This window comes from Triticum aestivum, chromosome 4A, assembly GCF_018294505.1.
Source record: "Triticum aestivum cultivar Chinese Spring chromosome 4A, IWGSC CS RefSeq v2.1, whole genome shotgun sequence".
NCBI lineage: Eukaryota > Viridiplantae > Streptophyta > Magnoliopsida > Poales > Poaceae > Triticum > Triticum aestivum.
The window spans coordinates 79,124,932-79,413,289 of record NC_057803.1 but is presented as its reverse complement, the minus strand read 5'-3'; positions in this window follow the sequence as shown (position 1 = coordinate 79,413,289).

Genomic DNA, 288,358 nt, shown 5'->3' with positions numbered 1-288,358 from the left:
CGTGTGGCACCGGCGACCCCATCATCTGCGTCGCCGGCTCCCTGAACTTCCCGGGGTCGTCTCCTTGGGCGGCTGGCATTGGGAGGCTGCGGAAGAGGAAGAGGGCGGGTGGCAAGGCCGTCAAGTCGGAGTACGTGGGCACCAATGCCTTCCACGCATGCTGACGTCCTGCCGCCTCGTCTTTGAGCTCTGCTTCCGGCGCCGCCATCACCATCCATCCTTCGGACGACCACCGAGATGTTCTCTTGGTGTCTTCTGCCTCCCATAGCTTGCCTAGGCGCCCCTTTTGCCCTTTTCGCCTCCTTGACCTGCCTCCTGAGGAGAGGGACAAGAAAGGGATTACGGGCATCTTACCTCTTTTTAGTTTGTAAGCCTTCGGGCCTTAGCTGAATTTAAAACTTGTAATCCCATCATTCATGTTTTTCATTCCCTATGGACTGTACCTGAGTGGAATGTTTTTAATGAAAAAGGGATGCTTCCCGGGTCATTTGTATGTGGGTAGAACCCATGACAAGGAGTAAATCCTTAATATCTTTAAGATAAACATTTCCTTGCCCGGCAACAGGCCTTGCCGTCTCCCCACTTCGCTCGACCTTTCTCACACCTTTGGCGAAGGCAGGGATGAGGTGGGTTCAGGCTCCTTGTTTCATCCTCTCCCTGCCACGACTACGACCAAACCTGGCCCCAGGAACGAGCCCTAGGGCCTAGAGTTAGGGGAGCATGGTAGTTTTTAGGAAAAAACGAGGTTTCACATACCTCAGTCCATAAGGGAATGCATGATAAGGGATGAAGAACTTATCTCAAGCTGTAGCCCTCGGCAACTCTGGTTTGCCATGGGTGAATCTTTGCTCTTGCAGCCCCCGGAAATACTAGCTTGCCGGGGTCTAGATGCTGGTCTGTCACTCTTCTCTTTTTCGTCCTCAAGTGATCCGGCATGGATACCTGTGAGTCCTGCGAACCAAAGAAGACAAGAGAACGGCAAAGAGATGCACACTCGACCTCTATGCTAGAGGTTAGTCGCCTCTAAGCACTATCAACCCTAACCAAGTATGAGACTGGACCTAGCATGCATGCTATAACTTAGGGCGCCAGCGCTTCATTTATTTATGCTCAGGGTCTGCGCCTGGCATTGTACAAAAGGTGGCTTTCCGGGGGGCTCGGCAAGCTGCGCCTCACGAGTAAAACTTGCGAAGATGCTCAATGTGCCAGGAGTTACTCACCGGAACGGAATCTTCGGTCTCCAGGCGGGCTGCGCCGGTCCTGGTGACTCGTATTACCCGATAAGGGCTGTCCTACTTTGTCGTCAACTTGTTGGAATTCTTGGCCGATTGAACGCGCCGAAGGACAAGCTCGCCTTCCTCAAGGCTTCGGGCATGAACCTTGCGGCTATGGTAGCGGCGCAAGGCCTGCTAGTAGCATGCTGCTTTCACAGCCACCCGAAGACGATCTTCCTCAAGGAGCATTGCGTCATCTTGCCGCAGTTGCTCTTGCTCAAGCTCATCATAAGCGAGCACTCGAGGTGACCCATATATGAGTTTAGTGGGGAGAACTGCTTCTGCCCCATATATCAGGGCAAAAGGTGTCTGGCTAGTGGCTCGATTTGGCGTCGTCCTGATCGACCAAAGAACCATCGGCAACTCATCAATCCAGCGCCTTCCACTCTTGTGCAGCCAGTCAAAGGTCTTGGTCGTTAAGCCTCGTAGTACTTCAGCGTTTGCCCTCTCAGCTTGACCATTGCTTCGTGGGTGAGCAACGGAAGCGAAACAGACTTTGCTACCGAGGTCTTGGATATATTGCATGAAGGTGCGGCTTGTGAACTGTGTGCCGTTGTCGGTGATGACCCTGTTGGGTACACCAAAACGGCACACTAGTCCTTTTAAGAACTTGACGGCTGACTGAGCTGTGACCTTCCTCACTGCCTCCACCTCTGGCCACTTTGTGAACTTGTCGATTGCAACGTACAAGTACTCAAAGCCCCCGACAGCGCGGGGGAAAGGGCCCAGTATATCGAGCCCCCAGACCGAGAAGGGCCAGGAGATAGGAATGGTTTGACGGGCTTTAGCTGGCTGATGAAGCTTCTTTGAATGGAACTGACACGCTTCACACCTGGTGACTAGTGTCGTCGAATCCTGGAGGGCGGTGGGCCAGAAGAAGCCTTGTCGAAATGCCTTGCCGGCAAGGGCCCTTGACCCGATGTGGGATCCACATACGCCTCCGTGTATCTCTGCCTATAGCTCCAGTCCTTCCTCCCGAGGGATACACTTCAATTTCACACCGTTCGGCCTCTTTCTGTACAAGACGTCATAGACGAACTGATACATGGTAGAGCGACGGGCTACTTTTTCCGCTTCTTCCTGCTCTTCAGAAAGTTCCCCTGTTTGGAGGAATCGGACGGTATGTTGTGCCCATGCTGGAGCCTGAGGCTCGACGGCGAGGACTAAAGGCATTTCCTCCGCTATATGGGCGGTTGTCTCGACGGCAAGAGCTTGACGCTCCGCCGGAGCTAGCCGTCCTATGGCAGGCTCAGTGTCCCCGGCAACATCCTTGCCGGCGGTTCCGGGGAGCTCGGCGGGAAAGTACTTGCCGGGTCCTGATTTCCTTCTCTTGTTCTGCTCTGTTGATGGATCAATGGATGGCTGAGTTAGCTGGAGCACAAAGGTACCTGGTTCCACAGGTAGCTTGAGGGCAGCGCGTTTTGACAGGTAATCGGCGATATCGTTCTCCGCTCGGGGAACGTATTCAGCCTGTATACCGTCGAAACGCTCTTCCAGCTTTCTCACTTCATCGACGTAGGCCTTCATCAACGGGTTCTCGTAGTCCTTGTTGACTTGCTTGACGACGAGCGGCGAGTCGCCCCTGACGATGAGCTTCTTGATTCCGAGGTCTGCCGCGATCCTAAGACCGGCAAGCAGCCCTTTGTACTCTGTCGTATTGTTTGTTGACACCTCCCTGGGGAAGTGCATCTGGATCATGTACTTGAGGTGCTCTCCGGTGGGCGTGACAAGCAGTACGCCGGCGCCGGCGCCGTGTAAGGAGAAAGCTCCATCAAAGTACATGATCCAACTGCAACTTGCCTCCTTGCCGGGGAGAGCAGTCTCTTGGGCTTCTTCGTCAGGCGTTGCGGTCCACTATGCAATGAACTCCCCCAGGACTCGGCTCTGAAATGCCGAAGTACTTTCAAATTTGAGGCCAAAGCTGGACAGCTCCAGTGCCCATTCCACAATTCTTCCCGTTGCATCTGGATTGTGCAATATCCGTTGCAGAGGGAGACGAGTGACGACAGTGATCTCGTGTGCCTGGAAGTAGTGATGCAGCTTCGTCGAGGCCATTAGAAGGCCGAAGAGCAGTTTCTGCACATGCCGGAGTACCTTGATCTAGCTCCCTGCAGGAGGGAACTAACAAAGTAGACCGGGTGCTGCATCATTTTCTTCTTCGGCAGCACTTCAATTGGCTGTGTTGTCTCTGCATTGGTGGTGTCGGGCTCTGTCGCTGCCATTACCTCGTCGTCAACCTCTCTCTACGCCACTAGTGCGGCGTTGACCACCTGGTTCCTTGCCACCAGGTATAGTAGCAATGGCTCCTGTGTTCTAGGCGCAACTAGTGTTGGCGCGGAGGAGAGGTACTTCTTCAAATCTTGCAATGCTGCTTCGGCTTCTGGCGTCCACTCCATCGGGCCCGCCTTTTTCAGGATCTTGAAAAAGGGAAGGGCTTGCTCGGCAGACTTGGAAATGAATCTGCCAATGGCGGCGACGCAACCAGCAAGCCGACGCACATCCTTGATTCGCTTGGGTGCTTCAATCTACTCTATAGCTTTGATCTTTTCTGGATTGGCCTCTATCCCATGTTGTGATACAAAGAACCCGAGAAGCTTGCCGGACGGGACGCCAAAGACGCACTTCTCAGGGTTCAGCTTAAGATTGATCTTGTGCAGGTTTCCAAATGTTTCTTGCAAATCCGGTATGAGGGTTGCCCTGTCCTTGGTTTTGACCACTATGTCATCCATATAAGCTTCCATATTTCTATGGAGCTGGGGTTCAAAACCAATCTGGACCGCCCTTGCAAACATCGAACCAACACTCTTCAGCCCGAAAGGCATCCGCATGAAACAATACATACCACATGGGGTGATGAATGTTGTTTTCTCTTCGTCTTCTCTTGTCATGAAGATCTGGTGGTAGCTGGAGTAGGCATCGAGGAATGACAACAGATCACACCCAACTGTGGAGTCAACAATCTAGTCGATGCGCGGCAACGGGAAGGGGTCCTTAGGACAAGCCTTATTGATATTTGTGTAATGAATACACAGCCTCCACTTCCCATTAGCCTTGCGCACTACGACCGGATTGGCCAACCACGTTGGATGGAGCACTCCTCTTACCAAACCCGCTGCTTCCAGTTTCCGGATCTCCTCTGGGATGAACTCTTGTCGTTCCAAAGCTTGCTTTCTGACCTTCTGCTTGACGGGCCGCGCATGAGGACAGACAGCAAGGTGGTGCTCAATCACCTTCCTGGGAACGTCGGGGATGTCGGAAGCTTGCCATGCAAACACATCGACATTTGCCCACAGGAAGGTGACGAGCGCGTCTTCCTATTTGTCGTCGAGGGTGGAGCTTATTGTGAAAGCCCCTCCCATGCCGTCCTCATTGACAGAAACGTTCTTGGTTCCCGGCGGTATGGCCCTGGGCTTCTTGTTTCCGTCGGTGGAGCTCTCTGGCACGTCCTCGACGGGAGCGCTACACTCCGAAGAGGTGCGCTTGCCGGAGTGGGTGTCCGAGGTCTCACCGGTCTTCTTCTTCTTCCCTCCCGGGGTCCCAGCGGCAGGAGCAAGTGCCCTAGTGGCGGCAGCTGCTGCAACTGCTTGCTGGTATAATTGGTCAGCACAAATCAGCGCATCTTTCTTATCGGTGGGATGGTGATGATCATCACAGGTCCTGGCATCTTCAGGGTGTTGTAGGCGTAGTGTGACGCCCCCATGAACTTGGCCAGTACTGGGCGGCCAAGGATCCCGTTGTAGGGCAAGGGGATCTTGGCAACATCAAACACGACCCTCTCCGTCCTGTAGTTCAGATTGCTTCCAAAAGTCACGGGCAGCATGACCTTTCCCTTAGGTTGGTTTCTTCCCAGGTTGACCCCCTAAAACATGCCCGTCTCTTCGAGGTCTCCATCAGGAATCTGCAGTTTCTCAACCACGGCAGGAGAGATCAAGTTCAGACCAGCCCCGCCATCGACTAGCATCTTTGTCACCTTGACGTTGTGTATTGTTGGTGAAACCAACAATGGCAAGAACCCGACCGCAATAGTGTGATCAGGGTGATCCTCAGTGTCAAAAATGATAGGTGTGCTGGACCACTTCAGCGGCCTTTGGGCATCAAACGACGGCTCTACCGCTGTAATCTCTCGTGCCCACTGTTTGAGCTGGCGATGAAAAGTATGCAGCGAGGCGCCGCTGTCGATGCACATTGCCTCTGTAGCTTTATGAAACTCTTGGTCGCCGTATTCGTCGTCCTCTTCGTGATCGTCGTCTTCTGGCTTTTTGTCACGGCCCCGAGCGGGCCTCTCCTGTTGTTTATCCTTGCCGCGACGGCCCGCCTGGCCGTCAAGCTTCTTGTCGGACCCCTCAGCACCGTCTTGGCCCTTCTCCTTGTCCCGCCTCTCGTATTCAGCCCTCTGCTTATCATCGAGGAGCTCAACCAGTTGGCAGTCTTGGAGAGCATGGCCTTTGGTGCGATGGATCTTGCAGTATCGCTTGTCGGAGTTTCCTGGCTTCTCGGAAACCGCCAAGGCCCGGCAGGCGACACATCCGGCAATTTCCTTGCCGGGGTCATCTGCCTTGGTTTTCTTGGTGGAGCTGGCGTCACCAGATCCCTCGACAGCAAGCACGGCTTTACCCTTGCGCTTCCTGTTGCGGGGCCGGCCCTTCTTCGCCGGGGCGGCAGTATATTCATCCAAGGAGTCGGTTTCCATGCCGGCGTCTTCACCGGGGTACTTCCTTCCCTCTTCAGCCCGGGCACATCTGTCAGCAAGAACATAGAGTTCTGCTACATCTTTCACCTTGTTCATTGCCAGCTCTTCGCGCATCTTGCGGTTACGCACGTTCTGATGGAAAGCGCTGATGATGGCGGCAGGGTGAACATCAGGGATATTGTATTGTATCCGGCTGAACCTCTGTGTATACTTGTGGAGACTCTCGCCTCCCTTCTGGGGAATGACGTTCAGGTCGCTTGCTTGGCCATGGGCATGGTGGCCTCCGGTAAAGGCGCCCACAAACTCGTGGCACAAATCCGACCAGGAGGAAATAGAGTCTACCGGCAAGTGCATCAACCATGACATGGCATTGGGTTTAAGAGCCAACGGAAAGTAATTCGCAAGCACCTTATCGTCGCGGGCTCCGGCAGCTTGCATCGCAATGGTGTAGATGCTGAGGAACTCGGACGGGTGGGTCTTGCCGCTGTACTTTTCGCCCACGTCAGGTTTGAAGGTGCGGTGAGTGGGCCACTAGAACCGCCGCAGCTCACGGGTAAAAGCCGGACAACCTACCTCGTAAGGTAGGCCTCCAGGGCTCTCCGGTGCCAGGTGGTTCATAGCAGGCCCTGCTCGCCTGTCTGACTGGTGGCGCGCTCCGCGCCGGCGCTTGATAGTGGTTCGAGCGTCTTCATGTTCTCGTTCCCGAAGGACTTGGCGTTGGTCACAGTGGGTCCATGGGTCGGACGATGCTATGGAGATTTCGTCGCCCGTAACGTCGTGACGGGCTGGCATCCGTGGTTCAACCGGCGGCGTCATCTCACCGGAGTTCAACCGGCGGCGACCACAGAACACGGCGGGGCGTGCCAGATTTGTGCTAGAGGCATCGGGTTAGCGCGCTGAGGGCACCAGGGCATAGCCCTTGCTCGCCTGCATCAAGAGGAGGCGGAGTTGGGCGCGGGGCTCGCCGAAATCAATGCCAGTGACGAGGTTTGCGGCGGCCGTGGTTTGGTCAAGCTCGGAATCAGCGTTGTAGTGCACGGTGGGTCGAGCGGTGGGGTGCTTCGTGCTCATGCAGACATGCTGAGCACGGTGACGCTCTCAGGCTCGAGCTGCAGTGGCTGCAACAACGACGGCGACATGGCCGGCGGCAGGGGAAGCTCGGCCACGGCGGTTACGGATGCTGGAGGTCGCAAACGACAAAGATAACGAGGGGGAAAAGACGGTGATCTCACAACGGTCACGTAGACAAGCTCAGAGGGCTCGGGGACGCTCTGGACGAGGCGAATCGACGGAATCGATCTCCGGGCACCGGAGGTGAAGAGGACGATGCTCCGGTCGACTGGGGCCTCTTCTGGTTGCGTGCGTCAGGTGTGTTGCTCCACGGGGTTGTGGTGGAGCTCGGGGACGCGGAGAGGGAGCGAGGGAGTGGCTGCGGCCATGGTGGAGCTCATCGGTGGCGGCGGCGCGGTTCGGTGAGGTGGGGAACAGCGAGGGGAAGAGAACCAGAGGAGGGGAGAGAGAGCAGCGAGGTGTGGAGAGAGAGGAGAGGATCGAGGGGGCCGCGGGTATCTCCGTGGAGTGGTTAGGGGGCCGGAGAGGCTGCCACCGCGAAGCAGGAGGTGGAGGCCTCCGCGTGCGCGCATGCGACTTCGACTCTGCCTACTGGCAAAGGTTGAAGACAGCACCGGCTGGGCTGACTGGGCCGGTTGTCTACTGGGCTGCCAGGTAAAACCCTCTCTCTCTGCTTTCTGTTTTGTTACTGTTTTCTATTTATGCAAATGGGTTTTAATTTGGTTTTTGAACCAAACTAATTTTTCCGCTTCTGATAATTTTTGCAGGGACTAAATGGATTATTCCAAATCCCCTCAACAATTATCAGAATTATTGGGCATATAGTTAATATATCACAAATATAAGTCCAATGCAAAGAATTATTGGATTAACTCAAATGCCCCAAACAAATATTTCTGAGACTCCAAAAATATTGGTTTGAGTTTTATTTCTTGCTAACATTTTTATAGTTTAACAGGAACATTTTCTTGGGTTCGTTTGAAGCAATTTTTAAGGTTGACCATTTTTAGAAATGATCTATGATGCTTGAGAATTCCCTCAATTCAATTTCACTAGAAATTTAGACAAGATGCATGGATGCCACTCACTGATGCAACTAATTATAAAGGAGAATTCTAGGGCTGTGACACACGCATATAATGCGGATGTGCTCGCGAAAAATGTGTGTTCACACTTGACCCAACGTCTTGGTCCTATTAAGGTGGTGATAGCGTAGCGAACGAGGCAACCGGACTGTAATGCTTTAACACTTTCACTTAGCCATAGGAGTTTGACAGTGGGGCTACTAGATAGCCCCTGGTGGCTCCGCACTCTCCCGATCGCGGGGTGCGTACATGCCTGGCCGGAAAACGGCCCTTCGTTATGGTGGAGGAATTCTAACATTCCGAGAGGTCATCGAGTAGTTGACCAGTCTCACGCTATATCATGACAGTCAGTTTTCGGCTTTCTCTACTGAGGTGCTCGTCCGGATGAACCAAGGCACAATCGCAGTAGTTCTCCTGGTGCTACCTTAGCCGATAAAGCGGAACGTAAGGCACCAAAACACTGGAGCCGGGCAAACCCAACATTTGACCAAAGACAATGATTCAGAGCTGATGCATATAAGGCCAAACTCGCGACGCCGAACACTCCCTAAGGTATTCGGTGGTATAAACCTGGCCTAAATAGTGCCCTTTGTAAGAAGCCCCTTGTGTCCAGGTATGTGCATTATTCTGACGTGGCCACATGCCAAGACGTCAGCATCCTTCTCAACTGTGCTGAGAATTTGGTGGATGTGTATCAACAAGAGATAGTAAAAATGGTTTACACAGGGTCCTAATCTAAAAAGAATCCTTGGATCGGGTCCCTGCTGCACGTCTGCGCCTGTGTCTCCGTTGTGCCATATCCTGAATGGGTGTAGCACGATGATCATCTATAAAAGAGAGGAACTTAGGTGAAAAAGTTGTCATGCAAAAGGATAGTTTTTAAAGAAACCATGTATAATTCAAGATGAGTAAAAGTTGCCACTTGTCTATACGCGTTGAGCCCCTTGTATTTGTAATAGGGGTGCGACCATTGATCCGGTATGAATTACATATAGCTGCGCCGGACTCGTCTAACCGTGTCTGAGGTCTTGATGACCTGATAAATGCTTTAGTTGGTCAGGCCGTTTTTAGTGTGCGGCTGCCAAGGCAGCCGCACTCTCTTCGACGCGCAAAGATCGCTTAATACTTCTGTTCACTGTAATGATGCCACGTGGGCTGGGCATCTTGAGTGTGAGGGAAGCGTAGTGCGGTATTGCATTAAAGCGAATGAATGCTTCGCGTCCGAGTAGTGCTTGATAGCCACTTTGGAACAGAGCTATGTGGATGGGTAAATGTTCGCTATGGAAGTTATCGGGGAAGCCGAATATAACCTTTAGTAGCAGGGAGCCCGTGCAATGAGCCCCTGGGCCTGGCGTTACTCCTTTAAAGGTAGTATTGCTTTTGCAAATTTTTGTTGGGTCTATCCCCATTTCGCGGATTGTATCCTGGTATATCAGGTTTAGACTGCTGCCACCGTCCATCAGGACTCGTGTGAAGTGGTATCCGTCAATTATTGGGTCTAATACCAGGGCAGCCCATCCTACATGCCGGATACTTGCTGAGTAATCATGATGGTCGAAAGTGATCGGTTGAGACGACCAGTGGCAGGACTCTACGGTGATAGGCCCTTGGGCATATTTTTCTGGAAGTGCCGTTTTGTTTCTTCCCTTGATCACGTGTAACACATTTACTGTTTTGACTTCTGGTGGAAATTTCTTTTGTTCCCCACTGTCTTGCTTGAGAGGCTCATCCTCATCTTCGCTTGGTGTATCCTCCCCCTTGTGTACGGCATTGAGCTTGCCGGACTGCTTGAAGACCCAACATTCTCTGTGGGTATGATTAGCGGGTTTACCAGGGGTGCTATGGATCTGACATATTTGGTCCAGAATTTTGTTTAGGCTGGACAGTTCGTCTCTGGCGCCTTTAGAGGGCGGCTTTTGCTGACCTCGCCAAGAGCTTTTGAATCCGGCGTTTACTGTCGCGCTCTTCGTGGTGTCTTCTTTATTCCGGCGTTTGTTATTGCTGTTGTGCCGTGATTTCTCGTTTCCATCTCTAACTTCAGATGTATAGGGGTCGCTGGTGCTGCATCTGGCTAGCCAGCTGTCCTCACCCGCGTAAAAACGGGTCATGAGGCTTGTTAATGCTGCCATTGTTCTTGGCTTTTCTTGGCCGAGGTGTCTGGCAAGCCATTCATCACGGACGCTATGCTGCAAAGCTGCCAAGGCTTCGGCGTCCGCACAGTCGACAATTTGGTTCTTTTTAGTAAGAAACCTATTCCAAAGTTTTCGGGCTGACTCTTCGAGCTGTTGAGTTATATGACTCAAATCGTCCGTGTTCGGAGGTCGGACATAAGTCCCTTGAAAATTTGCCCGAAAAGCGTCTTCAAGCTCTAACCAGCTTCCAATGGAGTTTTCAGGGAGGCTTTTAAGCTAGTGACGAGCTGGCCCTTTGAGCTTGAGGGGTAAGTACTTGATGGCATGGAGATCATCTCCTCGAGCCATATGGATATGGAGGATATAGTCCTCAATCCAGACCCCAGGGTCTGTTGTTCTGTCGTATGCCTCTATGTTTATGGGTTTGAATCCCTCTGGAAATTCATGGTCCAGCACCTCGTCGGTGAAACATAGAGGGTGTGTGGCACCCCTGTATCTGGGTGTACCGCGTTGTTCGGATGTTTGTTGTGTTACATCGTATGCTGGGGCGCGCTTGCGTGGTCCATAGATGGATCTAGTTGCGCCGTCCTTTTGGTGCGAGCCCTCGCGTGGATCGCGTATTTGCTTGTGGGTGGCGTTGTTTGCCACTCTATGTTGGCCGTGAGGTCGTCTATCCGGCCAGGTGGCCGTTTTTATTTTTGGTTGTGGGGGGTCTGAGGCCTCCTCATCGAATTCAGGTAGCAACTTCTGCTTTGGGTAGCTCTTGGTGGGGCGATTGCCGCCATACTTCGCTATTGTGTTGAGTACTTTGCTCCATCTGATTTGGAGTGTGTCATGCGCAGCCTTGAGCCTTTGCTTCTGCTTTTTCAGACTCCTCGCGGTGGCAACAAGCCTTTGACGGGCATTCTGCTGCTCCGGGTGCCTGTCCGGCGTTATGTCGTCCGGACTATTATCTTTGATAGAATTGGTTTGTTCGGTTTGATTCTCAGTATTGCTGTGGTCCGGCAGTGTTTCGCCCTGCTCCAATGCTGGGTCTGTATGATCGTAATTTCTGCCGAGGCGGGGTTTGGGGCGGCGCTTGCGCCGCCGCTTTGACTGCTTCTCGAGGGAACAAGCCTTCGGTGCGTCCTTCCGTTCCTCGTTTTCGTCTCCTTTTGGTGTGTCCACCATGTATATGTCATATGATGAGGTGGTCATCCAGCGCTCTGTGGGCGGTGGTTCCCCTTCGCCTCCCGCATCATCGTCCATACCGTTGATGTCTTCGGAGTCGAAGTCGAGCATATCGGTTGAGTCGTCGACAGTGGCTATTAAGTGGGTGGTGGGTGGGCGTCGAATTTCTTCATCGTCCGCATCCCAATCCTGTTGGCCATAATCCGGCCAGGGCTCTCTTAACAAAAAGAGAGACCTTAGTGAATTCAAAATGTCGCCGGAGGGCGAGTGCTGAACGATATCCACGGCAGTGAATTCCATGGTCGGCGCCCAATCGGATTCGATTGGCAGGGGCGCGGATGGTTCGGAGTCCGGAAAAGAGTCCGGCATCTTGGAGTCACGGGCTGCCCAGAGGGTTAGGCTGGTGTTCGGCTCAATCGCCATTGAGACAGCAGCCCCTGAGGTGGTGTCTAACCACCCGTCCTCGACTGGCGCAGTTGGCTCCGAGCTAAGGGTCGGAGCTGATGCGGGCGCAGCCTCTGGGGTACTGTTCGGCGGCAGATCTAGGTCATACCCATCGCGACAGTGCGGCATGCCCGGCTATGGCTCGAATCCGTCGAAGATCAAGTCTCCGCGGATGTCAGCCGTGTAGTTCGAACTTCCAAATCTGACCTGATGGCCAGGGGCGTAGCTTTCAATCTGCTCCAGATGGCCAAGCGAATTAGCCCGTAGTGCAAAGCTACCGAATACAAAGATCTGTCCGGGGAGAAAAGTCTCACCCTGGACCGCATCGCTATCAATGATAGTAGGAGCCATCAAGACTAAAGGCGACGACACAGAGCAACTCTCAATGAAAGCACCAATGTCGGTGTCAAAACCGGCGGATCTCAGGTAGGGGGTCCCGAACTGTGCGTCTAGGCCGGATGGTAACAGGAGGCAGGGGACATGATGTTTTACCCAGGTTCGGGCCCTCTTGATGGAGGTAAAACCCTACGTCCTGCTTGATTAATATCGATGATATGGGTAGTACAAGAGTAGATTTACAACGAGATCAGAGAGGCTAAACCCTAGAAACTAGCCTATAGTATGATTGTATGTTGTGATTGTTGTCCTACGGACTAAAACCCTACGGTTTATATAGACACCGGAGAGGGTTAGGGTTGCACAAGGTCGGTTAGAAAGGAGGAGATATCCATATCCGTATTGCCTAGCTTGCCTTCCACGCCAAGTAGAGTCCCACCCGGACACGAGACGAAGTCTTCAATCTTGTATCTTCATAGTCTAACAGTCCGGCCAATGGAGATAGTCCGGCTGTCCGGAGACCCCCTAATCCAGGACTCCTCAGAGGGTTCGACCATGGAGGGCCTCTACAGCAAGCTCTTGCTGCCCTACCAATGATGTGTGAGTAGTTTACCACAGACCTACAGGTCCATAGCTAGTAGCCAGATGGCTTCTTCTCTCTCCTTGATCTTCAATAAAATGTTCTCGTCGATGTTCTTGGAGATCTATTCGATGCAATCTTCTTTTGTGGTGTGTTTGTTGAGATTCGATGAATTGTGAGTTTATGATCAGATTATCTATGAATATTATTTGAGTCTTCTCTAAACTCTTTTATGCATTATTAAGATAGATTTGTATTTGTCTCTGTTCTATGGCTTTGGTTTGGCTAACTAGATTGATTTTTCTTGAAATGGGAGAGGTGCTTTGTGATGGGTTCAATCTTGTGGTGTCCTCACCTAGTGATAGAAGGGGTAGCGAGGCACGTATTTGTATTGTTACCATTAAGGATAAAAAGATGTTTTTTGACCATATTGATTGGATCTATCCCTCTACATCATGTCATCTTGCATAAGGTGTTATTCCATTCTTGTTAACATAATACACTAGATGCATGTTGGATAGAGGTCGATGTGTGGAGTAATAGTAGTAGATGAAGAATCGTTTTGGTCTACTTGTCATAGACTTGATGCCTATATTCATGATCATTGGCTTAGATATCATCATGATTATTCGCTTTTCTATCAATTGCTCAACAATAATTAGTTCACCCACGGTATGCTTTCTTTCAAGAGAGAAGCCTCTAGTGAAAACTATGGTCCTAGGGTCTACTTTTACCATATTATTTTCACATCTATAAAACCAAAAACCCAAAAATACCTTGCTGCAATTTATTTATATTTACTTTATTTTGCACTTTTATTTATCTTTTATACCTATCACTATCAGATCTCAACCTTGCAAGTAACCATGAAGGGATTGACAACCCCTTTATCGCGTTGGGTGCAAGTATTTGTTAGTTTGTGCAGGTGCTATCATTGGAGACTTGTGTGTTCCTCCTACTGGATTGATACCTTGGTTCTTAACTGAGGGAAACACTTATATCTACTTTGTTACATCACCCTTTCCTCTTCAAGAGAAAAACCGACACAAGCTCAAGAAGTAGCAGGAAGAATTTCTGGCACCGTTGCCGGGAAGGTTCTACATCAAGCCTACCAAGTACCTATTATAAACTCTCGTCTCTTGCATTAATATTATTTGCCGTTTGCCTCTCGTTTTTCTCTCCCCACTTCTAAATTTTTTTTAGAAAAACACAAAAATATTTGCCTTTTTATTCTCCTTTTTCATTCGTCTTTTTTCATTCATCTTTTTGTTTGCTTCTTGTTTGCTTGTGTGATGGATTGCTTGCTTTGCCATCATGTCTGAATCTGAGAAGCTTGCTAACCAAAATATTAGTGAAAATGGGGAAAAACTTGAATCTTGTGCTCTAAATCATGACCCCCTTGATGTTGAAACTCTTAGACCTATTAAGACAAAGATCTATCATGTGGGTGATGGGAACATTATTCGGAAGAATATTACTCAAGAATTCTTTGATTGCACGGGAGTTATGCCTTTAGAAATGGGATCTATCCTTTATAATACAAGTTGCTATGTGGATTCTATTTCCATGCTTGTGGTTAAATTAGAAAGCGAGATTTTACATACTCATCCGTCTTTAAAAAGATGTTTTACGAACTTTCCAACATACATGATACTGAAGCCAAGAAAATTGCTACTATCACCCTTATGCATGAGTTCGATTACGTAATTTGGGAAGCTAGAGAAATCTTGTCCTATCTTTACCTAATATTAAAAGACAAAAGCTTTCATGGTTCTCTATACGTCAATCCTTTTTATCTGTTGATTTTATTTTAATTATAAATATCGATGGCTGAGATTCCAAAGTATTTAACCTGTTAGGGACACGATGATGGACCAGTCCATACTTCCACCCTACACTAGCACACACGTCACGCACGTCCTCCTGCTATTGGCCAGTTGACTCCAACACAAACTCCACGTCCAAAATACTCGGCGCTCGGCTCAAAAAACAAAAATCATCCCTAATGAGTCCGGAAGCACCACAAACCCCATCCGATTCTGATGAAAACGCAATCCCTCAGCTATAAACTTAGCACCACGAACACCATGACCTCGACGGGTTCTGAACGTCATAGCATCCCGTACATTCGCTAGTGGATACAGGGGTTTCTTGTGGATTTAGCTGAACCGGATTCGCCTGCGGAGGAGTTAGGATTGACCTACATGCCCACCTAGTGCCATTGTCCAGCACGAGCAGGCTAGTTCCCAGCACGCGAGCATGCTTGGCGGCAAGCTTGCCACGCTAGACTGCCAACGGATGCCTTGGCTGTGCACGAAGGAGATGGGACCACTGCAAAAAAAATACACTTCCATGATGATACGTATTTGTCACCGTAGGTCATGTTTTCTGTCATGCATGTACATCCATGACAAATTTATGACAGAATCAAGATAGTCATACCTGTGCTGTCATAGAAGTGTTCGATGACATTACCAAAATTATCATCACGGAAGTGTCCACTTCCATGATGATAGATAGCGCGTCATAAAAGTGCTTTCGTCAAGGGTGACCGAGATGTGGCATCCACCATAATGGAACGCCTTTAAGCTATCGGGTCCGGTTTTGGATCCGATAACCCGTTAAAAGCCCCGACCAATGGGGATTTTCCATGTGTAAAATCATCATTGGCTGGAGGAAACACGTGTCGGCTCACCGTTGGGACAGATGTCATCCACTCATTGGACCCAAAGCGCCTATGATACGTCGACACGTGGCATAGCCCAGCAGAGGCCCATTCCTGTGAAACGGCTGGCCCGTTTGACTTGGTCAAAAGGTGGCGGGCCGGCCCATGGCAAGCCTATTAACGGCTTGTTAGCATATAGCCCATTTACAACCCACTAACCTAGGGCCCGTTTACGGCATGTCCGAATTAGGCCCAGTAGCTTCATATGGGCCGTCCAATATAATTTTGGCCTGTTTTAACTTCCGGCCCATGTATGGCCCATGAAGTCTTTGGGCCCATACAAGGCCCTTAGTAACCCTCGACCCGTTAACGGCCCGTGGTAAAACTGGCCCGTAATGAATGTTGTATCACTTTATACCCATTAATGGCCCATTATTCCGTTGGGCCGTTTCCAGCCCATGTTATCTTTTGGCATTCTCAGGGCCCATTTATTCTTGGGCTCATTTCCAGCATTCGTTTACTTTCGGCCAGTTACTGTCATTTTCTGCTTGTGGGCCAAATACAGCCCATGGTTACAGTCGGGCTGTTTGTGGCACATTAATACGTTGTGCCGTTTTCATAGCTTCATCAAATACGGCCTATTAATGATGACCCGTTATGGTCGTCCCATGAACGGACGATTTCAACTGTAGCCCATTTACGGCCATAATGTTGTCTGTTACTGGCCCATGTTTGGCCAACTGATCATATGACCCGTAATAGGCCCAATGATCATACGGCCCGTAGAAGGCCCATTGTGTCTACGCCCCGTAGAAGGCCCATTGTTTCTACGGCCCTTAGAAGGCCCATTGTTTCTACAGCCCATAGGAGGCCCATGTTATCTATAGTGAATATGTAGCCCATTGTTAATGTGGCCTAGTTTGAAAAAATAGGCTATTACGGCCACTAGCAAACTGTGGAAAAAGAACTGCACCAACTACAAGAAAACAAATAAACAAGACAACGGAAATAAATAAGCAAGCAACTTATGCTAGGCTATCATGGCTATTACACATATTACATCCACTGGGCATCAAAGTTTGCCACAAGTGCAAATATAGGGAACAAAGCAGCATATAAATGCTGCAGCAAAACAAGCCCAGAACTAAAACCACATCAGAAGAGCTCAAGAAACAATATCCTGGGTACCCATAATGCTGGCAAGATGCTTAGCAAGCTTATTAACTTTCTCTTGTTTGGCGCTTAAATCCTCCAACACTTGTTGTTGCACCATAAAGTATGCATCTGAATTCTGCAGGGACTTCCTCAGTCATTCGGCTTCCTGTCACATAACATCTTATCGATGTCTTTCAACTTGAAGTTGAGACTCAAGAAGCCAAACTAATTCAGGCAGCAAGTTCAAAGAGCTGGTGCTAGCAGTAGTAGCCAGTAACTCAAACACTACATCAAGACAGGACTTTGGGGTTGTCTCAGTGTCTTCAATATAGTTTTTATCAGCTTTCTTGGAGAACAACAGGGATGTCTCACTATCTTGAACCTGATCTGCATTACATCCTTCACCATTGCGTACCGGGGTACTCTTCTCCAATATTTTATCCGCGTTCTAAAGGAGAAACAAACAAACACATCATAGGTTGACAATGTAGTATATGAAACTCATTTGGTAAACCAGTTCAGTAGTAAGGTGGACAGGATAACAGCATGAAACAAACATATATCTATGTAGTATGGTCATTGTATGGTCTATATCATTCTAGTTTATGTTCCCAAATCAAGATAGATACAGTTCGAATCATATCTATTTGGGGTAGCAATGCCGAAAACCCATCTTGTGAAATGGTGCTCCCACCGACCCACCCACCCACCGGTGACTCTCCCCGGTAATCTCCTCGTTTTCCTCCAGTAACATCTGGATCTCTTCCGTGCTTTGGATTTGGATTTCTCTCCTCTCTCTTGGGATCCCATCTTCTATGGGTTCTGATGGTGGTGCAACTCTGGATCTGGATTTTTCTCGTGGTGTGGCTTTTGCCGATGAGGTTTTTAGATCTTCTGGTCTTTTGATCCATCCTTTGGAGGGATCTTGTCCTTTTGTCTTGGTGGTCTCTTTTAGTCGGCATGATTTCCGGCTTGATGAAGATTCTATGGCTGCGGCACCGAGGCAACTCTAGGGGGTTCAGCAATTGATCTCATGGTGACATATATCAAGGATAAGGTCTTCTCGTTTGTGGTGTCATGCAAGGAGATTGGTTTTCATATTGTTGATTCACGCTCTTACGCTTGTCCTCGGTTCAAATGTTATTTTCATCTCTGGGGCAATGGTGGGCCGAATTGGTGGCGTGAGTTTTTAATCTGGAAAAAGGAGTGTGATGCAAAGTGGATCCTTGTTAGTCCTTCTAAGCGGCGTGCTACTCTTGGTATGTTGGCTATGCATAAACCTCCTGTCAAGTCTGCGATCGGATCTGCTAATCCTACTCGTAAAAGGCTTTCCTTCGCCGCGTTTCAGAACTATGATGTGTGCAAGGGTTATTGTTATCCGGCTACTCAAAATTGTCTTGAGTTAGCTTCTTTGTCTGGTTATGATCTTCCCCCCAAGGAACATGTTGTCATTCACCCCCCGCCGCCGGTGGAGCTTCAGTGGACGGTTGCCTCGCCGTCGATCACCTTTGGCATGGTCGTTCCTATTCGATCGTTTTCCACGGAACCCCTAGCAACATCTCCCGTGCGTTCTTCGGGCGGGTTTGCTAATGATTCAAATGCCGCCATGTTGGGCTCCTCTGCCATGTTGGGCCCTTCGGACTCGGTTGTTACTGGTCCTTCGCCCACCTGTCTCCCCAGGCCAAGTTTTTCTCCGTCAAGTGGCAGCCCAATTTCTATGGAGCCCAGTTCTCGTCTTGCCCTTTCTCCAGTTGGGCCTGCTAGCCCCACAATGATGGTGATTCCCTCCATGCAAGAGGCTCAGGATGCTTTCGATACCATGGTCAATGACATGGTGGACCAAGTGCTTACGTGTTCTCGTTGCTCCTTGGGGGGCCACCTGTCTGTCAGCTGTCCCTCCACCGTTGGATGTTTGGCCTGTGAGGATCCTGCTCATTCAAGGAAGGACTGTGAGTATATTGCGATAGAAAAAGGTTTATGTTGGAAACAGAAGCGTCCCGCTATCTCGGATAGGCCGGTCTCTCCTTCCTGCGTCGGGAAGCACACGCTGCCGCCACCTCTGCAGGCCTGCCCTATCACATCACCATTAACCAGCCCGCCGTCTTGCGCTCCGCACACCCCAACTAGTTCGCCTCCTCCGACGCCCCCGCATCCTTCCTCGCCACTGCCCATGGCTAACTTCGCCCTGGATCCGCAGCGTTATGTGCCGGTGGGCCATCACATCATTGACGGAGGTGTTCATCGGCTTCCTCGTACTTCCGTCTCGCCACCATCGCCCATTGTTCGTTCACATGAGAGCTTCATGATCGCTGAGGTTATGTCGGCCCCACCTTTGCCTCAGATGGGTCAGGTACGTGAGCAGGTGGTTGAGCTTATCAACCACATGGGTTTTCATGTCCGTTCTGCTCAACCATGGATTTCTGGTGTGGGTCTGTTTGAGGTCAGAGATGCTGGTGAGCGTTTTGCTTTGATTCAACTACCTCCTCAAGATCTTGGTCAGGATAGATTTGTTCGCTTTATGAAGCATGACCATGGTGAGGGTTTTCATGGGGTTCAAGGTTTCCGTGAAGGTTGTTTGATGTTCTTAGGTGTCCCCCTGGACCTGCGTAATACTGATAATCTACGGGCTGCTATTAATACTTTTGGAAAATTCCACCATTGGATTAGTGATGATCCGTATCTTGTCAGATCTATTGTGTTTGCCTCCTTCCCTGAGGATATCCTGGTTCCTAGGGACGTGGTGTTCTCTGATTATGCTGACTGGGGTGGTGCTAAAGTTTCTTGGACAGCATCGTGTCATATTCTAGGAGCCAATTTTGCAGAGCAAATGCCGCAAGATGAAGATCCCATGCCCATTGACGGCAATCCTCACCCCATGCCTGGCAACTTAATCCATGAAGATAATCTGTTTGCTCTTCCGCCATATCCTGCTCTTGGGTGGAACGACGTGCCGCCTCCTCCGCCTCCCATGGATGACAATCAGGGTGGTGGCTGGGGTTGGCAGGCCAATGAGCTGGGTGCCCAGGATGATCCAGTGCAAGTTGAGGTCGTTCCTGATCAGGAGTCTATGGTCATTAACCAGCAGGATTTCTCGGGCTCTGTTAACCAGTCGGCCAGTCAAGTTCAGGTTGATCCTCATCCTCCAGCTGTGGTTGTTGAGGCAAATCAGTTGCCTCCTATTGATATTGGAAATGTTGTTCTGGATGCTCAGCTTGATGTTGCACTAGTGGTGCCAGGTTTCGTTGACGGTGATCTTCAGATTGGTATTCAGCCTGCTATGGAAGTGGAAGAAAATGTCCTTCAGCTTGATGTACAACCTGTGGATCCAGATGCATTGGCTATAGTGCCGTACCAGCCACCTATGTTGCCGCAGCGAGATCTTGTTGTTGGACGAGTACATGTAGTTTATGGCCCAACTCTGCCACCTGAGATGGCCTGGAGATGTACTTTTGATACTCTTTTGGGATGCTGCTCTACTCTTCAGGTCCCAAAGCCGGTTTTTTAGTATTCGTTTGGGCCGCTGGTCCTTTCCAACAGATCGTGGTCTCTGGCTTTTGAGCAGGTCAACTGGGTTTCTGATATTATTGCTGATGATTCGGCCAGCATGGTTGCTCCTTTGTCTGCTTCCCCACCCCCAGGGGACTTGGTCATGCACTGTTCCCTGACAGCCAGCTGGAGTTGGCGCACGACCCAGGCCTGCAGTTTGCTTCTGCCTCTGATCAGCAGTTCTCCTTTTCTGCTCCCTCTCCGAAGAAGAAGAAGGCCTCCAAGCGTGATCGTCCTCCAGTTGTGGATTCTGAGCTGCGCCGCTGCGCCCGTAGCTCTGCAAAAAGGGATGGTTTCAAGCTAGCGCTTGAAGTCTTGCCAATGTCTGAACCTAAGAAGAAGAAGCCCCGTTCCAAGCCTCTGACGGATGATGATCCTGCCCGTCATGCGCCCTCGATGCCACCGCCAACACCGCTTCGCCATATTCAGCAAATTGGAGCGAACCTGGGTATCTCTGCTGAAAAGCTCACTGTGGATGCGCTTATGGCGGATCCTTCTTTTGCTAATGACAAATCCTCCCATGTTTAGTTCGGGCTATGCAACCTGGGTGTGGTCGACCCATAACCTGACTAGTTATCGTAGGTTTTATCTAAATACTTTGTCTCTGGGATTTGTGTGCATTCACTGTTCTTGCGAACTTCTTTTGTTCAGCTTTGCTACATGTCTGAACTGCTCTATGTGCTGCCTACTATGTGGGCATGCTGTTAAACCTGTAAACGCTATGTTCCATGGATATTTCGTCTACTAGAAGTTGGCGTGTTATTTGTTGGAATGTTCGGGGCCTAAATTCTGATGACCGTCAACATGCTGTTCGTAACAAAGTGAGTGAAAGTCAGGCTTCTGTTATCTGTCTCCAGGAAACGAAAATGGAGTGTATTGACTCTAGAACTGTCAGAAAATTTTGCCCTCGTTGTTTTGATTCGTTTGCTTATACTCCTTCTGTTGGGGTTTCGGGTGGCATTGTTGTGTTGTGGAACTCCTCTGTCCTTACAGGGAGATTAATTGAGGTCAAGCAGTTTAGCGTTGTTGTGCAATTTACTTCCAAACATAACAATGAGCAATGGACACTGGTTAATGTTTATGGGCCGTGTCGTGGCCAGGATAGGGATGATTTTGTGGACTGGCTCTATAACCTTTCCATCCCTGACTCTGAAAATTGGCTTGTTTTGGGAGATTTTAATTTTATTCGATCAACTGAGAACAGAAATCTTCCTGGTGGGGATGCTAATGATATCTTCATTTTTAATGAGATTATTGGGCACCTTGGCTTCCTTGAGTTACCTATTAAGGGGAGATCTTTCACCTGGTCAAATATGCAGGATAATCCTCTTCTCGAGCAGCTTGACTGGTTTTTCACTTCCTCAAACTGGATCACTTGCTACCCCTCCACCCAGGTGTTGCCCCTTGCTAGGACTGCTTCGGATCATGTGCCTTGTGTGGTGGCCATTAACACTTCTATCCCTAAGTGTAATATTTTTCGTTTTGAAAATTACTGGGTGGAGCTGCAGGGTTTTATGGACTATGTGTCTGCTTCATGGTCTTCAGTTTCCAGCAAAACCAACATCTCGGCTAAGATTGCTGACAAATTTAAATCCTTGAGGAGGGATCTTAAGAGTTCGCACATGAACGTCTCAAAAATGAAATTATTAATTGCTAAATGTAACAGGGTGGTTCTCATTTTGGATTGCTTGGAGGAGTTGAGGCCGCTTTATAGGCATGAGTTTAACTTTCGTAATCTGGTTAAGCTGCATTTGGAGCATCTTCTGCACCTTCAGTTTCTGTATTGGAAGAAGAGGTGCACTATAAGATCTATTAAAGTGGGTAAGGAGAACACTAAGTTCTTTCATGCTATGGCTTCTAAAAGATATAGGCATAACTCCATTGCTTCTCTGCGGTTGGATGATGGTACAATTGTTTCTGATCATGAGCAAATGGCTGCTACTCTCTGGCAAAATTTCAAAAACAGGATGGGCATTAGTCATGGTATTGAAATGTCTTTTGATCTTACCTTAATCCTACACAGAGTGGAGGGCCTTGATCCCCTCACTAAGATGTTCCCCAAGGAGGAGATGGAAAATACTATTAAGAGCATGCCCATTGATAAGTCTCCTAGGCCAGATGGCTTTAATGGACTCTTTTTTAAAAAGTGTTGGCCCATAATCAGTAAGGATTTCTATGAGTTGGCTTCTGCTTTTCATGAGGGGTCTGTTAATCTGGAGAACATCAACTATTCTTATATCACCCTAGTACCTAAGAAGAGATCTCCTGAATCTGTCAATGATTTTAGGCCTATCTCTCTTACTGGTATGGGGGTTAAATTTCTCTCAAAGATGGCTGCTATCAGGCTGCAGTTGGATATCATAAGATGTTTGCGTAGAAATCAATATGGTTTTATCAAATCCAGAACCATTCAGGACTGTGTTGCTTGGACCTTGGAGTATCTGCACCAATGCCATCAGTCAAAGAGGCCTATTGTCATTCTCAAGCTGGATTTTGAGAAAGCTTTTGATTCTATTGAACATGAGGCCATTTTCCAAATTTTGAGGCACAAGGGTTTTAATGCAAAGTGGATTTCCTAGGTTAAGCAGTTCTTGGCTTCTGGAACCTCTTCTGTATTGATTAATGGAGTACCTGGGAAACAATTTTCTTGCAAAAAGGGGGTTAGGCAGGGTGACCCTCTTTCACCTCTTTTGTTTGCCATTGCTGCCGATCTGTTGCAATCAGTTGTCAATGATATGCATCATAAAGTCTTTTACAGCTTCCTATTCCCTGCCATGATAAGGATTACCCAATTATCTAGTATGCGGATGACACCCTCATTATTATGCCTGCTGAGGAATCTCAATTGCTTTCCTTGAAGAAAATGTTGCTCCTATTCTCAAAGTCCACTGGATTGCATGTTAACTATCATAATTCATCTATACTTCCTATTAATGTGGATCCAATGGAGATTTCTAGACTTGCTGCAGTTTTTGGTTGTGTGGTTGGCACTCTCCCTTTTACTTATCTTGGGCTTCCTGTGGGAATTACCAAACCCAAAATCTTGGACTTAATGCCTCTGGTTGATAATATGGAGAGGAAGCTTTCTGTTAGCTCTTCTTTCCTTGCTCATGGAGGAAGACTGCAGTACCTGATCTCTGCCCTCTCTTCTATACCAATATTTTTTCCTATGTAGCCTGGACTTGCCTCCTGGTATTTTAAAGCAGCTGGAGAGAATTCAGAGGCAGTGTCTTTGGAGAAAGTATGGGCACAATTTTGGTCAGTCACTGGCCGCTTGGGGTTTAGTTTCTAGACCAAAGAACAAAGGTGGCTTGGGTATTTTGAATCTGAAGCTGCAGAATGAGGCTCTACTTCTTAAACATGCTAGCAAATTCTACAATAAAGTTGATTTGCCCTGGGTTCAACTCATCTGGAATACTTACTACCATGGCAGGGTTCCTCATGCTACCATCATTTGTGGCTCCTTCTAGTGGAGAGATATATGCAAGTTAATGGATAAGTTCAGGATGGTCAGCGCAGTGCATGTTAATAGGGGTGACACCGTATTGTTCTGGTCTGATTCTTGGCCCTTGGGGGACACTAGTATCCCTCTTGAGCAATGATTTTCCAGGCTTTTTTCGTTTGCCATTGATCCCCTTATCTCTGCTGCTGAGGTTTTTGAATCGACTGAGCTCACTTCCTTATTTCATTTACCCCTCTCTGAGACAGCTTTTGGAGAGCTGCAGTCTTTGCAAAACCTGCTTATGCTTTCAACCCATAACCCTCAGCTCAATGATATGTGGGTATGGAAAGAGGATGAAAAGGGATATTCTGCCAAGAAATACTACTCCTTCTTGCATAAGCACATTATATCCAACCCAATTCTGTCCTGGGTTTGGGCTAGCTGCTGCACTATGAGAATCAAGTTCTTTGCCTGGATGTTGATTATGGATCGGTTGAACACTCAGGATATGCTGGAGAGAAGGCACTGGAATGTGTCTGACTCAAACCTCTGTGTACTATGCCCCACACACACCAAGGAGGATAGAGATCACCTATTCTTTCAATGTAACTTCAGTTGTAGGGTCTGGAATTATCTTCAAATCAACTGGATGGCTGGAGATGATATGATTGCCATTGCTTATCATGCTAGAAGGGATTTTGCCAAGACCTTCTTCTCTGAAGTGGTTTTCCTGGCATGCTGGAACATCCGGAATGTTAGGAATGATAGGGTTTTCAGGAATATTAGACCCTCTTTTCGGAGATGGAGATCTTCTTTTAGTTTAGACATTTCTCTCTTGGTTCATAGGATTAAGCCTCGGTTTAAAGAGGATCTGCTTAGATGGATTTCCTTTTTGCCACCTTGAGGTTAGATTGTTTTTTTCCTCTTTTTTCTTTTTTGGGTCTATTGGACCTTGTAAGTTGTGTACATATGTAACCTTTTTCTGGGAGGAATAAAATTGCTGTGGGGTCCATACCCTACAGTTTCACGTCAAAAAAAACATATCTATTTAAGATAAAGCAGCATAGACAGAATATAAATGTGGGAAACTACACAACAATAACAACACTTGTAATGTGCATGGCATGAGAACATAACTGTTTATTTAATTGAAACTGAAATCAACATAGAGCAAGTTACAATAGCAAACATGTTAAAGAAACAAGTTTAAACGCACCTGTTGCGCCATTGGAGTTTCAATTGCATCCTTCAAATTGAAATTAGTTGGTATGAGTAAATACAGTGATGCAAGAGCAAAGTAGTATGAACCATAGCTATGGAACCTGACCTCAGAACAATTCTTCTTCTGCTTTAAGCATTGACTTAGGGTTCAGAGTGGTGGTCCTCGTGCTTTGGGCACTGTAGTTGCCTTACTAACTGCTCATGTTTGGGTGCTCTGTGGTGGAGACGGTGCTGTGTCAACGGGAACTGGGTTACTATCTGCTCGGGTTGGGTTAGAAGGGGTGTAGCTAGTTCTTTGTCCAACTGGGTATGGGTACAATTTGCGTGAGTCTGGGTTATGTGTGGTGGGGCTAGTTCTTGGGCAAGTACAACCATGGTTCTATCTCGATCAACAGGTAGCACGATCTTTTCTAAAGATCATGTTTTTACTCCCACATATACTGCCATCACCCCCTCCAATTGAAATGGCTGATAAACAAGAAAAGTAATTGAATGTACAAACATTGTAAGATAGACAGGTGCAATGGATAGTAGGGAAGAAAACAGGGCATGAAATAATTCACATTTATGTTGTCTAACCAAACAGAATAGCAGGACATAATTTCAAATATATGATGGCCAATTAAACAGGATAGCATGACACAATTTCGCATGTATGATGGCTAACTAAACATGATAGAATGACATACTTCAAAATATGATGACTACGTAAATAGGATGACATGATATAACTATATGATGTGTCTATTAAAGTGGTTGGCATGCCATAAATCACAAATATGCCGTCGATGGAAACATGATGGCATGATATAATTCACGGATAGAATGACATAATTCAAAATATGATGACTATGTGAACAGGATGAGATGATATAACTATATTATGTCTTTAGAAAATGGGTTGGCATTCCATAATTCAGATACATGATGTCTATGTAAACATCATGGCATGATATAAATCAAATATATGATTTATATACTAAGGAAGTGAGTAGAGGGCAATCACATATATGATGTGTCAACTAAGGAGATGCCATTCAATATCGTGTGTATGATGTAAAAACTAAGCATTGCAATACAACATATGCATGATATGAGTAATATAACCCTGCCAAGTTTGAGAATACACCTCAGGGGAATAATAGGAACGGGTCATCTGCCTCTGAATCCTCCTCTAAAGAGCTATCTGTAACCAGGAACATATCTGCTTCACCAGGTAGCATTGTCTGCTCTGAAGACCTTGTTTTCACTCTAGATTTCTCCCTCACCATTTCAAATGGCTGATGCATAGGAAGAGCAGTTGAATATACAAACATTATCGACAAAAGCAATGATAAATACAAAAAAGGATGACATGATATAATTCACATATATGATGCTTGGCTAAATAGCATGGCATTGCATAATTCGCATATAATGCCTTGCAAAAAGATAGCATTGCATAATTCACATATATAATGTCTTGCAAAAAAGATGGCATTGCATAATTCAAATATATGGTAATTAGACACTAAACAGGTGGCATTCACAGAAATCATGTCTAAACTAAGCAAATTACATAGCAATGCAAGATACCATACACACGATATGAGCAACATAACCCTGCCAAGTTAGAGCATGCACCTCGGGGGGGGGGGGACAGGACTGGTCATCTATCTCTGAATCCTCCTCTGGGGAGCTATCTGAACCAGCAAGACATGCGCTTCGTCAGATAGCATTGTCTGCTATGAAGACCTTGTTTCCACTCCAGATTTTTCCATGACCGTGTCGAATGGTTGATGCACAGGAAGAGTAATTGAATGTACTAAAATTGTTGACAAATTTAACACGTAATAAAAAATGATGTCATGATATAATTCATATATAAGATGACTGGATAACCAGTGTGGCATTGCAAAATTCACATATATGATGCCTGGCTAAACAAGATGGCATTGCATGATTCACATATACGATAAAGAAACTAAATAGATGGCATTGACACAAAGCATGTCTAAACTAAGCAGATGACATCTTTGATGTATACAGTAAGGAATGCAAGGCACCATATGCATGATATTACCAACCTCAGCATGCCAAGTTAGATCAAAGACCTCATGGGGTAAATAGGAGTGGTCTTCTGCTTCTGAATCCCTTTCAGAACAGTTATCTTCCTCTTGGTGGAGGGGGCTGCCTTTGCGCCCACCATGGAGCGACATCTGCATGAAATTTTATTGCCCCACAAAGCTCGTCTCGTTTGCTCTACATATCCAGTTCCATCGTGTACAATAACTGACATGCATAGGAATAAAACATAGTGAGATTATGTAAGGAGTGCATGCACAAATCCAGAGTGAAGGTAGAAAACTGTGGATAGACCCAAAACCAATGATAGCAGGCAGATAATAGCTTTAGTTAAAAAATACAGATAATGGCCCCTTTAATGTTTGTTTGCACCCAACATGAAACTCACAGTAGACACCCGAGATTAACCAGATAGTAGACAGATAGTAGTGATTGCTGCCCCAATATGTACCCCACAACCATTCACTACAAGAAATATGTCAACTTGTGACCACCACTATTGGTCATTGAATGGTCACAAATTTCCATTTGTGACCTTTTTGTGACCAAAAACATAAGGTCAAAAGCTGGCCATCATAAACTGACTATAGTGACCTTTCTTCTGGAATGGTCGAAGACGTTTACGACCAAAATATGCCTACTGTTCTGTTTTGGTCACTAGCAGCCTCCCCAGGCCACGTAGGCATCAAGTGTGGCAAGCTGATGTGGCACAAGATTCAGCCCGATCCATTTCGGTGCTTTAGACGGGCCGAGCCCATTAATTCAGCCTTTTTAATATTTTTTCCTATCAATTTTTCTTTGATTTCATGGGCCTAGCCCAACATTATAGCCTTTTTATTTTCTGGGCCATGGCCTTTTTGGCTCAACAATTCCAGATTTTTTTATAATTACATTTTTCTTTTCTTGTTTTAAGATGGGTCAATTGAGATGGGTCCCAATTGTAAGTTCTGGTAATTGGTCCCAGTTGTCAGGTTCTAGTAAGTGGGTCCCAATTGTCAAGGTCATATTCTTCAGATTTCAATTTCATAGTAAACAATAGCCAGTATTTAAATTGGCACACACAAAAAAATACAAGTAGTACTTAAAATAACAGCAGCCAAAATCGGTATGGAGCTGCTACTCTAGAAATAACACATAATACATCTTCAATCACTATTTTACAAGCTCTATCTATAACAACAACAGAATCAGTATGGAGCTCTATGTGTAACAGATACAGAATTTACAAGCTCTATGTGTCTTCAATCTTCTTCAACATGGAGCTCCTTCGGCACAAACTGGGCACCTGCAACATCACAGGAAGGCAATTTTAGTGCTCCATCAAAGAACCAAGTAAATTGCCCTCAATCATACAAAGTAATACTGTTGAAGAATAGGTTCAAATGAGAAGGCAGCATGAAACTAGTGATACAACATGCAGAAACACTACAATGTAATACTGTTGTAAGTTCATATCAGCACAAAATTAGCACTATTATATAGAGCAAATTATATGCCCCCTTTTAATAAAACTGTAGTGTATGCTAGTGACAAAACAAGGGATAGGACTAATATGATGTGCCAGATTGCCAGCAACAGTGCATGCATCTTCATATTTCAAAACGACCAATAGACTAGTTAGCTGGCAAAATACTAAAGAAGGCATAGACAGAAACGAAGGTAACAAGCATCACATCAAAAAATAGTAAGCACTGAACCTACATCATATCTACAGTAACATCACCAATCAGGTTGCATGTGTATGCAAGAAATCAAGAATCGAAAGGACTTCAACTTGTTTCAAATATCTTGCCTCTATTGCTCCCAGTTAGGTAAAGAAATGGTCAAGCAGTGAGCGCTTCGCCTCATGGACTTAGCAGTGCACAATAGATTACGTGATGGAGCTTAAATAGAATTCATGGAAAAGAACAATAAAGAGCTATACAGTTAAGTAAGAATCCTTGGCTATACAAATAAATGGAGAGAACAATAAAGAGCTATATAGTCTAGAATTTCGGTTGAGAAACAGTAACTTGATGTAAAGTCGCTGGAAAACAGAAAACACCTAACAAGCTTGTGAAGCTTACCATGATTTCAAAAGCAGGGGTTATCTAATCTTTAATACCATCCTCCCAAAATTTGGCTAGATGATTCTGCAACTGTAGTTGTACCCAGCTGCTCAAAATATAAACATATAGATGAGTGCTTCTCACATGTCACCAGAGGTAAATAGCAATACACATAAATGAATGAACAGGGGCATATTCTACAGCAAGATGAACCAACAGAGATATATCTTGTAGCCTACAACAATCAAGTTAGAAATCGCATCCATTTTGTAATTAAACAACACCTAAATATATACATGCACTACTTTAGGAAATTTATGACTAGGAGATGTATTAATAGAAGATTACGAACTAATGTACTTGTGCTTGATCTAGTTGAATAAATGCAGATTAAGTTCTTGGTACAGCCAGCTCCAACTTATGCTACTAGCTATTGACAGAAAAACACACAGAGAGAGAAGGGGGGAGATCCAGCGACAATATGACTACAGCAGGCGACCCCGAGGGAAGATCAGTCACTCGACGCGGCATCAGCTTCAGGCACCTTCTTCTTGAAGATTTCTTCTTTGCCCCTGAAGAAGCATCCGCCAGCAGGCTTAGCGTGCCTACAATCTGCATCATCATGCATGCACAAGTGTGTTAGTTTCAACATAGTAGACTAGATTTATAAGGAAGAAAGGAACACTCCATCCATCCATCTGATGCAAATATTTGCACTAAAACTATGATGAACCTGCACCCAGAATTATATCTCTAGGAGAGAGGGCCCCGCTTGTACAACAACAATACCAACTAACAAGAGCTAATTAATAATCCTACTATATACTAGCATAAAAACCGAACAAGTACTTCCACTTCAATCAAGTGTGGACAAGTAACTGTTTAAGCAGGGACAGTTTCACATCCCAATATTGATGTTGCTAAGAAGCCAAATATATAAATACGGAGCTGAAAGTGGTAACATGTACATATACCTTCAGTACAACCTCCTCAAAGCACTACTCCACATTCACATTGGTCTTCATGATGCATTCCAGATAGACATAAAGTCAATGCCTTCCTTCTTGATGACCACCCCCTCGCTCTCCTGCCAAACCCAACATCTAAATTCAGCTCTTAAACACAAACATGAATAAATCGACACGAGAAACCTACTATGCAACATGCCTCAACACAATACAAACAATAAAGTAGTACTTGTGTCAAGCCGGTCTACTTAATCATGTATAACTGAAAACACAAGCATGTAAGCTGATGTGTAGTTCACATATACTAGGAAATTATATATGTACACTTGTTCAGTGCATATATATGTACTGTAAGGCTTCCCTGAAGTGACATTAATGAGGACCAAACATATACAGGCCCTTGGAAATAGAAGTTACATTTAGTTCACCATTGCATTAAAACCTACATGCTGTAGTGAAAAATAACAAGAAAAGGTTTTCTAGTTATTAACAGGGCAAAAACTGATAAGTAGCACAGTTTTCAATTTTAAGAAGCATAAATGCAAGCCAGTCCTAGATACTGTTCTTGGATGTTATCAGGACTCAAGCTGTAGAGTAAAAAAAATGCAAAGGCAGATTAACAAACGCTTGCATTTGTATTATCTTAGGTCAATCACAGATTTTCGGATGGAAAGAGCGTGTTGCTTGCCTTCTTGCGCACGAGGGTGGTGCAGACATTCTCAACCTCCTGGAGCGCCCGGTGCATCGACAGGCCGACATCCTGCAGCAGAACCAGCCCCTCGTACATGGCAATCGGCGAATCAAAGCTGTCAGCGTAACATAAGTTATTAGGCTCCAATACACAGGCTCACAATTTGACATTCACACCACATCACTACGGATCTATCAGTTTAGCAATTGACATTTTTTCGAACAAGGATAAAATAACCCCTTTACTTTACTTGGAACTGAAAACTATGACACGAGCAGGAGTAGTCCCACTAACATCACTCTGCATATAGTACGGTAATTATAACACCAATTCTCATGCAAGTCAAGAACCGGGCTACTTCATATATCTCACGAATAGAGAACTATGACATGGGCAATAGTAGTACCACTCACGCCACTACTGTATATTACCACCAACTTTCATGTCCGTGCAAGAATAGTTAACATCCAGTCACTAACTACCGAAACCAGTGCGTCTGAACCTGAAGGAGTGCATGAGAATTGGGTCAAGTTGGAGCGTGATAGAGTTGTACTCGTCTTGGAGCGTGATTGACCCGCTTCCAGTGCGTCTGAACAAGACTAGAGAAGTATATACCTCTCAGCTCACGTCTAAACGAGACTAGAGAAGTATGAAAGGGCACATTCTATAATAAGTTGATAACAGTCACAGCAGCATCAGGAAATTTTTCAGCGAGAACAGTATGAAAGGGCACATTCTATTCGAACCAAGACGAGCGAGAACAACGAGGACGATCTTTGCACCGCAAATCGAATACAGCAGGACAGCGTGAACAATCGAGTCAGATCTTGTAGCGGGACCAGAGCAGTGAGCAGAAGTAGCAGGGCTGGGAGGACGCATACCAGCCATGGAGGCGCTTGTGGAGGTTGATGGTGTACTCCCTCGTGACAACCTCCTCCTTCCTCGGTGCTCCGCCCTTCTTCTCCTGGAGACGGGAACGGCCTCTCTGTCTTGCCCCCCGTGGTGGCGGTGGCGGCCGCAGACGCATGGTGGTGGTGGATGAGATAGAGGAGACCGAGGACGTGTCGTCGCCGTCCTCCGGCGGGACAGGGAGGCAAAGGCGCTCGGGAATGGAGCTGGTCGTGAGGAGGAGATCGAGGCTTGGGACTCCGGGAGCTGGACGCGGGCGCGTGCGGCTGAAGAAGAAGGGAGGGGTTGGATCGGAGGGCGCCACCGCGGATCGGGATCTGGATGTAGGATGGAGAGCTGGAGGTTGGGATCTGGATTGGGTGCGAGAGAGAGTGAAACAGCCGGTGTGGAAGGACGGTGGGAGACGATGGGAGAGCGATGCGGTGGGAGCCGCCATCTTCAATCTGGATCGAGGAGAGGAAGAGAGAGAGGTTGCTGTGGCGGTGGCGGATCTGGCCGTGGACTGGCCTCGTCGGCTCGATCTAGTGCCATGGGAGAGAGGGAGAGGTGCGGTACAGAGTGCTGGCCGGGGAAGGATCGACGGCGGTGGGGGTGAGAGGAGGACGGCAGTATTCCCGCTTGAGGTGGCGGCGGCAAGGGAGGAATGCAGCGCTAGGGTTCGCGCGAGAGAGAGGAGGTCACGAGGGGTGGGGTTGGGTGGGGTTCGAGAGAGGGGGGGTTTGCTGCCGTGGGTTGGATGGATGGACGGATGGACGGTCAGATGGATGCCATGTCACCGATCCAAGCCACAAGTAATTCCACCTATCATAATTAAGTTTTTGTAGGGTTTTTTTCCTTTTTTTTTGCTTCTAGGGCAAATGTCCAATGTTATGTCAAAATTCATGGCAAAGTTTGTCCAAATGATCTCATATTTTGCATAAGTGTGCATATTGGAATGACAAACAATGTTGCTAAAGGGAATTTTCATTTTCTTTGCACAAAAATTTTATTTTCCATTTTTCGAGTGCCCAAAAAGAGGTTTTTTTGTTAAGGACCTACCATTTATTTGTTGCAAAATTGTACCAAATCAATTTTCTAAAATACTAGGCCATATTTAATGCACAATTGACCAAATGGTTGGTTGTAAAAAGTTTTGATCCACCTCTCGTGAAAAAGACAAATTTCCGCCGATTCAGTAGGAAGCGGGTCAAATTTGAATTGTAGCTGCCTTGTAGTTTGCTCTTTATTTTTTCCAAAAATCATTTCTAGGTACATAAGTATCTATTTAATCAGAGAAACACCAAAAAAATTCCAAGATTCAACCACTAGCTAGGAACGGTCATTCCCGCCGTTTTGACCGCATTTTGAAACGGGCATAAAAAATTCAAAAAAAATTCAAAAAATTGGGAAACCTTCGCATTGTGTCATTATATGTGGCCAAGTTCACACGAAAGATAATAAACTTGTAATACGCCAATTATTTTAAAAAAGTGTTCTCAGAAACGAGCTATCACGCGTAAAGATTCTTGGCTTTCAAGCCAAATGATCAATCTGATGGCCACATTCATGGCATAGTTTGTTCAAATGATCTCATATTGTGCACAAGGGTGCATATTGGAATTCCAAACAATGTTTCCTCAGGAACTTTTTTTTTTCTTTGCACGGAAAATCTATTTTCCATTTTCCGAGTGCCTGAATTGAGTTTTTTTTGCTGAAGGACCTACCATATATTTGTTGCAAAATTGGACCAAATCAGTCTAAAATACCAGGCCATATTTGATTCACAATTAACCAAATGGTTGGTTGTCAAAAGCCTTGATCCACCTCTGGTGAAAAAGACAAATTCCCGCCGATTCAGCAGGAAGCGGGTCAAATTTGAACTGCAGCTGCCTCATAGTTTGCTCTTTATTTTTTCAAAAAATCATTTCTAGATACATAAGTATCTATTTAATCAGAGAAACATCAAAAGTTTTCCAAGATTCAACCACTAGCTAGGAACGGTCAAACCCGCCGTTTTCATCGTATTTCGAAACGGGCATAAAAAATTCAAAAAAAAATCAAAAAATTAGGAAACCTTTGCATTATGTCATTATATGTGACCAAGTTTCCAGGAAAAATAACAAACTTGTAATACGGCAATTATTTTAAAAAAGTGTTCTCAGAAATGAGCTATCATGCGTGAAGATTCATGGCTTTCAAGCCAAATGATCAATCTTATGGCCACATTCATGGCATAGTTTGTTCAAATGATCTAATATTGTGCAAATGGGTCCATCTTGGAATTCCAAACAATGTTGCCTAAGGGATTTTTCATTTTCTTTGCATGGAAAATTCATTTTCCATTTTTTGAATGCTCAAAATTAGTTTTTTTTGTGAAGGAGCTACCATATATTTGTTGCAAAATTGGACCAAATCATTTTTATAAAATATTAGTCCATATTTAATGCATAATTGACAAAATTGTTTGGTGTCAAAAGTTTTGATCCACCACTTGTGAAAAAGACAAATTTCTGCCGATTCAGCAGGAAGTGGGTCAATTTTGAACTGCATCTACCTTATTGTTTGCTCTTTATTTTTTCCAAAAATCATTTCTAGTTAGATAAGTATCTATTTAATCATAAATACATGGTTTGGTTGTGATACGTCGAGGTTTCGATGTGGCCCAGGGCCCCAACTCCAAAGCGCGTAAACTCGCATGCCCGCCGCGTGGTCACCGCATGACCTTGGCATTGACATGCTTTCTGGGAGGTATAGGCATGTCTAGTGGGTTGGGCACCCCCCAGGTAGGTGCTAGGAAGAAAATTACAACAGAAGAATCTCACGAGGGGACTGACCTATGCTCAAAGATGAATTAGCAGCCAAGTGTTTGATTAGCGGTACGGGAAATGCACATGGCCAATGGGCGTGAGTTTTGGCTGAGGATGATCATCTACTAAGGATAATGTCTTCAAAAAAATTTAGCTCAAAAGAAGGATCCTAGGTGGTACTTGCTTTGCAAAGTACTACGCTGGACAAAAATATGAATGTTGAAGCTGGGCTCAAAATAATGAATGGATTGAGCTGAAATTTGGTGGAGGATGGTTATTTGGGCATACGAAAGCATTGTAGAAAATTGATACCATTTGGACATGCCAAAGTAGTACTTCCTTCACAATGCTCTTCTATGGACAGAAACTTGAGAAAACTAGTGAGAGAGATTGGATGAATTAAATGAGCTAAAAATTGGTGTAGGTAAGTTACATAGGTATGGTCATGCACTGGTAAATTTTCAGATCATTTGGGTAATCCTAGCTAGTACTTACTTCACAAAGCTTCTCTCGAGGTAGAAACTTTGGAAATTTCTTGAGAAAGATTTACTAGGAAAATTGATCTGAATATTATCATGTGGCAATGATATGGGTATGGAAGAGTGCCCGAAAAGTTTGAGGGTAATACGAGGGGTCTATATAACACTTGCTTTGCAACGTGCCAATTTGGCCATAACATATAAATTGAACCTGGCTCACATAGATGATTTGACTGAGCTGCAATTTGGAGGAGGGTGATAATTTGGGCATATGAAGGAACTGTATAAATTTCATGTCATTTCGATATATAAAAAGGTACTTCCTTCACAATGCTTCTATGTGGACAAAAACTTTGGAGATTTGCCGAGGAAGATTTGCTAGGCAAATGGAGCTGAATTTTGTCATGCGGTAATGATTTGGATAGGAAAGAGTACCCAACAATTCCGATGGCAATCAAGAATATATAAATAGCAGTTCCTTCATAAAGTGCTGTTGTGAACAGAATAGGAAAATGAATATCGTTGAATTAGTTTTGAACTAGGCAAGGAAGGATTTTTACATATTTGATGAAGATATGACCCAAAGAATTTATGAGATTTTTTTGGGAATTTTGGGAAAGACAGAAATATAGGTTGCTTCACAACCTAGGGCAAAAACTGCCACATGGACATGACACATAGGCAAAACTGATGAGGTGGCGCCTAGTCATAGCAACCCACAACAATTTACAAGGTTATGACCGTCTATATTGGTCATGATCAGCTAGAAATAAGGCAGCAGACCAGTGCTATCTTCTTTATAACCATTTCGTGTAAGGAAATTACGACCTTTCTGACCAAAATGGTCGTTATAGTTTAGGTTTTGGAGCCCCCCGAGCAACTTTTGACCAAATGGTCTGAAATGGTCATAGATCTATGACCAATTCTTCCAGGGTCACTAACAGAAGGTCACAAGTTGACATATTTCTTGTAGTGATTTAAAAACTCAAGTTTCAGCATAAGTTTAGACCTGAGTCAGAGTCTAATAGGTGAACACGACGATAAAGTAGCATGTCATCATATTAAGCGATATATAACGTAAGCAGACACGGAAGAGTGCGACCTCTCTTGCGGACCCCTGTAGTTCTCAAGGTCATCTGCTCAGTTGATGATGGTAATGCAGTTGTCGTGGTTGCCGACGGCGGGGAACAAGATCTGAGGCAGCAAAAGACAGTCTAGAGAGCGGATCCCTGCTGTGGTGAACCCTTCCGTTGTTGGAGCAGCTGAGCTGGGGTGGAACACAGCACTGCAGGAGTAGGACAAACCACACAAGGTTTTCTTTGACACATATCTATAACATATGTAATTGTGTAAGGGCTTGTTTGAATTTGACGATTCTAACAATGCAGGGATAAGAAATAGGCAGGAATAGGATAGGAATGCACGTGCAAAACAGAGAATTTCAAAACACAAGATTTCTGCCAATCTGGGTGTTTGGTTCAGAAGAATTGGAAGATCACAGGATGCAAAGAAGCATGGTGAGATTAAGTCAAACCACAAGAAGTGTACAACCTCTTTGCCGAAGCCATGTTGATCTCAGCGTGATTCGGTTGGCCAGTGAGGATGCTCCGGCTGACTTGGCTGTCGGAGGAGGGGAAGAAGATTTTAGGCGTCTGGAGATAGAGCCCGAGCTATTGCTCCACTATGATGGAGGGTTTCGTCGTTGGAGCAGCTCCGGTGAGTTGTACGACGCCGAGGCTGAAGCAGAACAAGAGAGACAATGTTAACATGAGTGGAATTCTAATAGCATCTCCAATAGATGACGTAAAATACATAACCAAAAACTGCTAGATATATACATCAGCTGCTCATCTCTGAACTGAACTGTCGAAACAGAATTTAACTGTCGAAACTGAACGCACTAGAGGTGAGGCTACAAGTCAGTCGACTGACTTCATCTCTAGTCAGTCGATTTTGCAGCCATTGGATACGAAATCAAGGTCATGCAGTTCATCTTCAACCTCCACCCCCCTAAGCCGCCAGCCACCACTGGCCAAACAGCCGGCCCCCGCCGCCGGCGGCCGGCAGTGCACCGGCCCGGCCGGCCCAAAAATACTCCCCACCGTCGATCCGCCGCTGCCCCGGCCATCCCTCAAGGGCCCCCCGTGCCGAGCTTTTTCTCTGGCGATCCCCACGCCACCGCCCCACCACCGCCAGCGACCCCCACCCCCACTCTGAACCCTAAGATAGATAGTGGGGTACCTCTCCGGCGAGCCCCCCTCCCCGCTGCGGCTGGTTCTTCCTTAACGCCGGCGAGCCCCCCCTGAAAATCTACTGACCCAAAAGTCAATTCAGTCGACTGAAGTGTAGCTAAATCGGAGCAGCATCGCAAGCAAGAGCAAGAGTGAGAGAGCAGCGCGAACAACAACAAGAGCAAGAGCAGACCAGGCAGGAGACCGAGAAGAAGAGCAGAGCAGCAACGCGAGCAAGAGCAAAAGCAACAGCAGCTCCTACTGATGTGGACGTCGCCGCCGAGGGAGCGATGCTGTGGAGGAAGTGGCCAGCGACGCCGCCGTGGATGGAGCCACGCCGTGTCGGCTCGTGACCGAGCACCGACAACACTGTGAGATCGAATCAAGAAGAAAATGCGGTGATTAGTGTACAACCTCTTTGGTAGCACCGATTAGGCCGCAGCTTCATCCGAGGAAACAGTGATGATGATGCTCTTCCCGCGGTGCAGGTGAAGACAGCGGTGTGGGAATGGAGGTGGAGTGAAAGAGGAGGGGAACATCGGGGCAACTCCTTGGAGGTGGAGGACGGGGTGGCTGAACCGGCGGGACGACCAGATCGATGACGTATCCTCATACGGTAAGGTGGATGAGGGACGTCGAGGTGTTGTTGTGGACGATGTCGCCGGGGAAGAGGCTTCAAATGGGTGGCGGACGGAGGAGGGTGTGGGGCTTCACAGGTTTTGTCGGCCTCGGTGTAGGAATGGGTGGGCGGATGGGATTGGAGTGGGGGAACCATGGCTTAGGGACGTGCTTGTCCGAAATGTGGGGTAAGTTATGAAAGTGCCCCCACCGATTTGAGGTTGTTCTTTCGGTTCAGGGGTATCAGAGGCATTTTGCATGTCGGGATTTCATAGGAGGTGGGAGTTTTCGCGCGCGTTGTAATTTTGGAATAGCAAGGCGCGGGTTGAGATGGAGGGAGTTGTCGGAGCACAACGAGAGACAAAGATATATCTTAAATATTTCAGGCTAACAAGGCGCGGGTTGAAATTTCTGGACAAGCCTAACGTGTACTGTACCAAATCAATTCGCACTACAAATGTTATTCAAAACTTTGAATTCATGTTATGTTCAATTAAAATATTTCGTTACGTGTATAATGCATGCAACCTAGTACTCAAATGAACGTTTTAGTGCATTCCAAACGTATGTACTACCGCTTCAATATGAACTAAATTTGAATTCATTTCTCTATTTGAATAAGATCTACAATAATGATTGTTGTGAAGTCAAAGCATTTGAATTCATCAAAGCATTCGTCATTATTGTCAAGTTAAACCATCGTTTGTGTATTATCTTCACATCACACCACATGATTAGTCTTGAGTTACATATGAACTATGTGTACTATATGAACTCGAACTCGATTTTTTGAATCCACTTTATGTTGATTTCAAATCATAGTACATTTCATGCTCTAGCTAGATTTTCACAAACTAAACCATGTCTCATATGTATAATGTGTTTATCACATTATGTATGGTGCCTCACCCCCTACACCTACAAGTATTTAGATGTGAGTTGCAAACACCACACATTACCATAAATTCAAATAAAATGTGAGAATGTTCGATATATAGTATTGTTTAGATTGTTTGATATTTAGTTGTAAGCTGCAAACGCCACACATTATCACAAATTCAAATAAAATGTGAGATTATTCGATGTATAGTATGGTTTAGATTGTACGACATTTAGCTATGTGTTGCAAACGCCATGCATCATCACATTATGGTATAACATGTGCAAAACCACAACACGCGTATCACCGCTATATTCATGCATGCATATGTTTAAAACACTATGATCTCCTATTCAAATATATGAATCCACTTTCATATCAAATTATGATCTTTGTTAGTCTCTTACACCCACACAATCCTCTAACCTTTGTAGTTACCACTAACTTTCTCTCGTGCATGCACACTCCCTCCTCGCCCTCCCCCTCCCTCAGCATTCTATCCATCGCGCATATTCATTTTTTTCTTTAGGTTATTCTCCCATAGTCTCCACAACTCCTTTCGGACACACACCGATCGATAAACCTCTCCAGCGATGTCTGCCTACAACATACACACGCACCTTCAATCTCCTCCTTTGTGTGTCCTTTCCTCGTGTCTCTCATACGGTCCCACACACATGTAAACTCTCGCCCCTCTTTTCATCGATCTCACAACCGCACACTCCTCCCCATATCTAGCTAGTAGCTGGGCATCTCGCACCACCTCCTAGCTCCATTCTCTTCGTCTATCCGTCTCGCCGGGCCTTATTTGCCTCTAACAAATGGAAGTACACTGACCGATCTCCCGCTATACATATAGCTAGCTAGGTACTCATAACTCGTTTTCCCCCAAGCTTAGAACGATCTACCTCATTAGTTATGACTCTCGCTTCCTCTGACAAACAACAATTTATCTACCAATCTAGTTAGGTTTGCTTACCAAACACATGGTTCCCCTTCATCATCCATGGATGTGTCCCGATAGATCTATCATGCACAGGCACACACAGAAACACATCCCCACTCTTATTCATAATATTGTAGTTCCACTCTCAGTTTGTCTAGTAGGCCTCTCCCACCATCTTCGAGAAGCAACTCCATCACCCATCCAGCACTCTACCCCTCTACCTCCCTCTCTCTCCCCTCTCTCTCTCTCTCTGTCCCATCCTATTTCTCGTCCTTTAGTTATTTATGGATGTCGACCGATCTCCCTCAAGACATAGTTGGGTCTCTCCTTCTCAACACATATACGAGTCGCTCTACCTCTATAGTTAGGCATCTGCCTACCCCTCCCCCACCCCCTCCCACACAAACACACACCGATACATAGAGCGCTCTAGTCATGTCTCCCTGCCACACACAAATTTGACCTGTGCCCTCTGACGTTCCGGTAGCTAGGCCAGTCGCTCTATATCTTTGACTTGCACACACACAATTTCGATGGCTCTCTTCATCGATCTCGCACCCACCCACTTGATCCTCTCTTCGACTCTATCAATATGCATTACCCCTCCCTCTCTTATCGTGGATCGCCCGACCCTCTATATATGATATGGATAGGCCTCCATTTCACACACATTGCATGCAAAATTTTGTTTGAGATGTCATCGACACATATTCCCACAAATACATTCACAAAATCAACCTCTGCCGAAAACAAAAAACAGTCACGAATGCACAAGCCATTTGTATAGGTTTGTATCTCTCACACACACCCACGTAGGTGGGGGACGTGCACAAAGAGAAGAGGTGCACGCACGGCGCACGTACTCCCGTCTCTTTCCCAACCACACACGCGCGGGTACACGGTGGAGCTCATTTTATGTATGAAAAGGCAGCCGACGTGGTAATTTGACATGTGTACTGGTTGTCCGCTAGATGGAGGGAGGATCGTCTACGACAGGTGAACAAACAAATTGTGACTTGACGCGTTATGTTGAAAAAGAGGCAAACCATGTCGGGCCTACCTTAGAGGCAAGGCTCTATACACTGGAGTACTTTAGATGTGTCCCGTCAACTGGAGGAACGAGGAGAAGCTTGCTTGTATGCCGTCTCCCCCGCCCACGGGCGCGGTGGCTCGCAGGGGGAGGTGAAGCTTGCTTACTACGCCGTACGTCCGCTCCATCGCCCACGCGCGCGGTGGATCGCAGGTCGAGGAGAAATTTTTACTAGTACTCCCTACGTTTACTCCTCGTCCCTACCATGGTTAGAGAGATTATCATATTGTTGGGAATATATGTCCTTTAGTAGATTTCAATATGAACTACTAGTACATACTCCAAACACTGATGTATATAGACGTATTTTAGAGTGTAGATTCACTCATTTTGCTCCGTATGTAGTCCATATAGAAACAGACGTAACAGTACGCACTCTCACTCGCCCCTCGACCCTCGCCACATGGTGGACGTGCAGCAATTCATTCGGTCTCATATAGCCAGAATGATATATACTACTGTACCATTATTGCTCGACTTCCCGAAGAGGCGAAGACCCAATCGCAAGGTTAATAGTTTGGAGATGCCAAGCGCAAGGTTTATAGGAGAACGAGTAGCAGGTGCCGCGTCATTTATAGATAAAGTTGTAGTGTGTGGTGGGCCATGTAATCCTTGAGCCTGCGTGTTTTCACTGCTCCTGCACCCCTCCACCGTAAGAATGGAGAAAATTGTAATCTAGTAGTACCTCCTTTCGCCAAAAGTGTGGGACATCCAGCAGTCCTACCACCTCAGTAATAATGACCAATGAGCCGTCAAATCACATAGACCCAGCAGTAAGTTGGACGGACGAAGCAACCATCACTCTTGAATCCGCTTCTCCCTTCAACGCAGGCGCCAGTGAGAGGTCGCGTCCGCTCTGCCAGGGCATGAATGCGAGACCGATTCTTTGGAGCAGCGCTGACCGTTTTGGGTAGGAAGTGCACGCGGGCGATGGAGGGGCTTTGGGTGGGCCAGGCCGGTCAGGAGCGGGCATGGCAGATGTTCTCCTATGCCTACCGGATGCCCGGAAATAAGAGGATGCACCGACTCTCGCAGCTAAAGTCGTACACTACACACCATCTCTCTGTAGGAGTAGGTCGATCTGTTGCTCTCTCTAACACACACATGCTGTTAAACACACACAAGCACACGTACACGCACACACAGGTTCATAGAATAGGAAAATCGTGCGAGTGCGAAGCCACAGGAAGTGAGATATAAATGGAGTACGTACAAGAAGAGAAGAGGTGATGAATATTCCATGAAACCTGGATTGAGGAGTAGTACTCCCTCCGTCTAGGTGTTAAGTCATCCTACGAAAATCAGATATTCCCAAAATGTTTAGGCGTCGTCCATTAACTTTGCATCTCAATCCCCTCTTGGTCTCGTTGCTAGCGAGCGTTGTTACTTAGGGAGCGTTTGGATCCTTAGCAAGAACAGCTTATAGCATAGCCGGGCAAGGTTAGGCGTTTGGAACTGTTAAAATATGTTAGCTTTTGTGGGCCAGCTAGCTTGGATCAGCTAGAAAAACCTTGCTAGCTCAGGAGAGCCAGATCGGCTCGCTTCCGACGGCAAACTTCGCGTAGTAGTAACATAGACTAGTAACATATGCATGGAGCGCAACTAGACTACTATGACCAGCCTAAGAAATGTAACCAAATGCTCCTTACTCTGCCTTGTTATCTCCCCCAGAAACCCAATGCATGGAGCGCAACTACACATTGATCAGTCCAGAAATCAAAGTCGGCTTGCATGCGAGTTAATACGTGGCCCCGCATGGTAGCTAAAACAGCATCTCTTAGTTGTTTGGATTAATTGTTGCGTTTAGAGAAAGAAATCAGGGCTTTGATTGGATGAATGACCGGTCAAGTTTCTCCTTCTCCAATCTGCTTGCACCTTGGTCCCGCTGCACCTTCTAACGTAACTTATTACACCTAGACGGAGGGAGTCGTACGAGATACGGTGTCACACTGACTTAGGTCGCATACAAGTGCCCAAAATGGTGTGCATGTTATAATAAGGATTCACTTAAAATAGTATGTGAGCGAATAGAGGGATCAATTGGACAGTGTTCCCGAGCAGTAGAGAGATGTGTGAGGTAAGATACACCGCTGGCGCTTTTAATTTTTCTTATTAATTTGTTTGTTTCGCCCTCTGACTGGTGGGACCCAACGTACTACGTGGAGAGAGGTAAGCTGACTAAGGCTGCATTATTTCTGCACCACTGTGGATAGTCTTACCACCAAAGCCACATGACACGATTATGATTTAAATCCCAATGACTCCCACACAAAAAAACACGGCATGCTTGTCACACCAGTGCAGGAATGTATAAAAGGTTATTTTCCACTCGTTGAACATAATGGGAGGGTTGTGTAGCTGGTTAGCCCGTTTGCTCATCAAACTTAAGGTCTCGGGTTCGATAACTAAACTTGAGCATAATTCGTGCTAGGAGGATTCTTTGACTGGTCAGAATGGATGGATACGGAGCTATACGATCTCATAGTGACCGTATAATCACCTTATCACATATAAGCTGCAACCTAGGCACTTGTTTTCTAGGGTTTGCACTCTTCACACTCTCTCAAGTATATATATACACACTGGAGCATCAGCGCTTGTAGTTGCTCTCTTCACACTCTCTCACCCTCTCCAGATCTAAACAAGACTTTGTTGGCCTCTCTCTCTCTCCCATATTGCTGGTCTGCCAGTAGTTGCTCTCTTCACACTCTCTCACCCTATCTAGATCTAAACAAGAATTCGTTGGCCTCTCCCTCTCCCCTCAGTGTTGGTTAAAGAGCCGGCAGTATCTGTCCTCCGGGAAGGGAAGGAGGCTTAGCGCTGTCGCCGTCGGCGAGGGAGGGAATCCACTACCCGCACAGCTGTTCACTTTCACCCAGCGGCGGCGCGGGAGGGCCTCCGACCCCTTCTTCTTCGCCACCATACATAGTGTGGGTCGAACGGCCTCCGGTCACCCACCGAACCACACACCAAGAACCTTAAGGTATAATTTACTTATTCCACATGCATTGCTCTAGCCGCATGTGGGATTTTTCCGCTTCTACACTTGAATCTAGGTGTTGGATCAAACATGAAAGTAGTGGGGAAAGTGGTATACCATGAATCTAGGACATGGTTTAAAGTGGAAAGGAATGGGGGGAAGTTGTGGGAAAAGTTGTATAGCATGAATCTAGGACATGGTTCAAAAAGGAAAGGGAGGGGGAAAGTAGTGGGGAAAGTTGTATCGCATGAATCTAATACGTTGTTCAAAGAGGACAGGAATGGGGGAAAGTTGTATAGCATAAATCTAGGACGTGGTTCACAGAGGAAAGGAAGTGGGGAAAGTACTAGTACAGACTGGCTATCCAGCACCTATGTTCGTCGAAAAGGGAAAACAATGAAAAATGCAGTACGCACATCTGTAACAAACTGATCTTTTGTTTTGGGGGACAAGGCTGTAGAGTTTGAGCAGGACTAGATTTGATGCGCTCACATAGGGCAAGGTGTCTAAAGATAACAAAACTGGGACCAACACAAATATGCTCCTTGGTTGTTTGTTCTTTGTTGCAACAGACTGTGCATCACCCCAGTACATCGGTAGATGCACATGGTGCTGGTGCGTCCACTGTCCCGTGCAACTCTTTAGATATTGTTAATCTAAGGCCATGTTTGGTTAAAAACTCCCTAGTCCCAACCTGCTTGGTTCCAGGGACTAAACATGGACTAGAGGTTATTAAATGACATTCTAAAAGACCATGTTACCCCTAGTAATGAACTAATACAGACAAGGTGCTATGCATTGCAGGGGCAACTGTTGGAAAAAGTCACAAAAAGACTCTCCCTCGGGGTCTTCTTTCTTTAGGCCCAAATTCCCACTTTTAGTCCCTAAAAGTCCCTCTTGTTTGTTTAGATGGGACTCACACGAAGTTTTTTTAGTCCCTCCACCAAAATGTCCTTGTAAACAAGCACCCTCTAATAATGCCGCTGGAAAAATGATGCAATGCCACAGTTAAAAGAAAATTACATGTTTAATGAATTTTATTGTTAATATAATCTCTCTGTTAATATTAATCAATGCCACCGTTTGAGAAATGCTATTGTCTTGCGTTCTTTCCCATTTAGATACGGAAGATTCTTCTTTTTGTTGGCTTCTGTGTCATCCACCATTATTGACCACTAGTTGTTTCCTTTGCACCTCTGTGTAAACAAGGTTATCTACTTCACCTCATTGCCATTGTGACCTTTTGTTGCACTACACAAAACACTTTTGTTTTAAGAGTGTTTTGTGCAGTTCAACCAAAGTGTCACACCGACAACGTTGCTTGATTGCTTGATCTTAGTGGAACTGCACAAGAGGAGATCTTACTTCCTATCCGTGTTTTCAAATTTGGTTCAAATCTTCTTCTTGTGAGTTGTTTGAATTCCGCGTCATGAGAGGTCAGTACTAGCCTTCTTTCACATGATTCTGCAGTGTGCTTTCATATGTTGTGCTACTTGTACGGTAATGTTGCTTGATTTTAGTGAACTGCACAAATGGAGACAAGACTTCCAATCTGTATGTGCACCGCAATATCCCATTGAGGTAAGATAAGGATATTTCACAATTGTTGGCCTGTATTTTGCCACTTTCATCAGAAAATTAATGTCATTGTTTAGTGCTATACTTATGGAACATAATTGACATGCCAAATATTATATTGAAGGCGAAGCTTGTCTGTTATTGAACCAAGTGATGAAGGGGAAGAACAAGAGGAAGAAAAACAAAAATCAACTCCTGGTGCTGTAATGAAGCACTGGAACTGTGATGACACAAGTAATGATATAGATTTGCATCTTAATTTATTGCTATGGCTAGAACGAGCAATTGTTTTGCCACTGATTTGATGTCACTCTTAATGTAATACGTAATTATCTCTACTTATGCAAACAAGGATCTTCTTTGAAGATACCATAAATTTTAGTGGAACTGCACAAGAAGATGTTGGAAACATTAATCTAATCGAGGAGTATATAGTAAGCATGGCCACCACAGTAGATAGCAACAGATGGTTCCGGAGAAGTGCTTCATCTGTATGCTCTACACAATAAGCCTCCTGACAAAGGTTCGTACTCGCCCACTGATTTCATCCATATGATTGAGCTTTGTCATCTCTATTGGTGTTGTGCTACTGTTTAGATACTGTCATCAAAAAGTGGTATTGCCCTTGATAACTGCTTCATTTGTGTTGTTTTAAATATTTCCTTTCCTTTTTTCGAGAAAACAAGGATGCTAGCATTTAGTTATCGTCTTGTCTTTGCACAACAGGATCATCCTCCTCTGAAGAAGAATATGGAGTACGTGAAGTGACTAGTTCCGATTATACCAGGATGAAGAAGCCCTGTCTATCTTCACATCAGAAGGAGCAGTTGAAGGATGGTTACATTACCCCCCACAAGACCAAAGTAACTTCAGCTCAGAAGGACTGAAAAATCTCCATTTTCTTGATGTGATGCGCGAGTACAATGTTGTTCTAGGATTCTTTCCGATGAGTTCCATTTTTCCTAAAAGTGTGCCCTACATGGACCATGTAGGTGCCTGTTTAAACTGTCAATTCATAGTACAGTTTGCTTTATACTAATCACTTTTTTTGTATTTGTGCAAACAGGGGTGTTCAGCATGATTTCAATGGGAACTACACACAATGTTCATGAATACATCGAATCATTCGTTTCCACCACAAGAAAGGAGGTGCCGATAAGTTCAAGGCGTTGCAACATATAAGGGCGAAATCATACAAGCTACGCGTGAATTTGGATGATTTTGGTGGAACTGCACAAAAAGAACAGCTGGTTTATTTAGCACGAGGTGCCATGTCAATGTCCGAACTAATGGCAAACCATGCGCATTCCACAATCGTAGGCATTTGATATTTTGGAATGGGAAAACCTTGTCAAATTTTGCTCATTGATTTTAGCAAGATGCGTTTGATATTGTCGAATGGGACGCCCTTTGCAGTCACCAGCGTCGATCCATTTTTTCTTTATTCTTTAGTTGTGAAGTAAATATTGGCTCTATCATGTGAACAGCTGAGATGCATAATCATCGATTGTTTTGAATGTTCTCTATGAATTTCCAGGCCTGTGTGTTTGATTGCAATGTATAGGAACGCTAAAAAGCTGCTCAAACTCTTTGTACTCCTTCTGTTCCTTTTTACCTTGCACATTGTGAAAGTGCATACTTTTTTCTATAAGATTGGTCAAAGTAGAGATACTTTGACTGCAGACAAAACTTGTATGCAGACTAGAAAGGACCGGAGGGAGTACATGCGAAACTACTGCAAACAAGGTGATCACCCTGGGAATAATGCTGGTACGTAATGTTTTTGCATGTTCATCCAATGCCAATGATACAAGAATTCAAACTAATCAAAATAGGTTCATTCATACATGGTCGGATTTCTTATAAACATGCCTTTCATTACATTTCATACTTTCTTCGACTAAAAAGGGGTGCGTTGGAGGTATAATTAATTAACCGAAGCTACCCACCTGTGTCCGGCTGAGCCGAACAGAAGCTTCAGTGACATAACTGCAGGTGCAGTTGCGTAACTGACATGTGGCCCAATTGCCTGTTGGGCCCACGTGTCAGTCAGCCAACTTCACCAGCAGTTAAGTAGAAGCAGTGTCCTTCTCCAACATAGCTCTCCGACGCCACGTCGCCGCCAAGAAGCTAACCGACCGTTAGTGGTCAACCCTCCAAGCTTGTCATAGCGATTAGGGCAACTAGGAGCCCAATGATGAGGATCCCCACATGACAAACACCTTTCTTCTTGTCATTCTTCTTCTTGAAGTTCGTGTGTTGCACAACCTTGTTCTTACCATCAAACTTTGCTTTACCATCAAAATTTGCTTTACCATCAAACTTGCCCTTGTTATTGAACTTGTGGGGCTGGAAGTTCTTCTTCTGTACCAGATTGGCACTAGATCCTCCCTCAATTCCTCGAGCATGTGTGTCCTTTGCTCTCGCCTTTTATTCCACATCAAGAGTGCCGATGAGATCCACGAAGGAGGAAGCTTAGTGATGATACCTCCGACAACAAACTTGTCTGGTAGCATACAACTGAAGTGCTCAAGTTCTCTAGCAAATGACTGTATCTCATGAGCTTGCTCAACCACGGAGCGCTCTTCAATCATCCTGTAATCATAGAATTGCTCCATGATGTACAGCTCAATGCCAGCAACCGGAGGGTAGCAGCGGTGACCTTACTTGGACCAGAGCAGCGGCGACCTACCTTGTTCTACTCTTCCTCATTTTCTGTGTGGCGTGGTCTCGTTGGCAGTGGGGCGGGCCTTGGCGGAGCCGACGATGTCCTCTGTCTCGTTGCCGGCGGGCGACGCCTCGGCGGAGCGGGGGAAATCCCCCCTCATTGCCGACAGGGTGGGGCCTCGGCGGAGCCGGCGGTGTCTTCTGCCTCATTGTTGGAGCCGCGGGGCCTCGGAGGAGCAGGGCCTCGTCGACGCCAGCGGAGCGGGGACTCGTCGGTGCCGGCATTGTCCTCTGCCTCATCCTCGGTCTCGGCAAACAGCGCCTTGCCCACTTCATCGCCCTCTTTGTAGGCGGCCGCAGCCTCCGCCAACCGCATGCGGTACCGCCAGCGCTCGAGGCGGCCCTCGCGGGCATAGCGTACGAGTCGAGCAGCGCCTCCTGCTCCGCCCGCTCCGCGGCGATCTTCTCCTCCGCTTGTAGGTGCTCCTAGAGGAGATGGTGGTTGTAGGTGGCGTCGGCATGCACCTCCCAGAACTGCTCCTCACGCTTCTGCCTCACCGTGTCCATATATTGGGCACGGGCCTCACCGATGGTCATGGTGCAATGCACCGGCGAGGATGGCACGGAGGAGGGGGTTGGCGCCGGATCGTCGACTACCATGTTCTCCATTGGGACGTCGTCGTCCTCCGGTTGCCTGCTGGCCAGACAGTCGGCAGCAATGTCTGCCATCTCCTTGTGGTTCGTCGTCCGCTCGTCCCGAAGAGCGTTGGAGCGCGAGGAAGCCATGGTGGGCAGTAGTGGTGTGGACAGGTGAATAGGAACGGATGCGGATTATTGCGGCTATGGCCGGCGCAACAGTTTATATTGCAATGGTTGGCGGCGGAGGGACGGACATGTGGCACCGGAGTAGCCGCCTCGGCAACCGCGTATCATTAATGTGGGCGGCATAAGGACGGACGGTGTTGGCCCAGACAGCGACGCCGAGTACTTTCCGATGACACACGACGAATGATGATGACAGACGAAGCTTGCTGACGAACTCAACGAAGTGCTTTACACCAAGATACACCGTAGTAAGGAACTAGTTGATCGATCCCTTAATCAACTAGCACTCCACGCACGCACACAACGACCAGCCGGCCGGAAGCACACACGAACGTACACGGAGAAACCGGCGTATTGCAACAGGTACGTATCGTACCTGTTGTTCCTTGCTTTATTGATTAACTCTCACGGTTTGGTACAGATTACAAGGGGTATACCTGACTATATATAGCAGCAGGACAGACGTAAACTAACCTATTCCGGTTAGGTATTCTAATCCTAGTCTGCTAGGTGACTGTGCATGGACATGGACACGTGCTGTCGTGTTTAACTCCAGCAATCACCCCCCTAATCACGACGTCATTACGTCACAGCTCTGATGTTGATCCTTCTTCTCATCTTCAAGAACTTTTCTCGATCCAAAGCCTTGGTTAGGATGTCCGCCACCTGATCATCGGTACGATTGTAGTTGACCTCCGTCTTCTCTTCTTCCACACAGTCCTTTATGTAGTAATGCACCGTATCAATGTGATTTCTCCTTTCACGCCGCACTGGATCCTCACGTAGAAAAGTTGTAGACTCACTGTCAACATTGAGCACCACCTGTTCCGGATCTCGTTTCATGAGATCACCATGTAGCCTCCCTAGCCACACACCTTGACACTCTGCTTCAATTAAAGTCAATGTCATCACTTTCTGCTTTCGTGATAGCAAACTTACTATGCTTCCACCAAGAAAATATGCCACGGCCGAAGTACTCTTATGGTCGTCAACAATTCCTTCCTTGTCACTTCCACTGTAGCCAAGTAGTTTCACCATCTCCTTCTTGTTCAGCTCAAGACGAGGTTCCAATGAAGCGACAATGTGATTGCAATCTTTCATGCCACTGCTTTCAAGTACCTTCCTTGCATATGCCTCCTGGAATAGTGTGATCCCCTCTCGCTTTTGATGTTCCTCCATCCCAAGGTAGTAACTCAAAATACCAAGATCATCCATCTTGAAAAGCTCCTTCGTTTGTAGCTTGAATGTTGTAATCACCTCTTCATCTACTCCAGTTATTAGTAGGTCGTCGACATAGATGCTAACTAGTAGACGATCCCTTCCTTCACCTCTGTTGTACATTGCATACTCTAGTGGGGCTTTCTCAAATCCAAGAGAAATCAATGTTCGATCAAGTTTGATGCTCCATGCGTGAAGACCTTGCCGCGGCCCGTACAAGCTTTTGTGTAACTTCAGTACCTTGTTCTCTTCTCCCACTTTGATGAGTCCCAGTGGTTGGGTCACATAAATGTCTCCTTGTAACTCTCCATTCACAAAAGTGGATTTTACATCCATGTGATGTATCTTCCATGATTCCTGAACCGCGAGAGCGATGAGTAATCTCACAAATTCCATCCTTGCAACGGAAATGAACACTTCTTCGAAATCCACACCTTCCTCTTGCATGTACTCTTTGGCCACAAGCCTCGCTTTGTGCTTCACGCACCCTTCGGCGTCATTCTTGATCTTAAACTCCCACTTGAGATCCATGACTTGTTCATTGTTGGGACGATCCACAAGCTCCCATATATTGTTGTCGTGGATCGACCTCAACCCCTCTTCCATAACCTCTCGCCAATACTCCTTCGTATTTGCGCCCTTGAATTCCGCCGGTTCCTCGGCATTTGTTGGACACTGTCGTCCACTCCTTTTCTCCTTTACCGGGTCTATTGTCCGAAGAGACATCTCCGGATGCGGGTGTAACACCGGTCAAGATGCATATGTGTAGGTGATGTTGTCCTCTCCTCCGGTACTGTCAAAGGTGATGCGGGTACCAAAGAAACACCCCCCGCGTAGAAAACTGTTGGTCTATCTCCAAGTGCAGCTCCTATTGCTGCACCTCCAAGTCCACCACGTGTGGCTTCCGTGCTCACAACACAAGCACATGGAGTTGAACCTCCAGCTCCAACGTGAGCTGGGCTGCAACTACCTTCGAGCATCCCTGGGTTGGCTTCAATTGGCCTGCTAGCTCCAACGTGAGCTGGGCTGCTACTGCCTTCGAGCATCCCTAGATTGTCTTCAACTGGCCTGCTGCCAATTCTATTCGGCCGGCCTCCTTCCCAGTTTGGGTTGTGCGCACCTGCGCTACCAGGGGTAATCCTTTCAACTTGGCACACTAGGAGACCGAGCACTCCTATTTCTTGGACGCTTCAAATACTTTCTGACGTGAATGTGATAGCCACAACATCCTCGCCTTGGTAATCTTTGCATGCAGACGAATCCGCGCTAGCATCTGCATACTTTGACTCATGGACTTCAGACGCCACATACGTCATTTTATCTTTGTTAGACAAAGTGTTATCTGTGTCTATAGCATCGACACAAAGACAACCTCTCCATGTCCGAGCACACACGGCCTTTGCTGCTTCTGCTCCATCAAAGATAGCACCTACATCCGTAGCATCCACGTAAGCTTCGGAATATCCTCCTATGTTCGTAACATCGGCACGACTTTCTGAACCATGATCCTGAGAGTGAACTTTTTCTTTACGGAGCGCGACAATTTCTTTAGCCAACGCTTGAAGAACTGGATCCTCCTCGTCCATGAGTTCACACATCAACATCATGTCACTTTGATCTCCTAGCTAGGCCATGAGTGCCTTCTCCTTCGGGGGATTCTTACACACCGACTTGAAGTGTCCGAGAAGATTACAATTGTGGCACCGGATCTTCCTCTTGTCAAACTTTTTCTTCCTTGGCTTCTCGGACTGTTCGTCGATACCCTTTGCGGGACGGTACTTTCTGCCGCTACCGGACGCCTTGTCGAAATTGTTCTCTTTGGAAACCATTGCCTCCCAGTGAGCTCGCGTAAGCATCAGGTACTCATCCTGTTTCGCGTCGCCGTAACTCAACTTCATCCGCTCATCATGGGCCTTGAAGCGACCAACCAGTTCATCCAAAGTGAGAGTCTTGAGGTCAACACATTGCTCGATCGCTGACACAACCGGCATGTAGCGAGGTGGAGCGGCACGTAGGAAATGCCGAACCACGGATATGTCCTCCAACTTCTCTCTGAGACCACGAATCCCATTCCCCATCGAGGCAACCCTCACTACGAAGGTGTCCACCATCTCATCCTCTCCCATCCTCAGATTCTCGTAACTTTTCAGCAAAGTCTGTAGGTTCTCCTCGCGCACATGCGAGTGCCCTAGATGTAATGTATTGAGTGTGTCCCACACCTCCTTCGCTGATTTCTTCGATATTTGATGATGTTACACGTCCACTGGCATCACCGAGCAAATGGTCGTGATAGCCTGGCGATCCTTCCGATACAAGGCACCACCCTTCAAGTACTCGTCACCGCCGGGGTCGACGGCTTCCCATAGCTCATTGGCCTCGAGCGCCCACTCCATCATGGTCGCCCACACCATGAAGTTTCCACGGTCAAATTGTGGATACTCTGATCTCACCAGAGCGGCAATTACTTTAGCCGCATCGGAGTACTCCGCCAGCTACTTGGCCTTCTTGTCGTCTGACATGATCTCCCGTTACTAGAAGATCAACCTTGCTCTGATACCAATTGTTGGCCCAGACGGCGACACCGAGTACTTTCTGACGACACACGACGAACGACAGTGACAGACGAAGCTTGCTGACGAACTCAATGAAGTGCTTTACGTGGAGATACACTATAGTAAGCAACGTAGCAAGCTAGCTCCATGCACCCACACAACAGCCAGCCGGCCGGAAGCACACACGAACGTAAGCGGAGAAACCAGCGTATTGCCACAGGTACGATCATCGTACCTGTTGTTCCTTGCTTTATTGATTAACTCTCATGGTTCGGTACAGATTACAAGGGGTATACCTGACTATATATAGCAGCAGGACAGACGTAAAATAACCTATTCCAGTTAGGTATTCTAATCCTAGTCTGCTAGGTGATTGTAGACGAACATGGACACGTGCTATCGTGATTAACTCCAACAGATGGACAACACTTGTGTCATTTGAAGGCGGAGCAATCGCATGCACCGGGAAGCGGGGCGGGCGGCGCTGACCATTTCGGGCGGAAAGCGCGCATGGGCAAGGCAGGTGGTTTGGGTGGGCCAGGGCAGTCAGACTCATGCTTGGTAGCGGGTCGGTCCAGCAGCCGGACATGCTGGCTCACCAGCTACCTCGCCGAGCTGAGCGACGACAATCAGACGATGGGCGTAGCTTCCGACCAGGAGTCGGCGCCACTGTCCAAGCCGGTTCATCCCGTGTTCACCATAGAGCAGGTGCAACCGCACTTTGACGCCCTAATGTCGGAAGAGCTACCAATGTAGAGGACCTGTGTTGCAACCTCCGTCTCCTCAACGAGCACCGGTGAACAATCGAACGACAGTGCCGTCACGGACATGTGGCCCTATGATCCTGGCTTTCCGTATGAGCAGCGGGCGCTCTATTAGACCATCCATAGGGCCCGCGAGGCCCTCTTCGTCGTCCTTCGAGTTGTTGTGCTCGCTGTGGTGCCGCCGTCTCGCGTTCTCAACATGGTCAATGAACATGAGGATGAGGAGATGACTTTACTTGGAGAGGATGACAGTGGGGACCCACCAGGGCCATAGCCGCACGTACGCAAGTGCCTCCTTATTAGTATATAAAACTATAAAAAAAATTGTTGCCTCCTGGTTTCCTGACATCACGGTCCCACACCATTATCAACCTATGTAGTCAATAGACGAGAGAATTGCTCAAGAAGCGGCCGACAGGTGGGACCAAGTAGCTTGAGCAGTATTTGTATTTTTGAGGTGTGAGCACTGCAGAGTTTTTCTTGAGCGATGTTTAGCCCAGATATTAATTTTTCTCCTTTGAAAAACAACGAAAACATCGCTGTGGCTATTAACTGGGCGGGCTGTGGCCCGTCTAGCCGAGGCCAGATATCCAGCCCATATCTTAATTTTTTTTCAAGATGAAAATGGCTAGCCCAGCTATACTTTTTTAAGGAATACCCAGGCAAGGTCAAGTTGTTATTCTCTGCCCCGCTGGGCTGCAAATCTTTCCTAGGAGGGATGCATTAGGCTTAACAAGAAAATGGGCTTTAGGAAATAATAAATGGGATGTAATTATAAAAACTGGGGAATAACTATAAAAAAGGCCCCAAACACGTAATTACTTTATAAAATATTATTTTTGGATATTGAAAATTTTAATTTCATTAATTGTTGCGAGCGCAATGATTCATTGGATTTTTACGTAATATAAATTTATATTGAAATTGTAATTAATCTAAATAGAAATTTCGGGATAAAAATATTTCGGATCCCATCAAAATTTGGGAAATTTTATTAAATTCTGTTTTGAATGGTTGGTTGAAATGGGATGTACTTTTAGCAAACTGTAAATGGAAGGTAGTAAATTCCATTAGTATTCAGAAATTGGCTGCACTTTCTTACAAATCTCAAATGGGCTATAAGTTCTCTGCCACACACTTGTGGCCTTACTAAGTTGACATGCCCCCTAAAAAAAGAGAGTTGACACGTATGCAAGGCTTTGTCAACTTATAGTAAACACAAGGTTCTAGCAGAAGTGGTCGTTGGATGTCCATCCAACGAACGCCGTGCTTCTTCTTCAATCTCGGATATTCTAGCTTCACCCACCCAAAAAATTATTCCTCCCCCTGACATCTGGGGTGCACCCTTTCGGAAGCTGACCTGTGGGCCTACTAAGTTGACGTGTAACAAGGGCTTTGCCAACTTGGTCAATATAAACGATTCTAGCTGCAGTGACCGTACGATGTCCATCCAACGGTCGTCATGCTTCTTCAACCTCTGGTCTTCTTGCTCTAGCCGCCCAAAGCAGCGCCGGTCGTGCCGCCTGCTCCTGTCTCCCATGGTCGGTTGTGCTGCCGCACAGGCCTCACCGCTCCCTACTACTCACACCGCTGGCTAGGGCATCACTCCAGTCACCCACACCCCTGTTATTCTGTGGCGATGGTTGCCTCACACCACAGCTGAACGAGTGAACACTCGTACTCTTCTCCGCGTGGGTATCCACTGTCCCGTCTTCCCCGGCTCCGCGTCGTCCCCTTCCTAGGCCTCGCCGTCATCCACCGCCCTGGTGCTCTGAGCGCGCATGGTCAAAGTGGTCAAGGAACGACTTCCATCGGAAGAGTACTGTACGTGGAGAGGCTGACAGCTGGGTCCACGGCAGCCGCAAGGAAGTGCCTCCTTATTGCGCGAAAACTAATTATTCCTCCACCTGACAGCAGGGACCCACCGAACGGGCCACCGTATTTGGCGAAAAAAATGTTTCCCCCTGACTGTTGGGACGCACCTGACGGGCCAACGTATTTCGCAAAAAAAACGTTCCCCCCTCTGTCAGCTCGGACCCACCGGAGGTGCCTCCTTATTACGCACAAAAAATGAATACTCCCCATGCTAGTTGGGACCCACCTTGATGTGAGCCTGACTTGTGGGCCTACTAAGTTGACGAGGACGGAGTGCTTTGTCAACTTAGTCAATATGAACGATTCTACCTCCAGTGACCATACGATGTCCATCCAACAGTCGTAGTGCTTCTTCAACCTCTGGTCTTCTTGCTCCAACCGCCCAAAGCAGCGCCGGTCGTGCCGCATGCTCCTGCCTCCCATGGCCGGTTGTGCTGCCGTAGAGGCCTCACCTCCCCCTACTATTCCCACCGCTGACCAGGCCCTGTGGCAACGGCAGCCTCACACCGCAGCCGAACCAGTGAACCCTCATACTCCTCTCCGCGCGGGCTTCCACCCAATGTGTTCCCCGGCTCCGTGTCATCCCCATTCCTAAGCCTCGCCATCGTCTACCACCCTGGTGCTCTCGCGGTGGCATGGTCAACGTGGTTAAGGAACGACTTCCATTGGAAGAGTACTGTACGCGGAGAGGCTGACAGCTAGGTCCACGGCAGCCGCAAGGAAGTGCCTCCTTAGTATGCGGAAATAATTATTCCTCCACCTGACAGCAGTGACCCACCGGACGGGCCACCATATTTGGAGAAAAAACCGTTTCCCCCCTGACTGCTGGGACCCACCGGACGGGCCAACGTATTTCACGAAAAAAACGTTCCCCCCACTGTCAGCTTGGACCCACCGGAGGTGCCTCCTTATTACGCACAAAAAAATGAATACTCCCCCTTCTAGTTGGGACCCACCTTGGTGGGAGGCTGACTTGTAGGCCTACTAAGTTGACGGGGACGGTGTGCTTTGTCAACTTAGTCAATATGAACGATTCAACCTCCAGTGACCGTACAATGTCCATTCAACGACCGTAGTGCTTCTTCAACCTCTGGTCTTCTTGCTCTAGCTGCCCAAAGCAGCGCCGGTCGTGCCGCATGCTCCGGCCTCCCATGACCGGCTGTGCTGCCCTAGAGGCCTCACCGCCCCCTACTATTCCCACTGCCGGCCAGACCCTGCGGCGACAGGAGCCTCACACCACAGCTTCCACTGCCGCATCTTCCCCGGCTCCGCGTCGTCCCTGGCTCCACGTCGTCCCCTTCCTAGGCCTCGTCGTTGTCCACCGCCCTGGTGCTCTCGGCGCAGCGTGGTCAACATGGTCAAGGTACGACTTCCATCGGAAGAATACTGTACGTGGATAGGCTGACAGCTGGGTCCACGGCAGCCGCAAGGAAGTGCCTCCTTATTACTCGGAAAGTAATTATTCCTCCACCTCACAGCAGGGACCCACCGGACGGACCATCGTATTTGGCGAAAAAAATGTTTCCCCCCTGACTGCTGGGATCCATCGGACGGGCCATTGTATTTCACGAAAAAACGTTCCCCCCGCTGTCAGCTCGGACCCACCGGAGGTGCCTCCTTATTACGCACAAAAAATGAATACTCCCCCTAGTAGTTGGGACCCACCTTGGTGGGAGGCTGACTTGTGGGCCTACTAAGTTGACGGGGATGGAGTGCTTTGTCAACTTAGTCAATATGAACGATTTTACCTCCAATGACCGTACAATGTCTATCCAACGACCGTATTGCTTCTTCAACCTCTGGTCTTCTTGCTCCAGCCGCCCAAAGCAGCGCCGGTCATGCCGCATGCTCCTGCCTCCCGTGGCCGGCTGTGCTGCTGCAGAGGCATCACCGCCCCCTACTATTCCCACCGCTGGCCAGGCCCTGCGGCGATGAAAGCCTCACACCGCAGCCGAACCAGTGAACCCTTGTACTTCTCTCCACGCGGGCTTCCACTGTCACATCTTCCCTGGCTCTGCGTCGTCCCCTTCCTAGGCCTCGCCGTCGTCCACCGCCCTGGTGCTCTCGGTGCGGCGTGGTCAACGTGGTCAACCAAGGACTTCCATCGGAAGAGTACTGTATGTGGAGAGGCTGACAGCTGGGTCCATGGCGGCCGCAAGGAAGTGCCTCCTTATTACGTGCAAAATAATTATTCCTCCACCTGACAGCAGGGACCCACTGAATGGCAACTGTATTTGGCGAAAAAACATTTCCCCCTGACTGCTGGGACATATCAGTTACATCTTCACACGCAAGGAAGTGCGTCTGGGCAAAAAAAATGATTCGCCCCCCTGACTGCTGGGACCCACCAGCTACATCTTCGCACGCAAGGAAGTGCCTGACAGTCGATACCAACCTGGTCGAAGCGTATGTAGCATTGTTATTCTGGTACATACTGGTCGATATAGAGGCGTGCACTTGTGCTACTTCTTGAGCACTGCGTTGGTTTTCCCTGAAGAGGAAGGGATGATGTAGCAAAGTAGCATAAGTCTTTCCCTCAGTTTTTGAGAACCAAGGTATCAATCCAGTAGGGGGCTACGCGCAAGTCCCTCGTACTTGCACAAAACAAATAAATCCTCGCAGCCAATGCAAATAGGGGTTGTCAATCCCTATAGGGGCACTTACAAGAGTGAGATCTGATAGGTATGATAAGATAATATTTTTGGTATTTTTATGATAAAGATGCAAAGTAAAATAAAGGCAAAGTAAATAGCAAAGAAAATAACTAAGTAGTAGGAGATTAATATGATGAAGATAGACCCGGGGGCCATAGGTTTCACTAGTGGCTTCTCTCGAGAGCATAAGTATTCTATGGTGGGTGAACAAATTACTGTTGAGCAATCGACAGAATTGAGCATAGTTATGAGAATATCTAGGTATGATCATGTATATACGCATAACGTCCGAGACAAGTAGACCGACTCCTGCCTGCATCTACTACTATTACTCCACTCATCGACCGTTATCCAGCATGGATCTAGAGTATTAAGTTAAAAACAGAGTAACGCCTTAAGCAAGATGACATGATGTAGAGGGATAGACTCATGCAATATGAAGAAAACCCCATCTTGTTATCCTCGATGGCAACAACACAATACGGGCCTTGCTTCCCCTACTGTCACTAGGAAAGGACACCGCAAGATTGAACCCAAAGCTAAGCACTTCTCCCGCTGCAAGAAAGATCGATCTAGTAGGGCAAGCCAAACTGATAATTCGAAGCGACTTGCAAAAATGACCAATCATACATAAAATAATTCAGAGTAGATTCAAATATTATTCATAGATAGACTTGATCATAAACCCACAATTCATCGGTCTCAACAAACACACCGCAAAAAGAAGATTACATCGAATAGTTCTCCAAAAGAGAGGGGGAGAACATTGTATTGAGATCCAAAAAGAGAGAAGAAGCCACCTAGCTAATAATTATGGACCCATAGGTCTGAGGTAAACTACTCACACTTCATCGGAGGGGCTATGGTGTTGATGTAGAAGCCCTCCGTGATCGATGCCCTCTCCGGCGGAGCTCTCGAACAGGCCCCAAGATGGGATCTCGTGGATACAGAAAGTTACGGTGGTGGAATTAGGGTTTTTGCTCTGTATTTGATCGTTTGGGTGTACGTAGGTATATATAGGAGGAAGGAGTACGTCGGTGGAGCAACAGGGGGACCGCGAGGTTGGAGAGCGCGCCTTGGGGGGGGGGGGGGTTGGAGCGCCCCCTACTTCGTGGCCTCCTCTTTTCTTTCTTGATGTAGGGACCAAGTCTCTCGGATCATAATCTTCCTAAAAATCACGTTCCCGAAGGTTTCATTCTGTTTGGACTCCGTTTGATACTCCTTTTCTTCGAAACCCTAAAATAGGCAAAAAAATTAGCAATTCTGGGCTGGGCCTCCGGTTAATAGGTTAGTCCCAAATATAATATATAAGTGGATAATAAAGCCTAATAATGTCCAAAATAGTAGATAATATAGCATGGAGCAATAAAAAATTATAGATACGTTGGACACGTATAAAGCATCCCCAAGCTTAATTCCTGCTAATCCTCGAGTAGGTAAATGATAAAAATAGAATTTTTGATGCGGGGTGCTACTTGGCATAATTTCAATGTAATTCTTCTTAATTGCGGTATGAATATTCAGATCCGAAAGATTCAAGACAAAAGTTTAATATTGACATAATAAATAATAATACTTCAAGCATACTAGCAAAGTAATTATGTCTTCTCAAAATAACATGGCCAAAGAAAGTTATCCCCACAAAATCATATAGTCTGGCTATGCTCCATCTTCACCACACAAAATATTTAAATCATGCACAACCCCGATGACAAGCCAAGCAATTGTTTCATACTTTTGGTGTTCTCTAACTTTTTCAATCTTCATGCAATACATGAGCGTGAGCCATGGACATATCACGATAGGTGGAATAGAATGGTGGTTGTGGAGAAGACAAAAAGGGAGAAGATAGTCTCACATCAACTAGGCGTATCAGCGGGCTATGGAGATGCCCATCAATAGATATCAATGTGAGTGAGTAGGGATTGCGATGCAACGGATGCACTAGAGCTATAAGTATATGAAAGCTCAACAAAAAATAAATGAGTGGGTGTGCATCCAACTAGCTTGCTCACGAAGACCTAGGGAAATTTGAGGAAGCCCATCATTGGAATATACAAGGCAAGTTCTACAATGAAAAATTCCCACTCGTATATGAAAGTAGTAACATATGAGACTCTCTATCATGAAGATCATGGTGCTACTTTGAAGCGCAAGTGTGGTAAAAGGATAGTAACATTGTCCCTTCTCTCTTTTTCTCTCATTTTTTATTTGGGCCTTTTCTATTTTTTTATGGCCTCTTTTCTTTCTCTTTTTTTATTTTGCGTCTGGAGTCTCATCCCGACTTGTGGGGGAATTACAGTCTCCATCATCCTTTCCTCACCGCGACAATGCTCTAATAATGATGATCATCACACTTATATTTTTCTTACAACTCAATAATTACAACTTGATACTTAGAACATGATATGACTCTATATGAATGCCTCCGGCGGTTTACCGGGATATGCAATGATGCATGAGTGACACATATGAAAGAATTATGAATGGTGGCTTTGCCACAAATATGATGTCAACTACATGATCATGCTAAGCAATATGACAATCACTACTAGTAAAAGGGCTATAGATAATATGGACACTAATGGCACCAGACTTGTGGTGCGCCACTACTGTATAGGAGTGGCGCACCATGTGTTGGTGCGCCATTAGTGTATGTCACACTAATGGCGCACCGCATCAATGGTGCGCCACTACTAACATATTTTTTTCCAAAAAAACTAATGGCGCACCCGGTCAGAGTGCGCCATTACTAGTTTTAACTAGTAATGGCGCACCACTCACCCCATGCGCCATTACTGACAATTTTTTTTGAAAACTAGTAATGGCGCACCTTGGTACAGTGCGCCATTACTATTCTTCCCCCCTCTATCCCTTTTCCCCTCGCGACCCCCCGTGCCAGATCCCCCTCCATCTCGACCCCCCTCGCCGCTGACGACCCCCCGCACCCTCCCCCGCTCAACCGTCCCCGATGACCCCCCACACCCTTCCCCGCTCCAACCTAGGTTAGGCTAGGTCGCATCGCGCCCCCAACCCCATTCGCTGCAGCCGCACGGGCAACCCCACCCCACCGACAGCTGCACCTTGTTCCACCGCCGTGACGAGGAAGTCGAAGCCCGGAGGTGGAGACTTCGGCGGGGCTACTCATAGTCCATCGACGGCTGACAACGAACGCCGACGCGACACGACGAGGCCGGCCCACGACCACGACCGGCATCCTCCTCCTTTCTATGGTCTACATCTCCGATGCGATGCCAACCACCGCCTCGTCAATGAATGTAAATGATCCCTCCCTCCCTTCCTCCTCTACTCCTCTCCTCTACATAGTGTAATAATTTTTATCAGTAAAAAAATAATTAAAAAAAGTTACTAATGGCGCACCGGGAGGGGGTGCGCCATTGTTATCAATAAAAAAGTTACTTATGGCGCACCCCGCGGTGGTGCGCCATTCCTATGGATGTACTTATGGCGCAACCCCGGGAGGTGCGCCATTGCTATGCCTTTCCTCCTTGCCTCCAGCCCTTTCCCCCTCGCCCCCAGGCCGATCAAATATCTAGCCCCTCAGCATCCACCACCGCCGCCCTTTCCCCCTCTTCGCCGACGACCCCTTTCCAGCGCGGCCCACCCCCACCTCCAGCGCTCCTCCACCCATCACCACCGCAGCTCTTCCACCCCTCACCACCGCAAGCCGCCGCCACCCCCGAGCATCCACCACCGCCGCCGCTCCCAAGCATCCACCACCACCGCCGCCGCCCCCAACCAACCATCCACCGGCGCCGCCCCCTCCCCCTCCTCCCAACCATCCACCACCCTCCACTGGACCGCAAGCCACTGTCGTCGTCGCCCCGAAGCAACAAAACGAGCGGAGACAAGAAGCTGTCTCAAAGTAAGTTGCTCTCTCTTCATGCAATTATCTTGCTACTATAGCTGCTATCCTACAAATATCTTGGGGTGATGGTTTGGATCAAAACAAAGGTGCTAGCAAAGTTTCAGAATTTTGGGAATTGTAGGAAATGAAGTTTCTTCACAAGACGCAAATGTTGAAAATTCTGGTGATCAGGAGATGTTTGGGAAAAAGGAGTGTAGGTACTGTTCTTGTGTTGGGATAATTTTCTAGATTTTTAGGAGCTAGGGGAAATAGGGTTGTAGTTGTAAACTGAAAATGGATCAGAATGGAAAAGTGGGTGTTTCTTTAAAAAAATTCAAAAGAGTAGGATGGGTCTTTGTTCAAAAATGACTTATAGGAATTATAGGGTCTCCCAAAATTTTTGTGGAAATTTTAAAAAAAATATTTGAATTAGTTTTAGTGCAATAGAGGCAACTCAGAGTTTGAAAATGGCATTAAAGGAATTTGTTTTGGGGGTAAATTCTATTATGAAATAATTCCTATTGTTATTTAAAATATAAATTAAATGATTTAAGAAAACTACCAAAGTCCACAATATTATCTCCAAAATTTTTGAATAGAATGGAAGGAAGAATTTCTGCTAAGTAATTTCAATATATGAAGTTTTAGAATAATATATAGGATTGTTGGTTTTTAACCTTGGTTGCCATTGTTTCTATTTGTAACGGACTGAAGAAGGACTCATGCTGTTTGTGCTATCGGCTACCTAACAATCTCTAAGTGAAAGCAACTAGTTGGAGTAGATTTGTGCACACAATACTCCTTCCAAGACAATTTGCTTCCAAGGAGTAGTTTCAGTTTGCTTGCAAGGAGTAGTTTTAGTAAAGTTTCAACATGGTTTCAGTATAATTTCAGTAGCCGATTTGCTATTCACTTTGTGCTATTAGTTTTGTTCCATCTTTGTGCCCACTTTGAAGAGTATTCGTATATGCTTGGAACTAAACTGAATTATACAATGAACTTCTGCAGGCTGATCTGAGTTCGACCATCCTCTGCAGCCAACTTCTCTTCGGCAAGAGGAAGAAAGGAGAATCGAGGTACGGTTTCACCCCTAGAAGATATATAGTTGTACCCCGAGTGAAGGAAAGGAGTTTGCTGGGTTTTGTCCCCGACCATCATGTCGTGATGATTTTGCAGGTACCCCGAGAGGCCCTTGAGTTTGCCGGAATGTCGATTAACTTCCCTTCCGACAAATTCGGGTACTCCATATGTCCTATTTTTAGCAAAGGTCATGCTGAAATTTTCTGTGAATTTTAGCATGACTTTGCTAAAAATAGGACATATGGGGTACTTGCGACAAATGCATGGGCCGGGGTATCTTAGTACTTAATTAAGTATGATCAACTGCCTCTTGTGTTATGCATATAGAAGTGAGATATCAACTCATAGTTATTACTAATGTCAGTTGCTCATAATCGACAAAACCTAATCTGGTAGGATGACCTACTAAAAAAGCCCATACCACATATTCTATTTGGATGGCACTACTAACCCTTGACCATAAATACTTGAGATTGATGTAGTAGGCTTAAAGAAAGACATGTTTTTACGCCAACTCCACTGGGCCTGGCTGAAAATAGACAAGTGTGCATGACTAACAATATTCTATTGTAAAGCTAAACAGGAAAGAGGAACCACTCATCCTAACCATTTGCTCTCAAAATTACCACTTCACTTCTTACTACTGAAAATCTTAGACCATCTCCATTCACCAATAGCTCAAACCACTTCAAAGGGCGTGTTTTCACCACACTATGGATTATCTTATTGGACCCAACAGAGATGATGTAGTTTTGAATTATGAACGTAGGACATATCATCATCAGACGACGAAAGTCTCCCAGGGGAGTGCAGCTGGTGCCATGACGATCGAGGTCTGTGCGACATGCCTCACCTGGACGATGATTAGCGCTTCAGCATTAAGCTCGAGGAGACCTTCGATGTTGAAACGGTACGCAACGACGACAAGTGTTTTTTCGTAATTAAGCATGACTATAACTATTTCAACGTGCAATTTTCATCTTTTACAATTTGAGTAGTTTACCCATGACATGCAAGGCGGTATGTCTTGGAGAGGATGGGTTATGAAGACCATGAAAGTTCTGAAACAAAGAAAATTTACCTAAGGACTCATCATGATGTGGATTTTGAAGTAAAGTTGTACAATTCTGAGAGCGTAACCCATTTTGGTTGCAAAAAATGGGAAGCACTTTCCAAGATTTATGGTTTTGATGAGGGTATGCTTGTCACCATGGATCTCGGTGATCCTGAAATCAAGCAAGACAATATGGACATTTGGGTCCTTGTTGATACGCCTCCAATTCTACCGCTATGTGAGTTTCTCAAACATAGTTATTAGCTAATTTATATTGTTTATTTTAAAATAGTTGACAGCTTATTTCCATTGAAAGCTTATTTTCATTCTTCAAAGAATGTGTGGGAGATGGTAGACAAAACCCACTAGATCGATGGCTCCGAATTAACTTACAAGGAGAAAAATCATCTGGGTGGATTTTCTACTGACATTGAGAATTACAATATCTACAATCAAACTCCTCAACATTATGGTCAATATGTGCCACTAGTGCACATGTTCAACAATGGTAACTACCATGGAGATACCCTGGTAAGATTTTTTACTATTACGACATCCGTGCATCTTTTGCATACTTCTAAAACAAGTACATCATTGCTAACTATGAAGTTATTACTATGTTCTTCAATAGATAATCCCAGAGAATTGTGTGCCTCATTTGATGTATGAGAAAGGTGGCCTTAATGTTTTGAACATACAGCCAGGTCATCCTACGAATCTCAATTGTCCATACCAGATTTCTAAAAGAAGTGGAGACATGCAAATCAAAGGATGGAAAAATGTATGGACAGTCGTAAGGAGGTTCTTGGAAGCAAAAGAAAGCGAACTGCAAGAAGTGGAGACAGATGATCTCCATTCTCCATAATGGAGAGTCAGGGTCTATATTGTTTTATGCTATTTTACCTTAAATAGGGTATTTAGGTCCTGCCTAATACTGATGATCATGTGCTAAGAACAATTAAGTAGGGTTATTTCGATGACTATCAAGATGATGATCATATGACTTGTTATTAATAATGAGTAGAAGTTGTATGATGATGATTAGTAGGACTTGTTAGGATTATTATTACTTGCGGCAAACTCTCTACTCGCGGTCTCAATACTTGTAATGTTCTATCTTTGTTCGGTCTTTTGAATTCGGAGACTAATATGATGAATTGTATTCGGAGACTAATATTCTATTGTATTCGATGAATCTGCTGTTGCTGTGTGGGGCTGTCTATATTCTGTCCAGTAATATATTTTGTATACTGTGCAAATATCAGAAAAAAATCCCTAATATTCATACTACTAGTGCACCACCAACTAGTGTGCCATTAGTAAGCTAGAGCACACTAGTGGCGCATCATCAACTAGTGCGCCATTAGTAAGCCTTAGCACATGGGTAAATATGGCCCCTGGGAGGCATACTAAAGGCGCACCGTGGGTATACTAATGGCGCACTGCGTGGTGCACCATTAGTATACCAGATACTAATGGTGCACCCGTGGTGCGCCATTAGTATACCAGATACTAATTGCGCACCAGTGGTGCGCCACTAGTAAAAAAATTCTAATGTCATGATGCTAGTGGCGCACCTATGGTGCACCATTAGTAGGCAAAACACGTGCGCCACTAGTAGGCCTTTTCCTAGTAGTAAGTGATGGAGTGTGTCATGAAAAACGGAACGGTGGAAAGTTGCATGGCAATATATCTCGGAATAGTTATGGAAATTCCATAATAGGTAGGTGTGGTGGCTATTTTGAGGAAGGTATATGGTGGGTGTATGATACCGGCGAAAGGTGCGCAATATTAGAGAGGCCAGCAAATGTGGAAGGGTGAGAGTGCGTATAATCCATGGAATTAACATTAATCATAAAGAACTCATATACTTATTGCAAAAATCTACAAATTATCAAATCAAAGTATTACGCGCATGCTCCTAGGGGGATAGATTGGTAGGAAAAGACCATCGCTCATCCCCGACCGCCACTCATAAGGAAGACAATAAAAAAATCATGCTCCGACTTCATCACATAACGGTTTTACATACGTGCATGCTACGGGAATCACAAACTTTAACACAACTATTTCTCAAATTCACAACTACTCAACTAGCACAACTTTGATATCACCATATTCATATCTCAAAACAATTATCAAGCATCAAACTTCTCATAGTATTCAACACACTCATAAGAAAGTTTTATTATTAATCTTGTATACCAAGCATATTAAGACTTTAAGAAAATTACCATTCTATTTAAGACTCTCAAAATAATCTAAGTGACACATGAGAGATCAATAGTTTCTATAAAACAAATCCACCACTGTGCTCTAAAAGATATAAGTGAAGTACTAGAGCAAAACTATATAACTCAAAAGATATAAGCGAAGCACATAGAGCATTCTAACAAATTTCAAATCATGTATGGCTCTCTCAAAAGGTGTTCACAGCAAGTATGATTGTGGTAAACTAACAAATAATGACTCAAATAATACAAGACGCTCCAAGAAAAACACATATCTTGTGGCAAATAAAAATACAGCTCCAAGCAAAGTTACCGATACAAGTAGACGAAAGAGGGGATGCCTTCCGGGGCATCCCCAAGCTTTGGCTTTTAGGTGCCCTAGATTATCTTGGGGGTGCCATGGCCATCCCCAAGATTAGGCTCGTTCCACTCCTTGTTCCATAATCCATCAAATCTTTACCCAAAACTTGAAAATTTAACAACACAAAACTTAAAGTAGAAAATCTCGTGAGCTCCGTTAGCAAAAGAAAATAAAAGACCACTTCAAGGAACTGTAATGAACTGATTCTTTATTTATATTGGTGTTATACCTACTGTATTCCAACTTCTCTATGGTTTATAAACTATTTTACTAGCCATAGATTCATCAAAATAAGCAAACAACACAAGAAAAACAGAATCTGTCATAAACAGAACAGTCTGTAGTAATCTATATCAAGCGCAAGATTTGGGACCCCAAAAATTCTAAAATAAATTTCTGAATCTGAGGAATTTATCTATTAATCATCTGAAAAAAGAATTAACTAAATAGCACTTTCCAAATAAAAATGACAGCAGTTCTCGTGAGCGCTAAAGTTTCTGTTTTTTACAGCAAGTTCAACAAGACTTTCCCCAAGTCTTCCCAACGGTTCTACTTGGCACAAACACTAATTAAACACAAAAAACAAAACAAAAACAGAGGCTAGATAAATTATTTATTACTAAACAGGAGCAAAAAGCAAGGAATAAAAATTAAATTGGGTTGCCTTCCAACAAGCGCTATCATTTAATGCCTCTAGCTAGGCATAACAAGCAAGAATAGATCTAGTATTTCCATATTTGGTAGGCAATCCATAAGTGGCTCTCATAATAGATTCATAAGGTAATTTAATTTTCTTTCTAGGAAAATGTTCCATGCCTTTCCTTAATGGAAATTGGAATCTAATATTTCCTTCCTTCATATCAATAATTGCACCAATCGTTCCAAGGAAAGGTCTACCAAGAATAATAGGACATGAAGGATTGCAATCTATGTCGAGAACAATAAAATCTACGGGGACATAATTCCTATTTGCAACAATAAGAACATCGTTAATTCTTCGCATAGGTTTCTTAATAGTGGAATCCGCAAGGTGCAAGTTTAGAGAGCAATCATCAAAATCACGGAAACCTAACAAATCACACAAAGTCTTTGTAATCGTGGAAACACTAGCACCCAAATCACATAAAGCATAGCATTCATGATCTTTTATTTTAATTTTAATAGTTGCTTCCGACTCATCATAATGTTTTATAGGGATATAAACTTCCAATTCAAGTTTTTCTTCATAAGATCGCATCAAGGCATCGACGATATGTTTAGTAAACGCTTTATTTTGACTATAAGCATGAGAAGAATTTAGAACGGATTGTAACAAGGAAATACAATCAATCAAAGAGCAATTTTCATAGTTAAATTCCTTGAAATCCATAATAGTGGGTTTAGCAACATCTAGGGTTTTAATTTCTTCAATCCCACTTTTATCAAATTTAGCATCAAGATCAACAAATTCCGAATTCTTGGAACGCCTTCTAGGTAAAGTTGGATCATTTTCAGTCCCATCATTATCAAGATTCATATTGCGAAACAAATATTTAATAGGGGACACATCAATAACTTTTAGATCTTCATCTTTATTTTCATAGGAACTAGAAGAACATGCTCTTATAAAGGCATCTTTCTTAGCACGCATCCTAGCGGTTCTTTCTTTGCACTCATCAATGGAAATTATAATGGCTTTGAGAGACTCAATGATATCATGCTTAGGTGGAATAGATCTAAGTTTCAAAGAATCAACATCAAGAGTAATTCTATCAACGTTCCTAGCCAAATCATCAATCTTAAGCATTTTTTCTTCAATCAAAGCATTGAAATTCTTTTGTGAAGTAATAAATTCTTTAATATTAGATTCAAAATCAGAGGGCATCTTATTATAATTTCCATAAGAATTGTTGTAGGAATTACCATAATTATTAGAGGGATTACTAGGATTAAGGCCTAGGATTAAAATTTCCTCTCTACGCGTTGTTACCAAAATTGTTCGTACCAACAAAATTCACATCCATAGATTCATTATCATTCTCAATCAAAGTAGACAAGGGCATATCATTAGGATCAGAAGAAACACTCTTATTAGCAAATAATTTCATAAGTTCATCCATCTTTCCACTCAACACATTAATTTCTTCTATCGCATGCACCTTTTTATTAGTAGATCTTTCAGTATGCCATTGAGAATAATTAACCATAATATTATCTAGGAGTTTAGTAGCTTCTCCTAAAGTGATTTCCATAGAAGTGCCTCCCGCATCCGAATCTAAAAGATTTCTAGAAGAAAAATTTAATCCGGCATAAAAAATTTGTATAACCATCCACAAATTTAGACCATGAGTAGGGCAATTACGTATCATTAGTTTCATTCTCTCCCAATCTTGTGCAATATGTTCATGATCAAGTTGCTTAAAATTCATAATATCGTTTCTGTGAGAGATGATCTTAGCGGGACAAAAATACTTAGAGATAAAAGCATCTTTGCACTTATTCCATGAATCAATACTATTTTTAGGCAAAGACGAAAACCAAGCTTTAGCATGATCTCTAAGCGAAGAAGGAAATAGCTTCAATTTAACAATATCATTATCCACATCTTTCTTCTTTTGCATGTCACACAAATCAACGAAGCTATTTAGATGGGTAGCGGCATCTTCACTAGGAAGGCCGGAAAACGGATCTTTCATGATAGGATTCAGCAAAGCAGTATTAATTTCAAAAGATTCAGCATCGGTAAGAGGAGCAATCGGAGTGCTAATAAAATCATTGTTGTTGGTATTGGTGAAGTCACACAATTTAGTATTATCTTGAGCCATCGTGACAAGCAACAAACTAACACACAAGCAAACAGAAAGCAAGCGGGAAAAAATAGGCAAATAGAGAAACAGAGGCAAATGGGGGAGAGGATAGAGAGAGAGGGCGAATAAAACGGCAAGCGTGAAGTGGGGGAGAGGAAAACGAGAGGCAAATGGCAAATAATGTAATGCGGGAGATAATGGTATGTGATGGCTACTTGGTATGTTGACTTTTGCGTAGACCTCCCTGGCAATGGTGCCAGAAATCCTTCTTGCTACCTCTTGAGCACTGTGTTGGTTTTCCCCGAAGAGGAAGGGATGATGCAGCAAAGTAGCGTAAGTATTTCCCTCAGTTTTTGAGAACCAAGGTATCAATCTAGTAGGGGCCTACGCGCAATTCCCTCGTACTTGCAAAAAAACAAATAAATCCTCGCAACCAATGCAAATAGGGGTTGTCAATCCCTATAGGGGCACTTACGAGAGTGAGATCTGATAGGTATGATAAGATAATATTTTTGGTATTTTTATGATAAAGATGCAAAGTAAAATAAAGGCAAAGTAAATAGCAAAGAAAATAACTAAGAAGTAGGAGATTAATATGATGAAGATAGACCCGGGGGCCATAGGTTTCATTAGTGGCTTCTCTCGAGAGCATAAGTATTCTACGGTGGGTGAACATATTACTATTGAGCAATTGACAGAATTGAGCATAGTTATGAGAATATCTAGGTATGATCATGTATATATGCATCACGTCCGGGACAAGTAGACCGACTCCTGCCTGCATCTACTACTATTACTCCACTCATCGACCGCTATCCAGCATGCATCTAGAGTATTAAGTTAAAACAGAGTAACGCCTTAAGCAAGATGACATGATGTAGAGGGATAGACTCATGCAATATGAAGAAAACCCCATCTTGTTATCCTCGATGGAAACAATACAATACATGCCTTGCTACCCTTATTGTCACCGGGAAAGGACACCGCAAGATTGAACCCAAAGCTAAGCACTTCTCCCATTGCAAGAAAGATCAATCTAGTAGGCCAAACCAAACTGATAATTTGAAGAGACTTGCAAAGATAACCAATCATACATAAAAGAATTCATAGAAGATTCAAATATTATTCATAGATAGACTTGATCATAAACCCACAATTCATCGGTCTCAACAAACACACCGCAAAAAGAAGATTACATCGAATAGTTCTCCACAAGAGAGGGGGAGAACATTGTATTGGGATCCAAAAAGAGAGAAGAAGCCATCAAGCTAATAACTATGGACCCGTAGGTCTGAGGTAAACTACTCACACTTCATCGGAGGGGCTATGGTGTTGATGTAGAAGCCCTCCGTGATCGATGCCCCCTCCGACAGAGCTCCGAAACAGGCCCCGGGAAGGGATCTCGTGGATACAAAAAGTTACGGCGGTGGAATTAGGGTTTTTGCTCCGTATCTGATCGTTTGGGGGTACGTAGGTATATATCGGAGGAAGGAGTACGTCGGTGGAGCAACAGGGGGCCCACGAGGGTGGAGGGCGTGCCTGGGGGGGGGGTCTTGACCTAGGGTCCAAGTCTCCTGGATCATAATCTTCCTAAAAATCACGTTCCCGAAGGTTTCATTCCATTTGGACTCCGTTTGATATTCCTTTTCTTTGAAACCCTAAAATAGGCAAAAAAAGAAATTATGGGCTGGGTCTCCGGTTAATAGGTTAGTCCCAAAAATAATATAAAAGTGGATAATAATGCCCAATAATGTCCAAAACAGTAGATAATATAGCATGGAGCAATCAAAAATTATAGATACGTTGGAGACGTATCAACGTGTCATAGTAGAGGCGCTCACGTAGCATGTACACGTATGTACAGCGGGCGGTGTGCAAGAAAGAAAATACGGCCACGTACGTACATACGGGCAGGGTCTCGAACGCTTACTCGCGCATATGTACGGCCAGGGCTCATGTACATGGCTGGGTCAGAACGGAGAAACTGCGTCGTCGTCGTGTTCATGGGGAGCCAACCGGCTGGGTCAGAATGGAATGCGTCGTCGTGTTCATCAGGAGGGCTTGGCCGGAACAACCGATGGAAACGTGGCCTAGCGTACTGCAGAACGGAGGAAACCGCGTTGTGTTCGACATACCATGTTCGAAACAGGATCCTGTTCATCGGGAGGGGTCTGGCGTACCACAAAAGGGAGGAGACAGACCTCTTACGGTCGAGACGGGGGTCCTGTTGATTGGGAGGGGTGTTGCGTATTGCAAAACGTAGGAAACAAACTTGTGTTGGAGCGCTATGGTCGAAACGGGGGTCCTGTTCATCAGGAGGGGTGTGACGTACTGCAAACGGGACTCCATGGGATACTGTTCATCTCCACCATCGACCCCCTCCAGCCTCCATGGGCTATTGTTCATCCACCGTCGACCTCCTCCAGCCTCCACCTGCGAATTTTCATCCACGGGCTCTTGTTCATCCAGCCTCCACCGCGTGCTACTTCACCGGCTACTGTTCAGTCAGCCCTCTCCTCGGGCTCTTGTTCAACCACCCCTCCACGGGCTACTGTTCATCCATCCCTCCACCGTCTACTGTTCATCCAGCCCTCCACGGGGTGGTCCTGTTCATCCTGCCCTCCACGGGGTCCTATTCATCCAGCCCCAACCGACTCGATCAATCGGGGTCTTGTTCATCCAAAGGCAACACCACGGGGTCCTGTTCATCCACCTCCACCGTCTACTGTTCATCCAGCCCTCCACGGGGTGGTCCTGTTCATCCTGCCCTCCACGGGGTTCTATTCATCCAGCCCCAACCGACTCGATCGATCGGGGTCTTGTTCATCCAAAGGCAACACCACGGGGTCCTGTTCATCCACCTCCATCGGGAACTGTTCATCCAAACCCTCCCAGCAATGCTCACTGTTCATCTAGAGGCAGCATCGATCGGCTTCAGTTAACAGCCATCGATCGATCGCTCGGGTTCAGTAACGCGTAGCCTGCAGTGCAATCGCTCAGGTTCAGTTAGAGTCCAATGCCTCGCACCCACGTGCGTGCGTGTACGAGAGAAACATGCATCGCTCGGCCCCGACCACCCACCGTAACCGGGAACACCCCGATATTTTCCTCGCCCTCGCTTCTACCATGATTTTTCCCGTCATGGACGACCCAAAGAATGTTATGCAGCTGCGTCTCTGGCCCGCCCAGGACGAAAAGCCCATTTTTTGTCATGATTTTTTGTCATAGAAGTAGGACCCCACCACATCTATGATGATACCGGGTTTTGTCACAATTATCGTCATAGAAGTGTCATAAGTATGGCAATTTTTTTTCGTTCAGCCCAAAATGTCATGAATGTGTCTTTTTTTGTAGTGGACCCATGTCCGTGCCCCCGCAGCCACTGGTAGAAAAAGAGGCTTCCGTCCAGCCCCATTAGTCGCGAAACTGTAGGAACCGCGACTAATGAAGTCTTTAGTCGCGGTTCGGCAGACGAACCGCGAGCAAAGGCTTGGGCCAGGGCGCTCGGTGGCTAGCTGGTGCACGTGAGGGGCTTTAGTCGCGGTTAGCCAGGCCAACCGCGACTAAAGGTGCCCAAAGGCCTTTAGTCGCGGTTGGCCTGGCCAACCGCGACTAAAGCTCCTCCCCTATATATACCAGTTCAGCGCACTCACTTAGCCATTTGGTGCCACTTCTCTTCACAAGGGGGTGTAGGTTTGCTTTTGGTTCCTCTTATGCACACAAGGTGTTTGATGAAATGCCCAACAGCGTGAAACAAACATGATATGAAGTGTTGGAGCCACACTTGAGGTTCCTCCTCGATCGCGGTTAGCAACTTGAACCTTTCATGCATGTGTGTCATTGATAAAATATGCATGTGTGTTGTTCATTGTTTAATTTCTATTGTTTATAGCTAGTTACTTTAACAAATGCATGATGGTTAATTATATATTTTATATTATAATAATGCAGATGAATCGGCAATGGATGTACGGTAACCGACTCTCCCGCGAGTTCACTACGGGTTTGAAAGATTTCCTCGTAGTGGCTAATGCGAACAAGCAGAAGGGTTTTGTTATCTGTCCATGTGTTGACTGTAAGAATCAGAAGGGTTACTCTTCCTCAAGAGAAGTTCACCTGCACCTGCTTCGGCACGGTTTCATGCCAAGCTATAATTGTTGGACCAAGCATGGAGAAAGAGGGGTTATAATGGAAGAAGATGAAGAAGGGGATGATTTCATCGATGAAAGCTATCTTGCTCATTTCGGTGATACTTTCATGGAGGATGCTGAAGGTGAAGGGGAAGGTGAAGGGGCAGGTGAAGGGGAAGGTGAAGGGGAAGGTGAAGGTGAAGGTGAAGAAGAGGCACGTGATGAGACCGTTGATGATCTTGGTCGGACCATTGCTGATGCACGGAGACGCTGCGAAACTGAAAAGGAGAGGGAGAATTTGGATCGCATGTTAGAGGATCACAGAAAGTCGTTGTACCCTGGATGCGATGATGGTCTGAAAAAGCTGGGCTGCACACTGGATTTGCTGAAATGGAAGGCACAGGCAGGTGTAGCTGACTCGGCATTTGAAAACTTGCTGAAAATGTTGAAGAATATGTTTCCAAAGAATAACGAGTTGCCCGCCAGTACGTACGAAGCAAAGAAGGTTGTCTGCCCTCTAGGTTTAGAGGTTCTGAAGATACATGCATGCATCAACGACTGCATCCTCTACCGCGGTGAATACGAGAATTTGAATGAATGCCCGGTATGCACTGCATTGCGTTATAAGATCAGAGGCGATGACCCTGGTGACGATGTTGAGGGCGGGAAACCCAGGAAGAGGGTTCCCGCCAAGGTGATGTGGTATGCTCCTATAATACCACGGTTGAAACGTCTGTTCAGGAACAAAGAGCATGCCAAGTTGTTGCGATGGCACAAAGAGGACCGTAAGTCGGACGGGGAGTTGAGACACACCGCAGATGGAACGCAATGGAGAAAGATCGACAGAGAGTTCAAAGATTTTGCAGCTGACGCAAGGAACATAAGATTTGGTCTAAGTACAGATGGCATGAATCCTTTTGGCGAGCAGAGCTCCAGCCATAGCACCTGGCCCGTGACTCTATGCATCTACAACCTTCCTCCTTGGTTGTGCATGAAGCGGAAGTTCATTATGATGCCAGTGCTCATCCAAGGTCCGAAGCAACCCGGCAACGACATCGATGTGTACCTAAGGCCATTAGTTGATGAACTTTTACAGCTGTGGGGCAGACCTGGTGTCCGTGTGTGGGATGAGCACAAAAAAGAGGAATTTAACCTACGAGCGTTGCTTTTCGTAACCATCAACGATTGGCCTGCTCTTAGTAACCTTTCGGGACTGTCAAATAAGGGATACAATGCATGCACGCACTGCTTACATGAGACTGAAAGTGTACATTTGCCAAATTGTAAGAAGAACGTGTACCTTGGGCATCGTCGATTTCTTCCGAAAATTCATCCAGTAAGAAAGAAAGGCAAGCATTACAACGGCAAGGCAGATCACCGGCCGAAGCCTGCGGAACGCACTGGTGCTGAGGTATTTGATATGGTCAAGGATTTGAAAGTCATCTTTGGAAAGGGTCCTGGCGGACAATCAGTTCCGAAGGGAGCTGACGGGCACGCAGCCATGTGGAAGAAGAAATCTATATTCTGGGAGCTAGAATATTGGAAAGTCCTAGAAGTCCGCTCTGCAATCGACGTGATGCACGTTACGAAGAATATTTGCGTGAACCTCCTAAGCTTCTTGGGCGTGTATGGGAAGACAAATGATACAAAGGAAGCACGGCAGGACCAGCAACGTTTGAAAGACCCTGATGACCGGCATCCGGAATGGTTTCAAGGTCGTGCCAGCTACGCTCTGACCAAAGAAGAGAAGGTCATCTTTTTTGAATGCCTGAGCAGTATGAAGGTCCCGTCTGGATTCTCGTCCAATATAAAGGGAATAATAAACATGGCGGAGAAAAAGTTCCAAAACCTGAAGTCTCACGACTGCCACGTGATTATGACGCAATTGCTTCCGATTGCTTTGAGGGGGCTCCTGCCGGAAAATGTTCGAGTAGCCATTGTGAAGCTATGTGCATTCCTCAATGCAATCTCTCAGAAGGTAATCAATCCAGAAGATCTACCACGGTTACAGAACGATGTGATCCAATGTCTTGTCAGTTTCGAGTTGGTGTTCCCGCCATCCTTCTTCAATATTATGACGCACCTCTTGGTTCACCTAGTCGAAGAGATTTTCATTCTCGGTCCTGTATTTCTACACAATATGTTCCCCTTCGAGAGGTTCATGGGAGTATTAAAGAAATATGTTCGTAACCGTGCTAGGCCAGAAGGAAGCATCGCCAAGGGCTATGGAAATGAGGAGGTAATTGAGTTTTGTGTTGACTTTGTTCCTGACCTTAAGCCGATTGGTCTTCCTCGATCGCGGCACGAGGGGAGACTAAGTGGAAAAGGCACGATCGGAAGGAAATCAACGACATGTATGGACGGCCATTCTCTGACTGAAGCACACCACACTGTACTGACCAATTCCAGCTTGGTGGCTCCGTACTTTGAGAAACACAAGAATATTTTACGCTCGGACAACCCGGGGAAGCCTGAATCCTGGATTAGGAAGGCCCACATGGAGACTTTCGGCAGTTGGTTGAGAAAACATTTAATGAATGACAATGATGTTGTAGATCAGCTGTACATGTTGGCCAAGACACCATCTTCGACTATAACGACTTTCCAAGGGTACGAGATAAATGGGAATACATTTTACACGATCGCCCAAGATAAAAAGAGCACCAACCAAAACAGTGGTGTCCGCTTTGATGCAGCAACCGAGAATGGGCAAAAGGTCACATATTATGGTTACATAGAGGAGATATGGGAACTTGACTATGGACCCTCCTTTAAGGTCCCTTTGTTCCGGTGCAAATGGTTCAAGCTAACAGGAGGTGGGGTAAAGGTGGACCAGCAATACGGAATGACAATGGTGGATTTCAACAATCTTGGTTACCTTGACGAACCATTCGTCCTAGCGAAAGATGTCGCTCAGGTTTTCTATGTGAAGGACATGAGTAGCAAACCGAGGAAACGGAAAGATAAGAAAACGATCAGTACATCATGCGATGATCCAAAGCGCCACATTGTTCTTTCAGGGAAAAGAAACATCGTGGGAGTGGAGGACAAGACAGACATGTCAGAAGATTATAATATGTTTGCTGAAATTCCGCCCTTCAAAGTGAACACCGACCCAAGCATTAAGTTAAATGATGAGGATGCTCCATGGATACGGCACAATCGTAAGCAAGCAGGGACACAAGGGAAGAAATGATGTGTAATAATTTATTGTACCAAACTTTGTTGAATGGATCATGTGAATTATATTACCCGTGATGTGTTTGGTGTCCATTTTCGAATGATTCGAGATACCACTGATGATACATGAAATTTGGAGTGATTTAGTCATACTCCTGCCTAGGCGTATAAAATTTTGAATTGAATTAGTTTTATTTTTCTGAATTTTTTGATATATTATTTGTATTTTTAACATTTTGAATTGAATTAGTTTTATTTTTCTTAATTTTTTGATATATTATTTGTATTTTTAGAATTTTGAATTGAATTAGTTTTATTTTTCTGAATTTTTTGATATAATATTTGTGTTTTTAACATATTGAATTGAATTAGTTTTATTTTTCTGAATTTTTTGATATATTATTTGTGTTTTTAACATATTGAATTGAATTAGTTTTTTTTTCTGAATTTTTTGATATATTATTTGTATTTTTAACATTTTGAATTGAATTAGTTTTATTTTTCTTAATTTTTTGATATATTATTTGTATTTTCAGAATTTTGAATTGAATAAGTTTTATTTTTCTGAATTTTTTGATATAATATTTGTGTTTTTAACATATTGAATTGAATTAGTTTTATTTTTCTGAATTTTTCGATATATTATTTGTATTTCTAACATTTTGAAAAAGAAAAGTATTTTAAGAACACCTTTAGTCGCGGTTGGCCTGCCCAACCGCGACTAAAGGTCGTTGCGCGCGGCAACAAAAACCCGCCAAAAAAGCCCTTTAGTCGCGGGTCTCCTCTCCAACCGCGACTAAAGGTTACCCTTTAGTCGCGGGTCGCCTCCCCAACCGCGACTACCGCGACTAAAGGTCGTTGCGCGCGGGAACAAAAACCCGCCAAAAAAGCCCTTTAGTCGCGGGTCTCCTCTCCAACCGCGACTAAAGGTTACCCTTTAGTCGCGGGTCGCCTCCCCAACCGCGACTAAAGGTACCCTTTAGTCGCGGGTCGCCTCCCCCAACCGCGACTAAAGGGGGGGCTATAAATACAAGGACCCGAACCCCTTCCTCGTCTTCTCCGATTCAACACCGCGCCGAAGGTCTGCCGCCCCGTCTCGCCCTCGCCCTCGACGCCGCCCGCCGTCGCCCTCGCCCTCGACGCCGCCCATCGTCGCCCTCGACGCCGCCCGCCGTCGCCCTCGCCCTCGACGCCGCCCGCCGTCGCCCGCCGTATGTTTGCCGCGCGCCGCCTCGCTCGCCCTCGTCGGCCGCGCGCCGCCTCGCTCGCCCTCGTCGCCGCCTCGCTCGCCCTCGTCGGCCGCGCGCCGCCTCGCTCGCCCGCCCTCAACGCCGCCGGCCGGCCTCTCGGTACTGCCGCGCGCGCGCACGGGCCACCGGTCTCAGACAGAGAGCGAGATCGTGGAGAGAGAGAGAGGGGCGCCGCGGGCCACCGGAATTTTTTCTTTTTTTTCTTTTTTTTGTTCTTTTTAATTTTAACTAGTTAATTAGTTTAACAAAAACGGTAAAATAACTTAAAACTTGATAATTAACAAAAAAACCGTAAAATTTGATAATTAACAAAAAAACGTATATAAAACTTGATAATTAACAACAAAAAAGGGGGGGGGCTATAAATACAAGGGCCCGAACCCCTTCTCGCCCGCCGCCCCCTCTCGCCCACGTACGGCGCCCGCCGCCCCTCTCGCCCTCGTACGCCGCCCGCCGGCCTCCCTCGCCCACCGCGCCGCCTCTCGCCCGCCCTCAACGCCGCCGGCCGGCCTCGCTGCCCTCAACGCCGCCGGCCGGCCTCGCCGCCCTCAACGCCGCCCCCCAATCCACCTCGGGCCGGCCTCGCCGCCCTCAACGCTGCTCTACAGAGAGCGATGAGATCGTGGAGAGAGAGAGAGAATTTTTTTTGTTCACTTAATTAATTTGTTTTTACTACATGTTTTCAGGACTGACATAATGGCGGACGATAGAGCTGACCCGATTATGGACAACTATGATCCGGACGGTGAAGCACATATGTTCGGCATCATAAACGGCGATATTCTATATGTGCCGACCGGACAAGAAGAAGATGATATCTCTTCTTATCTGAACCTTGACGGTGAAGATGAAGGGCGCCGTCAGCAAGATGATGCCGAACAAACGTCGATAAACGACGATCTTCAAATGGAAGTAGCAACCACCTCCGGCGCCGAGGTATATATATATACATTGAGCCTCTGGTGATACAAACTAACTGATTTGAATAAATATGTGTGGACTAACGCGCGCGACTCTCTTTCTTATTTTAGCCCTCGGCCGGATCGTCGAAACAATCGAGTACGTCGTCAAAGCGTGGCGCAACCAAGACGATGAAACAAGGAGAAACATGCACCATCGAGGTTGTCGACAGTGCAACCGGCAGGCCGCTGGAGCCCCGCAAGAACGCCACCAAGTTTGTCAACCAATGCGGAGCCATTGTTAGAGACAACGTCTCGATCACCGTCCAGGAGTGGAATAAGCCAAAGAAGGCACGAATTGCTGGTTTCACTTTTGTCGATAAGAGAACAAAAAAAGATTGCTTCAAAAAGCTTATGGAACATTTCGTTCTACCTCCGGAATACAACAAATTCGATGAGGAGGGTAACAAGATTGAGGAAAACAAGGAGAGGAGGAGGCTAGTCAAACAGTTCGCTCTTCATAAGATGGCCGACGCATTCCGGAAATTCAAGCAAAATCTAGCCCATGACTTTGTCAAGCAGAACAAGACTCCGGATTTCAAAGGACAATATGAGAAACTGAAACATGATTGGCCAGAATTTGTGAAGCAAAAGAAATCGGAGCAGTTCATTCAAATATCGAAAAAAATAAGGAAAATGCGGCTAAGAAGGAGTACAATCATATTATGGGGCCAGGAGGGTATCGCCTTTGGGAGCCTAGGTGGGAGAAGATGGAGAACGAGCTGAGGGCGCGAGGAATCCGTCCAGGTACGGAGGGATGGGACCCAAGGGCCAAAAGCTGGTGGTACGGGCATGGGGGAACGCTGAACCCGGAGACAGGGGACTGTGTTTACCGGGGCAAAATAATTAAACCCACCCAAGCCCTTATTGACGCAATGAGGGATGCTCAAGAGGGGAAGATCAAGTTCAACAGAGAGAACGACGCGCTGACAAAAGCCCTCGGGAATCCTGAACACGGAGGACGTGTACGAGGCATGGGGCACATTCCGTGGAAAATAGGGTTCCCCCAGAACGATGACCCGTACGGTTACAGAAGCCGGAAGAGAAAGATGGATCGGGAAGCAGATGTTGTGGCGCGGTTGGCATCGGAAATGGATGTGATGAAGAAAACCGTGAGTGTACTAGTAGCCGAACGAGATGCAGCTCGGGCGCAGCATGAAGATCATCCAGCGGATCTCAGAAGCCAGCAGCGGAGAAGCAGTGTGGCTTCCACGGAGGCCCCACCGGCTGGTGCAGATGCACCGACGATCGAAATTACTGCACCGGAGCCTCTGGTGGTCGAAATTACTGCACCGGAGCCTCTGGTGGTCGAAATTACTGCACCGGAGCCTCCTCGCTACCCCGTGGACGATATAAAGGAGATGAAAGAATGTCATCTGTATTATCCTATCGGGAACATGTCCATGAAGGTAGCCATCGGCAGTGCTTTACCATGTTTACCTGGAGCACTCCACCACAACACCCCCATTCAAGATGGCTATGCTCGTGTCACGGTGGAGGACATAGTCCAAGGGTTTGAGGACCTGGAGATTGACATTGCTACACCTGAAGGGGAGAAAAGACTTGGAGATGTCAAGCGCCATTTCATTCTATGGCAAAAGAAGTTTATCAAGTTTCCAGGCGAGGCGCCAAGGACAACAAGTCCACCCCCCTACGGTGGTGGCGGTTCACCTACACCTCCGTCACGTCAGCCGACGCCCCCCAGTCCACAACGTCCGGCGGGTGATCAGACGCCGCCCCCCAGTCCTCGTCCGGCGGGTGATCAGACGCCGCCCCCCAATCCACCTCCGGCAAAGAAGCAGAAGCAGTCCTGGATTATTAACCCGGACCCTTATGTACCTAAGACCACAAAGGTACCGGAGCCATCATTGAAGCCTCTCCCCACAAGGCCTTGGGAACGTAGTGCCGAGGAAACTGCCGCGGCCGCGGCTGCTGATCATGAGAAATGGAAGGCGGACTGCAAGAAGAAAAGAGAGCCCGAGCCCAAGCCAGTATTTTCTGATGAGCAAAAGAAGTGGGCTAAGTCATTTTTGAGCACACCGTCCCAAGCCGCGAAGAATCTGCCTGACGACTATGCACGTGAACTTCGTAGGCAGGCACTCATGTTGAAGGAGAAGAAAGAGCGGGCGGAGAACCAGGAGAACAAAGCCTTGGAGGAGGCCGAGAAAACGGAATTAGAAAGTAAAAAAAGCGGGAAACGAGTTGCCCAGCTCGGGGAACAAAGTAAACAATCGATTGCCCCGCTTATAGTGAAAGCCGCCGGTCCGGATGACCCCGATATCATAGCAGCTGCGGCAGCACATGGATTGACTGTAACGAGTGCCAGAGAACAAGCGGCCAACTTAGGTATTACTCTTCGTGAACTGTTAGGCCTTGATGAGGCGCCAGTGAAGGAGGTAGTAATTACATATGTGAAGAATGGGCCTCTCGTCGAGCCTGCGCAGGAACAGGATCTACCTCCACAAATGAAAGGTCTGCTGAAATGGTACAAGGGTTACATAAAAAATAAAAACGCCAAAGAATATATTTATGCGGAAGTTAGATATGAGCATCACTTCAAACATTACTATGTACAAATTCATCTGAGTGAATTGTTCCAGCTTTTCAATCTGCGCGAGCTCGACAAATCTATCATCAGTTGCTACGTTCTGTAAGTGATTTATTTCTACCCCATCTCGTTCATATTGCCTGCACTATATATATGTCCTAACTATATTGTTGTGTCCGCTATTATACATGCAGAATGAAGATTAAGGAATGCAGAGTAAGGAACATCCATGATGTTGGGTTCATTGACCCACACATCGTTAATGGATATGTGTTGGAGCATCACCCCGCCGACATGGAGGCAGACCTGTGGCAGTTTCTTACAAAGCAGGAACTCAAAAGTGATATTCTATTTCCTTACCATTTTGGGTGAGTGTTTCTGTCTTGAGCACATTCTCTTTTGTTTACTCCATGCATGGTATGTGGCCGGCTAATCGATGAGTTATGCATGACGTACTGTGCATGTATCGTGTCCGCAGGTTCCACTGGATTCTGCTAGTAATTAAAGTTGACACCTCAGAATGTCTCGTCCACGACTCTCTGAATAAGGATCCAAAGCTTTGGGTCGACATGAGAAGAATGCTGCAGAAGTAATTATTTTCATTCATTTGCGCTCTATATCGATCGGCCTATTTCGTTCATTTCCTAATATCAAGTAACTAATAACTCTCTTGTTCATTTAATTTTCTTTGCCTCGTAGGGTTTGGAGACGGTTCGTAGATACAAAGGTCGGTGAATTCAAAAAAGAGCTAGAATTCAAAAGGGCAAAGGCTAAGAATGGTGAGGATATTCAGCCAGCGGGGACCAATCTATGTGCATACTATGTCTGTGAGATGATCCGGAGATACACCTCTGAGCGGGTTCCGAGTGATACCAATGCTCAGAGGAATAACCTCCGGATGATGCTTAGTCCAGAAGCTCGCTTCCGACCACTTCAAGAGGAACTAGCTGGATGGTTCAGGAGGGAAGTCCTCCATCCTAAAGGAGAACACCATTACGAGGACGTAGAACTTTATATGCATTAAATTATGTATGGAAACTTGTTCAAAATTGTATATGGTCATCCGATGATATTGAATATATATTGTATATTCCTCTTGAATTCTTTTTGGTTTTAATTTCAAATTTGTTTGAAATTGTACATTCATATGCATGTATGTAGTACCGTAGAATATGTGAAACTCCTTCAAAATTAAAATAAAGCACAAAAGAAATAAAACAATACAAATTAAACAGAAAACAGGTTTAGGGGGGGGGGGGGCTAAAACCCTAAACCTGCGGCGGCCTTTAGTCGCGGTTGGCCAGAAGAACCGCGACTAAAGGTCCTCCGCCCCGACGGCCACCTGGCGCCCACGTGGACGGGCCTTTAGTCGCGGTTCTTAAGCAACCGCGACTAAAGGGTGGGGCCTTTAGTCGCGCCCGTTCGGTCGCGGTTGCGCAACCGCGACTAATGGCAGTTGCGAACCGCGACCAAAGGCCCTTTTTCCACCAGTGAGCCTGAATGGAACTTTGCCGAGGCTATGAGCTTCCGACCTGGGCATAGGAGCGTAGGGAAGCACCACCATGTGGATCCTGCATGTCATGTGTCCGCCGAGGCTACGAGCTCCTTAGCCAGGCATAGGCGCATACGACGCCTTCCTGGGCAAGCTCCTCCTGCTTCCGGAGGAGGCGAATGAGCCGACCCTGACCATGAGGCTCGAGTCTCTCCGACAAGAGACGAAATGGTCATCCGCACGGCTCCTTTGGAAGGGCGCGGGATGATGGTCTTTGACTTGCAGCGTCTCGCTGCATGACACACTCCAGCCGACGTCACGGTGTCTCAATGAAGAGACTTACCCCGAAACGGGGCTACAAGTAACTACAAAAACAATGATTCTCAAGGATCAGTCAGGGTTGTAGCTGATAGGTCAGTCGCTTTCACGTATTCTGCTTCCTGCTGGTCGTCCATTCCGTGTCCATGGGAGATATAGCCATGCTCATGTAGCAGTTTGACTTTGGCTTGCATCGCCTATGCGTGATAGTGTTATCATGTCATGCTTCTTCTCGGTGCACCACCTGTGCTGGTGGCCATGATCAAGTCTGAGAAGGCACGCCATTGTCACCTCTTCTCGGTCCTCAGCGGCACCCCCTTTGGCTGCAAAGTCGCTGGGATTTCGCTGCCCTCTTCCTTAATGTCCAAACTCCATATTGGCTAATACTACTAAAGTTCAAATTCACAATGAAAATTTCATTTTTCTGATGTAGCAAATTCATGTATGTATTACTAACTTACAATTGCAGAGCTACCATCCGACAGAATTATGTGGTTCTCTATGGCCTCGACAGTTGGGTCGGAGGAGTCCATGGCATATAGTTACATTTTCTAGCTAGAATATTTCCATCCATTGGTATGGCGGTGTCGAGCATGGGCCGATCCAACGAGACAAGGTCGGGATGATGGCCGGTTTTTGTGTGCTTCTTAATTTACTTGCTCGACTGTCTATTTTTCTAGGAGTATTCATGATGTATGCAACATCTAGATGCATACATGCAACCAATATTGTTCTCCAGATAAAGTTTTGGAATGATAACACTGAGCTACAGCTAAGTAATAATTTCTGTCGGGATACTCAGGTATACTACTCACAGTCGAACACAAAACTACAATTTTTCTTATGTTAATTTTTTTGGCATTGTGCCTTCCTGATGGATAACCTGCTGATGCTGCCTGCTTTGGCCTTTTGGATGCAATGAGTGTGCAATCATGGAGAAGAATTCAGAAGATAGAAATTTATGCATAGTTATTTTTAGCTAACATAGCGGTACTCACTTTATAGTCAGACCTCGCAAGAATTTTTTATTATCCCCTAATCTAATTAGTGTTTCATCCATGTGTAATGGTATGCTAAAATATACTACTAATATGGAGGGAGTCCTTTCTCAAGTCATTTGATCAGGTATAGTACCTTATGGGAGTTATTATTTTATTTCATGATTTTGTTTCTCCCGTACTATTTAAGGTATTTTCTTTTCAGATTTTGTTCTGCTAGCTAATAGTCCTTCGAAGATCTTTGTGTGGATATTTTAGTTGATATGATATATAGATAACTGGATATGATATGTAACATATAGCCGTCTACTTCTTTTCTACGGACTTATGACTATATTGGATACATTAATTCAGATGGTGAGCAAATAATGAACCGTCCTTATGATTTAAAATAACCTAGTAATTTTGTAGCAAAGTGATTCTCCCGTTGCATAGTGATTTTGCAGGTGACATGTAAATTGAGAAGAAGATGGTGATGCTGCATACTACCTCTTAAAATGATATTATCATTGGGTTCATTATTTGTCCCTTTTGTGAATTAGTTTTTGCATGCCACATGTACTACCAATTAAAAGAAATAGATAGTATTGAAAATTATTTTTTGACGTACAGAAAATTATGACATCCTTTAATCAATGGTACTTCTATTGGAAGTTGAAGATGCCAGCTAAGAGGAGCTTAGACCTTTATGGTCATTCCAAAAGTATGGAGGCTACTCGAGAAATTCAATAAGAAAACGACTTTAATGCTCGGGTCTTGGTAGTGGGTTGGATACATGGAAGATAGCAAAAAACAACAATTAGTATATAACGACAAGTAATTATGAGTACGTGTAGGGGAGACCATCATCGGCGAGGAGTAGCGGCGGGAAGGGTGGATCCTGGACAAGATGGACATACTATGGGGATGGGCACGCACTAGGTGTAGATGAGACATCTGGTGCATGCCATCATTGCAAGTCTACTGAATTACAAGTCGGTGTAGAGAGGGGCTTGTGAAAGCGGCCTGCTAGAGTGTGATGACCAGGCTCATCACCTTTATATTGATCACGTTCATTGTGAATAGGTGGATGACATGAGCACCTTCGACAATGGTGGTGAAGAGAGTGGCAATACGAATGAATCACTTGGAACATGCGAGGATTTATTTCCCCCGTTGCATCACACGGGCACACTTGCTAGTTATAATAACAATATTGAGCATCCTTCCGTAGAAGAAATTCTCCATGATAAGTAAACTATACGTGGTTTGGAATCTAAGGATTACCTTTATTTTATTACCAATCTAACAAAAAGAGTCCCTTATCCAGAAGTTATTCAAGCTTTATATTTGGGTGCGTATGATAAACTGGATTGGGTCACTAAAGGAATTGATGAGGGGTTTGACAAAGAGTGGATTGAAGATATGTCTATGGAACCTATTAAAGATGAGATACACGTTTCTTATGAACATATTTTTGGAGATGATCTTGAGTATGAATTAATGAATATCAAAATTACCAATCAAAGTCCTTTGCACCAATTAAGCTCCACCTCTAGGAAGGAAGAACATGAGAAAAGAGATTTATTAAGAAAGATTTTGGAAGATTTTATTAAGAAAGAATTGAATACCAGAGATCTTTGCATTATGCCTAGCTAGGGGCATAAAACAATAGCACATGTTGGTAGGCAACCTAATTTTTATATTTATGTTTTTTGCTTCTGTTTTTCAATAAATACATGATTAAACTTCTGTTATGATTGTTTTTTAGTATTTTAATTAGTTTTCGAGCCAAGTTAGATCTTTGGGATGATTTGGGTGATAGTTGATTTGATTCTCTGAAAAAAACCAGAAATTTAGCGCTTAGTTCTGGAATTTTGTAAATTCACATAAATGTGTTTTTGATCTGAATTTATACACAAGACTGATATAAAAATTGCCTACGTTGTCCTAATTTTTCATAATTTTTGGATTTACAGAAGTTTGGCCAAAGTCCATATTACTATAGACTGTTCTATTCTCTGAAAAAATTATATGCACACGCAATGATCTATCCATAAAGATGCATAGCAACAAGAGGGAGAGTATGTCTACGTACCCTTGTAGACCGAAAGCGAAAGCGTTTGACAACGCGGTTGATGTAGTCGGACTTCTTCTAGTTTCGACCGATCAAGTACCGAACGTACGTAACCTCCGTGTTCTGCACACGTTCATCTCAATGACGTCCCTTGTCTTCTTGACCCAGCAAAATAATGAGGAAATAGATGAGTTCCGTCAGCACGACGGCGTGGTGACGGTGATGGTGTAGTGATTCTCACAGGGCTTTGCCTAAGCACCGCGAAAATATGACCGGGGTGTAAACTGTGGAGGGAGGCGCTCCACACAGTTAACAATTGATGTTGTGTTTTCTAGGAGCCCCCTCCCCAGATATATATAGGTGGGAGGGGGAGGGGAGCAGCCAGGGTGTGCCCCAAGTAGGCCGAATCCTACTTGGGGTCCTCCCTAATTCGGCCTCCCCCTACCATATTTGTTGGAAGGAAAAGAGGAAGAGGGAAGAAGAGAAGGAACGGGGGCCGAACCCCCTCTTCTCCTTCTCCAATTTGGCCTCCTGCCATAAGGGGGGGGCGTCACCCCTTTTGGGCTGGTGTGCTCCCCTCCCGTGGCCCATATGGGCCATATATTTCCCCGGGGGTTCCGGTAACCCCTCCGATACACCTATAAATACCAGATACACTCCGGAAAACTTCTGGTGTCGAAATACTATCGTCCTGTATATCAATATTTACCTCTAGACCATTTCGAGACTCCTTGTCATGTCTGTGATCTCATCCGGGACTCCGAGCAACATTCGGTCAGCAAATCAAATAAGTCATATAATACAATATCGTCATCGAATGTTAAGCGTGCGGACCCTATGGATTCGAGAACTATGTAGACATGATCGAGACACCTCCCCGGTCAATAACCAATAGGGGAACCTAGATGCACATATTGGCTCCTACATATTCTATGAAAATCTTTATGGGTCGAACCGCTATGACAACATACGTTATTCCGTTTGTCTATCGGTGTGTTACTTCCCTAGATTCGATCATTGGTATATTCATACCTAGTTCAATCTTGTTACCGGCAAGTTGCTTTACTAGTTCCGTAATACATCACCTTGTGACCAAATCCTTAGTCGTTTGCTTGCAAGATTATGATGTGTATTACCAAGAGGGACCAGAGATACCTCTCAGATACCTAGAGTGACAAATCCTAATCTCGATCTATGCCAACTCAACAAACACCTTTGGAGAGACCTGTAGAGCATCTTTATAATCACCCAGTTACGTTGTGACGTTTGATAGCACACAAGGCATTCCTCCAGTATCCGGGAGTTGCATGAAGGAATGTGCTAAGCTAACAATAGCAATAAATTGAACGATCATTATGCTAAGCTAACAGATGGGTCTTGTCCATCACATCATTCTCCTAACGATGTGATCCCGTTATCAAATGACAACTCATGTCCATGGTTAGGAAACCTTAACCATGTTTTATCAACGAGGTAGTCAAGTAGAGGCTCACTAGGGACATAGTGTTTGTATATGTATTCACACATGTATTAAGGTTTCCGGTCAATACAATTCTAGCATGAATAATAAACATTTTTCAAGAATAAGGAAATATAAAATAACAAATTTATTATTCCCTCTATGTAGCGACCTGACCTCAGACGGTCAAGTCTCTGTGGTTCAGTGTCATACCTGAATCGGTAATGCTGACACACACAGTATTGCGTAGGATTTATAACAGAGTAGCAATCAGACACTTATGACATCGAATGTCTCAAAAGAGAACTTATTACAATAAATATGGCTTAGCGCCATCTAAATAACATAACAACAGAAGGCTTGGAAGATAAGTGAGTCCATCAACTCCAACGGTATAGCTGAGTGCATGACAAACGACCTACGGCATCTTACTCGTGGTCTGAAAAGACTGCAATATGATACGTTGCAGCCCGAAAATGGGTCAGCACATGGAATATGCTGGCAATATAACACAAGAGAGCAATGAACAGATAAATGCTATCACTAGATGCATATATGGCTGGTGGAGGCTCTATGGTTATATTGTTTTGAGAAAAGCCAATTTTTCCCTACAACAATGGAATATATTTTATTTACTACAAAGTTTGTTGAAAACATTGAGAAGGTTCCTCCAACTCAATCCCAATTAAAGTAATCATTAACCCAACAAATTAATTTTAGAGTGATGAGATCAACTCAATAATTCAAGTACCCGATACTCAAGATGTCCATAACCGGGGACACGGCTAACCATGATTAGTTTATACACTCAGCAGAGGTTTGCGCACTTTTGCCCACAAGACTCGATCTCCTCCGTTGGATTTCTCGCACTACATGGTGTTTGATAAATGGATGACCGAAACACAGTCTTTCAGAAGCATTGACTCTTTACTCTGGGTGGACAATCACACCTACTTTCCCCTACATCTGCTAGCCCACCACTGAAAGAGGTCATGCAACATACTCAACTATGATAGAGCCCATAATAGCTTGTGCCTGCACACAGAAGTTTCTAGCATGAATAATCTTATGATCCCTTTGAGCCTGGGTGGCAGACCGTAGGATGATCACACGGGTACTCCGGGATATCCTAGGACAACACTGGATTCTCCAGGTGCCCACAAGCAATCCACCCAGATGTGTATTCGAGTTGCCACCTTAAGTTGAACCATTAATTAGCAACTCACATCTGTCGTGGATACACTCAAACCCAAACCACGTCTACGAGCATAACATAGCAATATAAGCATAACGTAGAAGTAACTCCCAAGGGTTTGATAATAAAACAGGTAATAGATTCTACCTCATCATCTACTTCCCAGACCCACATGTTAAGAGATCCTACTCATGCAATATGTGAGGGTTGAAATAATGAATAAAAACTGGGTGATAAAGGGGTATGATCAAAGTATTACTTGCCGTCCTGACGATCTGCAAATCCTAAATACTTGTAGTAGCACGCTTCACACTCCGGGTGTTCTATCGCAAACAAACAATAACATACATAAGCAAACAAGCAAAGATGCACGGGGAAAACTCAAATAAGAAGATCTAACCAGAAAGTTCAACTAGAGAACTCCGGTTAGCAAAATGAATCAAATCAAACGGAGCAACGAAACTCAAACTACGAAAGAAACAAGATCCGATTACTAATCTGGACTAAAGTCAAATTTTACAATACCAAAATCTTGTTCAAGTTGGTTAAATGGAAAGAGGGCTCCGAGACAAAGATCTAGGCACGTGTTTCACCTAATTCGGATAAATGAGTGAAAATAATCGTGAAAAAACCCTGGAAAAAAGAAACTGATGAACAGGCTAACGAACGAACGTTCCTTGTCTGTGGCTAATGGTTGAACGACGTTCGTTAAAATGAACGTAAGGACGAACGTCCGAGATTTAACTAAACCGAGAATACTGAAAAAACGATATAGAAAAAAACGAACTAGGGTTCCGAAAAAAAACCGAACCGTATGGTTTTCTAGCGAAAACTGGCGGCGGCGGCTACCTCGACGATGGGCGGCAGGACGGGGCGGCGAGGCGGCGGCGGCTGGCGGCGGGGCGGCGGCTTAGGGCGCGGGGGTGGCTTAGGGTTAGGGTTTCAGCGGGGCGGCGCTCGTGGGCTGAGGCGACGGCCCGGGGCGGCTTTTCAAGGACCTGGCCAGAGGTGTCCGGCTCGGGTACGATCTGTTGTCGGTGTCAAAACCAGCGGATCTCGGGTAGGGGGTCCCGAATTGTGCGTCTAAGGCGGATGGTAACAGCAGGCGGGGGACACGATGTTTACCCAGGTTCGCGCCCTCTCAATGGAGGTAATACCCTACGTCCTGCTTGATTGATCTTGATGATATGAGTATTACAAGAGTTGATCTACCACGAGATCGTAGAGGCTAAACCCTAGATGCTAGCCAATGGTATGAATGTTGTTGTTCTGCAGACTAAACCCTCCGGTTCATATAGACACCGGAGGGGGCTAGGTTTACACAGAGTCGGTTACAAGGGAGGAAATCTAATGTCCGTATTTCCAAGCTTTCCTTCCACGCCAAGGAGCGTCCCATCCGGACACGGGACGGAGTCTTCAATCTTGTATCTTCATGGTCCAACAGTCCGGCCAAAGGATATAGTCCGGCTGTCCGGAGACCCCCTAATCCAGGACTCCCCCAGTAGCCCCTGAACCAGGATTCAATGACGACGAGTCCGGCGCAGATTTGTCTTCGGCATTGCAAGGCGGGTTCTTCCTCCGAATACTCCATAGAAGATTTTGAACACAAGGATAGTGTCCGGCTCTGCAAAACAAGTTCCACATACCACCATAGAGAGAATAATATGTCCACAAATCTAATCTGCTGACACGTTTGACAACATGACATCATGCCATGGCACGGTCATTATTCGAACCATTTTTCTCAACCAGCACTGCACATATCACGAGGCGGTTTTCTTGAAATGTCTTGTCAAAGCAGAGATCGTGTCCCCCTTATTATGAGATTCTCATCAATACGGACGTGGGTGACCCAATCGTGCCCGTTGGTATGACTCCTCGATTTCAGTCAAGTCCCAAACGGCCACGAGGAGGACGCTTGATATTCACCCACTTTATAAAGAGGCCAAGGTCTGTCCTTTTTTCCCTCTCGTACTCAGGCGAATCCTTCCCCCACCTCGAGTTCCAACACCCAAGGCTCAGGTCAGGCGCTTTGGACCTTCAACCATGTCCGGATCCAACCTTCAAGGTCGGTGGATGCCTTTCGCTATCACAGAAGAAGACATCAAGAAGCTGAGAGAGGCCAGGTATTTGACCCTCGAAATCTTGCACAGGCTGCCTGCTCGAGGGCAGGTCATTCCCACTCCCGAACCCAGCGAGTGTGTTGTATTCATCTATCACTTCCTCCGAGGGCTAGGCCTCGCTCTAGATACCTTTGTTAGGGGGCTCATGTTCTATTATGGGCTGGATTTCCATGACCTGGCCTCGGATTCCCTCCTTCACATCTCGTCGTTCATCGTCGTATGTGAGGCCTTTCTCCGCATTACCCCACACTTCGGCCTATGGCTCAAGACTTTCAATGTGAAGCCGAAGATGATCGAGGGGCAACACGCAGAGTGCAGAGGTGCCCTAAAAAGCAAAAATGCTGATGTTCCATGGCCAGAGGGTTCCTTCCCAGAGGTGTCCAGTTTATGGCAATGGGAGTGGTTTTATATCACAGCTCCCCAAAGTGCCAAGTGGGTAGCCACCCCTTCCTTTTGCTCGGGCCCCCACCACAACTTACATCATGGATCAACAAGGGGCTGAACTGGGGGCCATTAAATGATATGCCGATGTTGCAGAGTCGCATCCGAGATCTCCTTGAGAGAGATGTCAGCCTGGTCACGGTAATGCAAGTCATGCTAGTTTGTCGAGTCCCGCCTTGCAAACGTCGACCTCTCCGTATGTGGGAATTAAACCCGGAAGTACCGTGAACTATTCATCACTTCCTCAGCATGACGCTCGAAGAGATGTACGAATTGTTCTTCGGACCACAAATAAAGTGTCCGGACACCACCGAGGATGCGGGTCTGAGTTGTAATCGCCCAGATACCCAAGTAAGTAATTCCATGGCCGAACACACTGTCTTTTTATTTATCATAACATTATTCTGAAAAGTCGCTCCTTGACCAAGATTGGGTAACAAAGGCGAAGATGATCAGGTGTTCGGTCCCCCTTCCCGAAGGCTCAGCAAATCCAGTACTAGCCAGAATGCTCAAGCCCACGCCTTATCAGGCGCCCTCAGGGGAAGATAAAGGGGGGAATAAAGAGGCTGAAAGCAGGCCTCACTCATTATTCATCCAAACCGGGGGAATTAGCGCCTCCACGAAGGAGGATAACCAGGGAGAAGAATCTGAAATTTCCTCTCCCCAGGGAAGGAAGAGGACCACCTCTGAAGACCCAGAAACAAAGGTTTCCAAACGGGGGAAGAAATCTTCGCCAGGGGGTGCTGCCTCGCAGGGTACTCTTGCCGCACAGTGCCCGCAAGGGGATCAGCCCTCGACCGAGCAGTAAGTAAACAAAAAGTACTTAATAGTGAAAATATCCTACCTTACTTGTGAAGACAATAACCGAAGCTTATATCTTGTAGTTCGGATCGTAGCCCTTCTAGACAGAGTTCGTCTTTGGGGGATCTTCTTCCGGAGATGATGGATAGCGAAACACCTCCCCCTGCCACCCCGCCTCATGAGGCGGGTGACCGTGAAGTGCCGTCGCGGATGGTTTCTCTTGATCCACCAAGGCCGGAGGGTAATCCTTCGGCCACACGAAGTCCTCAGTATTTGGCTCCTAAAGAGATCAACAGAAAGAGTTCGGAACCGTCTGGTGTGCGATCGGAGGCATTGAAGGATCTTCTGGAGCAAGTAGCCATCTCAGAAGCGCATCGTATGCTAATGGCTACGGTGATTGAGAGGATTTCATTCGCCGAACGCGGGTTGCATGAAGCTTTTATGTGTCTGCTGAGAGGCTTTGAGGTACGTGAAATAGTGTATGATTTTGACAGTACCGCACACGTTAGGTGTGCCCTATACAGATAGTAGCCCCTGAGACTCTGGTTGCCGTCGAGAACGGCGGCAAACAGAGGATCATAGTCCCAGGTAATAATCAGGCCACCTTCATGTGCAGATGGCTAAAGGTCCGGTGGCTAGTCGGACGGATGAGTTGGCCGAGCTGAAGCGACAATTTGATGCGGTAGATGCGGACATCTTGCGTGTTAACAAGCGGTTCGACAAGGCACGGGGTATGTGATTTCTCCGGTGATCAACACATAGTAAGAGGAGCATGATGCCAGTATCTTAATATGTTGTGACTGCAGATGGAGCTGCCGCCGTGGAGACCCTTCAGGGGGAACTTGCCCGAGCCACGGAACAAGCTAGGAATAGTGATGAGGCCACTCTAAAGGGGTTGAAGAGCTGAGGGTCGAACAGGCTGCGCATTGCCAAAGTAAGGAAAAAATAGCCAAAATGGCCGTTGAGTTGAAAGATGCCGCCGACCGTTACCAGCTTCTTGAAAAAGAAAGCCAGGCGAAGGCGACGGACCTAGAGAAGGCTGTGGTAGCAGTCAAGGAAGCCCGCTCCAAAACCAGAGCGGCAAAGGAGGAACTGCGTCAAGCTGGAGATATCACGGCTGAGAAGCCCTTTTTGTTGCGGACGAAGTTCAGAGATCCGAAGTATGCCCCTCTTGATCAACTATGGAATTCTGCAGACGCATACGTGGATTTGGCGGCAAGTGCTGCTGATGCGGCCGAGTACTTGAAGGATCAAAAAGATCGTGAAGTGGAAAAGCTGTTCTGGTCACAGTTCCATGTTCTAGTGCATCCTCTGCTGTTGAATGAGCGAATGGCCGAATGGGCCGAGCTCCATAGGTTGTCCGGGCTTGCCATGAGGTCTGTTGTGGATCATCTGTGGCCGGAAGGGCCAAGGCCGAATAGTTATTCTCGTTTAGTGCAACAGTTCCTTGGTGTTGTGCCGCACATTGACGCTATGAAGATGTCGGCGTGCATAGAGGGTGCGCGTGTGACACTTGCCCGTGCCAAGACACACTGGGCAGATATGGAGGCCACCGCTATAGCAACCCAGAGTCCGGCCGTAGGCCGAGTATCTGCCGAGCACTACTTTGAAGAAGTCCTTGAAGGCGCTCGTTCAATAGAGGCTCAGTGCTCGAACAATATAATGTTCTAGTGACATCTATTCCCATTGTAAAAACAATGTTTTATTGAATTATGAAGGTTGTGTTTATACTTTTGCCTGAAAGTATTATGATGCATCATGTGCGGTCGTTTATGTATTTTTTATATAATCTGAAAGTTTGCAGTCGCCGGCTTCAGCCCCCACACATATAATGCGGGGGTGTTCACAAAAAATGCGTGTTCACACTTGAACCAACGTCTTGGTCCATTAAGGAGGTGGTAGCGCAGCGAACGAGGCAATCATACTATATTGCTTTAACACTTTCACTTAGCCATAGGAGTTTGACGACGGGACTACTAGATAGCCCCTGGTACCTCCACGCTCGTCCGAATACGGGGCGCGTACGTACATGACCGAGAAACGGCCCTTCGTTAATGCGGAGAAATCCCAAAGATTCCGCTAAGTTATTGAGTGGTTGACCAGTCTCGCGCTTTATCATGACAGTCAGTTTTCGGCTTTCTCTACTGAGGTGCTCATCCGGATGAACCAGGGCACAATCCCAGTAGTTCTCCCGATGCCGCCTTAGCCGATAGAGCGAAACGTAAGGTAGGAAAACACGGGAGCTGGGCAAACCCAACATTTGACCAAAGACATGATTCGGAGTTGATGCATATAAGGCCAAACTCGCGATGCCGAACACTCCCTAAGGTATTCGATCTTTATAACATATGCCGGGCTAAACAATGCCCTTAATAATAAACGCCGAGTGTCCAGGTACGTGCAATATTCTGACATGGCGAAATGCCAATAACGTCAGCATCCTTCTTGGTTGTATCGAGTATCCGGAGGATGTGAACAACAAGAGACAGTAAAAAAGGTTTTTGCAGGGTCTTAATCTAAAAAGAAACCTTTGAGCGGGTCCCTGCTGCACGTCTGCGCCTGTGTCTCCGTTGCGCCGTGTCCTGGATGGGTGCAGCACTGTCATCTGTAAAAGAGAAGGACTTAGGTGAAATTTATCGTGCCAAAAAAATGGTTATTCTCAATAAACCATTAAAATTCAAGATTAGTCAAGTTGATTCGAACAAGCCCTGATTACACGCGGGAAGCTCCTGGCACCGTCTATGAGGGTTTAACCATCAAACCAATCTCAGGTATATCTAGTGATGCACCGGACTCATCTAACCTTGTCCGCGGTCTTGACGACCTATCATTTAATCTGGTTGTTGAGGTCGGCTAGTCCTCGGCTGTTAAAGCCGCCGCACGTTCTTCCGTGCATAGAGAGCGCTCAATATTTCCACCTACTGTGATGGTGTCATGTGGACCAGGCATCTTAAGCTTAACACAAGCGTAATGTGGTACCGCATTAAAACGAGCAAAAGCTGTTCTTCCGGGTAGTGCTTGATAGCTGCTTCGGAATGGAGCAATGTCGAAGTTTCACTTCTCGCTTCGGTAGTTGTCGGATGAACCAAATACGACCTCTAGTATTAGAGAGCCCGTGGAGCGGGCCTCTAGCCTGGTATTACTCCCTTGAAGGTAGTATTACTATGGCTTATTTTTGTCGGGTCTATCCCCATTTTGCGGACTGTGTCCTGATATATGAGATTTAGACCACTGCCGCCGTCCATAAGGACTCGTGTGAGATGGTATCCATTTACTATTGGGTCTAACACCAAGGCAGCCAATCCTTCATGCCGGATGCTTGTCGGTGATCCCTACGATCAAAAGTGATCGGGAAGGCCAACCAGGGGTTGAATTTAGGGGTGACAGGCTATATGGCACGTATGTCTCGGAGTGCGTGTTTGCTTCTCCTCTTTGTCACATGGATCATGTTTACTGTTTTAACCTCTGGTGGGAATTTTTTATGTCCTCCAGTGCTTTGCTGGCAAGGTTCGTCCTCGTCTTCGCTTGGTGTCTCCCTCCCGTTGTGTTCGGTGTTGAGCTTACCGGGCTTCTTAAAGACCCGGCACTTGCTACCTCTTGAGCACTGCGTTGGTTTTTCCCGAAGAGGAAGGGATGATGCAGGAAAGTAGCATAAGTATTTCCCTCAGTTTTTGAGAACCAAGGTATCAATCCAGTACGAGGCTACGTGCGAGTCCCTCGCACCTGCACAAAACAAATAAATCCTCACAACCAACGCGATAAGGGGTTGTCAATCCCTACACAGCCACTTACGAGAGTGAGATTTGATAGATATGATAAGATAATATTTTTGGTATTTTTATGATAAAGATGCAAAGTAAAATAAAAGGCAATGAAAATAACTAAGTATTGGAAGATTAATATTATAAAGATAGACCCGGGGGACATAGGTTTCACTAGTGGCTTCTCTCAAGAGCATAGGTATTCTACGGTGGGTGAACAAATTACTATTGAGCAATTAACAGAATTGAGCATAGTTATGAGAATATCTAGGTATGGTCATGTATATAGGCATCACATCCGAGACAAGTAGACCGACTCCTGCCTGCATTTACTACTATTACTCCACTCATCGACCGCTATCCAGCATGCATCTAGAGTATTAAGTTCATGAAAACAGAGTAATGCCTTAAGCAAGACGACATGACGTAGAGGGATAAACTCATGCAATATGATGAAAACCCCATCTTGTTATCCTCGATGGCAACAATACAATACGTGCCTTGCTGCCCCTACTATCTCTGGGAAAGGACACCGCAAGATTGAACCCAAGGCTATGCACTTCTCCCATTGCAAGGAAGATCAATCTAGTAGGCCAAACCAAACTGATAATTCAAAGAGACTTGCAAAGATAACTGTCGGTGTTAAAACCGGCGTATCTCGGGTAGGGGGTCCCGAACTATGCGTCTAGGCCGGATGGAAACAGGAGGCAGGGGACACAAGGTTTTACCCAGGTTCGGGCCCTCTTGATGGAGGTAAAACCATACGTCCTGCTTGATTAACATTGATGGTATGGGTAGTACAAGAGTAGATCTACCACGAGATCAGAGAGGCTAAACCCTAGAAGCTAGCCTATGGTATGATTGTATGTTATGGTTGTTGTCCTATAGACTAAAACCCTCTAGTTTATATAGACACCGGGAGGGGCTAGGGTTACATAAGGTCTGTTACAAAGGAGGAGATATCCATATCCGTATTGCCTAGCTTGCCTTCCACGCCAAGTTGAGTCCTATCTGAACACGAGACGAAGTCTTCCATCTTGTATCTTCATAGTCTAATAGTCTGGCCGAAGGATATAGTCCTGCTGCCCGGAGACCCCATAATCCAAGACTCCCTCAGTAGCCCCCGAACCAGGCTTCAATGACGATGAGTCCAGCACGCAGTATTGTCTTCGGCATTGCAAGACGGGTTCCTCTCCAAATCCCGTGTACCTGTTGAAATAGTGTCTGGCCTCTTGTGAATGTTGAACTCCTTGGCTTCCATGCCCAATAATGGCCACTTTACACGTGTCGAGCGAATGTGAAGAGCCAGGGTGTTTTTACATTTACCCCCTAGCCGTGCGAATGAGATGCCTATTAAAAAGACGAGGATTCAGATCCAAATCACACCATCCTCCCTTGGCAAGCCTTCATCGGAGCGCATCCGATAGAGATCCATTCCATCATGGCCGGTCGACGCAGCTCCTCCTCTCGCTCCCCTAGCCCCAAGCCTGGAGATTGGGAGAGATGTTCCTTCCGGCACAGCAAATTAGTGATGCTTCAGACCAAGGGATTTCTTCCCCCACTGTACATGGTCCCGATTCGAGCCGGACTCGCCACCTATAATGGCGGAGAGCAAGCGGAGAGCCTTCCCAATCCCTCCAAGGGAGAGCGGGTACGCCTTGTCCCTCATTTAGTAAGAGGGCTCGGATTTCCAATTTATCCGTTTCTTCGGGGGCTCCTGGAGTTCTACGGCCTCCAGTTGCACAACCTTACGCCTGCCTCCATATTGCATATCGCGGGATTTATAGCCATTTGCGAGCTGTTTTTGGGCTGTGAGGCTCATTTCGCGCTATGGAAGAAGTTATTCTGCCTTGTGCCCCGTTCTCAGAAGGGGTCAATATATCAAGTGGACGGAGCCGAAGTGTGGCGTATTGTCGGGACCGGATATCTGTCTGGAACCCCAAAGAAGACGTCCGAAGATTGGCCTTTCGAATGGTTTTATATAGAAGACGTCCCCCTCCCGGATCCTATTCGAATCGGCCTCCCTGAGTTCAACAACGCTCCTTTGAAGAAGCGCCGGAGCTGGTGTCCATGGAGCTCCCTGGAGGAAGATGACAGGGACGTTCTTTACCTGATGAGTCGGATAAATTTGTTAGCTCGATCCGGATTGACCATGATCAAGGTCATGGCCACATGCATTATGCGGGGGGTGCAGCCGCTTCAGTATAGAGGCCACCCTATGTGGGATTTCAACGGGGAGGATGACGCCACCCGCTACGGCCGTAAAGGGCCGGGATCGGTTGCTGATCTAATAAAGATCTTGTCCACTTTGTACAAGGGAGAAGAGGAGGAAGTCCTCCGCGTCAACCCGCAGGGCGGATTTTCTATGTACAATCCTCCGAGCTGGGTAAGCAGAGACTTTTCTCACCCACCCCTTTCATATTCCCATAGTTAAGTATTCAGTCTAGCGATTTCAACGCAGGAGCTGCGCCAGGCTATAAGGGAGATAAACAACCCCCTCCACAACCCGAGGACCCGGAACGGTCCCTTGACCTGGCCTCCCAGGAGGATCCGGACATATCTGTGGAGCTGATAGATGGGGTATTTTACCAATTGAGCAATGACAACGCTTTGGTGGCCATTACGGCCGATTACCCTGGGCTACTTCCAGCCTCACAGGTAACTGAGACCGAAGTCCCAGCACTTTTGAAAAGGGATCCGTCCTTGCGTGTTTTTGATTGCCGTATAACAACCGTGTTTTGCAGAGGAGGTCCTCGAGGTGGAAGGCCGAGCCTGCGGCGACTAGCCAACAAGGGGCCGCGAGGCCAGGCAGGCTGAAAAGACTCGCATTCCGGATTGAGACACCGGCGCAGCGGTATAGTGCACCGTCTTTATTTCAAGACATTATTCTCGAAGGCATATTAACTCCCATGCCTTCTTTTTAGGAAAAAGAGCGCTCGCCGGACTATACCCGGAGAGGCTACTAATCGCGCCTCCACCAGCCAGGCTCCAAGGCCGGATTCGGAGGCGGGAACGAATACAAGGCGTGCGCCGGGCGCTCCTCCGACAGAGGATGCGGATAAACTATCCGCCACCAACTGTGAGGTGGAAAGTTCCATGAACCACAGGCGTCGCCGGACTGTTCTTCGTGACGCTTGTTTCTCCCAAGAGGCATTGGATGCCTTCAACTAGGGAGATGCGTACCTCCGTGCCGCTCAATAAGGTCTAGCCAGAGCCACGGAGCAGTATGTAAAAGACATACGGGTGAGAAAATTTGGTGGTTATATATATCAGTAGCCCCTGAGACTTGAAACAGTTAGAATAACTGATTTAAGGATCATTTGTTATGCAGGTTCTTACAGAAAAGAATACCCAACTGTCCCAGGAGCTAGAAGAGTGCAAAGCCCAACTTCAGGCCACACTGGCCGCAGCAGGGGAGCCCAAAGAGACCCCCTCTGGTAATATATCCTTCGAATGATAAGTATCATATAGAATGCAGCGTATATGTAGATCTGACGGTAAAATTGCAGATGACGCTGGAGTAAATCCGGATAAGAATCAGCTCCTACGCCAGCTGAAGGCCGGTGAGAGCGTGCTTACGAGGGTGAGGCAGGAGAAGAATGATCTCCTAGATGCCAACACCAAGCTGGGCGTGGAACTAAAAGATGTTCGTGCCCAACTGTCGGACTCTGTTAAGGGGAATCGGCGGCTTCGACGCGGCATATTTAGTAAGTGCTTGAACAAACTTTGAAAAAGAGTTCAGCGAGGAAGCTGGCTTACGGAGTTATGTCTGTAGGTATGCTAACAGGTCATCCTGCCGAGGAAATGCCGGTTCTACCGGTGACCTTCTTCCCGAGTTCTCACAGCTGCACGAACGAGTTCGGCAGGTGATGCAAGGCGTCGCCCAGGCCTTGTGGCCATCCATCTCCATGCCTGAAGGCCTTGAAGAGCTTGCAGAGAAGCTGAAGGGAGCGCGGCGGCGCTTCCGATTATGAAAGATATCGGCCTGCCATCAGGGCGCCAGGGAAGCCTGGGCAATGGTGAAGATGCGGTACACGAAGGATGACCCGAACCACATGGCCGAAGTCAGACCTGTGGGGCCCGATGGGAATGAGATCCCTGTGAGCTTAGTGTATGGCCAAGTAGAATTGGCCGCAAAGTATTCCCAATAGGACTGTAGACTAGACAACCTATTGGATGGTATTGAAGAGGAATTCAACTAGTCAAATTGACTATGTAATTTAAAGTGACATGTATAGTGCCTTCTAGCCGGATTGTAGATCGTTTGTCATGGCGTACCTTTTCGCTTCGACCTCAGGACCTGACGGTCCGGAGTGTATCCGAATACCCTCTCGGTTATGTAAGAACCGGGGCATGTGTGGAGACCAGGCATAGGGGTCATTAGTGCTTTAACGGACAAGTGCCCAACTAGTTATGTTATATTACATGGTTAATAAGAAACATCTTCCAGGGAGAATAGTTCCGTATGAATAAGCTTCTATTAAAGAAGCCACCAGGTATAATGAGCACGGATAGCGCGTCAGTTGCGTGCAAACAAGGCACGAATGGGCCTCTAAGGCTGTGAGAGAAAAGAAAAGGAGAAGGAGAAAAATATAAGACAGATAGTGTATAAAAAATGGACAGAGGAAGGAGACGAACACAGAGTCCGGCGTTAGGTGTAGAATCTTCGAAGTCGGGTTGCGTTCCAGGGGTTCGGCTCGAGTCGATTATCCGTTGCATCCCGCAGACGATACGCTCCACCAGTCAGGACTTGGTCAATGATGAAGGGACCTTCCCATTTGGGCTTGAGTTTGTCCTTTTTCTTATCCGACAAGCATAGAACTAACTCGCCAATATTGTCAGTTTTGGCCCGTACTTCTCTGCTTTGGTATCTTCGAGCCTGCTATTGATAGAATGTGGAGTGGGCTTTTGCCACGTCACGCTCCTCCTCCAAGGCGTCCAAACTTTCCTGTCGATCAAGCTCAGCTTCTCTTTCCTCGTACATGCGCACTTGACGCGAGTCATGAATAATGTCGCAGGGCAGGACCGCCTCTGCGCCGTATACCACAAAGAATGGTGTGTATCCGGTAGTGTGATTCGGCGTGGTCCGCAGCCCCTAAAGTACGGAGTCGAGCTCCTCTACCCAATGTGTGTTAGATTCCTTGAGGGACCGCACTAATCTGGGTTTGATGCCTCTCATGATAAGACCATTTGCTCGCTTGACCTGACCGTTAGTTTGTGGGTGATAGACTGAAGGATAATCGAGCTTGATGCCCATGTTTTTGCACCAGAGTTTTACCTTGTCGGCCGTAAAGTTCATGCCGATATCAGTGATGATGCTGTGGGGGACGCCGTAACGGTGTACGACCCTGGATATGAAGTCTATCACTGGTCCGGATTCGGCTGTCTTAACAGGCTTGGCTTCTATCCGCTTCTATCCATTTGGTGAACTTATCCACCATGACCAGTAAGTATTTTTGCTTGTGGGTTCCTCCTTTAAGGGGTCAAACCATGTCAAGCCCCCAGACCACAAAGGGCCAGGTGATGGGGATGGTTTGGAGGGGGGTGGGTGGCATGTGGCTTTGGTTAGCAAAAAGCTGGCAACCAACGCATCGTTGGACTAAGTCCTGAGCGTCTGCCCGGGCCGTCGGCCAATAGAAGCCTGTACGGAAGGCCTTGCTTACAAGGGCCCGGGCTGCCACGTGGTGACCGCCCAGTCCGGCATGAATTTCAGCCAGAAGATTCCGCCCTTCCTCTTCGAAGATGCACCTTTGAAGGATTTCGGTGGTGCTTTTCTTATAAAGCTCTCCCTCATGCACTTTATAGGCTTTAGATCGCTGCACTATGCAGCGTGCCTTGTTTTGGTCAGCGGGAAGTTCCTGCTTAGTTAGGTAGGCTAGGAATGGTTCTGTCCACGGGGCGATGACTGCCATTATTACGTGGGCTGAAGATGTTATTTCTTTGGCAGAGCCTCCAATTATGTCAGAATATTTGGTGTCGGGCAATGCGGTTGGGTCCGGGCTGTTATTTCCGGGTTCCCGTTCCCATACTACGGATGGCTTGAACAACCTCTCCAAGAAGATGTTGGGAGGGACGGCATTGCGTTTTGCGCCGATGCGTGCCAGGACGTCTGCTGCCTAATTGTTTTCCTGGGCTACATGGTGAAATTCGAGCCCCTCGAACCGAGCTGACATTTTTAGGACGTCATTGCGATAAGCTGCCATTTTCGGATCCTTGGCATCAAAGTATCCATTTATTTGGGATATCGCGAGGTTCGAATTCCCGCGCACCTCTAGGCGTTGAATGCCCATGGATACTGCCATCCGGAGACCATGTAGAAGGGCCTCATATTCGGCTGCGTTGTTGGAGTCCGTATACATTATCTGTAGTACATATTGAACTGTATATCCTGTTGGGGACGTCAAAACGACGCCAGCCCCCAGACCAGCCAACATTTTGGAGCCGTCGAAGTGCATGATCCAGTTTGAATATGTGCCGTACTCTTTAGGGAGTTTGGCTTCCGTCCACTCGGTGACGAAGTCGGCCAAAACTTGCGACTTAATAGCTCGCTGTGGCTTGTAAGTTATGTCGAACGGGAGGAGCTCAATGGCCCATTTTGCAATCCGGCCCGTCGCGTCACGGTTGTTTATAATATCGTTAAGTGGTACTTCCGAGGCTACCGTTATCGAACACTCTTGAAGTTAGTGTCGCAGCTTCCAGGATGCCATAAATACTGCGTACGCTATCTTTTGATAATGCGGGTACCGTGACTTGCATGGTGTAAGGACAGTGGACACATAGGAAACCGGTTTTTGAAGGGGGAATTTGTGTCCGTCCGTTTCTCGTTCGCCGACGAGCACTGCGCTTACTACTTGATGAGTTGCCGCAATGTATAATAGCATTGGTTCGCCAATGTTTGGTGCGGCCAGGACTGGGTTTGTTGCCAATATGGCTTTTATTTCGTTGAGTCTGGCCGTGGCGGCATCCGTCCACTTGAAGTGTTCAGTGCGCCGAAGGAGGCGATAAAGGGGTAATGCCTTTTCTCCCAACCGGGAGATAAAGTGGCTTAGAGCCGCCACCCATCCTGTCAATTTTTTTATTTGTTTGAGGTCCTTTGGGATGTCCATTTGTGACAGAGCCCGGATCTTGGCTGGATTTGCTTCAATTCCTCTACCAGATACAATGAAGCCCAAGAGCTTTCCGGCTGGAACGCCGAAAACGCATTTTTCCGGGTTGAGCTTGATGTCGTATGTTCGGAGGTTATCGAATGTGAGCCTCAAGTCGTCTACTAGAGATTCAACATGCTTGGTTTTGACGACCACGTCATCTACGTATGCCTCCACTGTTTTGCCGATCTGGTTTGCCAGACATGTCCGAATCAAGCGCTGATATGTTACGCCGACGTTTTTGAGCCCGAAGGGCATTGTGTTGAAGCAGAATGGGCCATACGGTGTGATGAATGCCGTTGCGGCTTGGTCTGGCTCTGCCATTTTAATTTGATGGTAGCCAGAGTATGCGTCGAGGAATAACAATGAATCGTGTCCTGCGGTAGCATCGATGATTTGATCAATGCGGGGGAGGGGGAAGGGATCCTTTGGGCAGGCCTTGTTAAGGTCCTTAAAATCGACGCACAGGCGCCATGATTTGTCCTTTTTTGGTACCATCACCAGGTTTGCTAGCCAGTCCAGATGTTTTATGTCTCTGATGAATCCGGCCTCCAATAGCTTGGCTAGTTCCTCTCCCATGGCTTATCTCTTAGGTTTGGAGAAACACCGAAGAGCCTGCTTGACTGGCTTGAATCCTTTTAGGATATTTAGGATGTGCTCAGCCAGCCTGCATGGGATTCCTGGCATGTCTGAAGGGTGCCAGGCAAAAATGTCCCAGTTTTCACGTAGGAACTCTCGTAGTTCGGCGTCGACATCAGGGTTTAATTGTGCCCCGATGGAAGCTGTTTCTGTAGGGTCCATTGGATGGACTTGGAATTTGACTATTTCATCCGCCAGTTTAAAGGAGGTGGACTTGGACCTTTTATCGAGTATCACGTCGTCCCTGTTCACCGTGGAGCGCAGCGCAGTCAGTTCCTCGGCCGCTAGGGCTTCGGACAGTGCCTCGAGGGCTAGTGCGGCTGTCTTATTTTCGGCGCGGAGTGCTATGTCCGGATCACTAGCAAGAGTGATGATTCCATTGGGCCCGGGCATTTTGAGCTTCATGTACCCGTAATGGGGTATGGCTTGGAAGATTGTAAACGCCTCCCGCCCTAATAGAGCATGGTATCCGCTGCTGAACGGGGCCATTTGGAATGTAATTTCTTCGAACCTATAATTATCCGGCGTGCCAAATACCACATCTAGTGTGATTTTCCCAGCACAGCGTGCTTCCCGACTGGGGATGATTCCTCTAAAGGTTGTGCTACTTTTCTCAATGCGGCTCCAGTCTATTTCCATCTTTTGAAGAATTTCCTCATATATGAGGTTTAATCCGCTGCCGCCGTCCATGAGTACCTTGGTGAGTCGAAAGCCGTCCACGATTGGATTGAGGACCAGTCGGCTGGTGCTCGGGATGTTCAGAATTTAGGTTCATCACTGCCATTGAAGGTAATAGCCGTGTCACTCCAAGTATTTATTGCTGCTACGTGGCAGATTTCGGCCATGCTGCGGAGTGTTCGCTTGCGTCTATTATTTGATGCGAAGGTCTCAAAGACCGTTAACACCGTATTGTTGTCCATGGGATGGTGCTCAGTGGTATTTGGGAGGAGTAGATCCTCACAACTTTTGGCCACCTGCCGGAGTATCCAACATGCTCTAAGGTTGTGCGTTGGTATTGCATCCACTGTACTATGAATTTTGCAGGGTCCGTTGAGCCATCCCTCCAGTACGGTTCCTTGCCCCATAGAGGGCTTTTGCTTCTTGGTAGTTAACCTGGGTGTATTGTGATAATGCACCCTTTTATTTCAGACTGGGTTTGTGTTCAGGGCCGGATTATCCCAAAAGTTTGTTTCGGTTTTCTAGGCACTTTCCATCGCACAGTACTTTCGTACTATGGACGCCAAGTCAGCGAAGCGTGTTAACTCACGGCGATTTATGGTATTAAGGATTCCCTTGTCCGTGCAATTATTTCGGAAAAATAAGATTACGTCTTCCTCGCGACAGTCCTTAACCTTGTTCATCGCAAGGAGGAATCTGGCCCAGTAGTGATGTACTGTTTCCTGGGGCTCTTGCCTAATTTGGGATAGATCGCTTATGTTTGGGTGGGTGGGCGGAATTGAATCCGAATCCTCAACCAATCTGAGACTCGGGGACCAAGGAGTTTCCGAAGTGGGAAGTTTGGATTCCTGGATGTTTTCCAATAAATCTAGCCCGCTGCCTGACTTTAGGTTCAGGTCTTGAGTCACGTCCTCCCCTCCGCGGGTATCCGGCTTGGAGGGATCAGGAATCCAGACATAGCTAGTCCTTAAGATAGATGAAGGGTTTCCGCATTGTTCCTCCACCACTGCAACGTGATGGGTGACCCGAGGAGAGTTGATCTCTCTCAGATCGGGTTTAGGCCCAATTTGATCGTAGTCTGTAGCGACTCCCAGGGCGGCGATGCGATCCAAGAGCTCGTTTAGAGAAGAGAGCTCCATTGGATATAACTGCTCGGCGAGTTCCGAGTTGACGTGAAGATTGCTTTTGATGACCCGAGAAGTCATCGTCGGTGCAGCGGCCGAACAGGCAGTCATAAGAAAACCACCTAGCCGGAGAGTTTGGCCGACAGCCAAAGCTCCGTTAGCAACAGTGTTGTCTTTAAAGACGGGATGAGGCATCCTTCCTGATGGCGACGACACAACGAAACTCTCAATGAAAGCACCAATGTCGGTGTCAAAACCGGCAGATCTCGGGTAGGGGGTCCCGAACTGTGCGTCTAGGCCGGATGGTAACAGGAGGCAGGGGAAACAAGGTTTTACCCAGGTTCAGGCCCTCTTGATGGAGGTAAAACCCTACGTCCTCCTTGATTTAATATTGATGGTATGGGTAGTACAAGAGTAGATCTACCACGTGATCAGAGAGGCTAAACCCTAGAAGCTAGCCTATGGTATGATTGTATGTTATGGTTGTTGTCCTACGGACTAAAACCCTCCGGTTTATATAGACACCGGGAGGGGCTAGGGTTACACAAGGTCGGTTACAAAGGAGGAGATATCGATATCTGTATTGCCTAGCTTGCCTTCCACGCCAAGTTGAGTCCTGTCCGGACACGAGACGAAGTCTTCCATCTTGTATCTTCATAGTCTACCAGTCCGGACGAAGGATATAGTCCGGCTGTCCGGAGACCCCCTAATCCAGGACTCCCTGAATAATCAATCATACATAAAAGATATCAGAGAAGATGCAAATATTGTTCATAGATATACTTGATCATAAACCCACAATTCATCGGTCTCAACAAACACACCGCAAAAAGAAGATTACATCGAATAGATCTCCAAAAGAGAGGGGGAGAACATTGTATTGAGATCCAAAAAGAGAGAAGAAGCCATCTAGCTAATAACTATGGACCCGAAGGTATGAGGTAAACTACTCACACTTCATCGGAGGGGCTATGGTGATGATGTAGAAGCCCTCCGTGATCGATGCCCCCTCCGGCGGAGCTCCGGAACAGGCCCCAAGATGGGATCTAGTGGATACAAAAAGTTGCGGTGGTGGAATTAGGGTTTTTGCTCCGTATCTGATCATTTGGGGGTACGTAGGTATATGTAGGAGGAAGGAGTACGACGGTGGACCAACAGGGGGCCCACGAGGGTGGAGGGCGCGCCTGGGCGGGTAGGCGCGCCCCCTACCTCGTGGCCTCCTCCTTTGTTTCTTACCGTAGGGTACAAGTCTCTTGGATCATGTTCGGTGAGAAAATCACGTTCCCAAATGTTTCATTCCATTTGGACTCCGTTTGACATTCCTTTTCTTTGAAACCCTAAAATAGGCAAAAAACAACCATTCTGGGCTAGGCCTTCGGTTAGTAGGTTAGTCCCAAAAATAACATAAAAGTGGATAAGAAAGCCCAATAATGTCCAAAATAGTAGATAATATAGCATGGAGCAATCAAAAATTATAGATATGTTGGAGACGTATCAAGCATCCCCAAGCTTAATCATGCACAACCCCGATTACAAGCCAAGCAATTGTTTCATACTTTTGACATTCTCAAACTTTTTCAATCTTCACGCAATACATGAGCGTGAGCCATGGATATAGTACTATAAGTGGAATAGAATGGTGGTTGTGGAGAAGACAAAAAGGGAGAAGATAGTCTCACAACAACTAGGCGCATCAACGGGCTATGGATATGCCCATCAATAGATATCAATGTGAGTGAGTAGGGATTGCCATGCAACGGATGCACTAGAGCTATAAGTAAATGAAAGCTCAACAAAAGAAACTAAGTGGGTGTGCATCCAACTTGCTTGCTCATGAAGACCTAGGGCATTTTGAGGAAGCCCATCATTGGAATATACAAGCCAAGTTCTATAATGAAAAATTCCCACTAGTATATGAAGCACAAGTGTGGTAAAAGGATAGTAACATTGTCCCTTCTCTCTTTTTCTCTCATTTTTTATTTGGGCCTTTTCTCTTTTTATGGCCTCTTTACTTTGTTTCCTTTTTTATTTTTCGTCCGGAGTCTCATCCCGACTTGTGGCGGAATCATAGTCTCCATCATCCTTTCCTCACTGGGACAATGCTCTAATAATGATGATCATCACACTTTTATTTTCTTACAACTCAACAATTACAACTCGATACTTAGAACAAAATATGACTCTGTATGAATGCCTCTGGCAGTGTACCGGGATATAAAATGAATCAAGAGTGACATGTATGAAATAATTATGAATGGTGGCTTCGCCACAAATACAATGTCAACTACATGATCATGCTAAGAAATATGACAATGATGGAGTGTGTCATAATAACCGGAACGGTGGAAAGTTGCATGGCAATATATCTCAGAATGGCTATGGAAATGCCATAATAGGTAGGTATGGTGGCTGTTTTGAGGAAGGTATATGGTGGGTGTATGATACCGGCGAAAGGTGCGCGGTATTAGAGAGGCTAGCAATTGTGGAAGGAAGAAAAGTGTGTATAATCCATGGACTCAACATTAGTCATAAAGAACTCATATACTTATTGCAAAAATCTACAAGTTATCAAAGCAAAGTATTATGCTCATGCTCCTAGGGGGATAGATTAGTAGGAAAAGGCCATCGCTCGTCCCCAACCGCCACTCATAAGGAAGACAATCAAAAAATAAATCATGCTCCAACTTCATCACATAACGGTTCACCATATGTGCATGCTACGGGAATCACAAAACTTAACACAAGTATTTGTCAAATTCACAACTACTCAACTAGCATAAATTTAATTTCACCATCTTCATATCTCAAAACAATTATCAAGCATCAAACTTCTCATAGCATTCAACACACTCATAAGAAAGTTTTTACTAGTCTTGAATTCCAAGCATATTAGGATTATTTAAGCAAATTACCATGCTATTTAAGACTCTCAAAATAATCTAAGTGAAGCATGAGAGATCAATAGTTTCTACAAAACAAATCCACCACCGTGCTCTAAAAGATATAAGTGAAGTACCAGAGCAAAACTATACAACTCAAATGATATAAGTGAAGCATATAGAGTATTCTAACAAATTCCAAATCATGTATGGCTCTCTCAAAAGGTGTGTAAAGCAAGGATGATTGTGGTAAACTAAAAAGAAAAACATATATCATGTGGTGAATAAAAATATAGTTCCAAGTAAAGTTACTGATATAAGTAGACGAAAAGAGAGGATGCCATCCGGGGCATCCCCAAGATTTGGCTTTTAGGTGTCCTTAGATTATCTTGGGGGTGCCATGGGCATACCCAAGCTTAGGCTCTTGCCACTCCTTGTTCCATAATCCATCAAATCTTTACCCAAAACTTGAAAACTTCACAACACAAAACTTAAAGTAGAAAATCTCGTGAGCTCCGTTAGCGAAAGAAAACAAAAGACCACTTCAAGGTACTGTAATGAACTCATTATTTATATATATTGGTGCTAAACCTACTGTATTCCAACTTCTCTATGGTTTATAAACTATTTTACCAGCCATAGATTCATCAAAATAAGCAAACAACACACGAAAAATAGAATATGTCAAAAACAGAACAGTCTGTAGTAATCTGTAGTTAGCGCAAGATCTGGAACCCCAAAAATTCTAAAATAAACTTCTGGACGTGAGGAATTTATCTATTAATTATCTGCAAAAATAATTAACTAAATAGAGCTTTCCAAATAAAAATGGCACCAGTTCTCGTGAGCGCTAAAGTTTCTGATTTTTTACAGCAAGATATCAAGACTTTCCCCAAGTCTTCCCAACGGTTCTACTTGGCACAAACACAAATTAAACCCAAAAAACACAACCAAAACAGAGCATAGGTAAATTATTTATTACTAAACAGGATAAAAAGCAAGTAATACAAATAAAATTGGGTTGCCTCCCAACAAGCGCTATCGTTTAACGCCCCTAGCTAGGCATAAAAAGCAAGGATAGATCTAGGTACTGCCATCTTTGGTAGGCAATTATTCAATGAGGCATCTACCATCCTTAGGAATTTCTTTATTTTTATTGATTATCAAACTTTTAGGCACAAGATCGAAAAATTCATTTGTAACGAATGGCTTTAATGATAGCAAAAAGATTGAGATGAATACTTATGGATTTGAGATCCGCGGTTTCCTTACTAGAAGATTCACCCTTATTTTTAGGAACATACATAAGCTTGGCAATTTTAGTGGGAGGACTTAGAGTATTCTTTACGGAAGAAAAAGCGGTTCTGAAGTAGGTAATAATACCCTCAAGTTTATCGATTCTAGTGGAATCCTGATTTATTTTCTCATTAACCATGGGTTCTTTCTCTTTAATATTTTTCAAAGTGACTCCTACTTTAGATCTATATTGAGAGATTCGGTTGTGAATCTTTTTATCCAAATTTTCATTTAACTCTACGGTAGCAACCTTATTTTCAATAATTTCGAGCCTTTGCATTACATGCTCCAAAGTTAATACAGTTCCATTAACCAAAAGAGGGGGTGAGCCAAACAAATCTATCATAGCATTATAAGAATCAAAAGTATGGCTACCCAAGAAGTTCCCTTGGGTAATAGTATCAAGGACGTATCTATGCCAAGGAGTAGCGCCTACATAAAAACGGAGAAGAAGAACAGAAGTAGATTGCTTTCTGGTAGATCTATTTTGAGCATCGCAAATTCTATACCAAGCGTCTTTTAGATTTTCTCCCTCCCTCTGCTAAAATTCAGAAGTTCATTCTCGGGAGACAACAGAGAGGATAAGGGACTAGCCATAACGACAAGGAAACAGAAAAGAGGCAAACATAAAACGAGAGGGAGGATAGAGAGAGAGGGCGAATAAAACGACAAGGGTGAAGTGGTGGAGAGGAAAACGAGAGGCAAATGGGAAATAATGTAATGCATGAGATAAGGATTGTGATGGGTACTTGTTATATTGACTTTCGCGTAGACTCCCCGGCAACGGCGCCAGAAATCCTTCTTGCTACCTCTTGAGCACTACGTTGGTTTTCCCCGAAGAGGAAGGGATGATGCAGCAAAGTAGCGTAATATTTCCCTTAGTTTTTGATAACCAAGGCACCAATCCAGTAGGAGGCTATGCGTGAGTCCCTCGCACCTGCACAAAACAAATAAATCCTCGCAACCAACGCGATAAGGGATTGTCAATCCCTACATGGCCACTTACGAGAGTGAGATCTGATAGATATGATAAGATAATATTTTTGGTATTTTTATGATAAATATGCAAAGTAAAATAAAAGGCAATGAAAATAACTAAGTATTGCAAGATTAATATGATAAAGATAGACCCAGGGGCCATAGGTTTCACTAGTGGCGTCTCTCAAGAGCATAGGTATTCTACGGTGGGTAAACAAATTACTGTTGAGCAATTGACAGAATTGAGCATAGTTATGAGAATATCTAGGTATGATCATGTATATAGGCATCACGTCCGAGACAAGTAGACCGACTCCGGCCTGCATCTACTACTATTACTCCACTCATCGACCGCTATCCAACATGCATCTAGAGTATTAAGTTCATGAAAACAGAGTAACGCCTTAAGTAAGATGACATGATGTAGAGGGATAAACCCATGCAATATGATGAAAACCCCATCTTGTTAACCTCGATGGCAACAATACAATACATGCCTTGCTGCCCCTACTGTCACCGGGAAAGGACGCCGCAAGATTGAACCCAAAGCTAAGCACTTCTCACATTGCAAGAAAGATCAATCTAGTAGGCCAAACCAAACTGATAATTCAAAGAGACTTGCAAAGATAACCAATCATACATAAAAGAATTCAAAGAAGATTCAAATATTTTTCATAGATAGACTTGATCATAAACCCACAATTTCATCGGTCTCAATAAACACACCGCAAAAAGAAGATTACATCGAATAGATCTCCACAGGAGAGGGGGAGAACATTGTATTGAGATCCAAAAAGAGAGAAGAAGACATCTAGCTAATAACAATGGACCCGAAGGTCTGAGGTAAACTACTCACACTTCATCAGAGGGGCTATGGTGATGATGTAGAAGCCCTCCGTGATCAATGCCCCCTCTGGCAGAGCTCCATAACAGGCCGCAAGATGAGATCTCATGGATACAGAATGTTGCAGCGGTGGAATTAGGGTAATGGCTTCGTATCTGATCGTTTGGGGGTACGTAGGTATATATAGGAGGAAGGAGTACGTCGGTGGAGCAACAGAGGGCCCACGAGGGTGGAGGGCGCGCCTGGGTGGGCGGGTAGGCGCGCCCCCTACCTCGTGACCTCCTCCTTTGTTTCTTGACGTAGGGTCCAAGTCTCCCGGATCATGTTCGGTGAGAAAATCATGTTCCCGAAGGTTTCATTCAATTTGGACATCGTTTGATATTCCTTTTCTTCGAAACCCTAAAATTGGCAAAAAAAAAAAACAGCAATTCTGGGCTGGGCCTTCGGTTAGTACATTAGTCCCAAAAATAATATAAAAGTGGATAACAAAGCCCAATAATGTCCAAAACAGTAGATAATATAGCATGGAGCAATCAAAGATTATAGATACGTTGGAGACGTATCAGCACTCTCTGTGGGTGTGATTTGTAGGCTTATCAGGGGTGCCATGAATCTGACATAGTTTGTCTAGAATCTTGTTTAGGCTGGACGGTCCATCTCTGCTGCCTTTGAAAGGCTTTTTCCGCTGACCTGGTCGAGAGCCCCTAAATCCAGCGTTTACCGCCATATTATCTGGGCTGTCTTCTTTATTTCGACGCTTGCTTTTACTGCGTCATGGTTTTCCATTGCCATCCCTGACTTCGGATGTGCTTGGGTCGCTGGTGCTATTGCGGGCTAATCAGCTATCTTCGCCCGCACAAAAGCGGGTCATGAGGCTTGTCAGGGCTACCATTGTTCTCGGTTTTTCTTGGGCGAGGTGTCTGGCGAGCCATTAGTATCGGACGCTGTGTTTGAAAGTTGCTAAGGCTTCGGCGTCCGGACAATCGACGATTTGGTTCTTCTTACTGAGAAACCTGTTCCAAAGCTTTCGGGTTGACTCTTTGGGTTGTGGGATTATATGACTTAAATCGTCTGCATCTGGAGGTCGGATATAGGTCCTTTGAAAATTAGCCCGAAAAGCATCCTCGAGCTCCTCCCAACTTCCAATTGAGTTTTCGGGGAGGCTTTTCAGCTAGTGCCGAGCTGGTCCTTTAAGCTTGAGGGGCAAGTACTTGATGGCGTGGAGATAGTCTCCGCGAGCCATATGGATATGGAGGATAAAGTCCTCAATCCAGACCCCAGGGTCTGTCATCCCGTCGTACACCTCTATGTTCACTGGTTTGAATCCTTCTGGAAATTTGTGGTCCAGCACCTCATCGGTGAAACATAGGGGTTGTGCGGCACCCCTGTATTTGGATGCATCATGACGTTCAGACGGTTGTAGTATTCGGTTTTGATTTTGTGTCGGAGGGCGCTTCCTAGATCCATAGATGGATCTCGTCATACTGGGTTTTTGGCGCAAGTCCTCACGTAGATCGTGTGTTGACTTATGTGCGGCCTTGTTAGCCGGTCTATCGCGGCCACAAGGTGGTTGATCCAGCCGGTTGGCCAGTTTTTTCCAGCTGTGTGGGCTCTAAGGCCTCATCGTCGAATTCAGGTAATAGCTTGCGCTTTGGATAGCTCTTTGTATGGTAACTTTCACCATACTTTTCTTCGTTGTCGAGCACTTTGTTCCACCTACTGTTGAGCGTATTTTGTGTGGCCTCAAGCCTTTGCTTCTGCTTCTTCAGACTCCTCACTGTGGCAATAATCCTTCTGCGGAGGTTCTCTTGCTCCAAGTTCGTTTCCGGGATGATGTGTGCATCTTCGTCCAGACTATTTGCCTCCCCAGAGGGGGTTTGATGAGGTTTATCCTGGGCGTCGCCGTGTTCGGACATTGGATCCGTACTATGTTCACCGTTTGCAGTTTCTGCCGCTAGGTCAATGCGGTCGTCGTTTCCTCTAGAGTCGACTGGAGTGTTATTTTCTCTCGCGCTGTTATTGATGTTTTTGCCGAGGTGGGATTTTGAGCGGCGCCTACGCCGATGCTTTGATTGCTTCTCGAGGGAGCTATTCTTTGCTGCATCCTACCGTTCTTCGTCATTGTTTTCTTTGGGTGTATCCACCATGTATATGTCATGTGGTGAAGTGGTTGTGCAGCGCCCTATGGGCACTGGTTCCTGTTCCTCTCCTGCATCGTCGTCCATCCGTCAATGTCTTCAGAGTCAAAATCGAGCATGTCGGTTAAATCATCAACAGAGGCTACTAAGTGGGTGGTGGGTGGGGAGCGAATTTCTTCGTCGTCCGCATCCCATTCTAGCCAGACATAGTTCGGCCAAGGTTCTCCTGACAAGGAGAGAGACCTTAAAGAATTTAGCACGTCGCCGAAAGGTGAGTGCTGAAAGATATCCGCGGAGGTGAACTCCATGATCGGTGCCCAATCGTATTCGATATGCACGGACGTAGGCGGCTTGGAGTCCGTGGCCGGAGACGAATCCAGTGGTTCGGCAACACGACTCTCATAAGGGGTGAAGTCAGTATCCGGCTGTATCGCCACTGAGGGTGTGGCCTCCATGGTGGGGTCTATCCACCCGTCCTCGGATGGTGCAATTTTCTTCGGATTGAAGGCCGGAGTGGCTGCAGGTGTGATCTCCCGAACACTGTCCGACGGTAGAGCTAAATCATGCTTGTCGTGATCGCACGACGCACCTGACATGGGCTCAAATCCGTCGAAGATGAAGTCTCCGTGGATGTCGGCAGTGTAGTTTAAGTTTCCGAACCTGACCTGATGGCCAGGGGCGTAGCTCTCGATCTGCTCCAGATGGCTAAGCAAGTTGGCCCGCAGTGCGAAGCCACTGAATACGAAGATCTGTCCGGGGAGGAAAACCTCATCCTGGACCGCATCGTTACCGATGATCGAAGGAGCCATCAAGCCTTATGGTGACGGCACATTGGAACTCTCAATGAAAGCACCAATGTCGGTGTCAAAACCGGCGGATCTCGGGTAGGGGGTCCCGAACTGTGCGTCTAAGGCGGATGGTAACAGGAGGCGGGGGACACGATGTTTACCCAGGTTCGGGCCCTCTCGATGGAGGTAATACCCTACGTCCTGCTTGATTGATCCTGATGATATGACTATTACAAGAGTTGATCTACCACAAGATCATAGACGCTAAACCCTAGAAGCTAGCCTATGGTATGATTGTTGTTGTCCTACGGACTAAACCCTCCGGTTTATATAGACACCGGAGGGGGCTAGGGTTACACAGAGTCGGTTACAAGGGAGGAGATCTAATATCTGTATTGCCAAGCTTGCCTTCCACACCAAGGAGAGTCCCATCCGGACACGGGACGAAGTCTTCAATCTTGTATCTTCATAGTCCAACAGTCCGGCCAAAGGATATAGTCCGGCTGTCCGGAGACCCCCTAATCCAGGACTCCCTCACCCGGTAAGGCGGTAACCTCTTTTTTAAAATAAAAGCTGACGCGGAGAAACAATTAAAAGAAATACTAAATGGACTCCAAAAATACTGAACTAAATTTTCACGGCCCTCTAATATTATTGTGGACAAAGTGAACATTTATTTAGGCCTATAATGCCATTTTGAAAAACGCATATTTTTCCTAATTCAAATAAAATTGCGATAAAATCCAAATAAAAAAATAAAAATAAAATAAAATATTTGATTTTAATATTTTCCCCTAATATTTCATTCATTTTGGAGAAGTCATATTATCTCCTCTCATATATTTTGATATAAAATATTTTCGGGGAAAAATAATTAAAAACAAATTATCACCTTTTCAAAATTTGAGAAAACTCAAACATGAGAAATAACGAAATTCCCAACTCTCTCTGTGGGTCCTTGAGTTGCTTAGAATTTCTAGGATCGCGAATCGAAAATGCAATAGAATATGATATGCATGAATGACCTATGTATAACATTCTAAATTGAAAATTTCGGATGTTACAAACCTACCCCCCCCCCCCTTAAGATGAATCTCGTCCTCGAGATTCGGGTTGGATAGAAAATAGGTGTAGATGGTCTTTGCGTATATCATTCCCTCGTTCCCAGGTGGCTTCATCCTCAGTATGGTGGCTCCACTAAACTTTGCAAAACTTGATAACCTTGTTGCGAATAACTCGATTGGCTAACTCGAGAATCTTAAATGGTTTCTCCTCATAGGTCGGATCACCATCCAACTGAATTGCTTCCATGGGCACCGTATCTCTCAAAGGTATATCGACCATCTCAGCATGGCACTTCTTCAACTGGGAAACGTGAAACACATCATGAACTCCTGACAGTCCTTCGGGTAATTCCAACTTGTAGGCAACCTCTCCCATGCGTTCCAAAACACGGTACAACCCTACAAACCTCGGGGCTAACTTTCCCTTCACTCCAAAACACTTAACTCCTCGCAAGGGTGAAACTCGCAGATATGCTTTGTCTTCGATTTCATAGACTACCACCTTGCGTTTTGAGTCTGCATAACTCTTCTGTCTAGACTGAGTTACCTTCAGTGTATCCCGAATCAGTTTAACCTTCTCTTCGGACTCCTTATCAAATCCGGTCCAAACAACTGACGGTCTCCAACTTCATCCCACATCAACGGTGTCCTGCACCTTCGTCCATACAGGGCTTCGAACGGTGCCATCTTCAAACTGGCCTGGTAGCTATTGTTGTATGAGAACTCCATGTAGGGCAAGTTGTCATCCAAACTACACCCATAGTCTAGTGCACAAGCTCTTAACATGTCCTCCAGGATCTGATTAACTCTCTCAATCTGTCCATCTATCTGCGGGTGGAATGATGTACTAAACTCTAGCCTGGTACCCAAAGTCTGGTGCAGCTGGTGCCAAAACTTTGAAGTAAATTGCGCTCCCCTATCTGATACAATAGTCCTCGGAACTCCATGCAGACATACGATCCTGGTCATATATATCTTGGCCAACTTTGCACTTGTATAGGTGGTCTTCATGGGGATAAAGTGAGTGACTTTGGTCAAATGATCAACTACTACCTAGATAAAATCATATCTCGTTCGGGTCCTGGGTAATCCGGTGATTAAATCCATGCCAAGCTTATCCCACTTCTATTAGGGTATCGGCATAGGCTCCAGTAATCCTGCTGGCTTCTGATGTTCTGCCTTCACTCTCTGACATACATCACATACGGCTACATACTCATCAATATCCTTCTTCATTTCGGTCCACCAGAAACGCTCCTTCAAATCCAAATACATCTTGGTGTTTCCGGGGTGTATCGAGTATGGCGAGTCATGAGCTTCCTGTCATATCAACTTCCTAATCTCTGCATTATTGGGCACCAATATACGGTCCTTAAACCACAAGGTGTCGTGCTCATCCTCACGAAAACCTTTGGCTTTGCCTGCAACCATCTTCTCCTTTATCTCGGCAATTTCTTTGTCATCCTTCTGGGCTTCTCGAATCTTTCCCAGCAATGTCCACTAAACTTCCATGGTTGTAACAAAACCTCTACGAACAATCTCCAAACGAAATTCCCTGAGATCTTCTGCTAACTCCCTTGGCAATACTCCTGCTACTAGGGTATTGGCATAACTCTTCCGGCTCAACGCGTCTGCTACGACATTGGCCTTGCCTAGATGATAGTGCAATTTCATATCATAATCCTTTATAGAGCTCCAACCATTTCCTTTGCCTGAGGTTCAACTCCTTCTATGTGAAAAATGTACTTCAAGCTCTTATGATCCGTGTACACATCACAATGGTTCCCAATAAGAAAATGTCTCCAGGTCTTGGGTGCATGCACTACCGCTGCTAACTCCAAGTTATGTGTGGCATAATTCAACTCATGCGGTCGAAGTTGTCGTGAGGCATACGAAACAACTCTTCCGTCCTGCATAAGTACTCCTCCAAGTCCTAAGCGAGAGGCATCGCAATACACTTGGAAATCCTTGCGTATATCCGACAGAATCAGCACTAGGGTCGTAGTCAAACGTTTCTTCAACTCCTGGAAACTTGTTTCACATTCTTTAGTCCAATGGAACTTGGTGTCCTTCTTTAGCAATGCCGTCATGGGCTTTGAATTCTTTGAAAAATTCTCAATGAATCTCCGATAGTGTCCCGCGAGTCCAAGAAAATTGCGGATCTCTCCATATGAGGTGGGTTCCAAATACTCAGTGACTGATTTAACCTTTGTAGGGTCCACTGCTATACCTTCTCCTGATATAACATGTCCAAGAAATCCAACTTCCTTCAACAAAAACTCACATTTGCTAAACTTGGCATATAACTGATGTTCCCTGAGCTTCTAAAGAACCAAACGCAAATGTTCCTTGTGTTCCTCTTCATCCTTTGAGTATACCAAGATATCATCAATGAATGCCACAACAAACTTATCCAAGAATTCCATGAACACATTATTCATCATACTCATGAAATAGGCAAGGGCATTAGTCAATCTAAATGACATAACCGTGTACTCATATAGCCCATACCTGGTGGTAAAAGCTGTCTTAGGTATATCCTTTTCTCGAATCTTCAGCTGGTGCTATCCTCATCGCAGATCGATCTTCGAAAACACTTTAGCTCCTTGCAGCTGGTCAAACAAATCATTGATCATAGATAGTGGGTACTTGCTCTTGATCGTCACCTCATTCAATGCCCGATAATCAACAACCATTCTCAAAGACGTATCCTTCTTCTCAACCAAAAGCACTTGGGCTCCCCATGGTGATGAACTCCGTCGAATGTAACCTTTCTCCAATAACTCCTTAATCTGCTTCTTAATCTCCTCCAGATCATTTGCGGGCATCCGGTATGGTCTCTTAGATATCGCTCCGGTGCCTGGCAACAACTCTATTAAAAACACAATGTCTCGATCCGGGGGCATGCCTAGTAGTTCCTTTGGAAATACATCTGGATAATCCTTCACTACAGGTACTTCTTCTTGAACAACTCCCATGAGAGAATTTATGTGAGTACTCTTAGGACTATAGCTGGATACATAGTTAATCCTTTTCCCTTCCGGGGTCGTGAGTAAAATAGTCTTGTTGGCGCAATTGATGTTTCCTCCATTCATTGATAGCCAATCCATACCGAGTATCACATCCAAAATTATCAAGTCTGAGGGGAAAACATGCCTACCTATGGTCAATGGCATCTGAAAACATCCCTCACTAGCCATATAATCCGCTCCTAGTGAGCTTACTAACATGGGTGTCCTAAGTACCTTGGTGGGTGAGGGAGTCCTGGATTAGGGGGTCTCCGGACAGCCGGACTATATCCTTTGGCCGGACTGTTGGACTATGAAGATACAAGATTGAAGACTTCGTCCCGTGTCCGGATGGGACTCTACTTGGTGTAGAAGGAAAGCTAGGCAATATGGATATGGATATCTCCTCCTTTGTAACCGTCCTTGTGTAACCCTAGCCTCCTCCGGTGTCTATATAAACCGGAGGTTTTTAGTCCGTAGGACAAGATACAATCATACCATAGGCTAGCTTCTAGGGTTTAGCCTCTCCGATCTTGTGGTAGATCTACTTTTGTAGTACTCATATCATTAAGAACAATCAAGCAGGACGTAGGGTTTTACATCTATCAAGAGGTCCCTAACCTGGGTAAAACATTGTGTCCCCTGCCTCCTGTTACCATCCGCCTTAGACGCACAGTTTGGGACCCCCTACCCGAGATCCGCCGGTTTTGACACAGACATTGGTGCTTTCATTGACAGTTCCACTATGTCTTCATCATAAGGAAGATGGCTCGCCTTGTTGTCAAGGACAACATCACCTCTGGGGAAGCCCTAGCTATAGGCCAAACTCTCCGACTAGGAGGCTTCGTCATGACCGCCCGCTCGGCCGCTGCGCCAACGATGACCTCTCGGGTGATCGAAAATAGCCTCCACATTGGCTCCAAATTCTCCGAGCAGATGGATCCAATGGAGCTCTCCTCTTTGAACGAGCTCTTTGATCGCATTGCTGCTCTGGGAGTCGCTACGGACTATGATCGGATCGGGCTTAAACCCGACCAAAGGGAGATTAACTCTCCGTCGGTCAAACATCAAATAGCGGTGGTGGAGGAGCAATGCGGAGATTCTCCCTCTATCCTGAGGACGAACTATGTCCGGATTCCCGAGCTCTCCGAACAGGATACGCTCTCGCGGGAGGACGCCGCCCTAACCCTGAATCCAGAATCAGGCCACATACCGAACCCGCAGGGCAATATCCCGGAGCCCGAACTTCCAAGATCGGAAACTCCCCTGCACCGGGATCACAGATCGGGTCAAGGTCCGGATTTCAATCCACCCACCCACCCAGATACAAACTATCTTTCCCACATTAGGCAAGCCCCCAAGAGACAGTACATCACTATTGGGCCAGATTCCTCCTTGTAATGAACAAGGTCAAGGACTGTCGCGAGGAAGATGCAATTTCGTTCTTTTGCAACAATTGCACGGACAAGGGAGTCCTCAACGCCATAAGTTGCCGTGACGTAGCACACTTTGCTGATTTGGCGGACATTGTACGGAAATACTGTGCGATGGAAATTGCCTGGAAAACCCAAACGCAATTTTGGGATAATCCGGCTCTGACAAAACCCCTAGTCCGAACTAAAAGGGCGCATTCTTATAAGTCGCCCGACCCAATTACAAAGAAGCAAAAGCCCATTACAGGGCGTGGAACCGTATTGTAGGGATGGATCAACGGGCCCCGCAAAATTCATAGTATAGCGGATACCATATCAACACACAGCCTTAGAGCATGTTGGGTACTCCGGCAGGTTGCCAAAAGAGGTGAGGATCTCGTCACCCAAAATACCTCAGAGCGCCTCCCCACGGATAACAACACAGTACTAACAGTCTTCGAGACCTTTGCCTCAAATAATAGGCGTTAGCGAGCACTCCACAGCCTCACCGAAGTCTGCCACGTGGCAGCAATAAATCCATGGAGCGACAAGGCTATCACCTTCAACGCCAGTGACGAACCTAAATTCCGAACAGCCCAAGCACCAGCCGCTCTGGTCCTCAGTCCAATTGTGGACGGCTTTCGGCTCACTAAGGTGCTCATGGATGACGGCAGCAGATTAAACCTCATCTATGAGGAAACTCTCCAAAAGATGGACATAGACAAAAACCGTATTGAGCAAAGTAGTACGACCTTCCGAGGAATCATTCCTAGTCGGGAGGAACGCTGCGCTAGGAAAATCACACTTGATGTGGTATTCGGCACTCCGGAGAATTACAGGTCCGAAGAAATTACATTCCAAGTGGCCCTGTTCAGTAACGGATACCACGCCCTTTTAGGGCGGGAGGCATTCATGATTTTTCAAGCCATACCCCATTACGGGTACATGAAGCTCAAAATGGCTGAACCCAAGGGAATTATCACTCTAGCTAGTGATCCGGACATAGCACTCTACACCGAGAACAAAACAGCCGCACTAGCCCTCGAGGCATTATCCGAAGCCCTTGTGGCGGAGGAGTTAACCGCGCTGCGCTCCATGGTGGATAGGGATGATGTGATACTAGACAAAACACTACTAGGAAAAACCTTACCAGTAGTGTGGGTTTTGGACTACCAGTAGCATAGGTTCCCACGCTACTGCTATGACGCTACAGCTATTTCTTGTCAGTAGCGTAGGTTCCCACGCTACTGCAATGATGCTACAGCTAAGCATTTTCCTAGTAGTGAAAGATCCAAGTCCACCTCCTTTAAACCAGCGGACGAAATAGTTAAATTCCAAGTCCATCCAACGGACCCTACAAAAACAGCATCCATTGGGGCACAGTTAGACCCTGCTGTAGACGCTGCACTACGGGAGTTTCTGCGCGAGAATTGGGACATATTCGCCCGGCATCCTTCAGACATGCCAGGAATCCCACGCAGATTGGCCGAGCATAGCCTTAATATCCTAAAAGGATTCAAGTCGGTCAAGCAGACTCTTTGGCGTTTCTCTAAACCTAAGCGACAAGCCATGGGAGAGGAGCTGGCCAAGCTACTGGAAGCTGGATTCATTAAGGAAATAAAACATCCGGATTGGCTAGCAAACCTGGTGATGGTACCAAAAAAGGACAAATCCTGGCGCCTATGTGTCGACTTCAAAGACCTTAACAAGGCTTGCCCAAAGGATCCCTTCCCACTCCCTCGCATTGATCAAATCATCGACGCTACCGCAGGACACAAATCACCATGCTTCCTTGACGCATACTCTGGTTACCACCAGATTAAGATGGTGGAGTCTGATCAAGACGCAATAGCATTTATAACACCATATGGCCCCTTCTGCATTTGAGAAGAACCCGCCTTGCAATGCCGAAGACAATACTACGTGCCAGACTTGACGTCATTGAAGCCTGGTTTGGGGGTTACTAAGGGAGTCCTTGATTAGGGGGTCTCCGAACAGCCGGACTATATCCTTTGGCCGGACTGTTGGACTATGAAGATACAAGATTGAAGACTTCGTCCCGTGTCCTGGTGGGACTCTACTTGGCGCGGAAGGCAAGCTAGGCAATACGGCTATGGATATCTCCTCCTTTGTAACCGACCTTGTGTAACCCTAGCCTCCTCCGGTGTCTATATAAACTGGAGGGTTTTAGTCCGTAGGACAACATACAATCATACCATAGGCTAGCTTCTAGGGTTTAACCTCTCCGATCTCGTGGTAGATCTACTCTTGTAATACTCATATGATCAATAACAATCAAGCAGAACGTAGGGTTTTACCACTATCAAGAGGGCCCGAACCTGGGTAAAACATCGTGTCCCCTACCTCCTGTTACCATCCGCCTTAGATGCACTGTTCGGGACCCCCTACCCGATATCCGCCGGTTTTGACACCAACAATGGGCAAATTGTATTTATCCATGAATCCACTTGAAATGTATGAATGAGATGCACCAGTATCAAAAAGAACTATTGCGGTAAATGACTTAACCAAAAACTTACCGATAACTGCATCTGGCTGCTCTTCAACCTCCTCCACGTTCACGTGGTTCACTTGTCCTTTGTTGAATGGGTTGGGCTTCTTCGCAGAGTTTCCGTTTCCATTCCCATTCTTCACTTCAGAACACTCGGTGGCATAGTGTCCAGTCTTCCCGCACTTGGAACAACTAATGTGACTTAGGTCCTTCTTGGCAGGCGTTGCTGGATTAGAGCGGTTCTGATTGCTACCTGCTCCATTCCCATTTCCATTCCTAGGGCCGTTGTGGTTATGCGGAATTCCTGCATTATGGTTATGGCCTCCATGGTTATGGATAAATCCTCCCGAGTTTGGGGTGAGACGGGGTTTCTGCTGAGCTCCTTAGTTGTACTTCCCTTGTCCATACTTCCTCTTGTGGCTCTCAATCTATTGCCGCTTCCCTTCAATCATAAGAGCCTTATCTACTAGCTCTTTATACTTGTTGAATGTTGCCACCATCAACTGCATACTCATCACATCATTCAGCCATTCCATAAACTTCTCATGTTTTGCAGCATCCGTGGCCACATCATCTGGGGCAGTACGATTCCCCTCGCGTAAGTTGTGAAACTCTTGCTTCTTCATACTCATAGCTCCAGTTGAGACAAGGGCTTTGCGGAAAAGCTTGCTAAAACTGCTCCCAAGTGAGATTGGCTATGGGAGAAGTGGCTGTGTAATTCTCCCACCATGTGGCTGTGGGTCCATCCAATTGGTGTGCGGCAAAACGCACCTTCTTAGCATCTGTGCAACCAGCAGTGGTTAACTCCCTCCCAATCCTACGTAGCCAATCATCCAGAACTATGGGCTCGGTGCTACTAGAAAACACTGGCGGCTATTACCTCGGAAAACGGGCTAAGTTGTCAACTAGTGGTGGTGGCGGAGGGTTGTTTTTATTGTTGTTGTTGTTGCCCTGATTCTGAACAAGCAAATGCAATAATGTATTCTGCTGTTGGATCAACTGAGTTAGCTCCGGTGGGAAAGCAAATCTGGGGTCACGTCTCAGAGGCATCTGATGGGTTTAGAGGGGAGAGATTAGAATAGAATGAGGTCTAATGAGAGAGCACTATCCATATGCACATGAGACAAACACAATCATATCATATCACTCAATCAATCAAGCAAGGGCATACAATCGATCTAACTACCGTTACAGTGCTCGGACTATTCTATATACATGGGGGAATACTACTAATCATATGGTGGTCTACTAGAAATTTTGATCGGTGGAAGACTCCATGATATCCGCTCCAGCTTCGTCTTCATAGTCATCATCACTACTATGAGGGTCGGAGTTGGTGTCGTCGATGATGATGTAGTCTTCGGAACGAATCTCCTTCGTTTCATCGTCTTCTCCTCCTAGCGTGGGGTCTCCCATGAAAACTCCTAGCTTCCTAGTCAGATCGTCATTCATCTCCACAAGTATCGTCATTTCCTCCTCATATCCATCACGTGTACACTTAAGCTCCTCTTCTAGCTCTGTGATCCCAGTCATCGCCTTCTTCAAATCTATCATGCTTGCGCACATCTGGTTCTCCTGGCGACGTATGTGATGATTTAACTCCTGGATGAATGCTGCAATGGACCTGTCCTTCCTGGGGCTGATCATCTCCCATTGCTCATCTCGCGCCCACATATCTGGTAGATAGTGTCCTTAAGCACCTTGTGGTAAACTTCGTCGATGCATCCCATGGCGATGTGGGCTGCCATGCTCTTGCCTATATTCCAAGTTGCTGCATCAAGGGAAAACTCTATGGGTTTAGTGACTGGCGTGAATGCCCTTCCTAGAACTTGAACTCAAATCAACCAACGCTCCTCTTATGGTAAGGTGGCGGTGTAGGTCCCGGTGAAGCTTGGTATTCCGACGTTCAGGTACCTAGTGACTTCCTTCAAGTGTCATCCAAACGGGGTGTCTTCATCCGGCTGTGTAAACTTGTTCCTTGAGTCTGCCATCCTAAGAGTAGAAAATGGGGAGGAGTCAGAAATGAGTTGAGAAGAGTGATCTATGGCTCGTCTTAGTGGTCATGTCCTACATTCACCATGTGCTCTGATACCATCTTTTAGCGACCCGACCTCATACGGTCAAGTCTCTGTGCTTGAGTGTCATACCTGGATTGGTAATGCTGAAACACACAGTACTTCGAAGGATTTATAACAGAGTAGCAATCACACACTTATTACATCGAATGTCTCAAAAGAGAACTTATAACAATAAATATTGCTTAAGGCCATCTAAATAAGATAACAACGGAAGGCTTGGAAGATAAGTGAGTCCATCAACTCCAACGACATAGCTGAGTGCATGACAAACTACCTATGGCATCTTACTCGTCGTCTGAAAAGTCTGGAACATGATATGTTGCAGCCTGAAAACTGGTCAACACATGGAATATGCTAGCAATATAACACAAGAGAGCAATGAACAGATAAATGCTATCATTACATGCATATATGGATGGTGGAGGCTCTATTGTTATATTGTTTTATGAAAAGCCATTTTTTTCCTACAACAAAGGAATATATTTTATTTACTACAAATTTTGTTCAAAACATTGAGAAGGTTCCACCATCTCAATCCCAATTAAAGTAATCATTAACCCAACAAATTAATTTTAGAGTGATGAGATCAACTCAATAATTCAAGTACCAGATACTCAAGATGTCCATAACCGGGGACATGGCTAACCATGATTAGTTTATACACTCTGCAGAGGTTTGCGCACTTTTCCCCACAAGACTCGTTCTCCTACGTTGGATTTCTCGCACTGCATGGTGTTTGAGAAACGGATGACCGAGACACAGTCTTTCAGAAGCATTAACTCTTTACTCTGGGTGGACAAGTACACATGCTTTCCCCTACTCGGGGCCCACCACTGAAAGAGGTCATGCAACATAATCAACTATGCTAGATCCCATAATAGCTTGTGTCTGCACACGAAAGTTTCTAGCATGAATAATCTTATGATCCCTTTGAGCCTGGGTGGCGGACCGTAGGATGATCACACGGGTACTCCGGGATATCCTAGGACAACACTGGATTCTCCAGGTGCCCACAAGAAATCCACCCAGATGTGTATTAGAGTTGCCACCTTAAGTTGAACCATTAATTAACAACTCACATCTGTCATGGATACACTCACACCCAAACCATGTCTACCAGCATAGCATAACAATATAAGCATAACGTAGAAGTAACTCCCAAGGGTTTGATAATAAAACAGGTAATAGGATCTACCTCATCATCTACTTCCCAGACCCACATGTTAAGAGATCCTACTCATGCAATGTGTGAGGGTTGAAACTAATTATAAAAACTGGGTGATAAAGGGGTATGATCAAAGTATTACTTGCCTTGCGGACGACATGCAAATCCTAAAGACTCGTAGTAGCACGCTTCACACTCCGTGTGTTCTATCACAAACAAACAATAACATACATAATAATTCAATCCAAAATGCACGGGGAAAACTCAAATAAGAAGATCTAACCAGAAAGTTCAACTGAAGAACTCCGGTTTGCAAAAAGAATCAAATCAAACGGAGCAACAAAACTCAAACTACGAAAGAAACAATATTTGATTACTAATCTGGACTAAAGTCAAATTTTACAGTACCAGAATCTTGTTCAAGTTGGTTAAACTGAAAGAGGGCTTCGAGACGAAGATCGAGGCGCTTGTCTCACCTTATTTGGATAAACGAGCGAAAAGATAAACCAGATCGAAGTTTAGGCCAGAAATCGTGATCGAAAATAATCGCGGAAAAACCCTGGAAAAAAATAAACTAACGAACAGGCTAACGAACGAACGTTCGTTGTCTGTGGCCAACAGATGAATGGCGTTCATTAAAACGAATGTATGGACGAACGTCCGTGATTTAACTAAACCGAGAAAACCGATCTAGAAAAAAAATGAACTAAGGTTTCGAAAAAACCGAACTGTACGGTTTTCTAGCGAAAACCGGTGACGGCGGCTACCTCGACGGCGGGCGGCGGGACGGGGTGGAGTGGCAGTGGCGGTTGGCGGCGGACGACGGCGGCGCGACGCGGCGGGGCGGCGGCTTAGGGTTAGGGTTTCGGCGGGGCGGCGCTGGTGGGCTGAGGCGGCGGCCCGGGGCTACTTATAAAGGCTCCGGCCGGAGGTGTGCTGCTCGGGTACGGCTCGGTCAGGCGGTATCCTTTTTTTAAATAAAACCTAATGTAGAAAAACAATTAAAATAAATACTAAACAGACTCCAAAAATCCTGAAATAAATTTTCGTGGTCCTCTAATATTATTTCAGACAAAGTGAACATTAATTTAGGCCTATAATCCAATTTTTAAAACGCATATTTTTCCTAATTCAAATAAAATTGCGATAAAATCCAAATAAAAAATAAAAAAATAACTTTTTGATTTTAATATTTTTGCCCTAATATTTCATTCATTTTGGATAAGTCATATTATCTCCTCTCATATATTTTGATATAAAATATTTTCGGGGAAAAATAATTAAAAACAAATGATCCTCTTTTCAAAATTTGAGAAAACTCAAACATGATAAATAACGAAATTCCCTACTCTCTCCGTGGGTCCTTGAGTTGCTTATAATTTCTTGGATCACGAAACAAAAATGCAATAGAATATGATATGCATGAATGACCTATGTATAACATTCCAAAATGAAAATTTGGGATGTTACACTCTAGGGCATATTTCCTTCAGTCTCCCACTTGCACTAAAGTATAATCTAGATTACATCATAATGATTCTAAAACACATGGAGTCTTGGTGCTGATCATGTTTTGCTCGTGGATGAGAGTTAGTCAACAAGTGTGTTACATTTAGATCCGTATGTATTTTTCAAATCTCTATGTCTCCCTCCTTGACTTGATCACAGATGGAGTTGAAGTGCCTCTTGATGTGTTTGGTTCTTTTGTGAAATCTGGATTCCTTTGCTAAAGCAATTTCTCTAGTATTGTCACAAAAAAAACTCATTGGACATGTCGTGGTTTTGCCACGGCAGATGTCCTCGCGAAAGGACTTAGTCGTGGAGCCATCGCTACGGGTTAGCTTAAAGGGGTTAAACTGGACAAGGGACACTGGAGTTTTATAGTAGTTCGGCCCCTTCGATGAAGGTAAAAGCCTACGTCAAGTTGTGTTGGTATTGCTAGGGTTTTGATGACCAGGGAGGGAATCCGCTTTGCCTGGCTCTCGAGTTGTTGTGTGTTGTCCCTAAACCGCTGCCGGGTCGTCCCTTTATACACACAGGTTGATGCCCGCCGGTTTACAGAGTCCCGAGGCCGGATCATAAACGTGTCCGGCTCGGTCTCTGTCCTTCCTATCTTACAATGCAAGTTACATGAGAAAGTCAGTTTACATCTACATGCCTTAATCCGCTTTTGGGCCTTGGGACTTCGTAAAGCGCCACCATCCTTACGTCTTCATGGGCTTCTAATCTTCATAGAGTTACCCCTGGCCGGTTTACGTCCAGTAGTAATATCCCCAACATTAGGCCCCATGTTGATTTGAAAACTTGTTCATGTCAATCTTAAATCACTTAGAAAAATTCTTGCCCTAGCACCTTCACATAGATCTTGTAAACCACCGTGATGTCATCCTTCAGATCCGTAGTAAACCGTCATGATGTCACCTATTCGTTGAAGCCGAAGATGCCCTTCATTAATGAGTATCCAACCATCGAGGCGACAACCTTATTAAATATCCATTTTTGAGCTCCTCCATTCTCGCGCCTGTCGTTTATTTGTTCGCCTTATAAATAGGGTTGAGACCCCCCCTTCTCCGTTTCCTCCGCTACCTCTTCATCTCTTCTTCCTCCTCACGATGCCCCTGTGCTCGAACACCGCTGCCGTTGTCAAGCTTCATCTCTGCCTCATCCTTGGCCGCTGTATCAACCTGAACGCTCCAGAGAACCACGGCACACCTCCGCTACCTTAACAGCTTCGGTAAGTTTTCCCCCTTTTCGTCATAGATCCACTTTAGGGTTTTCCTGTTCATCAGAGTTCATCGCAGCTCCGGTGGTGTTCTTCTCTTTTCTACCCAGTAGCATTGTGGGAGTCCTGGATTAGGGGGTCTCTTGACAGCCGGACTATCTCCATTGGCCGGACTATTAGACTATGAAGATACAAGATTGAAGACTTCGTCTCGTGTCCGGATGTGACTCTACTGGGCGTGGAAGGCAAGCTAGGCAATACGTATATGGATATCTCCTCCTTTGTAACCGACCTTGTGTAACCCTAACCCTCTCCATGTCTATAAAAACCGAAGGGTTTCAGTCCGTAGGCCAACAATCACAACATACAATCATACCATAGGCTAGCTTCTAGGGTTTAGCCTCTCTGATCTCGTGGTAGATCTACTCTTGTAACACCCATATCATCAATATCAATCGAGTAGGGCGTAGGGTTTTACTTTCCATCAAGAGGTCCCGAACCTGGGTAAAACTTCGTGTCCCTTGTCTCCTGTTACCATCTGGCCTAGACGCATAGTTTGGGACCCCCTACCCGAGATCCGCCGGTTTTGACACCGAAAAGCATCAAAAACTAGCTAGATCTGCTAGCTCTTCGTGCGACTTAGGTCTTATCTGAACCTGATCATCCCCTCTATATAGAAGAAAACTCATCTGAATCTGATGAACTGATATCTCTAACTTAGTTCTTGAATATATTCTCATTTTCTATCACCCCTTAGATCTAAAATCACCATATAAATCTGTGAAACCTGTTTCCTGCACTTAGGTATTTTTCAGATCTGTACCCTTCACACCAATATAGGCGGTTTAACTTTTTGAAATATGATAATCCGGCAGTACCATTAGTCCCCTTTTTAAACCTCCAATTTATTTATACTCCAGTTTAACCATATGCATATACCTCTGTCTCTGTTCATTCCATATCATTCGTAAATACCCTATCATCGGTTTACCAATTTGCACATACTTGGATTCCTTTTCCTTGTTGTACTTTATGCATCACCATTAATGAATCGTAAACCAGCATTATTTTCTTCCCAGCCTTTCACTTGCAATGGCCAAGCAGTTTTATTCTTCAACTGGGTCCCCTCCCGGGTTACTAAGGAGCAACTCAATGGAATGGTCAAGATTGGCACCTTACCGAAGAAGAATGAGATCCGATGGCGAGTTCCTGGGCCGGAAAATACTCCCACCTCTAAGGAGGGTGAAGTAGTGGTGTTTGTTGATCACATAGGCCGTGGCTTTAAACCGCCCAGATCGAAGTTTTTCCGAGATGTACTTGCTAGCTTTCAGCTCCATCCTCAAGATATTGGACCAAACTCGGTATCCAATGTATGTAACTTTCAAGTTTTGTGTGAAGCATACCTGCAAGAAGAGCCAATTGTTGAGTTGTTCCGAGATTTCTTCCATCTAAACCGTCGCATTGAGTTTGTAGATGGACCCAATACTGAACTTGGTGGCATCTCTATCCAGAAAAGAAAAGGGGTTGAGTTTCCTCATGCCAAGCTGCATACTCACCCTAAAGAGTGGAATCAAAATTGGTTCTACTACAGAGACACCTCTCCGAAAGATGAAAACCCTCTGCCGGGCTACCGCGGTCACCGGCTTGCTAATGCTCATCAACTCCCGAAACGACTAAGTGCCCAGGAACAGGCCTCGTACGCACCTCAACTCGCCAAGCTGAGAGCCTTCTTGGCCAACGGTTTAACAGGCGTGGACTCGTCCATTGCTGGATATCCTGGAGCATTTTGCCGTTAAGTCGCCGCTCCGGTTTAATGTGTGAGTATACTAGTGACGTAGAAGACTCCCAACGCCATATCAACATTCAACTAACAGATGAAGAAGTCACTGAATCTGTTAAGAAAATGTTGAATGAATCAGAAGATGTCTGCAGCAAGACCGGGTTAAGCCCCTTTTATACGTAGAACAAACCGCCCGCTGTAAGTATTGTTTGCGCTTCCGCTTTACACCTGATATTTTTGAACTGTGCAATCTTTGAATTCCCTCTACCCATCTTTAAACAGGGTGATGATCCGTTCTGGAAAAAGAAACCTCAAGAGAAAGCAGCGAAGCCTTCCCGTCCTAAAACAAAAGACGTCAAGAAAACCACCAAGAGGAAGGCACCTGAACCCATCGGTTTCGAGCTTGATGACGACCCGGATGAACCGGACGTAGAGGTAGAACTTGATTCACTAGGTTCACTTTTCATGCATCTCATTGACAATGATATTTATCAGGAGGACGTTGAAGGCAGACAAGCTGACGATGCAGAGGTAATTATCCTTTCCTCCGGCTCAGACTCTCTGCCATCACAAAAAATCCGTCAAGCAGTCTAGAAAGTAAGATTTTCTCATCCTCTTTCTCACTTGGATCCAACATTTATTTTGAAGAAGCAGCAGCATGAGGCTCGCCGCACAACCCGGCACAGCGGCCAAAAGGTCACTCCGACCGTTTTACTAGACACCCCATTCGAAAACGCCGATCTGAGGTCTCACCCACTTCTGACACTTCTTATCCCAAGGCAAGTTATTTCCGACTACCTCTTAATCCATCCGATTCAAATTATCAGGTGACACCTCCTTCATCCTCTGGCGAGTCAACAACAACCCAACTTCCTCCTCTCAAAACTGTTTGATGTTTTGATGTTTCAACAACAACCCAACTTCCTCCTCTCAAATTATCAGGAGGTCGGGTAAGTATTTCAACCCAATCTTTTGATGTTTCACACTTTATATGCTATGCTAACCTTTGCATATTGTTTTGTTTAGCACCAAAGCCAGACCCAGTAAAAAGGCTTGGGTGATTAATCCGCCCGAAGACCATGTGGTTATTGAACCGGAGCAAACTGCAGGACCGGAGGGTCCAAATACTGAGGCCACATTTGATGAACCACCCCCTCAAGATCATAATGCTGATGAACAAGCAGAAGTTGATACTGTTGTGCCAGATGATGAACCGGCGAATCCAATCCGGACTGATGACAGACCTTCTAGTCTAGTGAGAACTACTGACATTCCACCAACTCCAGAAAAGGCTACTGGAAACAAAGAAGATGAGGTTATCATTATCGGTATTGACCACACCTCTCCTGGCCATCCTATTGTATTGGCAAAACATAGTGCCAAAGAAGAACGTGCTGCCATGGAGAAAGCCAAGTGGAGCACCGATTTATCAAGCTATGCCCACTTCAGTGCTCAAGAACACCACTCTGGCTTCCTAAACTGTCTACACTCAAACCGTGATTATGAAGCCGGTTTGGTGAATCTAATGAAGGAGTGCTATGAGGTACTGACATAACTTTTCCTTTCTTAAGTCCAATTGTAAATGCCAACTCTAGTAGCCCCCAAGGGCCGGTTTATGATAGCAATCATAAATTGGGACTTTGTAATATCTCATCCCTTGCATGCTTATCCCCCATTTGTTAGGTGATCATTTGAAATAGACCAGTACTTTATCGTTGTATTCCTGTAATTTTCATCTGTGTAGCCCCCAAGAGCAGGTTTATCTTTCCAAGGTAAACCGGGTCTTGAATCAATGCTTCAACTTTGAATAGATGTACATTAGCCCCCAAGTGTCAAGGATAATGCGTGCATTGTACTTGGGACTTGCAAAAATTCCTGATGATAGAGCCAATAGGCATTAGCCCCCAAGTACAAAGTGCATAACTTGTTATATGCTTGGTACTTCAAATATGCATATCTCATTGATGATTTATCTTTGTCGGTGTCAAAACCGGCGGATCTCGGGTAGGGGGTCCCGAACTGTGCGTCTCAGGCGGATGGTAAACGGAGGTAGGGGACACGATGTTTACCCAGGTTCGGGCCCTCTTGATGGAGGTAATACCCTATGTCTTTCTTGATTATTCTTGATGATGTGAGTGTTACAAAAGTTGATCTACCACGAGATCACAGAGGCTAAACCCTAGAAGCTAGCCTATGGTATGATTGTCTGTTCCTATGGACTAAAACCCTCCAGTTTATACAGACACCGGAGGGGGCTAGGGTTACACAAGGTCGGTTAAAAATGAGGAGATATACATATCCATACTGCCTAGCTTGCCTTCCACGCCAACTAGAGTCCCGTCTGGACACGGGACGAAATCTTCAATCTCGTATCTTCGTAGTCCAATAGTCCGGCCAAAGGACATAGTCCGATTGTCCGGAGACCCCCTAATCCAGGACTCCCTCAATCTTGCCCTTGTAGGCCGAGCTGAGTAAGAAGGACGCTCAAACCACTGACCTTCAGGAGAACATTAAATCTCAGCAAGCAGAGGCTTCTAAGGACAATGAAGAACTGACGAATACCTTAGCAGCCATGGAGAAGCTGAAGGAAACCTTTAATAAAGAGCGTGCAGACTGGGAGATAGAGAAGGCCGGTTTAACAAAGAAAGTCGAAGATGCAGAAGCAGCCCTGATGCCGGTGGTGGAAGAACTGACTGGCTTGAAACGGCAGATTAATGCTATGACCTCTGCTGTATTCTGTGAGTCTTCATATGAAGTTTTTGCAATTCATAATATCTTATTAATAGCCGGTTTACTGATGCTTTACCATGACAGGGACCCGCATCACTCATCTGGGTGCCGATAGGCGGATGAAGCTTAAACCTGCCTATACTTTGATAAAACAGCGGTATTCTGGATCCCAGCGAGCTATTTGCACTGCAGCTTATAACAAACCTCCTCCAACACTGATAAAAGAAACCATCGAAAAGCTGGCCATGCTGCCTGCCCGGTTGGATGAACTGAAGAGATCAGCTGCAAGGTCAGGTGCACTAACCGCGCTAATCTGGGCCAAGGCATGGATTCCAGATCTTGAACCGGCAGATATCAGCAAAGCCTATCCTGGTGTGAAGGAAGACGGTTCAGATTTCAACAATGACGATTTCTGAAGCCTGACGATGCGGCCTATAGCAAGTAAATTGGCGGATGACACAGATCTATCTCATTATCAACCGGTTTACGATGTTGAGGGGAAAAGATAGCCCACGTCGATTCATAATGTAGAAGATCTTGTTCCGCCAATCCGTAAGCACACTTATGCTCCTGACATTGACCCTTACGACCTTATTCATGAAGAATCCATTTTTCAAGCCTTAACTGGAATCGATTGGTCGAATTGATTTCCAGCGACTGGGTAGGGATGAGGAGAATGCGATTGCTCAAGATGACCCTCAATCTTCATGCTGTCCAGATGAGGAATCATAAACCGGAGGCCGGTTTATCAGTTGCAGTTTGCCACTCTTATTAAAACAATTATTCAATCTGGGCTGTTTAAAGCGCCTTGTAATAGGATAGTGTGAACACTTTATCTGTCATGCCATCGAGCATGTTTGTTTTGCTTGATACTGAGAACTTGCCATGCCTTTTGGGATCTATTATATGCATAGTCCATTATGGCTTTTATTTAACTTGTTCCTGCATATAAGAACTTGAAAGTGTCGTAGTGGTTTACCACTTGACGGATCATGATGCCCAAAAAATATATACATAACTTGGATGGATAACCAAGATTGTAATAACCAGATATAAAATAGATGATACCTGTGATATATCTCGTTGGCTGACCAATTGCTGGTATAGTAAGGGTGAAAACACCAATTAGGAGTATTGATGACTCCTTTCCCTCTTGTTGGTTCATATAAAAACCATACTGGGTTATGATAACCACCGGTTTGCCCGTACAATGTTTGTGATCTCTAGTCAAAACCAGACCGGAGCAACTTACTACCGGTTTAAAACTGATCATGTACTGACAACTGAGCATTGAAAGCCACGCCGGGTTGTAATAAACACCGGTTTATCAGAAAATATTCATAAATCTCTTATCAAAAGATTTTAAAACAGCAAAGACAAAAGAAATATGCAAGGCCTTTCATGGACTGCCAAGCCCTAAATCAAGGCTTTTCATGGGCTGCCAGGCCACTGAGTTAAACCATTTTTAAAAGCCATTTAAGATGGACCTCAATCTTTAACCAATCGTCATTTTAACTTTGACAAGTTCAGGGTCTATGAGATTGACTTGTCAAACGTTCGATGGGTCATACCAGGTTTACCTAGACGAAGTGGCTTACTTAAAGAAGGCAGGATAACATGGGGTTTTAGGTGAAGGCAACTAGCTTCCAAGCCTGACTTGATAGCCTATTACAAGGGTGCAAGCTCGTTTTTCTTTGAGAAGCAAGGAGCCCCCAAGTAATATTTGAGCTATGCTCAGTGGTTACCTATGTTTGAGTTGTGCTTTATGCAACAGACTCTCTTTGGTTCCACATAATTTCCTTTTGGCTTTAAGTCTATCAAAAGGTGTAGCTATGGTGTAAATACAACCAAGCCCCCTAGTGATTTCCCTTTTTGGTCTTAAGTCGATCAAGAGGTGTAGCTATGGTTCGAATATGACCAAGCCCCCTAGTGATTTGCTTTATATCTGTGTGGCTTTATAGGCCGGGTTAATAGAACTCTGCTTTGTAAGTAGAAGCCCCCATGGAACCACACATGATGTAAAAAAGAACAGAGACCCCACTTTAGCTGAGGCTCCGTTTTATTATATAATATATGCATTGTTATAAGTATGTACATATGAAAAGCCTATGGCTCAAGTATAGTAAGGCCGAAGGAGAGCTATATTCCATGACCGTTGAGTCTCCTCCTCCGATTTGCGTGAGTCTTTGTGCTCTCGAACATCGATAAGGTAGTATGACCCATTATGCAGGTTTTTGCTGACCACAAAAGGTCCTTCCCAAGGTGGGGATAACATGTGCATATCAGTCTGATCCTGGATGAGCCGGAGCACCAGATCGCCTTCATGAAAATTTCTGGTCTTAACCCGGCGGCTGTGATAATGTCGGAGATCTTGTTGATAAATCGCCGACTGCGCAGCTGTGACATCACGCTCCTCATCTAATAGTTCCAGTAAGTCCTGACGTGCCTTCTCATTTTTAGCTTCAACGTAAGCCGCCACACGGGGTGAGTTATGCTGGACGTCACTAGGGAGAACTGCCTCTACTCCATAAACCATGAAGAAAGGCGTGTAACCTGTAGATCTGTTTGGTGTGGTGTTGATACTCCATAATACGAAAGGTAACTCATCCACCCAACAAACCGGCGCCCGCTTTAAAGGAACCAGAAGCCGGGGTTTAATACCTCTCAAAATTTCTTGATTTGCCCTCTCTGCTTGACCATTAGACTAGGGGTGAGCCACTACTGCTACATCAAGCCGGATGTGCTCACGTTGACAAAATTCCTCCATATCACCTTTGGACAGATTAGTACCATTATCACTTATAATTTTGTGTGGAAAACCAAACCGGAATATCACCTTTTTGATGAATTGAACCATCGTGGCTGCATCGGACTTACTGACTGGCTCTGCCTCTACCCACTTGGTTAACTTGTCAACCGCCACCAACAGGTGGGTCTTTTTGTCCTTGGATCTCTTAAAGGATCCAACCATATCGAGCCCCCAAGTTGCAAACGGCCAAGTGATTGGAATCATTCTCAACTCCTGAGCTGGAACATGAGCGCGGCGTGCAAATTTCTGACAACCATCATACCTTTTTACTAAATCCTCAGCATCAGCATGAGCCGTCAACTAGTAGAATTCGTGACGAAAAGCCTTAGCCACCAAGGATTTTGAACCGGCATGGTGACCACAATATGCTTCGTGGATTTCTCGCAAAATTTGACAACCCTCTTGAGGAGACACACAATGCTGAATTGCTCCTGTGACGCTTTAATGATGTAGCTCCCCATTGATAATGGTCATTGTCGGTGTCAAAACCGGCGGATCTTGGGTAGGGGTTCCCGAACTGTGCGTCTAAGGCGGATGGTAACAGGAGGTAGGGGACACGATGTTTATCCCAGGTTCGGGCCCTCTTGATGGAGGTAAAACCCTACGTCCTGCTTGATTGTTCTTGATAATATGAGTAGTACAAGAGTTGATCTACCACGAGATCGAAGAGGCTAAACCCTAGAAGCTAGCCTATGGTATGATTATTGTTATTGGTCCTACGGACTAAACCCTCCAGTTTATATAGACACCGGAGGGGACTAGGGTTACACAGAGTCGGTTACAAGGAAGGAGATCTAAATATCTGTACTGCCAAGCTTGCCTTCCACGCCAAGGAGAGTCCCATCCAGACACGGGACGAAGTCTTCAATCTTCTATATTCATAGTCCAACAGTCCGGCCAAAGGATATAGTACGGTTGTCCGGATACCCCCTAATCCAGGACTCCCTCAGTAGCCCCCGAAATAGGCTTCAATGACGATGAGTCCAACGCGCAGATTGTCTTCGGCATTGCAAGGCGGGTTCTTCTTCAAACTCTGAGTACCTGCTAAACAGTGTCCGGCTTCTCGTAAATGTTGCGCTTCTTGGCTTCTGTGTCTAATAATGACCACCTTCCACATGTCAAGCGAATGTGAGGAGCCAGGGTGTTTTTACATTTACCACCCCATCTATGTGAATGAACTGTCTATCAAAGAGACGAGGATCCTTAGATCAAAACCACACCATCCTCCCTTAGCGAGCATTCATCGGAGCGCGCCCGAAAATATCCATCCCAACATGGCCGGCCAGCGCAACTCCTCCTCTCGCTCCCGCAGCCCCAAGCCCAGAGATTGGGAGAAGTGTTCCATCCCACACAGCCAATTAGTGAAGCTATAGACCCAGGGATTCCTCCCTCCAGCGTATATGGTCCCGGTTCGAGCCGGGCTCGCCACCTATAATGGCGGGCAGCAAATGGAGAGCTTTCCCAACCCCTCTAAGGGAGAGTGGGTATGCCTTGTCCCTTATCTGTTAAGGGCACTCGGATTTCCAATCCATCCATTTCTTCGAGGGCTCCTGGAGTTCTACGGCCTCCAGTTGTACAACCTCACCCCTGCCTCCATACTGCACATCGTTGGTTACGTAGCCCTTTGCGAGCTATTTCTGGGTTGTGAAGCTCATTTCGTGCTATGGAAGGTGTTTTGCCTTGTGCCCCATACACAGAGGGGATCAATATATCAAGTGAGCGGAGCCGAAGTATGGTGCATCGCCGGGACCGGATACCTATCTGGTACCCCGAAAAAGACGTCCGAGGACTGGCCTTCGGAGTGGTTTTATATGGAGGATGTTCCTCTCCTGGATCCTATCCGGATTGGGCTTCCTAGGTTCAATAACGCCCCTGTGAAGAAACACCTAAGCTGGCGCTCACGGAGCCCACAGGAGGAACATGATAGAGACGTATTTTATCTAATGGGCCGGATAAAGTTGCTAGCCAAATCAGGACTGACCACAACCAAGGTTATGGCAATATGCATTATGCGGGGGGTGCAGCCACTTCAATATCGAGGCCACCCCATGTGGGACTTCAACGGGGAAGCTGAGGCCACTTGCTGCGGGCGCAAGGGACCGAACTCAGTTGCTGCTCTAGCAAAAATTCTATCCGATCTGTATATGGGGGAAGAAGAGGAGTTCCTCCGCATCAATCCACGGGATGGATTCTCCATGAACAACCCTCGAAGCTGGGTGAGCTTCCGCTCTTTTTACTTCCATCCAACCCTTGTTTTCGTGATAAATATTTACCTTGCCGTTCCATTGCAGGAACTGCGTAAGGCGGTAGGGGAGATCAATAACCCACCTCCACAACCGGAGGATCCTGAACGGGTCCTTGACCCGGGCCTCAAAGAGGATCCGGACATATTCGTGGAGCTGATTGATAGGATTTTCTATCAGCTAAGCTGTGATGACGCCATGGTGGCCATTATAGCCGACTACCCTTGGCTACTCCCAGCCTTGCAGGTAAATGAGACCGGAGTCCCAACCTTGGAAAAGGATTTCCTTTTATGCACTTCACCTACCGTATACAAATGATGTTTTATAGGGAAGGCCCTCGGGACGCCATGCCGAGCCCGCGGCGACTCGCCAACAAGGGGTTTCAAAGCCGGAAAGACTAAAAAGGAAGGCGGTCCGGACAGAGACGCCGACGCAGAGGTATGATGCAACACCTCATTCCGTGGTTGTCGTCTTTAAAAACATAATAACATCCGTGTTTCCTAGAAGGAAGAACGCTCGTCGGACAATATCCGGAGAGGTCGCCGATCACACCTCTACCAGTCGGGCTCCGGGGCCGGACACAGAGGCGGAAGCTAACACGAGGCACACGCCAGATGCTCCTTCTACAGAGGATGAATATGAGATATTCGCTACGAATTCCGAAGTGGAGAGCGCCATGAATCACAGGCGTCACCGAGCCGTACTCCGTGATGCTTGTTTCTCCCGAGAGGCGTTTGATGCCTTCAACACAGGAGATGCGTACATCCGTGCTGCTCAAAATGGTCTAGCCAGAGCCATGGACCAGTATGTAAAGGATGTATGGGTAAGAAAATTTTATGAGTATATATATCAGTAGCCCCTGAGACTTGAAACAGTTGGCACAACTAATTTAAGGATCATTTATTGTGCAGGTTCTTACAGAGAAGAATACTCGACTATCACAGCAGCTGGAGGAATGCAAGACCCAACTTCGGGCCACCGTTGCCGCATTGAAGGAACCTGAAAAGTCCCTAGCTGGTAACATTTGTTTCAAAGAATGATAGGTACCATATAGTGTGCAGCATGGCTGCAGATCTAACAATAGATATTGCAGATGACTCCGGAGAGAATTCGGAGGAACAGCATGTCGTACGACAGCTAAAGGCTGGCGAAAGCATGTTGACTAAGGTCAGGCGGGAGAAAAACAATCTCCATGACGCCAATACCAAGCGGAGCGTGGAACTGAAAGATGTTCGAGCCACGCTTGCGGACTCCGAGAAGGAGAATAAGAGGCTTCGACGCGACATTTTCAGTAAGTGCTTGAACGAACCCTTAAAAGGGTGCAGCGGAGAAGCCGACTAACAGAGTTATGTCTGTAGGTATGCTGACAGGTCGTCCCGCGGAGGACATGCCCGGGTCTGCGGGCGATCTTCTACCCGAGCTCTCACAACTGCACGAACAAGTTCGACAGTTGATGCAAGGTATTGCCCAGGCCTTGTGGCCATCCGTCTCCCTGCCAGTAGGCATTGGAAAGCTTGCGGAGAAGCTCAAGGGAGCACAGCGGAGCTTCCGATTATGGAAGATATCGGCCTGCCGTCAAGGTACCAGGGAAGCCTGGGCCATGGTGAAGACGCGGTATACCAAGGCTGACCCAAACCACATGGCCGAGGTCAGACCCGTGGGGCCCGATGCGACAGAGATCCCCGTTAGCTTAGTGTATGGGCAAGTAAAATTAGCCGCAAAGTATTCCCAACATGACTGTAAGCTAGATAGCCTGTTGGATGGTATAGAAGAGGAATTTAGTAAGTCTACATGACTATGTAATTAAAGTGACATGTATAATGCCTTCTAGCCGGATTGTAAATCATTTGTCATGGCGGACCATTTCGCTTCAACCTCAGGACCCAATAGTCCGAAGTGTATCCGAATACCCGCTCAGTTATATAAGAACCGGGGTATGCGTGGAAACCAGGCGTCGGGGTCATTAGTTCTTGAACAGACAAGTACCCAACTAGTGATGTTATATTACATGGGTAGTAAGAAACATCTTCCAGGGAGAATAGTTCCGTTAATGGTTCCTTTCCTTGGGTACGCATGCCCTAAAGTGCATGTCCAGACTGCGAGAGGAGGCACAGGCAAAAACATCTGGGGGCACATATGGAAAATAAATAAAAATCATCTTTTCTTCACCGACCGAATATTCCCTTAAGAACGCTAGCTTTCGGCTTCACCCAGTCTGAGTTACACATCCGGCTGACCTGGCAGTAACAATCGTAGAGGTGCTCCCCATATGCCCTAGCTGAATTAACGGGAACGTAGGGCATAAATACAAGAGCCAGGCAACCCAGCTTGGCCAAAACTTAAGTCATATTGATGGATATAATGGTGAAGAAAAGGCACATGCGGAAGAATAACACATGTGCGGGGCATGAGGCCCAGATAAATAATAAGCTTATGTGTAAGAAGCCCCCGGTATAATGAGCGCGGTTAGCGCGTTAATAGTGTGCAAGCAAGGCACAAGTTGTCCCTTAAAGGCCTTGAGAAAGAATAAAAGAAAGAAAGAGAGAAAAGACATCTAATGTATATGCAAAAAATGGACACAGGAAGGAGCCAAACATAGAGTCCGGCACTAGACGTAGAATCTTCGGAGCCTGGCTGCGTTTCATGGGTCAGGCTCAAGTCGATTATTCGATGCATCCCGCAGACGGTACACTCCACCGGTCAAAACTTGGTCAATAATGAAGGGACCTTCCCATTTGGGCTCGAGCTTGGTCTTTTTCTTCTCTGGCAGGCGTAGAACTAGCTCGCCAACGTTATAAGTTTTGGCCCGTACTTCTCTGCTTTGGTATCTTCAAGCCTGTTGCTGATAGAATGCGGAACAGGCTTTGGCCACGTCGCGCTCCTCCTCCGGGGTGTCCAAACTGTCCTGTCGATCGAGCTCGGCTTCTCTTTCTTCGTACATGCGCACTCGAGGTGAGTCATGAATTATGTCGCAGGGCAGAACCGCCTCTGCGCCGTACACCATAAAGAAGGGTGTGTATCCGGTAGTACGATTCGGCGTGGTCCGCAGCCCCCAGAGTACGGAGTCGAGCTCCTCTACCCAGTGCGTGTTAGACTCCTTTAAGGACCGTCCTAATCTGGGTTTGATGCCGCTCATGATAAGACCATTTTCTCGCTCAACTTGGCCGTTGGTTTGTGGGTGATAGACAGAAGCATAATCGAGCTTGATGCCCATGTTGCTGCACTAGAGTTTTACCTCATCAGCCATGAAGTTCGTGTCGTTGTCAGTGATGATGCTGTGGGGATGCCATAACGGTGTACAACCCCGGATATGAAGTCTATCACCGGTCCGGATTCGGCCATTTTATCAGGTTTGTCTTCTATCCGTTTGGTGAATTTATCCACCATGACCAGTAAGTATTTTTTTGTTATGGGTTCCCCCTTTAAGGGGTCCAACCATGTCAAGCCCTCAGACCGCGAAGGGCTAGGTAATGGGGATTGTTTGGAGGGCGGTGGCTAGCATCTGGCTTTGGTTTGCAAAAAGCTGTCAACTGACGCAGCGTTGAACCAAGTCCTATGCATCTGCCCGGGCCGTCGGCCAATAAAAACATGTACGGAAGGCCTTGCTTACAAGGTCCCGGGCTGCGGCGTGGTGGCCGCCGAGTCCGGCGTGAATTTCTGCCAAAATCTTCTGCCCTTCCTCTTCGGAGATGCACCTTTGAAGGATTCCGGTAGTGCTTTTTTTATATAGCTCTCCCTCATGGCCCCTATGCAGCGTGCCTCATTTTGGTCCTTGGGAAGTTCCTGCCTAGTTAGGTAGGCCAGGAATGGTTCTGTTCACGGGGCGATGATGGCCATTATTACGTGGGCTGAAGGTGTTATTTCGGTGGCAGAGCCTCCGATTATGTTAGAGTGTTTGGTATCGGGCCTTTTGGCCCGGTCCGGACTATTGTTACCGGTGTCCCCTTCCCATACCACGGATGGCTTAAACAACCTCTCCAAACAGATGTTGGGGGGGACCGCATCACGTTTTGTGCCGATGCGGGCGAGGATATCCGCCGCCTAATTGTTTTCCCGAGCCACATGGTGAAATTCCAGCCCCTTGAACCGAGCTGACATCTTTAAGACGGCGTTGCGATAGGCTGCCATTTTCGGATCCTTGGCATTGAAGTCTCCATTTATTTGGGATATTGTGAGGTTCGAATCCTCACGCACCTCTAGGTGTTGAATGCCCATGGAAACTGCCATCCAAAGACCATGTAACAGGGCTTCGTATTCGGTTGCATTGTTGCAGTCTGTATACAGTATCTATAGTACGTATTGAACTGTATCTCCGGTTGGGGATGTCAGGACGACGCCAGCACCCAGACCGGCCAGCATTTTGGAGCCGACGAAGTGCATTATCCAATTGGAGTATGCGCCGTACTCTTTAGGGAGTTCGGCTTCCATCCATTCGGCGACAAAGTCGGCCAATACTTGCGATTTAATGGCTCGCCGGGGTTTGTATGTTATGTCGAATGGGAGGAGCTCAATGGCCCATTTGGCAATCCGGCCCGTGGCGTCGCGGTTGTTTATAATATCATTAAGTGGCACTTCCGAGGCTACTGTAATTGAACACTCTTGAAAGTAGTGTCGCAGCTTCCAGGATGTCATGAAAACCGCATAGGCTATCTTTTGATAATGTGGGTACCGTGATTTGCATGGAGTGAGGACAATGGATACATAATATACCGGCTTTTGAAGCGGGAATTTATGTCCGTCCATTTGTCATTCGACGACGAGCACTGCGCTTACAACCTGATGAGTTGCCGCAATGTACAACAGCATTGGTACACTGATGTTTGGCGCAGCCAGGATTGGGTTGGTTTCCAGTATGGCTTTTATTTCTTCCAATCCGGCTGTGGCAGTGTCCGTCCACTCGAAGTGTTCGGTGCCCGAAGGAGGCGATAAAGGGGTAATGCATTTTCTCCTAAGCGGGAGATAAAGTGGCTTACAGCCACCACACATCCGGTTAATTTCTGGATTTGTTTGAGGTTTGTTGGGAAAGCCAACTATGACAGAGCTCGGATTTTGGCCGGGTTTGCTTCAATTCCTCTAGTGGAGACAATGAAGCCGAGAAGCTTTCCGGCTGGTACATCGAAAATGCATTTGTTTGAGGTTCATTTATGTTTGCGTGCGTGGGTGGATTTGAGTCCGAACCCTTACCCGATCTGAGACCTAGGGGCCGAGCAGTTTCCAATCTTGGAAGTTGAGGTTCTGGGTTGTTGCCCGATAAGTCTGGCCCACCGCCTGACTCTAGGTTCAGGGCTTGGGTGATGTCCTCCCATAAATGGGTATCCGGCTCAGAGAGCCTAGGAATCCGGACATAGTTAGTCCTCAAGATAGACGAAGAATCGCCGCATTGTTCCTCCACCACCGCAAAATGATAGGTGACCAATGGAGAGTTAATCTCCCTTTGATCGGGTTTAAGCCCAATCCGATCATAGCCCGTAGCGACTCCCAAGGCGGCGATGCGATCCAAGAGCTAGTTTAGGGATGAGAGCTCCATTGGATCCATCTGCTCGGAAAAGTCCGAGCCGACGTGGAGGCTGTTTTCGATGACTCGAGAAGTCATCGTCGGTGCAGCAGCCGAACGGGTGGTCATGATGAAACTGTCTAGCCGGAGAGTTTGGCCGACATCCAGGGCTCCCCCGGCGGTAATGTTGTTTTCAACAACGAGACGAGGCATCCTTCCTTACGGCGACGACACAGTGGAACTCTCAATGAAAGCACCAATGTCGGTGTCAAAACAGGCGGATCTCGGGTAGGGGGTCCCGAACTGTGCGTCTAAGGCGGATGGTAACAGGAGGCAGGGGACACGATGTTAACCCAGGTTCGGGCGCTCTTGATGGAGGTAATACCCTACGTTCTTCTTGATTGTTCTTGATAATATGAGTAGTACAAGAGTTGATCTACCACGAGATCAAAGAGGCTAAACCCTAGAAGCTAGCCTATGGTATGATTGTTGTTGTTGGTCCTACGGACTAAACCCTCCAGTTTATGTAGACACCGGAGGGGGATAGGGTTACACAGAGTCGGTTACAAGCAAGGAGATCTACATATCCGTACTGCCAAGCTTGCCTTCCACGCCAAGGAGAGTCCCATCTGGACACGGGACGAAGTCTTCAATCTTGTATCTTCATAGTCCAACAGTCCAGCCAATGGATATAGTACGGCTGTCCGGATACCCCCTAATCCAGGACTCCCTCAGCCATTGACTTGGGTCGTCGAATTATCTGCCGGGCCAAGGTTTCATCATCCGGTAACTCACCCCAGTTCATGTAAGCCAGGTACCGGACTGTCCAGTCCGGTATAACATGTAAAGCCGTCACCAATTGGGCCTCCAGGTCAGGAATAGCCAACTCCTCCTCTGTGGGTATCTTGACTGACGGATTATGAAGTACGTCGAGGAAGACATTATGTGGCACTGGTTTACGCTGAGAGCCTAGACGACTTAAAGCGTCTGCTGCTTCATTCTTTCGCCGGTCTATATGGTCAACTTGATAACCCTTGAAATGACCAACCACTATGTCCACCTCTCATCGATATGCAGCCATGAGTGGATCCTTAGAATCCCAAGGGCCAGATACGTGCTGAGCCACTAGGTCCAGGTCACCAAAGCACAAAACCCGGCTTAAGTTCATCTCCTTAGCCATCCGCGGACCATGGAGTAAGGCCTCATACTCAGCTGCATTGTTAGTGCAAGGGAACATTAAGCGGAGAACATAACAAAACTTGTCACCTCGTGGGGAAGTTAATATGACTCCAGCCCCCCGAGCCGTCCAACTGTCTAGACCCATCAAAGTGAATGGTCCAATACGTGTTATCTGGCTTTTCCTCCGGTTCTTGCAACTCTGTCGAATCATTGATGAAGTCCACGAGTGCTTGGGATTTGATTGTTGTGTGAGGCATATATTTTATCCCGTGAGGTCCAAGCTCAATAGCCAATTTGGCAATCCGGCCAGTTGCTTCTCTGTTTTGAATGATATCTCCCAGAGGGGATGAACTGACCACTGTGATAGGATGACCCTGAAAATAATGCTTGAGCTTTCGGCTTGCCATGAAAACCCCATATACCAGCTTCTGCCAATGCGGATATCTCTGCTTTGACTCGATAAGCACCTCACTGATGTAATAAACCGGCCGTTGAACCGGATACTCCTTTCCAGCCTCCTTGCGTTCCACAACAATAGCCACACTAACAGCCCGGGCATTAGTAGCCACATATAGCAATAAGGGCTCTTTATCGACCGGAGCCGCAAGGACTAGCGGTTCAGCTAACTATCTCTTCAAATCCTCAAACGCTTTATCAGTTGTGTCGCTCCAAACAAAGTCATCCGTTTTCTTTAGCATCTGATATAAAGGGATAGCCTTCTCCCCAAGACGACTGATAAAACGGCTCAAAGCCGCAATCCGGCCTGCTAAACATTGAACGTCATTGATACATGTCGGTTTAGCCAGAGATGTGATAGTTGTGATCTTCTCCGGATTAGCCTCAATGCCCCTGTTGGACACCAGAAAACCCAAAAGCTTGCCTGCCGGAACACCAAAGACACATTTGGCCAGATTAAGCATCATCTTATAAACCCGGAGGTTATCAAAGGTTTCCTTCAAGTCATCTATCAATGTTTCCTCCTTCCTAGATTTCACCACAATGTCATCCACACAAGCATGAACATTGCGCCCAATCTGTTTATGAAGATAATTCTGAACACAATGCTGATAAGTTGCATGTGCACTCTTGAGCCCAAAAGGCATGGATACATAGCAGAAGGCTCCAAAGGGAGTTATGAAGGCTATCTTATCCTGGTCCTTAACTGCCATTTTGATCTGATGATAACCAGAATAAGCATCCAAAAAACACAAACGGTCGCAACTCGCCGTAGCATCAATAATCTGATCAATACGAGGGAGGGCAAAGGGATCAGCTGGACAAGCTTTGTTCAAAACTGTGTAGTCCACACACATACACCAAGTGTCGTTTTTCTTAAGAACCAGCACCGGATTAGCCAACCACTCAGGGTGAAAAACCTCCACGATAAACCCTTCCGCCAAAAGCCGGGCTACCTCCTCACCAATAGCCTTCTGCCTCTCTTCATTGAAGCGGCGGAGAAACTGCCTAACCGGTTTAAACATAGGATCTATATTAAGTGTGTGCTCAGCGAGTTCCCTTGGTACACCTAGCATGTCAGAAGGTTTCCATGCAAAGATGTCCCGGTTCTCACGGATGAACTCGATGAGCGCGCTTTCCTATTTGGGATCCAGGTTAGCGCTGATGTTGAACTGCCTTGTTGAATCGCCAAGAACAAAATCCACCATCTTAGTGTCTGTTGCTGATTTAAATTTCAACGCCAGATCATGCTCTGTAGTTGGTTTTTTCAACGAAGTCATGTCTGCCGGATCAACATTGTCTTTATAAAACTTCAGCTCCTCTGTGGCACAAACCAATTCAGCATAAGTCACATCACCCTCTTCACATTTCAAAGAAATCTTCCTGCTCACATGTACTGTAATGGTCCCCTTATGAACCGACATCTTAAGCTATAGATAAACATAACACGGCCTCGCCATGAACTTGGCATAAGCCAATCGTCCGAACAGGGCATGATACAGACTCTTGATTTTCACCACCTCAAAAGTCAACGTTTCTAACCTTGAATCATTATCATCTCCAAAAGCCACCTCTAGGGCTATCTTGCCCACTGGATAAGCCGATTTACCAGGCACCACACCATGAAAGACGATGTTCAACGGTTTAAGATTCTTATATGTGAAACCCATACGGCGGAAGGTATCATAGTAAAGGATGTTGATACTGCTTCCTCCATCCATAAGCACGTTGGTGAACTTATACCCCCCAACTTGAGGTGCCACCACTAAGGGCAGATGACCCGGATTCTCAACCCGGGGTGGGTGATCCTCTCGACTCCATAAAATTGGATGTTCAGACCAGCGCAAATACTGAGGCACCGCCGATTCAACAGAGTTTACGACCCTTTTGTGAAGCTTATGATCACGCTTACACAAGCTAGTAGTGAAGACATGATACTACCCACTATTCAACGGCTTCAGATTGCTCCGATAACCTGACTGCTGCTGCTACTGATTCCCCTGATGGTTATAACCTCCCTGATTTCCCTGATTACCTTGATTGCCATGTCTGGTCTGATGGCCTTGGAATCCTGAACCGGAGTTGTTACCTCCATAACCTGGCCCATGAAATCCACCTCCTGAACCGCCGGGTGATGACCCATAAGTATAGGGGATCTATCGTAGTCCTTTCGATAAGTAAGAGCGTCGAACCCAACGAGGAGCAGAAGGAAATGATAAGCGGTTTTCAGCAAGGTATTCTCTGCAAGTACTGAAATAAGTGGTAACAGATCGTTTTGTGACAAGATAAATTGTAACGAGCAACAAGTAACTAAAGTAAATAAAGTGCATCAAGGTGGCCCAATCCTTTTTGTAGCAATGGACAAGCCGGAACAAACTCTTATAATAGGAAAAGCACTCCCGAGGACACATGGGAATATCGTCAAGCTAGTTTTCATCACGTTCATATGATTCGCGTTCGATACTTTGACAATTTGATATATGGGTGGACTGGTGCTTGGGTGCTGTTCTTACTTGAAAAAGAATCCCACTTACGATTAACCTCTATTGCAAGCATCCGCAACTACAACAAAAGTATTAAGGTAAACCTAACCATAGCATGAAACATATGGATCCAAATCAGCCCCTTACGAAGCAACGCATAAACTAGGGTTTAAGGTTCTGTCACTCTAGCAACCCATCATCTACTTATTACTTCCCAATGCCTTCCTCTAGGCCCAAATAATGGTGAAGTGTTATGGAGTCGATGTTCACATAACACCACTAGAGGCTAGACAACATACATCTTATCAAAATATCAAGCGAATACCAAATTCACATGACAACTAATAGCAAGACTTCTCCCTTGTCCTCAGGAATAAACGTAATTACTCACAAAGCATATTCATGTTCATAATCAGAGGGGTAATAATATGCATATAGGATCTGAACATATGATCCTCCACCAAGTAAACCAACTAGCATCAACTACAAGGAGTAATCAACACTACTAGCAACCTACTAGCCCCAATCCCGGACTTTGAGACAAGAATTGGATACAAGAGATGAACTAGGGTTTGGAGATGAGATGTTGCTGGTGAAGATGTTGATGGAGATTGCCCTCTCCCGATGAGAGGATCGTTGGTGATGACGATGGTTATGATTTCCCCCTCCCGGAGGGAAGTATCCCCGGCAGAACAACTCTGTCAGAGCTCTAGATTGGTTCCGCCAAGGTTCTGCCTCGTGGCGGCGGAGTCTCGTCCCGAAAAGTTCCTTCTTATTTTTTTCTCATCGAAAGACCTCATATAGGAGAAGATGGACGTCGGAGAACCACCAGGGGGCCCACGAGGTAGGCGGCACGCCCTAGGGGGGGCGCGCCCCCACCCTCGTGAGCAGGGTGTGGGCTCCCTGGCCTTCATCTTTGGCGAGGATTTTTCTTTATTTGTTTTAAGATGTTTCGTGGAGTTTCAGGACTTTTGGAGTTGTGCAGAATAGGTCTCTAATATTTGCTCAGGTAGTTGGACGGTGGTGATGGAAGAACTGGGGAGGCCCTGCTCGCGACGTATAGCACCGGAGCATGATGGCGGCCGAACTAGCCGGAGACGAGGCAAACGGCCTCCCTCCGTCGATTGCTGGCTATGGGAGCACTAGGGAGATGGCCTGAGGTCGCCTGAGGGTCTGGACGAGCTCGGGGGCTCCTTTAATAGGTTGTCGAGGTCGGTTCCCGCGGCTGTGGATAAGAACACCGGCAAACCACTGTTCTATTGCTGGCAGGGTGACGTGGCGGCGACGGGCGCTAGCGGACGGGCTCGTGGATGAGCTCGAGCTTTTCAAGAGGGCAGCTAGGGGGCGGCTGTGGCTTGGGCGGTGCTGCCATGGCAGGGGCGTGTTGCGGACGCTGGCATGCCACCAAGAGGGCTCTGACGGCGGCGCTGTAGGGCGCCAGGGGTGGTTTGGAGGGTTCTGGCGAGCGGACGAGAACGGGGCGCGGCCCTGCGGGCGAGCAAAGGCCAGGGGCAAGACGCGGCAGCTCGGTTGCACGCGTGTGCAAAACGTGCGCTCTGGGCGCACGCACACTACATGCTCGACAGAAAGTCAGGGTGGCCTAGAGAGCTTGGGTGAGGCTGGCAATTAACAGGTCTAGGTTAGAGGTGGCTAGGAGATTAGTGGACATGATGGTTTCTCTAGAGGGGCAAGATCACAGTGCGAACATAAAACTATGCCAAAGTTGTCCATGAACGCTACAAGGTGCTCGACAGAATGCCATGGGCATCTATGCATCTCTTCTGGTGGCCCAAATCTCCAGGTTGGGATCTCTTTATGTGCAAGTGATGATGGCAAGGCTATTTGGGGAAAACCAGAAACTTGTTAGTGCAAGTTTTGCAAATCTTCAGTTCTAGATAGAAAGTGAAGGGCATTATTGCATGGACCAAAAATACTCCAATGGGTCCAAACTCCTGGACTTAAGTGTTTGGTAGGCTGGTCTATAAGCAAGAGAACAATGAAGGGCAATATGGCAATATAAAACATGGTTGCAGTACAAACACCAAACTGGACCAGAATGAAGATGAGGATGATTTGCTCAAATTTTTCAAAGAACACCAATGGGTTTTTGCATAAAGTCGAATTATACACTACTACTAACATCCCCCAATTTTGGTGGAATTTTTAAAGAAATATTTAAAAGGGTTATAGTGCAAATGGACCTCTAAAACTTATGAAAAATCATTTTTTAAAAGAAATAAAGCTCAGGAAAAATAATTGTAGAAGTAATTCCACTGATAAAAAGAAATGGTATTCGGAAGATATACATGTCCAACAATATTTTTCAAAGGTTTCCACCTAGAAGGAAAAAAAACTCAAAAATTTAGAGGGACAGAGTGATCTGAAATTAAAAGATAAAACCAGAAAATAAAAAATTAATTTCCTGGCAAAATTTTAATTACTAAATCAAGGTCAAAATTTTGGGGTGTTACAAATGTGCAAAGACGCCGCGCCTTAGCAATCGCTAAACCAACTTCTTAGGGGTTATTCAGCACGCCGGAGCACGATCAACCTCTGCACGTGGGTCTATTTCCTGCGAGCAAACGAAGAACAAGCAAGAGATTACAATCTTGATATTGCGAATATAAGATGAAAGATATATTGATCAAGATGGGGTTCTGTGACATCTTGGTCTGGTTGTTGAACACAAACTAAGTACGCGAAGTTGCAGCTATGGCAAACTTTTTATTTAACAAAACCCAAAGTATAAACGATGCCCTAAGGGTTGTATATGTGGAGGAAGAGGGGGGAATTTCGTGGCCCTTGGAAGAGGGGTACAAAACAAACCCTAACTCTTGTTTCCATACACAAACGAACTCTAAAAACAGCTTATACTCAAGTATTTCCAAATTACATGATCCTAGCCCAATAATAAGGTGATGCAACACCTATAATAGCCTCTAGACAAAATTTATGAAGTGACATCTTGTATATTTCGTCCAAGGCTTCATGGACTCATTATGGTGGCTTCAAAGTACTGAAATCATCACTTGTAACTCCATTCTCACTACTAGGAAAAGGCATGCTAGTGGCGCACCAGTTTTGCCTACTAATGGCGCACTACTGGTGCGCCACTAGCACCACGCCATTAGAATTAAATACTAATGGCGCACCACTGGTGCGCCATTAGTATCTGCTATACTAATGGCGCTCCACGCAGTGCGCCATTAGAATAGACTACGGTGCGCCATTAGAATGCCTCCCAGGGGGCCATATGTACCCATGTGCTTTGGCATACTAATGGCGCACTAGTGCGTGATGCGCCATTAGTGTCATTTTTACAGTGCACCATTAGTGTCTTGAGTGGTGCGCCACTAGTATGAATATTAGGGATTATTTTTTTCTTTTCTGATATTTTCAAAGGTAACAAAATATATTATTGAACAGAATATAACTAGCACCACACAGCAATAGCAGATTCATCGAATACAATAGAAGATTAGTCTCCGAATACAATTCATCATATTAGTCTCCGAATTCAAAAGACCGAACAAAGATAGAACATTACAAGTCTCGAGACCGCGAGTAGCGAGTTTGTCGGAAGTAATACTAATCCTAACAAGTCCTGCTAATCATTATCATACAACTTCTACTCGTTATTAATAACAAGTCATACGATCATCATCTTGATAGTCATCGAACCAACCCTACTTAATTGTTCTTAGCACATGATCATCAGTATTAGGCAGGACCTAAATACCCTATTTAAGGTAAAATAGCATAAAACAATATAGACCATGACTCTCCATTATGGATAATGGAGATCATCCTATCTCCAATTCTTGCGCTTCGCTTCCTTTTGCTTCCAAGAACCTCCTTATGACTGTCCATACATTTTTTCCATCCTTTGATTTTCATGTCTCCACTTCTTTTAGAAATCTCATATGGATAGTTGAGATTCGTAGGATTACTTGGATGTATGTTCAAAACATTAAGACTACCTTTCTGATACATCAAATGAGGCACACAATTCTCTGGGATTATCTGTTGAAAAACATAGTAATAACTTCATAGTTAGCAATGATGTACTAGTTTTAGAAGTATGTAAAAGATGCACGGATGTCGTAATAGTAAATAATCTTACCAGGGTATCTCCATGCTAGTTACCGTAGTTGAACACATGCACTAATGGCACGTATTGACCATAATGTTGAGAAGTTTGATTGTAGATATTGTAATTCTCAATGTCAGTACAAATTCCTACCAGATGATTTTTCTCCTTGTAAGTTGTTAATTCAGAGCCATCGGTGTAGTGGGTTTTATCTACCATCTTCCGCACGTTCTATGAACAATAAAAATAAGCTGTCAATGGAAATAAGCTGTCAACTATTTTGAAATAAACAATATAAATTAGTTAGTTATTAAATATGTTTGAGAAACTCAGATAGCGGTATAACTGGAGGCGTATCAACAAGGACCCAAATGTCCATATTGTCTTGGTCGATGTCAGGATCACCAAGATCCATGATGAGAAGGATACCCTCATCAAAACCATACATCTTGCAAAATGCTTCCCTATTTTTCCGACCAAAATGGGTTACGCTCCCAGAATTATATAGATTTACTTCAAAATCCACATCGTTATGAGTCCTTAGGTGAATCTTCTTTGTTTCAGAAATTTCATGGTCTTCAAAATCCATCCTCTCCAAGACATAGCGTCTTGCATGGCATGGCATAAGCTATAGTCGAATTGTAAAAGATGAAAATTACACATTGAAATAGTTGAAGTCATGCTTAATTATGAAAATAACACTTGTCGTCGTTGTGTACCATTTCAACTTCGAAGGTCACCTCGAGCTTAATGCTGAAGCGCCGATCATCGTCGAAGTGAAGCATGTCGCACAGACCTCGATCATCGTGGCACCAGCCGCACTCCCCCGGGAGACTTTCGTTGTTCGATGACGACATATACTCTGTTCATAATTCAAAATTACATCATGTCTTGCATTGGGTCCAATAAGATAATCCAAAGTGTGGTGAAAACACGCCCTTCGAACTGGTTTGTGCTATTGGTAAATGGAGATGGTCTAAGATTTTCAGTAGTAAGAAGTGAAGTGGTAATTTTGAGAGCAAATGGTTAGGATGAGTGGTTCCTCTTTCCTGTTTAGCTTTACAATAGAATATTGTTAGTCATGCACACTTGTGCATTTTCACCCAGGCCCAGTGGATTTGGCATAAAAACATTTCTTCCTTTAAGCCTGCTACATCCATCTCAAGTATTTATGGTCAAGGGTTAGCAGGGCCATCCAAATAGAATATGTATAACACAAGAGGCAGTAGATCCTACTTAATTAAGTACTAAGATACCCCTGCCCATGCATTAGTAGCAAGTATCCCATATGTCTGATTTTTAGCAAAGTCATGCTAAAATTCATGGAATATTTCAGCATGACCTTTGCTGAAAATAGGACATATGGAGTACCTGAATTTGCCGGAACAGAAGTTAAACGACATTCCGACAAACTCAAGGGCCTCTCGGGGTACCTGCAAAATCATCACGACACGATGGTCGGAGACAAAACCCAGTAAACTCAAGGGCCTCTACTTTCATATGAATGAAAAGGCCACAGACCATATGGCCGTTTGCTTTCATATGGACAAAAATCAGCTAAACTTATGTTAACTTCCATTCCAGATCTAATAGGTCACCCAACAAAAAATCATCAATAGTTTTAGCTGAAAAAAATCATGGATTGCTGTTAACTGAAAATTAGTGAAAGAAATTGTTGCTGATCATGGATTACTGTTAATTAAAAATAGAGCATCCGGCTTGTCTTATCATGTTCACTAAGTCCACAAAAATGAATAGGTTCAGTAAACTTAAACTCTGAGCAAGTGTATTATTTATTGTAAGATGACTTACACTACTAGAGCAGTTGTACACCACATGCTTAAACTCTGAGCAAGTGTACTATTATGGTCAAAACTGAATGTTGATTGCTTGCATCATCTACTCTGAATGATTTGATAATTAATACCGACGACTTCAGCATCTATAGACTTTGTGTTGTGGCATCAGCTAAAAACCCTATATCTTGTCTCTCTGTTTATTAAAGCTGATGTTTATATGTCAACTTTGACATCTACTTGACTGAATATCAACTTGATAGATCAAAAGCTGATAGAAATTGACAGGTTTTGAGCATCAAGAGATCTGAATGCAGTTAACTTGTTTTGAAAATCATAGAAGGCTAACGTTGACAGATTGTGGCCAGGGCCATACTAGTCTGATTTTACACTAGAGCAAGCTCACTACACTACACTACACTACATTGCACTACACATGCTTAAACTCTGAACATAAACAAACACCAGCAATGCAATATGTAAACAAGCTTTGTTTCTAAGCAACAAGAGTTATCATCAATGCTTTTGAGTTTATTAAGTACCTTTAGTTCTGAGCTTTAAATGTCAAAAGAGCTTCACAGAATCTTGAATCCTCCAAATCACTCTTAACAGTTCTGCATTGCACAAAGGCAGCAATGAGCCAATAATATCAGTAGCAATAATAGGTGCTTACATTCTCAAAGTGAACCTACAGAGTTCTAGTACAATGAGTAAATCCCAATTCTTTTAATAGAAGCACAATTCATATCAGAACAAAAATAACAAAATAATAGATGTGATTTTAATACAAATAACTTTTGGTGATATTGCCAGTCACTTAATTAGTTGGGTAACAACTTCAAAAGAAACTAGTTATTATTATTCCTAGATATGAATGGCAGGCTCGGAGTCGTGGACTTGAACGTGGAAAAGATGGAGTGGAGGTCCTTGACAAGCCAGATCAACCGATACATGGAAGTGACTATGTGTATACAATTCAGGAGTTGAACTATGGCTATCTAGCGGAGTGGAAAGGTGACCTAGTCACCATTATCCAAGAAAATGGCAATTCTGGGTTCATCAGAGTACTTAAGCTTGATCGGTCTAGGATGGTTTGGATGGATTTGGAAGAGATGGAGGATGCTGCCGTGTTTTGGGACAGAAGCAATGCTCTAATTGCGAGGCCAGCTTGTGGAAGAGATTTATGCAACAAGGTGTACTTTCCGAGCTGTACTAAGACTGATGATGGTGGCAAGGCCTACTACTGCTTAAAAGGGCAAGAATACCACCCTTCCTTTTGTGAGAAGGAGCCAACGAATGCCATATGGTTCCAGCCAAACTTTTAGGATTTGCTTTGGTGGCTAGGAGCCTAACAAGGAGTACTTTCAAATTCCTTTTTGCAACCCTAAATAGCCAAGGAACAAGCACAGTACATGACCTAATTAAACATGTTATCTTATTTCCACATGCAGGCTAATCAAGCTCGTTAATAGTTTGTCTTCCCTCGTCTTAGCGAGTGCCTCAAGATCGTTAGTAACTACCACATCGTCCTGTCTTGCTTTTTTGAAAAGGGTCGTCCAGTCTTGCTTTGACCTACCCTGTGATTTACTCGATCGTGCAAATACATACATTTGGGTGTGAGCAAGTACAAGCTCATACGGCCAACTGCTAGCAACAGCTAGGTTGCCAAACGATCGAGGTGGAGGATTTTTGTGTGGTGCTAAAATCATTCAGGGACCAAGCTTGTTGTATCATCTACACCCCGCCAACCCACAAGACAAAGCATCTAAACATCTAGAGTAAATGGATTCTTTTAACCATTCATCATAAAAACATTTAGTGTTGTTCCTTATGCGCGGCGAACAATATGTGTGGTGCTAAAATCATTCATGGGCAGGGAATGGGGAGGAAGGGTGGAGAGGGAGGAAGGAGGAAGCAGGAAGGAGGAGAGGTACCTGGGCGGGCGCGGCCGGTCGGGGTCGGGGTTGGGGTCGGGGTGGGCGGTGGCGGCGTCGAAGGGATGCAGGGATGCCTCAGTTGGTCATGGGGAGGCCGACGGCCGCGGTCATCGTCCTGCACCCCGTGCCCGGGCTGAGGTAGAGGCATTGCAGGGCAGGGGTCGACGCGGGGAGGCTTTCGGCGATGGTGGCGATGTGGGGAGGATGCTGGGATGCCTCAGTTGGTCGTGGGGAGGCTATCGGCAACACGGGGAGCTGCAGTAGTGGGTGCGCGGGGGCGCGGCGGTAGCGGCGCATGTAGGGGGCGCGGGGGCGGCGGGGGCGGCGGCGTCATGGGTCGGGAGTCGGGGCAGAGAATGGGGAGGAAGTGGATCTGGCGAGAGGGAGGGAGGAAGGGGTCGGGAAAGTTAGAGCTAGGGGGAAGATTACTAATGGCGCACCCCCGAGCGGTGCGCAATTAGAATGTTTTTTAGATAACAATGGCGCACTACCCGAGCGGTGCGCCATTAGAATGTTTTTAGATAGCAATGGCGCACTACACGAGCGGTGCGCCATTAGAATGTTTTTTTACATAGCAATTGTGCACCCCCGAGCGGTGCTCCATTAGTATGTTTATTATTATTATTTGTTGCTATTTTTTAATATTTTTTTATAAAAATAGTAACTTTTTTTATACAAACAGTAATAATATTTTTATGAATATGAAAAGATATTATCAAATTTGTTATTTGAAAATATCATCAAGTGTGGGTGCTCGGCAACGGTGGAGCGGGGGAGGGTGCGGGGGGTGCTCGGCGGCGGTGGGTCGTCGACGGCGGTGGAGCTGGGGAGGGTGCGGGGTGTGCTCGGCGGCGGTGGAGCCAAGGTTGCATAGGCCAAATAGCGATTCACGAACGTGCGCGTCCATGATCCCATGGATTGCAACTGGAAGTATCTGCGTCATCCGTCTGCCTGATCTCGGGCGGCAGCTCTTGCGTTATTCGTGCTTGAGAAGCAGCTCTTGAATATGAGGGTCCTGCACCCAGCCTCCATCGTCGTCTGCTCCAGCATCTTCATCTTCATGATCATGCCCTTCGTCTTGATCTTCCTCATCATCATGTCCGGCATCTTCTACATGATGAATGTGTACAACATCACCGTCGTGATCATGTGCTGGAGATTCTTTGTCTTCTCGCCCGCCCTCGCCGCGGTGGTTGTCTTGCTGCCATTCCTCATTTCTTGCCCAGCCCTCATGGACGACTTCATAGTCATCTTCATCACCTTGCCACCGATAGCCATACATGAAACCACGCAAGAGCAGGTGGTCCCGCACCTGCCCGGAATCCGGGTCTGCAAAAAGGCTCTTCAGCTTGCATCTTCGACACGGACATCTTATCTCCGTCTTGTTCTTTTGAAGCATCTGGGCCTTCGCGGAGGTCAAAAACCTATTCACGATGCCTTCGGTCATCGTGCGGACCATGGTCGCCTACGGGGTAGAGCAAAACGATATTTTAGAACTAAGAAAAAAATTTAGCATGACTTTCCCTAAAAATAGGACAAAAAATGCATAGTGCCAAAATTCTCGCCGAAACGCAAATGAATCAACATTCCGGCAAAATATTGGCAACTATCACATTTCAAATACCGGTACTGAAAGTGCGTTATATCGACTAGAGGGGGGTGAATAGGCAATTTTTATGAAAGTCTTCAGAACATAGAAGTTTTGAAGACAAACAATAAAATTAAACCTATTACCATGCAGCGGAAGGTAGACTACACTAGGCAAACCATAGTCAAGTATTCAATGAAGTGAAAGCACAAAGACTAATAGCAGCTAGGTAGTAAGGATCAGGTAGGAAGTTATTGTGAAGCCAAACAGAACACGCAGTCACTTAGTGAAGACAAATGATAGTGCAAACATACAATGACTTCACAATGAGTAACAGTAAGTAAAGTGAAGTGAAGATGAAACCAGTGACTCGTTGAAGACAATGATTTGTTGGACCAGTTCCAGTTGTTGTGACAACTGTACGTCTGGTTGGAGCGGCTAGGTATTTAAACCTTAGGACACACAGTCCCGGACACCCAGTCCTGAACACGCAGCTCAGGACACCCAGTCCTCACCGTATTCTCCTTGAGCTAAGGTCACATAGACCTCGCCCAATCACTCTGGTAAGTCTTCAAGGCAGACTCCCAAACCTTCACAGACTTCGTTCACCGGCAATCCACAATGTCTCTTGGATGCTCAGAACGCGACGCCTAACCGGCTGGAGGATGCACAGTCCTCAAGTGTAATAAGTCTTCAGATCACACAGACAAGAAGACTTAAGTGATGCCCAATTCTCTCTGGCTCTGGTGGTCAGGGCTTTATCCTCGCAAGGAATTCTCTCTCAAAGGCTTCGAGGTGGGTTGCTCTCAAACAACAAAAGCCGTACTATCAATCTAAGCAGCCAACCATTTATGGTTGTAGGGGGTGGGCTATTTATAGCCACTGGGCAACCCGACCTGATTTGTCCGAGTTGACCCTGGATCACTAAGGAACTGACACGTGTTCCAACGGTCAGATTTCAAACTCACACGGCAACTTTACTTGGGCTACAAGCAAAGCTGACTCGTCCGACTCTGGACAAGATTCTCTCTCATAGTCTTCACTCGAAGACATAGGTTTTTGGTTTAGGCATCACTTCAGTCATTCTGACTGGTTCTCTTGGACCCCACTTAACAGTACGGTGGTTCCTATGACTCAACACAAAAAGAAAAAAAAACTACGAAAGATCTAAGTCTTCGAGCTCCATAGGCTTCATATAGTGTCTTCTCTTGTCATAGTCTTCAATGTGAATATCTTCATATACCACCTTTGACTTCAATGTCTTCATACATTTTTAGGGGTCACCTCTGGTAGTAAATCCGAATCAATGAGGGACTTCTACCTGTGTTATCCTGCAATTCTCACAAACACATTAGTCCCTCAACTAGATTTGTTGTCAATACACCAAAACCAACTAGGGGTGGCACTAGATGCACTTACAATCTCCCCCTTTTTGGTGATTGATGACAAACTAGTTGAAGTTTTCAACGGGGAATATAATCTGTGAAATTGTAAAGGATAAGGAATTGTCTTCATAAGTTGCAAGGGCTCCCCCTGAAGATGTGCATATAAGTTAATTTGCTTTTGGAATGCAAATGCACATGGCAGGTTGTACTTGTGGAGATCCACTTCAACTTATGATGACAATCCACTATGCATGTGAAAGTATATGAAGATAATGACATGCATAATGGAAAATGGACGTCTGCAGAATGAGCTAAGTGCGGAATTTATCGTCGCACATGCGGAATTTATCTTCGCAAAACAAGGTGGCAAATAAGTAGCAGACGACCATCTAGTTTAAGTGTTACAACTCATAAGAACCAAATGTAGCAAAAACGAGAGTTGTAAGCACGAAGCAAAATATAAAGCACCCGCCCATATGGAACCGCTTGAAGACTATCAATCTCATATGCTTCTCCCCCTTTTGTCAGTAATGACCAAAAAGGTTTGAAGACATAGAGCCTCTACTCGTTCCCACGAGGAGTAGGTGAAGTAGCAGGGTTGTTGGTGTTGTTTGGCAGTGCAGAAGAGCTTGGAGGTGCTGAAGGAGGTGGCGGTGAAGTAGCATCGTCTTCTTCCTCAATAATTCTGGCAGTCACTGTGGCAGCAGAGGAAGAGAACTCAGAGTCTTCAAGGGATGGAGTTCCTAGCAGCACAGCCCTTCGAGGAGGTGTGGAGTCAAACTTGAATCTCTCAGTGATGCCATCCTCTTGAGGATCAGCTTCAGAACACATCATCGTGAGCCCTTTTCATGTGCGGCTACAGGTTTCATGGGCAATGAAAGCATTCTTGGTGGCAAGATTTCGAGTGCGATTAACATCCACCAAGAGGCTTTTCGTCTGACGCTTCAGCCAGTCATGATGCCTACCTGCTTCTGATGTAGAGCCACAAGAAGCTCTCGGTCATTGAGAACACGAGTGCGCTTCTTGGGTCTTGGAGCAGTGGCACTGTCAGTGGCTTCAGTAGAAGCAAGGTGTGGTGCACGTGTAGTGCCATCCAAAGGATACACCCAAGAAACTGCTTCAACTCCTTCAACGTTCTGAGTGAAACTCCGATGTTCTGCATTCTAAAGACTTAGAGGTTGCTTGGCAGGCTCAGAGTATATGGCTTCAGTAGACATGTCCACGTCAGGCAAGAAGATCCGATGGTTGTGGGTTGAGGGCTGATACGAGATGGGGGAGTGTAGCTTGATCAGCCGCATGACCCAAGGGGCGTAGAACTTCAAACCAAACAGATCAATGCCTGATGCAGCAAGTTGGCGTATGAAGAAGTCATGTGCATTGAAGCATTTTCCATGAAGTATATAGAAGACCAAAGTCTTCATTGCACCCTGAAGCTTGGCATTTGGAGAGTGCCCTTTGATAGGCCAAAGAGTTCGCCTGATGATGTGATAGATGGTTCTTGGCAGATACTCAAGGTCTTCAACGAAGAACTTTGTGGGATAAGCACCATCTTGGGGCAATGGCTTCATCATGCTGAGCATCTGACTCATATCAGGTTCTGGCCGCTGAAAGATGCTCTAAATAGCTTCAGTATGCAGCTGACAGCCTTCCTCGAACAGATCGCCAGGAGTGGGCAAGCCAGTGAGCTCAATGATGTCAAATGCATTGGCTTCATGATGAACGTTGCCAGTCATCCACTCCAGGACCCAAGTCTTCGGATCTCTGCTGTACCCTCTGATGTGAAGTGTGGCATAGAATTGAAGCAGCAGCTCTTCATTTCAATGCTCTTCGTCAGTAACGAACGGCAGCAGTCCAACTTCCTTGAAGCAATCTAAAGCTTCTTCTAGACAGGGAAGACCAGCTATAGCTTCAACGTCAAGGCGCTTGTGTGGGAAGATGCGACCTTGGTTGTACAGAATGCAAGAGTAATAGCTTCGCTGAGGATAGCTCCAGAATAGATCAGATGATATCTTTTCCCTTGAGTAGGGGTTCCTGGAGCTATTGAAGAACGTGTTGTCTGCCCTGAAGCCATTGATGTTGAAGGATCCAGGTGCTGATGCAGGACCTGGATACCTTGGTAGTCTTGGGATTGGCTTCTAGACCTGAGGCCTGTGCTCAACATGATAGTTGAATTGGGGCCGGCAGCAGACTCAGGAACATAAGTGGCGGGATCAGTGGCTTCGCTGTCTTCTGAAGCTTTTGTTGGGGAGGGCTCCACATTAGCTTCATTGGTGGTTGTGGCAGCCTCACGATTTTCATCCTCCACTTGACTAGCTGGAGGGTCGGTCAAAAGCACATTCTCCTGGAGAACTGCTTCTTGGTGGGACAGGGGAGTGGGATCTTGTGGGACTCCTTCTTCTGCGGCTGATGCAGTCGGAATGTCTTCAGCAGAGACTTGAGGCCTAGGACCTTTGCGAAGCCTGCGGAGCACAGACGACGCCTGTGGAGTTGGAGTGGGTTGGGCCTCATAGTCTTCTTCCTCTTGTGGGTGATCTGCCCATGAAGCATCCTGTACAATTGGCATCAGTGGACGACCAATGCTGATGAGTTCACTGTTTTCAAACTAAGGAAGGAATGCACCATCGACTACATTGTCATGATGACCAATGTCTTCAGCAGCGAAGGGATCAGCTGCTGGAATGTCGTCAGCTTCATGAGCCTCTGTGGAAGCAGGCTCATGAATTGTCAGTTGTCGTTCAGCTTCAGGATAGACCATAGAAATGGGTTCAACTATCAAGGGCTCTGTGGAAGCAGCCCGAGCTTTCTTGGTCTTCCTCTTCTTCTTGGAGGGGGCAGTAGGAGAGGCTTCAGAGTGTTTCCTCTTCCTGGCTTCAGCCTCAGCAGTCCTTGTCTTCTTGAGCTCTGAAGCTGTGGACCGGCTTTTTGGCTTCGAGCCAGTCAGTCTAGTTGGGAAGACAATCGGAACTGCTTCTTGCCTTGGTGCATCAGGTTCAGCCGTAGCAGGCTTCTTGTTCTTCTTTGCGGCCATCCTGGGGTCGATGCCAGGACGCCCAAGTGCCTTGCGCTTCTCAGCCTCATTATAGGCTTGCACACATCTGTCAGCCAGAGTCTTCATGCGCTCACGCGAACCCTGAGCTTCTGCATGCTTCTTCACAAAGGCTTCCTTGAGCTCGTGCATCATTGTCTTGAAGTTCTTCACTTCTTGCACGCTGAGCTTGGCCATATGCTTCTTGAACTGAGCCTTTTCATAGTCAATCTTCTGCTTCAGTTCAACAATGCGCTGGGCAATAGCAAGTTCTGAAGCAATGGCGCCTTGGAAGGCGACACTGAGGCCAATGGGTAGCTACAGATCTTCAAAGCTGATGTTTGGCGTGTCAAACCACTCGTCAATGAAGTTGTGGATGATGGTGACATCAAAGAGAGGCAGATCATTGAAGATTTCTGCTTCTTCTTTGCTCTTGATGAGTTGCTCAAGAGCGTCATCTGCAAGATCTTCATCACTTGATAGATCAATGTCGTCGTTGCGCAGAATGGCAGCAGCTGTTAGCTCTTTGCCAGTGTGAGACAGAGGCATTTTGGCCTTCTGGGGCTTGGAGACGCGTGATAAGTCTTCAGACTGCACACTGTCTTCAGGAGGTGCAGTTGCCAGTGGCTTCGCCCTTGAGACTTTTGGTGAAGGGGCAGGTTTTGAAGCTTTAGGCTTCTTCAGCTTCTTTGTCTTTAGAGCTGCAGGAGCTTCTTCTGATTCAGTGTCAGCTGCAGGCTCATTCACTGCACTCCCTTAAACTAAGATGTAGGTGATGAGGCCATCAAGGTTGGCGAAAGGACCAATGACATTGGGTTCAGCATCTCGTGTGCCATCTGCCCTTGGTGCTGAGGGACCAGGGTTGAAGTCTAACCCAAAAGTCTTCTTGTTCTGCTTCGCTGAGTTCTGAGCAAACTGGAAGTTGCGCTTGAACAGATTGTCGTCACGACACCATAGCAGTGACGATGAGTGTGCATCAGCAGGATGTGGTCCATGGACCATGCATGGATAGAATCCTTGAGCAATGGCTTCATCTCTGGACCTGGGTAGAAGATTCTTGAATAGGATGTCTCCCCATGGTCTCTTGATGGCGTTTTTGTCAGCATACTCCTGGGTCACAAATCTGTATTTGAACCATTGTTCTGCCCAATATCTTCGAATCCATTGGATTCGGGTCTTGCGCTGACTGTAATCCTCTTCAGGGTCTGTCTTGTACATTTCTGAGAGTTCATCTGGCAGATCTCTGGAGGTCTCACCACGACGCTTTCTTCCACCCTTCCTTGATGCTTTCTCTGAAGCCATAAACCTTAACCTGAAAGGCTTCAAGACGTTCAAAGGCTTCAAAAGTTTTCGTTTGCTGGACCAACAGGAACTGGCTTCGGGAGAATTTATGTGATGCTGTAAGAATTCTACAAATGAATGCAGACTATGAGAACCGAAGGATTCTCCCATGGACATGTACCTGTGACAGCATTAAGGTGCGAGGGAAGGGGAAGAGGTCATATGCATTCTCAGAAGATTTTGAAGATAAATCAGTTTAGAAGACATTGACCTCATCGTGCGAAGACATTCACTCACAGATAAGAAGTTGGTTCCAGATTTGTACGAATCCACAGATCAGTACAAGTGAGGAATCTAACTACTTTGTGAAGCACAAGTGAATATACTAGGCATGTTATGAGATGCAGTATGAGAGAGATCTAGCTTGTGTGAACAGAAACTGCTTGTGGTAGAAAGTGACAAATTCATAGGATCAATGGTGCTGTAAAAGAGGAAGTTTTATTTACCACACTAAGAACTGCTAGACGGAGTGTAAGATGAGGCCGAGCAGTTCGATCTTCCGTGCCCTAACTTAACGACGCAGGACACCTACGGCGACGGCGGAGAGGACGATGTCCGCGGTCGGCGTGAAGACGGTGTCGAAGAGGTTGCGGCAGTGAAGCGCTTCGTCACCGGCGTCGTCGAGGGCTAGCGGTGGCGCTAGGGTTCGTGCAAGGGTGGAAGAAGAGATAATGACCGCTGTGAGTGTGTATTTATAGGCACAGGGGCGGCACTGTGCTATTACACAGGTGCCCCTGGCGATTCGCATCTGAGGAACACATGGCCACTATGCGGAATTTTGGGGTTTGTTCCACATCCCACGCACGCCTGGATTGTCGGGTGGTCGTTCCTACTTCTCCGGATTTCATGTGGAGGAATGAGCATTGAAAACGGACTTAATGGTTGTCTCTATATCTTCTGCTGACAAGGACGCAGAGAAGACATTCGACAGTTTCAATAGAATGCATATGACTTGGGGAGACAGAGTTTGAGATAGAAAGCATAGAGAGGTTAGGGTCCGATCACATTCACTTAGTTCAAAAGATTCAACACGAAGACATAGCTATAAGTGAATGCTGTAGAGGACAGAACACTAGTATATATATATATATATATATATATATATATATATATATATATATATATATAATCAACATAGTGAAGATAATCATGAATATATGTTGAGATCGAAGCCAAACCAAATGTGAAGACATTGCAAGGTAACGCCATGAGTGAAACACTTCAAAATAGAACGTTTGGTGGTGGCGTTACCCACCGTATAGGAAGTATTAGACCCAGACACGGCACACAATTATCGTGGCGCTCCGAAGTCAAATTCCACTTTAGTGTATTCACACTTAGAATGCATGTCTTCATTGATTGAAGATATACTCTGCTTCGTATGTTGCACATCTAAGTCATCAATATGCATAAGGGTTAGGATGTGTGCCTGATCACGGGACATTTGAGGATTCCAGGATACTTAGCTCACACCGTAACTTGCAAAACCTCTTCTCATCCAAGGGCTTGGTGAAGATATCTGCCAATTGCTCTTCAGTGTTGACGTGTATGATATCAATGTCTTCCTTTACAACATGATCTCTGAGAAAGAGATGACGAATTTCAATGTGCTTTGTCTTCGAGTACTGAACTGGGTTGTTGGCAATCTTGATGGCGCTTTCGTTGTCGCAGTAAAGTGGCACTTGCTTCAGATGAATGCCATAGTCCTTGAGTGTTTTCTTCATCCACAGAAGTTGAGCGCAGCAAGATCCAGCAGCAATGTATTCAGATTCAGCAATGGAGAGAGATACATAGTTCTGCTTCTTTGAAGACCAACATACAAGTGATCGTCCCAGAAAGTGACATGTGCCTGATGTAGACTTGCGATCAACTTTGTCACCAGCATAATCAGCATCCGAGAATCCAACCAGATCAAACTCTGAGCCCTTTGGATACCATAATCCTAGAGTTGGGGTGTGAGCCAAATATCGAAGAATTCGCTTCACAGCTAAGTGATGCGACTCCTTTGGTGCCGCTTGAAATCGAGCACACATGCAAACACTAAGCATAATATCTGGCCTAGATGCACATAGATAAAGTAAAGAACCAATCATGGAGCGGTATACCTTTTGATCGAACTCTTTACCATTGTCGTCAGGACCCAGATGATGTTTGGCTGGCATTGGTGTTGTGAAGCCTTTGTAGTCTTGCATACCGAACTTCTTCAGGCAATCTTTGAGATACTTCTCTTGAGATATGAAGATGCCATTGCGTTGTTGTCGTATTTGAAGAACGAGGAAGAACTTCAGCTCCCCCATCATGGACATCTGATATTGCTCTTGCATCATATATCCAAACTCTTCACTGTACTTCTGATTGGTGCAGCCGAAGATAATGCCATCCACATATATTTGGCACACAAACAGTTCACCATCATATGTCTTCGTGAAAAGAGTGGGATCTAGGGAACCAGGTATGAAGCCTTTGCTCTTCAGGAAGTATTTGAGTGTGTCATACTAGGCCCGAGGGGCTTGTTTGAGGCCATACAGTGCCTTGTTGAGCTTGAATACCATGTCAGGATGTTTTGGATCTTCAAAGCCAGGCAGTTGTGCAACATACACTTCTTCTTCAATCTTGCCATTGAGAAAGGCACTCTTCACATCCATTTGATATAGAAGTATGTTATGATGATTTGCATAGGCCAGCAGTATGCGTATGGCTTCAAGTCTAGCCACAGGAGCAAATGTTTCATCGAAGTCAATGCCTTCCACTTGAGTATATCCTTGAGCAACGAGACGAGCTTTGTTTCTGAAAACTTGACCATGCTCATCTTGCTTGTTGCGGTATATCCATTTGGTGCCTATTATATTGTGCTTCCGTGGATCAGGACACTTAACCAGTTCCCATACATTATTCAGCTCAAACTGTTGAAGCTCTTCTTGCATAGCTTGAATCCATTCAAGTTCCATGAAGGCTTCTTCAACTTTCTTGGGTTCTGCTATTGAGACGAATGCAAAGTGCCCACAGAAATTTGCTAGCTGAGTTGCCCTTGAACGAGTGAGTGGACCAGGTGCATTGATGCTATCAATTATTCTTTCAATTTGCACTTCTTTGGCAACGCGAGGATGTACAGGGCGAAGAGTTTGCTCTTGATGTTCATTGTCGTTGTTGGAAGGAATGTCTTCAGGCTGAGCATTGTCTTCATGTTGATCGGGTGCTGAAATGATAAGTTCTTCTTCTGGATGAGCTTCAGAAGCTATAATTTCTCCAGTTCCCATTAGCTTGATTGATTCACTGGATGGAACTTCATCTAGCACATTTGGCAGCTGCTCTCTTTGTGAACCGTTGGTCTCATCGAACTGCACATCCACTATTTCAACCACTTTGTAATGAAAGAGATTGAAGACTCTGTAGGAGTGTGAATCCTTTCCATATCCAAGCATAAAACCCTCATGTGCTTTTGGTGCAAATTTTGAGGTGTGATGTGTGTCCTTGATCCAGCACCTTGCGCCAAATACTCTAAAGTAACTGACATTTGGCTTCTTGCCAGTAAGGAGCTCATAAGATGTCTTGTTCAGTAACTTGTGAAGATAAACACGATTGATTGTATGGCATGCAGTATCAATGGCTTCGGGCCAGAATTTTCTTGGCGTCTTGTATTCATCTAGCATCGTTCTGGCCATCTCAATTAGTGCTCTGTTCTTGCGTTCGACGACGCCATTCTGCTGTGGCGTGTACGGGGCTGAGAATTCATGTGTGATGCCCAAGGTATCAACATATGTATCAAGGCCAGTGTTCTTGAATTCAGTGCCATTGTCACTTCTGATGTGCTTTATCTTGGCGCCAAAATTGTTCATAGCTCGATTGGCGAAGCGTCTGAAGACATCCCGCACTTCAGTCTTGTAAAGGATTATGTGCACCCAAGTATATCTAGAATAATCATCAACAATAACGAAGCCATAGAGGCAAGCAGTAGTAGTTAGAGTTGAGTAATGAGTGGGACCGAAAAGATCCATGTGAAGCAGTTCGAAGGGTCGAGTAGTGGTCATGATTGTCTTCGAGGGATGTTTGGCCCTCGTCATCTTCCCTGCTTCACAGGCACCGCATAAGTGGTCTTTCTTCAACTTGACGCCCTCGATGCCTATTACATGCTTCTTCTTCGCAAGGGTGTGGATGTTCCTCATGCCAGCATGTCCAAGCCTCCGATGCCAGAGCCAGCATTCTGAAGCCTTTGCTAGAAGACATACTGCAAGCTGTGGCCCTGCTGAGAAATCTACCATGTACAAACATCTTTTCGATACCCTTCAAACACTAGAGACTTGTCAGATTCCATTAGTACAAGGCAACGATATTTTCCAAACATTACGATCATGTTCAAATCGCAAAGCATTGAGACAGACATTAAGTTGAAGCCAAGGGATTCAACAAGCATGACTTTATCCATGTGTTGATCCCTTGAGATTGCAACTCTACCTAGACCCAATACCTTACTTTTACCAGTGTCAGCAAATGTGATGTGGCTCTTGTCGGATGGATGTAAGGTTGAGTCCATAAGAAGACTTCTTTTGCCAGTCATGTGATTTGTACACCCACTATCAATAATCCATTCTGAAGACGCTGGTGTCGTACCCTACAGTGCAGTTAGGGGGATAGGCTTCACCAAGAGCATTGTTAAGCAAAAACATTTAACGAACCAGTGGGTTATGAAAGCTTAGATCCAGGTTAGGACTAATAGGGAGAGTAGCAAGCGATTCAAGTACGAAGTACATAGTAAGACCATTTGGGCATTTGATCTTGTGCCCTACAAGATGTTTAAGGTCCCCAGCAATAGCGTCAGACGATTTTGGTTTTCTGCTGGAGACCTTTCCCTGCAAAAGAGAGTTAAGCTTTCTTAGCCACCCACATCAAGGGCGGCTTAGAAGCAATAAGTCTAAGTGCAGCATCTGAGAATTTTGGCGTTGAAGCCTTAGCAAACAGTCTTGCAGGCGGACAATAGTCCTCATAAGAATAAGAAGAATAGTTCTTAGTCTTATTAACATGGCGGTTTGATGAACCCCTCTCATATTCATATGCCTGAGTATGGTTTTCCTGCAAAACATTTGCGTTAGTGCGACTCAGGTGAGTCCTCTGTCTGTATGAAGCCTTTGGACCGTATGAAGTCTTTGGTCTGAGGTTTGTCTTCTTCACGTGAGGTGTCATGATGACATTCACAGGAAGACTCTCCAGACACCTTTTCGGAACCCAGATCTTCTTCATGGGCGGTCCATTCCTGCAGTTAGTACCAATGTACCTGGCAAATACTTCACCATTCTGATTCTTAAATAGTATATAGTTTGCATCAAAGGATTCATCAATGATAATGGGTTTAGCACAAGTGAAGCCAGATAGATTGGATGGATCTGCTGAAGGTTCCTTTGCAGCAACCCACATGGTTTTGGGGTACTACTCAGGTTTCCAGTAAGAGCCATCTGCATTCATTTTCCTTACGAACCCTACACCCTCTTTCCTAGGGTTTCGGTTCAGAATATTCTTTTTCAGGACATCACATAGCGTCTGATGCCCTTTAAGACTTTTGTACATCCCTGTTTCAAGCAATGTCTTCGACCTAGCATTCTCATCAGCAATAGCGGTGGTATCCTCAGTAGAGGGGTTAGTTACCACATCAACAGTAGAAGATATTGCAACAGCAGTAGCAGTAGAACATTCAGCAACAGAAATAGCATTATCACGCTCAATGCATTTAAGACATGGTGGTTCAAATCCTTCCTGAGCGGGACTGATCTGTTTGGCGCGAAGTGACTCGTTTTCCGTTTGAAGATCTTCATGAACCGCTCTCAATTTCTCAAGATCTTGCTTCCTTTGAAGATAATCATAGGAAAGCTTTTCATGAGTTGTTGAGAGAGTTTCATGACGACTTTCAAGTTCTTGATACTTAACGTGAAGATTTTTTATGTCTTCAATTAAGGATTCAGATCGAGTCATTTCAGCACCTAACAGATCATCGCTTCTGTCTAACAGTTTTTGAATATGTTCCATAGCTTTCTATTGTTCAGTTGCAATTTTAGCAAGTGTTTTGTAGCTAGGTTTTGAACCACAATCAGAGTCATCGTCACTAGATTTTTAATAGTGAGTAGTGCGCGTGTTTACCTTGGCACCGCGTGCCATGAAGCAGTAGGTAGAAGCAGAGTAGTCCTTGTCATTTGCATCGGTGTCGGTGATGAAGTCATTGTCTTCAGTGTTGAAGATGGACTTGGCAATGTATGCTGTAGCCAGACTTGCGACGCCTGAGTCGGATTCCTCCTCAGACTCCACCTCCACCTCCTCAGAAGCAGACTCCTCCTCTGAATCCCTTTCCTTGCCAACAAACGCACGTGCCTTGCCAGATGAGCTCTTCTTGTGTGATGAAGAGTTTGAGGAAGACTTGGAAGAAGACTTTGAGTATTTCTTCTTCTTGTTGTTGTTGTCAGAGTCGTATTCCTTGCTCTTCTTCTTCTTTTTGTTCTCATTGTCCCACTGTGGACACTCAGAGATGAAGTGGCCAAGTTTCTTGCACTTGTGACATGTTTTCTTCTTGTAGTCATGAGCAGGAGCTTCATCATTCCTTGAACTTGATTGGGAAGACTTTCTGAAGCCTTTCTTCTTGGTGAATTTTTGGAACTTCTTGACAAGCATAGCAAGTTCCCTTCTAATGTCTTCAGGATCATCAGAACTGCTGTCAGATTCTTCTTCAGATGAGGAGACAGCTTTTGCCTTCAAGGCACGAGTTCGCCCATAGTTTGGACCATAGATATCTCTTTTCTCCGAAAGCTGAAACTCATGTGTGTTGAGCCTCTCAAGTATGTCAGACGGATCGAGTGTCTTGAAATCAGGATGTTCTTGAATCATCAGGGCCAGGATGTCAAACAAACTATCAAGTGATCTCAGCAGCATCTTGACGACTTCGTGTTTGGTAATCTCAGTGGCGCTGAGGGCTTGAAGCTCATTTGTGATGTCATTGAGTCGGTCAAATGTGTGCTGGACATTCTCATTGTCATTTCGCTTGAAGCGGTTGAAGAGGTTGCGAAGGACACTGATTCTCTGATCTCTCTGGGTTGAGATGCCTTCATTGACCTTGGAGAGCCAGTCCCAAACCAGCTTGGATGTCTTCAAAGCACTCACACGGCCATACTGTCCTTTGGTCAGATGACCACAGATGATATTCTTCGCAGTAGAGTCCAGTTGAACAAATTTCTTGACATCAGCAGTAGTGACACCTTCTCTAGCCTTGGGAACGCCGTTCTCGACGACATACCATAGGTCGACGTCAATGGCTTCAAGATGCATGCGCATCTTATTCTTCCAGTAGGGATATTCAGTTCCATCGAAGACGGGGCACGCAGCGGAGACTTTAATTATCCCTGCAGTCGACATAGCTAAAACTCCAGGTGGTTAAACCAAATCACACAGAACAAGGGAGCACCTTGCTCTGATACCAATTGAAAGTGCATTACATCAACTAGAGGGGGGGGTGAATAGGTGATTTTTATGAAAGTCTTCAGAACATAGAAGTTTTGAAGACAAACGATAAAATTAAACCTATTACCATGCAGCGGAAGGTAGATTACACTAGGCAAACCATAGTCAAGTATTCAATGAAGTGAAAGCACAAAGACTAATAGTAGCTAGGTAGTAAGGATCAGGTAGGAAGTTATTGTGAAGCCAAACAGAACACGCAGTCACTTAGTGAAGACAAATGATAGTGCAAACATACAATGACATCACAATGAGTAACAGTAAGTAAAGTGAAGTGAAGATGAAACCAGTGACTCGTTGAAGACAATAATTTGTTGGACCAGTTCCAGTTGCTGTGACAACTGTATGTCTGGTTGGAGCGGCTAGATATTTAAACCTTAGGACACACAGTCCCGGACACCCAGTCCTTAACACGCAGCTCAGGACACCCAGTCCTCACCATATTCTCCTTGAGCTAAGGTCACATAGACCTCACCCAATCACTCTGGTAAGTCTTCAAGGCAGACTCCCAAACCTTCGCAGACTTCGTTCACCGGCAATCCACAATGTCTCTTGGATGCTCAGAACATGACGCCTAACCGGCTGGAGGATGCACAGTCCTCAAGTGTAATAAGTCTTCAGATCACATAGACAAGAAGACTTAAGTGATGGCCAATTCTCTCTGGCTCTGGTGGTTAGGGCTTTATCCTCGCAAGGAATTCTCTCTCAAAGGCTTCGACGTGGGTTGCTCTCAAACGACAAAAGCCGTACTATCAATTTGAGCAGCCAACCATTTATGGTTGTAGGGGGTGGGCTATTTATAGCCACTTGGCAACCCGACCTGATTTGTCCGAAATGACCCTGGGTCACTAAGGAACTGACACATGTTCCAACGGTCAGATTTCAAACTCACACGGCAACTTTACTTGGGCTACAAGCAAAGCTGACTTGTCCGACTCCGGACAAGATTCGCTCTCATAGTCTTCACTCGAAGACATAGGTTTTTGGTTTAGGCATCACTTCAGTCATTCTGACTAGTTCTCTTGGACCCCACTTAACAGTACGGTGGTTCCTATGACTCAACACAAAAAGAAAAAAAACTACGAAAGATCTAAGTCTTCAAGCTCCATATGCTTCATATAGTGTCTTCTCTTGTCATAGTCTTCAATGTGAATATCCTCATATACCACCTTTGACTTCAATGTCTTCATACATTTTTAGGGGTCATCTCTCGTAGTAAAACCGAATCAATGAGGGACTTCTACCTGTGTTATCCTGCAATTCTCACAAACACATTAGTCCCTCAACTAGGTTTGTCGTCAATACTCCAAAACCAACTAGGGGTGGCACTAGATGCACTTACAGGTACCTGCAAACACAAACATATATGCAATACCACAAACATAAATAGATCTAGCAAGGCCATAAAAAGTGCATGTGCATGTTGTTGGAGCGAGCTAGGGAGAAAAAAGTAGATCTACAACATAAAGATAGATTTCCCATTACTTACCTATCACAAAAAACGTAATTTAACCACTTAATTTTGATGAATCTATGGTGCAAATGAGGTGAGGAGGAGGAGGTGGAGAGAATGAAGTGGGAAAAGTGAGTGTGTAGGTGTGGATGTCCAAAATATCTAGCTGGTCCCAGGTTACTAATGGCGCACCACAGACAAATGCGCCATTAGTAGTTTTGCAAAAAAAGACAAAAATAGTAGTGGTGCACTGTGTAGGAGGTGCGCCATTACTAGTTAAACTAGTAATGGCGCACTACTCCCTGGTGCACTACCGTGGGTCTGGTGCGCCATTAGTGTCTACCACACTAATGGCGCACTGACTCATGGTGCGCCATTACTATATAGTAGTGGTGCACCACATGTCTGGTGCGCCATTAGTGGCCATATCATCTATAGCCCTTTTTCTACTAGTGTCTTGTTCCCATTGCGCATGCCATGATCTCCATGCTTGAACTTGCTCCAAGTTTCATCATTCTTATCCAGGCTATGTGAGGCAGTCCTAGATTAGGGGGGAGTCCCTCAGTAGCCTCTGAACGAGGCTTCAATGATGAGGTGTCCGACGCGCAAACTGGATTCGGCATTTGTCGGATCTCGGGTTCCAGCAAAACCCTTAAGGTTCAAACACTGGGGTGCACACGAAGATCTCCCCCTGCCGATCCACGTCCTAGCTTCTCTAAGATCACAGGGACTAAATCGATGAACTCGCAACACAAAGGACACAAGATTTATAATGGTCCGGGCCACCGTTGTGCTGTAATACCCTACTCCAGTGTGGCGTTGGTGGATTGCCTCTTGGGCTAAGGATGAACAGTACAATGGGAAGAACAACTTCCTAAGGAGAGGTGTTCTTGTGTTTCCTGAACTTGTGGATGAGTTGGATATCTCCGCGACGAGTTCTCGATCCGTCGGATCCCCCTCCTACTATGGTGGATAGTCCTATTTATAGAGGTCCTGGTCCTCTCCCCAAATATTGAGCGGGAAGGGAGCCAACAACGGCCAATTCGAAAGGGGACAACTAGTACAACTTATCCTGACAAAAGTGGTCTTCACTTGCCAAAGGCTCTCGTGGTGACGCCATCTTGGGCTCCACGGTAACCTCCGTCTTGCCGTCCTGCTGATCATGGTCTTGTTGCACTGATATGGAAACCTTTGCTTGACACCTCGGTACTCCGCGCCTGCGCTTGCTTCCTTAGCACCAAAGAGGAAACAAGGACACTGTGCGTGTTAGCGCCTGCCTGGCGCCCGCCTGGCCTTCGTCGTCATGGCTCACGTCATCGGAACCTCGCCAGGTTTGCCTGGCCTTGATCTCTCCGGCCCTCGCGAGCCGGCCTCGTGAGGCCGCTCCTGAGGAGTTCTTGTGTCATCCGCCTCGCGAGGCTTGGCCCCTCATGAGGGTCTTGAGTGCTTGTTGGTGAAGATGGGATGTACGGGCCCGCTCGCAGAGCCACGCCGGGGGCCGCACGCAGGAAAGTCTAGGGACCCCCATTCCCAGAACGCCGACAGTAGCCCCCAGGCCCAAGGCGCGCTCGGGCTTGGCTTCAAGGCGAAGCCAAGGGGAAAAGTGCGGAGCTCCGCGGGCCCCAATAGCCTGGGGCCTTGGTCGACGCGTGGCGGTTGATTGGGCGTGGGCGTCTCCACTTCCCCATGCAGCCTCGACAACTGCCCGACTTGACAAGTCCCTGCGACATGCAAGGAAAAACCATCATTACCTGTGATCGTGGGGGCGCTGGTTGGCCTTCTCCTGCTTGTTGGCCTTCCCATTCCGCTTGCTTCTCCCCCTTTGCTCCATCGCTAGTCGCGACACCAATGGCGCCGTTGAAGAGGTTCTCTGCCGCAGAGAAGGGGAAGGCCCCAAGCGACGACCCGGCTCTCCGGTGCCCAAGCGAGGACGCGGCCGTCCCCGCAAGCACACCACGACAACCGACGTGTCCCCCCGCAAATGCAGGGGTGCCGCTTCGTGTGGCAGGGGTCGCTCTGGTCATGGTTGTCCTGTCGATGAAGGGAGACGCGCCGTGGTTGCGCGGCCTCCCCAGTCGCGCTTCCACTCGGCGGAGGTGCTACCGGAGTTCGTCGTTTGGTCGGAGAGCCCGGCCGACAACTGGGTTCAGCTCCCGCGTTTCTTTGTCGTCGAGCTGCCAGCCTCTGGTCAAGGCGGGTTCTGGCTGCAGGCGGATGACTGCTACAGCAGGGCTTGCTGGGTCGCGGTCGAGGTCTCCGTCGCGGGCAACATAGCCCTGGCCCGTGGCTGGTAGACGTTTGCCCGCGCGCCCGGCCTGGGCAGGCGATGCACCCTCCATTTCAAGTATGACGGCGATGCAACCCTCTATGTGAGGGTGTTTGGGGAAGATGGTCGCCGCGTCGGGTGCTGCCCCGAGGTCAAAGATGACGAGGAGGTGCTCGGCCTTGGCGATGGTCGTGATGATGATGAGGGCGAACCCGCCCTTGGGGCCAACCATGTCTCGTCCAGCTACGGAGGCTCTTCCTTCGGCGACAGCTCCAGCAGCGGCAGTTATGACTAGCCGCCGCGCCCGCTTCGAAGGCGGTAGTGGGTCGTCTCGTCGTCGTGTCTCCGTGAAGCGCGAGGAGGCGTCTGGCTGAGCTCGGGGTGGCGCTAAGAGCCCGCCCTCGAGGATCGCTGTAGGGGCATGCGCCGCTTTTATTTTGTTTTTCCTTTCCTTCCTGCATTAGAAAGAAACCAGAATGGGCCCCGGAGGGGAATGTATCGAACTATGATCTCAATCATTATGTTGTGTTTGTCGTTCATGTGCTGTGTCACAACCTCGTCGTTTTATGTAGGGATAACTTAGCTTGACTTGCTCGGAGTAGCCTCCTCCTCATGAGGGGCTTGCTTCCTGGTGCCTGCCGAGGCCTCCTTGGCCTGGTAGGCGCTTAGTAACTGCAAAAAATTCATTAAGAGGCATGTCGTTCACCCGAGCCTTGGTCACAGGCGCTGCTGGCCTTGACCCAGTGCTTCGCATTGCGGTACCCGTGGGGCATGGATTAACAGAGGTGCACCATCTTGTGGGCTCGAACGAGGGTGCCTCGCAAAAAGAAGACGAAAAGCAGAAAAGGAAAAACACTCACGAGGGCACCCGTCTAGCCCCCTCGCGAGGAACGCGAGAGAGAATACATGCCGACCAAAGAAATGAAGGCAGAAACAGAGGCAGGAAGCAATAGGGCGAGACTAGCAAGAGACACCAGAAAGGACTTCCAATTAAAGAGGGGCGAGCCAACTTCGGAAAGCAAATGAAAAGCCGCGTCCGGCACCTAGTCTAGTCTTCGAAGTCTTCTCACCAGCGTGGAGCTAAGTGCTGCTACTAAGACGTGGGAGGGAGCCCCCGAAGCCCAAGGGCGGCACTCCGGAGACTCCGGGGCATGTACAGCCCCACTCGTTATTACGTGAGAGTGTCACAGGTGGCGATCTTCATAGGCGCTTGGCCTTCTTCACAGGCGGTGGGCCTTTCTTCATAGGCGTTGGGCCTTCCTTCACAGGCGGTGGGCCTTTCTTCACATGCGCTGGGCCTTTCTACAGGGGTAGAACTTCCGGTGGTGCAGAATGTTTTAGGCGTTCTGGATGGGTACCCCGTCATGTGTCTCCAGGCGCGCGGAGCCAGGCCTGGAGACATGGGCAACCTTGAACGGGCCCTCCCACATGGGTGAGAGCTTATGCAACCCTTCCCTGGAGAGCACCTGCCTCAGGATGAGGTTGCCAACCTCGACCGTCTTGGAGTGGACGCTGCGATAGTGGTACCGCCGCAGCGCCTGCTGTTATCTTGCCGCCCGTAGTGCAGCTTCGTGGCGACGTTCCTCCCCTTGCACGAGGTCCATCCCCCACCTAGCATCCTGCTGCGCTTCATCGAACGCCAGGACCCATGTAGAGCGATGTTTGACCTCGTGAGGGAGGACTACATCTGCTCCGTAGACGAGGAAGAACGGGTTCTCTCCCGCCGGCTTTATCGCGGTGGTGCGAATGGAGCACAGCACGGACTGGAGCTCATCGTGCCAGCCCCTCCTACAGGCCTCGAGCTTCTTCTTGAAGGTCCTGGTCTTGAGGCCTCTCAGGACATCCGCGTTGGCGCATTTGGCCTGGCCATTACTCCTAGGGTGCGCTACCGAAGCGTAGCAGATCTGCGTTCCAAGGTTAGCACAATACGTTTTTAAGAGATTACTGGTGAACTGCGAACCATTATCAGTGATGATGCGGTTGGGGACCCCGAAACGGCTCACGAGAGCCTTGATGAACTTGATCGCAGAGCCAGCTGGGATGGTGCGGACAGCTTCCACCTCCGCCCACTTAGTGAACTTGTTGATGGCGATGTAGAGGAATCGATAGCCCCCTGGAGCCTGCGGGAACGGGCCCACAATATCTAGTCCCAAGACCACGAACGACCATGAGAGTGGAATAGTCTGGAGGCCCTGAGCTGGCTGATGGATCTGCTTGGCGTGGAATTGGCAGGCCTCACAGGACTTCACCAACTCAGCTGCATCATTAAGCTCCGTAGGCCAGTAGAATCAGCTGCAGAATGCCTTGCCGACGAGGGTTTTTGACGACGAGTGATGTCCGCAGTCCCCGCCGTGTATGTCGGCTAGCAGCACCTTCCCCTCTTCGCTGGAGATGCAACACAGTGAAACGTCATTCGACCGCTTCCAATATAACTCACCATCCCGGATGCATTATGTTGTGGCTTGCTAGGCCACATGCTCCGCGTCCTCCTCCTTCTCTGGCAGCGTCCCTTGCATCAGGTATTCCTTGAATTCCTTGGTCCAGCATCCCTCCTGGGGCTCGAGCGCCAAGAGTAGGCGCGCTCCCGAGGTCGGGCCATAGGCTGGGGCTCCTATGGAAGGCGGTTGTGGGAGTTCCTCCCGAGGCTGAGCTGTTCTTGAAAGCGGTGGTGTTGCTGATGGCTTGAAGAGCCACTCCTCGAAGACACCAGGCTCTTGAGGCTGCCGCTTGGATGCCCTTCTGGCGATGTCGTCAGCTTCCTTGTTGGTGCCATGTTGCACGTGCTGCAACTCTAGGCCCAGGAATTTCTTCTCCATCTTGCGCACATCCGCGAGGTATGCTTCCATGTGCTCGTCCTTCGGCTCGTATACCTTGTTGGAGAAGTTGATGAGGAGCTACGAGTCGCCCCTAACGGTGAGGTGCTTCACCCCATATCTGTCGCAGCTTTCAGGCTAACTATGAGGCCTTGGTATTCTGCAATGTTGTTGGAGACCTTCTCTCCTTGCTGGAAGCAGAGCTGCACGGCGTAGTATAGCTTGTCCTGAGTGGGCAAGAGCACTGCTCCAGCCCCCGCGCCTTAGCGCGCGAAGGCACCATCGAAATACATGACCCAGCCGTCGGGCACCTCGCTTCCCGGCGAGAGGGACTAGTCCTTGCTTCATGGCAAGAGGGACTTCAACCGCAGGGGCGTCCATCCATTCTACCACAAAATCGGCGAGCACGGCCCCTTTGATGACCCTGGTGGTGCTGATCTCTAGCTGGAATGCCTGCAGCTCGATGTTCCACTCGGTGACCCTCCCGGCGGAATTGGGGCTCCTAAGCACCCTCTCTAGTGGGTAGGACAAGACAACCTTGATGGGATGGCCTTGGTAGTAGTGCCGCAGCTTGCGCGAGGCCACCAGGAGTGCAAGTAGGAACTTCTGAGGCATGGGGTACCGTGCTCTTGCATCCCGCAACACCGTGCTGATGAAGTATACCGGGTGCTCGACGAGGGTTGGCGCACTATTCAGGCTTGCGCCTTCCCGGAGTTGGGGTGCCTCCTAAGGTGGTGGAACCCAACGCTTCATCGCTTGTTGGGGCCTTTGAGGGTTTGGGGGCGTCGTTCTGGTGAGCTTGATCCTCTTCTGTCGCTGCTGCGGCCCTTGTGGCACCCTCCTGGTCTTGCATTGTCCCTGCTGCGGGCGTAGCTAGGCGCGATGTGGCCTTGGCTTCGTGTTCTTCCCAAACCGCCACTAGAGCCGTGCTGGCGGAGTAGGGAGTGGCAGCAAGATAAAGCTCTAGGGGCTTGAGAGGTCGCGGCGGCATCATCACTGGAGGGCTGGTCAGGTACCTCTTGGGGTCTTGAAATGCTTGGTCGGCCTCTGGGGTCCACTCGAAGAAGGGTTGGGCACGCTCTCCCAGCTTGGAAATAAAGTGTCCCAACGCAGTCGCCCGTCCAGCAAGCTTCTGCATTTCCTTGAGGGTTTGCCGTCGACTCACGTCTTCAATGGCCTTGACCTTCTCTGGGTTGGCCTCAATCCCCCTGTGGGACACAAGGAAGCCCAACAGCTTGCCGGAAGGGACGCCAAACACGCACTTCTCCGGGTTGAGCCGCAAGTCCACCTAGCGGAGGCTTTCAATGGTCTCATATCCAGGTCTTGGATCAAGGTCCTCGCCTCCCGAGACTTCACCACGATGTCATCGACGTAGGCTTCTGCATTCCTCCCGAGCTACTGACCCAAGGCGATGTGTATGAGCCGTTGGAAGGTTGTGCCTGCGTTGCGCAGTCCGAAAGGCATGCAAGTGTAGTAGTACACCCCAAACGGGGTCAAGAAGGCTGTCTTCTCCGCATCTTCTACCGCCATCTTGATCTGGTGATATCCTGAGAACGCATCCAGGATGCACATCAAGTCGCACTCGGCAGTGGAGTCGACAATCTGGTCGATGTGTGGAAGCGGGAACGGATCTTGGGGGCAGGCCTTGTTGAGGTTGACGAAGTCGACGCACATCCGCTCCACCCTGCCTTTCTTGGGGACGACGACGGGGTTTGCCAGCCACTCGGGGTACCGAACCTCGCGAATGACACCCACAACCTCCAACTTGCAGGTTTCTTTGACTATGAAAGATTGCTTCTCCGTGGACTGCCGCCTCGTCTTCTGCTTCACGGGGCGTATGTTGGGGCACACCTTCAGCTGGTTCTCTATCACCCCTCTTGGGACCCCCACCAGCTGATCGGGCTCCCAAGCGAACACTTCCTTGTTTGCGCGCAAGAACTTCACCAACGCCTCCTCCTGACCAGGCTCGAGGTTGGAGCCTATGGTAAAGGTTGCCCCTGAGGACCCGTCCTCCTCGACTGGCACTCGCTTGCTTTCTGCCTTATCCTGAGTAACAAATTGCTTCTTCTTGGTTGGTGCGGCTCCCTTGGCCTTGGAGGTATCCGTGTCGACGGGCTCCGCTGTTGCGGCGGCCTTGAGGGCGAGCTTGAGCATCATCAAGGCTTCCTTGGTGTCCCCCTTGATGGTGAGGACACCCTTGCTCCCCAGCATCTTCACGAGGTTGCAAGCCGGATGGGTTGCTGCCATGAACTGGGCCAGAGCTGGGTACCCAAGGATGGCATTGTACGGGAGGCCGATGTGGGTGATGTCGAAGTCGATGAGCTCGGTGTGGTAGTTGTCGCGCGTGCCGAAGGTCACGGGGAGGCGGATCTGTCCTAGGGAGCAAGCAGAGCCCCCACCAACCCCCGAGAAAGGCTTGCTATGGCAGAGCCGCTCGAGCGGTACGTGAAGAAGGCTGAAGGCCTCGACAGAGAGCACGTTGAGGCCGGCGCCACCGTTGACGAGCGTCTTGGTGATGGACACGTGGCAGATGGTGGGCGTGCAAAGCATTGGGAGCGCACCCGAGTCGATGGTGGAGGCGAGATGATCCCCTGAGTCAAAGGTGAGGTCGGCCTCGGGGGCGACCCAGCCCGGCGGATCCCCCGGGCGCTTGGAAGTGGCGCCGATCTGGTGAAAGAACGGCTTGATCTGACGATCTGATGGTGGTGCTTGTGAGCCGCCGAGGAGGGCCGCAACCGCGTGGTGTGACAGGGCCGGCGCAGCTACTCCCAAGATGCCACCATGGATCCGGGGAGATTGAGCAGCTAGGCATGCGGTGCGCCAGTGAGGGCCATGGGAAGCAAGTTGGCCATGACCTTGTCGTCGCCCACGGCCTCAAGGACGACCTCCTCATATGCTAGCAGGAAAGTCGTCGGGTCCGCCGTGCCGTTGTAGCACGGTGACACCTCTGACTTGAAAATGGGTGGCATTGCACCTGCCACAAAGCAGGGGCAGGGGCAAGGGCTCGGAGCCGCCGAGCGCCACTATGGGCACTGGTAGATCCAGCCGGAAAGACGGCGCCAGCCATGGGGAATGGGCGCCAAGATGGTGGAGCGCGAATCGACAAAAGGAAAACTCCGGTGCACCCCTACTTGGCGCACCAAATGTCGGATCTCGGGTTCCGGCAAAACCCTTAAGGTTCGAACACTAGGGTGCACATGAAGATCTCCCCCTACCGATCCACGTCCTAGCTTCGCTAAGATCACACGGACTAACTCGATGAACTCGCAACACAAATGACACAAGATTTATACTGGTTCGGGCCACCGTTGTGGTGTAATACCCTACTCTAGTGTGGTGGTGGTGGATTGCCTCTTGGGCTAAGGATGAACAGTACAATGGGAAGAACAGCCTCCTGAGGAGAGGTGTTCTTATGTTTGGTGAACTTGTGGATGGGTTGGATCTCTCCGCGATGAGTTCTCGATCCGTCGGATCCACCTCCTACTATGGTGGCTAGTCCTATTTATAGAGGCCCTGGTCCTCTCCCCAAATATTGAGCGGGAAGGGAGCCAACAATGGCCAACTCGAAAGGGACAGCTAGTACAACTTATCCTAACAAAAGTGGTCTTCGCCTGCCAAAGGCTCTGGTGGTGACGCCTTCTTGGGCTCCACGGTGACCTCTGTCTTGACGTCCTACTGGTCATGATCATGTTGCACTGATATGGAAACCTTTGCCTGACGCATTGGTACTCCGCGTCTGCGCTTGCTTCCTTAGCACCAAAGAGGAAACAAGGATACTATGCGTGCTGGCGCCCGCCTGGACTTGGTCTTCATGGCTCACGTCATCGGAGCTCGCGAGATTTTCCTGGCCTTGATCTCTCCGCCCCTCGCGAGCCGGCCTGGTGAGGCCGCTACTGTGGAGGTCTTGTGTCGTCTCCCTCGCGAGGCTTGGCCCCTCACGAGGCTCTTGAGTTCTTGTTGGTGAAGATGGGCCATCGGGCCCGCTCGCAGAGCCACGCCATGGGCCGGAGGCAGGAAGGTTGGGGACCCCCGTTTCCAGAACGCGGGTAGCATTGCAAGGCGGGCTCCTTCTGCGAATACTCCAACACATTCTTCGGACGAAAAGAATGTGTCCGGCTCTGCAAAACAAATTCCACACACAACCGCAGAGAGTATAATATATCTTGAGTCCAATCCACTAACAACTATTGGTAATGTGACACCACGTCACCACCCGGTCATTATTTCGAACCATTTTTTGGCCTGCTGCTTCTATACATGGTCTCATTGGCACGTCTTGTCAGAGCAGAGATAGTGTCCCCTTATTGTGGGATTCTCATCAATACAGGCGTGGGTAATCCCACTGCATCGTTCTCACGACCCTTGGGAATAGGTGAGTTTCAAGGTGAGTGGCGAGGCGCTTGATATTCACTGCCTTTATAAGGAGATAAGGATTCCCTTCTTTCACCCATGCCTTCTCCTTCTCTCTGCCCTCCCATTCCCAAGCTCCAGCGCCCGAGTCCTCATCTTTTCCGCCTCAAGGAAGCACTTGGCCATGTCCAGATCTGGAGCGCAAGGCAAATGGATGGCCTCCTCCGTCAAGGAGAAAGCCATCACCAAGCTTCAGGAGGCCGGGTATCTGGCGAAGGAAATCGCCCATCGGCTTCCGGCCAAGGGGCAAATCGTCCCCACCTCGACCCCAATGAGAGGGTGGTGTTTATCCCCCATTTTGTGCGTGGTTTAGGGTTTCCTTTCCACCCTTTCGTTCGCGGACTCATGTTTTATTTTGGGCTAGATTTCCATGATCTAGCTCCAAACTCGTTCCTCAACATCTCGGCATTCATTGTCATGTGTGAGGCTTTCCTCCGCATTCCACCCCACTTCAGACTGTGGCACAAGATCTTCAATGTGAAACCGAAGGTGGTGGATGGACAACACGCGGAGTGCGGAGGCGCCATGGTGAGCAAACTGCCCTATGACACATGGCCCAAGGGTACTTTTGTGGAGACCGTCAAAGAGTGGCAGAAACTATGGTTCTATATCACAGAGCCCCGCGATACCACCTGGGCCACGGCTCCCGAATTGAAGTCTGGAGCTCCAATGCGGCTCACCTCCTGGATAGAGAAGGGTCCGAATTGGTCCTCATTTGATGAGCTGATGGCGCTACAAATGCGCATCCAAAGCATGGTGGACAAAAACATCAAGCTTGTCAACGTCATCCAGGTGATGTTTGTTTGCCGGATCCTTCCATGCCAGAGCCGGACTTGCCCATTGTGGGAATTTGATCTGGAGAAGCACCAGACATCTAGAGAAGCACCAAACATTGGAGGGCAACGAGACACCGCCGGAGACGGACGAGGACCGCGGGCAAGATCTGACCCATCCTGCCAGTGCGGTATGTCTTTCGCGTTCCAAGGTGTATGATCTACTTGCTTATTCAAGAAGATACCTAAAGTCCACTAGTTATTTTTTCAGGTATGGACAGAGAAAGCGGAGCGAATTAAGTGTCCGACTCCGCTGCCCGAGGAACCAGCCATCCCTCTTCTGACGAAGATGCTGGTTTTGGCGCCTTACGAGGCGCTAGAGAAGAAGGCCAAGGGGGGTCGGAGTTGCCTCCGTCGCAAACGAGCTTCGGACAGGACGTCTGAAGACAATGAGATTCCCTCCTCCGCTGCCCAACATGACGATGAGGACAAGGAGGAAAGCAGCTCTCCCCTTAGGGTGGAATGAAGAAGAGGGCGGCCTCCACAAATCTAGAGGCGGAGGCATCCAAGAGGGGGAAGAGCTCCCTCGCGGATAACTCACCATGTGACATCAACAATAGCCCAGTGCCGCGCCGCCGAAACAAGCCCCTGGCCGCATCGTGAGTACTCAAAAGACTCTGACATATTCATATATTTGGCCTCTTAGGTTCGTAGTTTTAACACGTTAAATCATGCCCTTGTAGTCCTGCCCACGACAGTTCCCTGCGATCCTCATCAGGAGGTTCGCTGGATTCAAAGGCGATGGCCAGCGAGTCACCGCCAACCGCTAAATCTCCCACAGCCAAGGGAGACAATGAGGTGTTGTCCCAAAGGACCTTGCCAGGCCAGGGAGAGGTTCAGGAGGCTGTCCGGATGGTGACAGAGGGTGACCCTTCAGCCGCCGGACACCTAGGAGAGAGAACCTCCATGGAGACTGGCGATGGGGGCCGTGTCCAGTTCGGACCCCAGCCGAATACGGTTCTGGAGACATATATGGCTCCAGAATCCGGCAAGCAGCCTCCTTCGAAAGAAGGAGGTGTGCCTATTCCGCCGGTGACCTCTGTCCAGCCAGAGGCACCGGATAATCTGCTGGAAGCGCTGTGAGGTGCTTCCATTGTGGAGGAACACCATACCCTTATGGGTACGGTGGTTGAGAGGGTTCAGTTCGTCAAGAGTGGACTGACCGAAGCATGCACCAGTATGCTGATAGGCTTTGAGGTAAGTGATGCGGAAGAGAAGGTCATAGTATAGAAAGTGTAGCCCCTGAGACACTGTCCGGTGATCGGAAAGAAAGGACGGACAGAGGATCAAGTAATTTTCACAGGAAACTAACTATATGTGTCTTATGGACACAGGCGTCGCTGCTGGCCGCCACCTCTCATGCCACTGAGGTCTCCAAACTAAAGCAGAGTCTGGAGCGGCCGAAGAAGAGCTCGGCCTTGTGAAAAGGCAGCTAGAGGACAAGCAAGGTATGTGGAGACTTGCTGTATATTCGGAAAGAATAAATGATGTATATTGATTGTAGTGCCATGATATTTGTAGGAGCAGCGATTGAGGTTGAAACCGTCAAGAAAGCACTGGCCGAGGACGAGGAGAGGGTGGCGAAGGAACAAGTCGTCCGGAAAAAGCATGAGGCCAGGGTTGGGGAGGTCCAGCAGGAGCTCCAGGATGCTTTGAAGAAATACGAGTCCTTGGAGCGTCAGCAAGCGGACCAAGAGTCCGAACTTGAGAAGGCCCGCCAGAGAGCACAAGAGGCCCGGACTGAAGCCCAAGGCACCCTCCAGGAGATCTATTAGGCCAAAAAGATCATGGCGGGTAAGGCTTTTATTATGCAAAGCAAGTATGTGAAGAATAGGTATCTCTTACTGACCCGGATTTGGAGTTCTCCAGGGGTGTTTGCGGATCTGCCGTGCAGCGTTTCTGACGCTGCTGAATTCTTCCGAGCCAAAGAGGGGAGCTCGATGGAGAAGTTGTTCTGGTCGCAATACCTTGCACCAGAACATTTGGTGCCCTTGAGCGACCAGCTAAAATAGCTGGTCGAACTAGCTAGGGTGGCCAAACTGGCCATGAAGGACTTGATAGTCTAGTTGTGGCCAGTCGAAGCTACACCCAGCAGCTACTTCAGTCTCGTTAAGCGGCTAGTCGACGCCTGCCCTCGGCTTGACGCCTTCAAGCGGTCGGTTTGTATCGATGGTGCGCGGATGGCTTTCGCCCCTGTCAAGATGAAGTGGGCGAAGATGAATGCTGCCACGGTCACGACCGAAGGACCGCCCGTAGGCAGGGAGCAACGCACGCCCGAGCGATATTTGAGCGAAGTCCTTGAGGGATCCCGCATTGTGGTGGAGCAGTGTACGAAGGATGTAATCTTCGAATGAATACAGTTATATTGTCATGTCCTGTATTATAAAAACAAGTTCGGCTATGTAATATAATGTTTGTTTGATATTTTACCTCCTGTGCCGCCGTGTTTATGAAATTTTGAGTGTTTTCCAGTCGTTGGCTTCAGCCCCCACGTAGGTAGTACGAGGGTGTTCGGGATGGAATCTAAACACTCTTGATCCAATTTGTTTGGTCCTTAAAGGAGGTGTTTAGCGCAACAAACCAGGGAATCGGACTATGTGGCTTTATCACCCTCACTTAGCCATAGGAGTTCTACATGAAAATTTAGGCGCAGTCCCTAGTATCCGAACTAGGGTTTTGTAAACACTAGATCCAGCAAACTAACATCACATGGATCACGTTGACGAGCTTGATGTTTTTGTCCACCATGCTTTGGATGCGTGTTTGTAGCGCGATCAGCTCGTCCGACAAGGACCAATTCAAACCCTTCTCTATCCAGGAGGTGAGCCGCATTGGAGCTCCGGACTTGAATTCGGGAGCTGCGGCCCAGGTGGTATCGCGGGGCTCTATGATATAGAACCACAGTTTCTACAACTCATTGATGGTCTCCACAAAAGTACCCTTGGGCCATATGATGTTGGGCAGTTTACTCACCATGGCGCCTCCGCACTCCGCGTGTTGGGCATCCACCATCTTCGGCTTCATATTAAAGATCTTGAGGCACAGTCCAAAGTGGGGTGGAATACGGAGGAAAGCCTCACACACGATAATGAATGCCGAGATGTTGAGGAAAGAGTTTGGAGCTAGATCATGGAAATCTAGCCCGTAATAAAACATGAGTCCACGGACAAAAGGGTGGAGAGGAAACCCTAACCCGCGAACGAAATGGGGGATAAACACCACCCTCTCATTGGGATTTGGGGTGGGAACGATTTGCCCATCGACAAGAAGCCGATGGGAGATTTCCGTCGCCAGATACCCGACCTCCCGAAGTTTGGTGATGTCTTTCTCCTTGATAGAGGAGGCCCTCCATTTGCCTTGCGCTCCAGATCCGGACACGGTCGAGTGCTTCCTTGAGGCGGAAAAGAGGAGGACTTGGGCGTTGGATCTAGAGAATGGGAGGGCAAAGAGAAGGAGAAGGCGTGGGTGAAAGAAGGGAATCCTTATATCCTTATAAAGGCAGTGAATATCAAGGGCCTCCCCACTCGAATGGAAACTCGCATGTTCCCAAGGGCCGTGTGAATGGCGTGGTATGATGAGAATCCCGCTGTCAGATTTCGGGTTCCGGCAGACCCTTGAGGTTCGAACACTGGGGTGCGCGTGGAGATCTCTCCCCTACCGATCTACGTCCGATCCTCTCGTGCGAACTAAGATGAAAATGATGAACAACACAAGAGCGCGAGGTTTATACTGGTTTGGGCCACCGTTGTGGTGTAATACCCTACTCCAGTGTGTGGTGTGGTGGATTGCCTCAGGGGCTGATGATGAATAGTACAAGGGAAGAACAACCTCGCGAGAGGTGTTCTTGAGATGGTGCGATGAACTGCTAGGGTGAGTTCAGTCGCCTCTCTTTCTCTCTGCTAGGGTTCTACCAGATCTCTCTCTCTCCTCTCTCCTCGGTATCCCCCCTTCCTTTGTGGAGGCTAGCTCTATTTATAGAGGCCCTGGGCCTCTCCCCGAATAATTGAGCGGGAAGGGCGCCAACAATTGGCCATTTTGAAGGGGAAAATGTAGTACAAGTTATCCTGACCAAAGGTGGTCTTCGGCTGCCAAAAGCACTGGTGATGATGCCGTCTTGGGCTCCACGGTGACCTCCATCCTGCCGCTCTGCTGGTCTTAGTCTTGTTGCACCGGAATGGCAACCTTTGCTTGATACCTTAGCCTGTGCTTGCCCCCTTTGCACCAAAGGGGAAACAAGGACCTTGTGCAGGCCGGCGCCCGCCTGGCGCCCGCGTGGCCTTCATCGTCATGGCTTGCGTCATGGGATCCTTGCGAGGTACCACTGCCTTGATCTCTCCGCCTCCTCGCGAGCCTGCCTGATGAGGCTGCCTCTCAGGAAGCTTCCTATCGTCCGCCCCGCGAGGCTTGGCCCCTCGCGAGGGTCTTGAGCTTGCGTTGATGAAGATGGGCTGTGCTGGGCCCCCACTTGAGCCACGCCGCAGGCCGCAGGCAGGCAAGTCTAGGGACCCCCATTCCCAGAACGCCGACAGTAGCCCCCGGGCCCAAGGCGCACCCAGGCTTGGCCTGGCAGGGAAACAAAGGGGCAAGCGCGAAGCGAAGCGGGCCCTAACAGCCTGCGCCCTTGGGCACTGCGTGGCGGTTGACTAGACATGGGCGTATGCGCTTCCCACGACGCCTCGGCGACCGCATGACTTGACAAGTCCCTGCATGCAGAGAAAATGGTCATGATTACCTATGATCGTGGTGCCCGGCGGTTGGCCTCCCCCGGCTATAAGTACGGGGCTGGGCGAGCCCCTTCAGTCCATCCCTTCTTGCTGCTCCTCTTCTTCTTCTTGGCTAATCTCAGTCCCCATGGCCCCAAAGAGATTCTCGGCCGTGGAGAAAGGAAAGGCCCCCCGGGCAGGGCCTGACCCACCCCCGACCAAGCGAGGCCAAGGCCGCCCTCGCAAGTACACCACGGTCCCCGTGGTATCCTCCCGCAGTCATGGAGATGGTTCCCTGCGTGGTGGTGAGCGCCCGGTTGCCGACGGCGGGCATGTGGTGGGTGTGCGCCCCCCTAGACCATGCTTCCGCTCTGCGGAGGTGCTGCCGGAGTTCGTCGTGTGGTCGGCGGTCCCATCCAGCACCCGGCTCCAGCTCCCATGTTTCTTCGTAGATGAACTGCCGGCCAGCGCTCGGGGCGGCTTCTGGCTCCAGGCAGACGGCTATTGCAGGAGGGCCTTGACACGCGGCTAGCAAACGTTTGCCTGTGCGCGCGGCCTGGGTCGTTGGTGTACCTTGTACTTCAAGTTCGATGGCGACACCACCCTCTACGTGAGGGTGTTTGGTGAAGATGGTCGACGTGCCGAGTGCTGCCCTGAAGACGACGACCGCGGCCGCCTGCCTAGCCCCGGCACCGACCAGGATGAAGATGGCGACTGGCGTACAGGCGGCGGTGCTCGGGGTTCGCCAAGTTTCGGCGACTCTCCCTCAGGCAGCAGCTCCTCCAGCAGTGGCCGCGACCATACCCCGCGCCGTCGCGCCCGCCTGGGTCAAGGCAGCGGGTCCACCCTGTCAGGACCCCGATTCCAAGTCACATCGATCTAGCCGGTAACACCTCATATCACTTTGTGGCCTCATGCACGGTATTCCCACGGGTGTCGCCTTACCATGGCCCGGGACCGTTTGCGCATTTTGGCTCACGTATATGATAGTGTCGCTAGCATCCATATGACAGAGAACCTGGGCCGACATGACTAGTCGTGAACCCAAAGTGGCACTAACTTACGGGGACAGGCATACATGAATAAACATCGAGCATGTCGGTCAGCAGCGTGCGAATCCGGGCTGTAGCACTAGGCTAACAGGACTCTGGTGAACCGGGCTGTAGCAGGCTAGGCAGGACTCCGAATGTCACCGCATGACATTTCCCCGAAGGGACAGACACATGAACAAAGTGAATCACATGCCGGCCAGTCAAGTGTTCCGGAGCAGTAGTGCTGGGCTAGCAGGACTCCGGTGAACCGGGCTATAGCGGACTACTATGGCTCATGGAAGCACAAGACTACATTACCCCATAAGAGAGGCTACCAAGGATAAACAACTAGGTTGTCGGATCCCACACATACCAAGCATTTCAATCATACACACAATATGCTCAATATGTGCAATACAACATGGCATCACAACAAGACTCTACGACTCAGAGTATTATTCATTAGGCTCCGAGGAGCGAGATATTACAAACATGGGTCTCATGACCCGACATACAGAGCATACAAGCAAGAAGCACATGCGGAAGCTTAACTTGTCTGTGTAGAGACAACTACAAATGAAGAAGGCTCAGAAGCCTCACTATCTACAAGACCCTCCCAAGGGTACAAGATCGTAGCTGAGGTAACAAGCTAAACGTCGAAGTCCACGTGGAACTACTAGCAAGACCAAAGTCTCTCTGCAAAACATAAATTAAGCAAACGTGAGTACAAATGTACCCAGCAAGACTTACATCAGAAGTAACTACATATGCATCGGTATCAACAAAGGGGGTGGTGGAGTTTAACTGCAGCAAGCCAGCTTTGACTCAGTGGCTAACCTGAACTACGACTGCAAGTAACTCTTTTGAGGTGGCGCACATGAGTCCACAAATTCACCATACCAATACACCACTATGGATCCGCTCCCGTCTCCCTGCAAGAACGCCATCCATAGCACTCACGCTTATCGTGCGAGTTTTAGAGTATCCACTTTCACTTGTTTATGAACTATGCAAGGGGTCCAAGTTTCCATATTCGAGGAATCCGGCTATTCGAATAGATAATGATAACCCTGCAGGGGTGTACTTCTTCACACACACTCTCGCCACTTATCGCCCTGTACACGTCATGTACCTCGGCAACCTTCAAGCGCAAGCTGGGCGAGGGAGTCGGCCATGACCTGACTAACCAACAAGTCTCTAGTCCAGGTTTATCGCCTATTTGGGTTCCATTCACAAGGAGATCCGGCCGGGGTGTCGCTCACGGCCCCAAACGATGTGTGCAGGGTTCCCGAGCCCACCATCCGGGTGCCACTTGGTACACCGTGCCACTGTGCCTAGTTTGTCCCAAGCCCACCTGTACCGGGTGCCACTTGGTAGACTACTAACACTACCTACAAACACCAGAAACTAGTTGCAACTCTTGGATAGAGATCGAGTGGATTAATAAGTCGAGAGGGGTCAAGTTACCGGAACCCAATGTGTGGTAGTCACTGTTCATGGATCACAAACACAGAACTCAGTTCCTAAGAACGGCTGCAATGAGACAACCCACCATGTACTCCTACATGGCCTCTCACCGCTACCTTTACCAAATCGTGTTCACACACTTAGCTCTCAATAGTAGGACATGTTCACCACGTTCTAATTCATACCCGATGAATCAAGCATGACAAACAAACATGAATGATTAGGCACACCAGGGCTCAAACAACTCCTACTCATGCTAGTGGGTATCATCTATTTACTGTGGCAATGACAGGTCATGCAGAGGAAAGGGGTTCAACTACCACAGCATGTAACAGTTGAATCGTTGTTGTCCTAATGCTGTAAAAGAGAGCAGGAGCGAGAGAGTGGGATTATATCGGGATGAACAAGGGGGTTTTGCTTGCCTGGCACTTCTGAAGATCATATTGTTCTTCATCGGTGTCATCGAATAATCGTCGGAACATCGTCTATTGAGAGGGGACAGTCACCGGCAATAGAAAAAGAACACAATCAATGCAATGCGACAATATGATGCATGATCATGACATGGCAGTATGATGTGAGTTGAGCTAATGCAACGAGCAACGATTTAAATGAAGTTGGTTTGAACCCAAGGTTCAAATTCAAACTCCATGTAAGACATTTCTAATGCCATTAATTCAAATTGTCTTATATAGCAACTTTAAGTTATTCAAACATGCATGAAATGGTACAGATGGATAGATTAGATTTTTATGATCATTTTTCATATATAATTTATCTTATTTGGAGTTATGGTTTTATTTCTATGATTTTTTTGAAGTTTATACTATTTTCTGAAATTTCCTGAATTATTTTTAAACCAGAAAATTAATAACTGAGTCAGCATGACGTCTGTGTGACGTCATCAAGTCAACAGCATCAGACCAGGTCAAACCTGACGCTGGGGCCCACATGTCAGCCTCTAACTAAACTAACCTAGCTTAGTTAATACTAACCTAACTTAATTAGCTGGATGGGGTCATTAGCACTAACCTAAACAGAGTTAGGCTGGCGTTAAGCCGCCGGCGACGGCCAGAGGCGGCGGAGCGCCGCGGAAACGGTCTATGGTGCCTTGTTTGCAGCGTGGTTGGGCTCGTTCGAGAGCCCAGACCAGCGCGCATCAGTCGGTGGTGCTAGACGGGCCTGGGGTGGCTGGAGGCGTCAGCGAGGATCTCGGTCGCTGCGGCTAGAGCCCGGGTGAGGCGCGAGCGGTAGCTACGGCGTGCGTGCGGGAGAGCTGAAGTGCTGGTGTGTGCGTGCACGATGCGACGAGGGTGATGGACACGCCTGGTGGACCAAATGGTCGCCGGAGGTGCGTCGGCGGTGAGCACAGGCGGTGGCGCGTTCGGGCGCAAGCGACGCGGCGGCTATGGCGAACGGAGGGCGGGAGAAGAGTCAGTTTCTCACGGCGGTTGCAATGGCCGTCGAAGTGGGCTCGGGGGAGGTCGGAGCTGAGCGAGGCGGCGTGGGGGATCCCTGGCGACGGCAGTCGGGGACAGGCTCGGTGAGGCCAGAGGAGCGCGCCCCGCGTCGAGTGGCGGAGCGAGGAGGTCGAGGACGTCGAGGCGGAGCTCATGGACACTTCGTAGGGGCAAGGGAACAGCGGTGGCTACGGAAACGGCGGCAGTGCGCTCATGGCCGGCTCGGTCATGAGGAGGAACGAGAGGGAGAGAGACCCAGAGAAAGAGGGGGGGTCCGTGGCCGTCTCCGTGGAGCTGGGAGAGAGCCTCGGGGGCGTGAGGCAGGCATGGAGGAGGTGGCGGCCTCAGCGCGCGCCGTGCCTGCCTTCGCCTCTGCCTACTGGCAGAGGTTGAAGACGACTGGCACTAGCCAGGTGGGCTAGGCCACTACAGTACCAGGCCAGATGGGCTTTGCTAGGTAGGTTCCTCTCTTTTTATTATTTCTGGTTTTCTATTATTCTGCAACTTTGTGGCTTTATTAAAAATATTAAAACAATCCCAAAATTCATGAAACTGCTCATGACCACTGTTGGGGATATATCCTACAGCAAACACTTCAGTTCATGAATATTTGGGCATTTGAAATATTCTATAGCATTTAAATGCCCAAATGCAAGTATTATATGATTTAATTCAGTGACCCTCTGTTGTCCTAGTAAAATGTGCACCATTTTTGTCAGAGGTTCTGGACCAAGGCAAGGATGATGAACATTTTAGAAGGGCATTTTGGGTTCAGTGAAAATGATTTTATTTGGACCCTAGTTGAATTTCATTTGCTGCTAGGGTTTATCAGCCCCCATTTCAAAGTTTCATTAAAATTTAGACATGATGCATAGAGGCTAACGCAAGACAGGCAAGGCCAAAACTGGGGCTATGACACACCCGCCGCCGCGCCCCGGTGAAGCGTGAGGAGGCGTCCGCCTGACCCCCAGGAGCGGCTCGAGCTTTTGCTGTTGGTTGGTGTTGGACAAGTCATGTCCATTTTGTTTCCTTCCTTTCCTGCGTAAGAAGAAGGTAGTACAAGGCCCCGTGGGGCCGTGTTAGAACTATTGCTGTCAAGTGTCACGCTGCTTTTGCCATCTCTGCACTATGTTTCAGTGTTGCGTGTCCATGTGCAGGAGTCATTTGAGCTTGGTGGAGCCTGACGCGGCACTCGCCTCCGAAGGCTGAGGCCTCGCCGTGCGCTTCATGCCCTGCAGGATTAGTTAGAGGGGTAACCTTTGGTCCCGGCAGTGGGGGCGATCAGCCTAGGTCCTGCGTTTGTGTCGCGATGCCCATGAGGCATGGACTGGGAGGGGTGCTCCCGCAGAGGAATCGGACAGGAAAGCTCCAGACGATCGGGGCAGAAGACGCTCGCGAGGGCGCCCGCGAATATCCCTCACGAGACTTGTGCGAGAGAAAACGAGGCGAGGGAGCAAGAAAGAAAAAGAGTCACAAGCCAGGAATGCCAACAACTCCAATAAGACTTCAAACGGGAATAAACACGCCAATTGCAGAAAACAAATGAAAAAGCCGCGTGTGGCACCTATTCTAGTCTTCGACGTCTTCTCACCAGCGCGGAGCTAAGTGCTACCACTGGGCGTGGCGGGAGCCCCTGAGGCCCAAGGGCGGCACTCCGGATACTCCGGGGCATGTACGGCCCCACTCATTATTACGTGAGAGTGTCACGGGCGGCGAGCTTCACAGGCACCGGGCCTTTTCCAAAATGCAGCTTCACAGGCATTCGCCTTCTTCACAGGCACCGGGCCTTCCAAAACGTAGCTTCACAGGCATTCACCTTCTTCACAGGCACCGGGCCTTTCCTTGGCGCTAGGCCTCGCTCAGGGGTAGAACCTCCGGAGATGTTGAATGTTCCATGCGTTCTGGATGGGTACTCCCTCCGGAGTCTCCAAGCGCGCAGGGGCCAGGCCTGGAAACATGAACAACCTTAAACGGGCCCTCCCACATGGGAGAGAGCTTGTGCAGCCCCTCCCTGGAGAGAACCCGTCTGAGCACGAGACCCCCTACCTCAAGGTTCCTGGGGCGGATGTTGCGGCAGTTGTATCTTCGTAGCGCCTGTTGGTACCTTGCCACTCGCAGTGCGGCTTCCCAACGGCGTTCCTCCCCCAGCACAAGATCTGTCCCCCGCATGGCGTCCTGCTGAGCCTCGTCGAATCCCAGGACACACGCAGAGCGACACCTGACCTCGTGAGGGTGAACAGCCTCTGCCCCATAGAAGAAGAAGAATGGGGTCTCGCCAGTCGGCTTGGTCGCTGTCGTGCGGATTGACCACAGCACGGACTGGAGCTCGTCATACCAGCCCCTGCCACAGGCTTCCAGCTTCTTCTTGAAGGTCCTGGCTTTGAGGCCCCTCAGGACCTCCTTGGCCCGCTCGGCCTGGCCGTTGCTCCGAGGGTGTGCTATCGAAGCGTAGTATATCTGCGTTCCAAGGTTAGCACTGTACGTTTTGAAGAGATTACTGGTGATGATGCGGTTGGGCACCCCGAATCGGCTCACAAGGCCCTTGATGAATTTGACCGCTGAGGCTGCCGGGATTGTGTGGACGGCTTCCACCTCAGCACACTTGTCGAATTTGTCCACGGCGACGTAGAGGTAGCGATAGCCCCCTGGCGCCCGAGGAAACGGGCCCACAATGTCGAGCCCCCAAACTGCAAATTGCCATGAGAGGGGTATAGTCTGTAGACCCCCCGCGGGCTGATGGATCTTCTTAGCGTGAAACTGGCAGGCCTCACAAGCCTTCACAAGGTCAACGGCGTCGTTGAGTGCTGTGGGCCAATAGATTCCACTACGGAACGCCTTGCCGATGAGTGGTGCATGTAGTCTCCGCCGTGTATGTCCGCCAGTAGCTCCTTCCCTTGCTCTGGTGAGATGCAACGTAAGGACACGTCATTCAGTCGCTTCCTGTAGAGCTCCCCATCCCTGAAGCAATAAGCCGTGGCCTACCGCGCCACACGCTCCGCCTCCTCCTCATTCTCCGGCAGAGTCCCTTGCGTTAGGTAGTTCTTGAGGTACGGGATCCAACACCCTTCCTCAGGCTCTAACGCCAGGAGCAGGCGTGCCCCCGAGGCTGGGCCGCAGACCGGGGCTCCTGAGGTAGGCAGCTGGGGGAGCTCCTCCCTTGGTTGTGTCATGCTAGACAGCAACGGAACCATTGAGGGTTTGAAGAGCCACTCCTCAAAGACGCCGGGCTCCTGAGGCAGCCGCCTAGATGCCCTCTTGGCAATGTCGTTAGCCTCCTGATTGGTGCCGCAAGGCACATGCTGCAACTCCAGTCCCCAGAACTGTTTCTCCATCTTGCGGACCTCAGCGAGGTAGGCCTCCATGTGCTCGTCCTTTGGCTCGTATATCTTGTCGGAGAAGTTGACGACGAGTTTTGAATCACCCTTGATGATGAGGCGCTTCACCCCTAAGGTAACTGCAGCCTTCAAGCCTGCTATTAGGCCTGCGTACTCTGCTATGTTGTTGGAGACCTTTTCTCCGTGCTGGAAGCAAAGTTGCACGGCGTAGTAGAGTTTGTCCTGGGTAGGGGATTCGAGCATTGTGCCAGCTCCCGCACCGTGTCAGGAGAACACCCCATCAAAGTATATGACCCAGCCATCCGGTGCTTCACTTCCCGGGGAAAGTGATCGGTCTTCGCCTGCCTTGTGACCCGTCGCTTCTGCCCATTCTGCCACGAAATCTGCTAGCGCGGCTCCCTTGATGACTCTGGTCATACTGAATTCTAGCTGAAATTCCTGTAGCTCGATGTTCCATTCAGCAACCCTTCCAGCTGAGTTGGGGCTCCTGAGTACCCTCTCCAAGGGGTATGCCGAGACGACCTTGATGGGGTGGCCTTGGAAGTAGTGCCGCAGCTTGCGTGAGGCCACCAATAGCGCGAGGAGGAGCTTTTGAGGCATGGGGTACCGCGCCCTCGCGTCCTGTAGCACTGTGCTGATGAAATACACGGGGTGCTCGATGAGGTTGAGGGTGCTGGCACAACTTGCGTCCTCCGGAGGTCGAGGCGTCTCTTGAGACAATGGAGCTCCCAGTGCTTGGTCGCCTGAAGGGGCCTCTCCTACTCCAGGTGCGTTCTCCTGCCGCGGCTATTCCTTTCCGGCTGCGGTTGCGGCCTTCGTGAGGCCCTGTTGGCTCTGTTTCGCTTCAGTTCAGACGGCTGATGCGGCCTTGGCAGAGCGCTCCTCCCTGACCGCTACCAGGGCTGCGCTAGCGGAGTAGGCGGTGGCCGCAAGGTAGAGCACCAGGGGCTCCCGAGGCCGCGGAGCTACCATCACTGGTGGGCTGGTAAGGTACCTCTTGAGGTCCTGGAATGCCTTGTCGGCCTCTTCAGTCCATTCGAAGGGCCCCTTTTTCTTCATCAGCTTGAAGAATGGCAGCGCTCGTTCCCCCAGCTTGGAGATGAAACGCCCCAGCGCAGTTACACGCCCGGTGAGCTTCTGCATTTCTCTGAGGGTCCTTGGTGGTCTCATGTCTTAGACTGCCTTGACCTTCTACGGGTTGGCCTCGATGCCCCTGTGGGATACGAGGAAACCTAGGAGCTTGCCTGAGGGGACTCCAAACACGCACTTCTCCGGGTTGAGCCGTAGGTCCACTTCGTTGAGGCTCGCAAAGGTTTCTTCCAGGTCCTGTATCAGGGTCCTTGCCTCATGAGACTTCACCACAATGTCATCGACATAAGCTTCTGCATTCATCCCGAGCTGCAGGCCTAAGGCGATGTGCATCAGCCGCTGAAAGGTCGCGCCTGCGTTGTGCAACCCAAACGGCATGCACGTATAGCAGTACACTCCACACGGGGTCAGGAAGGCCGTCTTCTCCATGTCGTCTACCGCCATCTTGATCTGGTGATAGCCCGAGAAGGCATCTAGGAAGCACAATAGGTCACACTCTTCGGTGGAGTCGACTATCTGGTCAATGCGGGGGAGAGGAAATGGATCGTGCGGGCAGGCCTTGTTGAGGTTGGTGAAGTTGCCGCACATGCGCTCCTTTCCTCCCTTTTTCGGCACAACGACCGGATTAGCCAGCCAATCAGGGTAGCGGACCTCGCGGATAACTCCTGCCGCCTCTAGCTTCTAGGTCTCTTGAACGATGAAAGCTTGTTTCTCAGTAGACTGCCGCCTTGCCTTCTGCTTCACGGGGCGCACATTGGGGCACACGTTGAGGTGATGCTCAATCACTTCCCTTGGGACCCCTGCTAACTGATCAGGTTCCCACGCAAACACCTTCTTGTTCGCACGCAGGAAACCGATCAGGGATTTCTCTTGCTCGGGCTTGAGGTTGGCCCCTATGGTGAAGGTGGCGCTAGCGGACCCGTCTTCGTCGACTGGTACCTGCATGCTTTCTGCCTTGTCTTGGGTGAACATCTGCTTCTTTTTAGCCGGCGCAGCCCACTTGGGCTCGAGGGCATCGGTGCCAGTGGGCTGCGCCATCGCGGCCGCCCTGAAAACAAGTTGGAGCACCTGCAGCGCATCCCTTGTGTCTCCTGACACGGTGAGGACGCCGCTGCTCCCAGGCATCTTCATGAGGTTGTACGTCGGGTGAGTTGCTGCCATGAACTGAGCCAGGACCGGATAGCGAGGATGGCGTTGTAGGGGACGCCAATGGGGGCGATGTCGAAGTCGATTAGCTCTGTGCGGAAGTTGTCGCAGGTGCCGAAGGTCACTGAGAGGCGGATCTTCCCTAAGGAGGCGGTGGAACCGACTCCGACGCCGAGAAAGGCCTGATGGGTCGGAGCCACTCGAGCGGCACGTGGAGGAGGCTGAAGGCCTCCACCGAGAGAACGTTGAGGCCGGCACCACCGTCGATGAGGGTCCTGGTGACGGCTACTTGGCAGATGGTGGGGGTGCACAGCATCGGGAGCGCGCCGAACCAATGGGGTTGAAGGGGTGGTCCTCCGAGTCGAAGGTTAGATCGGCCTCGGGCGCCACCCAGCCCGGGGGGGCTTCTCGGCGCTTGGAGGCGGTGTTGATCCAGTGGGTGAACGGCTTGACGTAATGGCTCGAGGGTGGAGCCTGGGAGCCACCTAGGAGAGCTGCAACAATGGGCGGCGTTGGTGCGGCGAAACGGGCGAGGAAGAGGTCACGCACCTCCTCCCAGGAGGTGACAGAGGCCATCGGCAGGTGGAGGAGCCACGCATGTGGGGTGCCGGTGAGGGCCATGGGTAACCAGTTGGACATCACCCGATCGTCGCCCCCGTCTCCGAGGACGGCCTCCTCGTACGCCAACAGGAAAATCATCGGGTCCGTCGCGCCATCGTAGCGCGGCGACATCTCGGGCCTGAACTTGCACGGCCACTGCACCTGTCGCAAGGCGGGGGCCAAGGCCCAAAGCCCCCTGGCCCCAGTGTCGGCATCCGTTGCTGGAGCGGGCGGCACGTTGTCCGCCATGAGGGCGGGATGCGATGTCGAGGTAGAGCGGGTCGTCAGGAGGGAGGACTCCGGCGCACCCCTACCTGGCGCGCCAAATGTCGGATTTCGGGTTCCGGCAGACCCTTGAGGTTCGAACACTGGGGTGCGCGCGGAGATCTCTCCCCTACCGATCTATGTCCGATCCTCTCGTGCGAACTAAGATGAAAATGATGAACAACACAAGAGACGCGAGGTTTATAGTGGTTCGGGCCACCGTTGTGGTGTAATACCCTACTCTAGTGTGTGGTGTGGTGGATTACCTCAGGGGCTACTGATGAATATTACAAGGGAAGAACAGCCTCGTGAGAGGTGTTCTTGAGCTGGTGCGATGAACTGCTAGGGTGAGTTCCGTCGCCTCTCTTTCTCTCTGCTAGCGTTCTACTATATCTCTCTCTCCTCTCTCCTCAGAGTCCCCCTTCCTTTGTGGAGGCTAGCTCTATTTATAGAGGCCCTGGTCCTCTCCCCGAATAATTGAGCGGGAAGGGCGCCAACAATTGGCCATTTTGAAGGGGAACATGTAGTACAAGTTATCCTGACCAAGGGTGGTCTTCGGCTGCCAAAAGCACTGGTGATGGCGCCGTCTTGGGCTCCACGGTGACCTCCGTCCTGCCGCTCTGCTAGTCTTGGTCTTGTTGCACCGGAATGGCAACCTTTGCCTGATACCAAAGGGGAAACAAGGACCTTGTGCAGGCCGGCGCCCGCCTGGCCTTGATCGTCATGGCTTGCGTCATGGGATCCTCGCGAGGTACCCCTGCCTTGATCTCTCTACCTCCTCGCGAGCCTGCCTGATGAGGCTGCCTCTGAGGAAGCTTCCTGTTGTCCACCCCGCGAGGCTTGGCCCCTCGCGAGGGTCTTGAGCTTGCGTTGATGAAGATGGGCCGCGCTGGGCCCCCACTTGAGTCACGCCGCAGGCCACAGGCAGGCAAGTCTGGGGAGCCCCGTTCCCAGAACACCGACACCCGCAATAAGGGGACACAATCTCTGATTTGACAAGACGTGCCAATGAGACCGTGTCTCGACGCAGCAGGCCGAAAAATGGTTCGAAATAATGACCGGTTGGTGACGTGGTGTCACATTACCAATAGTTGTCAGCGGATTGGACTCAAGATATATTATACTCTCTGTGGTTGTGTGTGGAATTTGTTTTGCAGAGCTGGTTACGTTCATTGCATCCGAAGACTATGTTGGAGTATTCGGAGAAGGAACCCGCCTTGCAATGCCGAACCTAGTTTTCGCGTCGGACACCTCATCATTGAAGCCTGGTTCAGGGGCTACTGAGGGAGTCCTGGATTAGGGGGTCCTCGGGCTTCCGGACTATGGTACATGGGCCAGACTGATGGGCTATGAAGATACAAGACCGAAGACTCTCACCCGTGTCCAGATGGGACTCTCCTTGGCGTGGAAGGCAAGCTTGGAGTCCTGATATGAAGATACCTTTCTCTATAACCGACTTTGTACAACCCTAGTCCCCCCGGTGTCTATATAAACCGGAGGGCTTTGTCCGTAGGGATAGAGAATCATATCCGTAGTCATACAGGCTAGACTCTTAGGGTTTTAGCCATTACCATCTCGAGGTAGATCAACTCTTGTAATACTCATATTCATCAAGATCAATCAAGAAGGAAGTAGGGTATTACCTCCATAGAGAGGGCCAAAAATTGGGTATACATCGTGTCCCATGTCTCATATTACTATCGACCTTAGACACACAGTTCGAGACCCCCTACCCGAGATCCGCCGATTTTGACACCGACACTAGGCCCTTCATTTCTAAGAAAAACAAATCAATCCAATTTAGGCAGCATCATATTCTCATGAACATTAGAATCTTTACCAAGAAACAAAAGTACCTGGTAATTTAATTGGCGTGCATGAGCTCTAATAATTTGGTCTAGTATGTATAGCAGCAGGGGCTATGGGTGTAACAATGGTATTGATGTCCTCATCATCCTCCCCTTCTTGAAATGAAGTCATCCTCAATGGAATCTCATCTTCCTCACTCAAAATAAGGCTTGAAATCTGCAATGTTAAAAGTGGGACTAACCCCAAAATCTACTGGCACCTCAAGTTTATATGCATTATCATTTATTTTCTCTAAACCTTAAAAGGACCATCAGCACGTGGAATTAGCTTTCATTTGCGCAAATTACGAGATCTATCCTTATGCAAGTGTAACCAAACAAGATCTCCAGGTGCTAATACAACATGTTTTCTACCTTTATCTCCAGAAAGTTTATATTTAGCATTCATACGCTCAATGTTTTCCTTAGTTAACTCATGCACTTTTAAGATCATTTCAGCACATTGTTTAGTATCAAAATTAACCTTCTACGAAGATGGAAGAGGCAACAAATCAATACATGCACGAGGTAGGAAACCATAAACAATTTCAGAAGGGCATATCTTAGTAGTAGAATGCAGCGAACGGTTATAAGAAAATTCAATATGAGGCAAGCATTCTTCCCCATTTTCTTGTTATTCTGCAAAACAGCCCTAAGAATAGTAGACAATGTTCTATTGACTACTTCAGTTTGTCCATCAGTTTGGGGATGACAAGTAGTACTAAAAAGTAGTTTAGTCCCCAACTTAGCCCATAAACATCTCCAAAAGTGGCTAAGAAATTTAGTATCATGATGTGAAACAATAGTATTTGGCATACCATTGATGACCCACAAGTATAGGGGATCTATCATAGTCCTTTCAATAAGTAAGAGTGTTGAACCCAACGAGGAGCAGAAGGAAATGATAAACGGTTTTCAGCAAGGTATTCTCTACATGTACTGAAATAAGTGGTAACAGATAGTTTTGTGATAAGATAATTTGTAACGAGCAACAAGTAACAAAAGTAAATAAAATGCAGCAAGGTGGCCCAATCCTTTTTGTAGCAAAGGACAAGCCTGGACAAACTCTTATATAAGGAAAAGCCTGGACAAGCTAGTTTTGATCACGTTCATATGATTCGCGTTCGGTACTTTGATAATTTGATATGTGGGTGGACCGGTGCTTGGGTGTTGTTCTTATTTGAACAAGCATCCCACTTATGATTAACCTCTATTGCAAGCATCCGCAACTACAACAAAAGTATTAAGGTAAACCTAACCATAGCATGAAACATATGGATCCAAATCAGCCCCTTACGAAGCAACGCATAAACTAGGGTTTAAGCTTCTGTCACTCTAGCAACCCATCATCTACTTATTACTTCGCAATGCCTTCCTCTAGGCCAAAATAATGGTCAAGTGTTATGTAGTCGACGTTCACATAACACCATTAGAGGCTAGACAACATACATCTGATCAAAATATCGAACGAATACCAAATTCAAATGACTACTAATAGCAAGACTTCTCCCTTATCCTCAGGAACAAACGTAACTACTCACAAAGCATAAACGTGTTCATAATTAGAGGGGTATTAATATGCATAATGAAAGTGCGTTATATCGACTAGAGGGGGGGTGAATAGGCGATTTTTATGAAAGTCTTCAAAACGTGGAAGTTTTGAAGACAAACGATAGAAATAAACCTATTACCCTGCAGCGGAAGGTAGACTACACTAGGCAAGACATAGTCAAGTACTCAGTGGAGTGAAAGCACAATGACTAATAGCAGCAATGTAGTAAGGATCAGGTAGTAAGATATTATGAAGCCAAACAGAACACGCAGTCACTCAGTGAAGATAAAAGATAGTGCAATCATACAATGACTTCACAAGGAGTAACAGTACGTAAAGAGAAGGGAAGGATGAAACTAGTGACTCGTTGAAGACAATGATTTGTTGGACCTGTTCCAGTTGCTGCGACAACTGTACGTCTGGTTAGGGTGGCTAGGTATTTAAACCTGAGGACACACAGTCCCGGACACCCAGTCCTGAACACGCAGCTCAGGACACCCAGTCCTCACCGTATTCCCCTTGAGCTAAGGTCACACAGACCTCGCCCAATCACTCTGGTAAGTCTTCAAGGTAGACTCCCAAACCTTCACAGACTTCGTTCACCGGCAATTCATAATGTCGCTTGGGTGCTCAAAACGCGATGCCTAACCGGCTGGAGGATTCACAGTCCTCAAGTGTAATAAGTCTTCAGATCACACAGACAAGAAGACTTAAGTGATGCCTAATTCTCTTTGGCTTTGGGTGGTTAGGGCTTTATCCTCGCAAGGAATTCTCTCTCAAAGGCTTCGAGGTGGGTTGCTCTCAAACGACAAAAGCCATACTCTAACTCTAAGCAGCCAACCATTTAGGGTTGTAGGGGGTGGGCTATTTATAGCCACTAGGCAACCCGACCTGATTTGTCCGAAATGACCCTGGGTCACTAAGGAACTGGCACGTGTTCCAACGGTTAGATTTCAAACTCACACGGCAACTTTACTTGGGCTACAAGCAAAGCTGACTTGTCCGACTCTGGACAAGATTCGCTCTCATAGTCTTCACTCGAAGACATAGGTTTTGGTTAAGCATCACTTCAGTCATTCTGACTGGTTCTCTTGGACCCCACTTAACAGTACGGTGGTTCTTTTGACTCAACAAAGAAGAAAGGGAACTACGAAAGATCTAAGTCTTCGAACTCCATAGGCTTCATGCGATGTCTTCTCTTGTCATAGTCTTCAATGTGAATATCTTCATATACCACCTTTGACATCAGTGTCTTCATACATTTTTAGGGGTCATCTCTGGTAGGAAAACCGAATCAATGAGGGACTTCTACCTGTGTTATCCTGCAATTCTCACAAACACATTAGTCCCTCAACTAGGTTTGTCATCAATACTCCAAAACCAACTAGGGGTGGCACTAGATGCACTTACAATCTCCCCCTTTTTGGTGATTTATGACAAACTAGTTGAAGTTTTCAACAGGGAATATAATATGTGAAATTGTAAAGGATAAGGAATTGTCTTCATAAGTTGCAAGGGCTCCCCCTGAAGATGTGCATATAAGTAATTTGCTTTTGGAATGCAAATGCACATGGCAGGTTGTGCTTGTGGAGATCCTCTTCAACTTATGATGACAATGCACTATGCATGTGAAGGCATGTGAAGATAATGACATGCATAATGGAAAATGGACGTCTGCAAAATGATTTAAGTGCAGAATTTATCTTCGCACATGCGCAATTTATCATCGCATCACAAAATGGCAAATAAGTAGCAGACAACCATCAAGTTTAAATGTTACAACTCAAAGAACCAAATGTATCAAAATGAGAGTTGTAAACACGAAGCAAAATATGAAGCACCCGCCCATATGGACCCGCTTGAAGACTATCAAACTCATATGCTTCTCCCCCTTTTATCAGTAAGGACCAAAATGGTTTGAAGACATAGAGCATATACTCGTTCCCATGAAGAGTAGGTGAAGTAGCAGGGTCATTGGTGGTGTTCGGCGGTGCAGAAGAACTTGGAGCAGTGTCGAAGCATGCTGAAGGAGGTGGTGGTGAAGTAGCATCGTCTTCATCCTCGATCACTCTGGCATTCACAGTTGCAGCAGAGGAAGAGAACTCAGAGTCTTCAAGAGATGGAGTTCGTCGCAGCATTGCCCTTCGAGGGGTGTGGAGTCAAACTTGAAGCGCTCAGAGAAGCCATCCTCTTGAAGATCATCTTCAGAGCACATCAGCATCAGCCCTTTCCATGTGCGTCGAGAGGTTTCATGGGCAACAAAGGTATTCTTGGTGGCAAGATTGCGAATGCGATTAACATCCACCAAGAGGCTTTGCATTTGACGCTTCAGCCAGTCATGATGCCTATCCTGTTTCTGATGAAGAGCCACAAGAAGCTCTCGGTCATTGAGAACACGAGTGCGCTTCTTGGGTCGTGGGGCAGTTGTACTATCAGTGGCTTCAGTGAGAGCAAGATGTGGTGCACGTGTAGTGCCAGCCAAAGGATACACACGAGTGACTGCTTCAACTCCTTCAATGTTCTGAGAAAAACTTTGATGCTCCGCATTCTGAAGACTTAGAGGTTCCTTGGCAGGCTCAGGATAGATGGCTTCAATAGACATATCCACATCAGGCAGAAAAATCCGATGATTGCGAGCAGATGGCTGATATGAGATAGCGAAGTGAAGTTTGATCAGCCGCATTATCCATGGGGTATAGAACTTCAAGCCAAAAAGATCAGAGCCTGATGCAGCAAGTTGGAGAATGAAGAATTCATGTGCATTGAAGCATTTGCCATGAAGAATATAGAAGACCAAAGTCTTCATTGCACCTTCCAGCTTGGCATGTGGAGTGTGTCCTTTGATGGGCCAGAGAGTTCGGCTTATGATGTGATAAATAGTCCTTGGCAGATACTCAAGGTCTTCAACAAAGAACTCTTTGGGATATGCAGCATCTTGGGGTAGTGGCTTCATCATACTGAGCATCTGACTCATGTTAGGTTCAGGCTTCTAAAAGATGTTCTCCACAGGTTCACTGTGAAGTTGACAGCCAGATTCGTAGAGATCGCCGGGAGTGGGTAGACCAGTGAGCTCAATGATGTCAAATGCTTTGGCTTCGTGATGAACGTTTCCTGTCATCCACTCCAGGACCCAAGTCTGCGGATCTCTATTATACCCGCGGATGTGAAATGTGGCATAGAATTGGAGCAGCAACTCTTCATTCCAATGCGCTTGGTCAGTGACGAACGGCAGTAATCCAACCTCTTTGAAGAAATCCAGAGCCTCTTTCAGACAGGGCAGACCAGCTATTGCTTCAATGTCAAGACGCTTGTGTGGGAAGATGCGACCTTGATTGTATAGAATGCAAGAGTAATAGCTTCGTTGCGGATAGCTCCAGAACCGATCAGATGATATTCTTTCCCTTGAGTAGGGGTTCCTGGAGCTATTGAAGAATGTGTTGTCTGCTCTGAAGCCATGGATATTGAAGGATCCAGGTGCTGATGCAGGACCTGGGAACCTGGGCAATCTTGGGATTGGCTTCTGTACCCAAGGCATGTGCTCAACATGATAGTCGAACTGAGGACCAGCAGCAGGCGCAGGAACAGAAGCAGTGGGATCAGTGGTTTCGCTGACTTCTGGTGCTTTGTTGGTGAGGGCTCCACATTAGCTTCAGCCATGACAACGTCAGTGGCTTCATTGGTGTTGGTGGTGGCAGCCTCAAGATTTTCAACCTCCACTTGACGAGCTGGAGGGTCGGTCACAATCACGTTCTCCTCGAGAACCTCTTCTTGGTGGGACAGGGGAGTAGCAGCTTGTGGGACTTCTTCTTCATCAGTTGATGCAGCCGAAATGTCTTCAGCAGCTTCAGCTTCAGACGCAGAGACTGGAGGCCTTGGTCCTTTGTGAAGCCTGCGCAACGCAGGCGACGCCTGTGTAGTTGGAGTTGGCTGGGCCTCAAAGTGTTCTTCCTCTTGTGGGCGATCAGCCCATGAAGCATCATGAGCAATTGGCGTCAGACGACGACCAATCCTGATGAGTTTGTTGTGCGTTAGCACAGGCGATGATACCTGTTGGTGTTCGAGCTGAGGAAGGACTGCATCATCTTCAACATGGTCATGGTGACCAATGTCTTCAGCAGCGATGGGATCAGCTGCTGGAAAGTCTTCAGCTTCATGAGCCTCTGTGAAAGCAGGCTCATGGATTGTCAGTTAGCATTCAGCGTCAGGACGAACCATGGAAATGGGTTCAACAATCAAAGGCTCTGTGGGAGCAGCCCGTTCTTTCTTGGTCTTCCTCTTCTTCTTGGAGGGGGCAGTAGGAGAGGCTTCAGGATGTTTCCTCTTCCTGGCTTCAGCCTCAGCAGTCCTCGTCTTCTTCAGCTCTGAAGCGGTTGATGCGGCTTTTGGCTTCGAGCCAGTCATGCTGGTTGGGAAGACAATGGGATATGCTTCCTGCCTTGGTGCGAGAGGTTCGGCCACAATTGGCTTCTTCTTCTGCTTAGCAGCCATCCTGGGATCAATGCCCGGACGCCCAAGGGCCTTGCGCTTCTCAGCTTCGTTGTAGCCTTGCACACACTTGTCAGTCAGGCTCTTCATGCGCTCCCGAGAACCCTGAGCTTCTGCGCGTTTCTTGAGAAAGGCTTCTTTCAGCTCATGCAGCATAATCTTGAAGTTTTTCACCTCTTGCACCCTGAGCTTGGCCATATGCTTCTTGAACTGAGCCTTTTCATAGTCAATCTTTTTCTTCTGTTCGACGATGCACTGAGCGAGAGCTAGATCTGAAGCAATGGCGCCATGGAAGGCGACACTGAGGCCAATAGGTAGTTGCAGATCTTCGAAGCTGATGTTTGGCATGTCAAACCACTCATCAAGGAAGTTGTGGATGATTGTTACGTCAAAGAGAGGCAGATCATTGAAGATTTCTGCTTCTTCTTTGCTCTTGATGAGTTGCTCAAGAGCGTCATCTGCAAGATCTTCATCACTTGACAGATCAATGGCATCGTTGCGCAGAATGGCAGCAGCTGTTAGCTCTTGGCCAGTGTGTGGCAGAGGCATCCTGACCTTCTGGGGCTTGGAGATGCGTGACAAATCTTCAGACTACACACTGTCTTCAGGAGGTGAAGTTGCCAGTGGCTTTGCCCGTGAGATTTTTGGTGCAGAGGCCGGCTTTGAAGCTTTTGGCTGCTTCAGCTTCTTTGGCTTCGGCACTGCAGGCGCTTCATCTGATTCAGCATCATCTGCAGGCTCATTCACGGTTGTCCCTTGAACCACGATGTGAGTGATGAGACCTTCAAGGTTGTAGAAGGGCCCAAGAAGATTGGGTTCAGCTTCGCGAGTTCCATCGGCACGGGGAGCAGAGGGACCAAGGTTGAAATCTAAACCCAAAGTCTTCTTGTTCTGCTTCGTTGAGTTCTGGGCAAACTGGAAGTTGCGCTTAAACAGATTGTCGGTATGACACCATAGCAGGGACGATGGGTCAGCATCCGCAGGCTGTGGTCCACGGACCATGCAGGGATAGAAGCCTTGTTCAATGGCTTCATCTCTGGTCCTGGGTTGAAGATTTTTGTAGAGGATGTCTCCCCATGGTCGCTTGATGGCATTCTTTTCAGCATATTCCTTGGTCACAAATCTGTACTTGAACCACTGTTCTGCCCAATAGCATCGAATCCATTGGATTTGTGTCTTGCGCTGATTGTAATCCTCTTCAGGATCTGTCTTCTACAGCTCTGAGAGGTCATCGGGCAGATCTCTTGATGTTTCTCCTCGACGCTTTCTGCCACCCTTCCTTGCTGATTTCTCTGAAGCCATGAACTTTAAACTGAAAGGCTTCAATACGTTCAAAGGCTTCAAATGTTTTCGCTTGCTGGACAAACAGGAACTGGCTTCGGGAGAATTTATGTGATGCTGTAAGAATTCTGCAAATGAATACAGACTATGAGAACCAAGGGATTCTCCCACGGACATGTACCTGTGACAGCATTAAGGTGCGAGGGAAGGGGAAGAGGTCATATGCATTCTTAGAAGATTTTGAAGATAAATCAGTTTAGAAGACATTGACCTCATCGTGCGAAGATATTCACTCATAGATAAGGAGTTGGTTCCAGATTTGTACGAATCCACGGATCAGTACAAGTGAGGAATCTAACTACTTTGTGAAGCATAAGTGAATATACTAGGCATGTTATGAGATGCAGTATGAAAGAGATCCAACTTGTGTGAATAGAAACTGCTTGTGGTAGAAAGTGATAAAGCTATAGGATCAAAGGGGCTGTAAAAAGGAAGTTTTATTTACCACAGGAAGAACTGCTAGACGAAGTGCAAGAGGAGGCCGAGCAGTTCGATCGTCCATGCCCTAACTTGGCGACGGAGGACACCTACGGCGACGGCGGAGAAGAATGTCCGCGGTCAGCGTGAAGACAGCGTCGGAGAGGTTGCGGCAGCGAAGCGCTTCGTCGCCAGCGTCGTCGAGGGCTAGCGGTGGCGCTAGGGTTCGTGTGGGAGTGGAAGAAGAGATAATGACTGTTGTGAGGTGTGTATTTATAGGTACAGGGGCGGCACTGCGTTATTACATAGGTGCCCTAGCGATTCACATCTGAGGAACATGTGGCCATCATGCAGCATATCAGGGGTTGTTCCACGTCCCACGCACGCCTGGATTGTCGGGTGGTCGTTCCCACTTCTCCGGGTTTCAGGTGAAGGAATGAGCATTGAAAACGGACTTAATGGTTGTCTCTGTATCTTCTGCTGACAAGGACGCAGAGAAGACATTCGACAGTTTCAATAGAATGCATATGATTTGGAGAGATAGAGTTTGAGATAGAAAGCATAGATAGGTTAGGGTCCGATCACATTCACTTAGTTCAAAAGATTCAACAAGAAGACATGGCTATAAGTGAATGCTGTAGAGGACAGAACACTAGTGTATATATATATATCATCAACATAGTGAAGATAATCATGAAGACATGTTGAAATTGAAGCCAAACCAAATGTGAAGACATAGCAAATGTAACCCCATGAGTGAAACACTTCAAATAGAACATTTGGTGGTGGCATTACCCACCGTATAGGAAGTATTAGACCCAGACACGGCGCACAATTATCGTGGCCCTCTGAAGTCAAATTCCACAATAATGTATTCACACTTAGAATGTATGTCTTCATTGATTGAAGATATACTTTACTTCGTGTGTTGCACATCTAAGTCATCAATATGCATAAGTGTTAGGATGTGTGCCTGATCATAGGACATTTGAGGATTCCAGGATATTTAGCTCACACCGTAACTTGCAAAATCTCTTCTCATCAAAGGGCTTGGTGAAGATATCTGCCAATTGCTCTTCAGTGTTGACATGTATGATATCAATATCTTCCTTCACAACATGATCTTTGAGAAAGTGATGATGAATTTCAATGTGCTTTGTCTTCGAGTGCTGAACTGGGTTGTCGGCAATCTTGATGGCGCTTTCGTTGTCGCAGTAGAGTGGCACTTGCTTCAGATGAATGCCATAGTCCTTGAGTGTTTGCTTCATCCACAGAAGCTGAGCGCAGCAAGATCCAGCAGCAACGTACTCAGATTCAGCAGTGGAGAGAGATACACAGCTCTGCTTCTGTGAAGACCAACATACAAGTGATCGTCCCAGAAAGTGACATGTGCCTGATGTAGATTTGCACTCCACTTTGTCACCAGCATAATCAGCATCCGAGAATCCAACCAGATCAAACACTGAGCCCTTTGGATACCATAATCCTAGAGTTGGGGTGTGAGCCAAATATTGAAGAATTCTCTTCACAGCTAAGTGATGCGACTCCTTTGGTGTCGCTTGAAATCGAGCACACATGCAAACACTAAGCATAATATCTGGCCTAGATGCACATAGATAAAGCAAAGAACCAATCATGGAGCGGTATACCTTTTGGTCGAACTCTTTACCATTGTCGTCAGGACCCAGATGATGCTTGGCTGGCATTGGCGTCGTGAAGCCTTTGCAGTCTTGCATACTGAACTTCTTCAGGCAATCTTTGAGATACTTCTCTTGGGATATGACGATGCCGTTGCGTTGCTGTCATATTTGGAGACCGAGGAAGAACTTCAGCTCTCCCATCATGGACATCTGATATTGCTCTTGCATCATATATCCAAACTCTTCATTGTACTTCTGATTGGTGCAGCCGAAGATAATGTCATCCACATATATTTGGCACACAAACAGTTCACCATCATATGTCTTCGTGAAGAGAGTGGGGTCTAGGGAACTAGGTATGAAGCCTTTGCTCTTCAGGAAGTATTTGAGTGTGTCATACCTGGCCCGAGGGGCTTGTTTGAGGCCATACAGTGCCTTGTTGAGCTTGTATACCATGTCAGGATGTTTTGGATCTTCAAAGCCAGGCGGTTGTGCAACATACACTTCTTCTTCAATCTTGCCATTGAGAAAGGCGCACTTCACATCCATTTGGTATAGAAGTATGTTGTGATGATTTGCATAGGCCAGCAGTATGCGTATGGCTTCAAGTCTAGCCACAGGAGCAAATGTTTCATCGAAGTCAATGCCTTCCACTTGAGTATATCCTTAAGCAATGAGACGAGCTTTGTTTCTGACAACTTGACCATGCTCATCTTGCTTGTTGCGGTATATCCATTTGGTGCCTATTATGTTGTGCTTCCGAGGATCAGGACGCTTAACCAGTTCCCATACATTATTCAGCTCAAACTGTTGAAGCTCTTCTCGCATAGCTTGAATCCATTCAAGTTCCATGAAGGCTTCTTCAACTTTCTTGGGTTCTGTAATTGAGACGAATGCGAAGTGCCCACAGAAATTTGCTAGCTGAGTTGCCCTTGATCGAGTGAGCGAACCGGGTGCATTGATGTTGTCAATTATTCTCTCAATCTGCACTTCATTGGCAACACGAGGATGTACAGGGCAAAGGTTTTGCTCTTGCTAATCATTGTCATTGTTAGTGGGATTGTCTTCAGGCTGAGCATTGTCTTCAGGTTGATCAGGTGCGGAGATGATAAGTTCCTGTTCAGGTTGAGCTTCAGAGGGTATGATTTCTCCGGTTCCCATAAGCTTGATTGTTTCGCTGGATGGAACTTCATCTAGCACATTTGGGAGGTGCTCTCTTTGTGAACCGTTAGTCTCATCAAACCGCACATCCACTGTTTCAACCACTTTATAATGGAAGAGATTGAAGACTCTGTAGGAGTGCGAATCCTTTCCATATCCAAGCATAAAACCCTCATGTGCTTTTGGTGCAAATTTTGAAGTGTGATGTGGATCCTTGATCCAGCACCTGGCGCCAAATACTCTGAAGTAACTGACATTTGGCTTCTTGCTAGTAAGTAGCTCATAAGATGTCTTGTTCAGAAGCTTGTGAAGATAAACACGATTGATTTTATGGCATGCAGTATCAATGGCTTCAGGCCAGAATTTTCTTGGAGTCTTGTATTCACCAAGCATCGTTCGGGCCATCTCAATGAGTGTTCTGTTCTTGCGTTCGACGATGCCATCCTACTGTGGCGTGTATGGGGCTGAGAATTCATGTGTGATGCCCAAGGTATCAAGATAGGTATCAAGGCCGGTGTTCTTGAATTCAGTACCACTGTCGCTTATGATGTGCTTTATCTTGGCGCCATAGTTGTTCATTGCTCGATTGGCGAAGCGTCTGAAGACATCCTGCACTTCAGTCTTGTAGAGGATTATGTGCACCCAAGTATATCTAGAATAATCATCAACAATGACAAATCCATAGAGACAAGCAGTAGTAGTAAGAGTTGAGTAATGAGTGGGACTGAAAAGATCCATGTGGAGCAGTTTGAAGGGTCAAGTGGTTGTCATGATTGTCTTCGAGGGATGTTTGGCCCTCGTCATCTTTCCTGCTTCATAGGCACCGCATAAGTGATCTTTCTTGAACTTGACGCCCTCGATGCCTATGACATGCTTCTTCTTTGCAAGGGTGTGGAGGTTCCTCATGCCAGCATGCCCTAGCCTCCGATGGCAGAGCCAGCATTCTGAAGCTTTTGCTAGAAGACATATGGCAAGCTGTGGTCCTGCCGAGAAATCTACTACGTACAAATCATCTTTCCGATACCCTTCAAACACTAGAGACTTGTCAGATTCCAGTAGTACAAGGCAACGATATTTTCCGAATATTACGATCATGTTCAAATCGCAAAGCATTGAGACAGACATTAAGTTGAAGCCAAGGGATTCAACAAGCATGACTTTATCCATGTGTTGATCCTTTGAGATTGCAACTCTACCTAGACCCAGTACCTTACTTTTACCAGTGTCAGCAAATGTGATGTGACTCTTGTCGGATGGACGTAAGGTTGAGTCCATAAGAAGGCTTCTTTTGCCAATCATGTGATTGGTACACCCACTATCAATAATCCATTCTGAAGACACTGGTGTCGTACCCTACAGTGCAGTTAGAGGGATAGGCTTCACGAAGAGAATTGTGAAGCAAAAACATTTGACGAACCAGTGGGTTATGAAAGCTTAGATCCAGATTAGGACTAATAGGGAGAGTAGCAAGCGATTCAGGAACGAAGTACATAGTAAGACCATTCGGGCATTTGATCTTGCACCCTACAAGATGTTTAAGGTCCCCATCAATAGCATCAGACGATTTTGGTTTTCTGCTGGAGACCTTTCCCTGCAAAAGAGAGTTAAGCTTTCTTAGCCACCCACATCTTCAAGGGTGGCTTAGAAGCAATAAGTCTAAGTGCAGCATCTGAGAACTTTGTCTTTGGAGCCCTAGCAAAAAGTCTTGCAGGCGGACAATAGTACTCATAAGAATAAGCAGAATAGTTCTTGGTCTTATGAACATGGCGGTTTGATGAACCACGCTCATATTCATAGGCCTGAGTATGGTTTCCCTGCAAAACATTTGCATTAGTGCGACTCAGGTGAGTCCTCTGTCTGTATGAAGCCTTTGGACCGTATGAAGCCTGTGGTCTGAGGTTTGTCTTCTTCACGTGTGGTGTCATGATGACATTCACAGGAAGATTCTCCAGACACCTTTTCGGAACCCAAATCTTCTTCATAGGTGGTCTGTTCCTGCAGTTAGTACCAATGTACCTGGCAAACACTTCACCATTCTGATTCTTAAACAGTTTATAGTTTGCATCAAAGGATTCATCAATGACAATGGGGTTTGCACAAGTGAAGCCAGATAGAGTGGATGGATCTGCTGAAGATTCCTTTGCAGCAACCCATGTGGTTTTGGGGTACTGCTCAGGTTTCCAGTAAGAGCCATCAGCATTCATTTTCCTTACGAACCCAACACCCTCTTTCCTCGGGTTTCGGTTCAAGATCTGCTTTTTGAGGACATCACATAGTGTCTGATGCCCTTTTAGACTTTTGTACATCCCTATTTCAAGCAATGTCTTCAACCTAGCATTCTCATCAGCAATAGTAGTGGAATCCTCAGCAGAGGGGTTAGTTCCCACATCAACAGTTGAAGATATTGCAACAGTAGCAGCAGTAGAACATTCAGCAACAGTAGTAGCATTATCACGCTCAATGCATTTAAGACATGGTGGTTCACATCCTTCCTGAGCGGAACTGATCTGTTCGGCGTGAAGTGACTCATTTTCCTTTTGAAGATCTTCATGAGCCGCTCTCAATTTCTCAAGATCTTGATTCCTTTGAAGATAATCATAGGAAAGCTTTTCATGAGTTGTTGAGAGTGTTTCATGACGACTTTCAAGTTCCTCATACTTAACGTGAAGATTTTTTATGTCTTCAATTAAGGACTCAGATCGAGTCATTTCAGCGCCTAACATATCATCGCTTTTGTCTAACAGTTTTTGAATATGTTCCATAGCTTTCTGTTGTTCCGTTGCAATTTTAGCAAGTGTTTTGTAGCTGGGTTTTGAACCACAATCAGAGTCATCTTCACTAGATGTTTGATAGTGAGTAGTGCGTGTGTTTACCTTGGCACCGCGTGCCATGAAGCAGTAGGTAGGAGCGGAGTAGTCCTTGTCATTTGCATCGGTGTCGGTGATGAAGTCATTGTCTTCAGTGTTGAAGATGGACTTGGTAATGTATGCTGTAGCCAGACTTGCAACGCCAGAATCGGACTCTTCCTCAGACTCCACCTCCGCCTCCTCAGAAGCAGACTCCTCCTCTGAATCCATTTCCTTGCCAACAAACGCACGTGCCTTGCCAGATGAGCTCTTCTTGTGTGATGAAGACTTTGAGGAAGACTTGGAAGAACACTTTGAGTATTTCTTCTTCTTCTTATCGTCAGAGTCATTCCTTGCTCTTCTTCTTCTTTTTGTTCTCATTGTCCCACTCTGGACACTCAGAGATGAAGTGGCCAGGATTCTTGCACTTGTGACATGTTTTCTTCTTGTAGTCATGAGCAGAAGCTTCATCATTCCTTGAGCTTGATCGTGAAGACTTTCTGAAACCTTTCTTCTTGGTGAATTTTTGGAACTTCTTCACAAGCATAGCAAGTCCCCTTCCAATGTCTTCAGGATCATCAGAACTGCTGTCAGATTCTTCTTCAGATGAGGAGACAGCTTTTGCCCTCAAGGCACGAGTTCGCCCATAGTTTGGACCGTAGATATCTCTTTTCTCAGAAAGCTGAAACTCATGTGTGTTGATCCTCTCAAGTATGTCAGACGGATGGAATGTCTTGAAATCAGGTCGTTCTTGAATCATCAGGGCTAGGGTGTCAAACGAACTGTCAAGTGATCTCAGCAATGTCTTGACAACTTCTTTCTTGGTGATCTCAATAGCGCCAAGGGATTGAAGCTCATTCGTGATGTCAGTGAGTCGATCAAATGTGAGCTGGACATTCTCATTGTCATTTCTCTTGAAACGGTTGAAGAGGTTGCGAAGGACACTGATTCTCTGATCTCTCTGGGTTGAGACGCCTTCGTTGACTTTGGAGAGCCAGTCCCAGACTAGCTTAGATGTTTCCAAAGCTCTCACGCGGCCATATTGTCCTTTGGTCAGATGACCACAGATGATATTCTTGGCAGTAGAGTACAGTTGAACGAACTTCTTGACATCAGCAGCAGTGACACCTTGTCCAGCCTTGGGAACACCGTTCTTGATGACATACCATAGGTCGATGTCAATGGCTTCAAGATGCATGCGCATCTTATTCTTCCAGTAGGGATATTCAGTTCCATCGAAGACGGGGCATGCAGCGGAGACTTTAATTATCCCTATAGTCGACATAGCTAAAACTCCAGGTGGTTAAACCGAATCACACAGAACAAGGGAGTACCTTGCTCTGATACCAATTGAAAGTGCGTTATATCGACTAGAGGGGGGTGAATAGGCGATTTTTATGAAAGTCTTCAAAACGTGGAAGTTTTGAAGACAAACGATAGAAATAAACCTATTACCCTACAGCGGAAGGTAGACTACACTAGGCAAGCCATAGTCAAGTATTCAATGGAGTGAAAGCACAATGACTAATAGCAGCAATGTAGTAAGGATCAGGTAGGAAGATATTATGAAGCCAAACAGAACACGCAGTCACTCAGTGAAGATAAAAGCTAGTGCAATCATACAATGACTTCACAAGGAGTAACAGTACGTAAAGAGAAGGGAAGGATGAAACCAGTGACTCGTTGAAGACAATGATTTGTTGGACCAGTTCCAGTTGCTGTGACAACTGTACGTCTGGTTAGGGCGGCTAGGTATTTAAACCTGAGGACACACAGTCCCGGAAACCCAGTCCTGAACACGCAGCTCAGGACACCCAGTCCTCACCGTATTCCCCTTGAGCTAAGGTCACACAGACCTCGCCCAATCACTCTGGTAAGTCTTCAAGGTAGACTCCCAAACCTTCACAGACTTCGTTCACTGGCAATCCACAATGTCTCTTGGATGCTCAGAACGCGACGCCTAACCGGCTGGAGGATTCACAGTCCTCAAGTGTAATAAGTCTTTAGATCACACAGACAAGAAGACTTAAGTGATGCCTAATTCTCTTTGGCTTTGGGTGGTTAGGGCTTTATCCTCGCAAGGAATTATCTCTCAAAGGCTTCAAGGTGGGTTGCTCTCAAACGACAAAAGCCGTACTCTAACTCTGAGCAGTCAACCATTTATGGTTGTAGGGGGTGGGCTATTTATAGCCACTAGGCAACCCGACCTGATTTGTCCATAATGACCCTGGGTCACTAAGGAACTGACACCTGTTCCAATGGTCAGATTTCAAACTCACACGGCAACTTTACTTGGGCTACAAGCAAAGCTGATTTGTCCGACTCTGGACAAGATTCGCTCTCATAGTCTTCACTCGAAGACATAGGTTTTGATTAAGCATCACTTCAATCATTCTGACTGGTTCTCTTGGACCTCCCTTAACAGTACGGTGGTTCCTATGACTCAACAAAGAAGAAAAAGAACTACGAAAGATCTAAGTCTTCGAGCTCCATAGGCTTCATGCGATGTCTTCTCTTGTCATAGTCTTCAATGTGAATATCTTCATATACCACCTTTAAAATCAATGTCTTCATACATTTTTAGGGGTCATCTTTGGTAGGAAAACCGAATCAATGAGGGACTTCTACCTGTGTTATCCTGCAATTCTCACAAACACATTAGTCCCTCAACTAGGTTTGTCGTCAATACTCCAAAACCAACTAGGGGTGGCACTAGATGCACTTACACATAAAGGATCTAAACATATGATCTTCCACCAATTAAACGAACTAGCATCAACCAGAAGGAGTAATTAACACTACTAGCAACCTACTAGCACCAATCCCGGTCTTGAAGACGAGAATCGGATACGAGAGATGAACTAGGGTTTTTTGATGAGATGGTGCTGATGAAGATGCTGATGGAGATTGCCCTCTCCTGATGAGAGGAGCGTTGGTGATGACGATGGTGATGATTTCCCCCTCCGGGAGGGAAGTTTCCCCGGCAGAACAGCTCTGCCGGAGTTCTAGATTGGATCCGCCAAGGTTCCGCCTCGTGGCGGCGGAGTTTTGTCCCTAAAGGTTGCTTCTTATTTTTTTCTCGATGAAATACTTCATATAGGAGAAGATGGTCATCGGAGAGCCACCAGGGGGCCCATGAGGCAGGGGGCGCGCCCTAGGGGGGCGCCCCCACCCTCGTGAGAAGGGTGTGGGCTCCCTGGTCTTCATCTTTGGCAAGGATTTTTCATTATTTATTATAAGGTGTTCCGTGGAGTTCCAAAACTTTTGGAGTTGTGCAGAATAGGTCTCTAATATTTGCTCCCTTTCCAGCCCAGAATTCCTGCTGCCGGCATTCTCCCTCATTATGTAAACCTTGTAAAATAAGAGAGAATAGCCATAAGTATTGTGACATAATGTGAAATAACAGCCCATAATGCAATAAATATTGATATAAAAGCATGATGCAAAATGGACATATCAACTCCCCCAAGCTTAGACCTCGCTTGTCCTCAAGCGAAAACCCGAAATCGAAAAATATGTCCACAAGTTTAGAGATCACTAGTAGAAAACGGAGCTTTAAAACCGGTTCGTAAGGGCCTTTAGTGCCGGTTCAAATTCAAACTCCATGTAAGACATTTCTAATGCCATTAATTCAAATTGTCTTATACAGCAACTTTAAGTTTTTCAAACATGCATGAAATGGTACATATGGATAGATTAGATTTTTTGATCATTTTTCATATATAATTTATCTTATCTGGAGTTACGGTTGAATTTCTATGATTTTTTGAAGTTTATATGATTTTCTGAATTTCATGGATTATTTTTAAACCAGAAAATTAATAACTAAGTCAGCATGATGTCTGTGTGATGTCATCAAGTCAACAGCGTCAGACTAGGTCAAACCTGACGCTGGGGCCCACATGTCAGCCTCTAACTAAACTAACCTAGCTTAGTTAATACTAACCTAACTTAATTAGTCGGATGGGGTCATTAGCACTAACCTAAACAGGGTTAGGCTGGCGTTAAGCCGCTGGCGACTGCCAGAGGCGGCAGAGCGCCGCGGAAATGGGCTATGGCGCCTTGTTCGCAGCGTGGTTGGGCTCGTTCGAGAGCCCAGACCAGCGCACATCAGTCAGTGGTGCTAGACGGGCCTGGGGTGGCCGGAGGCGTCAGCGAGCAGCTCGGCCGCGGCAGCCGGAGCCCGGGTGAGGCATGAGCGGTAGCTACGGCGTGCGTGCGGGAGAGTTGAAGTGCTGGTGTGTGCGTGTACGATGCGGCTAGGGCGATGGACACGCCTGGTGGACCAAATGGTCGCCGGAGGCGCGTCAGCAGCGAGCACAGGCGGCGGTGCGTTCGGGCGCAAGCGACGCGGCGGCTACGACATGCGAGAGGCAAAACGGAGGGCGGGAGAAGAGTCAGTTGCTCACGGCGGTTGCTACGGCCGTCGAAGTGGGCACAGGGGAGGTCGGAGCTAAGCGAGGCGGCGTGGGGCATCTCCGGCGACGGCAGTCGGGGACGGGCTCGGTGAGGCCAGAGGAGTGCGCCCGGCGTCGAGTGGCGGAGCGAGGAGGTCGAGGACGTCGAGGCGGAGCTCATGGACACGTCGTAGGGGTGAGGGAACAGCGGTGGCTACGGAAATGGCGGCGGTGCGCTCATGGCCGGCTCGGTCATGAGGAGGAACGAGAGGGAGAGAGACCCAGAGAAAGAGGGGGGGGGTCCGTGGCCGTCTCCGTGGCGCTGGGAGAGAGCCTCGGGGGCGTAAGGCAGGAATGGAGGAGGTGGCGGCCTCAGCGCGCGGCGTGCCTGCCTTCGCCTCTGCCTACTGGCAGAGGTTGAAGACGACTGGCACTAGCCAGGTGGGCTGGGCCGGCTGGAGGAGCTGGGCCACTACAGTACCAGGCCAGGTGGGCTTTGCGAGGTAGGTTCCTCCCTTTTTATTATTTCCGGTTTTCTATTATTCTGCAACTTTATGGCTTTATTAAAAATATTAAAACAATCCCAAAATTCATGAAACTGCTCATGACCACTGTTGGGGATATATCCTACAGCAAACATTTCAGTTCATGAATATTTGGGCATTTGAAATATTCTATAGCATTTAAATGCCCAAATGCAAGTATTATATGATTTAATTCAGTGACCCTCTGTTGTCCTAGTAAAATGTGCACCATTTTTGTCAGAGGTTCTGGACCAAGGCTAAGATGATGAACATTTTAGAAGGGCATTTTGGGCTCAGTGAAAATGATTTTATTTTGACCCTAGTTGAATTTCTTTTGCTGCTAGGGTTTATCAGCCCATTTCAAATTTTCATTAAAATTTATACATGATGCATGGAGGCTAATGCAAGATAGGCAAGGCCAGAACTGGGGCTGTGACACACCCGCCGCCGCGCCCTGGTGAAGCGTGAGGAGGCGTCCGCCTGACCCCCAGGAGCGGCTCGAGCTTTTGCTGTTGGTTGGTGTTGGACAGGTCGTGTCCATTTTGTTTCCTTCATTTCCTGCGTAAGAAGAAGGTGGTACAAGGCCCCGTGGGGCCGTGTTAGAACTATTGCTGTCAAGTGTCGCGCTGCTTTTGCCATCTCTGTGCTATGTTTCAGTCCTGCGTGTCCATGTGCGGGAGTCATTTGAGCTTGGTGGAGCTTGACGCGGCACTTGCCTCCGGAGGCTGAGGCCTCGTCGTGCGCTTCATGCCCTGCAAGGATTACTTAGAGGGGTAACCTTTGGTCCCGGCAGTGGGGGCGATCAGCCTAGGTCCTGCATTTGTGTCACGATGCCCGTGAGGCATGGACTGGGAGGGGTGCTCCCACAGAGGACTCGGACAGGAAAGCTCCAAACGATCGGGGCGGAAGACGCTCGCGAGGGCGCCCGCGAACATCCCTCGTGAGACTTGTGCAAGAGAAAACGAGGCGAGCGAGCGAGAAAGACAAAGAGTCACAAGCCAGGAATGCCAACAACTCCAATAACACTTCAAACGAGAATAAACACGCCAACTGCAGAAAGCAAATGAAAAAGCCGCGTGCGGCACCTATTCTAGTCTTCGACGTCTTCTCACCAGCGCGGAACTAACTGCTGCCACTGGGCATGGGCGGGAGCCCCCGAGGCCCAAGGGCTGCACTCCGGAGACTCCGGGGCATGTACGGCCCCACTCATTATTACGTGAGAGTGTCACGAGCGGCGAGCTTCAGAGGCATTGGCCTTCTTCACAGGCACCGGGCCTTTTCCAAAACGCAGCTTCACAGGCATTCGCCTTCTTCATAGGCACCGGGCCTTTTCCAAAACGCAGCTTCACAGGCATTCGCCTTCTTCATAGGCACCAGGCCTTTCCTTGGTGCTAGGCCTCGCTCAGGGATAGAACCTCCGTAGATGTTGAATGTTCCATGCGTTCTGGATGGGTACTCCCTCCGGATTCTCCAAGCGCGCAGGGGCCAGGCCTGGAAACATGAACAACCTTGAATGGGCCCTCCCACATGGGAGAGAGCTTGTGCAGCCCCTCCCTGGAGAGAACCCGTCTGAGCACGAGATCCCCTACCTCAATGGTCCTGGGGCGGATGTTGCGGCAGTGGTATCGTCGTAGCGCCTGTTGGTACCTTGCCGTTCGCAGTGCGGCTTCCCGACGGCGTTCCTCCCCCAGCGCGAGATCTATCCCCCGCATGGCGTCCTGCTGAGCCTCGTCGAATCCCAGGACCCGCACGGAGCGACACCTGACCTCGTGAGGGTGAACAGCCTCTACCCCATAGAAGAGGAAGAACGGGGTCTCGCCAGTCGGCTTGGTCGCTGTCATGCGGTTTGACCACAACATGGACTGGAGCTTGTCGTACCAGCCCCTGCCACAGGCTTCTAGCTTCTTCTTGAAGGTCCTGGCTTTGAGGCCCCTCAGGACCTCCGCGTTGGCCCGCTCGGCCTGTCCGTTGCTCCGAGGGTGTGCTACTGAAGCATAGCATATCTGCGGTCCAAGGTTAGCACAATACGTTTTGAAGAGATTACTGGTGATGATAAGGTTGGGCACCCCGAATCGGCTCACGAGGCCCTTGATGAATTTGACCGCTGAGCCTGCCAGGATTGTGCGGATGGCTTCCACCTCAGCACACTTGGTGAATTTGTCCACAGTGACGTAGAGGTAGCGATAGCCCCCTGGCGCCCGAGGAAACGGGCCCACAATGTCGAGCCCATAAACTGCGAATTGCCATGAGAGGGGTAAGTCTGTAGACCCCCCGCAGGATGATGGATCTGCTTAGCATGAAACTGGCAGGCCTCGCAAGCCTTCACAAGCTCAACGGCGTCGTTGAGTGCTATGGGCCAATAGAATCCACTAGGGAACGCCTTGCCGACGAGGGTCTGTGACGATGAGTGGTGCTTGTAGTCTCCGCCATGTATGTCCGCCAGTAGCTCCTTCCCTTGTTCTCAGGAGATGCAACATAAGGACACGTCATTCGGTCGCTTCCTGTAGAGCTCCCCATCCCTGAAACAATAAGCCGTGGCCTACCGCGCCACACGCTCCGCCTCCTCCTCATTCTCCGGTGGAGTCCCTTGCGTTAGGTAGTTCTTGAGCTCCAGGATCCAACACCCTTCCTGAGGCTCTAACGCCAGGAGCAGCCGTGCCCCCGAGGCTGGGCCGCAGACCGGGGCTCCTGAGGTAGGCGGCTGGGGGAGCTCCTCCCTTGGTTGTGTCGCGCTAGACAGCGCTGGCACCACCGAGGGTTTGAAGAGCCACTCCTCAAAGATGCTGGGCTCCTGAGGCAGCCGCCTAGATGCCCTCTTAGCAATGTTGTCAGCCTCCTGATTGGTGCCACGAGGCACATGCTGCAACTCCAGTCCCCAGAACTATTTCTCCTTCTTGCGGACCTCAGCGAGGTAGGCCTCCATGTGCTCGTCCTTTGGCGCGTATATCTTGTTGGAGAAGTTGATGAGGAGCTGCGAATCGCCCTTGATGATGAGGCGCTTCATCCCTAAGGTAACTGCGGCCTTCGAGCCTGCTATTAGGCCTTCGTACTCCGCTATGTTGTTGGAGACCTTTTCTCCGTGCTGGAAGCAAAGTTGCACGACATAGTAGAGTTTGTCCTGGGTAGGGGATACGAGCACTGCGCCAGCTCCCGCACCGTGTCGGGAGAACGCCCCATCAAAGTACATGACCCAGCCATCCGGTGCTTCACTTCCCGGGGAAAGTGATCGGTCTTCGCCTGCCTCGAGACCCGGCGCTTCTGCCCATTTTGCCACAAAATCTGCTAGCGCGGCTCCCTTGATGACTCTAGTCGTACTGAATTCTAGCTGAAATGCCTGTAGCTCGATGTTCCATTCAGCAACCCTTCCAGCTGAGTTGGGGCTCCTGAGTACCCTCTCCAAGGGGTATGCCGAGACGACCTTGATGGGGTGGCCTTGGAAGTAGTGCCGCAGCTTGCGTGAGGCCACCAATAGCGCGAGGAGGAGCTTTTGAGGCATGGGGTACCGCGCCCTTGCGTCCCATAGCACTGTGCTGATGAAATACACGGGGTGCTCGATGAGGTTGAGGGTGCTGGCACTACTTGCGTCCTCCGGAGGTCGAGGCGTCTCTTGAGACAATGGAGCTCCCAGTGCTTGGTCGCCTGAAGGGGCCTCTCCTACTCTGGGTGCATTCTCCTGCCGCGTCTATTCCTTTCCGGCTGCGGTTGCGGCCTTCGTGAGGCCCTCTTGGCTCTGTTTTGCTTCAGTTTGGATGGTTGATGCGGCCTTGGCACAGCGCTCCTCCCTAACCACTACCAGGGCTACGCTAGCGGAGTAGGCGGTGGCCGCAAGGTAGAGCACCAGGCGCTCCCGAGGACGCGGAGCTACCATCACTGGTGGGCTGGTAAGGTACCTCTTGAGGTCTTGGAATGCCTTGTCGGCCTCTTCAGTCCATTCGACGGGCCCATTTTTCTTCATCAGCTTGAAGAAGGGCAGCGCTCGTTCCCCCAGCTTGGAGATGAAACGCCCCAGCGCAGTTACACGCCCGGTGAGCTTCTGCATTTCTCTGAGGGTCCTTGGAGGGCTCATGTCTTTGACTGCCTTGACCTTCTCCGGGTTGGCCTCGATGCCCCTGTGGGATACGAGGAAACCCAGGAGCTTGCCCGAGGGGACTCCAAACACGCACTTCTCTGGGTTGAGCCGTAGGTCCACTTCATTGAGGCTCGCGAAGGTTTTTTCCAGGTCCTGTATCAGGGTCCTTGCCTCACGAGACTTCACCACAATGTCATCGACATAAGCTTCTGCATTCCTCCCGAGCTACAGGCCTAAGGCGATGTGCATCAGCCACTGAAAGGTAGCGCCTGCGTTGTGCAACCCAAACGGCATGCACGTATAGCAGTACACTCCACACGAGGTCAGGAAGGCCATCTTCTCCACGTCTTCTACCGCCATCTTGATTTGGTGATAGCCCGAGAAGGCATCTAGGAAGCACAATAGGTCACACTATGCGGTGGAGTCGACTATCTGGTCAATGCGGGGGAGCGGAAATGGATCCTGCGGGCAGGCCTTGTTGAGGTTGGTGAAGTCGCCGCACATGCTCCTTTCCTCCCTTTTTTGGCACAACGACCGGATTAGCCAGCCAATCAGGGTAGTGGACCTCGCGGATAACTCCTGCCGCCTCTAGCTTCTAGGTCTCTTGAACGATGAAAGCTTGTTTCTCAGTAGACTGCCGCCTTGCCTTCTGCTTCACGGGGCGCACATTGGAGCACACGTTGAGGTGATGCTCAATCACTTCCCTTGGGACCCCTGCTAACTGATCAGGGTCCCACGCAAACACCTTCTTGTTTGCACGCAGGAAACCGATCAGGGCTTTCTCTTGCTCGGGCTTGAGGTTGGCCCCTATGGTGAAGGTGGCGCTAGCGGACCCGTCCTCGTCGACTGGTACCTGCTTGGTTTCTGCCTTGTCTTGGGGGAACATCTTCTTCTTTTTAGCCGGCGCAGCCCACTTGGGCTCGAGGGCATCGGTGCCAGCGGGCTGCGCCATCGCGGCCGCCCTGAAAACAAGCTGGAGCACCTACAGCGCATCCCTTGTGTCTCCTGACACGGTGACGACGCCGCTGCTCCCAGGCATCTTCATGAGGTTCTACGCCGGGTGAGTTGCTGCCATGAACTGAGCCAGGACCGGATAGCCGAGGATGGCATTGTAGGGGACGCCGATGGGGGCGATGTCGAAGTCGATTAGCTCTGTGCGAAAGTTGTCACAGGTGTCGAAGGTTACTGGGAGGTGGATCTGCCCCAAGGAGGCGGTGGAACCGACTCCGACGCCCAAGAAAGGCCTGATGGGTCGGAGCCGCTCGAGCGGCACGTGGAGGAGGCTGAAGGCCTCCACCAAGAGAACGTTGAGGCCGGCACCACCGTCGATGAGGGTCCTGGAGACGGCCACTTGGCAGATGGTGGGGGTGCACAGCATTGGGAGCGCGCCGAACCAATGGGGTTGAAGGGGTGGTCCTCCGAGTCGAAGGTTAGATCGGCCTCGGGCGCCACCCAACCCGGGGGGGCTTCTCGGCGCTTGGAGGCGATGCTGATCTAGTGGGTGAATGGCTTGATGTGATGGCTCGAGGGTGGTGCCTGGGAGCCACCTAGGAGAGCTGCGACAACGGGCAGCGCTGGTGCGGCGAAACGGGCGAGGAAGAGGACGCGCACCTTCTCCCAGGAGGTGACAGAGGCCGTCGGCAGGTGGAGGAGCCACGCGTGCGGGATGCCGGTGAGGGCCATGGGTAACCAGTTGGACATCACCCGATCATTGCCCCCGTCTCCGAGGACGGCCTCCTCGTACGCCAGCAGGAAAATCATCGGGTCCGTCGCGCTGTCGTAGCGCGGCGACATCTCGGGCCTGAACTTGCGCGGCCACTGCACCTGTCGCAAGGCGGGGGCCAAGGCCCGAAGCCCCTTGGCCCCAGTGTCGGCATCCGTTGCTGGAGCGAGCGGCGCATTGTCCGCCATGAGGGCGGGATGCGATGTCGAGGGAGAGCAGGTCGTCAGGAGGGAGGACTCTGGTGCACCCCTACCTGGCGCGCCAAATGTCAGATTTCGGGTTCCGCTAGACCCTTGAGGTTCGAACACTGGGGAGCGTGCGGAGATCTCTCCCTACCGATCTACGTCCGATCCTCTCGTGCGAACTAAGATGAAAATGATGAACAACACAAGAGACGCGAGGTTTATACTGGTTCGGGCCACTGTTGTGGTGTAATACCCTACTCTAGTGTGTTGTGTGGTGGATTACCTCAGGGGCTGCTGATGAATATTACAAGGGAAGAACAGCCTCGCGAGAGGTGTTCTTGAGCTGGTGCGATGAACTGCTATGGTGAGTTCCGTCGCCTCTCTTTCTCTCTGCTAGGGTTCTACTATATCTCTCTCTCTCCTCTCTCCTCGGTGTCCCCCTTCCTTTGTGGAGGCTAGCTCTATTTATAGAGGTCCTGGTCCTCTCCCCGAATAATTGAGCGGGAAGGGCGCCAACAATTGGCCATTTTGAAGGGGAACATGTAGTACAAGTTATCCTGACCGAAGGTGGTCTTCGGCTGCCAAAAGCACTGGTGATGACGCCGTCTTGGGCTCCACGGTGACCTCCGTCCTGCCGCTCTGCTGGTCTTGGTCTTGTTGCACCGAAATGGCAACCTTTTCCTGATACCAAAGGGGAAACAAGGACCCTATGCAGGCCGGTGCCCGCCTGGCCTTGATCGTCATGGCTTGCGTCATGGGATCCTCGCGAGGTACCCCTGCCTTGATCTCTCTGCCTCCTCGCGAGCCTGCCTGATGAGGCTGCCTCTGAGGAAGCTTCATGTCGTCCACCCCGCGAGGCTTGGCCCCTCGCGAGGGTCTTGAGCTTGCATTGATGAAGATGGGCTGTGCTGGGCCCCCACTTGAGCCACACTGCATGCCACAGGCAGGCAAGTCTAGGGAGCCCCGTTCCCAGAACACCAACACCCGCAATAAGGGGACACGATCTCTGCTTTGACAAGACATGCCAATGAGACCGTGTCTCGACAGGGCAGGCCGAAAAACGGTTCGAAATAATGACCAGTTGGTGACGTGGTGTCACATTACCAATAGTTGTCAGTGGATTGGACTCGAGATATATTATACTCTCTGCGGTTGTGTGGAATTTGTTTTGCAAAGCCGGACACATTCGTTGCATCCGAAGACTATGTTGGAGTATTCGGAGAAGGAACCCGCCTTGCAATGTCGAACCTAGTTTTCGCGTTGGACACCTCGTCATTGAAGCCTGGTTCAGGGGCTACTGAGGGAGTCCTGGATTAGGGGGTCCTCGGGCGTCCGAACTATGGTACATGGGCCAGACTGATGGGCTATGAAGATACAAGACCGAAGACTCTCGCCCGTGTCCGGATGGGACTCTCCTTGGCGTGGAAGGCAAGCTTGGAGTCCTGATATGAAGACACATTTCTCTGTAACCGACTTTGTACAACCCTAGTCCCCCCGGTGTCTATATAAACCGGAGGGCTTTGTCCGTAGGGACAGAGAATCATATTCATAGTCATACAGGCTAGACTCTTAGGGTTTTAGCCATTAGCATCTCGAGGTAGATCAACTCTTGTAATACTCATATTCATCAAGATCAATCAAGAAGGAAGTAGGGTATTACCTCCATAGAGAGGGCCAGAAATTGGGTATACATCGTGTCCCATGTCGCCTATTACTATGGACCTTAGACACACAGTTCGGGACCCCCTACCCGAGATCCATCGATTTTGACACCGACACTAGGCCCTTCATTTATAAGAAAAACAAATCAATCCAATTTAGGCAGCATCATATTCCCATGAACAATAGAATCTTTACCAAGAAACAAAAGTACCTGGTAATTTAATTGGCGTGCACGAGCTCTAATAATTTGGTCTAGTATGTATAGCAGCAGGGGCTATGGGTGTAACAATGGTATTGATGTCCTCATCATCCTCCACTTCTCGAAATGAAGTCATCCTAGATGGAATCTCATCTTCCTCACTCAAATAAGCCTTGAAATCTGCAATGTTAAAAGTGGGACTAATCCCAAAATCTGCTGGCACCTCAAGTTTATATGCATTATCATTTATTTTCTCTAAACCTTAAAAGGACCATCGGCACGTGGAATTACCTTTGATTTGCGCAAATTACGAGATCTATCCTTATGCAAGTGTAACCAAACAAGATCTCCAGGTGCTAATACAACATGTTTTCTACCTTTATCTCCAGTAAGTTTATATTTAGCATTCATACGCTCAAAGTTTTCCTTATTTAACTCATGCACTTTTAAGATCAATTCAGCACATTGTTTAGTATCAAAATTAACCTTCTACGAAGATGGAAGAGGCAACAAATCAATACATGCATGAGGTAGGAAACCATAAACAATTTCAGAAGGGCATATCTTAGTAGTAGAATGCAGTGAATGGTTATAAGAAAATTCAATATGAGGCAAGCATTCTTCCCCATTTTCTTGTTATTCTGCAAAACAGCCCTAAGAATAGTAGACAATGTTCTATTGACTACTTCATTTTGTCCATCAGTTTGGGGATGACAAGTAGTACTAAAAAGCAGTTTAGTCCCCAACTTAGCCCATAAACATCTCAAAAAGTGGCTAAGAAATTTAGTATCATGATGTGAAACAATAGTATTTGGCATACCATTGATGACCCACAAATATAGGGGATCTATCGTAGTCCTTTCAATAAGTAAGAGTGTCGGACCCAACGAGGAGCAGAAGGAAATGATAAACGGTTTTCAGCAAGGTATTCTCTACATGTACTGAAATAAGTGGTAACAGATAGTTTTGTGATAAGATAATTTGTAACGATCAACAAGTAACAAAAGTAAATAAAGTGCATCAAGGTGGCCCAATACTTTTTGTAGCAAAGGACAAGCCTGGACAAACTCTTATATAAGGAAAAGCCTGGACAAGCTAGTTTTGATCACGTTCATATGATTCGCGTTCGGTACTTTGATAATTTGATATGTGGGTGGACCGGTGCTTGGGTGCTGTTCTTACTTGAACAAGCATCCCACTTATGATTAACCTCTATTGCAAGCATCCGCAACTACAACAAATATATTAAGGTAAACCTAACCATCGCATGAAACATATGGATCCAAATCAGCCCGTTATGAAGCAATGCATAAACTAGGGTTTAAGCTTCTGTCACTCTAGCAACCCATCATCTACTTATTACTTCCCAATGCCTTCCTCTAGGCCCAAATAATGGTGAAGTGTTATGTAGTCGACGTTCACATCTCACCACTAGAGGCTAGACAACATACATCTCATCAAAATATCAAACTAATACCAAATTCACATGACTACTAATAGCAAGACTTCTCCCTTATCCTCAGGAACAAACATAACTACTCACAAAGCATAAACGTGTTCATAATCAGAGGGGTATTAATATGCATAAAGGATCTGAACATATGATCTTCCACCAATTAAACCAACTAGCATCAACTACAAGGAGTAATTAACACTACTAGCAACATACTAGTAATTAACACTACTAGCAACCTACTAGCACCAATCTCAGACTTGAAGATGAGAATCGCATACAAGAGATGAACTAGGTTTTTTGATGAGATGGTGCTGATGAAGATGTTGATGGAGATTGCCCTCTCCCGATGAGAGGAGCGTTGGTGATGATGATGGTGATGATTTCCCCCTCCGGGAGGGAAGTTTCCCCGGCAGAACAGCTCTGCCGGAGTTCTAGATTGGATCCGCCAAGGTTCCGCCTCGTGGCGGCGGAGTTTAGTCCCGAAAGGTTGCTTCTTATTTTTTTCTCGACGAAATACTTCATATAGGAGAAGATGGTCATCGGAGAGCCATCAGGGGGCCCACGAGGCAGGGGGCGTGCCCTAGGGGGGACCATCCTCGTCAGAAGGGTGTGGCCCCCCTGGTCTTCATCTTTGGCAAGCATTTTTCATTATTTATTATAAGGTGTTCTGTGGAGTTCCATAACTTTTGGAGTTGTGCAGAATAGGTCTCTAATATTTTCACCCTTTCCAGCCCAGAATTCCTGCTGCCGGCATTCTCCCTCATTATGTAAACCTTGTAAAATAAGAGAGAATAGCCATAATTATTGTGACATAATGTGAAATAACAGCCCATAATGCAATAAATATTGATATAAAAGCATGATGCAAAATGGACGTATCAACTCCCCCAAGGTTAGACCTCGCTTGTCCTCAAGCGAAAACCCGAAATCGAAAAATATGTCCACATGTTTAGAGATCACTAGTAGAAAATGGAGCTTTAAAACCAGTTCGTAAGGGCCTTTAGTGCCGGTTCCATAACCGGCACTAATTGGTGGGCACTAAAGCCCCCCCCCCCTTTAGTACCGGTTTGCACGAACCGGCGCTAAAGTGCCACCACATGGCGTGAGCTCGCGCCCTGGTATGGGGGACCTTTAGTACCGGTTGGTGTTACCAACCGATAGTAAAGGTTTTTTTTAAAAAAAATTGAAAATTTTGGGAATCTTTTTTTGATTTTTTTTGGATTTTTAATTTTTCTGAATTATTTGGTGATTTAGTCTCTAATCACCTCTCTTAACTGCTCAAGTGTGGATCACTCATTCCAAATCATCTAACTTCCCGACCGGTCACCCATCCCTCTCACTACTCCAGCCCGAGCACGCTTAACTTTTGGGTTCTATTCTCCTTCGTTTCCAAGTCTGCACTTGTTGTTTTCACTGGTAGAAAAACGGCCTGTTGTCCCGGTTCGTAAGGGCCTTTTGTCCCGGTTCTGGAACCGGGACTAAAGGGTTGGTACTAATGCCCTGTCCCTTTAGTCCCGGTTCAATCCTGAACCGGGACAGATGGGCCTCCACGTGGCCTGTGCGCGGAGCCCAGGCAGGAGACCCTTTGGTCCCGGTTGGTGGCACCAATCGGGACCAATAGGCATCCATGCGTTAGCATTTCTATGGCTGGGGTTTTTGTTTTTTTGAAAGGGGGGGGGGTTGGGGGTTAATTTAGGTGTTTCATATATTGTGTTAGCTAGCCATAATTAATAGAGAGAAATGTCCTCTCATATGTCCGTGCTTGGTCAATGCTACGTACTATACATACGTACAGAGAGGACTAGACACGCTAGCTAGCTAGTAAGCAAATGAAGGAAACAAAAGATCGTCATGAACATATATGCATACAGAGAGAAGTGATATTGACCACCTCTCCTTCTCCGAGAGATTGGTCGAACAACAAGTTCTCGTATATCTATCCGACACTACCGGCTACATATATACAATAATTATCTCTTACAAATATAATCATACGGACTCAGGGTCCACATAGTATTCTTCGTCTTCAGGGATCACGTGGTCAAGAAAGAATGCCGCCAATTCCTCTTGAATTGCTCGCATGCGAGCTGGTGCTAGGAGTTCATCCTGCTTCCGAAACATCTAATTTAAAGAAGGGGGTCAATACATATATATATGAATGAATGAAACTCAACACAAATGATGGTAATAAAATAAAATTGTGAATGTTGTTATTTACGTACGTCATATTGTTCGTCAGTGTAGCCCCGCTCACAGGTCGTGTGGCGGATGGATTCGCAAACGTAGTATCCACAGAAATCATTCCCTTGTTCCTGCCACAACCACTTTACAAGAAATACAGGTCAATCAAACTGATAAGCAAGAATGCCAAATGGTATTGATGAAACTAGCGCTTGAATGACTGTAGATGCGCGGAACATGCTACTATAGTACTTACTTTCGAGTGTCTAAATTGCAGCTCCTTCGGCAGTCCCGGAGCTTTTCTGGTGAATTTTCTCCAAACCCTGCCGGACAAAGAAAACAATTACTTGATATGTCAGGAAATGAACAAAGTTGCTGATATGGTGGATAATGATCGATTTAACTTACTTCTCGAGTATTTGAGTCATGTCTGCATAGTCCTGGGGATCTTTTCTTCTTGAGTCTAAGACGGTTACTAGTCCCTGCTCAAGCTTAATATCTAGGAGAATATAGTGGAAACTGCACACGCATGCATAACTCATCAATTACATTACTATAACCTTGACTAATATATAAGGGAAACCGAATACGCACAAGAAAGTAACACTCACTTGAAGTTGTATGGAAAGAGTATTATATCTTTGTTTTCATTTATTACCAACGATCGTAGCAAGTTGGCCTCGGTAGCTGCGGCATGAAATTTAACCTGAGTTGCATCTATGAGATATGTGTTAATGAACCCAATATCACTGACTTGTCTTTTCTTTGATTCGGCGATCTTCAATCTGCATAATATAGTGAGGACGATTATAAATACATGCAATGAAAGAGCTGAGCTATATAGAGAGACTTAATGACAGAAGTAGTACTACTTACAGACAGTAGCAGGCGACCATTGGTTTATCGAGGACCAATTGATTGAAAAACTGATAGAACTTCTCAAATGGAACAGGCAACAGTTCAATTCCAATGAGGTCATGCTCCTTTTTAACTTTCACATACAAAGTACTCCTCCCCCTAGAGTCTCTGCAGATTTTCAAGTACCAATCATGCAATCTTCGCATCCTCGTTGATAGAGATCTTTCATCTTTGACGAGAGGCTTCCCGTACTCATATCTTTGTATCTACACCTCCATGGGTTCATAATGTACATCGTCGGGCAGGTAATCTGCAAGATTGCTATAACCGGGCACCATCCTCGGATCATTAGCGACGTTGTGTCTAGGCACCTTGAGCAGGGGGCACGATTGCTTCGCTTGTTCGCCGAGCTGGGCAATTTGTTTCCTAGCTCGTCATTCTTTCAACCTTTGATCACTGACAGTACTTCCCAACCACTCCGCTTCGGCAAATTCCTTTCCAATAATGCGCTCATAGTTTCCTTTCGGCGGAGACATGGGTGGTTTTGTCAGGGCAGCCAGAGTGCGCTTCGCTTTCACCGGATCTACCTTCTCCTCCGGAAGTGGATGTCTCTTTGCTTTTAACCCTTGAAACCAGTCATCCACTTCAGTTCGTGCGATCTCGGCGTTCTCCTCCGGGGTCCTCTCGTATGGTAACTTCTCTGGAGTCTTCAGAGAAGGACCGAATCTATATGTCCTCTCGCCTCTGGCTGTACTGCTAGACGCCGGCCGAGCAGACGGAGCGGTTGTCTTCTTTACTTGCTTACGAGGCGGAGGATAAGGACTACAACGCGCCGGAGCAGCCGGAGTGGCGGCAGGTCTCTTCCGCCCTTGTTGACGAGGCGGAGAAGGAGGAGGCTGGCTGCTCGGGCGCGTCGGCGCAGGAGGAGAAGGAGGCGGAGTGCCGCCACGCGCTGGAGAAGGAGCCGGTCGAGTGCCCTGATCGTCACTCGCCGGAGGAGGAGGCGGTGGAGGAGGCGGAGTGCCCTGACTCACTGGATGAGGAGGCGGTGGAGGAGGCGGAGTGCCCTGACTTGCCGGAGGAGGAGGAGGAGGCGGAGGCATCCAGTTTGGAAGGTTGATGAGCTCCTTCCGCCATAGGCATGGAGTCTTCAGAGCAGACCCCAGCCTAGTCTCCCCTTCACCGGTAGGGTGGTCAAGTTGGAGGTCCTCAAATCCCTCTATTATTTCATCCACCATCACCCTAGCATATCCTTCTGGGTTCAGTAAGATAAACAGAGCCAACAGCCGCCTTGACCTTCAAATTCATCCATTGCGTCATAAGGTGGCAATTTTGAGACTCCGTGATAGCATCCACGGGATAGCTGGCAGGAGCCGTCAAGGCATGCTCCGGCTGAAGCAGCTCAGTGGAAGCCACGCTGCTTCTCCACTGAGATGGTGGGGTAGCTTCGGGGGAAGCTTCGGCAGTACGTTTGCTGCGATTTGCTTCTCGTTCCTCTATCGATTGTACCCTTGCTTGCAGCGCCTGCATTTGGGTCTGCTGCACTTTTTTCCTCCTCTCATGGGATTTGTAACCGCCTGCGTCCGAAAACCCAACCTTCCACGGAATGGAGCCTGGCGTGCCTCGTGTCCATCCAGGGTGCTCAGGATTCCCGAGGGCCATTGTGAGCTCGTCGTTCTCTCTATCTGGAAAGAACGTCCCTTGCTGCGCTGCTTCGATATACTGCTGAAGCTTCCTGACTGGTATGTCCAGTTGATCGTTCGTCCAAATGCACTTCCCTGTTACAGGGTCCAAGGTTCCGCCAGCCCCGAAGAACCAAGTCCGGCAACGGTCTGGCCAGTTAATTGTCTCTGGTTCGATCCCTTTATCAACCAGATCATTCTCAGTCTTGGCCCACTTAGGCCGGGCTACGAGGTAGCCACCTGACCCCGTGCGATGGTGATGCTTCTTCTTCGCAGCATTTTGCTTGTTTGTCGCCGACATCTTCTTACTCTTTTCCGATGTCTTGTGGGCCACAAATGCGGGCCAGTGATCTCTGATCTTCTCATATCTGCCCTTGAATTCTGGTGTCTCATTATTTTCGACAAACTTATTCAGCTCTTTCTTCCACCTCCTGAATAGTTCTACCATCCTCTTAAGAGCAAAAGACTTGATTAATTGCTCTTTAACTGGCTTCTCTAGATTATCCTCTGGCGGTAGGGTGAAATTTGACTTCAGCTCAGTCCAAAGATCATTTTTCTGCATATCATTGACATAAGACACCTCAGGGTCTTCTGTAGCCGGCTTAAACCATTGCTGGATGCTGATCGGGATCTTGTCCCTAACCAGAACCCCGCACTGAGCAACAAATGCGTTCTTTGTTCGGATGGGCTCAATCGGTTGGCCGTCGGGCACGATTGCTATGATCTCAAACCTTTCATCCGAGCTCAACTTTTTCTTCGGGCCTCGTCTCTTTACCGAAGTTGTGCTCGATCCGGAGGGCTAGAAAAAAGAACAAAGACTTAATTAATATGTGTACATACCAAAACAATGAATGCATCAATTAGCTAGTCAGCACAGGCTTAACTAATATATATACCTGGCCGGACTCGGTTCGGTCACCGGAGCCGTCATCACGGTCTCCTTCTTGCACCGGCATTGGGTCACCGGAGCCGTCCTCATGTTCTTCTTCTTGCACCGGCATTAGGTCACCGTAGCCAGCTTCTTCACCCTCTCCTTCCAGACCATCGTTGTCGTTGAGAAACAACGAGACGGCATCACTTCCTTCTGCGATTATGTCCCTCAACAACACTTCTTTTGCTTCGTCTCGGGCGGTGTCCATAGTTTCTACAAATATTTACAACATGGCAATTATTATTCAAACATGACAGATGGATATATTAGTGGCAAACATAGAACTAGCTACCTAATCATAGTAAGGAATCATATATATTAATTAGTGGCCTCGACACTGCTTCTCTAGGGTTTGGGGTGGCCTCGAGAATGCTTCAAGGAGGGGGTAATATCGACCCCCCCCCCACATGTTGAAGCTATCGGGAGGGGGTATATCGACAACGACGACACTACATCTATGTCCCTCGACGACCCTCGTTCCCGATAAAAAAAAGAGGAAGAAGAAGAAAAAAAAGAGGAGAAGAAAGAATAGAGGAGAACAACTCCTCTATTCTTTCTTCTCCTCTTTTTTTCTTCTTCCTCTTCTTTTTTTATCCTCTTCTTCCTCTCATGTTCGAGAGGATCGCCAAGGGGTCGGGAGGTTGCCTAGTGTCAAAGGATTCAACAAAACCATGTCTTCATCATTAGGCGAAAGTAACAGGTGCATGATGGTACGAAGCTCTCCAAAGTTATTTTGGAATGGAGTCCTAGAAAGGATAATTCTCTTTTTGGTACAAAGTTCAGCAAGAACCTTCCAAATATCATTACTTGGAAGGCCTTTGCTGAAATTCATACAAAAAGGAAAATTATCCTATCCGAGACACCATTCCAAAATAACTTTGGAGGACTTCGTCATGCCCTAGTTAGTTCTGGCTAATGATGAAGCCATGGATTTCTTCAATACTTTCACACTAGGAAACCTCTCTCGACCCCTCGGCGATCCTCGACCCCTCGAACCCTCGACGACCCTAGAACCCTCGACCCCTCGGCAATCCTCTTCTTCCTCTAATGTTCGAGAGGATCGCCGAGGGGTCGGGAGGTTGCCTAGTGTCAAAGGATTCAACAAAATCATGTCTTCATCATTAGGCGAAAGTAACAGGTGCATGATGGTACGAAGATCTCCAAAGTTATTTTGGAACGGAGTCCTAGATAGGATAATTCGCCTTTTGGTACAAAGTTCAGCAAGAACCTTCCAAATATCGTTATTTGGAAGGCCTTTGCTAAAATTCATACAAAAAGGAAAATTATCCTATCCGGGACACCATTCCAAAATAACTTTCGAGGACTTCGTCATGCCCTGATTACTTCCGGCTAATGATGAAGCCATGGATTTCTTCAATACTTTGACACTAGGAAACCTCTCTTGACCCCTCGGCGATCCTCAACCCCTCGAACCCTCGACGACCCTGGAACCCTCGACCCTCGATCCCTCGACCCTATAGAACCCTCGAACCCTCGACCCTGAAACCCTCGACCCTTGACCCCTTAACGACCCTCGACCCTCTAACCTAGTTCCCGACCCTCAACCCCTCGGCGATCCTCGACACCCTCGTTCCCGATAAAAATTAAGAAGAAGAAGAAGAAAAAAAAGAGGAGAAGAAGAAAGGAATAGCTAGAGGAGAAGATCGAAGAAAAAAAGAAGAAAAAAATAGGAGAAGAAGAAAGGAATAGTGGAGAAGAAGAGAAAATAGAATATTCTATTTTCTCTTCCTCTCCACTATTCCTTTCTTCTTCTCCTCTTCTTTTTCTTCTTTTTTCTTCTTCTTATTTATTACTCCTTTTCTTTTCCTCTCCTCTTCTTCTTTCTTTCCTCTTCTTATTTTCTTCTTTCCTATCCTTCTTTTTCTTATAAATTTTAGCATATTCTAAATTTTCTTCTAACTTTCTATATATGAACAAAAAACTTTCTATATATATATGAAAAAATTCTATGAACAAAAAAATTAAACTAACATACACATATACATTATACAAAATTTTCTATGAACATATACATACACATAGCCACATACGGACATACACATATACATTATATATATATATGAACAAAAAAATTAAACTTAAGAAAATGAAGGGCAGGGGCGGCGGCACGGCAGGGCAGGGGCGGCGCGCGGCGGCCGCGCAAGGCAGGGGCGGCGCGCGGCGGCAACGAAGGATAGGGGCGGCGCGCGGCGGGGCGGCGTGCGGCGGTAGAGAAGGGCAGGGGAGGCACGCGGCGGCCGCGCAAGGCAGGGCGGCGCGCGGCGGCAGTGAAGGGCAGGGGCGGCGGCGCGATGGCAGCGCGCGGCGGCGATGGCAGCTAGTACAAGGGGAGGAGCAGGGGAACAGGGCGGCGCTCACCGCGAGGTGGCGTCGGCGACAAGGATGAAGCTAGGCTCGGGGACGGCAGAGGCCCACTCGGGGGCGAGGGCAGGGGCGCGCGGGCTTGGCGACGGCGACGGAGACGCGACGGCGAGGCACGGGCGACGGCAGGGGCGGCGGACGGCGTCGGGGCAGCCTGGCGACGTCGATGAGCTTGGCGTCGTCGGGGCACCTGGCGAGGGAAATGGTGAAAATTTCCTAAGTGTTGCTTATATAGCTAAGGCATTGGTCACGGTTCGTGGCACAAACCGTGACCAATGCCCCCCTTTAGTCCCGGTTGGTGATACCAACCGGGACCAAAGGCCTCTTTTAAGCAGCCCAAAGGGCAGGAAGCGGCGGCCTTTGGTCCCGGTTGGTGGCACCAACCGGGACTAAAGGGGGGCATTGGTCACGGTTGGTGTCACCAACAATGACCAATGCCCCTTTTAGTCCCGGTTGGTGCCACCAACGAGGACCAAAGGCCTTCTGCTGCCCCGCGCCCAAATGTTTAGTCCCACCTCGCTAGTTGAGAGGGAGTCGCACCTGTTTATAAGGTGCGGTGCGCCTTCCCTCTCGAGCTCCTCTCTAAAGCAGGCTTTCGGGCCTAACCGTGCAATGTGTGCCTGTGGGCCTACTGGGCCTCCCGCGGGCCTGAATCCTGGCCCATGGTAGGGTTTCTAGTCGTATTCAGGCCGTGGGTGCCCAGTAGGTGGCACTTTTTTTGTTTTTGTTTCTTTGTTGCTTTATTTATTTTATTTTGTTTCTACTTACAACAAAATACTTATTGTTGCTATTTTTATTTTTTTTCCAGTTTTTTTTGTTTTGTTTTCTGTATTATTTATTTTCTTTTGTTTTTTGCTTTATTTTTCAATTCTTTTTGCTTTTAGGTCAGCAAAATTATAAACTTTCTGTTGCTTTATTTATTTTATTTTGTTTCTACTTACAACAAAATACTTATTGTTGCTATTTTTTCTAGTTTTTTTATTTTGTTTTCTGCATTATTTATTTTCTTTTGTTTTTTGCTTTATCTTTTTATTCTTTTTGCTTTTAGTTTTAGAAAAATTATAAACTTTCTGTTAGCCATTAGTTTTCAAATTTGAAAACACTTTTTTAGTTTTTTTGTTTTGTTTGTTGCTTTATTTATTTTATTTTGTGATTAACTTTACTATAAAAATAGTTTTTTTCCTGTTTTTTTGATTTGTTTTTTGCATTATTTATTTTCTTTTGTTTTTTGCTTTAATTTTTAATTCTGTTTGCTTTTAGGTTAGCAAAATTATAAACTTTCTCTTAGTGCCATTAGTTTTCAAATTTGAATAGTTAAAATTTGAATTCTTTGAAAATTGTTTGAATCACAAGTTTGTGATTAACTTACTAAAAAATGAGAATAGATGCACTTATAGAGAAAATTCAACCTAAATTCCTAGTGAATTTCTATTAATTGCAGAGAAATTCACTATGAATTTAGGTTAAACTTTTCTCTATTAGGGCATCTATTTTCACTTTGAGAGGAGCTCAACAAGGCAGAGAGGGAAGGGCTTATAAACCGTTGTGGGCCCCCTTCGGTTGGCAAGGTGGGACTAAACTCTGCCTGCAACGAGGACCAACCCTTTAGTCCTGGTTGGTGGCACAAACCGGGACTAATGGTCATGGGCCAGGGGCGAGGAGCAAAATTATAAACTTTCTGTTAGTGCCATTAGTTTTAGAAAGTTAAAAGTTGGCATGGGCCAGGGACTAATGGTCATGGTATTACGAGGGCCGAACCATAAGACATGAAAGCATTTCAAGTGAACTCTGAAAAAGTTGAAAGTTGGGATGGTATCATAATTTCACCCACATAGCATGTGCATGTACAAAACGGACAATGGTAGCATGTTCGTGTGTTACAAAGTTGGCATGGTATCATCATAATAGTTGCGGGAGAAAGTCTTCACTTTTTCTTCGCTTGTGTCACTTGCTTATTGCACCGTAACCATGGATAATCTTCATTGTTTATCAGGATGCTTGGGTCAGCCTTGACATTGAAGGGAGGAATTTCATGAAACTTTTCATAATCTTCAGACATGTCTGTCTTGCCGTCCACTCCCAGGATGTCCCTTTTTCCTGAAAGAACTATGTGGCGCTTTGGCTCATCGTATGATGTATTCGCTTCCTTATCTTTTCTTTTTCTCAGTTTGGTAGACATGTCCTTCACATAGATAACCTGTGCCACCTCATTGGCTAGTACGAACGGTTCGTCAGTGTACCCAAGATTTTTCAGATCCACTGTTGTCATTCCGTACTGTGGGTCTACCTGTACCCCGCCGCCTAACAGATTGACCCATTTGCACTTAAACAAAGGGACCTTAAAATCAGGTCCGTAGTCAAGTTCCCATATGTCCACTATGTAACCATAATATGTGTCCTTTCCGCTCTCGGTTGCTGCATCAAAGAGGACACCTCTGTTTTGGTTGGTGCTCTTTTGATCTTGGGCGATCGTGTAAAATGTATTCCCATTTATCTCGTATCCTTTGTAAGTCAATACAGTCAAAGATGGTCCCCTGGACAACAAGTAAAACTCATCACAAACAGTGTTGTCACCTCTGAGACGTGTTTCCAACCAACTGCTGAAAGTCCTGATGTGTTCATATGTAATCCAGTCGTCGCACTGCTCCGGGTGTTTGGGGTCACCAAGGTAGAGTTCTATAGAACTGTGTAGTTTGCTTGAGACCAAGAATATCCGTCCCTACATATAATTGAGTCTCTTCCAAGAGTGCCTTTTCCAGTCAGTCTCCCCTCATACCGCGATTTAGGGAGACCTATCTTCTTAAGGCCAGGAATGAAGTCAACACAAAACTCGATAACATCCTCTGTTTGATGGCCCATGGAGATGCTTCCTTCTGGCCTAGCGCGGTTACGGACATATTTCTTTAGGACTCCCATGAACCTCTCAAAGGGGAACATATTGTGTAGAAATACGGGCCCCAGGATGACAATCTCGTCGACTAGATGAACTAGGACGTGCGTCATGATATTGAAGAAGGATGGTGGGAACACCAGCTCGAAACTGACAAGACATTGTGCCACATCACTCCTTAGCCTTGGTACTATTTATGGATCAATCACCTTCTGAGAGATTGCATTGAGGAATGCACATAGCTTCACAATGGCTAATCGGACGTTTTCTGATAGAAGCCCCCTCAATGCAACCGGAAGCCGTTGCGTCAGATTCAAATGGCAGTCATGAGACTTTAGGTTCTAAAACTTTTTCTCTGGCATATTTATTATTCCCTTTATATTCGACGAGAAGCCAGTTGTGACCTTCATACTGAGCAGGCATTCAAAGAAGATTTCTCTTCTCTCGTAAGAGCGTAGCTGGCAGGACCTTTATACTGCTTCGGAGGCATGCTGTCTTTTTCGTGCAAACGTTGCAGGTCCTCCCGTGCCTCAGGTGTATCTTTTGTCTTCCCATACACGCCCAAGAAGCCTAGCAGGTTCACGCAAAGGTTCTTCGTCACGTGCATCACGTCGATTGAGGAGCGGACCTCTAGGTCTTTCCAGTAGGGTAGGTCCCAAAATATAGATTTCTTCTTCCACATGGGTGCGTGTCCCTCAGCGTCATTTGGAACAGCTAGTCCACCAGGACCCTTTCCAAAGATTACGTAGTGTAAATCATTGACCATAGCAAGCACGTGATCACCGGTGCGCATGGCGGGCTTCTTCCGGTGATCTGCCTCGCCTTTGAAATGCTTGCCTTTCTTTCGACATTGATGGTTGGTCGGAAGAAATCGACGATGGCCCAGGTACACATTCTTCCTGCATTTGTCCAGGTATATACTTTCAGTGTCATCTAAACAGTGCGTGCATGCGTGGTATCCTTTGTTTGTCTGTCCTGAAAGGTTACTGAGAGCGGGCCAATCGTTGATGGTCACGAACAGCAACGCCTTAAGGTTAAATTCCTCCTGTGCTCATCCCACGTACACCGTTTCCATTCCATAGCTGTAAAATTTCTTCAACTAATGGCCTTAGGTACACATCAATTTCGTTGCCGGGTTGCTTAGGGCCTTGGATGAGAACTGGCATCATAATGACCTTCCGCTTCATGCACATCCAAGGAGGAAGGTTATACATACATAGAGTCACGGGCCAGGTGCTGTGATTGCTGCTCTGCTCCCCGAAAGGATTAATGCATCCACGCTTAAAGCAAACCATACATTCCTTGGGTCCTTTGCAAACTCATCCCAGTACTTTCTCTCGATTTTTCTCCACTGCGACCCATCAGCGGGTGCTCTCAACTTCCCATCTTTCTTTCGGTTCTCACTGTGCCATCGCATCAACTTGGCATGCTCTTCGTTTCTGAACAGATGTTTCAACCGTGGTATTATAGGAGCATACCACATCACCTTCGCAGGAACCCTCTTCCTGGGGGGCTCGCCGTCAACATCACCAGGGTCATCTCGTCTGATCTTATACCGCAATGCACCGCATACCGGGCATGCGTTCAGATCCTTGTATGCACCGCGGTAGAGGATGCAGTCATTAGGGCATGCATGTATCTTCTCCACCTCCAATCCTAGAGGGCATACGACCTTCTTTGCTGCGTATGTACTGTCGGGCAATTCGTTATCCTTTGGAAGCTTCTTCTTCAATATTTTCAGTAGCTTCTCAAATCCTTTGTCAGCCACAGCATTCTCTGCCTTCCACTGCAGCAATTCCAGTACGGTACCGAGCTTTGTGTTGCCATCTTCGCAATTGGGGTATAACCCTTTTTTGTGATCCTCTAACATGCGATCGAACTTCAGCTTCTCCTTTTGACTTTTGCATTGCGTCCTTGCATCGACAATGACCCGGCGGAGATCATCATCATCGGGCACATCGTCTGGTTCCTCTTGATCTTCAGCAGCTTCACCCGTTGCAGCATCATTGGGCACATCGTCTGGTTCCTCTTGATCTTCACCAGCTCCCCCCGTTGCAGCATCACCGTATTCAGGGGGCACATAGTTGTCATCGTACTCTTCTTCTTCGCCGTCTTCCATCATAACCCCTATTTCTCCGTGCCTCGTCCAAACATTATAGTGTGGCATGAAACCCTTGTAAAGCAGGTGGGAGTGAAGGATTTTCCGGTTAGAGTAAGACCTCGTATTCCCACATTCAGTGCATGGACAACACATAAAACCATTCTGCTTGTTTGCCTCAGCCGCATCGAGAAACTCATGCACGCCCTTAATGTACTCGCGGGTGTGTCTGTCACCGTACATCCATTGCCGGTTCATCTGCGTGCATTATATATAATTAAGTGTCCAAATTAATAGAAGTTCATCATCACATTAAAACCAAAGTGCATACATAGTTCTCATCTAACAACATATAGCTCTCCAGAGCATCTAATTAATTAAACCATACATTGAAACTATGTAAAACATTTCAATGCGAAAACAAATGCGATCATAATCGCAACCAAGGTAACAATTGATCCAACGGCATAATGATACCAAGCCTCGGTATGAATGGCATATTTTCTAATCTTTCTAATCTTCAAGCGCATTGCATCCATCTTGATCTTGTGATCATCGACGACATCCGCAACATGCAACTCCAATATCATCTTCTCCTCCTCAATTTTTTTTATTTTTTCCTTCAACAAATTGTTTTCTTCTTCAACTAAATTTAACCTCTCGACAATAGGGTCGGTTGGCATTTCCAATTCACATACATCCTACATAAATAAAATCTATGTCACGTTGGTCGGCATAATTTTCATAAACAATAAATGAACCAATAGTTATAAAGATAATATATATACCACATCCGAATCATAGACAGGACGAGGGCCGACGGGGGCGGATACCAAAACCATCGCACTATATAAGATGCAATAATAAAAGTAAGAAAATAATACAAGTATCTATGTAAACATACAAGTAAGAATAGTTTTCCTTTCAGAAAGAAGATAAGAACAAGAGGCTCACCACGGTGGTGCCGGCGATGAGCTCGGCGCGGGTGATCGACGGCGGTGAAGACGGGGACGGGGCGTGACGGACCGCTAAACCTAGACAAATATTATGGAAAATGGAGCTTGGAGGTCGAGCTTGGAGAGGAGAAAGCTTAAGTAGTGTGGCTCGGGCATTCCATCGAACACCTTGTGTGCATAGGAGGTGAGCTAGAGCACCACCAAGCCCTCTCCCCCTCGGCCAGAGAAAAACAGAGCACTGGAGTGCTCTTCTCGCGAGCGAGGGGTATATATAGGCACCTCATTGGTCCCGGTTGGTGACATTAGCCGGGACTAAAGGGGAGCCTTTGGTCCCGGTTCCAGCCACCAACCGGGACCAATGGTGGTGGGCCAGGAGCGCAACCCATTGGTCCCAGTTCATCCCACCAACCAGGACCAAAAGGTCCAGATGAACCGGGACCAATGGCCAACGTGGCCCGGCCGGCCCCCTGGACTGAACCGGGACCAGTGCCCACATTGGTCCCGGTTCTGGACTGAACCGGGACAAATGGGCTGACCCGGCCTGGACCAAAGCCCTGTTTTCTACTAGTGTTTCCTGACAATAGTAAGATGTCAATTCTATTAACCCTCAGGAGTTTAGCTTGAGCATGAAGTCACACATTTCACTGTTTGAGTTTGAAACTATTATTCTAAAAAACAGTAATTATTTAGTAACACTAATATTTTTTGAATAAGTTTGACCATAGTTTGACCACAGTTTGACCATGGTTTGACCAGATTTGACCAAAATTCAAAAAATTGAAATAATTATTTAGTAACACTAATATTCTTGAATAATTATGTAGTAACCTTAATACTTCTTGAATAAGTAGTTTGACCAGATTTAACAATTTTTTAAAAAAAACTTAAATTTGACCATATCTTTTTTTCCTTTCGGAATTTGAGGATTCAAAAAAATTTGAGGATTTTCGTGCTGAATTTTTTGATATATTATACGTTTTTTCGACATCGTATGCAAAAGTTATAGTCGTTTTACATTTTCCCTACACTGACGAGTCTATCCGCCACACAACCTGTGAGCGGGGCTACACTGACGAACAATATGAAGTACATAAATAACAACATTCACAATTTTATTTTATTACCATCATTTGTGTTGAGTTTCATTCATTCATATATATATATATGTATTGACCCCCTTCTTCAAATTAGATGTTTCGGAAGCGGGATGAACTCCTAGCACCAGCTCGCATGCGAGCAATTCAAGAGGAATTGGCGGCATTCTTTCTTGACCACGTGATCGCTGAAGACGGAGAGTACTATGTGGACCATGAGTCCGTATGATTATATTTGTAAGAGATAATTATTGTATATATGTAGCCGGTAGTGTCGGATAGATATACGAGAACTTGTTGTTCGACCAATCTCTCGGAGAAGGAGAGGTGGTCGATATCACTTCTCTCTGTATGCATATATGTTCATGACGATCCTCTGTTTCCTTCGTTTGCTTACTAGCTAGCTAGCGTGTCTAGTCCTCTCTATACGTATGTATAGTACGTAGCATTGACCAAGCACGGACATAAGAGATGACACTTCTCTCTATTAATTATAGCTAGCTAACACAATATATGAAACACCTAAATTAACCCCACAAATCCCCCAAACCCCCCTCTCCCTTTAAAAAAACAAAAACCCCAGCCACAGAAATGCTGACGCGTGGAAGCCTATTGGTCCCGGTTGGTGCCACCAACCGGGACCAAAGGGTCTCCTGCCCGGGCTCCGCGCACAGGCCACGTGGAGGCCCATCTGTCGCGGTTCTGGATTGAACCGGGACTAAAGGGACAGGGCATTAGTACCGAGCCTTTAGTCCCGGTTCAGGAACCGGGACAAAAGGCCCTTACGAACCGGGACAACAGGCCCTTTTTCTACCATTGTTCTAGCGTTTAGCCTCTCTGATCTCATGGTAGATCTACTCTTGTACTACCCATATCATCAATATTAATCAAGCAGGATGTAGGGTTTTACCTCCATCAAGAGGGCCCGAACCTGGGTAAACATTGTGTTCCATGCCTCCTGTTACCATCCTCCTTAGACGCACAGTTAGGGACCCCCTACCCGAGATTCGCCGATTTTGACACCGACATTGGTGCTTTAATTGAGAGTTCCTCTATGTCGTCGCCGTTAGGCTTGATGGCTCCTACTATCATTGATAGCGATGCATTCCAGGGTGAGACTTTTCTCCCCGGACAGATCTTTGTGTTCGGCGGCTTCGCACTGTGGCCAACTCGCTTGGCCATCTGGAGCAGATCGAAAGTTACGCCCCTGGCCAACAGGTCAGGTTTGGAAGCTTAAACTACACGGCCGATATCCCAGGAGACTTGATCTTCGACGGATTCGAGCCTCTTCCTTGTGCGTCACGCGGTCACGATGAGTACGATTTAGCTCTACCATCAGACAGTGTTTAGGAGATCGCACCGGCAGCCACTACGACCCTCAATTCGGAGCCAGTTGCGCCTTCCATGGACGGGTGGATGGACCCCGCCACGGAAGCCTTATCCTTATCGGTGATCGAGCCGGACATTGACCTTATCCTGCACAAGAGCCGTGTTGTCAAACTATCGGATCCTTCTCCGGCCACGGGCTCCGAACCGCCTGCGCCCGTTCCTAGCGAATTCGATTGGCCACCGATCATGGAGTTTACCTCCGCGGATATTTTTCAGCACTCGCCCTTTGGCGACATACTGAACTCATTAAGGTCTCTCTCCTTGTCAGGAGGATCCTGGCCGAACTACGACCGGCTGTCAGGACCCCGATTCCAAGTCACATAGATCTAGCGGGTAACACCTCATATCACATTGCGGCCTCACGCACGGTATCCCCACGGGTGTCGCCTTACCATGGCCCGGGACAGTTTGCGCCTTTTGGCTCACGTATATGATAGTGTCGCTAGCATCCATATGATAGAGAACCCGGGCCGACATGGCTAGTCGTGAACCCAAAGCGGCACAGACCTATGGAGACAGGCATACATGAATCACATCGAGCATGTCGGCCGTCAGCGAGTGAATCCGGGCTGTAGCACTGGGCTAACAGGACTCCGGGGAACCCCGGCTGTAGCAGGCTAGGCAGGACTCTGGAGGTCACCGCGTGACATTTCCCCCAAGGGACAGACATAGGAACGAAGTGAAACACATGCCAGCCAGTCAAGTGTCCTGAGCAGTAGTGCTGGGCTAGCAATACTCCGGTGAACCGGGCTGTATCGGACTACTATGGCTCAAGGAGCACTAGACTACATTTCCCCATAAGAGAGGCTGCCCAGGATAAACAACTAGATTGTCGGATCCCACACATACCAAGCATTTCAATCATACACACAATATGCTCGATATGTGCAAATACAACATGGCATCACAACAAAACTCTACAACTCAAGTACTTTATTTAAAGGCTCCAGAGAGCCATACATAACATGTTCATACAGGTAGGGGTCACATGACCCGACACTCAAGTCATACAAGAATACAAGCACATGCGGAATCAAATAGTCTGAGTACAGACACTAGAAAGCAAGAAGGCTTCTCGAAGCCTGTCTATCTACAAAGGGCCCTCCATGGCCAGGATCACCACCTGGGTGGCAAGTCACTCATCTACGTCGAGATCTACATAAAACCCATCGGAGGGGGCGGTGTTGTCGTCTGAAATCAGTAATTAAGCAAACATGAGTACAGAGGTAGTCAGCAAGTCTTACATCAGAACCTACTATACATGCTCATTCTCAAGAAGGTGGTGGAGTTATTGCAGCAAGCCAGCTTTGACTCTTGGCTAAGCTATCCTATGAGACTCCACTAGTAAAATAGTTTTCGCACATGAGTCCACTACTCACCAACACAATACTCCACCAGGGATCCTCCCTCATCATCCTACAAGAGGGCCATCCTCGTTACTCACACTTATCTTGAGTCTTTTAGTAGTATCCATTAACTTGTCTATGAACTGTATAGGCAACCAAGTAGTCCTTTACCGCGGACGCGGCTATTCGAATAGTTCTATACCCTGCAGGGGTGTACTTCGTCACACATGTTTCCACCACTTAGCGTCTGCAAACGACATGTGCTCAGCAGACTTCAAGCGAAAGCCGACGTGGGTGTAGACCACGACCTGACTAACTGCACAAGTCTATAGTCCAGGTTTATCGCCTATTCAGGTTCCACCCACAAGGAAATCCGGTCGAGGTGTCCTCAATGGCCCCAAACGATGTGTACAGGGCCCCGAGATGCCAAACGGGCGCCCGGCATACCCGACCACAGTGTATATACCGCATCATAGCCCACCCCTAGGGTCAGCGCTACGCACGGCCGCCAACACATAACCTACAAACACCAGAAACTAGTTGCAACTCCTAGACAAAGGGCGAGAGGGGTCAGTAAGTCTAGCGGGGTCATATTTCAGTGCCCAATATGTGGTAGTAGTTGAATCTTAAATCACACATATAGATCTCAGTTCTTATGGACGGCCTCAATGGATCAACCCACCATGTACTCCTACATGGCCTCTCATCGATACCTTTACCAAATCATTTTCAACACATCCCTCACATTACCAACATAATCATTTCACTCTAGCCCATCACCCAGATGAACCAGACCTGACACAACTCTAAGCATAGCAGGCATAGCAACTTAGGAAACACATACATGACTCAAACAACTCCTACACATGCTAGTGGGTTTCATCTAGTTACTGTGGCAATGACAGGTCATGCAGAGGATAAGGGTTCAACTACCGCAGCACACAGCAGTTTAAAACGTTGTTGTCTTAATGCAGTAACTGAGAGCAGAGGCGAGAACATGGGATTGTATCGATATGATCAATGGGGCTGCTTGCCTGATGGAGTGGTAGTAGGGTACTGCCCTTCAGTTGGATACTCGGAGATATCCTCGGAGGCAGAACCTACCACGAAGGACACACAACACATAATCAACACATGACAATATGCAACAATATGATGCATGCTATGACATGGAAAAATGATGTGTCCTGCCTAATGCAATGTGAAACAAGTTGAAATGGGTCCATTTAAATCAAAGATTCAAATGAAGGTTAAAGTTCATATGCATAAAAAGTGTATTAGCTTGTTTCACCTAAAAAGCAAGGGTAAAGTGGTTTGTCATGCATGAAACCATTACAGATGGATAGACTGAATTTTTCTGATCATTTTTCATATATAATTTGTTTGATTTGGAGCTATGGTTGATTCCCTATGAATTTTAGAAGTTTTGGCTATTTTCTGGAATTTCCTATATAAAAATAAATCCAGAAAATGAATAATTGTGTCAGCACTGCGTCACTGTGACGTCAGCGAGTCAAAGGCACCAGGGGCAGTCAAACCTGACTAGTGGGCCCTGTCTGTCAGTGTCTCAGCTAACCAATAGGATTAAGTTAATACTAACTAACTGTTAGTGGGGCCTGGGCCCACTTGTCAGTGATCTAAACTAACTATAATTAGTTAGCACTAATCCTAAACTAATTAATAGGTCGGTCCCACCTATCATAGGCTCAGGGGGGAAGTTAACCTGGGCCCACACGGGTCAAAACGTGGTCAACTTGCTGGCAGCTTGACGCCGGCGATGACAGACGCGGCGGAGGGGCTCGGGTTTTGCCCACAGTCGACCAAATCGTCTGCGGTTTGGTCCTACACGTAGCTGGGAGCAATCTGCGGCGTTTGGTGGTGGAAATGGAGCTCGGGGAGGCCGGGAACGACGCCGGCAACGACCTTGGCGGTTGCCGGAGTTCGGGCGAGGATAAACCCGAAGCTAAAGGGCACGGCGAGGCGCAGGGAGTGGTGTGTTAGGCTCCTGGGAAGGTAGTGAGTGTGGTGACACGCTCGGAATCGAGCTTAAGCTCCTGTGGCCACGGCGGCGACATGGCCAGTGGAGTCGAGCTCTCGGGCTCAATGGAGCCCGCGGTTAGAGGGAGAAAACGGCAAAGGAAAGAGAGGGGAACAGAGAAGGAGCTCACGGGGAGTGTAGCGGTGGCCTCAGCGAGCTCGGGGAGGCATCAGGGGTGGCATATGGTCACTGGCGATCTCGGCGGACAGAGGTGGAAGAAGATGGCGCTAGCGGCGTTGCAGTGCGTCCGAGGCGTCGTGGCTCGCCCGTGAGGAAGAGGAAGACGTCGGTGGTGCTCGGGGACACGTCGAAGAGATGAGAGGGGGTCGATGGCCGCGGTGGACGGTGACGGTGGCGACGAGCTCCTCTCGGGAGGGGATGTGGAAAGAGCCAGAGGGGGGAGAGGGGCACGGGGAGAGTGGGGAAAGTGAGAGGGGGACGAGGGAGAGTGCATGGCACTCGTAGACGGCGTCCTGGGTGTCGGCAGAAGCAGGAGGTGGCCAGCGTGTGGCTGCGGGCACCGGGCACGCACCTCTCGTCCTCCTAGCAAGAGGAGGGGGGTGACTGGTGGTAGCCAGTGGGCTGGGCCGAGCTGGGCCTGGCCAGGGCGATAGGTAAGCTCTAACTCTCTCTCTTTTCTGTTTTGTTCTTTTTCTAATTTTCTATAACTTTAGGGCTTTATTAAAAATACTTAGGCACTTACTAAAATCCTGAAAATAATTGTGGGCTCTGTTGGGATTATTCCTAACAGCCCTCACTTAAATCGAGAATTATTTGGGCATTTAAAATATTTTATAGCATTTAAATGCCCAAATTCAAATACTTATGATTTAATTCAAAGAATCCAGAATGTCCTAGAAACTAGTGCACCATTTTTGCCAGGGGTTTTAGCCTAATCGAGAAATGATGAACATTTTGTGAAGGGCATTTTGGGTTCATTGAAAATAATTTTAGTAAACCCTAGTTGTTTCCAGGGGGTGCTGGGGGTTCTGTCATCCCCATTTCAAGTTTCTGTAAAAGTAGACATGATGCAACACTCTAATGCATGAACCAACTAGGGTGTGACACCGGCAGGATTGGGATGCAGACAACGAAGAAATTTGCGGCCCACCCACCACCCACTTAGTAGCCACTGTCGATGACTTAACCGACATGCTCGACTTCGACTCTGAAGACATCAACGGTAAGGACGACGATGCGGGAGACGAAGAGGAACGACTGCCCACAGGGCACTGGACAGCCACCTCATCATACGATATATACATGGTGGACACACCCAAAGAAAGCAATGGCGACGAGACAGCGGAGGATGACCCCTCCAAGAAGCAACCCAAGCGCCGACGTCAGCAGCGCCGCTCTAAGTCCCGCCAAAGCAAAAGTGGTGATACCGGCACAGGAGATAGTAACACTCCAGATAGTGCTGAAGAGAACAACAATCCCCTCCAGCAAGATTTAGAGCAGGAGGATGGAGGAGCCAGCCCTCCTGAGAGAGCGGCAGACGGAGGGGTGGAGGATGATAATTACATGCCCCCTCCAAAGACGAGGCAAGCCTCGGCGATGAAAAATTCGCCGTGCCAGAGGATCCCGTCGAACAAGAGTGCTTCAAGCGCCGGCTTATGGCCATGGCGCATAGTCTTAAGAAAAAGCAGCATCAACTTCAAGCTGATCAAGACCTGCTAGCTGACAGATGGACTGAAGTCCTCGCGGCCGAGGAATATAAACTCGAGCGCCCCTCCAAGAGTTACCCAAAATGCAGGTTGCTACCCCGACTGGAGGAAGAAGCATATGACGCAGCTGATCGTCCATCTCGTGGCCGCGATAGAGAGGCATTCCAGCCAAAAACTCAGCCCGCACCCCGACATCATTCAAATAAAAAGGCATGGGGAAATACGCCAGACCTGCGAGACGTATTGGAGGACAAAGCAAAGCATGCAAGATCGATCTACGGATCACGAGGGCGCGCCACTATGCGAGATGATAAACGTCACGCCGAATACAGTAAAAGTAAATCCGGCCGGGCCGAACACAGCGGGCAAGACCCATTCGAGCTGCGTCGCGATATAGCCCAATACAGAGGCGCCGCACACCCCCTATGCTTCACAGACGAAGTAATGGATCATCAAATCCCAGAGGGTTTCGAACCTATAAATATTGAATCATACGACGGCACAACAGATCCTGCGTTATGGATCAAGGATTTCCTCCTCCGCATCCACATGGCCCGCGGTGATGACTTACACGCCATCAAATACCTCCCACTAAGGCTCAAAGGACCAGCGCGGCATTGGCTTAACAGCTTGCCAGCAGAGTCCATTAGCTGTTGGGAAGATCTGGAGGCCGCATTCCTCGACAACTTTCAGGGCACTTATGTGCGACCACCAGATGCCGATGACTTGAGCCACATAATTCAGCAGCCAGAAGAATCGGCCAGGCAATTTTGGACTCGGTTCCTAACAAAGAAAAATCAAATCGTCGACTTTCCGGATGCAGAGGCCCTAGCAGCTTTCAAACACAACATCCGCGACGAGTGGCTAGCCCGGCACCTTGTTCAGGAAAAGCCGAAATCTATGGCATCCCTCACGACACTCATGACCCACTTTTGTGCGGGAGAAGACAGCTGGCTGGCTCGCAGTAATAACATGTCAAGGAACCGTGGTACTTCGGACACCAAGGGCGGCAATAGCAGGTCACGTCGCAACAAACATAAGCGCCGCATTAACAGCAACAATACCGAGGACACGGCAGTCAATGCCGGATTCAAAGGCTCTAAACCCGGTCAGCGGAAAAAAACATTTAAAAGAAGAACTCCGGGCCCGTCCAGTTTGGAACGCATACTCGATCGCTCGTGTCAAATACACGGCACCCCCGACAAGCCACCCAACCACACCAAGAGGTATTGTTGGGTATTCAAGCAGGCCGGCAAGTTAATTGCTGAAAACAAAGATAAGGGGCCACATAGCGATGACGAGGAAGAGCCCCGGCAGCCGAACACCGGAGGACAGAAGAGGTTCCCCCCACAAGTGCGGACAGTGAACATGATATACGCAACCCACATCCCCAAGAGGGAGCGGAAGCGTGCGCTCAGGGACGTATATGCGTTGGAGCCAGTCGCCCCAAAGTTCAACCCACTGTCCTCCTATCCGATCACCTTCGATCGCAGGGACCACCCCACTAGTATCCGTCATGGCGGAATCGCCGCACTGGCCCTAGATCCAATCATCAACGGATTTCACATCACTCGAGTCCTTATGGATGGCGGCAGCAGCCTGAACCTGCGTTACCAGGACACAGTGCGCAAAATGGGTATAGACCCCTCAAGGATCAGACCCACAAAAACGACCTTTAAAGGCGTCATTCCATGTGTAGAGGCCCATTGCACAGGCTCAATTACACTAGAAGTGGTCTTCGGATCCCCGGATAACTTTCGAAGCGAAGAATTAATCTTCGATATAGTCCCGTTCCATAGTGGCTATCATGCACTGCTCGGGCGAACCGCATTTGCGAGATTCAATGCGGTACCTCATTATGCATACCTCAAGCTCAAGATGCCAGGACCTCGGGGGGTCATCACAGTTAATGGAAACACAGAGCACTCTATCCGCATGAAGGAGCACACTGCGGATCTCGCAGCAGAAGTGCAAAGCAGTCTCTCAAGGCAATCTCAAGACCCGGACACCATCAAGCGCGCTCGGAGTAATCGGCAACTAGACTGCCTGGCACAATCTGAGCTTGCGTGGCAATGCGGCCCCCACCCAGGCCCAAGCCAAACGGCGAAATTCGTGCCACGCGTACATAATTACGCATTAAAAATACCATGGGCACAGGCGGGGAGGGGGCACGACTATGGCACGCCCCAATACGCAGCTTAAACCACACTAGGGGCTTCCCGCTTTGTTATTTTTCTCTTTCAGGACTTTAATATCTGGAAACCCTGTCCGGCAGCATGATTGCCGAACACATGATGCAGCAACCAAGGAGGCAGAAAGCTACGTCACACCACAGAACTCCCAGGTGGATTACGATAACGATTGAAATATTTGCTTTAATACTATTCCTCAGATTGCCCTTGGAAGGGACATAGTCCTGCTTTTTGCTTATCGCACTATCTGTATCATTCTACTTTAACACTCCTTTTTGAATAAACAATGCATAACATTACGACTATTATTGCATTCTCGTTTTATATATATGTGTTCATTAATGACGCCTTCCAACCGTACACTTTGGTACGGCCAATACACCAGGGGCTTAAGTACCCCAGATTATGGTGTGAGTAGTCCGAACACTTTTACAAGTGGGGCACCCCGAACTTATAGCATTATATGCATCAGCTCCGAATCATGTCTTTGGTCAAATGTTGGGTTTGCCCGGCTCCTATGTTTTGGTACCTTACGTTCCGCTCTATCGGCTAAGGTAGCACTAGGAGAACTACTGCGATTGTGCCCAGGTTCTGCTAGGCTAAGCACCTCAGTAGAGAAAGCTAAAACTGACTGTCAAGATAAGGTGAGAGACTGGTCGCTGTTCGGCGAGGTTCCGAGTCCCTAAAGACTTATGCCGCTTAGAGCGAGGAGCCAGTCCTGTCCGGCTTAAAGGCGTGTATCGCGCACCGAATTCGGCCTTTCGAATACTAGGGGCTTCGCTGAAATTTAAAATTATATAATTCTATGGATAAGTGAGAGTGATAAAGAATTATTAGTCCGGTTGCCTTGTTGGCTGTGCTGAGCACCTCCCTCGAAGGACCCAAAAATGTGAACAAGAGTGCTCAGGCTTATCCCGAACACCCCAGCACTCACGGCATGGGGGCGGAAGCCGAGGACTAGCCATCTCTCAGATTGGATAAACAGCCAAACAGAAGGTAATATTTTAAATTCAAACAAGCGTTGCATAGCGCATATGAAACAAGTTTTCATCATACAGGATCACACGAGCAAGTTTACTCAAATATTACATCCTTTGGACATTCGTCCGCTACAAGACGGGCACCCTTCAGGACACACTCATAATAAATTTCGGGGGTGCGATGCTCCTTGCCCTGCGGCGGTCCTTCCTTGATCAGCTTCACGGCGTCTAGCATGGCCCATTGCACCTTCACACGAGTGAAAGCCCGGCGTGCACCTTCGATGCAGACGGACCGCTTGACGACTTCCAGCCGTGTGCAGGCATCCACAAGCCGCCTCACCAGGCCGAAGTAGCTGTTTAGAAGGGCGTCGCCAGGCCACAGCCGGACTATAAAGCCCTTCATGGCCTGTTCGGCCGCCTTGTGTAGCTCGAGTAGCTGTTTCAGCTGGTCGCTCATAGGTACCGGGTGTTCGGTCCCAGTATACTGAGACCAGAACAACTTCTCCATTGAGCTTCCCTCCTCGACCTGATAAAACTGTGCGGCACCCGACACGCTGCGGGGCAAATCTGCGAATGCTCCTGGAGAGCTCCGGATTCGGGTAAGTAATAGGTAATTTACTTTCACATGCTTGCTTTGCATATAGAACGCCTTACCCGCCGCTATTTTCTTCATCGCGTCAATCTCCTGGAGGGCCTTTTGGGCTTCGGCCTGGGCACTCTTTCCGCTCTCGAGGGCCGCGGCAAGCTCAGACTCTCGCGTCTTCGAGTCAAGCTCCAACGCCTCGTGCTTCGTCACGAGAGCCTGGAGCTCTTGCTGCACCTCACCCACCCAAGCCTCTTGCCTTTCCCGCTCCGTGCGCTCCTTGGCCGTTTTATCTTCGGCCTCGGACAGCGCTTGCTTTAGGGTCGCCACTTCGGTTGTGGCCCCTGGCAAATTCATGATGATCCTGTCATTTTTCAATCGCATTCTTTTTATACATATCCATAGACTAGGTACTACTTACCTTTGTTCTCCTTGAGCTGCCTCTTGGCAAGGCCGAGCTCGTTCTTGGACCTTTAAGATACTGCTTCAGTGTGGCGACCTCTGCAGTCAGTGCAGCAGATGCCAATAGCGAAGCCTGCATACACATATTGACATACTTATATTAGAATCCTGCGATATTGTTTGATCCTCTGTTCGGCTTTTCTTTGTGAACACCGAACAGAGCATCAGGGGCTACTGTCTATGCGGTAATATTTTTCCTATATTTTAAACACTTACCTCAAAGCCTGTTAGAAGGCTGGCACAGGCTTCAGTCAATCCGCTTTTGGCGGACTGAACCTTCTGGACCACCGCACTCATAATAGTACAGTGCTCCTCGTCGATGGAAGCGTTGCGAAGTGCTCCCAGCAGATTGTCCAGCGCCTCTGGATGGACAGAGGTCACCGGCACAGGCATCTTGCCCCTCTTGGAAGGAGGCCGCCTGCCCGAGTCCGGGACCTCTAGAGGTTCCGGCATGGTGTTCGGCTGAGGGCCGAACTCGGAGCCCTCAGGGGCCTTGTTCCCTCTCCTCCCGTAGTCCGGAAGGTCACCTTGAGGCGCCTCTCGGACTGTCTCCCCTTGACCCAGTGCCTCTTGAGACAATACCTCTGCGTCGTCCGCAGGGCAAGGGGAGGTGGCGGTCGAAAGTGGATCTCTATCCATATCCGACGAGCCAAGGGAGCCGTCCGATGATACATCGATACGAGCTCGTGGCGGCTTGCATAATCGTATTCGGCGTTAGGGGAAGCAGTGCGACAAAGGAATGCTATGAGTTACTCTGGTATCCAAATGCTTACGACTTCGCCAGGGGCTTGGCCCTGAGCAGCCAGTCGTCTTCGCCTTCGGCGGTGGTGGTGGAACTGTCTGGAAGGAGATTCCTTCCCTTCTTGGACCCTTCGGCCTCCCCAGTTGGGGAGGCCTTCTTTTCTTCGCTCCCCCATCTGAAGGGGGAGCATCTTCTTCTTCCTCCTCGTCTTCGGGGGAGGAGTGTGTCGCAAAGTTATCGGACGATGAGTCCGATGACGCCTGGCGTCGGGAACTCTTTCGCGTTCCCTTGGCCTTCTTGGTCTTCTCCGGAACCTTGTAAGGAGCCGGAGTCAACATCTTCGTCAGGAGTGCGTCTGCTGGGCCTTCGGGCAAAGGAGCTGGACAGTCGATCTGTCCGGCCGTCTCCTGCCAGTCCTGTCAAAGGTACGGGAGCTTAGATCCCGCATAGAGTCAAACTATGAAAAACAAGTATCCTGTGAGAGGTGAAACAGCTTACCGCGCTGGCTTGGCGCTTCGCGCAGAATCCGCGATCCTCGGTAGTGGTAGGGGGAACCTCGACACCCTTGAATAGCACCTTCTAGGCATCCTTGTGAGTTATGTCGAAGAGCCTGTTCAGAGTTCGGTGCGGGGCCGGGTCGAACTCCCACAAGTTGAAAGCCCGTTGTTGGCACGGGAGGATCCAGCGAATTAACATGACCTAGACTACGTTAACGAGTTTGAGCTTCTTGTTCACCATGTTTTGAATACATGTTTGGAGTCGGTCAGCTCTCTCGAACTACCCCAGGACAGGCCCTTCTCTTGCCAGGAGGTGAGCCACGTAGGGATGCTAGATCGGAACTCGGGGGCCGCTGCCCATTTAGGGTCACGCGGCTCGGTGATGTAGAACCACCCCGATTGCCACCCCTTTATGGTCTCCACGAAGGATCCCTCGAGCCATGTGACGTTGGGCATCTTGCCCACCATGGCGCCTCCGCACTCCGCCTGGCGGCCGTTCACTACCTTCGGCTTGACATTGAAGGTCTTCAGCCATAAGCCGAAGTGGGGCTTGATGCGGAGGAAGGCCTCGCACACGACCATAAACTCCGAGATGTTGAGGATGAAGTTCGGGGCCAGATCGTGGAAATCCAGGCCGTAGTAGAACATGAGCCCCCGGACGAATGGGTGTAGAGGGAATCACAGTCCGAGGAGGAAATGGGTAAGGAACACTACCCTCTCATGGGGCCTGGGGGTGGGGATGAGCTGCCCCTATCTCGTCGGGCAGGTATTAGGCTCTCCTCAGCTTCTTGATGTGTCCCTCCTTGATGGAGGAGACCATCCACCTTCCTCCCGCTCCGGACATGGTTGGAGAAGGTCGAGGTGGGAAATGCGGACTTGGGTGCTGGAGCTCGAGTGTGCGAAAATGGATGAGCAAAGGAGGAAGAAGGCGTTGATGAAAAGGTGAATCCTTATCCCTTTATATGGGCGGATGAAACTATGCGTCCCCACTAGCCTGGTAAAACTCGCTTATCCCCCAAGCGCCGTAATCGATGGCGTGGTTGGGTTACCCATGCCCGTATTGATGGGAATCCCGTAATAAGGGGACACGATCTCTCCTTTGACAAGACGTGTCAAAAAACTACCTTGCGTTATGTGCGGGGCTAGTTAAAGGAAATGGTTTGAATAATCACCGGGCCATGACATAATGTCGTGTTGCCAAAACAAGTCAGCAAATTAGATTTGTGGAAATATTATTCTCTCTACGGTGGTATGTGGAACTTATTTTACAGGGTTGGACACTATCCTTGTATTCAAATTCTTCTGTGATGTATTCGGAGGTAGAACCCGCCTTGCAATGCCGAAGACAACACTGCGCGCCGGACTCATCGTCATTGAAGCCTGGTTCAGGGGATACCGAGGGAGTCCTGGATTAGGGGGTCTCTGGACAGCCGGACCATATCCTTTGGCCGGACTGTTAGACTATGAAGATACAAGATTGAAGACTTCGTCTCGTGTCTGGATGGGACTCTACTTGGCATGGAAGGAAAGCTAGGCAATACGGATATGTACATATCCTCCTTTGTAACTGACCTTGTGTAACCCTAGCCCTCTCCGGTGTCTATATAAACCGGAGGGTTTTAGTTCGTAGGACACAATAACATACAATCATACCATAGGCTAGCTTCTAGGGTTTAGCCTCTCTGATCTTGTGGTAGATCTACTCTTGTACTACCCATATCATCAATATTAACCAAGCAGGACGTAGGGTTTTACCTCCATCAAGAGGGCCCGAACCTGGGTAAAACATAGTGTTCCCTGCCTCCTGTTACCATCCACCTTAGACGCATAGTTCGGGACCCCCTACCCGAGATCCGCCGGTTTTGACACCGACAGCAAGCTCAACATGTTGGAAGATCCAAGACAATATAATTTATCTCAGATGTAAGAAAGCATAACCCATTACTTTGTCTTCCTTGTCCAATGTCAACTCTTTAGCATGTCATATTTTAATGAGTGCTCATGATCATAAAAATATGTCCAAGATAGTATATCTATATGTGAAGACCTCTCTTTCTTTATTACTTCCTATTAATTGCAACGATGACCAAAACTATGCTTGTCAACTCTCAACAACTTTTATTCATCATACTTTTTCTATGTGAGCTCATTACTCTCCATGAGATCCATATGATCTTTTTGTTTCTTTTTATTTCTTTCTCTTTCCTTTTATTCACTTAGGATCATGGCAAAACAATCAAGCCCTTGACTCAACACTAATCTTTATTATATAGCTCATGGACTCCATTACATAGAAGGATAATAAATCAAAACTCACAACTAGATCATGCCATAAACTTTATTCTACTAGATAAAAATACTACTAATAGGATCGAACTAAGGGAAATGGTAAATATAAAGGTGAGGGTGATACGATACCGGGGCACTCCCCCAAGCTTGGCAGTTGCCAAGTGGAGTGCCCATACCCAGATACTCAATTCTTCTTTGTTGGAGGAGACGGTGGAGGTGTTGTTGATGACGCAGGCTTGTCATCCATCTTCCAAAGCATAGGTTCACCATCATAGAAAGATGATCGAGTCTCTGGAATCCTCGAATCTGTAGCCAAACTCATTCTTTTGAATCTATATTCATACTCACAGTTTTGGTTTTGCAAGTCATAGATTTGGGCTTGGAGGTGCTCGATCTTCTCATGTAGCTTGAAGATGGCCTCCTCGGTGTTCTTGGCATCCGGCTTGTAGTTGTTAGTGAACTCCGCGAGCATCATGTGGCTAGCGTTGATTCCACGCTCCACCATCCCCTGGCACTTGAAAACTTGTTGCTCCATTGCTTCGAGCCTTGTCTCCATGCTTCCGATTCCCTTTGGTCCCTTAGCATCGCGGATGTGTAGCAACCCATCACGCATCTCAATGGTTTGATGGTGTCGCAGCACCTCCGGGAGGTAAGGGTTGATGACCTTCTCGAAGAACTTGTCCTTGGAAGCACTTGGGGATGTCATGATAATCTAGATCTATCAGAAAAACAGCTCGAAACAAAAACAGGAGATTTTTGCGTGATACGGGAGTCAAAACCCCCGGGAGATTATATAATGAATTTTTCCCAACCAAAATACGTATCGTGCAAGAAAACGGAGTCAGGAGGGCACACGAGGAGCTCACGAGGTAGGGGGGCGCGCCCAGGGGGGTAGGGCGCGCCCTCCACCCTCGTGAGGCCCTCGTGTCCTTCTTGGACTGTGTGACGCCCTGAGACCGATGCTCGAGAAGACCTCCATATATTCCGGGTTTCGCCATGTGTTTCATTTGTGCCTGCCCTTTTATTTTTACATTGCATCATGTCATCATGCCATCATGTCATTTTTTTAACTCAACTAAATAAATGGCATGGATCTTTGATCCATTTAAATCGAGGGAATTCACATGGTGAGTTCTCTTTATAACACATATCCTCCCGATAGTAGGGAGCTATATTAAATATTTTCTTTAATTTGAAATTCACCATAACACACTTGCAAAATCCCAATGCCTTTGTTATCACAACTCTTGACCTCTAACTATTCCATATATCCTTTTGTCATTTTCCGGAGCTCCACCAAAAACACGAACATTTTTGGGCACTTCAAAATCCCCCCTTGTTCAAAACATTTGAATTAAATTCAAATGCTTTTAATTTGAAACTTTGCAATCTTGCTCACTCCAATTCTAGTTGTCGTGCTTTGATATATGTCCTAGTAGCCGCATGCCAAATTCCAGCTTGATTCGAATTTATTTTACCCTTCAAATAAATTTGTAACCTTCCTTTTTTCCTTCTTATGTTGTGTCAGGACCCCGATTCCAAGTCACAACAATCTAGCCGGTAACACCTCATATCACATTGCGGCCTCATGCACGGTATCCCACGGGTGTCGCCTTACCATGGCTCGGGACCATTTGCGCCTTTTCGCTCACGTATATGATAGTGTCGCTAGCATCCATATGACAGAGAACCCAGGCCGACATAGCTAGTCATGAACCCAAAGCGGCACAGACCTATGGAGACAGGCATACATGAATCACATCGAGCATGTCGGTCATCAGCGTGTGAATCCGGGCTGTAGCACTGGGCTAACAGGATCCGGGGAACCCGGGCTGTAGCAGGCTAGGCAGGACTCCGGAATGTCACCGCGTGACATTTCCCCGAAGGGACAGACATAGGAACGAGGTGAAACACATGCCGGCCAGTCAAGTGTCCTGAGCAGTAGTGTTGGGCTAGCAGGACTCCGGTGAACCGGGATGTAGCGGACTACTATGGCTCGAGGAGCACTAGACTACATTTCCCCATAAGAAAGGCTGCCAAGGATAAACAACTAGATTGTCGGATCCCAGACATACCAAGCATTTCAATCATACACACAATATGCTCGATATGTGCAAATCCAACATGGCATCACAACAAAACTCTACAACTCAAGTACTTTATTTAAAGGCTCCAGAGAGCCATACATAACATGTTCATACAGGTAGGGGTCACATGACCCGACACTCAAGTCATACAAGCATACAAGCACATGCGGAAGAAAATAGTCTGAGTATAGACACTAGAAAGCAAGGAGGCTTCTCGAAGCCTGTCTATCTACATAGGGCCCTCCATGGCCAGGATCACCACCTGGGTGGCTAGTCACTCGTCGACATCAAGGTCTACGTAGAACCCATCGGAGGGGGCGGTGTTGTCTTCTAAAAACAATAATTAAGCAAACATGAGTACAAAGGTACTCAACAAGTCTTACATTAGAACCTACTATACATGCTCGTTCTCAAGAAGGTGGTGGATTTATTGCAGCAAGCCAGCTTTGACTCTTGGCTAAGCTATCCTACGAAACACCACTAATAAAATAGTTTTCACACACAAGTCCACTACTCACCAACACAATACTCCACCGGGGATCCTCCCTCGTCATCCTACGAGAGGGCCATCCTCGGTACTCACACTTATCTTGAGTCTTTTAGTAGTATCCATTAACTTGTCTATGAACTGTATAGGCAACCAAGTAGTCCTTTACCGTGGACGCGGCTATTCGAATAGTTTTATACCCTGCAGGGGTGTACTTCTTCATACACGCTTTCACCACTTACCGCCGTTTACACGACATGTACTCGGCAACCTTCAAGCGGAAGCCCAACGAGGGTGTCAGCCATGGCCTACCTAAACACTCAAGCCTCTAGTCCAGGTTTATCGCCTATCCAGGTTCCATCCGCAGGGAGTCCGGCCGAGGTTTCCACATACGGCCCCGAACGATGTGAACAGGGTTCCCGAGACACCAAACGGGTGACTCGGTACATCATGCCACGGTGTATCTACCACAACATAGCCCAACCCTAGGGTCAGCGCTACGCACGGCCGCCAACACATAACCTACAAACACCAGAAACTAATTGCAACTCCTGGACAGAGTACTTGGGTGAATAAGAAGCCGAGAGGGTCCATTGGTTTCAGGCCCAATGTATGGTAGTAACTGAATCTTAAATCACACATACAGATCGCAGTTCTTATGGACGGCCTCAATGAAACAACCCACCATGTACTCCTACATGGCCTCCCATCGATACCTTTACCAAATCATGTTCAACACATCCCTCATATTACGGACATAATCATTTCACTCTAGCCCATCACCCAGATGAACCAGACCTGACACAACTCTAAGCATAGCAGGCATAGCAAGGTAGGAAACACATACATGGCTCAATCAACTCCTACACATGCTAGTGGGTTTCATCTAGTTACTGTGGCAATGACAGGTCATGCAGAGGATAAGGGTTCAACTACCATAGCACACAGCAGTTTGAATCACGTTGTCTTAATGCAGTAAACAAGAGCAGAAGCAAGAACATGGGTTTGTATCGGAATGATCAATGGGTTGCTTGCCTGATGTAGTGGTAGTAGGGTACTGCCCTTCAGACGGATACTCGAGGTTATCCTCGGAGGCAGAACCTACCACGAAAGACACAGCGAAACATAATCAACACATGACAATATGGCATGGCAAAATGAATGTGGCATGGCCTAATGCAAGCTAAAACAGAAGGAATGAACTCATCTGAATCAAAGATTCAAATGTTAGTTCATTTAACATAGCCTTATTAGTGCATTATCTTATTTTGCTTAAACAGCAAGGTTAACTTGTTTTGTCAGGCATGAAACCATTACAGATGGATAGATTGAATTTTTCTGATCATTTTTCATATATAATTTGTTTGATTTGGAGCTATGGTTGATTTCTATGATTTTTAGAAGTTTTGGCTATTTTCTGGAATTTCCTATATAAAAATAAATCCAGAAAAAGAATAAATGCGTCAGCACTACGTCACTGTGACGTCAGCGAGTCAAAGGCGCCACGGCCAGTCAAACCTGACTGGTGGGCCCTGTCTGTCAGTGTCTCAGCTAATTAACAGGATTAAGTTAGTACTAATTAACTGTCAGTGGGGCCTGGGCCCACATGTTAGTGACTAAACTAATTAAAATTAGTTAACACAAATCCTAAACTAATTAACAGGACAGCCCACCTGTTATAGCGTCAGGGGGGAAGTCAATCTGGGCCCACGCGTCAGTCCATGGTCAAAAAGTGGTCAACTGGCCGGCGGCAAGCCGCCGACGACGACAGACGCGGTGGAGGGGCTCGGTTTTGCCCACAGTCGACCAAATCGACTGCGGTTTGGTCCTACGAGTAGCTGGGGACAAGCCGCGGCATTTGGTCGTGGAGGTGGAGCTCGGGGAGGCCAGAAACAACGACGGCGAGCACGTCCGCGGCGGCTGGAGTTCGGGCCTCGGCGGAAAACATGCTAGGTTGCACAACAGGACGTGGGGGTGGCCGCGTTTGACTCGTGGGGATGTACTGAGTGCAGTGGTGAGCTCGGGTGCAAGCTTGCTCGGCCGTCGCCACGGTGGCGACATGGCCGGCGGCGAGGAGCTATCGGCTCCGATGGCCATGGTGGTTAGAGGACGCGGACGAGCGCGGGGAGAGGGGGAAGCGGTGGCGGAGCTCACGGCGATCACGAAGAGGGGCTCGGCTTGCTCGGAGACGGCTTGGCGGCGGCGAATCCGTCGATGGAGTCCGGCGGCCGTGCTCGGGGAGGACGACTCGTGGCGGCGATGTGGGGCTCCTGCGGTGTCGTGGCTCGGGGTGGAAGGAAGAGGGGGTCGAGGCGGAGCCTCTGGGCCGGTCAGAGAAGCGAGGGAGAGGCGGTGGCCGCGGTGGTGCTTGTCAGCGGTGATGGCTGCACTCGGCAGGGGATGGGGAGAGAACCAGAGGGGGAGAGGGGCACGGGGAGAGTGGGAAAAATGAGAGGGGACGAGGGGGAGTGTGTGGCACTCGTAGACGGCGTCCGGGCGTCGGCGGAAGCAGGAGGTGGCCTGTGTGTGGCTGCGGGGGCCGGCCACGCGGCTCTCGTCCTCCTAGCGAGAGGAGGAGGATGACTGGCAGTGGCTAGTGGGCTGAGCCGAGCTGGGCCAGGCCAGGGCGACAGGTAAGTTCCTTTCTCTATCCTTTTCTGTTTTTTTATTTATTCTATTATTTCTGTAACTTCAGGGCTTTATTAAAAATGCCAGGGCATTTCCAAAAATCATAAAATTAATCATGGCTACTACTTAGAATATATCCAACAGCAAACATTTTAGTTTATTATTTGAGCATTTAAAATATTTTATAGCATTTAAATGCCCAAATGCAAATACTATAAGAATTAATCCAATAACCTTAAGATGTCCTAGAAAAAAGTGCACCATTTTTGTCAAAGGTTTTAACCCAAAACAAAAAGGGTGGGCTTTTTAGAAGGCATTTCAGGTTCATTAAAAAAGTTTTTATTAAACCCTAGTTGTTCCAGAGAGGGTGCTGGGGGTTCTGTCATCCCCATTTTAAATTTAAAATAAATTTAAACATGATGCACATGTTCAACCAATCCTAATGCATGACTAACACAGGGATGTGACATGTTGGAATTAAAAAAAAGGGGAGAACCTTTCTTTTCTGTCAGGCCCTAATCTTTTCTCTCTCCCTCCTCATCTATGCGTGGTAGCTAGCCCAGCCTAGGCCGGCCTGCTAGGCCTAGCCGGCCCATCTAACTCCTCTAACACTAGGCGTCCGAGCCACCTAGGCCCGATCCCCTCCTCCCTCTCCTCTCCCCTCGCGCCGCCACGGAGCCCGACTCCTCCATCTCGCTCGATCCCATCTCCCTCTCGATCTCTTCCCTACTCGCTGCCTCTCTTTCCCTCGTCCTCCTCCCAATACTTGCACGCAGAGGAGCAGCTTCCCATTCCCCCGATCCCCTTGTCCACTACCTTGGCCTCCGGCCATGGCGCCCGCACCGACCACCCAGCAGGCTGGTGCCCTTACCGGAGCCAATTGCCGCGCCTCCTCCTCACCAAGCTCCCTGTCGCCCAGGCACCCGAGGAGAGGAGCTCCTCGAGCACTTGCACCCGCAGACATCGCGCCCGTCGCCGGCGCCACAAGTCCGCGTCGCCGAGCCCCTCATCCTGCCGGACTTGCTCCTTCTGACGCACGCCCACTGAGCTCCATCACGCCTGACGCCATCGACCTCGAGCTCCCGTGCCCTGCCTTGTCCGCGCGCCTGTGGCGAAGCTCCGGGAGCAGCCATGGTCGTGGATGTTGTCTACCGTCTCCAGCTCGAAGCTCCGGCGTGCCCAAGCCTCGGAGGCGACCGGATCGACCTCCCCAAGCCCCCGTCACTAGCCTACCCTATTTCTGCTGCGCCGAACGACGACGACCAGCGCCATCCCCCCTGCTTGCCCTCCTGCTGCGCCTTCGTTCTGTCTCCTAGCGAAGGAGATGACTAGCAGCACCCAGCCTCGTTGACCGCTGCACGCGCAGGCCCAGTGCACCCACCAGGGTCTCCCCTCCTTGTGTGGGCTGCGCCCCTCTCCATGGCCAAGACCGGGACCCCGCGAACGTCAAGTTCCTCCACAGGCGCCCGAACGACTACAAAGTTTTGCGTTAAGTACCTTTACTTTCATCATCGGAATCCTATGAACACCAAGTACCTCGACGCCCGACGCCAAGAGCAACTACTGACGCCGAAGACCCACGAACCAAAAACGTCAAGTTCTACAACCATTGACGTGCACTTCGACAAGTACCACTACGGCCGGAGACCTCGACACCCGACGCCTAAAACGATCACCGAACAGGAAATAACGCCAAGTACTAGGTCAACAAGAACCGCCAAGTTCGTCTTCTGCCGTCTCCGAAATCGCCAAGTACCACGACGATACAAGAACAACTACCGTCGACGTGCATTTTGCCAAGTATCACTACCATCGACCCTCGAAGACTCCATGGACGTCAAGTTTCTCGCGGTGCCCCTGAACAGCTACGGAAACTTGTGAGACTAAGAACGTGAACGACTACCGTCGCCACGAGAACGACTACTTCCCACAACGAACCGTGAACGACTACTTCCTCTACCATCGCCGAGTACCACTACTTCCCACGACGATCGTGAACGACTACACCGCTTGACCCGAACCGTTCCGATAATGCATGCTCCGAAAGGTATAACTGCCGAGACAACGATCCGTGGAACGAATGCATGTTGGTTGTTGTAATCCGCCCGTGAACGTTAATTGTTCCCTCGTTTGACACCGTCGTCGACTCATGGGACACCCGGTATCCGAGATCACCCCACCATCTCTAGCATGTTTTGAACATCCGCACCCTTGCTTCCTTTGCAGTGGTATCTCCCTGAGCTACCGGAACCGATATGGTGACATGGCATCATTTTCGGATTCGTCACCGTGGCACCCTTTCTTTCCACCACGGTGACAAATGCTTCATTATGCTCTTATCAACTTTTAATAAAAATTGCATAAACTTGCACATGTCATCCGCATCATGTTAACAACATCAAGAATGTTGAAAATTGTTGTTTGTATTAATTTGCTAAATGCATATGGGGTTTTACCAGGTTTGTTGTTTGTTATATCCGGCCACATTTAAATTGTTTAGATGGTATAGTTTTGTTATGCGTCACAACTTGCCATGTTAACCAACCTTTAATATTGTTGAGTACCTAACCGGGAGTGAATTAAATAATTGATGTGGTGTTTCGTCAATATGCAACGGAGTTGCATATTGAGCTCCACTTAATTTGTAGGGTTGTTTGTGCATTTTTTCCATGCCATGCTTCATTAAATCGGACATGCATTATGCCATGATTATGTGTTGGTTGTTTACTATGTTGTCTGGTTCTTTTCGGTGTTGCTTCTTCGGGTTGGTTCCGAGAACGTCCCGTTTGTGAGGACCCGTTCGGCTACGTCCGTTTGCCTTCTTCATGGACTCGTTCTTCTTCCTTGCGGGATTTCAGGCAAGATGACCATACCCTCGAAATCACTTCTATCTTTGCTTGCTAGTTGCTCGCTCTTTTGCTATGCCTATGCTGCGATACCTACCACTTGCTTATCTTGCCTCCCATATTGTTAAGCCAAGCCTCTAACCCACCTTGTCCTAGCAAACCGTTGTTTGGCTATGTTACCGCTTTGCTCAGCCCCTCTTATAGCATTGTTAGTTGTAGGTGAAGATGAAGTTTGTTCCTTGTTGGAACATGGAGATGTTGTTCCTTGTTGGAACATGTTTACTTGTTGGGATATCACAATACCTCTTATTTAATTAATGCATCTATATACTTGGTAGAGGGTGGAAGGCTCGGCCTTATGCCTGGTGTTTTGTTCCACTCTTGCCGCCCTAGTTTCCATCATATCGGTGTTATGTTCCCGGATTTTGCGTCCCTTACGCGATTGGGTTATAATGGGAACCCCTTGGCAGTTTGCCTTGAATAAAACTCCCATGGCCCAACATTGGTTTTACCATTCGCCACCTAGCCTTTTCTTTCCCTTGGGTTCTGCAGACTCAAGGGTCATCTTTATTTTAAACCCCCGGGCCAGTGCTCCTCTGAGTGTTGGTCCAAACCGAGCGATGTCCGGAGCTACAAGGGGCAACTCTGGGCTGGCCCACCTGACGTCTGGCTCATCCGGTGTGCCCTGAGAACGAGATATGTGCAGCTCCTATTGGGATTTGTCGGCACATCTGGGTGGCTTTGCTGGTCTTGTTTTACCATTGTCGAAATGTCTTGTAACCGGGATTCCGAGTCTGATCGGGTCTTCCAGCTAGAAGGAATATCTTTCTTTGACCGTGAGAGCTTGTGTTGGGCTAAGTTGGGACACCCCTGCAGGGATTTGAACTTTCGAAAGCCGTGCCCGCGGTTATGGGCAGATGGGAATTTGTTAATGTCCGATTGTAGAAAACCTGAAGTTGATATAAATTAAAATATATCAACAGCGTGTGTTACCGTGATGGTCTCTTCTCGGTGGGGTTAGAGAAGTGAACATGGTGTTGGAGTTATGTTTGATGTAGGTTGTTCTAGGATCACTTCTTGAACATAGTTTCTTGACCGTGCTATGCATTCTCTTCTCGCTCTCTTTTGCGTATGTTAGCCAATATATATGCTAGTCGCTTGCTGTAGCTCCACCTCAGACCTTTTACCTACCTATAAGCTTAAATAGTCTTGATCGCGAGGGTGTGAGATTGCTGAGTCCCCGTGACTCACAGATACTTCAAAACCAGCTTGCAGGTGCCGATGAAACCGTACCGGTGATGCAACAAAGCTCAAGGAGGAGCTCGATGAAGATATCGTTATTTGTGTTGTTTTCTGTTTCTAGTTGATCAGTAGTGGAGCCCAGTTGGGGTCGATCGGGGATCTGTGTAGCATTTGGGGTAGTCTTCTTTCATTTTGGGTTCCGTAGTCGGACCTTGTTTGTATCTGGATGATGTATTGCTTTATTCATGTAATTGTGTGAAGTGGCGATTGTAAGCCAACAATGTAACTCTTTCCCTTATGTATTACATGGGTTGTGTGAAGATTACCTCACTTGCGACATTGCTTTTAATGCGGTTATGCCTCTAAGTCGTGCTTCGACACGTGGGAGATATAGCCGCATCGAGGGCGTTACAGACTGCTACTTAATTTTCTATTTTTCAACATATTCCAAAACTGAGAAATATTGCCTTAAAAATTGTTTTGGAGTCGGTTTACTTACCGTACCACATACCTATTCCTTTTTGGTGTCTGAAACGTTCTGGAAGCGTCCCTTATGTATTCCTCCGGGTTTACGGTTTCAATAATATTGGTTTCAACATTTATGGGATTGCCTGAGATATAATGTTTGATTCTTTGACCGTTTACCACCTTCGGATTTGTGCCTTTGAAGTTGTTGATTTTTATGGCACCGGAACGATAGACCTCCTCGATAACATAGGGGCCTTCCCATTTAGAGAGAAGTATCCCTGCAAAAAATCTTAAACGAGAGTTGTATAGCAATACATAATCACCTACATTAAACTCACGCTTTTGTATCCTTTTGTCATGCCATCTTTTAACCTTTTCTTTAAACAACTTGGCATTTTCATAAGCTTGGGTTCTCCATTCATCAAGTGAGGTAATATCAAATAACCTCTTTTCACCGGCAAGTTTGAAATCATAGTTGAGCTCTTTAATAGCCCAATATGCCTTATGTTCTAGTTCGAGAGGTAAGTGACATGCTTTTCCATGTACCATTTTATACAGAGACATACCCATAGTATTTTTATATGCAGTTCTATAGGGCCATAATGCATCATCAAGTTTCTTGGACCAATTCTTTCTACACCTATTGACAATCTTTTGCAAAATTAATTTGAGTTCTCTATTACTCAATTCTATTTGACCACTAGACTAAAATGTGAAACACCATTTGTCATTAAATATCTAGGGACTCCAAACCTCGGAAAAATAACTTCTTAAACCATTCTAATAGAAGTGTTATGATCAACACTACTAGTTGGAATAGCTTCTACCCACTTAGTAACGTAATCAACAGCAACTAAAATATGTGTATATCCATTAGAGGCAGGAAAAGGTCCCATATAATCAAAGCCCCAAACATCAAATGGTTCAATAACAAGGGAATAATTCATAGGCATTTCTAGACGTCTACTAATATTACCAATTCTTTGACATTCATCACAAGAAATGACAAACTTACGGGCATCCTTGAAGAGAGTAGGCCAATAAAAACCGGATTGCAATACCTTATGTGCAGTTCTATCTCCCGCGTGGTGTCCTCCATAAGTTTCGGAGTGGCACTTGCGTAGGATCTGTTCCTATTCAGGCTCAGGTACACAACGTCTAATAACACCATCTACTCCTTCTTTATAAAGATGTGGGTCATCCCAAAAGTAATGTCTCAAATCATAGAAGAACTTTTTCTTTTGTTGGTATGTGAAGCTAGGTGTGGTATAAATTTAGCAACTATGTAATTAGCATAATCAGCATACCAAGGGGTACTACGAGAAGTACTTACGACATTTAATTGTTCATCAGGAAAGCTATCTTCAATAGGTAGTGGGTCATCAAGAACATTCTCTAACCTAGATAAGTTGTCTGCAACGGGGTTCTCAGCTCCTTTTCTATCAACAATATGCAAATCAAATTATTGTAGCAAGAGAACCCATCTAATAAGTCTAGGTTTAGAATCTTTCTTCTCCATAAGATATTTAATAGCAGCATGATTAGTGTGGATAGTTACTTTATAATCAACAATATAAGGTTTGAACTTATCACAAGCAAATACAACTGCTAAAAGTTCTTTTTCAGTAGTAGCATAATTTCTTTGAGCATTGTCTAGAGTCTTACTAGCATAATGGATAACATTTAATTTCTTATCAACTCTTTGCCCTAGAACAACACCTAGAGCATAGTCACTAGCACCACACATAATTTCAAAGGGTAAATTCCAATCAGGTGGCTGAACAATAGGTGCAGAGACTAATGCTTTCTTAAGTATTTCAAATGCTTCTACACAAGGCGTTCAGACGGTTGTAATTTTCGGTTTTGATTTTGTGCCGGAGCGTGCTTCCTAGATCCGTAGATGGATCTGGTCATACTGGATTTTTGGCGCAAGTCCTCACGTAGATCATGTGTTGACTTATGTGCGGCCTTGTTAGCCGCTCTATCACGGCCACAAGGTGGTTGATCCGGTTGGTTGGCCGTTTAATTTTTCGGTTGTGTGGGCTCTACGGCCTCATAGTCGAATTCAGGTAATAGCTTGCGCTTTGTATAGCTCTTTGTGTGGTAACCTACACCATACTTTTCTTCATTGTCGAGCACTTTGTTACACCTGCTGTTGAGCGTATTTTGTGCGGCCTTAAGCCTTTTCTTCTGCTTCTTCAGACTCCTCGCTGTGGCAATAAGCCTTCTGCGGAGGTTCCCTTGTTCCAAGTGCCTTTCCGGGAGGATGTGTGCATCTTCGTCCAGGTTGTTTTCCTCCCAAGAGGGGGGTTGATGAGGTTTATCCCTGGCGTCGCCGTGTTCGGACATCGCATCGGTACTATGTTCGCCGTTTGCAGTTTCATTGCGCTCTGCCGCTGGGTCAATGTGGTCGTAGTTTCCTCTGGAGTCGACTGGAGTGCTATTTTCTCTTGCGATGTTATCGCTGTTTTTGCTGAGGCGGGATTTTGAGCGGCGCCTATGCCGACGCTTTGCTTGCTTCTCAAGGGAGCTATTCTTCACTGCATCCTGCCGTTCTTCGTCATTGTTTGCTTTGGGTGTATCCACACCATGTATTTGTCATGTGGTGAAGTGGCTGTCTAGCGCCCTGTGGGCACTGGTTCCTGTTCCTCTCCTGCATCATCGTCCATGCCGTCGATGTCTTCAGAGTCGAAATCGAGCATGTCGGTTAAATCGTCGACAGAGGCTATTAAGTGGGTGGTGGGTGGGCAGCGAATTTCTTCGTCGTCCACATCCCATTCTAGCGGGACATAGTTTAGCCAAGGATCTCCTGACAAGGAGAGAGACCTTAATGAATTTAGCACGTCGCCGAAATGTGAGTGCTGAAATATATCCGCGGAGGTGAACTCCATGATCGGCGCCCAATCGGATTCGACAGGCACGGACGCAGGCGGCTCGGAGTCCGTGGCCGGAGGCGAATCCAGTGGTTCGGCAACACGACTCTTGTGAGGGGTGAAGTCAGTATCCGGCTCCATCACCACTGAGAGTGCGGCCTCCATGGCGGGGACTATCCCCCCGTCCTCGGATGGTGCGATTTGCTCCGGATTGAGGGCCCGTGTAGTTGCAGGTGTGATCTCCCGAACACTATCTGGCGCAGAGTTACGTCATGCTCGCCGTGATTGTGCGGCGCACCTGACATGGGCTCGAATCCGTCTAAGATCAAGTCTCCGCGGATGTCGGCAGTGTAGTTTAAGTTTCTGAACCTGGCCTGATGGTCAGGGGTGTAGCTCTCGATCTGCTCCAGATGGCCAAGCGAGTTTGCCCGCAATGGGAAGCCGCTGAATACGAAGATCTGTCCGGGGAGGAAAACCTCACCCTGGGCCGCATCGTTACCGATGATCGAAGTAGCCATCAAGCCTTATGGTGACGGCACAGTGGAACTCTCAATGAAATCTCCAATGTCGGTGTTAAAACCAAGGGATCTCGGGTCGGGGGTCCCGAACTATGCATCTAAGGCGGATGGTAACAGGAGGCGGGGGACACGATGTTTACCCAGGTTCGGGCCCTCTCGATGGAGGTAATACCGTACTTCCTGCTTGCTTGATCTTGATGACATGAGTATTACAAGAGTTGATCTACCACGAGATCATAGAGGCTAAACCCTATAAGCTAGCCTATGGTATGATTGTTCTTGTCCTACGGAGTAAACCCTCCGGTTTATATAGACACCGGAGGGGGCTAGGGTTACACAGAGTCGGTTACAAGGAAGGAGATCTACATATCCATATTGCCAAGCTTGCCTTCCACGCCAAGGAGAGTCCCATCCGGACACGGGATGAAGTCTTCAATCTTGTATCTTCATAGTCCAACAGTCCGGCCAAAGGATATAGACCGGCTGTCCGGAGACCCCCTAATCCAGGACTCCCTCACCCCATGTGTGGGGACCCCGACTCATAAGTCGAGATCACCGAATGCACGTGTACAGTGATCCCAGAGATCAATGCTCACTGAACACACAGAAGCTGAATAACAAGAGTCTTACATCCATACATACCGTCTTACCCGAATTGTGACCATTATGGTCAAGTCTTACATAGATAAACCCACAAGGGCTGAACACCAAATAAACTTAAGCAGCGGAAATTCTTCGTCGATAAGTAGAACCCATGCCATCTGCCTTAACCCTACAGGCATTCTGACTGGGGAATGTCCTAGTTCGCATGTTCGTCTCCAAAGAACTCTTCTTCGAACTCCTGTTCTTCCATGCCTGGCCAATTAAATAACCAGTGGCAAGACAATGAGTACTTTGAACACGCAAACAACCCATGATTGGAACAAGGCACAATAATGCAATGATATAGCACTAAGTAGGTAGTTTGCAGAAAGCTAGTTTTGAGTGCAATGGCACGATCTATCAACCTGTAAAGTATGCATCATGAGAGTACAAATATCCGTATGAACAAGTTACAGATATCAACATAAACAGAGTTGGACACCAATCCAACTTGATCATCGTGTCAAGTCATCTGACTTAACCTATTTAGCCTCATCAACACACAAACACACACGTGGTTTGTAAAATTCTGGACGTAGTTTAAGTAGCACCGCCCAACTGTCCATGACCGTGGACACGGCTATTCGAGTAGTTTTACACTCTGCAGAGGTTGCACACTTTACCCACAAGATCCGGGGAACTTCCGTGTCATCCACGACCCGCGGTACCTCAAGTACCCCGGGTAAGCACCCGATCACTATCTTTCCCTAGACGACACTAACAAGGAGTCCACTCATTCCATATCCTCACGATGTACATCATACGAGACTCACTCAAGATTATAACATCCAAGCGGGGACACAACATTGTATCCGGTGCCCTGTGAAAACAGTCATGGCCGCCCTACCTGGCACGACCCCGTCCCGAGAGAGAGCACCAACTCTCCCACGTCACTAGTAATGCGGACTCCAAGCTAGTATCGGCCTAGGTAATCAATAATGCCCTTTCCCATACAAGGGTAGAGTGGTTCCGCATGTAAGGTTTGGACAGTCGACAAATCTTAAATCTAATCCGTTTTCGAAAACAACACACACACTTGCCTCAGTACACCACTTCGTCATCAAGTGGTTACCCATCTGATTATCTCCCTCGGGCATAAGTGGCACCCGACGGGGTTTTCGAAAGGTCTTTTGAAAAAATACTTTGTCTCTTCCACCATGCATATTCCCGTCCCTTTTTGCGTAGCAACTACTTTAGCATCCTATCTACTCCCACCAGCATAACCCTCATAAGAAGGCAGGGTCATGCACAATGCAAGTATCAACAAGGAAGTAACAGTGGCAAACCACCCCATGTGCTCACCACGGTATGATGACTCTGATGCAAGCAATAAAAGTGCTATATGACATGCATAAAAAGGGTTTCATAGACATGGTCAAAGGGCTGTTTGCCTGGTTAATCAGAGTCTTCAAGTCTTCTGGTCCATCTCCGAGTATTCCGTCTACTTCGTCAACTAACGTCGGAAACAATCACAATAAGCGACAAAACAAGGCAAAAATAAAAGTGCTCTAAAAATGTGAGTTGGACTTTTCTAGGATACCTCTGGTCATATGAGGAATGACCGAAGTGATTTCAATGGAATTGGATAAGTGAATATTTTGGAACATTTCAATATGAAGGATATGAGGTATTTAAATGGATCTACAAGTTTTCTACAGAATGCCTTTTATAAAAATGAGTAAAAGCACCCATTAAATCAGGCATGATTTTAGAAACGTTTAGAAATTGGTTTCACTGGATTTGGAGTTGAAATGGATTTTTGAAGTGGACTTACGTGGCTAAATGACCTTTTTAAAGATAGAGGGGAAACTAGGTAGGGTAAAAATGTTCACTATGGCTCATTCAATAAATCTTGATTTATTGAGTCAGCAGAAATTCGAATCGTCAAATTTGGAGTTCAAATGATTTGATTATGGATTTTAGAAGTTCGCTGGAAAATAAAAAGGAAAAAAGGTTTAGGGTTTACCTAAAGCTTGCATAGGGCGCAGGATAGCCACTGGGCCGGCCCAGTGGCTCAGCCACGCGACGCTCGGGCGACGTCAAAAGCGGCTTCCCGCTAGTACGCCTTCGCGCGGGGGAAACGGGTTCGCCTGACGCTGTTTCCACTTAAACAGGCAGGGCCCTCCTGCTGGGTCACTGACGCGCGGGGCCCAACACTCAGGTCGTCGCCTACCTCCCGCTTGAACAGAGCAGATGCAGGGGACGCGAGGCCGAGCGGGCACCGGCGTTTCCCCCCGGCGGTCCCGGCTACCTCCGGCGACGCCCAGCACACCGGCGGGTTCAGGGGGTCACGCCGCATCTGGAGAGGTGCGCTGCGACCTCGAGGACGGTCGGTTGCGAGCGCAACGTCAGCCGTGGCGGAGGCCGGCGACGGTGAAGATGAGCACGGCGATGCGAAGAGGGATGGGACGAAATGGAGCCCGAGGTGGATCAACTGTGGTGAGGAGAGGGTTCTGGAATGGCCAGGGGAAAGAGAGAAGGGTTAAGGCTCCAGAATTTTGGCGGCGGTTGGCGGCTCGGCTCCGGCCATAGAGGTGCAAGGAGGGCGCGGGGAGAGGAGTGAGCTGGTCGAGGTGATGCACAGGAGGGAGAGGGAGCGAACGGATGCCAGAGAGGGCTCGGGGGTGGCCTTTTATGGCGGGGCGATGGTGCACCGTGAGCTCATGCACCGGCGAGGCTGTTGCCATTGCTGCAATCCACGGGGCTCACGTGGGCGTGCCCGGGGTGTTTGTAGGGGTGGTCTATGCCCGGAGGAAGCGAGAGAAGGAGCGGGGAAGCGTCAGCGCAGCACGTGTGTGAGCGTGCTCATTGGAGCTCTCGAGGCGGCCATGGTGCGCGTGCGAGCAGGGGCAGGAGAGAGAGAGGAAGAAGGGGGCCGACCAGCTACCGTGTCTTGGACGTCGAGGCGTCTTGTCGGGCGCGCTGAGGAGGCCCGAGGTGGCCGGAGGTGGTTGGCAGGGGGCGGCTACAGTGCGGGACCGCACTGTAGCATGCTCCAGAGTGCGCAAATGGCCGGCATGGCCATTTTCTATGGAGTGTGGACACGGACAAAGGTGTCTGGTGGCTCTAGGGGGAGTAAAGAATGGGGGAGGGGCATTGGATGCCCTGGGTGGCCACTGGGGTGAGGAGAGAGGTGAGAAAGGAGAAGAATGCTGCTGTCCAGAAGGGTAAATGGGGATGTTTCACTCTTCAATCATTGAGCTGAGGCCAGGGAAGAGTTACTAGAGGTAGGAGAGGACTAGGAGGAGCTGTGGCAAAAAGTTGAGCTCGAGGAGAATAGTGTTAGTGGTCAAAATGGTGATTTTTGAAAAGTGGCAGAGGTGTTTGATAATGGTTTGGGCAAGCAAAATATTTCCAATTGCCACGAGACTCCACAGGGTGTAATAACACATATAATTAGGGCCTGCCACCAATTTGGAGCTTATTTGGGCAATGTTGGCAATGCAACTTTTGTAAACCCTAGAAATTAGCAGAAATAAACTTGTGTAGATCTAATTGAGGAAATCACTTCTCCTTGATGCACCACTTGGTGTAGTTGCCTCATTTGGTCATGTGAACATGCTCACAAAAGTTGGGCTCAAGGAGAGAAAGTTGGTAGTACAAAATTGATCAAATTTGATTCTGGTCAGAGAGGGTTTTGGGGCATTTCGGTGAACCAAAATGACCTTTATTGACATGAGGCTTTGCAAGGTGATCACAATATGCATTTGTGACTTGCTGGATTTTCCTTCGATTTTGTGGAAATATTTCCTGTAGAAATATTTCAAATCCTTGAAATGGGCAGAAATGGTTTTGGAAGGTTTTGTCCAATATTTTGAACATGAACATGTGTTGAAACTCTTATATATGGAAGATATATGTCCACTGTGTTTCCCTGATTTTTGTCAAATATTTTTGAAATAATAAAATAATTTTTCCCTATTAAAGACCATTTCTGGCCTTAAGAAAAATCTTTTAAATAAAATAGGAAAATAACTCTTAAAATTATATTTTTGTGGTTTATGGGAATCCTATATCAAATAGGTTTCAAATATACCTTTTGAAAGATTTTTCACACCTCAAATTAAGTACTTGCAGTGCAAATCTCAATTCAGGGGTTTTTGGAAAACTAATTTTTGAAAATACTATTTGGCCAAATTATTTTTGTAAGAGAATACTATACTATTCTATACACATGGTATGGTCATTGGGCAGATGTTTGGAGAAAGGGGATGAAGTATAAGAGTTGGAGGATTTATTTTATTTTTAGAGCACTTGTAAACAATAGACAAAAATCAAATCAAGCAAACTCCAAAACACTCAAAAGTTTTTCTTAAACCATATTTATCATGATTATTAGCTTAAGTGTAGTGGCATGAAAATCAGGGTGTGATACACCTACCCCCCTTACAAGAATCTCGTCCCCGAGATTCCCAAACTAGGCGTGGAAAAGAATACTAAAACTTGGATCTGGGGTAGTCTTCACTTCTTCATATTCCTTCTACTTCCGAGTAGTGCTCCATTGAATCCTTGGAGTGCTTGATCCAGGTTGCTAAGTGGTCTCTCATGTAGGTTAGGTTGGGCTGGGTCGATGGCTCGGTGATTGATGTCCTTGTAAAAATCGGGCTAGTTAGGGAGTTAGAAACATTTTCGGAGTGGTGTTGTGTGAAAAAATGTCATGCATAGTGGGTGACTCCGGTGGTAACTCTAGCTGGTAGCCGCCTGTTCTTCATCTTGTAGTGATCTTGGGGAAGGCCGATAAATCTTGGTGTGAGGTTCCCTTTGGAATGGAAATGCTTGGTTCCTTTGAGAGGGGTGGCTTGCAGATAAATCTGGTCTTTGACGCGGAACTTTACTTCTTGATGACGGCGGTTGGTGTAGTTCTTCCTTCTTGACATGGCGGTCTTCCAATGCCTTCTAACCAGCTGAACGGCTCTTCTTCCATTTCCGGGTAGATAAGTATGTCACTAAAGATGACAACCAACTCCATGAAGACTTGTTCATGAGGTACATAAACAATAGTAGAAAACGGAGCTTTAAAACCGATTCGTAAGGGCCTTTAGTGCCAGTTCCATAACCGGCACTAATTGGTGGGCACTAAAGGCCCCCCCTTTAGTACCGGTTCGACACGAACTGGCGCTAAAGTGCCACCACGTGGTGTGAGCTCGCGCCCTGGTATGGGGGGTTACCAACCGGTAGTAAAGGTTATCTTTTTGAATTTTTTTTGAAATTTTTGGAAAAAAATTTGATTATTTTTTTCGATTTTTAATTTTTCTGAATTATTTGGTGATTTAGTCTCTAATGACCTCTCTTAACTGCTCAAGTGTGGATCACTCATTCCAAATCATCTAACTTCCCGACCGATTACCCATCCCTCTCACTACTCCAGCCCGAGCACGCTTAACTTTCGGGTTCTATTCTCCTTCATTTCCAAGTCTGCACTTGTTGTTTTCCTGACAATAGTAAGATGTCAATCCTATTAACCCTCAGGAGTTTAGCTTGAGCATGAAGTCACACATTTCACTGTTTGAGTTTGAAATTATTATTCTAAAAAACAGTAATTATTTAGTAACACTAATATTTCTTGAATAAGTTTGACCATAGTTTGACCATAGTTTGACCACAGTTTGACCATAGTTTGACCATAGTTTGACTAGATTTGACCAAAATTCAAAAAATCGAAATAATTATTTAGTAACACTAATATTCTTGAATAATTATGTAGTAACATTAATACTTCTTGAATAAGTAGTTTAACCAGATTTAACAAAAAAAAATTAAAAAAATTAAATTTGACCATATCTTTTTTTTTCATTTTGGAATTTGAGGATTCTAAAAAATTGCAAACAGGCCGTAGGCGGTCTCCATCGGATGCGGATTTTTGTGCTGAATTTTTTGATATATTATACGTTTTTTCCGACATCGTATGCAAAAGTTATAGCCGTTTTACATTTTCCCTACACTTTTTGCAAAACATGTCTAAATTTAAGTTTTCAAATTTTCCTAACTAGTAGATGTAGTAATATAACTACCTCTCAAAGGATTTTATTTTTTGAAGTTTTTATCATTTTCTTTTGATTTTTTCAAAACTGAAATGGCGACACACGGGGGGGGGGGGGGTAGAGTTTGAAAATTGCCCTATAGTGCCGGTTTGTGTCACAAACCGGTACTATAGGTCAGACCCCTTTAGTACCGGTTCGTGTCATAAACCGGTACTAAAGGTTAGCCCTTTAGTACCGGTTTGTGACACGAACCGGTACTAAAGGTGATCGTGGGGCCCCGGCCTGACGCCAGCCTGCCATCACCCATTTAGTACCGGTTCGTGGCACGAACCGGCACTAAAGGTTCAACACGAACCGGCATTAATGCATAGCCGTTCGAACCGGCACTAATGGTACCATTAGTGCCAGATCAAATTCAAACTGGCACTAATGTGTCTCACGTTTGACCCTTTTTCTACTAGTGAAAGTAGGGTGGGGTATTGGTGGTGGTCATAATTGAGTATGGTCCAAGGTGTTCTCGATCTAGAGTCATGACCCATGGTCATGATCTCACCATGTTGTAGCTTGGTAGGGCTTAAGGGTTTCAAGGATTCTAGGGTGCGAATGAACGTTCATCATCTTATCTTTAAGCACGGTTTCTGAGATGCCAATAGTCTATCTAGTCCTTTATTCCTATATCCTCAAACTGGTCTTCCCTATGGCATCGTCAGTTCTGGTGCTATATTAGGATGATAATGTGCTTGTTCACTATGTCCACTAGTTCCATAATGAACCTAGTGTTGTGCAAGGTTTATGGAGGCTTAACTAGTTCTCTTGCAATTCTGTGGGTTAAGCACATGGTTAAGGACTCGAGCTGGGGTATCTTGTGAAGTCTCGAAGGGTCTAGGAATGGGTTTCTAGTCTAGAGGGTTAAACATAACTCTTCAGGGTTTCACTTGGTCGGGGAGGCTGTAGAAAAGTTCATCAGTGCTCGTTGGTCGCCAAAGTAGAACCCTTGGTGCATCTTGTCTTGCTTGTCTTCAGTTGAGGAGAGAGATGAGAGGGAAAAGTAGCATCGAGGAGGTGGGATGCCTAAAGGGGGGTCTATAGTGAAAGTGTAAACAAATAGGTGCAAAAATTGCCAAACACAAGCATTAACATAAGGAAGGTGATATAGACGTGTACTTGTTGCCTAGGGCAAAAAGGGCGACTGATATAAATACACCAGCAAATAAAAACAAGTAACACACAATCATGGTTCTATTCGAACCATCATATGGACTCGACTGCGCATAGGGGGTACACGACTCATCCTACCCTAGGGGTTCTTGGATTCAGAAGTCGTGCTTTGCTCCATGCCTCGTGCAGTCTTCTGGGTTTCCCTCATGTGTTGCTACGTCTCTTGTAGTTGTTCGATGAAACAATCCGGGTTGAGCCTGAAGATTCTTCAATAACTTCTTGCATGTTGAAGTGATGGGGTAAAGGTGGCTTCTCATAGCAGGCATTGACTCGGTCTTCTGTTGTCTTCTTAATCATGACGATCCCTTTTTGTCTTCTAAGGCGTCGAAGGTACCAAGTAGGTAATTCTTTATGCAATGACATTAACAGTGCATAATAGAGGTCCAACATGTCGGCTACGTTAATGACAACATCGACACCAAGAGCGGGGGATGAAGAGAACCATTTTCCTGATCACTATAGTGAGGCGGACCAAATGGCGAGGTTCTCACTACTAGGAAAAGGGCTATAGATGGAAATGACACTAATGGTGCACCAGACATGTGGTGCGCCATTAGTATATACTAATGGTGCACCATGTGTTGGTGCGCCATTACTGTCCAAATACTAATGGCGCACCACATCCACGGTGCGCCATTAGTAACAAATTTTTTTTCATTTTTTTCAAAACTAGTAATGGCGCACCGTGGGTGTGGTGCGCCATTGCTAGTTAAACTAGTAATGGCGCAACCCATCCACGGTGCGCCACTAGTAAATTATTTTCAAAATGTTTTTATTTTTTTTTCAAAACTAGTAATGGCGCACCAGTGGACAGTGCACCATTACTACTTTTAACTAGTAATGGCGCACTATCAACTGGTGCGCCATTACTAAGTTTTTTTAAAAAAAATCAGAATTTGTTTTTTTTCAAAACTACTAATGGCGCACCGTGGGTGTGGTGCGCCATTACTAGTTTAACTAGTAATGGCGCACCACTCCCACGGTGCGCCATTACTAACTTGGCCCAAAACTTCCACCAAATGCACCCCCCCCCCCCCCCCCCCCCCGGTGGACCGCCTTTTCAGTTTTAATAAAAATAAAAGAAAATGATGGAAATGTCAAAAAAATAAAAGAAAATAAGTTTCCTATATGAATTTCGACTTTATTTGCAAAATCTCTCTGAAATTTGTAAAATGGGCATAACTTTTGCATATGAACTCGGCTTAAAAAGTTTTTTATATGAAAAATCATCTACTCGAAAAGTTACATCCGAATTTAATAGGGGGAACCTTGTTAAACATTTTCAAAATCCCCAAAAACCTAACAAAAAAAGTTACGGGGCTTTTAAGATCCGGAGGCAAAAAAATTCAAAAAAATTCAAACTTACTAGTGGCGCACCGTATGCTAGGTGCGCCACTAGTAACAGAAAAATAAATTGGTTTCGAAAAAAATTGAATTATTTTTCAAAATATGATACGTAATATGACCGGGAAGTTTGAAATATTTTTTCAAAATTTCATCATACTCATGAACATGAACAAAGTCCTATACATCAGCAAGGTTTAATAGGATTGATATGATAGATATATCAACAAGTGCCTGTGAAGTGAGGTGGTGCTAGGGTTGGATAGAACTATGAAGTTAAGCGTGCTTGGGTTGGAGTAGTGTGAGGATGGGTGAACTTCCGGCAAGTTTGAACACAGAGTGCGATTTGACCTAAGATTAAGCATATTGACTTGAGATTAAGCCATAGTGACCCGAGATTAAGAAAAAAAATACTACTGGTGCGCCATTAGTATCTGGTATACTAATGGCGCACCAGTGGTGCACCATTAGTAAAAAATACTAGTGGCGTGATACTAATGGCGCACCAGTAGTGCGCCATTAGTACGCAAAACTGGTGCGCCATTAGTAGGCCTTTTCCTAGTAGTATCTCATCCGTCGGTGGTTACCGATATAACAATGGTAGTGACAAGATTACTCTATTAGCGATGTATATCATGATCTTGCATGTCCTATGCCCTGATCATCGTAGGCCAAGGTTGCATCATCTTGGGGCAGTGTCGAGGGTGTCACCATCTTCTGAGTCTTGATGTCCTCATTCCTCGAGGATGTATCTTCTGTTGGTGTCGTCTTGTCGTGTTGTCGCCAAGGTTGTGTTAAGAGGATGTGGGTGAATGTATAGCAAGGCATATTCCTCCAAGATCATCCACGAGGATTACAAGGAATCCAATGGCCAGGGGCATAAGGGTTCTAGCGACCATTTACAAAAGTTTTGAAGGGGAAGAGATCAATAAGTTTCGAAAAACTCAGAAGGGAGGAGTAGAGATAGTTTTAAAAATAATTTTTACCCTAACTAACGCCCATGCTAACTAAGGCTTCCTATAGTCAGGATGGCTCTGATGCCAGCTCTGTGGGGACCCCGACTCATAAGTCGAGATCACCAAATGCACGTGTACAGTGATCCCAGAGATTAGTGCTCATTGAACACACAGAAGCTAAATAACAAGAGTCTTACATCCATACATACCGTCTTACACGAATTGTGACCATTATGGTCAAGTCATACATAGATAAAGCCACAAGGGCTGAACACCAAATAATCTTAAGCAGCGGTAATTCTTCGTCGATAAGTAGAATCCATGCCATCTGCCTTAACCCTACAGGCATTCTGGCTGGGGAACGTCCTAGTTCGCATGTTCATCTCCAAAGAACTCTTCTTCGAACTCCTGTTCTTCCGTGCCTGGCCAATTAAATAACCAGTGGCAAGCCAATGAGTACTTTGAATGTACTCGCAAGCAACCCATGATTGGAACAAGGCACAATAATGCAATGATATAGCACTAAGTACGTAGTTTGCAGAAAGCTAGTTTTGAGTGCAATGGCATGATCTATCAACCTGTAAAGTATGCATCATGAGAGTACAGATATCTGTATGAACAAGTTACAGATATCAACATAAACAGAGTTGGACACCAATCCAACTTGATCATCGTGTCAATTCATCTGACTTAACCCTTTTAGCCTCATCAACACACACACACACACACGTGGTTTGTAAAATTCTGGACCTAGTTTAAGCAGCACCGCCCAACTATCCTTGACCATGGACACGGCTATTCGAATAGTTTTACACTCTGCAGAGGTTGCACACTTTACCCACAAGATCCGGGGAACTTCCGTGTCATCCACGACCCGCAGTACCTCAAGTACCCGGGGTAAGCACCCGATCACTATCTTTCCCTAGACGACACTAACAAGGAGTCCACTCGTTGTTCCATATCCTCACGATGTACATCATATGAGACTCACTCGAGATCCTAACATCCGAGTGGGGACACAACGGTGTATCCGGTGCCCTGTGAAAACAGTCATGGCCGCCCTACCTGGCACGACCCCGTCCCGAGAGAGAGCACCAACTCTCCCTCATCACTAGTAATGCGGGCTCCAAGCTAGTATCAGCCTAGGTAATCAATAATGCCCTTTCCCATACAAGGGTAGAGTGGTTGCGCATGTAAGGTTGGGACAGTCGAGAAATCTTAAATCTAATCCGTTTTCGAAAACAACACACACACTTGCCTCGGTACAGCACTTCGTCATCAAGTGGTTACCCATCTCATTATCTCCCTCGGGCATAAGTGGCACCTGACAGGGTTTTCGAAAGGTCTTTTGAAAAAAATACTTTGTCTCCTCCACCATGCATATTCCCGTCCCTTTTTTGCGTAGCAACTACTTTAGCTTCCTATCTACTCCCACTGGCATAACCCTCATAAGAAGGTAGGGTCGTGCACAATGCAAGTATCAACGAGGAAGTAACGGAGGCAAACCACCCCATGTGGTCACGACGGTATCATGACTCTGATGCAAGCAATAAAAGTGCTATATGACATGCATAAAAAGGGTTTCATAGACATGGTCAAAGGGTTGCTTGCCTGGTTCATCAGAGTCTTCAAGTGTTCTGGTCCATCTCCGAGTATTCCGTCTACTTCGTCAACTAACGTCGGAAACAATCACAATAAGCGACACAACAAGGCAAAAATAAAAGTGCTCTAAAAGTGTGAGTTGGACTTTTCTAGGATACCTCTGGTCATGTGAGGAATGACCGAAGTGATTTCAATGAAATTGGATAAGTGAATATTTTGGAACATTTCAATATGAAGGATATGAGGTATTTAAATGGATCTGCACGTTTTCTATAGAATGCCTTTTATAAAAATGAGTAAAAGCACCCATTAAATCAGGCATGATTTTAGAAACGTTTAGAAATTGGTTTCACTGGATTTGAAGTTGAAATGGATTTTTGAAGTGGACTTACGTTGCTAAATGACCTTTTTATAGATCTAGGGGAAACTATGCAGGGTAAAAATGTTCACTATGGCTTATTAAATAGATCTTGATTTATTGACTCAGCAGAAATTTGAATCATCAAATTTGGAGTTCAAATGATTTGATTATGGATTTTAGAAGTTCGTTGGAAAAGAAAAAGGAAAAAGATTTAGGGTTTACCTAAAGCGTGCACAATGTGCAAGATAGCCACTAGGTCGGCCCAGTTGCTCAGCCACGCGGCGCTCGGGTGACGTCAAAAGCGGCTTCCCGCTAGTACGCCTTCGCGCGGGGGAAACGGGTTCGCCTGAAGCCGTTTCCACTTAAACGGGCGGGGCCCACCCGCTGGGTCACTGACGTGCGGGGCCCAACACTCGGCCGTCGCCTACCTCCTGCTTGAACAGAGCAGATGCAGGGGAGGCGAGGCCGAGCTGGCGCCGACATTTCCCCCCGGCGGTCCCGGCTACCTCCGGCGACGCCCAGCACACCGGCGGGTTCAGGGGGTCACGCCGCATCCGGAGGCCGGCGACGGTGAAGATGAGCACGGTGATGCGAAGAGGGATGGGACGAAATGGAGCCCGCGGTGGATCAACGGTGGTGAGGAGAGGGTTCTAGAATGGCTAGGGGAAAGAGAGAGGGGTTAAGGCGCCGGAATTTTGGCGGCGGTCGGCGGCTCGGCTCCGGCCATAGATTTGCAAGGAGGGAGCGGGGAGAGGAGTGAGTTGGTCGAGGTTATGCACAGGAGGGAGAGGGAGCGAACGGATGCCAGAGAGGGCTCGGGTGGCCTTTTATGGCGGGGCGATGGTGCACCGTGAGCTCATGCGCCGGTGAGGCTGTTGCCGTCGCTGCAAGCCATGGGGATCGCGTGGGCGTGCCCGGGGTGTTTGTTGGGGTGGTCTACGCCCAGAGGAAGGGAGAGAAGGAGCGGGGAAGTGTCAGGGCAGCGCGCGTGTGAGCGTGCTCATTGGAGCTCTCGGGCGGCCATGGTGCGCGTGCGAGCAGGGGCAGGAGAGAGAGAGGAAGATGGGGGCCGACCAACTGCCATGTCTCGGACGTCGAGGCGTCTCGTCGGGCGCGCTGAGGAGGCCCGAGGTGGCCCGAGGTGGTTGGCAGGGGGCAGCTACAGTACGGGAGCGCACTGTAGCGCCCTTTAGAGCGCGTAAATGGCCGGCATGTCCATTTTCTATGCAGTGTGGACACGACCAAAGGTGTGTGGTAGCTCTAGGGGAGAGAAAAGAATGGGGGAGGGGCATTGGATGCCCTGGGTGGCCACTGGGGTGAGGAGGGAGGTGAGAAAGGAGAAGAATGCTGTTGTCTAGAAGGGTAAATGGGGATGTTTCACTCTTCAATCGTTGAGCTGAGGACAGGGAAGAATTACTGGAGGTAGGAGAGAACTAGGATGAGCTATGGTAAAAAAGTTGAGCTCACGGAGAATAGTGTTAGTGGTGAAAATGGTGATTTTTGAAAAGTGGCAGAAGGTGTTTGATAATGGTTTGGGCAAGCAAAATATTTCCAATTGCCACGAGACTCCACAGGGTGTAATAACACATATAATTAGGGCCTTCCACCAATTTGGAGCTTATTTGGGCAAAGTTGGCAATGCAACTTTTGTAAACCCTAGAAATTAGCAGAAATGAACTTGTGTAGATGTAGTTGAGAAAATCACTTCTCCTTGATGCACCACTTGGTGTAGTGCCCTCATTTGGTCATGTGAACATGCTCACAAAAGTTGGGGTCAAGGAGAGAAAGTTGGTAGTAGAAAATTGTTCAAATTTGATTCTGGTCACAGAGGGTTTCGGGGCATTTTGGTGAACCAAAATGACCTTGATTGACATGTGGCTTTGCAAGGTGATCACAATATGTATTTGTGACTTGCTGGATTTTCCTTGGATTTTTGTGGAAATATTTCCTGTAGAAATATTTCAAATCCTTGAACTGGGCAGAAATGGTATTGTAAGGTTTTGTCCAATATTTTGAACATGAGCATGTGTTGAAACTCTTATATATGGAAGATATATGTCCACTGAGTTTCCCTGATTTTTGTCAAATATTTTTGAAATAATAAAATAAATTTTCCCTATTAAAGACCATTTCTGGCCCGAAGAAAAAGCTTTTAAATGAAAATAACTCTTAAAATTATATTTTTGTGGTTTATGGGAATCCTATATCTAATAGGTTTCAAATATACCTTTTGAAAGATTTTTCACACCTCAAATTAAGTACTTGCAGTGCAAATCTCAATTCAGAGGTTTTTGGAAAACTAATTTTTGAAAATACTATTTGGCCAAATTATTTTTGTAAGAAAATACTATACTGTTCTATACACATGGTATGGTCATTGGGCAGAAGTTTGGAGCAAGGGGATGAAGTATAAGAGTTGAAGGATTTATTCGATTTTTAGAGCACTTGCAAACAGCAGACAAAAATCAAATCAAGCAAAGTCCAAAACACTCAAAAGTTTGTGTTAAACCATATTTTATCATGATTATGAGCTTATGTGTAGTGGCATGAAAATAAGGGTGTGACACCATGTGGCATGTATTGGTTTTTACGGAAGCCTTTCGGATTAAAGAGTGCTTTCTCAATGTTTGCACGGGCAGTCCAGATTGGTTTTGAGCCCCAGCTACATAGAAATATGGAAGCTTACATGGATGACATAGTGGTCAAAACCAAAGACAGGGCGACACTTGTACATGATTTGGAAGAGAAGTTTGCGAATCTGCACAAGATCAACCTCAAGTTGAACCCTGAGAAGTGTGTCTTCAGTGTTCCGTTCGGCAAACTTCTCGGGTTCTTTGTGTCACAGCGTGGGATCGAGGCGAATCCAGACAAGATCAAGGCCCCAAAGTGGATCAAGGACGTGCGTCGACTCACTGGTTGTGTTGCCACCATGAGAAGATTCATCTCATAGTCTGCTGAGCGGGCCCTTCCCTTTTTCAAAATCTTGAAAGAGGTGGGCCCAATGGAGTGGACCCCAGAGGCCGAAGCAGCACTGCAGGATTTGAAGAAATACCTCTCCTCTACACCGATACTGGTTGCGCCCAAACCACAAGAACCATTGCTGCTACACCTGGCGGTAATGAACCAAGTGGTCAGTGCCGCACTAGTGGTGTAGAGGGAGGTCGACGAAGAGGTAAGGCCACCGGCAGGGTCCGACGCTGGTGGGGCAGGGCTGGCACAACCAGACAAAGTGCTATAGAAGAAGAAAATTATGCAGCACCCGGTTTACTTTGTCAGCTCCCTCTTGCAGGGGGCTAGGTCAAGGTACTCCGGTGTGCAGAAATTGCTCTTCGGCCTCCTTATGGCCTCGAGGAAGCTGCGTCATTACTTCCAAGCACACGAGATCACCTTCGTCACCCACCTCCCATTGCAACCGGGAGGATTGTGGAGTGGGCCGTTGAGCGGTCGAGCTTTGGTTTGAAGTTTGAAAGTACTTCGACAATCCAGAGCAGAGTTGTGGCAGAGTTCATTGCCGAGTGGGCCTCAACGGCAGACGAAGAGATCCATGAGACCACCCTCCCCGGCAAGGAAGCAAGTCACAACTGGATTATGTACTTTGTCAGGGCTTTCTTGCTGCAAGGCGCCAGTGCTGGTGTGCTACTCGTCGCACCCATCGGAGAGCACCTCAAGTATGTAATCCAGATGCACTTTCCCAGGGAGATGTCCACAAACAACACTGCTGAATACAAGGGGTTTCTTGCCGTCTCAGGATCGCTGCAGACCTCGGGATCAAGAGGCTCATCATCAGGGGTGATTCGCAGCTTGGTGTCAGGCAAGTCAACAAAGATTATCAAAGCCCGTTGATGGAGGCCAACATGGATGAGGTGAGGAAGCTGGAGGAGCGCTTTGAAGATATACAGGTGGAGCATGTTCCCCGAGTGGAGAACGACATCGCCGACTACCTGTCAAAGCGCGCCACCTTAAAACTACCTGTGGAACTAGGTACTTTTGTGCTTCAACTGACTCAACCATCCGTTGAACCATCAACAGAGCAGAAAAAGCGAAGGAAATCAGGCCCCGGCAAGTACTTTCCCGCCGAGCTCCCAGGAGCCGCCGGTAAGGATGTTGCCGTGGACACTAAGCCAGCCATGGCGCAACCGACTCCGGCGGGGCGTCATGTCCTAGCTGTAGAGACAACTGCTCCCATGGCAGAGGAAGTGCCTTTAGTCCTTGCCATCGAGCCTCAGGCTCCGGCATGGGCACAATGTACCGTCCGATTCCTCCAAACAGGGGAACTCCATGAGGAGCAGGAAGAAGCAGAGAAAGTAGCCCGTCGGTCTGCCATGTATCAGTTCCTCGACGACGTCCTATATAGAAAAGAGCAAACTGTGGGAAATTGAAGTGCATTCCCCGGGAGGAAGGACTGGAGTTTTTGGTAGAGAAACTCGAGGCATATGTGGCTCCCACATAGGGTCAAGGGCCCTTGCCGGCAAGGCATTCTAGCAAGGTTTCCCCTGGCCCACTGCCCTCCAGGATGCAATGGCACTAGTAACCAAGTGTGAAGCATGTCAGTTCCATAGGAAGAAGCTTCATCAACCAGCTCAAGTGCTCCAAACAATCCCTCTCTCCTAGCCATTCTCGGTCTGGGGGCTCAACATACTGGGCCCCTTTCCCCACGCTGTCGGGGGCTTTGAGTACTTGTACGTCGCAATCGACAAGTTCACAAAGTGGACGGAGGTGGAGACAGTGAGAAAGGTGATAGCACAATAAGCCGTCAAATTCTTCAAGGGGCTAGTCTGCCGTTTCGGTGTGCCAAACAGAATCATCACAGACAACGGCACACAGTTGATGAACCACGCCTTCATGCAGTACATCTAGGACCTCGGCAGCAAGGTCTGTTTTCCTTCTGTTGCACATCCACGGAGCAACGGCCAGGCTGAGAGGGCAAATGCTGAAGTGTTGCGAGGCCTCTGGACAAGGACTTTTGATAGGCTACGCAGGTGCGGACGACGTTGGATTGATGAATTGCCGGCGGTTCTTTGGTTAATCAAAATGACGCCAAATCGAGCCACCGGTCAGACACCCTTCTCCCTCGTTTACGGGGTAGAAGCAGTTCTCCCCACGGAACTCACATACGGGTCACCTCGAGTGCTCACTTATGATGAGCTTGAGCAAGAGGAGTTGCGGCTAGATGACGCAATGCTCCTTGAGGAAGATCGTCTTCGGGCAGCTGTACGAGCAGCGCGCTACCAGCAAGCCTTGCGCCGCTACCATAGCCGCAAGGTTCATGCCCGATGCTTTGTGGAAGGCGACCTTGTTCTTCGGCATGTTCAGTCGGCCAAGAATTCCAACAAGTTGATGCCGAAATGGGAAGACCCTTATCGGGTAATACAAGTCACCAGGCCTGGCGCAGTCCGCCTGGAGACCAAAGATGGCGTTCCAGTGAGCAACTCCTGGAACACCGAACATCTTCGCAAGTTTTACCCCGAAGGCGTGGTTGCCGGGCCTCCCAGCAAACCACCTTTTTTACAAGCCTTGCCGGCAAGGCATGTAACCCTTTGTACAAAGCCAGGCGCAGACCGTGAGTGTTGGGGATATTACTACTGGACGTAAACCGGCCAGGAGTAGCCGGATTAGCTTTACAAAGATTAGAAGCCCGTGAACATGGAAGAATGATGGGGCTTTATGAAGGACCAAGGCCTAGAGGAAAGTTAAGGCATGTAGATGTAAACCGACTTAATTGTGTAACTTGATCTGTAAGATAGGAAGTGTAGAGACCGAATCGGACACGTTTATGATCCGGGCTTCGGGACTCTGTAAACTGGTGGGCATCAACCTGTGTGTATATAAAGGGTTACAACTCGAGAGCCAGACAAAGCGGATTCGCTCCCTGGCCTTCGATACCCTAGCAATACCAATCACAACAAGACGTAGGCTTTTACCTTCATCGAAGGGGCCGAACTAGTATAAACTCCCAGTGTCCCCTTGTCCGGTTTAACCCCTTTAAGCTAACCCGTTGCGATGGATCCACGACTAAGTTCTCTCACAAGGACATCTGCCATGACAAACCCACGACAGTTGGCGCCTACCGTGGGGCTATTGCACGATGGTTTCGAGTTCTTGAAGGGCAGCTTTGATGGACTCAAGGGATACGCTGTGGGCTGGCTCATCCAGGATCAAACTCATATGCATAAATTATCCCCACCTTGGGAAGGGCTCGGGGGCTGGAGTCATACTAACTTCCCCATGAGGTGACAAGTTTTGTTATGTCCTCTGTTTAATGAACCCTTGTACTAACAACGCAGCTGAATATGAGGCCTTGATCCACGGTCTTCGGATGGCTAAGGAGATGAACTTAAGCCGGGTTAAGTGCTTTGGGGATTCAGATCTGGTGGCCCAACTGGTGTCTGACACTTGGGATTCTAAAGACCCACTCACGGCTGCATATCGACGAGAGGTGGACACAATGGCTGGTCACTTCAAGGGTTATCAGATGGACCATATAGACCTGCGAAAGAATGAAGCGGCTGACGCTTTAAGCCGCCTTGGTTCTCAGCATAAACCGGTCCCACCAAATATCTTTCTTGACGTGCTACATAATCCGTCGGTCAAAGTACCAACAGAGGAGGAGTTGGCTATTCCTGACCTGGAGGCTCAATTGCTGGCAGCTTTGCATGTCATACCGGATTGGAAAATCTCGTACCTAGCTTTCATGAACCGGGGCGAGTTACTAGAGGATGAAACTTCGGCCCAGCAGATAATCCGGAGTTCCAAATCAATGACCATACTCAACGGAGAGTTACATTGTTAGAGCGTATCAGGGGCGATTCAGCGTTGTGTTTCAACTCAAGAGGGTTGTGAAATTTTGCGCTAAATCCATGAAGGGGATTGCGTTAACCACGCTGGTTCAAAGTCTTTGGTGGCTAAAGCTTTTCGCCACGGATTCTATTGGTTAACAGCTCATGCTGATGCTGAGGATTTAATCAAACGATGCGACGGTTGTCAAAAATTTGCATGCCTTGCTCATATTCCGGCTCAGGAGCTGCGGATGATTCCAATAACATGGCCGTTTGCGACTTGGGGGCTTGATATGGTTGGACCCTTTAAGCGCTCCAAGGACAAAAAGACCCACTTATTAGTGGCAGTTGATAAATTCACCAAATGGGTGGAAGTAGAGCCAGTCAGTAAGTGCGATGCGGCCACAGCGGTTCAATTCATCAAAAAGGTGATATTCCGGTTTGGCTTTCCACACAGTATTATAACTGATAATGGTACTAATCTGTCAAAGGGAGAGATGGAGGAGTTCTGCCAACGTGAGCACATCCGGCTTGATATAGCATTGGTGGCTCACCCCCAATCTAATGGTCAAGCAGGGAGGGCAAATCAAGAAATTTTGAGAGGTATTAAACCCCGTCTTATGGTTCCTTTGAAACGGACACCGGGTTGTTGGGTGGAGGAATTACCTTCTGTGTT